At 48.2% G+C, this 288,358-nt stretch overlaps 1 protein-coding gene across 1 annotated transcript; it reads right to left on the bottom strand.

The window, feature by feature from the left end:
- Positions 1-79,831: 79,831 nt before the first annotated feature.
- On the bottom strand, positions 79,832-273,961 carry LOC146799707 (uncharacterized). Its single transcript, XM_085628103.1, has 3 exons — positions 273,864-273,961; positions 80,196-80,523; positions 79,832-79,941 (listed from the first exon to the last, which is right to left on the bottom strand). The coding sequence occupies exons 1-3, from the start codon at positions 273,871-273,873 to the stop codon at positions 79,851-79,853; spliced, it is 429 nt and encodes a 142-aa protein (XP_085484229.1). The 5' UTR covers positions 273,874-273,961; the 3' UTR covers positions 79,832-79,850.
- Positions 273,962-288,358: the final 14,397 nt, after the last annotated feature.

Below are 288,358 nucleotides of genomic sequence, written 5' to 3'. Positions count from 1 at the left end.
CAACTGAATGTGCCTACATACAACAGAATGATCAGGTGACGTTGTACATTCTTCACCCTTCAGATAAACCTCAGTACCGTCCCTTGTACATCTATACGTAAAGGGGAGGGACCAGACTTCATGTATGAAAGCGGTACCCAGCTGTTCATATCTACCCAGAGCATAGTGTTTCATACAAGAGGTAAACTTAAAAAGTGCGAACGGGAGAGTTATCAATCCGTGTAAGAGCCACACTGCGGAATCGACTTCCGCTACAGAAAAAGGTAACGGCTCCAATTTTTCAATATGTAGCAAGGAATATGTAGCATCCTTCATGGACATGAACTGCTGTTTATCAGTAAGGTTAAAGGGAAGAAATAACGATGTTGTATTCAGATAGTCCCAAGGGACCTTCCCTGCCTTCAATGTTTGTAATGTCCATGCAAACTGCATAACAGAACGCAACTGGTTTTGACCATGATACAACACTGACATATCATCCTGCATAATATCCACAATTGAAGAAACAATATTATCTAATGTATAAATGCGAGAAGAAAGAGTGTTAATGCTGTTATCAATAACTGCTAATACTTTTTCCATATTAGCCTGATCAATAGCTCTCAATCTTGAAGCTGCCTCAATTTGTGACAGTTTCCATACTTCGTTGTAAATAGCATACGCCCATCTCCTGGATCTGCCACCCACAGGACCTTTAACAAAATCATTCAAATCTATTTTGTCATGTAATTTTGATAAATGAACTTTGACAGATGCCAAGGTGGAATGTCGCAGCCAGGACTGACATAATTTCCCTACAGAGTATGTAGTTACTGTATGTGACGACTCAAACCGGGGGTCTACGCGATCTTGAGTATACCCCGGTTTCAGCCCTAGAAAACGACGTTGACAGGTATCAGAACTGCTTTGCCAAATTAACCATCCCTCATTATTAAATTTCGAAATATTGAAAGATGAATTAGAAACTAATAACTGCAAAGCAGGAAGGGACAGATCTGTGTGATTATTCCAATTTGGGTAAGCACCCAGATCCGGCACAGAAGGCGAATTTAGTTTTTTAGAAGTGGCCAATCCGAAACAGGTGGTTTGGAAGATGGTTGCATTTAAAAACAACATATGATTTGGTACTAGACAGGCACGGTGTAAAGCTTCAGTTCCCTGAACCTGCCACGGTTTGGAACCCCAAACCGACTTAAGATCAATAGTAGCCTTCCATAGATCATAACCTTTGATTGACAACTCATCCATAAAGGACTTAGAATAAAGCAATTTGGTGTGTGTCAGTCTAACCTTGGAGGCAGACTCAGGCTTAACTTTAAAATAAAAGGATGCCGGGGCTGAAACACTGAAATCAGTAAAATAAGTAAACTTATCAACTAATGTATGTGAACTGCCAAACGAGGGGGTGGGACAGTGTTCCCACTGGGTAAAATTTACAAAATTTCTAAACGTATTCGCTTTATGCAGGAAGTGATTGCCATAATGTTGAAAACAATACTGTTCTGCATAATTAGCCGCATTGTCATACAAATCCTCAGCATCAAAGGCGGCATAATATTTCAAATCTGAAAACAGTGCCTCAATGGCGTGAACATCCCAATCATCAGAACGTATGTTCTGCTTAACTACATCACCCATAGAAACACGAAATACATTAGGCACATTAATGACCTCTGTAGGCCCATGAATTTGAAATTTAACTGCATCCCATGCGATTCCATCCATGACGGGCCAGGCAGTAATATTCACAAAAGTCTGGTCCCTTTTCATGATGTGGGATGAGGAGTGGGGGGCCAAAGTTCCATTGATAAGTCTAATTGTCGATCTCTCTTTGAGATAATGGCCATCCACCAAACGGAAGAACACTACAACAAATCCAATGGACATGAACAAAAAAATACTGAAAAGCAGCAACCAGATGTATGTCCAAGGGGCTATCAAAAAATGTCTCTTAAACCAACTTACAAAAAAAGCAATGTTCGATGGGGGAGTTGAGGGCAAAGAGTTAGTGTCAAAGGAAAAACGGGACTGGCCAAGCGCTGTAGATTGTAAAACAGGCGAAGGTCCACGTGTAGGATAAGCATACTCAGTCTCTTCGGGCATACCACCAGCCGGCGGTATCAGCAAGGGATCAGTAACTGAATGCATCTCGATGGCAACATCAGACAAGGTGGTAGAAGCAGGAACCAACATTGAATTTCTTTGCATTGTCTGGCATGAAACTGCCGGAGTCATACTAAGAAGTATCGGCCACTCGCTGAAGTTTGACATTGTCAATGGAGATGTACCTGTTTTCTTTGCGACCAGGAAGTGGAGGTAAAATGACTGTTCTTGTACCCTGCACTTCAAGCACTGGAACTGGTGCACGATATGAGGGGCCGAACTCCTTCTTGTTCTCCACCTTCTCACGGACCAGATCTCCAACTCGGGGTAGCCAGCCGACTACCGGAATCTGAACCTCAGCTTCAGATGTGGAGGGCAAATGTTCTTTCGAAAGAGAGTCTCTGGCTTCTTGTAGAGTCTGCAAAACAGCACAGTGATCATCTACGTCAAAGGGTGCGGTCGACGCCGCAATGTCTAGACCATCAAGGTCTGGAACAAACATTCTGATTCCGAAGAGCATCATGTACGGGGTCCGCCCACCCAGAGACCTTCTAGGGAGATTATTAAGTGCACGTTGGACGTTATACAAATGGGCTAGCCAGTTCCGTCCTGTGCCTAAAACACGTGCTGTCAATGATTGCTTTAAGTCACGGTTCATTCGCTCCACCACACTATTACCCTCAGGTCGGTAGGGAGACGAAAATTTGACTAGGACCCCCAAATTTCTCATAGCCTCCTTGTAAGCCTTAGAGGCGAACGCAGGGCCCTGATGAGAATGGAAGGTACCACACGCAAAAGTTCCCACAAAGACACGCAAATCCCTGATGACAGTCCGCGAGTCAGCACTCCTTTGTGGCCATACCCAAAGAAAACGTGTGCACGAATCCACTGCAACCAAGATGTACTTGTACGCAGTATCTGAAGAAAAAGGACCGCAGTGATCTAAATAAACACAACCAAATGGCTTATTAGAGATGTACAGCTGTGTCTGTGGTGGGCGCGCAACAGTAGAAGGTTTAATCTGTTGGCAAATGTCACAATCAAGAACATATGCGCGCGCTTGTTTATATAAACCAAACCACCAGTAACGTTGTTGTAGCAGAGATATTGTAGCTGACACACCGGCGTGGGCTGACGCCAACCCCTCGTGCGCAGCTAGGATCAGTGCTGGTCTGCAGTCCGCGTTGGGAATAATTCTGTCACCAACGTCGTTAATCCTCACTAATGGGACGTTATCAGGACTTAAATGATAAATATAACGAGAGGGAAAACCCTTCGGGTAATCACCTCCCTTCTCTGTAGCAGCAATAGCTGCCAAGATGTCATCATCAATCTTACTTTTGGATCTTGTAACTGCTGCCACTAAGTATGTAGCCACTGCTGTTTTCGCTGCCTCGTCAGCTAAGCTGTTGCCGACAGCATGGACACCAAGCCGCTGGTGACCAAGAGTGTGAATGACACTTACGAGAGGGAGACGTTCTTTAAAGTCTGCCACTCGAACCCAAAGCGTTTTATGCTTTATCGTGCTACCTTTAGTGTCTCGATAATCATTCTGAGACCAGAAGTGTAAATTGTCATTGTAGGACTGGACACAGTAGAAGGAGTCACTCACTATAAGAGTAGTGACTCGGGGATCAGCAAACTCCAGTGCAAGCACCAGAGCCCGGAGCTCCGCTAATTGCGCGGTACAATCACCCAATGACTGCGTATGCACTGCATCGGATTGGAATTCACCATTTACGAATGTACCTACGACAATTGCGCAAGCCGCTGAATAAGCGTGCTTCGATCCAATTGCGGGTTGCGCAGACCCGTCAGTGTATATGACACAATGGTATTCTTCGAGCGGGCGCAAAGACAGAGGTGCCGGATGAACGGATTCATACTGCAAGTACTCTTGAGTCTGTAATGAGGCATCAAAGATGTAAGTGACATCTGGCGACGTCAGTGTTGTGGCCCATTGTATCCACCATGGATGCAAAGCTTTAGAATTTGGTACACTTGCTTTAGTCACTGCCTCTAAAGCAGGATATGGTGTTACAACCAGAATCTGTTTCCCATGCGACAGTGCGCGTTCCTTGAGGATCGCCATCTGCACAGCAGTCAGAACTTTTTCGACCGTGGAAAAACGTAATTCAGCAGAGGTGTACAAGTGGGATTTGTACGCAATGGGGACTGTGTCGCCCTCATTAAACGTCAAATACGTGAACCCCACGGCGCCTGGTACTATTCTTATTACCAGGTTAGTGAGGTTATCACGTGTCAGCAAGTATTGTGAAGCAAGAAGGTCAGCCTGTAAAGACTGTAAAATTGCAGAGTGTTCTAGCTGCCAGCTAGACTTCGAAAACGAAGGTTGTACCAAGGCGTAAAGCGGCTTGATACGCTGGGCATAATCAGGAATGTTCGTACGGCCGAAATTCAGAAAACCCAGCAGAGATTGTAATTTCTTCAGTGTCGTAGGAGCACTTAAGCGTGCACACTTCTCCAGAAAGTGGGGGGCTAACCCCTTACCTTCATTGTTGAGCTCGAAGCCCAAAAACAACACCGTATATTCTGCGATGTGTGACTTCGCAAAATTGAATTTGTAGCCATAGTCAGCAAAACTCACGATAATATTGTCGACTCGAGACAGATGTGGCATCAGCTCATCATCCGTAAGATAGATATCGTCAACATAGGAGTATGCGTCGGGGTCTATTCTTTCTAAGAGAGAAACCACGCGAGCAGAAAAGACGCCAGGGCTATTTTTGTAACCCATGGCCAATCTTGTAAACTGTTTTTGTTTGCCGCCCGAAGTAAACGCTGTCCACTGGCTACTCAGTGTGGACAGGTTGTGGCTAAAAAAGCCATTGGAAATGTCAAGTGTCGTTTTAAACCTTTTACGCACGAGACTGTCGACCAAAGCCGAGCTATGTGTATTTTGTACCGCGCAGGACCGGCAATGGGAGTTTAGGTGCCGGTAATCCAAAACTAAACGGTACGAGCCGTCAGGCTTCGTTACAGTGAATAAAGGGTTATTCATAGGGGACACACATGTTTCAATAACACCCTGATATTCCAATTGTTCAAGGATTGCCGCGACGTGGGGTCTCGCTTCACGACGCATAGGATATTGAGGTTGAGGCTGGGGCATAGACCGCAATGGAATCTCATGGCAGGGGGACAATCTGTCCCATCCTACCCGAGTACGATACACCGCCGGCGCAAGCGCAAGCGCCCACTCCCCAGCATACACTTCAGCTTGGTCCTTAGGCACCGTGTGCGCAAAGGACGGGAGGATTACCTCCTCCCCTCTAGGAGCCTCTAAAATGAAAGCTGGGGGCCAATCTGCCTCCGCTAGGAGGATATCATAGGTGGTGGTCAGATTATCCCAAAAAATCCCTTTTATTGTACGTTGTATGTCACCCTCAATTAATAAGACTATTTCATAAAGTCTATCAGGGGGAGCCACTCTGGTGTCAGCTGTTTCAACAGTAACCGATATATCAGTTGCTGTCACCGCCAGAAATGGACGCAGAGCTTGACGGACTATGGTAATTTCCGCTGCGCTGTCCAGGAGCGTCAGCGCCCATGTCCGGTTCCGAAGCTGTGTCCGCACTATCTGAGGCATACCTTGCCGTCAGAGCCGCCACTTTCTTCTTCTGAAACGGGGGTCTTCGTCGTGCAAATTCGTCCTGCTTGCCTTTACCCTCAGTCTGTCGGGGCTGGTCACGCTGTTGTGGAGCACCCCGACCTTTTCCACCGCCTCCGCCACCGGACTGTGTAGCCGATGTTTCCTGTGAAGAACGAGGAGAGCGCTGTTCAGAAACCTGAAATCTATCAGGAGACTTTATAGCAGCACGATCACGCAGATCATAAGTGCGTTCACTACCTGACTGAACGGGAGAGGCAGGCCGAGAGTCCTGTTTCTGTTGCTGCTGCTTTCCCTGTTGTTTAAACTGCCATTTTTGTTTTGGAAAAATGGGCCGTTCGTCCTTACCAGACGTTTCTGCCTTACCCTGCTGTTTTAGATCGGGATTCTTTATGACAGGCTTAACTCCTAAAGAGCTACGACCCAAATCCCGATATGCCTCTGCGATTATTTTCGCAAATTCCTGCGGTTTGTCCTCCTCAGCAACTCGCTTCAGTTCATTACGAACCTGGAAATGCAAAGCATCACCCTTAAGGTTTCCAATTATCATGGTAGCCACCAGGTCAAATTGACCGAGGAGCCGCATCCCTAACTCTATCGCAGACTCCGCACCATGGTTCTCTTGAACGCGTTTGATAACGGAGGGCAGCTGCAACATAGACGGAGTGCCAAAGCACTGCGCGTACGTCGCTGCAAAGACCTTGCCCCAATTTACACAATCATCTATGTGGGGGACCAAGTCTTTAGGCAAACTAATGGTGAGGATCCTGTGTTTCTCCACAGGAGTAGTATTCGGGTAAACCGCTTCTATTTGGTCAAATTTTTCAGCAAGCCAAATGGGGAAATCATCCCTATTTTGGGGGCGCTTGCCCATAACAGAATTAACCATAACAGGACTAATGACCACCGCGTGATGATCAGTAGGCTGCCCCACAACAGCAGGTGCCCCCGCCTGCATATTGCGCGACACGTACTGCACCAACGCCCTATATACCGTAATTAGGGCAGTGTGTAGTACACGCAACTCAGCTACCGTCACCGTGAGGTAACGGGGATGAGGCGTAAATCCGGCTAGTACCGGCCAAGTGGCCCCTGCAATTGATAAAGGGCCCATTCTTGGCGGTATAACCACATGGGGAAGGGCGCCATTAAACCAAATAAGATGCTGCCAAGCAGATATTGGTATTTCCTGTGTCCTATACGGCGTATAGTTCGCTGGCACGGCCGCGGCAGTGTAAGAATGAAAGGTGTCATCATCCCCTACCGCCGGAATCGTCACCCAAGAGTAGAACAACTGATAGGGATGAGCCGCATCGGCTCCCACCACAAAGATGACGTTCATACCAGTGTCCGGCACCCCATACTGCGTCAAATGACGTTTCAGAGCTGCTCGGCTATGCGCCGCAATATCCACCGACATTAGGACAACACACACTTGAAACTATCAGTAGCACAAGGGTTCAATAACCTTTTTAATTATCAAGCTTGAAAGAACCTATATCAATAGACCTAGGTAGGTTTAAATCCGTCAGACTTGTTATCCGGAAACAAGAATGAGGGTGTTGTGGACAAACGCGAGCACTACTAAGGCGTTTCAACTCATAGACCAAACGTTAGGTGCGCCATGTTGCAGGGATTCTGCTTATACACAGAACTATGCGTAGAACCCCAGGACCTCAGCGAATTGTGGTGTACCAGAAACTCACCTCAGAACCCAGAACCCAGTATCCGGCTAGCATAAGTGTCCCATTCGTTATCCGAGATTTAGCTCGGCGGTCCCAATGAAAAGACAACCCAGAACAAGCGACTCAGTACATACTCAGGAATGGTGGGAATCGGAAATACCTGTTCGTATATTATTCTCACATCAGTCCACAACAAGAATCAACAGAGACACGGTGAAAATAAAAAGAGTTTATTTTTATAGACCACGTGTCCTAAGATGCAGTACTTTGGCTAATACAAGCAGACAAATGATTAAAATCAAAACCATCAACATAGTTACAATTCCATAGAATATAAAAGGGGTGATCATGTTATAATGACAGTGGGTACTACCACCTTCCCTTTACTAAGAAGCTAATATTATTATTAGACTAACAGAAGGTCTCTTAGGCTTGAATAGGGGACCCCATACCTCAAAGATCAGCTTAGTGAAATCACATCACAGGAGCATCAGGAGTCTTCTCGCAGGAAGGCTCGTCTTCGGTCTGAATAATAAACATGATGTCTGTGATATTAAAAGCACCAACTTTCAGGTATTTGCAGCTGCTCGTGTGTTATGACTAAATAGTGGGTCGATCAACCTAGAGTGGAAAACATGCATTGTCTAACAACTCCCACTGTTTGTCACATCGTGTGCAGACCAAGGTCGCTTCGCAGAGCTCGGGATGGTAACAACAGATTGCTCTCGTGTGAGGGAAAACTCGAGTCAGCAGTTTGTTTAAGCAATAACATGTGAACGCAGTGTCGTGTGCAAAAGCAGCAAGATGGCTTTCTAACTTCTAACGTGGTTATGCTAACTTAACAATGTATGTACGTATTAAGGGAGTCCTTACTACAATATGATCTACAATGTGTTCTGTTGGGTGATGCAATTACTTAGCAAACAAATGAATTCAATAATTGAAAGCACAACAATGCCGTTTCCAAATAGCCATTAAGATGTAGTTAATATTCTGACCCGGGAAATGAATCAAAACACACCACAAACAATGTTCTGTTAAATTTTGTATATATATTATTTATAATGGTGAATTTTGTATATGACTGCAGGAGTGTAACACAGGCCCCCGCATCCCCCGTGGTGCGGGGAGTCCCCCAAGCTCCAGGGGGCCCTCTCCACACAGTACTCCATCCTGAGAGCTCCTGATTGAGCTCAGAGGGGGCCCCTCCATTTACCTTGCAGGGGGGCCCCCTCAAGTTTCGTTACACCACTGTATGACTGTCACATATATAAATAGCAAAAAATTAAACAACATAAAAAATGCGACTTTAGTGAATCATGTGAGATAAGGTGCAAGCGTGCTAGTAACACAGATAACCAAATAGTACAAATTACATCCACAAATAAACAATACATGTAGGTTTAGGTCCGTCCTTCTAAATACATAAGGTTCTATAAGCACCCTTTAGAATCTCTTCTTCTTAGTTTTAAGGGTGATGAGACAATATACATGGACCAATCAAGAAGCTTCGACGTATCGACCCAAGGTGTATGCATAAATTAATATACGGCACGGCGGGTCTTCCTCAGGACTGGATTATAACATGTAGACAGTCTATATGGAAGAGGATAATCTAGAGTAAGTCAGATGTGTCAATAGAGGAATATTCTTTGTAAAAAGGTGGGGTGCAGGACAACTCACCAAATTGGAAAATAATCAAAATCACTCCATCAATCCTGGATGGAGTAGGATAGAGAGGATTCCTGAGTCACCTCTCAGCTATAGGGCAATGAATCTATGATTTAAAATTAAATAGACACTCATAAGTACTCATAATAAGTAAATTATCCATTTGTTAAGGCAGCCAAACCAGCAGTAAACTCAACCTGAGCCATAAAAGGATATATCCTTCCTGGTTGTAAGCTAAAAAGTGGATAAATCCACCGTAGTTACGAATTGGGTAATTCCTTGTCATCCAATTTGAATATATGAGCAATCTATAAATAAAGCAATGGGAGGAAGAGTGAAATGGGGAACTCGTCAATGGATCTAAGAATCGAGCATGCTAAAATCATGGCTTAACTTTACTCAAGACTGGCACTGAATGCCAAATTTTACAGACATTGCAGGAAAGTAGAAAGTAGGCATTTTCTTGTTTAACCATTCTGTGTGCCTCTGTTGTTTTGTGTATTGACTGTCTGGCTTTGGAGTGACAGGAGCTGTGGATGTGCATTCATGGTAGACAGCCACAAGGGGGGTAGAGGTGTATCCTGCCTTTCCTGGGTGATTCATAGCCAGGCTGAATAGGCCTTGTCTGCATTTAGAGTTGTGGGAGGAGTTTACCTGAATAGGCAGTGTCTTCTTTGCACAATACTGTCTCCACCTCCTGTAGTGAAACTGGGCCAGAGAGGGCAGAATTGGTTTGGACTGGGCTCAGAGACCCTTGCTACAAATAGAACAAAGACACAATGGGGTATAAGTAGTGGACCTTAAACCCCAGAGAATTAGATCACTTCCAGACTCGAGAGGAACCTTTGCCCAGGAGATGACCTGGAGAGCTGTGAGGAGGACTATTGCCCCTTTGCTGTGTGCTTTGCTGGGTTGGCCTGCAGTTGCTGCTTCTACCAAGAAAAGGACAAAGACTGAAACTTTGCTGTCAACCCTCTTCAAGAAGAATATTCAAGGGCTTGTGTGTGCTGGCATCCTGTTCTGAAGTCTCATGGACACAAAGGGCCCCATTAGGATGGCGGGCGGATCGCCCCCGCCGGGCCGGCGGTAGTCACCGCCGGCCCGGCGGGGCGATCCGCCCGCCATCCATGCAGGAAGGACCCCCCGCCATATTACGATGGCTGGGGGGTCAGCGGCAGACGGAAAGACCGTCCGCCGCTTTTCCGCTTGGTGGCGGTGTCTGTTAGACACCGCCAGCCATATTACAATGGGGGCGGAAACATGCCTTGAAAGGCAGGTGGAGTTTACTGGCAGGGGCCCGTTGTGGACCCCCAGGGACTCTGGGGGGTGGGGTGCACATGGGGGTACCTATGGTACACCCCTGCATTTCAATGTACAACGTGGCAGGCACCACGCGGTGCCTGTCGCGATGTGCATTGAAAGGCACAACCTGCCTTTGTGGCATTGCGGCAGGTGGTGCTTTCAGCACCGCCCACCGCAATGTTTCAAATGCGCGATGCGCCCGCCGGTGTGGCGGGTGCATCCTAATAGAGGGTGCGGGACCGCCGCTGGCATTGCGGGCGGTCCCGATTCCCGGGGGTATGGCGGGCGGACAAAGTCCACCCGCCATACTAATGACCCCCTAAGACTTCATCTGTAACCCACTGACCAGCACCTGCACCCTTGTGTGGACTCCTGCATTCAAAAGGGTGCCAATTCTAGTTACTAAGTCCTAAGAATTGTGTGGTTGGTGCTACAAAGCAAGAAAAATAACTCCGATGCCGTCAGCGACGCGGTGACCTGCACAAAGGCCTGGGGCACTGCTTGTGAAGTGCACGACGCACTGCCCCTCCTGCACCGCAGCTCCAACACCCATCGACGTCTGCAGTTATTGGCCGACGCAATGCCAGCGCTCAGACCAACGCCATCATTGCCAGCACCAGCATCCGTTATCGCAGAGCCGATAACTGATGAAGGTGACTTCACAAACTTTTTGACTTCACATCGCCTCTGATGCCATCTTCCCCTTTCCTAGACTCGACGCATCGCCTCCTCGTTGACACGACACCTCGCCTTCCCCGTGGCAACCACGGAACCATACTTAACCTCGGCACTGATGCCTCACCTCCATGACGCTGTGCATCGTCCATAGACTTCATTTCCAAGATACTGTTGTTTGGGGGTCCGTGTGACTCCGTGCCTGATGTTGTGAACCTCAAGGTCGGTGCCATAGTTTGGATTTATACCTGTCATGATGGTGTCGTAATAGCCCCAGGAGGAGCTATTTTGTTTCTACAAATTCTATCTTTGAAATAACTGTTCTAAAAGTAATAATTTGATACGTTTATGTTGGATTTTTGTCATTTTGGTCTTGGTTGGTTTAGATAAAGATACTTTATTTTTCTAAACTGGTGTGGTGTCCATTTATGGTGGTTTCACTGTGTTACTGTGTGTTTTGAGTACAAATACTTTAAACACATTGCCACTGGGATAAGCCTGTCTGCTCGTGCCAAGCTACCAATGGGACGAACAGGGGTTATACAAAGTGTGTATCCCCCGTAACCTGACTAGAAGCAAGGGTCCCTATCTGGACAACGGTGAATACCCCTGCAAATTAGAGACCCACATTTCTAACAACTAAAAATGGGTTTTCCATAAAAAGTTAATGCCACATGAAACCAGGCGTAAAAGGAGAAATGTTTTCATTTCTTCTTTCTTTTCCGACTTTGCATGTGTGCTGCACAGTACAGCACACATGTAAATTAGTGAAAGTTGTCTAGGCATGGTATTTTGTGCTGGAAGGTAAAACTCTAGGCTAGACTCATGCACACACCCTTGCACTATGGCACAACGTTGTGTATGTGGCACTCAGCACAGTTTTGCACTGGCGCTAGGAAGAGGGGAGAAGAGGGGAGAAGAGGTACATATCTCTGTGGATATAACGCTCTCCTGCTCTTTCCATGTGACACAGCGCAGCATTTTTCGGCTGCTGTGCTGTGTTGGATGACACTTTAATGAATCTGGTCCCTCATGTGCTGGGAGGTTCATTGGATGGTGCTATCCCACTGACTAATGTTAGGTTAAGCCAGAGCCTCATTTGATGAAGCCCAAAGCCTGCCGCGATAGCTGATTTGAACCTAACCATCATCTCTTGGGTAAATACTATGACAAAAGGGGTGAGCTTTCTTATACAATTGCTTTGCGGAGACATATCGTAATTCTGATTACACTGAACTTCTTTCCAGCTCCTTCTCTTCATGCATGTCCTGCTTTTATGTCCATTCTGTCCATTCTCTTTCCTTTCACCTCCGTCTTTCTAAATCCACTTCCAGGCACAACTGTGTTCCTTCCCGTTGTTTGATCTTTTGTTTTTGCTGAGTTTTTAAGTGACTCACAACCTTATTCGCATTCTTGTTCTGCCCTGCTTCATCTATTACTCTTTCAGGCGCGTAGCTAGGGGGGGGCGGTGGGGGCAGACCACCCCAGGCGGCACTATATTTAGGGCGGCTGGGGCGGCCTGTATAATTTATTTAGGGACACTGCACAGTGTCACTAAATAAATTATAAAGTCCGCCGCGGCCGCAACAGCGCGCGCGGCCGGGCGGCACAGTTTTGAGTGCAACACTGCAAGGCAAGCAGCGCGCTGCGCACTGCACGCACTGACCTACTTGGTTGTAGTGTGCGCCAGTGCGTCGGCGCCTGCTGCTGCAATTGATGATGATTGATGCATCATTGACCGTTAATCTGCCCGCGCGGCGCCGCTCGCGTATACTGGTCCCATCCCAGCCTGCAGCCTGCTCCAGGGCCGTCAATCATGGAGAGCGCGCGCCAGCGCTACCAATGACGGCCCTGGGCTACATTTTTGCCCGGCCCTCGCGTCTCGCAATGAGAACGTAGCGGTGACGCGTCACGCGCTTCACCACTACGCACTCTCGAGTCGTGAGGCCCTTGTGGCCTGGGGCAGTCTGCTCTGCTGCGTCCGTACTCCGTGCCCCGTGGATAATGCAGTACTAGTAGGTAAGACTAAGAATAAAGAATGTGTTTCTTTCTTTTCTTTTTAAAAATATGCGCAGGCCCAGCAGGACACGTACTTCGTGTGTGCTTCATTTAAATAGTTTTTATCATTATGGCCGATGCAGGACAACAATAAGACAAACAATAAAAGTTGCCCCAATAACGCTGGTGATTAAGGTCTCTCTATGACCCATCGGAGGCCGCAACCTGCAGGAAGGGCTCGTGCCGGGGCAAAGGGGCGCAGACCTCCCAACAATAGGAAGTCGGAAAAACAGATATTTCGGGTCCAAAAACGGCAGGTGCCACATCGCAACAAAAGACAGGTCAAACTTTTAGCAAAAGGGTCGATTTCCCTCAGTTGAACGTCTCTGTAAAGCCGGTGGGTCTGGGACTGGTTCAGTCACACGTCAGACATTCCTTAACATGTAGTTGGGTTTGCATGAGCCCTAGTGACCTGTCCAGCGCTCCACAGTCTTTGAAGTCTGTAAGGATGGTAGGGCTGGAACCGAGTCACACGCGCATCATGCTTCCCTTAACATGTGGCTGACTCTTCGTGAGCTCCAAGTCTGTTGGGGATTCTCCAAACAAACCTAAATTCAACTCGACATCTTTCCCTAAATAACATGGAGACGAATGCATTTATGAGACAGTAAAATAAAATACATTAACTTCCATTCAAGAACAAGTTCTACTATTGAACGCTGACGCCTGGCTCCTTTCAAAGAGATTTAACTATTTACCAGAACACCTAGTAAGGAAGCCAGAAACGAGCTCTGAGCGTGGACAATTTTATTAAACTGGCTCTGCTACAATACGTTTGTGGGTTCAGTGCTCATTACAACTCTGCCTGCAATAGTAGGGTAAGCCAGCTCAGCCCTTCATCCTGCCAAGGTGGTCGACTGAATGTGTGCCAATCATGTACCAGTACTACCTAAAAGTGGAGGAGTCATTGAAAGGGTCAGATGGAGCCTTAGACACTGGAGCAAAAAACGAGCTCAGCTTGCATGTGGCTTTTGCCTGTCAACAACACGCTCTAATCATATTCACCAAGAATTGTAGATAAAGAATTAATCTTTGATGCGAAAAAGAGCGACAGAAAAAATACCCATCTAGTGGCTGAATTGTACAATGAGAAACAAGAAAACCTGTGATCAATCCTAGCTGCCCAGCAGGCACACTGTGCGATCCTTGGCAAATATTGTATTTCACGCAGTCTCTTTTTCCCTAATTTTTGCTTGAATTAAGAGCACCTTAAAGTACACGAGTGCTGGATGTGCGCTATAAAAAGCTCCTTCTGTCTTTGATTTAACAGAGTATACTGCAGCTCCATCTATAATAAGGGTCTATGCCGAATTTAGGGTATACGTGGCAACTGTCTTATCTCTTAGTTCCCTATTGGCATTGTCCCAAGTATGTTTCCCATCCTCTCCACACTGGTGATTATAAATGTCTATTTGCAATACCCTCTGTATATTTCCCATCAACTGTTCTCCTGTAACTTTGCCATTCAATAGTAAATCCTCCCAAGATGCCCATAAGCCATGTTCGCACTATATAAAACCATAAACAAATAGATGCAATATGCACATCAATCAACCCCCAAAGAGTCATCTAACGCTGTGGAAGATTATGATCCTGCTGGAGAGCAATTATTTGTCTGTTAGTAGTTTTTAAATGCAGATGAACTGTATTTTGTGTGGAAGCTCAGTGGGTTGCTGCCTTTGCCACAGAGATCCTTGTGTTACTTGCAGCTCAGAAGTTACAATCCTAACATAGGACAGTGACCAATTAACTGTCACCAAAGAGCTACATACAAGCATGAATGGTATAGATTTGTTTTGTGATATAGTTAGAACTTCCTCAGTCTTTCATCATTCTAATGTTGCTAAAATGAGTATGTTTGGGCAGAGATACATTTTTATCAGTAAAGCTGACCCCCATGGAATACTCTTTTAAATCCTAAGGTTGTGTTTCCCCAGACTAAACCCTCTCAAAATATACTGCCCACCAGTATGGATGACATGTGATTCCTACACCTTGTAATCCTCATTGGCTTATGTGACATTCCCTGTCGACTGATTTACATACTTGTATGATTCATTGTCTCTGTATAATGTGTTCGTGGTGTAAAGTGCTGACACACTACACTGATATGAGTAGCGCTAAACAACAAATGCATATGAGAGAGGGGCTACGGAGCGATGAGGGGCACTGGTGGAGGGTGACTGCAGGGCTCGAATCGGGGTACCAGGCGGGTGGATGGCGTCCCCTCACTTATTTTAACGGGAGCTCGATTACTGGAGCAAATGGAGCCACACATTTACTCTTTGGCCTCTCTGGGGCGAGATCGGAGCTCATTCAGAACGCTGCTCACGCCCTGGCTTCTCTGATGCAATGGCATCTAAGGGGTGAGCGAGGGGAGGCAATGAGTCTGATGGTGCAAGCCACCTTTTGTGACATCACTTGCTGTTGTGACGTCAGCATCCCCCCACTTCTTTTTTTAGGACTTGTGCCCTGGGTGACAGTGAGGGAATCCGAGGAAGAGGTCATGGTGTGGAGGGGGAGCTAGGGTGAGATGAGGAGCACTGGTGGAGGGTGGTAGTGAGGGAGTCTGAGGAGGAGGTCATGAGGGGGAGAGGCTACAGAGAGATAAGGGGCACTGGTGGATGGTGGCATTGAGGGAATCCAAGGAGGAGGTCATGAGGGGGAGGGGCTATGGGGAGATGAGGGGCACTTGTGGCGTGAGGCAATCTGAGGAGGAGGTCACTAGGGGGCCATGGAGGGATGAGGGGCACTGTTGGAAGGTGGTAGTAAAGGTATTTACGGAGAAAGAGGTTATTAGTGTGGCACCAAAAAAGACTTTCGCATCAGCGCTAAAGCCGGCCCTGTCATGGCCTTTCTGTTTTTGTTTATTTAATTAGCAGTTGGGTCATAAGGGCTACTGTGGAACATACTTTAAAGTGCATGCTAATTATATTTACTGCTATATTCAATGTTTTAAGTTTGAAGGTGATTTTACTAATGTTTTTACCGGGAAAAAGCAAAGTGGAGCCCGATGGTGCCTGATATGGGGCTGGGGCCCAAGGTCAGCTGTGAGATAAGGTGCACTGGAGAGAGGAGTAGTGGATGATCAATCCTGTAAGGGAGAGCGTTGCAGAGTCCGGGGTCCGGTGGAGGTAGTAATGAAGAGGGATTCTCCCTGAAGGCTCGCACAGAGGGAGCCTGTAAGGGAGTGCGTTGCAGAGTCCGGGGTCAGGTGGAGGTAGTAATGAAGAGGGATCCTCCATGAAGGCTCGAACAGATGGAGCCTGAGTAGTATCACTTGCCTGATACTCCCACCTCAGAAACCTCCTCTTCCCATCAAAGGAACATTACATGGAAAGTGATAATATTTAGAAAGAGATTTGGAAAAGAGTGAGTTTTACTGGTCCTATTTTTCTTGTTTCTTCTGAATATTCAAGGAGTGCCGCAGCGCCGGAACAGTGTGTCCCGGGTCTTGTTATGTTATGTTATGTTATTTAGGATTTCTATAGCGCACGGCTACTCCATTGGAGTGTCCCGGCGCTTTTTATTGGCAGCTTGAAAACATAAAATCATAAAACAGAAAGACAAAAGAAAGACAGCAAAACTGAGGAAGAAAGCATGCTAAGAGGCAAAGAGCCAAGTTTTAAGGCCCTTCCTATAGGTCAGCAAATTAGACGTGCTACGTACAGACAATGGCAAAGCATTCCAAAGCTGCAATGCCTTCTGCTTGAAGGAACGACCCCCTACGCGGGCTCTCTTTACTCGAGGGACCACCGCAAGGAAGAGAGATTCGGATCGCAAAGATCGAGCCGGGCGATAAAAAGTAAGCCTCCTTTGCAGATATTTCGCGCCCGAGGCATAGAGAGCCTTATGAGCCAGCGTCAACGCCTTGAAGACTATCCGCTTCCGGATAGGCAGCCAGTGCAGCGACTGCAGAAGGCCAGACACTCTGGCTCGCCTATGAAGGCCGAAGATAGCCCGAGCAGCCGAGTTCTGGACCACCTGAAGGCGCTGTAACAGATACTCCGGAAGACCCAGATATAGGACATTAGAATAGTCCAATCTGGAGCCAATTAAGGCCTGCACAGTGATCCTCCTGTGTTCTTCTGAAAGCAAAGGAAGAAACTTCCGGAGCATCTTCAGGAGGCCAAAACATGTACCCGTAGGACCGACGATCTGAGATCTCAGCGTCAGACCATTGTCGATCTTAATTCCCAAATTTTTTGCCTGCTGGGAGGAATGTGCAGGAGGAAACATATTAGTCGGCCACCATTCCTGCCAATCTGGATCAGAGGTACAACCAAAAAAGAGTACCTCAGACTTATCTGAGTTGCATTTGAGGCTGTTCAGCTGGAACCATTTGAAAACAGCCCCAAGGCACTCACGAATACTCTCTCCATCAAACTCCTCACCTTTCCCACACGTAAAGAGGAGCTGAGTATCATCGGCATAGGATACGATCTGGGCCCCCAAGGACTCCGCCAGAGCGGCCAATGGAGTCATAAAGATGTTAAAAAGAGTCGGACTCAACACAGAGCCCTGAGGGACTCCGACTCCCAAAGGCGGCATCACGGCAGAGCTTGGGGAGACCCAGACCGTTTGTCGACGGTCCGCTAAGAATGATCTAAACCAGCTGAGCACCGTCCCCCTCAGACCGATCTCATGAAGTCTGACGAGGAGACCCTCGTGGGGGACGGTGTCAAAGGCCGCCGACAAATCAAGCATGACAAGCATAGCTTTACCTCCTGAATCCAGTGCCTCCTTAATGGCTTCAGACACCTCCAAAAGTGCCGTCTCGGTGCTTAAATTGGGGCGGAAGCCAGATTGAGCAGGATGAAGCAGATCGTTGGTTTCCAAAAATCCAGAGAGCACGGTGTGCACGTGCTTCTCCATAATTTTAGCTAGCGCAGGAAGAAGAGAGATTGGCCTATAATTGGCCAACGCCTCAGGGTCTAGGCCAGGCTTCTTGAGGAGGGGGATCACCATCGCCTGCTTCCAAGCCTGCGGGACCACCCCCTCACACAAAGAGAGATTCAAGAGTGGATTTGCCAAGGGATTTACAACCGCCGCCATCTCGCCAAAAATTTGGCAGGGCATGGGTCAAGAGGCGACCCAGATTTAAGATTGACCATCAATGCCAATGACGATGCAGCTGAAATAGGCGGAAAATCGGCCAAGATGAACTCCTCAGGAGCCGATGGAACTGGCTCATCCGCAAAACTGAGGCACGCTTCCACCATCCTTGAGGGAAAGGAGTCCTGAATCAACTTTATCTTAGCTGTAAAGAAGTTGGCAAGAGCAGAAACCCACGACTCAGTGGGCGCGGCCTGGGTTACATTAGACCGTGGAGTCGTGAACTCCCTCACAATGGTGAAAATCTCCTTGCAGGAATTGGAGGCAGCCTCTATTCTCCTGGCAAAATAACCCTTTTTCTCAAGGAGGATATCACGATGGTATGTTTTAATCGTGGTCCTATATAGCAGCCTGGCCGCCGGGTCATAATGTGAGCGCCACGCCCTCTCAGCCACCTTGCACTGCCGGCGAGAAGCTGACAGTGCTTCCGTAAACCAAGGGGCAGAAACCCGCTTTGATGTTGCTCGGGGTGTCCTCACAGGGGCGAGATCATCTAGCCTGTCCATCAGCAACGCCTGCAGAGACTCGAGGTCCCGTTCCAAATCGCCCGAAAAGGGGCAAGGATGATCAAGAGAAGCCTGAGCTAGCATCTCTGGGGTCACCCGATGGAATGCCCTCACTCCTAGTCCCTGCTGTCTAAAAACGGTACTAGAGGGTTTCTCCAAGCCTGGCACATAAAATTTGGCCAATCTATGATCAGACCAAAGCACCGGTAAAAGTTCTAACCCCTCTAAGGGGAGCGTTGAGAAAACCTGATCCAGGGTATGGCCCCTATCGTGTGTTGGGCCGGAGAGGTGAGGGACAAGGCCTAGAGGGGCCATAATATCGATCAATTTAATCACCTGAGGGTCCTCTCCCTCATCCATATGAAAGTTAAAATCTCCAGCCAACGCACAATGCTCCGCTCTTAAGGCCAGCAACGAGATAGCTGACTGCAGCTCCTCGAAGAAGGAGCCAGCCGGTCCAGGGGGTCTATAAACCAGCAGCCCTTTAAGAGCTTGGTGGGCGGCCAGTACGATAGAAAAGGCGAGGGATTCCGAGCCTGTGATAGCATCCATAGGGATAATGGAACAGGCGGCAAGTTTATTCACTACAAGTGCCACACCACCACCCACCCCTCCAGCCTATCTTGCCTAAAAATATTATAATCAGGAGGAATTGCTATGGCGATATCAGGATTGGACAAATCCCCAAGCCATGTCTCTGTCAACATCAGGCAAAGAGGTTGTTCCGTAACAATGAGATCAAAGATCTCCTGAGCATGTCTGGGCACAGATCTGGTATTTAAAAGCATGCAAATATGCTTCACATTGCCCACTCCCGTATTCAGTTGGATAGTCGGGACAGTACCTGGTGTCCAGCCACAGGCCGGGCAGCGCCTCTTACCCCTGAAACGGCCAGGAAAGACTGTATGGCAAGCGCCCGATACCTTTTGCAAGGAGCGCAGCTCCTGCGGCGAATAACATACCATCCTATCAGCACCACTCCTAATCCTACAGAGCTAACCCCACCCGCCGCTCCGACGCCTCCAAGACGCTGACGGGCGCAGACGGGCAGGACTCTGGCAAGACTCAGGCACAGCGAGGGCGCACCCGCTGCGCGATCCCGCTGCGCACAGAGGACTAATTTAAGTAGGGCCGCCAGGTGAGGTGAGAACCGCCCCACTGGGACACTCAATATGGCGCTGGAAAAGCGTCACTACCCCTCTTGGATAGAGTTGAACAAGTTCCGTGGCCCCCACAACTGTGTTTAAGGATTGTGATCATAATGTTTCACCCTTCCCTGTATTTTAGCTTTGGGCCCCCAGGCAGGCTGTGCACCATGTATGTGCTGAGGCTGCTGTGAAGGAGAGATGCACTATTACAAGCTGGTTTTGGGTACCAAGAGCACATGTCTTTTCATTCCAAGGGAGTTGGTTGCTGCTGCTTGGAAGTAATGACAGGGAGCAACCCCTGGTAGTTGCCTTTGGGCCACCAGAGTGGGCTTTGTAACCAGCTTTGTAACCGGTCTGTGTTGGCAAGGTGGAGCTGACTGACCCCTTTGTGCTGCATTTAGTTTTAAGGGCACACAGTGAGTCATTCCCTGTGAATAATTAATTTGCTGTTTTTGAAAGATAAAGAATCACAGGCTTCGACACTGTTAAGTTGGTTTTGGGTCCACAGAGCACATCATGTTTGTGCAGGTCCCCACTGCTTTAATGGGAGGGACCATGATGTATGGTCATTTAATGTCAGCTGTAGATGAAGGTTACATGAACAGTGTCATGTATGTGCATGTTTGCATTGTGTTGAGGGGATTACCAGGTAATTGTTCACGCAGCTCTCTGATGGATGTGACATGCGGTTTTTCTGAGTCCCCAGATAGATCATGCAGTCTGTGTGTTCTCTTTTGTACTGCCAGTCACCGCTGTATTCAACTGTGTAGCCTTGGACCGTGTCATGTATGTGCATGTAAGTTGCATGATCAAGGTAACTATTAGCGGCGATACTACGTGTCTCTCGGACCTCTTTGAAGTGCATGCCCTCCCTCCCCACCCCCCGGGGGGGGGGCGGCAATCTGAGGGATACCCCCGGGCGCCACCTGCTCTAGCTACGCCACTGTACTCTTTTCTTCTCTTGTGTCTTCTCATTAAAAGTCTTGCTTCTCTACACTAGAATTTTAAATTATATTTCCACTTTCTTGCCCAACCTATTTACACTGGCCAGGTGTTCCCATTTTATCAAGTTACTGTTTTCTCTTTTGCTGTAAAGTAACATTCAGCTTCCATCATCGGATTTGAAGTGTATTCATGTTCTTATTTAGAGCTTAAACCTCTTTGAAATGTAGTCGTACATTTCCATGTCTAAAATATTTGAAGTGAGGGAACTTTTTTTTAAAGACTAAATACTTCACTACAGCTGTGGGGCCAAGCTACTTCCACAATGAACACAGTGAAAATGACTAATTAAGTGAGATGCCAGGTGGAATACAGCTGCTTTGGGTTTCTTTTATTCAAGACGAAATTATAGGAAAAACATCCAATCGGAGATGTAGGAGTTGCATTTTGGGCACTTAGGGCCTCATGTAGGAAGCCAAATACCGGTCGGTAACGGCCGAAATTTGGTAAATATCCTGTTACCGACCGGTATTTAGGCATTTGCGATGTAGGTGGCAGATTTTCTGGATTCGGTATTTACCGATTCGGAAATTAAGAAATCGGTAAAATACCGAATCGGTAAATACCGAATCCAGAAATGCTATGTAGGGGGCACTCAAGTGAGTGCATCATTGGTGTCTGGATTCGTTATTTACCACCAACTACTAGTTGATGGTAAATGACGAATACCTTTCAAAAAGCATTTTTGTGCTATTTGAAAAGTGCAATGTGGCAGACATACATGCCCTTAGGGCATGTATGTGCCCCACATGTGCACACATGCACGAATCAGGGGTGCAACAGGGTGTCAATGTGACACCCTGCCACCCATGATAATGCCTCCCCTATTACCGATTCGGTATTTACCAAATCGGTAATGGTAACTGGCTTCCCATTCTTTCCTATGGGCCTCCAGGCCCATAGGAATGAATGGGAAGGGATACAATTATTACCGATTCGGTAAATACCGATTCTTAAATACCGATATTTACCGAATCGGTAATAATTACCGATTGGTTACCTACATTACATTTACCGATTCATAAATACCGAATCGGTAAAATTCGGTATTTATGAATCGGTAAATTTGATGCTACCTACATATGGCCCTTAGAGTGGACAGAGAGTCATCAAAGAAAACAAACTGGACATCTGCCTTTATGAATGCACCCTGAACTTCAAATATGAAACGCAGAGCAGTCCTGGCTCGAAGGTGGTTGGATTTTGCCCGTGTTTTTAGCAACATAAAAACTTCGAAAATGGTCTTAGCTGGCACACAAGAGGGTCTCCGCCCTTCTTGATGTTTCTTCTCACTAGGAGTCATAAAGATGCTAAGTCACTACCTTGGGTGGTTCCTTGTGGTCCAAGCACTTCTACAGGCTCTAGGCCTTGTGTCTAGTTCAGTCGTGGTTCTTATACCACTTTATTGGTATATGGTTTGGTACGCCCCTAGGGCCCAAATATGTATTTGTGCTTTTACGGTTGAATACTGACTTGTAACTTAAATACTTCTAACTCCAGCCTCATAAAGAGACTAGAGGGGTGTGTTTTATCTTAAATACATATATTTTAAATATATACCTGGTGTGGTTGTCCTTTTATTTGATCATTCAAGAGATTATAGACTGGTAAAACAAGCTGCTTTACATTCCTTCAAGACTTAGCCTGAAGGCTGCTCTCCATAGCTACCACTAGGATAGCTTTCAATAAAGGTTGTATTTAACCTATCACCATAAGGGGTTGTTTGGACTGATACAAGGTGCCCACTATAACTAGTGGACAGCATATATCAGGCCAACTTCTCACATTGGTGTGCAGCGTGTGGGATACCAGCTTGCTATTGTTTTACTGATAATCTCAATTGAATTGATCAACTGAAAACCACTAAAGGTACCTTAGGTACATATATTCTCCAGTATTGGGGTGTCTTTCATAGATTCACATGCTTGAATATTCCCCGTCGTCGAAGTGGGAGTCCCACGGTACATAACATAGCAATGTAGTAATAACATAAGCCTAATAGGCATAAAAGAAAGTAAAACCATAGAGTTTTTATGGATAGACAGCTTGTCACATCTATAACATATTACTGTCATTATGTTTTAGTCCAAAATCCAGCCAATCAGACGTCCGCACCCTCTAGAACCCTCTCCCCAGAGGCTCAGGCCCTCAGATTTTCTACTGCACGTCGTGTGAAGGGAGTCTCCCTGAGCTTGCTCAGTTTTTCTTCTCATATCTCCTCAGAAGATTACCTCTAGGATGTCTACATCCAAGAAATCCCTCTTCAGACCTTGTGGAAGTTGTGGTAAACTGAGGCTTCATTCCGAAGACCCTCACAAGAAATGTATTTATTGCTTATATCCTGAACATCAGGTAAAGGATTGTAAAATTTGTAGAACCTTTTCACAGAAAACTTTAAAAGACAGAGAAGGGCGTCTCCTTCTGTGGCTACAGAAGTTGAAGACTTCAGAAAATCCTCTTTCAGATGTGGAGAGTGTGTCTTCAATCAAAACTGCTCCCTCCTTGAAGAGAACAAGTGACTCTCAGAAGGTTTCTCCAAGAACTAAGGTGGTGAAGAAACATCATGTTAATAAGCCCACTACCCAACCTTCAACTTCAAAAGGGGTGATTTCTCCCCGCAGGAGTCTATCTGAATCCTTTACGCCCCCGAGATCTGATTCTCAGGCGTCAAAGACTCCATCTGCGCAGTTTTTAACTCAGAAACTGCCTCTCTCGTCGACGAGCTCATCAACGCTTCCTCCGTCGACGAGAGCTGCCATTGTCGCATCTACGTCGACGACTTCGACCTCTATGTCTATGAAGCCGGCTATGATCCTGTCATCGGCGTCTTCACCGTCGATGTTGGTATCTGTTAAGGTGAGACCCATTTCGTCTACAGTGCCTTTAACTTCATCATCGATGGCAAGCAAACATAGAAAGAAGCATACGTCGTCGACGGTGGCTTCGTCGTCGACGGTGGCTTCGTCGGTGGCGATAGCTTCGTCGTCGGTGGTGGCCTCGTCGTCGGCGGTGGCTTCGTCATCGACGGTGGCTTCGTTGTCGGCGGTGGCTTCGTCGTCGACGGTGGCTTCGTCGTCGACAGTGGCTCCGTCGTCGACGGTGGCTCAACGACGACTTTCATCGTCAGTAACAACGGCTAAGACTCCATCTCAAGATCTGATACCACTAAGGGTTTCAAGCTCTTTGCTTCAACAGCGACATTCCTCTTTGGATACCCTGATACCAATTAAAGCTCCTTCTCAGCCTCCAGAGGTGCTATTTTCATCTGACGGTGAGGAATCTGAGGATGATAGATTTTGAGCTGCTCGTAGTCCCTCTGAACTTTTAATAAAGTGTCAGGAATCTGATGATGATGATGATGACTTACAAGAGGACACTTTCTCTACTTGTGACACACATCCAGCTCCAGAACTTCCTATGGCACAACTGCCGTTAAGTCTTATTTCCAACCTTCAATATATGTTGGATGATTACAACCGCCGTTTTCCACGTTCTGTGCAGACTTCTCCAATGCCGCAGATACCTCCACAACCTTTTTCAAATAAGGAAACAGAGGCCACACCTATGTCGGCGACAAGAGTTCAACATCTTGCAGTTCCTCAAATCATAGAGGAAGATGTTGGCGGCGAGCAGGATGATGATGGTGACAAAGAAGAAGGTGAGCTGGATGACGGTTCCTTTCTTTCTGAATGGGACAACTATCAAATACAAACGCCATCTCCTGCTGATCCAGCTCCTTTGGATTCTCCACCGGTCGACATTGGTGATTTTTAATTTGCTCATGGAAAGAGCAGCTAAAAGATTCCACCTTCCTATGACCACCAGGGAAGAGGATTGTTTCCTATATGATTTTAAGGATCAACCCCAAAAGCAGGTCCGTTGTATTCCAATTATCGATTTTATCTGGCAAGAAGGCATCAAGCTGATGCAAACTCCTAACTCCATTCCAGCTATCCTTCCTAGGATAGTTAAAAAATACAAAGCCCCTCCAAATTCTCCTGCTTGTCTAATTTCGCAAACAAAGCCCGATTCCATCATTACTCAGGCAGCTCAGCGTCGATCCAGAAACTCATCGTCTCCTTTGTCTGCACCACCAGATCGAGAAGGTCGACGCCTGGATGGTATAGGAAAGAAATTTTCCACTATGGCTGCAACAACAGTACGGACAGCAAATTCTTTGGCTATCCTGGGCCGTTACAACCGCCAAATGTGGTCTGACATTTCGTCTTTTATAGACCTTATGCCTGAAACATCAAGGCCAGAGGCATTAAAAATTCTCCAAGAGGGGGAAAGAATTTCCTCGGAAATTATCGATTGCGCTATTGATGTATCCTCTACTGGCTTCCGTCTTTTGGCTGGTGCAGCAGTCCTCAGGCATCAGGGCTGGTTACGGGCCACGTCTTTTCGTCAGAAGGTACAGACAAAAATACTGGACATGCCTTACGACGTTGAATCATTGTTTGGCCAGCATATAGACGATGCCCTTCAAACAATTAAAAAGGACACTGACACTGCTCGTGCTCTTGGATCTTTACAATTCAAAAAGCATCCTTTTCGAGGCGCAAGAGGTCGTGGTTCCTCTTCTTCGCTAAAAGGTACAAATCTCGGAACCCTTTCACTCTCGGAATCGGCAACACCTTCCCGGACACACTTATCGTACGGTAAGGGCAAAGGTATCTTCTTACAATGGGTACCATGTACCCAGTTTTTCTTGCCGAACACCTTAATAGCAGTCCGAGTTGATAACAGGACTTGGTATGGACCGGTCCATCTTGGTTCCAAGTTCTTTGACCTCTGGAAATTCTTGGTTAGAACCCAATCGCCAGGTTGAATCGTGTGGCCTACAGAAACTGAAGGCAAAGTGTCATGGACCTGTTGGTGAAGAACACGCAATTAAGCAGTCAAATCATGTAAGTAGTCAACCAACATAGAGTACTCGATATCACTGTACTTCTTAGGCCTCGGCACACCCCAGACATTCGCTGGGCGTCCAAAAACCATCTCGTATGGGCTAAGTCCCACGCGAGAATGTACTGTCGTTCTCGTGGACAAAAGTGCCAATGGAAAGGCATCGGGCCATGTAAGACCAGAGCTCGCTTGCACCTTGGCCAACTTCAGCTTCAGAGTGCCATTTTAGCACTCGACCAGGCCTGCTGACTGGGGGTGATTCGCAGCGCGGAATTTCTGTTTAATACCCAGACCCGCACATACTTTCTTCATAATCTGACCCACAAATTCACTTCCATTATCACTCCATACGATCCTCGGCAAGCCATATCTGGGAAAGAATTCTTTGAGCAAAACCTTGGCTGTAGACAAGGCAGTATTATCCTTTAGGGGGTAGGCCTCTATCCATCTGGAAAAAGCACAAACAACCACAAGGACATACTTCAAGTTATTGCATCTTTCCATATGAATATAGTCTATCTGCAGCACCTCGAACGGATACGTTGGAGGAGCAAAATGACCCGCTGGAGTTGGGGTTCCCTTTCCAGGATTATGCATCAAGCAAATCATGCAGTGTTTAACCAAATTCTCAGCACACTTAGGAATTCAACCATTCTGCCATACCGGAGCCAACAACTTACATATCCCTTTTGAACTAATGTGAGCCAACCCATGAGCCATAGTAACCACCGGAAGCACATATGCATCCGGCAACAACCATCGCTGGTGCTCTGACAACTCAACCCAACAGCCTGTTGAATCCAACATTCCCGTACTCTCTCTCCACATACTCAATTCTTTCTCAGTAGCTTCTGCCTGAATCATCTTCACACTTTCTGTTGTATCTTCACACATTCCTCCTTCCACAACCCATCTGGCAGGACCTGAAACTGTGGGGGTTGCTGAAACTGGGAAGGTTGCTGAAACTAACGCTGATTAGGGCGAGGCGGATAAGCCTGCTGCAGAAGAACTTTTGTTTTTAATTCTCTAGTCTTCTTCTCTACTTTATCCTTCTCATCTTTATCTCTATTCTCATAGTATTGTGCAGTAGCCAATATCTGAGCTGAAGAAGAAACAGCCCATGAACTCTCAGAGTCCTTTAACTTATTAGAAAGTTCAGGAAGTAAATTAAAAACAAACTTATCTACAAAACACCTCTGACCACCTTCTGTACTCATATCCTGACCACTATGATCAATGAATGTTTCCTCAAACCTAGTGAAGAAATCAGACACACTCTCGTCTTTCTTTTGTTTGCATGCTGCTAACTTGTCCCAATTCACCCGCAGAGGAGGCATCATAGTTTTCATTAAATTAATAATCCTACCAGGTAGTTCTGCAACTAAGGGTTCAGATTTGGCACCTCCTACCTGCTGACCATCTGCAGCAGTAATATTAACCCACGTATCTCCTAACTCTGGCGCGTGATCCTCGTGACGGATCTTCGCCCACAAGGGTTGAGGAACTACATTACCCATCAACATATCTATGTCAGCTAAATTCATAACACACGCATCAACTGTCTGAGACAACTCCTTATAATAACCAGCAGGATTTTTACGGGGGTCAGGCAAAGTCTGCTTAAGAGCCAGGACCTCAGCTCTATTCCAAGGGACATGCACCCACACTCACTGAAAATGAGGCCGTGCAGCCGCAATACCATGAGCGGCATCAGCCACAACTGCCTCTCTCCATACAGGGGGAACCTCTCTCATAGGATACTGCTTCACTTTTCTCCTAATAGAAGGGTCAGGTTCGAACAATGACTGAGGTGGAAGTCTAGACCTAAAAGTGAGTAGTGTCTCTACCGCTTCCTCAACATCGGAACCCACTATCGTCCCTTTAGCAAATTCAGACTGAACATTAAGCAATTCCAATGGAATTGAACCCAACTCATTATCTTCCCACTCCTGACGAAGGAAGGTACACATAACATCAAAAACATACCTTTGTTTTGGTGCACCCCACCGTAGGAAGATATCCATAACCACTTGTGGACTGTACTTGGAGGTATTCGAAACCCATCTACGAGCAAGGAGATCTAACACTGCCCGCTCTTCGGGACCAGGGAGCTGACTACGTCTCTGCTTACGTTCAGAAACAGGGGTCATATTCAGTGACCCAAAGAAAGGAGACAAAAGACTAGTGACAGTCTCAGTCATTCGTTGCCGAGTAGAAGGAGAAGAAGTTGACATGAGGACAGGAGACAAAGTGTTTTGAGGTGACAGAGACGTAGGGACAGAAATAAGAGAAGTCGAAGATAAAGGAGTGTAAGGCAAAGGAGTTTGAGGCAAGGCTGGTGGTAAGGCTGACGGCCCTGGAGGGGGCTGCGCCGGAGGAGGAAGAACCACCTGTGAAGCAACGGGTGGCTGAACAACAACAGGGGGTTGAACGACAACAAGGGGTGCAACAACTGGAGGTAACGGAGGTGCAGTAGCATCCTGCACATAAGGGGGTGGTAATCTCAGTAAATGTGACATCAAAGGATCCTTTTCAGGGTCCACAGTCACATTTGAAAGGGGAGGTGGCAAAGCCGGGTAACATTTGTCAATGGCCATGCAATGTTGTCTATCTGACACTTCAATCGCACAATCTTCTTCATCTTCCTTAAACTGCCTAGCAGCTTGTATTACCGATATATTCCTTTCCTTCCTATCTCTCTTAGCTTGCTTAATTTCTCGCTGTTTGGCTTCCTTACGCCAAAAGCGGAAAGAGCCAAACATCGCCGGCCGGGCTTTCTTCTTAAATAGCGCAACTTCTAGGTTATCTTAAACATCTGATTCAAAACTACCATGTTGGGGCCATCGTAAAACACCATCTTTCCTTGTATAACGGACCCATACTTCATTAAACGTAATGGGACCTACACCATGCTTTGAATAGAGCTCATATGTTGGAGTTCCAACCGGAGGTATCGGACATGAATCCTCCAATCGGGAATCCCTATTACAACTACAACAAAACCATTTCCTAAAATTTGCTAAAACCAGGCATATTTTAGCTCACTAGTCTTGCTTCAAACTTCAAGGGGTTATCAAAAATGATACACTCGTAAATATACGAACCCCCCGGCTTCGACTATTGCAATGGCCGAATCAAAACCAAGAAACAAAACAAAGTTGTGGGAGTGACCCACTTATACTTAACCAAAATGTCTGTCACGCCACCAGAAGACCGTCTAACGTCTCGCCTTACAAATCATCACAAGAGGGTCCAAGACAGGGCGACGGTCAGGGCAGCAGTCCTTCGCAGCCGTCGGAAAGGGGAAGCCTCGCAGAAAAAAACCTTTGGTCCACGTCGACATGCAGGGGTCGATGAAGTGGCGGCCGTCCTCCAGAATTTCCTCACGGGGCTCCTCACAATCTTCGGGCTTGGACCAGTACTGCTGAACGAGCCCCACGTTGGGCGCCAGTTGAAGAACCGGGGTTTAACCCAGCGGCGTCAGGGGCACGCCTAAGATCTTCGAGTTCACCTGTCTTGGTATACAGAGACATGGAATACTTCTGGATGGCATCAGAGACCAAGTTTATTAGCTGCAGCTAGTAACAGTGATCCTAGAAATACATCACGGTGTAAATTCTCAGGAGACTGCTCATTTTACTAAGGCGAGACGTCTCCTTTTATACCCAATATTCACATTATAAATGTACACCCACTGCACAAATTTCTAGCCAATAAGGTACATTTTCAAACAAAGTGTCACATAACAAAAACTCAATTTACAGTATCCCAACCCAAAAGTTAATTATTAGGAATGTCCCAAATTCAATCTCCACAAGCCGGACAAACCTATAATTGAAAGCATAACCCATGTAATGAAGAAACATAAAAAAAGAAACGGTAACAGATGCTGAACAAGTTAAGGCATGTGCAAGGAAACTAAAAGTTAACGATGTCCTGAACATTGATTGGCAATCTCAGACAAAGATCGATCAGGGAAATTGGCTTTGCGGGGTCAGTTTCAGGTACAGAGGTCAGTTTCTTACGGTTCATTTCAGAGTCAAAAAGAAACCTAGTTAATGTATACATGAACTAAGAAGGCCAGGCCACTTTATTCGCCAGGCTACCTTCACAGGCCTACGTGAGGGCAACACAAAATGGTGGCACAGAACAAAATGGAGTCAGATTCGAGAATTACAGAACCGCAGGTCTTTTTCAAATGTTTCCTCCGATACGTCGGCCACCTCCACCTTGGCATCTAAACATTGTATTGGCAAAGCTCATGAATCCACCATTTGAGCCAATCCATAAAGTCAGTCTCAAATATGTTACTTGGAAGACTTCTCTACTCCTGGCTCTTACTTCCTCCCGCCGGGTAAGTGACTTGCAGGCGTTTACTACTAAACCACCTTTTCTTCAATTTACTAAAGACTGTGTCCTGCTCCGCACCAATCCGACCTTTATCCCCAATTTTCCATCGGATTTCCACCTCAATGAGCCGGTTGTTTTAAAAACACTTTTTCCAAATCCTCAAACTCCCGCAGAGAAAACGATTCATTCTTTGGATGTCAAAATATGTCTCAAATTTTACCTTCAGAGAACAGCTACTATTCGTAAGAATGACCAACTCTTTGTGGCTTACGGACGGATGCGAAAGGGTCATCCGGTCACCAAACAAACTATAGCACGCTGGATATCTTCTACTATTGCCTTTTGCCATCAACAAGCGGGAAAACCACTTGCATCAAACGTTCTAGCGCATTCGACCAGGAAGGTTTCTTCTTCTACTGCGCTATTTGCTGGGGTACCTCTTCAATGCATCTGCAGAGCTGCAACATGGTCCAGCAGACACACCTTTACGAGACACTACTGTCTGGATGCTGCAGACAACACGGACACGGCTGTGGGACAGGCAGTCCATTGTAATCTTTTTAAATAAAGATGAGCCTCTGATGCTTCCCTCCTCCTGTATACTACAAGGTACATTTATTATGTACTTATATATATATATTATATTTTATATGCCTTTAGTCTTTTGCACTGGGTATTGCTATTGCTTTGATTCTTATGAACCTTGTATTTATTCTGAAATCACTGCTCACTACTCTTATTCAATGCATGTGAATCTATGAAAGACACCCCAATACTGGAGAAGAACATAACTTACTTACCTGTAAACTGTGTTTCTCCAGTATTGGTGTCTTCCATAGATTCACATGCGACCCACACACCTCCCCTCAGAGGCTCCCATCATGTATTTGACTTTTATGTCACTACGAAAATCTGAGGGCCTGAGCCTCTGGGGAGAGGTTTCTAGAGGGTGCGGACGCCTGATTGGCTGGATTTTGGACTAAAACATAATGACAGTAATATGTTATAGATGTGACAAGCTGTCTATCCATAAAAACGCTATGGTTTTACTTTCTGTTATGCCTATTAGGCTTATGTTATTACTACATTGCTATGTTATGTACCGTGGGACTCCCACTTCGACGACAGGGAATATTCTCGCATGTGAATCTATGAAAGACACCAATACTGGAGAACCACAGTTTACAGGTAAGTAACTTTTGTTCATATCCAGTTTAGTATACAGTAAGTTCTACTGAACTTAGAGTTGGGTGTTAAGGGATAGCACACCCTTTCTACAACTCAAGAGAGTTTAGTAGGCCACACTAGTGTAGGTAGTGCAATACACCACACCACACTAGTAATGTCTAATCAGCCAGGAACCAGTGGGCCCCTGCCAGAAGCCATTGGGCTTCTCCCCTATAAATATGAGGATCTCTCCTTTGCACAGCTTAGGGCCTTATGTTCCATTAGGAAGCTGAAGACAGGCAAAAGCCCAACCACCCAGCATCTCTTAAAGATACTCAGGCTGGATGATCTCTCAGGGTCTAGTGGGCCTGAAGGGGTAGGCAGAGTGGGTTGGGCAGCAGTTGAGGGTGGGCCTAGGGGTGGAAACTCCCCATACCTCACCTCTGCTGCTGATCAGACTGATGACAATGATCAGGATCTGGTGAACCCAGGTCACCTGGATGAGGATGAGGAGGATGACAACAATGCTCCCCTTTGTCCCCCCAGGAAGAGGTGAAAACAGGGTTAGAAGGGATAGATCTCTCTCAAGGGAGTCTGTCCAGTCTACCTCATCTGTAGGGACCTCTGTTTCTCTTCTCACAGAGGGAGGTAAACATCCTAAGAGAGGAGAGAGAGACTGCTGAAGTATGAGCAAGATAAGTTCAACCTCAGAAAGCAGCAGATGACCCTAGATAGGGAAGCCCTAGAGCTCTACAGAGCTAGTAAAAAGGAGGGACTAGAGTCCCTTGGTGGCAGCAATTTCCCTAGAGATAGGGAGAGGTCTTATGACCATAGAAACCTAAGTAAGATTGTCCCTCCCTACCAGAGTGGGGATGACATCCACAAATGGATAACTGCCTTGGGGAGGGCCTGTAAAGTACAGAGGGTTCCCCAAGGGCAGTGGGCAGCAATCTTATGGCTCTCCTTTGCAGATAAAGGTAGAGACAAGCTCCTCACTGTAAGAGAGGAGGATGCTGATGATTATCAGGTCTTGAAAAGTGCACTGATAGATGGGTTTGGCCTAACCACTGAACAATACAGGTTAAAGTTCAGGGATACCCAAAAAGCACAAAATCAAGACTTGGTGGACTTTGTTGACTGTGCTGCTAAGGCTCTGGAAGGTTGGTTATTGGGCAGTAAAGTGTGTGACTTCATAGGATTGTACAATCTGATAATGAGGGAGCAGATTCTGAATAACTGTCAAAATCAGCTGCTGCACCAGTACCTGGTAGACTCTGATCTGACCTCTCCCCAAGAATTGGGAAAGAAGGCAGACAAATGGGTCAGAACCAGGGTGAGGCAGAAGGTAAAACCCAAGGTGGTGACCCAAAGAAGCAAGATTCTAAGAACTCTGACATGGGTGGGAACAAGGGTTAAGACCAGAAGTCTTCTCAAGGGCCCCAAAAATCTTCTTCAAGTGGGGATTCACAGGCTAACAAAGGAAAATGCCAAAATAAACCATGGTGCAAAGTCTGTAAGCAAAAGACACACTGGACGAGTGATTGCACCAAGTCCAAAGAGAATACCCCAGCCCCCACCAATGCCCCTATGGCACCTGCTCCCCCTAGTGCAGTTATAATTGGTGGTGGGAATACACAGCCAAAGGGTTTAGTAGGGTTGACCCTGGGTAGGGCTCTGGCCTAGTCAGAGAATCTGGCTAATCTTGTCTGTGATGGGGGTATGGGTATGAGCCCCTCTGTGAGTCCCAGTAACTTGGGCAAGTACAGGCAACAGCCTTTAATCAATGGAGTACAGGCTTTGGCACTCAGGGACACAGGAGCAAGTGTCACTATGGTGACAAAAGATCTTGTGGAACCTGGGCAGATTATACTGGGTGAAATGTTCCAAGTGACCAATGCTAGCAATGTCAGAACAGACCATTCTCTGGCAGTTGTTAACTTCTCCTGGGGAGTGGTAACTGGCCTTAAGAAGGTTGTGGTGAGTGCAGACCTACCAGTCAAATGCTTGTTTGGCAATGATCTAGAGACATCAGCTTGAGCAGAAGTAGAGCTCAGGACTCGTGCAGAAATGCTGGGCATCCCTGCAGATGTGTTTGCTGTGACCAGGTCACAGGCCAAAATGTCTGAAACTGAACAGGCCTTGGATTCTGGAAAAATTGACCAAGTGCCATCCAAGAGGAGGAGCAGAAGGGTTAAGGCAGGGCCTTCCCCCTGACTCAGAAGGAGGATCAGTCTCTTGAGGGAGATGATCACAGTCCTGAAGAAAGAACTGTCCCAGAGAAGCTTGAGCCTGATCTGGTTGAGTTCTTGGGGACAGGGGGACCTTCCAGGGCAGATCTGAGCCAGGAGCAGCAGAGCTGCCCCTCTCTTGAACCCCTCAGACAGCAAGCTGCTGCTGAGGCTGCTGGGAGTGCTAGTGGTACCCATAAGGTGTATTGGGATGATGGACTCCTGTACTCCGAGTGTAGAGACCCCAAGCCTGGTGCCACCAGGAGGTTGGTTATACCTCTGAAGTTCATGGGCTTCCTATTGACCCTAGCCCATGATATCCCTTTAGCAGGTCACCTGGGCCAGAACAAGACTTGGGACAGACTAGTTCCTCACTTTCACTGGCCCCACATGTCTGAACACACAAAGCAGTTTTGTCGCTCCTGTGTAACCTGCCAAGCCAGTGGCAAAGCAGGTGGCACTACACAGGCCCCCCTGATACCACTACCTGTGGTGGGGGTGCCCTTTGAAAGGGTAGGGATTGACATTGTTGATCCCATGGATCCCCAAACAGCATCTGGGCACAGGTTTATCCTGGTGGTAGTGGATCATGCCACCAGGTACCCAGAAGCTATACCCCTTAGGACCACAACAGTACCTGTGTGGTGGCAAGAGCCCTGTTGGGAGTTTTCTCAAGAGTGGGTTTTCCTAAGGAGGTGGTATCAGACAGAGGTACCAACTTCATGTCTGGATGCTTAAGGGCAATGTGGAAGGAGTGTGGAGTGACTTACAAATTCACCACACCCTATCACCCACAATGCAATGGTTTAGTTGAAAGGTTCAACAAAACCTTAAAGGGCATGATTAAAGGACTCCCAGAAAAGCTTAGGCGAAGATGGGACATTCTCTTGCCCTGCCTTTTGTTTGCATACAGGAAAGTGCCACAAAAGGGGGTTGGCTACAGCCCCTTTGAACTTTTGTTTGGTCACCCTGTCAGGGGTCCATTGTGTTTGGTGAAGGAAGGATGGGAGTTACCTCTCAAGCCCCCAAAGCAAGACATAGTGGACTATGTACTTGGTCTCCACTCCAGGATGGCTGAGTACATGAAAAAGGCAACTAAAAACCTTGAGGCTAGCCAGGAACTGCACAAAGCCTGGCAAGACCAAAAGGCTCTACAGACTGTTTACCAGCCAGGACAGAAAGTGTGGGTGTTGGAGCCTGTGGCCCCAGTAGCTCTCCAAGACAAGTGGGGTGGACCCCATACTATTGTTGAACAGAAGGGAGAGGTTACCTACTTAGTAGACCTAGGAACTCACAGGAGTCCCCACGGGGTTCTCCATGTCAACAGGCTAAAGCCATATGTAGACAGGGCTAACATGGGCTTGCTCATGGCTACTGATGAGGGACAGGAGGAAGAGAGTGACCCACTCCCTGACCTCCTCTCACAGAACCCTAATGATGGGTCAGTGGATGGTGTGGCCTTGGCAGGCAACCTCACTGCCCAGCAGCAAACTGATTGCAGACAGGTGCTCAATCAGTTCAGAGACATGTTTTCTCTGACTCCAAGTCAGACTACCTGGTGCACTCATGAAGTGGACACTGGGGACAGTCTGCCTATTAAAAATAAGATTTATAGGCAACCTGACCATGTCAGGGACTGTATCAGGACAGAAGTCCAGAAAATGTTGGATTTGGGAGTTATCGAACCCTCAGATAGCCCTTGGGCTAGTCCAGTGGTCCTTGTGCCAAAACCTCACACCAAGGGTGGGAAAAGAGAGATTAGGTTTTGTGTGGACTACAGGGGTCTCAATGCAGTCACTAGGACTGATGCCCATCCAATTCCAAGGGCAGATGAGCTTATAGATACTGTGGCCTCAGCCAAGTACCTTAGCACATTTGACTTGACAGCTGGCTACTGCCAGATCAGACCAGCTGATGATGCAAAGCCAAAAACTGCATTTTCGACCCCCAGTGGGCACTACCAATTTGTGGTGATGCAGTTTGGTTTGAAGAATGCACCTGCCACTTTCCAAAGGTTGGTAAATTCAGTTCTCACAGGTATGGAAGCCTACAGTGCAGCTTATCTAGATGACATTGCTGTCTTTAGCTCCACCTGGGAGGATCACCTGGTCCACCTAAGGAATGTTTTGGAGGCCCTGCAAAAGGCAGGCCTCACAATCAAGGCCACCAAGTGCCAGATAGGGCAGAGTCAGGTTGTGTACCTGGGCCACCTTGTAGGTGGAGGCCAGGTTCAACCACTGCAGAGCAAAATCCAGACCATCATGGACTGGGTTGCTCCAACTACCCAGACTCAGGTGAGAGCCTTCTTAGGCCTGACTGGGTGCTATAGGAGATTTGTCAAGGGGTATGGATCAAAAGTGACACCCCTGAATGACAACTTCTAAGAAAATGCCCAAAAAGGTTCAGTGGACAACTAGCTGTCAAAAGGCATTTGATGACCTGAAGCAGGCCATGTGCACTGCTCCCATTCTACAAAGTCCTGATTACTCCAAGAAGTTCATTGTCCAAACAGATGCATCTGAATTGGGGGTAGGGGCTGTACTGTCAAAATTGAATGATGAAGGTCAGGATCAGCCAGTAGCTTTCATAAGCAGAAGGCTGACCCCTAGAGAGAAACGCTGGTCAGCCATTGAAAGGGAGGCCTTTGTTGTGGTTTGAGCTCTGAAGAAGTTGAGGCCATACTTGTTTGATACTCACTTCCTTGTTCAGACAGACCATAAGCCCCTCTTATGGCTAAAACAAATGAAGGGTGAAAACCCCAAACTGCTTAGGTGGTCCATTTCGCTATAGGGGGAGGACTTTACAGTGGAACATAGACCTGGGAGTAACCATGCCAATGCAGATGGACTCTCTAGGTATTTCCACTTAGAACATGATCAAAGTGGCCCATGACGACAGAGAAAATCTAGAACAACCTATTACTATGGATGAACTTTCAGCTGCCTTACAAGATCTAGCAGCAGGGAAGGCCGCAGGCCCCGATGGTCTACCAATCGAGCTCTACAAAAGCTTATTCGAAGAAACATTAATACTTCTGCTTGACCTCCTTAATGGGGTTATAAATACAGGTTTAATCCCTGAGTAATGGATGAACACCAATATAGTGGGGTTTCATAAAAAAGGTAAGCCCACGGAAAATCCGGGCTCATACAGACCCATATCCTTAATAAATGCCGATAATAAATTATATGCTAAGATCTTGGCAACCCGCCTAGGACGGATCGTTGGGTCCCTGGTCTCCCCTTGGCAGCACGGTTTCATTCCTGGTAGGGGAACCACAGATCATATAAGACGAGCTATTACGCTGTTTGATATCCATGCTGCCGGGGAAGGAGGGGTCGCAATGATCCTCCTAGATGCGGAGAAAGCTTTCGACCGCGTCAGATGGGAATTCTTGTGGAGTGTGCTCGTCGAATTGGGGTTTGGACCAAGGTTTATGAAGGCTATTCAAGCCATGTATGCCACCCCAGTGGCGAAAATTCAAATGATGGGCGAGAGTTCAGATAAGATCTTTATCACGAGGGGGACAAGGCAGGGCTGTCCATGCTCACCCATACTATTTGCACTATACATCGACCCCCTAATACGCCAAATAACCAACAACACAGCAATTAAACCGGTAGTTACAAATGGATTTCAAACAAAAATTTTGGCATATGCAGACGATCTTGCTGTCATTACTACTGATCCCGAAACTGCTATGCGAGAAGTAGTGGGTACCACGAGTAAGTTCGGCGAACAATCCGGCTATCGTTTAAATGTGGGCAAGACACAGGTACTCTGTTCCAAGAACATAAATAAGCTAGACGCCAGATTTGTTGACTCTGTGGTTTATTTGGGGATAGCGATCAACGCACAGCCAGAGTTAATAATTAGAGACAACTTCATCCCTTTCATGGAATCCATGAAGGAGAATCTGAAAAGAATGGACACATTACAACTCTCAATAATTGGTCGCGTCAATGTAATCAAAATGACCATGCTTCCCAAGGTGTTATACAAATTTCGGTCGATTCCCTTTAAAATAGAGGGGAAAATCATTAAGGAAATAGAATCCATCTTTATGAATTTCCTGTGGCAATATGGTAAGGTCAGAAGATCTTTGAAATATATGTCACTACCTCAGGAAAGGGGCGGTCTGGGAATGCCAAACGTTAGATACTATCATTGGTCTTGTCTTCTTACACAGATGGCCATCTTATTTGAACCAGCGGGAAGAAGCTCAAACTTCCCGAGAAGACAAGACGCGATTCCATCTATCTTTGAATTATTACTTGGCAGCGAGGCCACTGGTGTCCTACTAAGAAGAACTGAAAGGAAATATTATAGTAAGTCGAGACTTAAGACACTCGAAGGAATATGGGGGGTCTGGGCCGCAACTCAGAAAGTATTTTCAATCTCCAAATACAATCACCATACCCCACTCTGAAATTCAGGCCTCTTTCCCAATCTAAGCAACGATGGGTCCTGGAGACACTGGGCAGGAAAAGGTATCCTGACACTGGGGCAAGTAATTCTCAGAGATGAGTGTAGAACTCTGGAAGAATTAAGACTTAGGTACTCCCTTCAGGGTATACAAGATTATAAATACGCTCAGGTGGTCAGCACTATCAGATCAATAAGGCCCCGAATCGTCTTAAGGGAGAGGTGCAAGGTATTGGATTATTTGAAGGTTGGTGATCCTAGTATCAACGGTGTGTACAGGCTGTTTCTGCAGGAATTCCAGGACGATATCGGTAAAACCGAGGCAGCCTGGGCTGCAAAGTTGGAGGATCCGGATATTGACCTGGATAGAGCTCTTGAATTGGATAGAAGATTCTTACGCTCCTCTAATTTAAGAGCTCAACATTTTAAAACATTATTTAATCTCTATTACACCCCCTCTAAACTTCACGACTGGGGCAAGAGGGAGAACAGCAATTGTCCCAGATGCTGTAAAGGCCCAGCCGACATTACTCACATGTTTTACAAGTGCGAGAAATTAGAATCCATTAGAATAGAGATCGAATCATTCTGGTCAGGACTGCTGGATGCACAGATAACCTTGTCTCCGACACTAATGATTATCGGATGTCAAAGTCAATTGAAACTAAATACTGAGACCGAAGCCCTAATTTTTATCTCTACTGCTGTATTTAGAATCTTAATCTCAGCAGCTTGGAAAGATACACAGGCCCCAACCTTTCAAATGTGGCTATCCAGATTTCTGGGTATACATAATGTGGAGGCGGCTCTGTATCAACTTAAGGGAAAAAAATTAAGAGAACTGGGGTTGAAGATTTGGGCACCAGTGGCCGCTTGGCGCACTAGTAGAATGTCGTAACCTCACCGATCTTCAGAATATGGCTATGACTATACCCTAATATTTATACTTTCATTAGATATACCTTCATTCTCTCTCTCTTTCCTCCTTTGATTGTGGCAGCTGGCATGATGTTTATCATATGAATTTCAATTTCATTATCATATTTACGCCACACCATTTAATGATTTACAACCTCCAATTTCAATTAGATTTTAGAAATGTAATTTGTCAACCGACTTCTACATGCCTTGTTCTAGCTTTATCCATATTTTCTTGCTACTTCTGTAATCTGTTTATATGTCATTCAGCCTTCTTATTTAGTTAAATTTATTTCATATTGTATTGATATAATGTAACATGAATTCTCAATAAAAAATATATTTAAAAAAAATAGAACATGAATGCTCAACTGGTCAAGGTTAGTTTAATGTCCCTGCGTTTGGGGGGGGGGGGTTGTGTAGGAGAGTAGGATCTGCTTCACATGGGAACAGATGGTAGTGCTTGCATCCCTTACTGTGGTATAGGCTACCTATATCACTACCAGTGCACACACATATACAACCTATAAGTCACTCCTATGGCAGGCCTTAACAATCCTGAAGGCAGAGTGCTTGGTTTTTATGTGAGAGGGTGCCCCTGCATGAGCAGAGCCCCTCTGCAGCATTCGGAGTACCTCCTCTGATGCTGTTTGTGGTGCAGCCAGACCATATACTCTTAAGTGCATTATAACTTTGGGATAAATGCTAACTTTGGACTGGCTGCACGGAAACATGTCGTGTTTGGTGTAAAACGCTTTGGAATACTACCCCCCGCCAGTTCTGGCGGCGGGGGTAGCATTCCACCCTTCTAGAGGGAGAGACATGTTCACACTGGTCTAACCCAGTAAAGACTTTCAACAGGCCTGGCATTACAAAATGGATGCCACTGCCACAGACACGGGTCTGGCCTCCTGCTGCTGTTCGAAACTCCGGCAGGGGAGGCCTGCACAATAGGTTTCCTGTACCAGCAAGGTGTAACCACCTCCCCAGACAGGCAGATGTGTATTGGGGCTGGGCGGGAGCACTCTCTGGTTCTTTGAAGTCCTGCACTGGGGGCACACTTGGTGTCCCTGTGCATAGTCCAGTTCAAACCCGTTGCAGGGGCTACTTGCCCCTGCTCTGGTGCGAAACTGGACAAAGGGAATGGGTGTAACCACCCCTCTTTCCAAACCCTACCATAGGTGGGTCCCTAGAGTATGTCTAACCCCCAAACTTCGTATAAGTATGGGAACCCAGTCCTTAAGACTTTAGATTACCCTGGACGAAACTCTGCAACATATATCCTGGACCTTCGATGTTCTACTTTAACTAGAAGACTGAAGAAATCTCCCTTGGGGCCAAGGAGTGACTCCCCTGCTTGACAGGCATCAAAGAAGCAACTGTCCGGTCTGCAATTCTGAAGCTCCCGCCGGACGCCGAAGTCTCTGCATCCCCAGTGGTAGATTTCCTGACTTCCCGAGGCTACCCTAAGTCCACAGCAAAGCTGAGGCCCGTGGCTATCGTGGGTGACGTGGAACCGTGACCCCTGGACACCGTGATCTTTTGCTGATCCATCATCTTCCTGGTCTTCCTCGAAGTTGTGCTTTGGGCTCCGAGTAGCCCCAGCCTTGAGCACCTCCTGCACCGAAGATTGATGGCCTCCACTCCACGAGGGACCCATGGGCCAGTTTCCAGTGCGACCACTCGAGGCTCCTTCGCGAACGCTAGCCCATTGGCTAGTAGGTCCCCACGAAGGCAACTCCTCTTCTGATTGGGCTTTCCTGGTTGCTCCAGACGTGTCCCGACTTACCCTCGCTGGGTGAGTTCCCCAGATCTTGCTGGTCTGCACCAACGTCCTTTTTCTATTTCAAAGTGACTAGCCGTTGCCAAGGCTTGTTGGGTCCAATCTGGTCGCCGACACCGCAGCACTCGACAGACTTCGTGGGACAGCTCGAATCTGGCTCCTGGTCATTGTCGACACCTCCTGGACCTCGTGGCTGAAGAATCAAGACACCCGTCAACTCACCTGAAGCACCCGACATCTGTGGGCATTGCACTGGTAAGTGACCCAGACTCTGTCCCCTCTGCTTTCATGTTCCTTCCATCCTCGATCCGGGGTTGGATCGCTTCGGACACTTCTCCTCTTCACGGCAGCAGCACTTCCTGAGCAGCTTCCATTGAAAACAGCGATGCAACCCGACACCATTTGACACCTATGCACCCAGCTTCCCTGGGTGAGGTAACTTGAGTACTTCGGTGCTCCCGTGGGTGTTGGCCCTAGACACCTCTAAGTCCAAAAAGGTTCGCTCGTAGTCATCCTCTAAGTCTCCTTAAACTCATAATTTCCAACCGCGACTTTCCCCATAGGAGTAAATGGCGATTCGCGGCTGTGTTCTCACACTGCACGCGTCCCCCGTTGGTCCCCTGTGTCACTACCTTGGGTGGTTCCTTGTGGTCCAAGCACTTCTACAGGCTCTAGGCCTTGTGTCTAGTTCAGTCGTGGCTCTTATACCACTTTATAGGTATATGGTTTGGTACGCCCCCAGTACCCAAATGTGTATTTGTGCTTTTACTGTTGAATACTTACTTGTAACTTAAGTACTTCGAACTCCAGCCTCATAAGGATACTAGAGGGATGTGTTTTATCTTAAATACATATATTTTAAATATATACCTGGTGTGGTTGTCCTTTCATTTGATCATTCAAGAGATTATAGACTAGTAAAACAAGCTGCTTTACATTCCTTCAAGACTTAGCCTGAAGGCTGCTCTCCATAGCTACCACTAGGATAGCTTTCAATAAAGGTTGTCTTTAACCTATCACCATAAGGGGTTGTTTGGACTGATACAAGGTGCCCACTATAACTAGTGGACAGCATATATCAGGTCAACTTCTCACACTCTCTATTCCTGATTGTATATTTTGCGTTTTTTCCTACTTTTCATGTGTTTTTACTGCGTTTTTCACTCTTTTTCTATTATTTGCTTTTTTCATTTCTTTTACTTACTTTCTTAGTTCCTACCTTTTCTTTCCTGCCCCCGCCTACCCAGAACCATGGCAAAGGGCCAGTGGAAGACTAAGAGGAGGGCCCGGAGTGAGAGCCGAAGGCGGCGCTCACAAGGGGTGCAGGCACGGGCCTTGTTCAGTGAGGCAGAGGTCGCCGCACTGTTTTATTTATCTAGCCCCATCTCCCCTTAACCCTGGCAGCAGGCGGCAGGCCTGGGTCTGGGTAAGGGCTGCAAGAGCGTCACCGGCGGTGGTTAAGGGTGTGACAGGCAGTGTTCGCTGCTCTGGGGTCCGGCGCACCAATAACCAATTGATGCACCGGTGGTCTGATATCCTGGACCGGGAGCATGACCTGCTGGACCTGCTAACTGTTGAGGTCCTGGGGCTTGGTAGCTATTTATATTACTATTTTGTGTTCTTCTGTTCTGTGTTATTGCGAATATAATTTTTTTCGCAAATAGCTAACATGCTGCTGCTGCTTACATGCAGGTAACCTATGTATAAAAACTAATATTATGTGATTGTTACTTCCAGACAGGTGCTCGGCGCTACTAACTAATCATACTTGTTTGCAACTTTGCGCTCACTTGGGCTGGTTATGTAAGAGAGGTTAGAGAATTTAAGTTAGGTAGGTAATCCACATAGGAAAAACTCCAGTTCTTTCCTCTGTCCTGTCAGGCTGTCCAGTCTCCTGTCACTAAGATAGTGGTAGTAGTTAGTTAGTTAGTATTATTTGGCAATTTAGCGGCCTGCGTCGTGCGTCCTCTCACATGACTTCAGTCCTAGTAGAACCTTCTGTAGTTCTTATAGTGAGTGAATAGCAACCAACCAATGTTGTGTATGCAATATGCATGTGTCCATCTATGCATTAAGAAAAATAAATGCAGACTTAGTATTTGGCCCGTAAAGGGGGTTATAGGAGTTGAGACTGAGAGATGATTGGGAATGAGATCGGAACTTAGAAGCAAATATAATTTTTTTGCAATTCATTCCAAAGTCAGGAATAGGCAGGCTAAGTATGTTTAGGATTCAGGAATCAGAATTGAACTGTGGAATAATAATGATCGGATGGTACTAGACTGCGATACATACTACTACTAGTCAAATAAGTCAAGCTGATTGCTTTAGCATAGGTCAATGTTAATGCAATTGCCATTTCCTGTCTAAAAATATTTTTAGAGCAATTATATTGCTATATTTAACACAAATTATTTTTTGTCTCTTTACATGATCAGCATCCAGGAGCAAGAAGAAGACTGGGGCAGCTGGCAGTGCGGCAGGTGCGGGTGCTGGAGGAGGCTCCCAGGAGCAGCAGGAAGCGGCCTCAGATGCCGATGGCTCTGCTGCTGGCCCCAGTTGGTCCTCCTGGTGTTGTAATATATTAATATTTCCCTAACTTTTACTGTTTCTAATTTAAATTTTTCCAAAATCCTCTTCATTCTATCTGTTTCTAAATTCTTGTTTTTTCTCCATTACCTACTACTAAGCACTAGTACTGCTACTAACATTGTTTCTTCTAGTGTCTGTTTTTTTTTTACATCAAATCAAACTGCATCTTACTAACCTCTGCTGACTCTGTATTAGACGGACTGTCTGTAGCTTGCTTTCTTCTGGGTTTCATTGAGCTTTCATTCTCCCCTTATGTGGATTGCCTAGTAGTGGTACTGTAAGACTCAGAGAACCCATTGGTCCTAGGCTACTACTAGTACTAGTAAGGACTCCTTACTACTACTAGTAGCACTAATGTGCTGTGCAGATTGCATGCCCACGTAAGGTGTATCTGCAGGGTTGTGAATTGTGAGATGAGAAGGCTTTAGTTTCTTTTACTGTCTCATCATGCTCAATCAGTAATGATGGTCTCTCACGTTGGACAGGACACCCCAAAGTGGTGTATTTTACTTTTTCTAATCCAGGCCTAGTACGTTTTTTTAGTAGCAGCAATTGATGGTGAACACTGAACAACTGTTACCGTGCACCATGGCTGGAAGGAAGTATGAGGAGTAGGAGGACGGCACCATTATTTTCCAACTAAGAGAGACCTCATGTCCGACCAGTTGGCCACTCTTTCTTCTTTTCAAAAAATGAGATGCACCAATGGCTCTAGTCACTGAGTCCAGTCCTATGGGTTGGCCTCTCCTTGAGAGGCTTTTCAAAAATTGCCACCAACAAAATGCCCAACCGGATATTATTTCGTTATTTTTGATAGGACATACTGACTACTGTACTCCAGTATCCGAATTGTAGATAGAGATGTGTGTGTTGTATATGTATTATTAATTATGTATTTTCAATCTTGCTATTAAAATAAATAAATAGGGGAGGCGTATATGGCATCTAAATAAATGTGATTTTTTTCCCCAAGCGTACGGACCACCAGTCCCAGGGCCAGTGGTGAGGGCCACAATGCCACTCCGGAGGGAGCAGATGTGTCAGCCACAGAGGGTGAGCCAGCAGAAGTGGCGGGCGGTGGTAAGTCATATTCCTTACTTATTAAAAATGATGAATACATACACTCGCTGCAAGGGTGTATACTCAGTACTAGTATACTGTACGTCTGCTGAGGCTAAGTTGTTGTGAACACTGAACAGTTGAAGAAGACACCCTTTACTTAAACATTAGCATTAACGGTGGGGGTTGAGTAACTAATGTCATATTCTATCTTCAACTCAGCAAAGACAGTTTTATGACGAAGAAAAACAGTCAGACGACATGTATGCCTGGCAGAGAAGGATGCTTGGGTGAAGGAAGGGGCCCCTGGATGCATAGGTGGCAGATGAAGATGATAGGAATAGGATGCATGGGTAGTTGAAGGATGGGTGAAAGGTGAAAGAGAAAGCAGGAATGATGCCTGTCTGGATGGATGAAACTGTATGGGTGAAAGTAATCCTCCATGGGGTTTGAGGGGTCAAACTCTAAGGCAAGCAAGGACGCATGGCATGGCTGGCGGTTGGTTATATGTATGACAAATGTATGTTGTCAGTGAAAGCCGGTTTATGATAGCCATGTTTGGATGGATGGATGCCTGGATGGCATCATATAGTAGGTGAAAACAGAGTCAGACTGGATAAAGAGAATGTAAAAGAAAATTTACCGTGCCAGAGTACCAAAGCCAAGGGTGAAGAAGATTAAGAATAAAATAATAATAATAATGCTAGAAGAGCAATGCACTGAATTTAACTGAAAAAACAAGCCCTGGGAAAAACAGGGACTGTTTTTTTGCAAGGTTTGTTATTCAAAGGTTTGACGTTGTACTTGTATTTCAGAATGGAATACTCCTTTGACACACAGTAGTTTGCAAGCACACCATATATATTGTGCATGACTATTATTTACCCTACCCATAATCGCGTACCTCTGACTCCGAGGCCCACTTCCGCTCCAGTCCCCTCCCTGTGTCAGCCATGGGTGGCCTATCGGCTGCATGGTAACTAGTACTTACAAACCACTCAGTATGTCATCATCATCATCACGTGAGTGACATGATGTTGTGCCTCCGTTTCCCATCATCCATAAGCATATCATCATTAACCATCATCATGTGCCTTATTGCTGTAGTGCAGTCAGGGTGAAAGAGAAATTGTCTGAGCATTTGCCATTGATTTAACAGAGTATGGCCGTAATGAAAATATATAATTGTGTAGTACAGCTGTCCCACATGCAGACAGTAGTAAAGTACATGAGTCTGCAACACGAGTATGTCTGTCTAGGGCACAAGCTGACTAAGCTGGCATGCCTGCAAGATTAATTGTGCTGAACAAGAGAGAGAAAAATAATACTTCTACCCTACTCCATAGTGCCTGAAAGTATAATCATCACATCCAAATCTTAGGGGCAGAGGAAGTGAAGTGAGGAGGAGAGGATATCACAGCTGCTAGTTCTACTGCTACTACTGTGACAATATAATTTTTATGTGTGTAATTTAATTTTGTGTTACTGTTTTGCTAAGAGTATTGGTTACAATTCTCTTTTTTTTCCTTTCTTGATATAGCTACTCCTTCCTTAACCACTAGGCAGGAGTTGGCGGCCAGGGCCCGGCAAAGGAAGCTGGAGGCCATCCGGGATGAATATCGCCGGCTTGTTGCCCTGGCAGAGGAGGAGGAGGAGGCGGCAGCTTCTTCCCCCAATGCCCCGGTGCCCAGCCAGCCCCCTGTGCCTCTGATGGTACGGCACCGTGTTCTGGCTGCCGCCCGCCACCCATCATCAACATCTACTGCTGCCCACCCCTTTTGTTCCTGGAGGAACTTTCGGCGCGTGCTCCTCAGGGTGGCGCACCCGGAGGCCAAGCTGGAGGAGGTCCTGGAGAGAACTAGCCAGCACCCCCGTTGCTAGACATCATCATCATCACCGACCTCAGTCTTTGACTCTTGCCCCTTTTTTAATAATTTGTTTGGTGGGTGGTATGTTGGGATAAGTTGGGGAACCTTGGGGTTTACTTTTTCTTGAACTTGGACATGGACATTTATTTAATTTATTGGACATTGGTTGAGGTTAGGGAGAGGGGTGGGTCAGGTGTTGCGGGTTTTTCTTCTAGTTTATATTTGTTAGGGTAATAAATTGATAGTTTTCCAATACATATGATGCAAGTCTTTTCGGGGGGTGGGGGGGGGTGCCTCCTTTATGTTAGTTTGTTTGGTTTTGTTTCCTCCTTTTGCTGCAGGGCCGCAGCCAGTTTTTGAATCTGCCAATAGTGTAACACACCGACAGATAGATGCAGTACCCTCACTTGCCCTACTACTGTCAGTCTCTCCTCCTAATCTATACATTCTGCAACTAAAAACCCTTTGTAGTATGTACTCAGAAGGATGTGGGTGTGTGAATTAATTAATTTCCATAGTATATACATTATTGACTCCCCCACACTTCTTCTCTTACCTGTGATCGATGTTTAGGCGAAGCAATGGCTGCATGGTGATGGTTTGGGTTAGTTTACTAAGGTGCCATGGTGGGTGGTGGGAGTAGTAGTAGACAGTTGCATTTGCAAAAAAAGAAAATAAGACAAGTCAGTCACCTGAGGGAGACTAGGGAATGAGTAGTAGACGTACAGTAAGTAGTAAGTACAGAAGAAGAAGACTGCCAAACAAGAAGAAAGTGATGATGGATGATATTGATATTAAGCAATGCTAAAGTAGAATAAAACATAATGGTGACAGGGATAGCCTAGTACAAGTTACAACAAACTGAAGTAGTTGACTTGACCTATGAAGTGGACAAGCGTAACCTTAGTGCTGCAAGGATGATAAATCCATGATAGCAATTAATAATTAATAATGGGTTAATATAATTATGTTCCTCTGGGAAAAAAAGAGAATAGCGAAGCCTACTGAGCATGGATGGGCACTGGGCAATCTAATATATAGTATATATATATATATATTAAAGCGCCATGGACATTGGACCACACTCCCATGTGATGCCAGTAACGGATTCGTTCCACAAATATATTTGCATATTGACAATTGAATTATGCTCTACTCTTTACGGGACTAATTGATGACAATTGGATGGTTGGGGTTTTTTGCTTTGCATTTCCAGTACAGCAAGTGTTACAAAACATTGTGCAGCCCGATTTTATGCACTGCATTTTATGCAGTTCTTATTTTATTCTGCTATCCATTTAAACAGGGTAGCATGTGATGAGAGAAATGGCATCACATCTAAACAATATATACCCCCACCACTAATGAACAGATGTTTTTTTATTCTCTGTGCTATTACACTGTAGAACTGTTATCCATTTATATTATGCAGCTAAGTATGCTAATGAGACATTGTGTCGAGATCTTTACACATTAGCTGACACTTGGATTATCGGCACTGAGCAAAGTTTAGTTGAGACTTGCCAGTGACCTTGTTACATCTAGTCTTTCCACCATGTTTATTCATGTTTGAAGGAGTGGGAGGGCGCTATATATAGCCTCGATTTGTTGGTGTCATTTGGATTGATAAAGCCTGCTGCGCAGGCGAAACGCGTCTCTCTCTCTTGTGGGGTCGAGGGTGACCGAAACATCATTAAATCAGCCCCATACTCACAGACCGGTGTGCGTGCCTCTTCTTTGGGGAAGTAGGATTGGCGATGTGATATATATATATATACACACTTAGAGCAGAGGAAGATCCTTGCCCTGCCTTGAATTAGTGTTGCTTTCACCACATCCGCCCCAGCAAGTGTGTTATCAATTATTGGTGTAAATTTAATTTAGTCACACCTCAATATAAATCACACAGCCCAAGGGAAGAGGGTTAAGGTTTGATGAATGGTTGGGAAGGGGTATTTGAGGGAAAGGTTTGACAAAGACAAACATTACACATGCTTCACTGCGCTGCTTCCGCCTTGAGTGATCGCTCCCCTCGCTGCTCCTCACAGCGTGGTATCGTATTGCTGCATTGTAACCAAGTTGTGATATCTGCATAGCTCCATTTTTAGTAAGCTTCGTAATTTCATAGCGCTATTATCCCACAGCGCTTACATTGCTTTGATTGCATTGTTGTGTGTGATTTCCCCCGGCGCCCTGCTCTGACCTCCCCTCCATTTTGATCCTGCTGTTGTTGTGTTCCCCTGAGCCCGCCACGCCTCCCAGCTGAGCCGCCCTCCCACAAGCACCCAAAAGCATTCCCCAAACCTCGCAGCGCTGTGATTCACTCGCTGCTTCCGCCTTGAGTGATCGCTCCCCTCGCTGCTCCTCACAGCGTGGTATCGTATTGCTGCATTGTAACCAAGTTGTGATATCTGCATAGCTCCATTTTTAGTAAGCTTCGTAATTTCATAGCGCTATTATCCCACAGCGCTTACATTGCTTTGATTGCATTGTTGTGTGTGATTTCCCCCGGCGCCATGCTCTGACCTCTCCTCCATTTTGATCCTGCTGTTGTTGTGTTCCCCTGAGCCCGCCACGCCTCCCAGCTGAGCCGCCCTCGCCCCTCCCCCTCCGCTATCCATATATGACAGTAGTTCCCGCGCGCAGCGTCCGCGCCCAACCCGCGCCGAAGGTGCGCCAAAGGTAAGCCCGTCTACGCCCGTCCGCGCCTGGACCGCGCCCAGCGCCAGACCCCCTGCCCCTCGAGCTGCCCAGCCCTCCCGCATTACCTACGATGCCGCCTCCCTCCTAGCCCTCGACCCCGGTCGCGCCCCCAACTGCGTCCATGCCGCTCCTGGACACACCCATGGCCCTTTCTCCTGCTACTCCTGCAAATTCAGCGGCACCGACAACATCTCTGCTACGTCCACACCACAGATTCCCGACCCCAACCACCTACAATGCATCCTTCTCAACACCCGATCGGTCCATAGGCATGCCATTGACCTATGGAATCTACTAGACACCATTTCCCCGGACATCGCCTTCCTTACGGAAACATGGATGAATGCTTCCTCCGCACCAGACATCACCATTGCCATCCCTGAAAACTATAAGATCACCCGCAAAGACCGTACCAGCCACACAGGAGGAGGAATCGCCATCGTCCACAAGAAATCTATCCGCATCTCAACCAGCTCTGACGTCAATCTCGCCAACTCCGAACATCTTCACTTCCAGATCCACATCGACCCCAAAACAACACTCAGAGGCACTCTCCTCTACAGACCACCAGGACCCCGCGCAAAATTCAGTGAAGACATCACGGACTTCATCACCCCACACGCGCTCCCCTCCAAAGATTACATCCTTCTGGGAGACCTCAACTTTCACCTTGAAAAGACCAACGACCACAACACCTCCACCCTCGTGGACAACCTCGCCAACCTCGGACTTAAACAACTAGTCACTTCCCCCACCCACATCGCAGGTCACACACTCGACCCCATCTTCACATCCAGCAATCATATCTCCTTCTGCCACACTACGGATCTCCTCTGGACCGACCACAGCTGCGTTCACTTCATCTACAACAAGCCGAAACCCATCATCCACTCCCAACCTACCCTGCAAAGAAACTGGAACAAAATCACCACGGACCAAATCTCCGCATCGCTCCTTCGAAACTCCCCAGCCCTCTCTTCTAACGCCAACGAAGCCGCCGCCAACCTCACCCTATGGTTATCCAACACCGCCGACACCTTAGCTCCACTGAAAAAACGTCAAAGCAAACCTGGCAGCAAGAAAGCCTCATGGTTCAACGATGATCTCAAGAAGTCCAAGAAACTCTGCCGCTCCCTTGAAAAGGCCTGGAAAAAAGACCCAACCACCAGCACCAAGGACGCCTTCAAAAGCGCCACCCGCACCCACCACCAACTGATCCGAAAATCCAAGAAAACAGCTTTCAAGGATCGACTTGACAACAACGCCCACAACAGCAAGGAACTTTTCAACATCGTCAAGGAATTTTCCAATCCCTCGGCCAACTCCAACGACATCACCCCCTCTCAAACCCTCTGCGACTCCCTAGCCTCTTTTTTCCACAACAAGATTGCAGACATCCACAACAGCTTTGACAACCAACCCGGAAACCAACCCACCCTACCATCTGCTGACCACCTTCCCCCCGTGAACACCCTTAACGCTTGGAACCCAATCTCCACTGAGGACACCATCCGCCTGATGAATTCCATCCACTCAGGATCCCCCACAGACCCATGCCCTCACCACATCTTCAACAAAGCAGACTCCGTCATAGCACCGCACTTCCGAGACGTCATCAACTGCTCCTTCAACTCCGCTACCTTCCCAGAAGACTGGAAACACGCCGAACTCACTGCCCTTCTGAAAAAACCAACAGCGGACCCCACCGAACTCAAAAATTACCGCCCCATCTCGCTTCTTCCATTCCCGGCCAAAGTCATCGAGAAAGCCGTCAACAACCAGCTCGCCGCTTTCCTCGAAGCCAACAAATCCCTCGACTCCTCACAGTCCGGCTTCCGAGCCAAACACAGCACTGAGACCGCCCTCATCGCAGCAACAGACGACATTCGAACTCTACTGGACAACGGAGACACAGTCGCCCTCATCCTCCTCGACCTCTCTGCAGCATTCGATACAGTCTGCCACAGCACCCTTCTACAACGCCTCAATAACATCGGAATCCAAGGAAAAGCACTTGAATGGATCACCTCGTTCCTCACCGGAAGAACCCAGAGAGTCCGCCTTCCTCCATTCAAGTCCGAGGCCTCTGAAGTCATCTGCGGCGTCCCTCAAGGATCCTCACTCAGTCCCACCCTCTTCAACGTATACATGAGCCCCCTCGCGGCCATCGCACGCCGACACAACCTCAACATCATCTCCTACGCGGACGACACTCAACTAATCCTTTCTCTCACCAATGACCCTAGCACCGCCAAAACTAACCTACACGAAGGAATGAAAGAAGTTGCCGAATGGATGAAACAAAGCCGTCTGAAACTGAACTCAGACAAAACTGAAGTCCTCATCTTAGGTACATCCCCCTCTGCATGGGACGATTCCTGGTGGCCTGAAGCCCTCGGAAAAGCACCCATCCCGACAGACCACGCACGGAACCTAGGCGTCATCCTGGATTCTTCACTCTCAATGAACAGACAAGTCAGCGCCGTATCCTCCTCCTGCTTCAACATTCTTCGCATGCTCAGAAAAACATTTCGCTGGATCCCCCTCGAAACAAGGAAAACAGTTACCCACGCTCTAGTCACGAGCCGACTGGACTACGGAAACACCCTCTACGCGGGTACTACCGCAAAGCTCCAGAAGAAACTCCAACGAATCCAAAACGCATCAGCCAGGCTCATATTAGACATCCCTCGCAACGAACACATCTCTGATCACCTTAAAGACCTCCACTGGCTACCCGTCAATAAGAGGATCACCTTCCGACTGCTTACCCACGCACACAAATCACTCTACGACATCGGACCAGATTGCCTCAACTCTCGACTGTCCTTCTACACCCCCTCCCGCCAACTACGATCTTCCAGCCAAGCCCTCGCCACTATACCTCGCATCAACAAGACCACCATGGGAGGCAGATCCTTTGCATACCTGGCTGCTAAAACATGGAACTCACTCCCCTCCTACCTTCGCCTCACCCAGAACCACCTAGCGTTCAGAAAGCAGCTTAAAACGTGGATATTTGACAAATAATCCTCCTCCCCTTCCTAAGCGCCTTGAAACCCTCTGGGTACGTAGTGCGCTATACAAATTTTATGACTTGACTTGACTTGACATGGACTACACACAATCTTGGCAGACGACCATCATATTCATAAATCTGCTAAGGGTGAAAAAGAAAATGCATGCATGATGATGACTTGATGGTTAATGATAAGTAGTACTAACTAGACTAGTAGAAAGTACAGGGCAGCAGTATATTATTAATTATTATTATTATGCAATTGCCTTGCCTGTCTGCCCTCAGAGAGCCCCAAATTACATACATTTTATTTGTGTTCTGTTGTACCGGGCTTCCTTTTGAAGCTAGCAAAGAAAATTAAAAAATAGCTGTAGGGATCAATTATAAGCAAAGACTAAGAGCAAACATAAACAACAACACACTGTCGTAATGAATGAAGAGAAAAAATGAATCAAATTAATTAAAAGATGATGAATGATACTAAGTTACTGTATGTAATCATGGTCAAATTGGGGAGTTGCATCTCGGCATTCCTCTTGGTCCTCACTATCATGGACGCTCCGTCCGCGTCAATCTCTTGGGTGCCACTGCCTGCCTGGCGGATGCGGATTGGTAAGGAAAGTGTGAGTTGTTTTCCCAGTATAGCACAGGGTGAAGGCTGGCCTGTAAGTGTAGATGGAAAAACAAAAGGGATATTGAAAAATCAAGGAGAAAAAAATGCATAAATTACGGAGGAGTGTAACAAAAACACTTTCAGAGGTGGCATGGCTACATCATGTCTCCTACTCTGTTTCTAGTGCTAACCTACAACAACAGCAGGACAGAGCAGGCCCACGGCACCCACCCAATCTCCACTTAGCTTAGATTTTGTCAGTCATACCACTACACTTGCCTCCACCACTACACAGACATGTAGGTCTGCTGTGGTTGTTGACTTGTTTACCTTTTAGGCTACTTTATGAAATGCTCCAAGTTATTCCATCAATCATCTCCGATCCTACTGATTGACTACGATGAGTATAGTATGGTCATCAGCATCATGGTGTCCAACTCTGTAGTGTACCAAAGTAGAGTTGGTCCTCAAACTCTGGTGGTCCACCCAGAAGTAGGTCATCTAACACACTACCTTCCATGACCTAAGTCGCCATCATCATCTTCATGCTGTGCTACTTCAGGTATGGTGTAATCCGGTGGTATAAAGTGCTTATTAAGTTTGATCATGGTTAACCTCTCCACGTTTTGGGGTGAGAGACTGGTCCTTTTCACTGTTACAACAGCAACAGCACCAGCAGCACTGAACACACACTCAGAAGAGACACTTGTGACAGGGCAAGCCAGATAGTTTATCGCCAGCATGCTGAGCACTGGCCAGTGACGCCTTTTCCCATACCAATACAGCAATGGGTTTTGATCAATGTGGACCTCTGTTGGGTCATCCAGATAGGCCTGGACCATTCGCTCATTGCTCAGGGGTGCTCCGCTTTGCTCGGCCTCTTTTGCCTCAGCCTCAGCACTGAACCTAACAAGCCCTTGCTGTAGAAACCATATTCTGTGCCAATTTTCCTGTTCTTGTTGATGTTGTTCTTGGTGTTGTCGGTGGTTTTGGCTGCTGTGAGCCAACCGCACTGCCCTCAGGCTCTGAAGTTGAACTTGACGCCTGCTGCCCTACAGTACTTCTTGTGGCCTGGAGCAGCGGGCCTCTAATTGCTCGCCGTTCTTTTTCTAAGCGACTGGCTTCCATAGCTATCCACGTTTTGTACTTGGCAACATCCACTTCTGAAAAAGGAATCAATGTGTTAGTGTTCAGTACTGATTTGTACCTGGATCCAGAATTGTGGCAGAAATGTAACGGTTAGATGACACAATTTCTCTTTCCACTCTTGTATTTTCAGATAAGCGAAGGGTCAAGCTCTCCAGCACCTTATATGCTTCTTTTTTTCCCTCCCCACCTGCGTACATTGCAGGCACCCCTTCAGCTGTTCCTGTAGCATGTGCAACAATGCTATAGCTTGAACAGAATATTGGTCCCGAGCATAAAAGAAGTAAATATTCGAACATCTAGCATCAAACCAATCCAATAAAGTTTCAGTCCAGTATTTAATCAAATGATGTTCTTCTTTATTTTCTTTTCTTTTTCTCTCAAAGCTTCTCCTTGTGATCATTTGATATTAATTCACAATAACACATTGGCGTGATTGTCAGAGCCAAATGTAGCCAATAGCCAACACGTGTTTCATCTTGGGTAAGTGGCCCAGCGACTTCCTCAGGGCTAAAACAATTATTGAAAAAAATAGTAAAAACTGAATGTGGTCCCATGCAATATGGGTCATATAAGTGCAAATATATCGATCAGACTATAGCTCCAATCTGGGCATCTTATAGAAAGGTTAATTATATATCGAAAGGGGAGAGTACTCATCACCATCACTGTCAGTATATGTGAAACCCTATGAAATGCGATAGCTTGGCCCATAGTACAGTCCTCCTTGCTAACTTCCCGTGTGAAGAGTTCGAAAGGAAGTAGCATTTCTGTCCGGCATTTAACTAGGCCCCATTGGTCCATCTCAATGGTCATGCCTTTCACCGTAGCATCCCCTCTTTGCATGACATATTCATTGATTGGTCTGTACTGCTCAAACAGACATTCAAGTATGTAATAGGTTGAGTTCCAATGTGTGGGCAGCTCCTGGATGAGTGCTTTAACTGGCACTCTTGCTCACGTTGAATGATCCTCAGCTGCTTCCGGGATTTAAAAGAATGGCTGAAATGTGTGCAGATTCTTCTGCAGGTGGTCAGTAAGTTGCTGACTCGGTCTTCTTTTTCAGAAAGTCTTGAACAATAATGTTGGTGCAGTGCGCCAAACACAAGACCCTGAAATAGCCACCATTGGACATGGCCCTAACTATATTACTGCCATTGTCCGTGGCAACAAAACCAATGTTCAGCCCTCTTGGGTGCAGCCATTCAAAGACCTTGCCGTTAAACTCCTCCAAAATGTTTGCAGCAGTATGAGATTTCTCCATGGCGAACATGGCTACAGTTGCATGTTTCCGAGTGGCATTAGAAATCTCAGCAGTGTCAACACCTGCAGATATCTTTTCTCTAACCCCCACAAAAGAGATCCAGTGTGCAGTGATGCACATATAATCATTGGCTTGGCAACTGGTCCACATGCCTGTTGTCATGTGGATAATGTGAACAGGACTCAGCTGTAAAGTTTGTCCAAGCAATTCCAGCACGCCGTGATGTAGTGCTGGAACAGCTACTCTGGCAAAATAGGACCGGCTGAAAACCTTCCATTTTAGGCAGATGGCTGTCACAAATTCAAGAAAACTCACCCCTTCCACAAAAGAAAAATGGAGGAGGTCCAGCGCTAATATTTTAGCCAGCTTCACATTGTACATATGTGCCATTGGGTGGTTGCGTTCGTACTGCTCCTCCGACCTAAACATGCTGAGAATGGTAGGCTGGATTTATTTCTTTTCTGGTGCCACTGATGCAGGTGACTTCTTGGCGCCAGATGTTGTTAGGCTCAACGCCGCACGTTTTTTCATTGCGGTACTCTCTTGCCTTAGTGTCTCAGTCTGACTCTTACTCTTGTGCCACTGAGATGTTGCTGAGGCTGATGAGGATGTGGGTGGTACCACTGCACTGCTGGGGGCAGGGCTACTTTGTGTTACAGAGAAAATGTCTCCTTCTTGTTCACCTTCCACCACGATCATATCTTCTACTTCTTCATCACCACCAACAGCAATGGGTGCAGTTTGTTTTTTGGCCTTTAAGGTGCGCCTCCCACTGGATCAAGTCGTGTTTTTTCAGATGGGTTGTTTAGCCTCTGGTACCATAGTTTGTACCAAGCTTACCCCGACTAACACCTTGTCCACAAATGGAGCATATATCAATGTTCTCCTCCTTACTGCTAACTGAAAAGAAGTCCCAAACTGGGGGTGTGTACTTTCTGGTGCTGCTGGAGGTGCCACTTGCAATGCCGGATGAACTTGAAGGTGGGCGTGGTGGAGTTTGACTCTGCAGATGCAGTACCTACTTCTACTGAGGTGGTTGTGCTGGATGTAGGTTGCTGCCGGGCCTTTGCAAATGCAAATATGGAAGCTGCAGGTGGTGTTGGTGTTATCTGTGTTGGTGGTATCCGTGCCACATCCCTCACAGCAATTTGGGAGGGGGTAATAATGTTGGTCTCCACTGGTGCAGGACTAATGTCCATGATGACTGGCTCGTCATCATCCTCCTCTTCTACATCTACCTCCATAACTCTAAGGCTTCTGGAAGCTAACTTTTCCTTAGCCTTCTCTCGTTGCGTGTCTCACTCTCAGACTGAGGTGTTGGCATCCAATTGGCATCTAGATCATCAGAAGGGGGGCTTGCAGAAGAACTCGATGGACTAACCTTCCTTTTCCTTGCTGGGGATATGGAAGACAATGGATCTTCTGAAAGAGTGGCTTGCTCTTCTTCCTCTGCAGGAAGCTCTATCTCCTGAACTACCCCTACTTTGGGAGGAACAACTACTATTTTGTGCGATGGTTGCGGCTGTTGTTGTCCACTTATCTGAGTTTCCTGCATTGATTAGGTATTACTTTGCGATAACCATAAGTCAATTTCAACATCACTGCTCGTCAGCGTTGCCGTGATTAGACTTGCTGCCTCTGCGACAGACATGGGCTTGGGCCTAGGTTTAAGGGATGGGTTCACTGATGCAGGGGTACTGCTCCCAGCTTGCTCCTAAACACCGCTGCTGCAGGTGCAGTTTTTGGTTTCCCAAAAAACTTCTTGGGCGGCACACAAGTCTTGGTAAGTGTCAGTTTCTTCTTCTCACTGACAACTTTCTTGATACTGGAGGACCTGGTACCTTTCTTTGGGGCCATCTTCTTCAGATGTCAGCTGCACGCAGTGGCACAAGTTGAAGAGATGTCTGTCTGTGGTCACTTCTGTCTGGCAGTACAACGGGTGATGATGACACCTCCTCCTCAGTCTTTTGTGCACCTAAAAGGAAAGAAGCCAGAAGAACATCAGTGAAACGTGGCATTTGTTATTGTGGTTCAATTCCTACTAGTACAAACAAACATATATAACTTAGTGTGTGGTCACACTTGTTAGTGTTATTATTAATATTATTAAATTTTATTAACTCAGTTTAGTTATTAACAAAACATAACAACAGTGTAACCATTTGTGAGACTTTGACAACAAGGGCTTTCATGGTGTACTGTGTACAGTCAGGGAGGATAGGAAAGAAGAACAAAAAAATACAAATGCAATGGAACCTGTTTGGCATTGTGCATCACGTGGGATGCAGCATTCATGGAACTGCAGCTGGCAATGGGGAGGGAAGCAGTAAGCCAAGAGGAACAAAAGAAAAACATGCAGGCCTATGGCAAAAGCAGCACACTAACTAGTACTACCACAACAAAATGGCCACCAGCCACATGGTCACTCACAGTCACAACAAGCAGGAGGCCTGGAAAACTAGGAACTCAAGCAGGCCCCACACGGCCAGACAAAGGATGCATGCTAAACAACACAGCTTTAATGCAACAATGCAAAAACGAAAAACCACAGGGCTCCAAAAGGTTTGCAAGTTAATCAACAACCACACCACATACCTCCAACAAAGGCATTTATTGAACACTCACGAAAAGAGTGAAATTCCCCCACAGAAACACATTTTGCAATTCAATCCAATGCCATCCATGCCCTACATGATGTTTAAATTAAACAGACACCACAGAAACATTTGCTTTATGCACACATGAGTAGCTCTGGGCCTATTGGTTGGAAACCCAGACTAGTCCACATAGTGAATCAATTCAAATCAATATTATTGCAAATGTATTAGAAAATGTAGTGAACTGTGATGCATTTTTTGCTTGTAAAAGAAGAATAAATTGCATGAAAATCAACAACAAGGCATGGGCAGCACAAAGAAGGCTTGCAGGCCTAATGCAGAAGCACACTGGCTGCCTTCACAAAATGGCCGCCAGACACATGGCCAGGCCACAACAATAAGAAAGGGAAAACACAATACAAGCCTATGGCAAAAGTACACTGGCTGCCTGCACAAAATGGCCACCAGCTACATGGCTAGGCCACAACAACAAGAAGAAGTAAGCCAAGAGGAACAAAGGAAAGACATGCCGGCCTATGGAAAAAGCAGCACACCAAGTACCACCACAAAATGGCCACCAGCCACATGGTCACTCACAGTCACAACAAGCAGGAGGCCTGGAAAACAAGGAACTCAAGCAGGCCCCATATGGCCAGACAAAGGAGGCATGCTAAACAACACAACTTTAATGCAACAATGCAAAAACGACAGGGCTAAAAAATGTTTGCAAGTTACACAACAACCACACCACACACATCCAACAAAGGCATTTATTGAACACACCCGAAAAAAGTAAAATACCCCCCCCAAAACACATTTTGCTATTCAATCCAATGCCACCCAGGCCCTAAATGATGTTTAAATTCAACAGACGCCACAGACACAGTTGTTAGATGCACTCATGAGTAGCTCTGGGACTACGGGCTGAAAGTCCTATACTATTGGCAGACTACTGGGGCCAGTGAATTAAATAAATATTGCAAATTAATTAATTTCAAAATTTGGAGAACATGCAGTGAACTGTGCACTATGTTTCCTTTATAAAAGATGAAAAATTACTTACAAAGAAACAACTAGGTTTTTACTGAACTACAGGCCACTTACCACAATAAATAAAAAAAAAAAACAATGAAAAGTACCAAAAATGTAGGTGCAATGCACCAAACAATCAACACCAATTTTCCAACTTACTTGTGAAATCTCAGATTCAAAAGTCCTCAAATCCAATGATATATGATGCAGCAGCCACAAAGAGTGATCCTTCCAGCTCCAAATCCAAATGAAAAGTGAACAAGAGATGGAAAAAGCACTGGGAGGAGCCAGCTGGACAGGAACAGGAAGTTGGAGACTCTGGGGCACTTCTTTCCTCTTAAAAAAAAGTAAAAATAGAAAAAGGACTCCTTGCACAAAAAAGTACAGCCAAATGTCAATCTGAGAAGTTTATTTAATCAAAATCACCGTTTCGAGAAGGTTTTGTTGCTGCTCGAGAGAGGTACTTCTCCAGATGACAAATTCTGCGTGTTCGAGATCGCAATCTTCGCAAAACTTCCGCCGTAAGTCCGAAGGAGTGCCCGAATGACTTGTTCATGTCGCACACTCTCGTGGGAACGACCGGCCGGCTACCAATTCTCGTGGTGCTCGCGAACAGATGGGAAATCTCGTCGGCGATAGCAGGCATCCTGGTAAGTCACTCCAGCGTGCACAAAAACATTTTTTATGCTCGTAAACACAAAATAAACCTTCGCTCCGCTGCGGAGCACGGAGTTTTCGGTATCTCCGTGTTCTACGCAGAACGCGGAGTTGCCAAAAATCTGCAAACTCCGTGAGTGGAGCGGATTTTACGCTCAGGCTTAGCTTAGATTCCTATTACTATATTCCAAGAAGCAGTGACTGAGAAGTGATATAGGATTTGCTCACCTTCCCAAACACCTAACCATAGAAAAACAACAGGAACAAACCTTTACCATGCTTAACCTATCTCTCCATACCAGCCCAAGGTGATCCTCCTATGGTATTAAAAGGGCTCTCACCCACTGGAATTCCAAGTGGCATGTCCAGATAGCTAGTGTATCTGGGTGGGCTCAACCTTGGTAGCCAAGAAAGCTCTTTCGTTATTGTGTAAGATACTAGATTTAGAACAGTCTAGGGTGTCGTGAGGGTTAATTGTATTTTCAAAGGGCACCCTGGCTGAGTTAAAAATAGGTGGGGATGCAATAAGGAAATTAGTATCCTCTGTAACCATGGGTCAATATGTTTCAGCAATCACACCAATGCCTCACCGGGCTAGGTTGGCTTTCATTAGAACCTCACAAGGATGCCAATAACATCCTATTTGTTTGCATTCAGTTGTGAAACTTCCATTCACCATATTCATACATGCCATACATACTGACCCATTTGGTCGCTATGTTTGTATTTCTTTAGTAGCGTCCTATTGAGAGCTCCATGAGGGTAAGGAGGCAGGTGGACCTTGTAGTCAAACTTTCATCACAGGTCTCTTCCCGGCCCTGAACCTATTTGGTTCCTCCTAGATTCTTTTTTTTGGGGGAGTATATTTTTATTAGCATTTTATAAGTAACAAAACATGGTACTGTACAGTCAGATTCGATGGTGCATACATAATGTTCTAAAATAGTATACATTAGTTGTATAGCCAATTTTCTCACCAGGAAATGTTCCACATTATGTCCAACTAGAAAGCAACAAGGATTCACGGCATTTTGCATATTACTTCTGTCTTAGTTTCTTCATTCACTGACATCCGACAAGGATTCCTCATGTGGGGGTTCACAGATATTCTCACGGTAAGCATTCCACCTGCCCCACACCCGTATCCATTTTTTGGGGCATCCACTGTGGACATAGACAGATTTCTCCACCACCATTGCATTAATATCGTAGATTCCTACTATATACGGTACAACATTACAGCCTATAAAATTCAACACAAGAGTGATTTGCCTAGGATCACAGAATTTGGTCAAGCTGGGAAGCCGGGATTGATGTTCAACACAATAAATTTCTTGGGTCTGATGCATTTTTTCTAAAAAAATGGCAATCCAGGAAAAGAAAAGATACAAGAAGGAAGATGAAGAGCAAAAGAAGTGTCTCTTCGATAGAGGTCTAAATAGGGGAAGGAATCCCTTTTAGGACGAATGCCCTCACTCACCAAAAGGTGACATGCTTCATCATCTGGGCTTTCTCCTCCCAGTGGGAAATCCTAGTCCCACTGAGGGCTACAACCTCCTCTCTAAGAGGAAGGAGCTCTGGGATGTTTTGATTTATAAGCCTCACAAAGGATGCTAAAATCCCAAATGTAAAGAATGGTGATGTGGGGGTGCAGCGCGAAAAATCAAAAATAGAGGAAAAGTGAATCTAAAACAGCCTAGTGCAGATGAAAAGAAAACTTTATTGGCTCATCTGTACTGACAGGTCTAAAACGCAGTGTTTCAGCAGTATAGAATTAAACTGCTAGAATGGAAGGGTCGACATGTTTCAGCCATTGAACCTCTGACTAGTAAGTATTGGCTTTCTTCAGGACCAATAACAACGCTGCTGCAATGAGTGACCTCCGGTCACAAATCCATTCCGCAACGGAGTACCGACGGAGAGAGCGGGGCTCCCCTTCCTGAGTTTGTGACCAGGTTGAGGTGGGCTCACTTGTCCAACTACACGGACAAGTTCCAGTGATACCGATGCTGATCACTGTTCTTTACTAAGTATACACTTTATATTATTTTTTCACTCATTGCAGCAGCGTTGTTATTGGTCCTGAAGAAAGCCAATACTTACTAGTCAGAGGTTCAATGGCTGAAACATGTCGACCCTTCCATTCTAGCAGTTTAATTCTATACTGCTGAAACACTGCGTTTTAGACCTGTCAGTACAGATGAGCCAATAAAGTTTTCTTTTCATCTGCACTAGGCAGTTTTAGATTCACTTTTCCTCTATTTTTGATTTTTCGCGCTGCACCCCCACATCACCATTCTTTACATTTGGGATTTTAGCATCCTTTGTGAGGCTTATAAATCAAAACATCCCAGAGCTCCTTCCTCTTAGAGAGGAGGTTGTAGCCCTCAGTGGGACTAGGATTTCCCACTGGGAGGAGAAAGCCCAGATGATGAAGCATGTCACCTTTTGGTGAGTGAGGGCATTCGTCCTAAAAGGGATTCCTTCCCCTATTTAGACCTCTATCGAAGAGACACTTCTTTTGCTCTTCATCTTCCTTCTTGCATCTTTTCTTTTCCTGGATTGCCATTTTTTTAGAAAAAATGCATCAGACCCAAGAAATTTATTGTGTTGAACATATACTGTGTTAGGGGTATTATTTCTTGCAGGTCTTTAAACATATGTACCCTTGGACCCCCTTTCTTTCAAGAATTTGGTGTGTTTTAAGCCGGGATTGATCCCAGGTTTTCTGCTTTTACATTGTTCATTTCAGCCATTAGCTATTATAGATTTCTCCTGTATTACATCAAATGTTAATTCTTTGTCTTTAATTGGGTTAAGGAAGACCAAAAATGGGGTTTGGCTTAAGAAGCAGCAAGGCCAAGCCAACTGAACCGAAAAAACAAAAAGAAGCGCCAGTGCTGCAAGTCATTCTAGAGCTGTTTTCTAGTGCATTGAACAAAACAAATGCTAAAACAACCACTTTTTCCGTTGGATTTAATCCAAAAATTATTTAAGAAAAATCACATAAAATACATATCAAAAACACAATTTACCTACAAATCAGAAATTCTTCTTTTCACTTTTTCAAAAACCACCCTTTCCTTTTTATTCACACTATTCTCCGAAATTACCGCCTCAGATACTTGAATGCACATTCACTCACCAGATCTCACAGTCAATCATCAAACTCACTTCAAACTTTCCCACCAAACTGACATTCATCTTCACTAACAAACATACTCCCTCCTAAACCTGTTCCCACAGATAAATTCTCTGAGGGAACACTTTGAACAACAACTGAAGCAATAAAGTTTAGTACAACAAAGCGGCTAAGGCTATCACAAACCACATACATGGTATTCAATTGTTACAATAAACCAAAGTTCATATGATTAGCCTAAAAAATGCCATGGTCTACGCATTTCGAATCCCGTCGATTTGAGGGATTCTCCTCAGGACCAGAAAAGCTTTAATCACATTCAGAACTCAATCGTTCTCTTTTTTTCACACCCTTTTAGCTGTGCAAAAGGCGGTATGTCGCTTATGGAGATTCGACGTATGCACTACATTTCTGATTAAATGTGTTCAGTTTTCAAAAGAACAAACTTGTCCAATATAATTGAATGCCGAGTGGCTTGAGGTTATTGATTTCGTCTGATGTCACTTCTTGTGATGCCACTTCCTGTAAAGTTGTGGCTTGTGATGCCACTTTCTAGGATGCCACATGCGGTCATGCGCCGTTATGTCATGCACCGCAATGTCATGCGCTGTGATGCCACTCGTCATGATTTCACGCGTTGTGATGTCACACACTGTGATGTCACTTGCAAACTGCCTAACTATGTTAGTCTACTCACTGTTTTTTTTAGAACTTGTGCCCTGCCTGGGTGTCCCTCGGTGACCAATGCTTGTTGTTTTACGATTGCATGAATCAATGACATAAGTGCATTTAGTTGTAGCAATTCCTCCCATGATTTATTTGATGCATTTGTAAGATAGTTTATTCTCTTTCACTCTCTGAAGAGCACACCAAGGGAATTTTCTACATTATACATTTACTAGTGCTGATATTGAAAACAAATATTTCATCTTAACGCAGATTCTAAACACGACACAACACCTGGAAACACTTGCACAGACAGTCTGCATCTCTTTAGCAGTGGTCTCATGCTGACACAGGTTACAACTGTAGCAATTGGGTTGTTCCAGTGAACTGGGCAGTCCGCTGTAGAAGGCAACTATTCACACCACGGGAGCCCCAGCCTGCTATTCTACTGGGCTTTCAAGAAACCAAACCACAGGTTCCATAAAAGATTCATTCACTTTAATTGTATTTTACATAAGCAGTGAGGGAACAGTATATTTGAGTGGTTAAATCAGGAAATGTATTGTTGTAAATAGTAATATGGTTGATATCGGGTTAAAGTTTCAAATTCCTTTAAGTCTTTTTGTCAGAGATATGGCTCTGTCTTTAATTGTTTCCTCCTTTACGTCTTCCTGCTTTTTTATTCTCTCTCTGGAAACCCGAGTGGCGGGGAGCCGTGGGAGGTACCAAAATAGAGCATACAAAAAAAGAAAAGCAAAGTCACCACTAAATTTGGTTTATATAATTTTGTTGAGGAGAGGGAGTGAAGGACAAAACACCTCGCCCGTCACCAGTGATTGTGCCTGCTATCGTAAATCGGGCAGCATTTATGTCCCTCCTTCCGCCCCGCGGCTACGCGATGGAATAGCAGTAGCCGTTCCCTTCCTTGTAAACCAGCCCCGTACGCGAGAACATACCTCTGGAAGCCACACTCCTCCAGGAGTGTGGCGGGCTTGACTGCAGTACCGGACGGGGTCCGGCTCCTTTCTTTGAGGTTCCTCCGGTATCTTCGGAAGGATCTCTTCTTCTTTCTTGTTTTCGGCAAAACGGACGGCGGTCGTATCTTTTCTTTCCTCCGGGATTCTCCAAGACGCCCTCGGGTCTCCTTCCGGGAGTTGACGTCCGGGGTCCATATCGACGACGTTCCTGTCTTCCTGCGCGTTTAAAGGAACTGCTCCTTCCGGATGCCCAGCGCTGATAGGAGGGTTGTATGACATCAGTGGGTCGGGGAAGTCCAGGCGTTGCTCCGCTTTAAAGGAGACGCGATCGTGCTGTGTTGAGGAGCCCCAAGGCGACTGGAAATAAAGAATAGGAGACACATAAGGAGGTAGCTCAACAGCAGTATCCTCGTCCTCATGTTCTCGGGTAAGCCCAGCGTGACACATCTCCCCCCTGGTCAGTTCCCGATCGGGGAACTGATTGACATGGGATAAAAAGTCAGCGTTAGCATTGAGTTTACCATTGCGATGTCTTACTTCAAAGGTAAAAGGTTGGAGGGAGAGGAACCACCTCAGGACCCTGGCTTAACCATTGCAGTGAAGCATGATCCGTGTATAGAATAAAAGGGGAACCTTCAATATAATACCGCATCTTTTCCACTGCCAATTTAACCGCCAGGCACTCTTTCTCAATAATAGGGTCGTTCCTTTCCCTGGGAAATAACTTGCGGCTTATAAAGGCAATAGGTTGTTCGATGACATCGTCGGATATTTGAGATAGGACGGCACCCAGCCCTGTGTCCGAGGCATCGGTCTGTAAAATGAAAGGCTTTTTAAAGTTTGGGGATATTAATATAGGATTAGAAGTAATGGCTTGTTTCAGGTTCTGAAAGGCCTGGACAGCTGACACGGAGGGTGATAATAGGTCCTTTTTCTTAACATCTTTCCGCAGTAGATCGGTCAGTGGGGAGGCTATCTGGGAATAATGGGGAATAAAGCGGCGGTAATACCCGAGTAATCCCAGGAAAGCCCTGACTTCCTTTTTAGTTGTGGGGAAGGAGGTGTTGGTGATGGCTTTTATTTTATCTTGTTGGGGTTCTATCATGTCATTCCCCAAGAAATACCCCAAATAGCGAACTTTATTATAGGCAACCCTGGACTTTTTGGAATTGATATGTAATCCGGCTTTTTGTAGGGCCTGAAAGACGTTTTTGCAATGGGAGAGATATTGTTCCCAGTTGGGGCTGTATATCACGATGTCATCGAGGTATGCTGCTGCGTACTTCCGATGGTCTTGCAATACCTCATCCATTAGACGCTGAAAAGTAGCTGGCGCGCCATAAAGGCCAAAAGGAAGGACAGTTAACTCATAAAGACCAGAGGGAGTTGAAAAGGCAGTTTTGGTTTGGTCTTGGGGGGCAAGGGGCACTTGCCAATAGCCCTTGGTCAGATCTAGGGTGGTTATATACTGGGATTACCCAAGCTGTTCAACTAACTCATCTACTCGTGGTAGGGGGTAAGAATCAAACTGAGTAATAGAGTTCACTGCCCTGAAATCTATGCCGAATCTTATCGACCCGTCTGGTTTAGGTACGAGGACAATGGGGGAGGACCAATTACTCTTAGAGGGACATATGATGCCTGCTGTGAGCATATTCTGTATCTCATCCTCAACGGCCTTTCGACGGGCCGCGGGGATTCGATAGGGTTGTTGTCTGATAATTTTCCCCGGGAGAGAAATGGAGTGGTATGTTCTATCAAGTTAGTTTGTCGTGGTTTATCAGAAAAGATAGGAGAAAAGGAGGAGAGTAGATTGTCTAGCTCCTTCCTTCTGCTGTCTGGTAAAGGGTGGATGTTGGTTTTTCGGGTTTTGGGTCTAATAACATGCAGGTTTTAGGTGGTGGTCCTAACCATTTTTTTATCAGGTTAATATGAAAAATCTGGGTCTTGTTTTTACTTAATCGTAGACGATAAGTGGTCAGACCTATTTTGTCCATCACCTCGTACGGGCCCTTCCATTCTGCCACCGCTTTTGGTAGAGATGTTGGTAAGAGCATAAGTGCCCAGTCATGCACCTGCAGATGTAACCACCTCTTGCCCTTGTCGTAGAACACTTGCTGGAGCCTTTGAGCTTTCTCCAGGTTGTCACGTTGAGGAAATATGAATTTTTATGGTCAATTGTGTCCCCTATCTTAGACCCCAACGGCTCCATGTACATGCTACAAGTACATGTATGTTCCCTCTAGTTCCAGCTATGAAGACGCAAATACATGTGCGTCCAACGTCAACATGTCCTCTTTCAGATTCGCCATGAATGGGTCGAATATTCCATTCCTAAGTAGGATTGGCCACCGACTTTATATGGTTCACTTTTCACGTTTTACAGTTCAGGCGAGTAGGCCCTGAATTCTGTCATCAAGCCTTTTCCTGCTTCTGCCTCTGAAATGCTCCAGCCTGGACCTGCATCCGTATCCATGAACTTTGTCCTACTCCCTGCGCGGCTAACGGTGCCTGACGCGGCCTGTTGCCTGCCAAAAAACTGTATTCAGCCTTCAAGTTATCTGCCCCGCTCCTCATCCAATGCATTCCTGTCTAGTAGTTTAGGTAAACATCCTTCCACCTACCGAGCAAAGGGCCCGGCCTCGCTGTCTTTATGCAAGTAATTCATAGCCCCTGTTACCATGGAAGATTTCTGCCCCCTCGCATCTCATGTAGACACATAGACGCTTGTACATGCACTAACAGTCAGTATAGAATAGATTCCGTCCGAGAGACCTTTCCTTTTGGATAAAACAGTTCCTTAAACAAAGATATTAGATACGATTTGGGATTAGGTTGACCTGACCCCCAGACTTCTGTCTCCACATGTACAGCTAAATGTCAATTCCCCTTTACCCTCTAGTTGCACGTCAATCACACGTCATGCGGCTGCGCGCGCATCTCTGCCAAATATTTCTGCTGACACTGCAGGATTCTCTTATGGATCCACCCACTTGTGACATCGTTTTAAATGACGTTTCTAGTATACGCCTATTATTACGCCTATTTTCATTACGTATGTGTATTCTTATCTGTATTATCAGCTGTTACGCCTCCTGCATCTGTCTTAATGTAATGCTTTTCATATATATATCATTACTTGTCAATAATGTATTGCCTATCCCTTCCTGAACCTCCGTGGTGATGGAATATGATTGCCTGGTTCGAACCATAATTCCTTTGTAAGGAATAAAGTCCTTTTCAGAACCTCTAATACCACGGATTCTGCCTCTTATTTTGACTGAGTTATTCTTACTAGACTTTACCGCATAAAAAAATAGTACAGGTAATTTAAATATTTACCACATAAATTGGCGCCCGAATAGGGACACTTTCTCATCTCACGCGCCGGAGGTGCGTTGCAGGCCCGGTCTCCTGCCACAGCTGGACGGACAAAAACGCGTACCCGCAGGATTTCCTGTATCTCCCTCCGGCCAAGCGGGGGTGACTGAGGCTGCGATCAACACCCAGACGAGGCGGTGAGAAGTGCGAAGTATCCCGACCAGAGCCTAGCTGAGAGAGCAAGATCCGAGGTATACAGAGGCCCACCAGGTTCCGAAGTTCCGAGTCGAGTCGAGTCCAGTCCGGTCCAGTTCAGTTCAGTTCCGAGGCCTTCCGTTCCGTGCTACCCGGTGAGTACCGTTGCTGGGGAGGCATTTAGACGTGCACATTAATTTGTGCCGGTCATGACGGGTTTGGGTACACAGATCCGGTCTGCACTGTTTTAGCAGTGTATCTGTACTGTTTAGCAGTATATCTAGTATGTTCATGTATATAATTCAGTATTATCTAGTATTAGTATTATGTCGGTGACTAGTTTTCTTCTAATTATCATTGTTCGTTAAATGTTAAATGTTAAATGTTTTAATGTGTTTTAAAATTGTGGTATGAATGAGTGTTCCTTATTGTGTTTATTGTATTAATTGTGTTCAAGTCCAGTTCAAGTAAGAATCAAGTAGCAAGGTTTAAAGATGCCGTTCTTTTCAAAATTAAGACAGATCAAAACTAGAAAAGGAGTACTCGAAGAAGCTGTTCCCATTCCACCTAGGGACACTCCAGGGTATTTTATGTACCATAAACATGGCCTAGATGCCGTATTATATCTTGACTTATGGGTGGATTACACCAAGGATCTAGCAGAAAGTCAGAGGTAGCCCGCAGCTGGGACATGGGATGCAGATTGCATCATGAGAGTAGAAGAAGAATTATGGAAAAAGAAAGCCAGACAGTCACAGAAAGATGCCATTGAGTTATGGCGTAAAGAATCGCATAGACGCACAGAGAAAGCGCTCAGACAGGAAGAGAAAAGTAGGGAGAACTCAAATAAAGCCCGAGAAAACGTATTAGTTGAGGAAGGTATCCGAGTAAAAACAGAACAAGGAGACCGACAACGAAACACTCTTATGAATGGTATGTATCCTCTTTTGGCCGAAGGTTTACCTAAGGCCACCCCGGAAATACCGAAAGATTTGCCACCCCCATTACTCCCGATTAAAGCACATCCCAAGACCGCAAAAGATATTTTCCTTTCTTCCTATTTAGACGATGTAGCTCCCGAATATGTTAATGTTCCACCACACACGCCACCTGTCGATGGTGCTCAACCCCGAGATCATCCGCCCCCAACTCCGCGACAACAAACTCCTCCGCACATTCCAATAGGTCCATCTGTTTCCACCGCTTTTCCTGCATCCACAGTTTCTACCTTACATCCCACAAATCCTTTCGTGCCTAGCACCTCAGAAGGTGCGACAGGAGGTGCGACATCAATTTTTGCCACGCCACCGTCACGAAGTAAAGCGTCTCTTAGAGATTTAGCAAACCAACGTACACCCCAAATAGCAACGTCCGACATGTTTAAGGAACATCTTGTGGATTGTAGATATGATCCAGTGCCCTGTAAAAATGACAGAATGCTGCTATCATCACTACGTATACGACGAGCTTCACTATATTTAACGACACTACCAGGAATGGTTAATCATCTAGACAATATATATCGCTTTGTCCAAATAGGGCAAGGCCCTGAAAGTATTGACGAAGCCATGGATTACCAGAAAGTGGATATACAGAGATTACTGTTACGCTTCTTCATAAACTGCTTGATCAGAGACAAAGATAGGCCTGGGGTAGATCAGGATGAAATGCAAGTACTTACCAGATGGGGTCAGAATATATCAGAGGGAAAACATGATAAACAGACGTGTATAGTAGCTATGTGCCGAAAGATCCGCAAAGAAGTAGAACGAATACATAAAGCCAGAATGGAGGCAGACAAAACTGAATCAGAGGGAGAGGAGGAGGAAGAATCAGAAATGCCCACAGGACAATTAGAAACGATAGCTTATGTAGGTAGGGGAAGACCTTGTAACAATACCAGATACTTTACTGATCCGATACGTCCAGAATATAACAGACATTTTCAAGCCCCTATGCTAAATACGAAGTCCCCTGAATACCTATTCCAGGCTGCTGATAAATTACTTCGAGACCGAAGGGGGTATCATATACTCGATTCTATGGATGAACAAGAATTAGCCAGGTCAGCAGTACAATGGGCTGACAGTTCTGAAAAATACAGTGATGATGCGCTAGCACACACGTTTTTGAATCTCACCCCAGACGAACAGCGTTTAGCTGGTATATACATGATACAACACCTCCTTATATTATATAGAAGCCAACACTCCGATCCTGGTCCCCTACCTGATACACTGATAGAATTACTCACGAACAAATGGAGAGGTTCAGGTACTGATTTAATTAAAGAAATTCTAGAATATCGTCACCAGTACTTTGTCTTCGTATGCCCAGAACATGTTTCAGTTCCCCCCCAAGGAAAGAAAAACGTATCACATAGACAGACAGAATCCCTTACGCGAAGTGCACCCAGTCAGAGGTGATGACAATACTTTTAAACGCGTGTTTGTGTACACGCCCATAACTAAAATTGAATTATTAGAAATGAAGAAAGTAGTACCTAGCCATGACAAAGACCCAGCAGGTTTCCACCGTGAGATAAAAGACATGTTACTCATGGGAGAGTATACATACCCTGACATTATGAAAATATTAAAAGTCTTATTACCTGCCGGTATTTACGAGAAACTCAAAGAAAAGGAATGGGAGGTGGGAGACCAAAAGATAGATTGGACAGCATTAGAAAACGAAGAAAAGGCCCGAGCTGCAGGTTCAGGGCTTGGGGAAAAGACTACAGCATTACCAGGATTATTAGTGCAGGTACTACCACGTTTATTGACTACGAAAAAGGAAGACTGGGGTGCAATTTCAGCCTGTAAACAAAAACAAGATGAAGACACTAGTGATTTCTATTCCCGATTTGAAAAATGTTTCGGTATTAATAGTGGCATAAAAGCAAGTAGTGAGTCGTATCCACATCTGTTTGTGACAAAATTAGTTGAAAAATTCCCTGCCCCAAGTTAAGAATAGAGTATTAAAATTCGAGAGTACTTGGCAAGGTAACACACCGTCACAGATGTTACAAATGTTACAATATCATCACAATAGAATTAGAGAAGAACAAGAACATGAACAAAGACGTATGAAAGATACGAAAATGAAAATGCTTGTTGCGCAGTCAGTTCCAGCCGATGGTCATAAAAAGGGTACGACGCGGTCCAATGATTCAGCGGGTCCTGTTAGAGGGACATGCAACTATTGTAAACAGCCAGGTCATTATATACACGATTGCGCAGTTCTGAAACATAATATCTCTACGGGTATAACGAAAGAGAGACCACGTCCGCCTAGACAGGATCAGATCCAACAACAAGTACCTCAGAATATACAGCCTATGCCAGCTGTACAACAGACCGCACCACAACAACAACCACAACAACAGCCACAGCCTATTGCTGCAACACAAAACACGACACAACAGATGTACCAGTATGCACAAAATGACTACCCAGAGTATCAGCGCTACACATGAAATAGCCTAGAGAGGGAAGTTGGCCTACCCCTTATTGAGGTTCCCGTAGATCAAGAGGGTCCTTACGTACAGAGTCAAGTATTAGGGAAAGACAGAAAGTTTCTACTCGATACAGGGGCAAGCAGAACCACTATCAGTCACAGCGAAGTCCCAGGGGCACCCCTCTCAGGCTCACAAAATATTTCCCTTGGTTTTTCAGGAAACCCCACTATTAACGAAGTATCGCAACCACTTGCATTCACAGTTGGTCCATTGACACGGACTACAGATCTATTGCTTACGAAATCATGTCCAGAAAACTTGTTAGGTATAAAAACATTGAAAGCTCTAGGAGCTATAATATGTTGTTCTCCGGAAGGAGTACGATTATTTTTGCGTGACTTTAAAGGTCACTACGTGTCTAGAGACATGGATCACCGGTTACAGAATCTACCTGCACATTTATGGGCACAAGGCCCCACTGATGTAGGTTGTATGCACATTACACCATATCGAGTCACACTCAAAACAGGAGTAGTACTACCACGAATGCGACAATACAAATTACCACCAGATGCTGTAGTGGCTTTGCTGCAAATCATTGACGAGCTCATTGCACAAGGAGTGGTCGTGGAAACCGACTCCAATGTATGTAATTCCCCGATAATTCCGATTCTTAAACGAACTGATCCAAAAGCACCGCCAGTATATCGATTAGTTATTGATCTGCGCGAATTAAACAAATGCATTGTACCACAATACCCCGTGGTCCCAGATATCTCTTCATTACTAACAGCCATAGATTCAGAAGCAACGTTCTTTACTGTAATTGACCTCAAGAACGCCTTCTTTAGCGTCCCAATCGATCCGGAAAGCCAATATTTGTTCGGATTCAGTTTAAATGGACGAAGTTTTAAATTCACACGCGCACCTCAAGGATTCACAGAAAGCCCCAGCATCTATAGCCAAGCACTGAAAAGAGAACTTGACAGTATCCACATGCCAGCTAACACTGCCCTGCTTCAATATGTCGATGATCTACTGATCACCGCCCGAAGCGAACCTGAATGTGAAAAAGCATCATTGACGGTTTTACATTTCTTAGCCGACAAGGGGCACAAAGTGTCCCCTTCAAAGCTGCAATTCTGTGTCCAGCAAGTTGTGTACCTTGGGCACTTGCTGTCCAAGGGGGGAAGACAGCTTACACCCGACCGCATCCAGTTAATTGTTAACATGCCGCCACCCAAGACACAAAAGGAGGTGCGGGCATTCATAGGCCTCACTTCGTACTGTAGGCAGTGGATCCCTCAATATGCATTTCTAGCAAAACCACTCATTCAGTTGACAACACAGGAGGCAGCGACATCGACTGTCCTCCCTTGGACTCAGGAACATACACAAGCTTTTGAAAGCTTAAAGAAAGCTTTATGCCAAGCACCTGTTTTAGCAACACCATGTTACAGCAAACGTTTTACACTCTTTGTCACAGAACGTGAAGGTACTGCTTTGTCAGTACTCACACAGGAACAAGCAGGATCACACAAGCCATGTGCTTATTTTTCTAGTACATTAGATCCCGTAGCTCAGGCTCTTCCTGCGTGCCTGAAATCAGTCGCAGCAACAGCTTTAGCAATCAGACAAAGCGATGCCATAGTGTTAGGACATCAATTGACAGTACAAGTACCACACGCAGTAGAGGTTCTCTTGAACCGGACCCAAACACAACACTTGACTATAGCAAGACTGGCGGGTTATGAATTGACATTGTTCCAGCCACACATAGAAATCAGACGTTGTAGTACATTAAATCCTGCCACACTTTTGCCATTAAGTGGAACAGACCCATTGGCACATGATTGTATTGAAGTCATTACTATTACGACGAAACCCAGACAAGACTTGACAGATATTCCATTATCAGATCCAGACCTGACATTGTATGTAGATGGTTCATGCATGAGAACAAATACAGGAGAGTTAGTGGCCGCTTATGCAGTCACAACAGACACTGAAGTTATTGAAACAAATTGTATCGATACCTTGTCAGCTCAAGCAGCAGAGCTCATCGCTCTGACACAAGCCTGTATTCAAGCCAAAAATAAGAAAGTCAACATATACACAGATTCACGTTATGCATTCGGAGTCGTCAATGACTTCGGCGTGCTTTGGCGAGAGAGAGGTTATTTAACTTCTCACGGTGCCCACATCCAGCACGGTCCCCTTATTCAAGTTCTGTTAGATGCAATACATCTGCCTACTGCAATATCGATTATGAAATGCAAGGCCCATACGAAAGTGACTGACACTATTTCTCAGGGTAACGGCCTAGCTGACAGAACAGCTAAACAGACTGCTCAGAATCAGACTCATACAACTGACACGACAAAGACAATAGTTCCGACACCAACACACTGCATGACAGTTAAGGATCCCGCCCTTGATGTAATTGACATACAGACACATGCTACACCAGAAGAAATAAAGAGATGGACTGAATTAGGAGGGATCCAAACGGATCAAGGATGGATGACGAAGGGAAAATCTATATGGTTTCTTCCTGACTCCATGGTTCAAGTCATCATTAACACAATACATAGTCCAGCGCACCTAGGAGAGAAAGCTATGCTAGACAGTATTTAACACATTTGGTTCAATAAACACTTGCGAGCCGCAGCTAAACAGAAAGTACGTACCTGCATGATTTGTTGTCAGTTCAATCCAGGAAAAGGCGTACCTGTAGAACAGGGTGGATTTCAACCCCCCGATCACCCTTTTGAAGTCCTCCAGATGGATTATATCCAGATGGAACGATGTCGAGGATTCAAATATGTCCTCGTAGTTGTATGCGCTCTTTCCCGGTGGACAGAGGCGTATCCCGTCTCAGATTACACTGCCCCGACTACTGCCAAACAGTTAGTTCGAGAATTCTTCCCACGGTATGGTTTGCCCCGTGTCGTGTACTCAGATAATGGCCAGCCATTCTCATCCGAGCTAATGAAACATGTTTCACTTCTGTTAGGCTACCAATGGAAATTCCACTGTGTCCGACATCCCGAGGCAGCAGGTCTCGTGGAGCGACATAATCAAACTCTGAAAATTAGACTGTCCAAAGTATGTAGAGAAAAAGGTGTCGACTGGATAGTAGCTTTACCAGTTGCGCTCTTTTACATGAGAATGGTAGCACACTCTCGAACAGGGCTATCCCCGTATGAGGTGATCTTCGGTAGACCACCAAATATGTGGGGGACGCCTATACCTCGTAAAATCACTGATGTTGATTGTAATATGTTGACAGATTACCTGGCTTCCTTGATGTCTGCACTACAATCTTGTCGTTCACAGGTAGCTGCAGCTTTTCCCGATAACACTGAGGTGAAGCCCCATGACGTGGTTCCGGGGGACCTTGTGCTTGTAAGGAACTTCGACAGAAGGAACCCGCTGGAGCCTCGCTGGCAGTCGCCTAAGCTCGTCTTATTGACCACAAGGACAGCTGTGAAAATTGAGGGACGCAAAGGGTGGTTGCACTCGAGCCATATCAAAAAATTTCATGGACTACCATCTGACTCGAACTTTCAGCCCTGCATTTCCTCACAGACTGACTCAAAACTCCCCCTGGTTGATAAGCCAGAAAAAGAGAATTATAAACTGAAACTAAGGTCTAGCAAGTCAGACAATTTGATTGTTTAAGTCCTCTCCAAGGTGAATCGGTTGAATTTGTCTCTGACATGTATCCTCTAGACCGAAATAGAGAGAGAAATAGACAGAAACAGCTCAAGAAACATGCGTACTGTAAATCACTTCGTAGTCACTGCATAGTGACATTATTAATTATGTTTTTTCTAAGTCTTCTGATTATTATTGCCAGTATATTTTTACACATGTATTACCCTATTTCCAAGCGTGCTTTCAATGCTACTGCCGAACATTCTTTTAGCGAATTACCTCTGCATGAGTTGTCCTATAGATTTGCGCTGCGCAATAACACTTTCATTAGTATGTTACATCATTCTCATCAGACCAGCAATGCTACAAATTGTTGGATATGTGGCCGACTCCCTCCCTATCAGAAATACAGGGGAGTTCTGCCCCTCTTTCCGTATCCATTTACACACAATGGCTCCTGTGGAGCATGGTTTAGTTTGATTAATTCCCTAGATTCAAATCCAGTAGTTTATCAAGACAACTGGGTATGGGGAAACCTGAACCTAGTTTTACTTAAAGTCTGCTACCCTAACAAGGAGGGACTTCCCAAAAGAACAGGGACTGATCTAGAAAATGAAGTATATGGATTAGGTAACTTTACACTTAACCTCATGATCCTGAATGTTGAATCCGAAGCTACACCAATCTTGCCCGCTATGTCAGTATTTCCAGTTAGAGGCGAATTATGTGTAAGAAAGAATGGTTCAATACACATGGGCCATAGTAAATGTACCACTGTAATAGAATTCAGTGATAAAGGCAAGTCTACATTTAGAGCTTCCCGTCACTCCTACTTCATCTGTGGTCACACCGCATATATACGCCTACCCCTAGATTGGGATGGTACCTGTTACATTGCATTCCTTCTGCCACCTGTTTTCCTAGCCCCGCCTGATTATCATAGGAATACCCATTTAGTACACAATAGACAGCAGAGAGATCTCCCGATTGTCGACTACACTGAAACAGCATGGGAGAAATACACAGATTTCAATAAAGGTTTCTTTCCCTACATAGGTACAGTCACTAATAGTAAGCTGATACGTAGATTAACTAGAACCCTTGAAGCAGTAGTGAATGAAACTACTTCCGCCTTAGGTAACTTAACAGAGGAGCAGTCTGCGATGCGGATTGTTGTTCTTCAAAATCGTCTTGTCCTTGACGTCATTCTGGCCGATAGGGGCGGAGCTTGTAGGGTCATCGGATCAAGTTGCTGTGTTTTCATACCAGAAAACGCGCCGTCAGTATATAAAGCCATAACTCGACTTCATAAAATCGTAAGCCAGATACACCAGAATCCAGGCACCTGGACTTGGTCCGGTTGGTTCTGGAGCATGTTGTCAGCCTGGGGATGGAGGATCCTATCCTTCCTAGGTATTGGCTTTCTCATACTATTCAGTTGCTGCTTATGTCTACAATGTGGGCCAGCGATTTGTGGTCTGTGTGCCACATCGTGTATCCCGCCTTCAAATTTTCATTCAAGATCCCGGAAGAAGAAAGAAGAACAAATGATGCTATATGAACAGATTGATGGATTGATGAAGATGGATATTTCATGAGGGTCCGTAAGGGGACAAGGAGGGAATGAGGAAATATGAATTTTTATGGTCAATTGTGTCCCCTATCTTAGACCCCAACGGCTCCATGTACATGCTACAAGTACATGTATGTTCCCTCTAGTTCCAGCTATGAAGACGCAAATACATGTGCGTCCAACGTCAACATGTCCTCTTTCAGATTCGCCATGAATGGGTCGAATATTCCATTCCTAAGTATGATTGGCCACCGACTTTATATGGTTCACTTTTCACGTTTTACAGTTCAGGCGAGTAGGCCCTGAATTCTGTCATCAAGCCTTTTCCTGCTTCTGCCTCTGAAATGCTCCAGCCTGGACCTGCATCCGTATCCATGAACTTTGTCCTACTCCCTGCGCGGCTAACGGTGCCTGACGCGGCCTGTTGCCTGCCAAAAAACTGTATTCAGCCTTCAAGTTATCTGCCCCGCTCCTCATCCAATGCATTCCTGTCTAGTAGTTTAGGTAAACATCCTTCCACCTACCGAGCGAAGGGCCCGGCCTCGCTGTCTTTATGCAAGTAATTCATAGCCCCTGTTACCATGGAAGATTTCTGCCCCCTCGCATCTCATGTAGACACATAGACGCTTGTACATGCACTAACAGTCAGTATAGAATAGATTCCGTCCGAGAGACCTTTCCTTTTGGATAAAACAGTTCCTTAAACAAAGATATTAGATACGATTTGGGATTAGGTTGACCTGACCCCCAGACTTCTGTCTCCACATGTAGAGCTAAATGTCAATTCCCCTTTACCCTCTAGTTGCACGTCAATCACACGTCATGCGGCTGCGCGCGCATCTCTGCCAAATATTTCTGCTGACACTGCAGGATTCTCTTATGGATCCACCCACTTGTGACATCGTTTTAAATGACGTTTCTAGTATACGCCTATTATTACGCCTATTTTCATTACGTATGTGTATTCTTATCTGTATTATCAGCTGTTACGCCTCCTGCATCTGTCTTAATGTAATGCTTTTCATATATATATCATTACTTGTCAATAATGTATTGCCTATCCCTTCCTGAACCTCCGTGGTGATGGAATATGATTGCCTGGTTCGAACCATAATTCCTTTGTAAGGAATAAAGTCCTTTTCAGAACCTCTAATACCACAGATTCTGCCTCTTATTTTGACTGAGTTATTCTTACTAGACTTTACCGCATAAAAAATAGTACAGGTAATTTAAATATTTACCACAACGTGCAAACTCTCGTAATCTGGACAACCGAGACTTTAATCTTTCGGTATACTCAAGGAAGGGTTGGGTTTCTTCTGGTCTTTCTTTTTCCCACGCCTCCTTGGTCAATTCCAAAAGACTACAGGGTTGCCTCCCATACAAGAGTTCGAACGGTGAACACCCTAGGCTACTCTGTTTTTGACAGCGAATAACAAACAAGGCTAGAGGAAGCAGTGCATCCCAATCTTTTCCCTCTGCTGACATAATTTTTTTAAGGGTTAGCTTAATTGTATCGTTATAGCGTTCACACAACCCGTCTGTTTGGGGGTGGTACGCCGAGGTTTTTATTTGGGTGATATCCAAAGTCTTACAGACTTGACACATCAGACGTGACACGAATGGTGTACCCTGATCCGTAAGGATCTCGCGGGGGAACCCCACGCGTGAGAAGAGGTCTATCAGTTTCTCACAGATGGTAGAAGTGTTAGGGGTTCAGAGGGCAAAGGCTTCGGGGTATCTTGTAGCATAGTCGATAAGGACAAGGGCGTATTGGTTACCTTTCCGTGATTTGGGTAGGGGGCCTATGAGGTCCATACCCACACGTTCAAATGGTTTCCCTGTGATGGGTAGGGGTTGTAAGGGTACCGCCGGAGGACGGTATGGATTCTTTTTTTGACAAATTTCACACTCCTTACAGTATTTCTCAATATGGGAATATATTCCAGGCCAATAGAAATGTTCTAATATATTCTGACTGGTTTTCTGTGCTCCAATATGTCCGGCTAACAGATGGCTATGCGCAAAAAACATGACCTGATCTCCAAAACTTTGTGGGACCAGTAGTTGTTTGGGGAGGTTGGGGTACTCTTCCTGTAGAGCAGGTTTTGTTCTATGCAAAAAGAGGGGTAAGTGGTGGAAGGGATAGAAGCTGGTTGCCAAGCCGTTGAAGGGTAGGATCGTTTTTTTGGGCGTAACAAAAGTTCTTATCCCCTTCCCATAGTGCCTGAGTTAGTAAAGTAGGAGGGATATTTTGTCTTCCCATTTTATCCCTAAGAAGTCTCATGCATTCAGGGTGATCCGTGCCTAATATCAATTTCTCAGGTAAATGGGGTAGTACTCCTACAGTAACCTGTAGGACCCTTCCGTCTGGTACTCTTACATTCACCTGGGCTGCTGGGTAGGTCTTCACATCTCCATGCACGCATCGGATCGGTATATTTTGGTTTGTGATCAGGTTTTCAGGTCTTACCAGAGAGCTTTGAATTACCGACTGTCTGCACCCTGAATCTAAAAGTGTTCTCACACAGATTCCTTTGATAACTAGACTTACATAAAAGCCAGCTCCCAGTTCCTCAGTATACAGGACGTCTCTTGGGAGATAACTAATGTCCATAGGTTCTTCTGTGTTCTTTTTCTGGGGACAGAAATGGGCTATGTGACCATAAGTACCACAGTCAAATCATTGGGGTCCTTTCAGTGGAGGAAGTTCGAGTTTTGGGGGACGGGCTACCGGAGTTTTGCTAACTTTCTTGTCGGTCTTCCCGAGTCTCGGACATTGGATTTTATCCGGTACCCACGGGGATGGTCTTGGTTGGGCTCTGGAACAGGTGGTCGCCATTTCTACTGCTTGTTCCACCGTAAGGTTGGTATGTTATTTGAGCCACCTTTGGGTAGGGTAGGGCCTCTAAAAACTGTTCAAGATAGATAGAGGACATTAACTCCTCTTTTGTTCGCTCCTGGGGTTTTAACCATTTATCAGCAGCTGCCTTTAATTTATGTAACAATGTTTTCGGGATATCTCCGGGACTGCCTTTTTCTTTCCGAAAGCATACTCTATACGCTTCGGTGTCCAACCCAAGGTGATCCAAAATTATATCTTTTATTACATTATAAGAGGAGGTACCGGTAGGATTGGCTGCTTGGTACGCTGCCCAAGCCTCACCAGTCAAAAGATGGGCTAGAAAAAAAGGCCATTTCTGTTCAGGCCATCCGGAGGCTCTGGCGGCCCGTTCAAAATTAAGAAAGAATGCATCTGTATCTTCACCCGCAGTGTACTTTTGTAGGGATATGGCGGGAAAGTTAGTCTGGCTTCCTTGTCTCATAGGTATTTGTTTTGCAAGCTCATCCTGCCTGTCATTTTGTACAGACCCTCTATCTGCTGATTAATAGTTGTGCTAAATAATTCTCTGTCCGCCTGGGCTGAGGTCATATGTCGTTCTAGAGCCCACTCGAGATTTCCTGACCTTGTATGAGGCGTTGTATGAGGTTCTCCATTATTGCAATCTAATGGAATGATCCCACTTCTGACACCATGTGTAAATAAGCAGTGAGGGAACAGGATACTTGAGGGGTTAAATCAGGAAATTTATTGTTGTAAATCATATAATATGGTTGATATCGGGTTAAAGTTTCAAATTCCTTTAAGTCTTGTTGTCAGAGATATGGCTCCGTCTTTAATTGTTTCCTCCTTTTCATCTTCCTGCTTTTCCTTTATTCTCTCTCTGGAAGCCCGAGTGGCGGGGAGCCGTGGGAGGTACCAAAATAGAGCATACAAAAAAAAGAAAAAGAAAAGCAAAGTCACCACTAAATTTGGTTTATATAATTTTGTTGAGGAGAGGGAGTGAAGGACCAGTGATTGTGCCTGCTATCGTAAATCGGCCAGCCTTTGTGTCCCTCCTTCCGCCCCGCGGCTACGCGATGGAATAGCAGTAGCCGTTCCCTTCCTTGTAAACCAGCCCCGTACGCGAGAACATACCTCTGGAAGCGGCTTGACTGCAGTACTGGACGGGGTCCGGCTTCTTTCTTCGAGGTTCCTCCGGTATCTTCGGCAGGATCTTTTCTTCTTTCTTGTTTTCGGCAAGAAGGACGGCGGTCGTATCTTTTCTTTCTTCCGAGTTTCTCCAAGACGCCCTCGGGTCTCCTGTCGGGAGTTGACATATCGACGACGTTCCTTTCTTCCTGCGCGTTTAAAGGAACCGCTCCTTCTGGATGCCCAGCGCTGATAGGAGGGTTGTATGATGTCAGCGGGTCGGGGAAGTCCAGGCGGAGACGCAATCGTCCTGTGTTGACGAGCCCCAAGGCGACTGGAAATAAAGAATAGGAGACACATAAGGGGGTAGCCCAACAGCAGTATCCTCGTCCTCATGTTCTCGGGTAAGCCCAGCGTGACATGTATGCAAATTGGATCTAAAAAACAATGTTGGTTATTGTGAAGGGCTAACCTTTTCCGGTGCCCAAGCCTCGAAGCTGTGCTCCCTTTCCTATATAGATTGTAGCGTTGTAAGTCAGAATATTACACACAGAAATGTTGTATATGGCTCGGACAGTGGCGGCTGGTGACTTTTGATAGTGGTGAGGCATTAATGGCACGGAAGCTGTAATTTTCCTCTCGAGTCTCAGACGTGACTTTTGGCAACAAACGCTTATCACTAGGGATGTGAGGTACAATGCTGAGGGCAGGATCCGACTAGGTTCCCAGGTTCCACAGTCAGCAGGTTCTGCCAAATCACCTTTGAGTGCATTGCAACACAGGTGCTTGCAATAACACTTTTACAAGCCCTGAAACACAGACACTGCTATCTCTGAAAGGCAAGAGCTTATGAGAACATACACCTGTGCTTACTATATCTCCCACATGCCATCCATTTGCTGCCACCAGAATTTACAATCTATGACTCGTATGGAAGTTTTGGTAGGTCATCGTTTGTGCAAATTGTTTTGCCCAGAGCCAATGGCGGCTCTCTCTTGCTTCTCCCCGATGTCCCATTTTCATGTCAGATTCCCTCTACGTTTCAGAATCGATACACTTCCCAGAGGACATTCTCAGGGGCTCATCACCCACCTTTGTACACTAGGAAGGCTTCAATGCCAGAACTGTTGAGTCTGTATCAGCCGACGTGCCAAGGCGCCTGTGCCTGGCTCATGTAAAGGAAGAACAAGTAGTTAATCTGTTACAAAGAATATCAAATGAAACAAAAATGCAAACAACTTCAGCACAGTGCTTCTGTTGGCTTTATTTGTGGTGCTGAGGCGAAGGAAGACATTTCAATGCAGTCAGAAGAGGGAGAGAGTCTACAGAGGCAGCTGAAACACTGAACCTGGGAAGATCTTGTGCGTATTTTGGAGAGATAATGCTCAAATCTGAGAATAATGGCAGGCCCAATCGGATGTCCCATTTGTGCGGATTACCTTACCTGGTGTTAGAAGTGGCTTACCTAATGGTATGGAGAGACATGTGTCGAAAGCCTGGTGCGTATATTAACCATCTCCAAACCGGACAGGCGTGCACTAAAACAGGAAAGGTGGACCACGTTACCTTTTCAGGCCCAGTTCCTGAGAGTTTTCAGTTCGTTCAAAGTGAAAGCCAGGGTTTGCACACTTGCTTCGTCCCGTTTTAATCCATGCTCCAGCCTGCCGCAATAATGTCTGCTCCACAGTATAAAACTGTACTGCCAAGGCATTTTCACTGCCCCTACATAGCCAGTCATCTAACCCAATCCCAATGCTGCTTTCATGCTGTATGTATAACTGAACAGTATGACCGCATCACCCAGATTGGTTGGAGTAGACAGAAACAGCTCTCACACCGAGACCTGCAGACTGCATCTGGGTTCCTCCTGGCTCACTGACACTGCGCTAGTTAGGAGAGCTGAAGTATGCATGTTGGGTTGGCCTTGGCTAAAGAAACGGCCTGACTTACATACGCACTTCGTCACTCACAGTGAGGGGCAGATTGGCTGCCAATCATCATGCCTGGAGCAGCCCACATCTGATAGAGACATCTAGCCACAGATTCCTTACCTTTGAATTTCCTAGGTGTCAGACTGGATCTGGAAGATTTTTACATGAGCAGTACCCCTGCATGCCGGTAGGTGGCGTTAATTGTCCCTGTGCGGCGTCATCTGCGCCGGAAGTTCTGCTTGCTTCACCTATCTAGGCTCCACCTCAGTGCACTGATGCTGGTTCTTTTTTTCCGCGGCTTTTAGTGCTGATCCAGAGAAAAAGCTATCCCTTTGTTGGTTTTTGACAGAATTATTTCGACGCTTTGTTGAGTTCTTTTTTGAGGAATTCTACCTCCTGGTTGTGTCAAGGATGTCTTCAAGGAAGACAGGGTTTAAACAGTGTGGCACCTGTCATCGTGCCATGTCAGTTACAGACCCACACCTCATGTGTCTATGGTGTCTCAAGCGCGACCATGACTTCAAGTCGTGCTCGGACTGCCAGGCCATGGCATCAAAGGCTTTGAGGGAGCAATCCCTGAAGCTGCTAGCGGCCCGGCAGACGACGTCCTCGGAGATCTCGGTTCCGATCGAGATGGAGGTCACGGGGCTGCTCCAGGAGCCCCAAGTCCTCTTCTTTCCATTCCAAGTCATCAGGACGTTCGGGGAAGAGGTATAAGAATTTGATGCGTTCTTCGACTTCTCCTAATTCGTCAGCTGAACAATGAAGGAGCATCGCCATTGCAATAGTGGTCAGTGCCAACTCCGAGTCTCCCAGCTTTTCTGGGACATGGAGAGACCCCCGCTCATGTAAAATAATTTTATGAGGTCATGTGCCGCGTTTTTGAGGGGCCTGACCCCACCGGCATGCCTTCTGGCCCACAGGATTAAAGAGGGCTGCATTTGGTTCTGCGCTGGTGGCTTTGGCCTCAGCTCCAAAGGACTCCTGTGGATACGGACCGGCGTGGTTCATGCCACTGCAACCTCTCCTGACACTGGCCCCATCAGCGCCCATCGATGATGCCATCCTCATATATATCCACGAATCTGACATGGAGCAGAATGGATTTGACTAATTCCAATTTTGGCGCAGACTGACCCACGTGTCTTAGGCTGGAGCCTGAGCCCTATTCTTTAGTGTTGGGCATCGGGGAAGAATGGAAGGGGTCACTGGACCCTTTAGAATACCAGTCAGAAGGCCAGGAAGGTATGAACTGGTGAGAGGAACTGGGTGATGCCAGTGGTCTGGACATATCCCCAGATACTGGTATGCTTTCTCCCCCCACCTGGGCTACGGTGGAGGGAGCATCATATTCCATGGTGGTGAAGAGGGCAGCTCAGGGCATGGATCTCGAGTTGCCCTCGGCGGCAGTCAAGACTAACATTTGGATAGAAGTGTTACAACCAGGAGCTTCTGCTTCCAAACCTTGCTCCCTTTAAATGAAGCACTAACAGATGTCTTACTGGGAACCTGGTCCAAGCCCAGCACAGAGGCTCCTGTGAATAGGACAATTTCCCACTGTCCTGCACCTGGGGACCCGAACTTCCTCACCCAACACCCCACCCCTGAGAGCTTGGTGGTCCAAGCCCCTACATCCTTGGCGTGTTCTCTGCTACACCCCGGGCAGGCAATTCAAGAGGCTCGATAGCTTGGGAAATAAGATGTTTTCTTCCACCATACTTGATTTGTGGCCGGTGAACACCGCATGCTTATTGGGCCTCTACTTCCACACTCTGTGGGATATGGTTGCGCAAGTGCTGCCACAGGTCTTGAAGGAGGCCCGAGCCATTCTTTCCCAGGGAGTCAAGGGTGAGAGAGACACAGCAAAGTTCATCATTAGGTGTGGTTTGGACACCACCGACTCGCTGGGCAGATCAGTTTTGTGGACGGTGGTACTTAGACACCACGCCTGTCTGGGAACATCTGGCTTTTTAAGGGATGTCCAGGCTTCCCTCATGGACATGCCCTTTTATCTCAACCTTCTCTTGGGAGAAAAGGCAGGCTCGGCGCTGGAGCATGTTAAGGACTCGCGGGCTACAGCCAAGTCCTTGGGCCTTGCAGTTGCCCTGCGTCATCCCAAGTCTGCCTATCGCCCCTTTTGTGGCTGTGGAAGGGGCGTTCAACCTTGCCAACCCTATTCCAGCCACTGCTCCATGCAAGCTTCCCAGACTGTGCGGTGTTGAGGGCGCGGTTCATACGATCCTTTAGGTCACGTAGAGAGATGTCTGCCACAACCATCAATCCCCCTGCAGCCGTGGCCTTTAAGCCCTCCTAATCCTGCCCTACAAGATCATGGGTGCCCAGTTGGTGATAGAATCAGCCATCATCTTTAGGCTATAACATCCAACAGGTGGGTTTTACTGATTATTCGGAGGAGTTACACCCTCCCCTTCAAATCCTTCCCTCCCCCTTTGTCTCCATCTCATGACCTGCTGAAAGAGGATCATTTGTATTTGCTCTGCAAGGAAGTCACAGCTCTCTTTTTCTCAAGGGAGCCATAGGGAGGGTTCCAGTGTCAGAAGTAGGCAGTGGTTGCTATTTCTGCCTCTTCCTGATTCCCAAAAAGGAAAAAGGTCTTTGATCTATCTTAGATCTAAGACCTCTCAACCTTCCTCAAAAAGAAGTTCAAGAGGCTTAGATTGTGTCTGTCCTGGACCCAGGAGACTGGCAGGTAGCATTTAACTTGCAGGACACCTATTTTCACATCCTTGTCCTGCCTGCTAATCTGCATTACGTGAGGTTTACTGTAGGCCACCAGCACTTCCAATTTATCATGCTCTCTTTTTACCTTACATTCTAAACTATGGTAAACCTCCTGCATTCACTGGGGTTCACTATAGATGTGCTAAATACACACCTGACTCCCTTTCAGATCATCCCTTTCCTTTGAGCTGTACTGGAAACAATGCAGTTTCGGGCCTATCCTCCCAAGCAGCGAGTCTGTGATATTCAAGCTACAATACCGATGCGTCAGTCTCTGTCTTGGATATCGGTGAGAATAACTCTGAGGCTGCCTGGCCTCATGGCGTCCTGCATCCTGATGGTGACACATGCAGATGGCATATGTGGTCTATGCAGTGGGACCTGCAGTTCCAGTGGGCGTATCACCAAGGGAAACTCTCCGCCATGGTTCCAGAGCTCGGTGGAAAGTGCAAAAGACCTGTAGTGGTGGCTAACGAACCGCGATTAGGTCAGATGCCGAACCCTCTCCCAATCCCAACCAGATCTCACAGTAGTGACAGATGTATTACTTCTGGAATGGGATGGTCATCTGGGAGAGGAAGAGATGAGAGGGCCATGGTCTCTGATGGAATCTGGACTCCACATAAACATGCTGGAGCTCCGTGAGATCCGACTGGCATTGAAAGCCTTTCTACCCTCCATGAAGGGAAGGCTAGTGCAGGTGTTCACGGACAACAGCATCACCATATGGTACTTCAACAAACAGGGTGGTGTGGGGTCTTGGACCTTGTGTCAAGACGCCCTGTGCCTCTGGACATGGCTGGAACAGCAGGGAGTACCCCTGGTGGTTCAACACCTGGCGGTCTCTCTGAGTGCCAACAGACGACTCAGCCATCGATGTCTAGCAGACCCCGAATGATGTCCCCATTCGGAGAAGGCACAAGGTCTCTTTCAGCAGTGGGGAGAGCCTTGGTTATATCTGTTCACCTCCACCGAGAACGTGCAATGTCAGCAGTTTTGTGTGCTGAAGTTTCCAAGGCGGCTCTGGCTCTAAAACACTTTTTGTCTCGAATGGAGCTCAGGCCTCCTGTATGCCTGTCCGCTCATACCTCTTCTGCCCGGAGTTCTCAGGAAGATTAGGAATGACCAAGCCCAAGTCACCTTTGTGGCTCCAGACTGGGCACGGAAAGTCTGGTATCCTGAGCTTCTCTGCATGAGCATCGATCTTCCGATCAGGCTGCTCCTTCGGCAGGATCTTCTGTCACAGCAGTAGGGGAGGGCTCTCCACATGAAACTGTCAACCCTACACCTTCTTGCATGGAGATTGAGCAGCAACAGTTGATAGATTTAGATCCTCCTCTCGAAGTCTCCAATGTTATTCTGGCAGCCGGTGGCAGAAAATTGTATTAAATTGACAGGAAAGGCTATTGACCCTCTTTCTGTTTCCAATTCTGATGTCCTTCTTTTCCTTCTTTTTTGTCTTGGGAATATTTCTTTATTGACTTTTTGGTCAGTACTCCCTTCATAATGGGCGCGTACAATAACATTTAGCATTAGCACAGTGTATGATGCAAGAGTAACAGCGTTAATAGCGTAAATGCAGAAATACTACAGTACACAAAACAGTTCGTCACACATTTGTCAGTGCAGTCAGGAGCAGAAGCTGCAATCACTGCAATGCATGGCATGAAATATCCCTCTCAGTAACTAAAGAAAGGGGAGGACTGTGACCTTCTATTATTGCACAGTATGTTTCAAGCGGGTTGCAGTGGACCACCGGTGTGTTGATGCTGGGCATGTGTGTGTTGTAGGATCGCAAAGACATTGATTAATTGTAGCAGTGCTTAAACAGGAAGGTGGTAGTGGTGGGGGATGGAGGGTGAGGATGATGACAGGATGTGAAGTCGTGTCCTAGGAGGCAGAGGCAGCTGCCCATCCCTACCCGCATGGTGGCCAGTTACACTACTGGTAGTCATGAAGGAGTATCCGTAAGTTTGGCCTCAATGACCGTGAGGTATGCTCTCCAGTCGACCGGGTTGGGTGCGAACGGTGGCCTGGGACAGTCCAGTGGGAGATCTCAAGTTCAGCTATAAGAGCTCTGCGTAAATTGCTGAGCCATAATTGAATGGGAGGGGCTAATTGTGACTTCCAGCACATAGTCAGCCTGCGCTTAGCTACCAAAGCCAAATCCAAAAATGTATTTAGAGTTTTGCCATTTGCTGAGCATTTAGTGATCTCTAACAGAAAATGCAAGCCATCTAACTGTACTACACTGTTGTGGCCTCCGTCATTGTATAGGATATGTCTGTCCAGTATGCCGCTAACTGCGTGCATGACCATACCATGTGCGTGAATGTGGCGTCAGCGTTGCAACACCGAGGTCAAGTATCCGGGGAGCTGGGATATATCCCAGCGTTTCTTTTGGGCATGAGGAACGTGTGGTGAAGATAATTAAATTGGGTGTACTTGAGCCTGGCATTTACTGAGACAATTTTTGGGATTCCCAGACTTTGCACCCACAGTTTATCGTTTAATGTTGTTGAGGATGTTACTGTAATCTAGTCTTGAAATCACAAGCGCTTGGATCACCGTTCTCTGTGCTGGGAGGGGAATCAACCATATAATATTTTTTGAACACTTTAAGACTGCAAAGTTCAAATAATCTTTATTCGCATACAAATATCCATTAAAGCACAATTCAGATAGCAGCACTATTCAAATAGCAGCCTAGTAATACATTGGTCAATAAAAGAGGTGATCGATAAAAGTACAGCAAAATAAAAAAGTTTCCTGGGTAAAAACTGGTCAATTATGTAGGCATAAATACAATATCAGTAGGCTATCATCAAGAGCAAAGCAGGTAGATGTCACCTTTGCCACTTGTTGTGTCCTAGCGAGAGATTCATCCACAATGAATCCCAAGTTCTTAACACTACTGACAGGCGCAGGAAGAGCTCCCAATTCGGGGGGGGGGGGGCAATGCTGAGGCCCCCAAAGGTCAGGTCTTTTACCTAAGATCATAACTTTGGATTTATCACAATTTAGTTTGAGCAGGTTATTCTGCATCCAGAGGGCCACTTTGCTTAGTCCCAAGCTGAGGTCTGAAGGCTTGTGTCCATGCGACAAAGAGAGGGCGAACACAATCTGTGTATCATCAGCGTAAGAAAAGAGAGATAATCCTGCACTTTCGACCACCTCTGCCAAAGGGTGGACATATATATTAAATAGCAGATGGGTCAGCACCGATCTCCGGTGGAACTCCAGAGGGGAAGGTGTGGGAGTTTGAACTGGCCATAACAGAAGTGACCTTGAAGGTTCGGTCCTTAAGAAAGGACCAAAACTATTCCAAGGCTATTCCGTCCAGGCCCAATGTCTGCAGAGCACCCAGGAGAATATGATGGGACACTGTATCGAGCGCTGAGATCCAACAGGATGAGCGCCGCAGTTTCACCCTCATCCAAGCAGCGCTTTAGCATTTCTGTAACCCCCAGAAGGGTGGATTCAGTAGAAAAGCCAGCTCTGAAGTCCGACTTGGAGGAGTGAAGACAATTCTGGGTTTCAATGAAGGATAGCCGGCCGTTAACATGCTTCTCCAGAATTTTTGAAAAAATGGGGAGCAACGAGATAGGAAAGAAATTGAATGGGATGGAGGATCCGAATTTGCTTTCTTTGAGAGAGGGAGGACAATTGCATTTTCTCATCTTTAGGGGCATGTTAATGCCTCCTTCAGAGAGGCATTAAGAAGCTCCATTCCCATTGTGAGAAGTTGGCCTGGTATATGCTGTTCACTAGTTAAAGTGGACACCTTGCACCAGTACAATTCGACTCTTATGGTAGTAGGTTTAAGACAACCTTTTAAAGAAAGCTATCCTAGTGGTAGCTGTGGAGAGCAGCCTTCAGGCTAAGTCTTTAGAGGAATGTAAAGCAGCTTGTTTTACCTTATAATCTCTTGAATTACTAAATGAAAGGACACCACACAGGTATATATATCAAATATATATGTATTTATTACTAGACACACTCTACAAATCTCTTTATGAGATTAGAAGTTAGGAACATATGCACAAATCAACGTTTCACGATAAATTAAGCACAAATATGGCTGGGGCCCTAGGGGCGTACCAGAATATATGCTAAAAAAGAGACTTAAGAACAATGACTTGAGAAGGGACGAGGCCTAGGGCCTTCAGAAGCGCTGGGGCCTCACTAATCCATCCAAGGTAGGTAAGTAAAGGACCCACGGGAGACGCATGCAGTGTGAGAACACAGCCGCGGATCCCAATTGACTTCAATGGAGCAAGTCGCGGTTGGAATTTTAGAGTTTTAGGATACTTCGGGAGAGTCTAAAAGCAAGTCACTTACAGGGTAAGTAGTTCTAGAGCCAACGCACACAGGAGCACCGTAGTGCTGGAGTTACCTCACCCAGGGAAGCCGGGTGCATAGGTGTCTTTTGGTGTCGGTGTCGCGGCGTCGTTTTCAATAGGAGCAAAAGAAGACTTGCTGCTTGTGAAAAGAGGAGAAGTGTCCGGTGGAATCCAAGGCTGGATTCAGAAGAAGGAAGACCTGAAAGCAGAGGGGACAGTGTTCAAAGTCACTTGGCAGTGACCCGAGGCAAGGAAGCTGGATGCCCACAGTTGTCGGATGATTTCAGGTGATCACGGGTGTCTTGACTCTTCAACCACGAGGTCCAGGAGGCGTTGACGACAACCAGGACCTGGATTCGGCATGTCCCACAAAATTTGCAGCTTACTACGGTGTCGGTGACCAGATTGGAGCCAACAAGCCTAGGTAACAGCAAGTCTCGTGGAAAGTGTAAAAAGTCAGCGGTGCAGACCAGCAAGGTCTGCGGGACTCACACAGCAAGGGTAAGTCAGGGCAGGCCTGGAGCAACCAGGGGAGCCCTTTGAAACTGTAGAAAAGTCTTCTGGGGACCCACAAGCCAACCGGCAAGGGATCGCGAAGATGCCTCGGGAGGATTCACTCAACAGGGGCCCAAGGTCACTCAGGACAGAGTAGGCCTCTGATCTTCGGTGGAAATCCTGCAGGAGGATTGGACCATACGTAGTCCAATGCACAAGTTTGTAGAATGTCGTGAAGGGGTTGCACTCAAAAATAGTGCATGGTACCCAGGCATTGCGGTTCCTCGTCACTCGTGGAGTCCACTTGCCTCAGCTTCGCTGGGGACTCACGATGGCCTTGGAGAAGTCAGGAAATCATCTTCCTGGGCTGCGGGGACTTTGGACTCCAGCGGGAGCGGGAAAGTTTGCGACCATTGATGCAAAGTTTTGGTGCCTGCCAAGCAGGGGAGTCACTCCTTGACTCCAAGGGAGATTCTTCCGTCTTCCAGAGGTAATGGAACGTCGAAGGTCCAGGATTCTTCTTCAGAGTGTCGTCCAGGGATTTCTAGTTTGCAATGGCAAGGGTTCCCTAACTTATACTAGAAGAAAGGGAGGGACTAGCTCTATGACCCCCACCTATGGGAGGGTCAGTGGAGTTGATGGTTACACCCACTTCCCTTTGTCCAGTTTCGTGCCTGAGCAGGGGCAGGTAGCCCCTGAGCCGGTTTGAACTGGCATATGCACAGAGGAGCCTACTGCTCCCTCAGTGCAGGACTGCAAAGCACTCTAGGAGTGCACCCACCCAGCCCCAATACACTAAACCCTGTCTGGGAGGTGGTCACACCTCCCTGTGACAGGATACCTATTGTTGGGCCTCCTCCACTGCGAGTTTCGGTCATCAGCAGGAGGGCAGTCCAGTGTCTGTGACTGGTGGCATCTATTTTGTGATGCCAGGGCTCTTCAGGATTCTACAGCATTTCCACAGTAGGTACATGTCTATCCCTCTAGAAAGCTGGGATCATACTCCGACACCAGTTACTGGTGTGGGGGTATGATTCCAAAGCGTTTGACACCAAACACAACATGTTTTGATGCAGCCATCCCAAAGTTAGAATTAACCATGAGGTTATAATGCACTTAAGAGTATATGGTGTGACCGCATTCACAAACAGCCCCAGAGAATGGACTCTGAGAGCTGCAGAGGGGCCCTGCTCCGGCAGAGGCACCCCCTCACATAGAAACCAAGCACCCTGCCCTCAGGATTGATAGGGCCTGCCTTAGGGATGACTGATAGGTTTAGATGTGTGTGCAGGGAGAGATATAGTGAACCTATATCTCAGTGAGGAGTGCTAGCACTACCTCACCCAGGCTGCTGTAGCAGGCCTGTGGTGTCAGATTCAGTCTGCTTCCCAGGGGTGGCATAATACATGCTTCAGCACCTGGTAGGCCTGTGAAGTACCTATGCTCTTGGTACCTAAGGTACCATATACTAGGGACTCATAAGGCACCACAGTATCCAATCACTAGTGCACCTAATGTGCATACCATGTCGTTTAAGGGAGTAAGCAGGTAGGCTGGGGTCCTGGATAGCAGGATCCCAGCCAGACTAGTCAAAAACCATCAAAACACCAGAAAAAAAGTGGGGGCAACCATGTAGTCAGATTCCACCTTCCTACATAACCCCCCCCGCCCCAAACGAAAGGAGATAAGGCTAACCTTGTCCAGATAAGCCTTTATTTCCTGAGTGGCCATATAAGTAAGAACCTGCACTAGCATAGTTGCTCCCTGTCTCATGGTCCACTTCGGAAATCCTACCCCAAGGGGTTCTGGAGTTTCTCCACAGTCTAGGGAAATTACCTGTATTGTGTTTTGGTACAGAAGCAGGCTGGTGGGGTGTCTGAGTCTGGAAGTGAGGACCTATTTGGGGTGGTCTGAACTTCCTCAGGACACTGGTCACCATGGAAGCCTTTCTGTCCATGACTGTGTCATATCTGGCCCTAAGGGTCAACCTCTGGCTGCCTACAGCTGGGGGTTGGGTCCCTCTGGTTGGAATAGTGGAGGGCATTGGAATGTTTGGGACAACTATGTCCCAGGTCTCCCTGTGCCCAACAGAGTCCATCTGTGGGATACCTGTACCTAGGGGTAAGGGGGATCCCTTAGTATGTAGAGGAATATTCACCTGGCTAGAACTACTCTGCTGGGTGTCCCTAATCTGTTTGGACAATTAACTTTTTGGTGTAGTCTGGACTCTGTAAGATGGGGGCAGTGCACATGGCCTGCTTTAGGTCTTCAAATGCCTTCTGACAGCTGCTGTCCACTGAAACTTTTTGGCATTTTCTTTGAGGTAAGATCATTCAAGGGGGTCACTATAGATCCATATCCCTTTACAAACCTCCTATAGTACCCAGTCAGACCTAAGAAGGCTCTCACCTGTGTCTGGGTGGTTGGAGCAACCCATTCCATGATAGTTTGGATTTTGCTCTGTAAAGGCTGAACCTGGCCTCCCCCTACAAGGTGGCCCAGGTACACAACCTGACTCTGCCCTATTTGGCACTTAGTGGCCTTGATAGTGAGGCCTGCTTTCTGCAGGGCCTCCAAAACATTTCTGAGGCGGACCAGGTGATCCTGCCAGGAGGAACTAAAGACAGCAATATCATCTAGATAAGCTGAGCAATAAGTTTCCATCCCTGCCAGAACTTTGTTCACCAACCTCTGAAAAGTGGCAGGTGCATTTTTCAATCCAAAGGGCATCACCACAAAGTGGTAGTGCCCACCAGGGGTTGAAAATGCTGTTTTGGCTTTTGCATCATCAGCTAACCTGATCTGCCAGTAGCTAGCTGTTAGGTCAAATGTACTTAGATACTTGGCTGAGGCCAAAGTATCAATCAGCTCATCTGCCCTTGGAATTGGGTAGGCATTAGTCCTAGTGACTGCATTGAGGCTTCTGTAGTCTACACAAAACCTCATTTCTTTCTTACCACCCTGGGTATGAGGTTTGGGTACTAGGACTACTGGGCTAGCCCAAGGGCTATCTGAAGGCTCAATCACACCTAACTCCATTATTTTCTGGACTTCAGTCCTGATACAGTCCCTGACATGGTCAGGCTGCCTGTAGATTTTACTATTGACAGGCAGACTGTCTCCAGTGTCCACCTCATGGGTGCACCAGGAAGTCTGGCTAGGGGTCAGGCTAAGCATATGTCTGTATTGCTGCAGAACTTGTCTGCACTCTGTTTGCTGATGGTCAGTGAGGCTGCTTTCCAAAGCAACACCATCTACTGACCCATCATCAGGGTTCTGTGAGAGCAGGTCAGGGAGAGGGTCACTCTCCTCCTCCTGTTCCTCATCAGTGGCCATGAGCAAGCCCATGTCAGCCCTGTCAACATATGGTTTCAATCTGTTGACATGGAGCACCCTTAGGGGGCTCCTGGGAGTTCCAATATTCACCAGATAGGTGACTTCTCCCTTTTGCTCAACAATTGTATGGGGGCCACTCCATTTGTCTTGGAGGGCTGCTGGGGCCACAGGCTCCAATACCCACACTTTCTGTCCTGGCTGGTACACAGCCAGCACAACCTTTTGGTCATGCCAAGTTTTTTGTAGTTCTTGGCTGGCCTCACGTTTTTGGTTGCCTTCTTCATGTATTCGGCCATCCTGGAGCGGAGACCAAGTACATAGTCCATCACATCCTGTTTGGGGGGTTTGAGAGGTAACTCCCAGCCCTCCTTCACCAAACATAATGGACCTCTTACAGGATGCCCAAACAGAAGTTCAAATGAGCTGTAGCCAACCCCCTTCTGTGGAACCTCTCTGTATGCAAACAGAAGGCAGGGAAGAAGAAGGTCCCATTTTCGCCTAAGCTTTTCTGGGAGTCCTTTAATCATTCACCTAAGCGTTTTGTTGAAACATTCAACCAACCCATTGCACTGTGGGTAATAGGGGTTGGTGAATTTGTAAGTTACACCACACTCCTTCCACATTGCTTTTAGATATCCTGACATGAAGTCGGTACTCTGTCAGAGATGACCTCCTTTGGGAAACCCACTCTGGAGAAAACTCCAATGAGGGCTCTTGCCACCACTGGGTCTGTGGTGGTCCTCAGGGGAATTTCCTCTGGGTACCTGGTGGCATGATCCACTACCACCAGGATAAATCTGTTCCCAGATGCAGTTGGAGGGTCAAGGGGACCAACAATGTCGATCCCTACCCTTTCAAAGGGTACCCCCAACCACAGGTAGTGGTATCAGGGGGGCCTTTGTTGTGCCACCTGACTTGCCACTGGCTTGGCAAGTGACACAGGAGCGACAAAACTCCTTGGTGTCCTCTGACATATGTGGCCAATGAAAATGTGGAACAAGCCTGTCCCAGGTCTTGTTTTGGCCCAAGTGACCTGCTAAAGGGATGTCATGTGCTAGGGTCAAGAGGAACCCCCTAACTTCTGAGGTATTACCAACCTCCTGGTGGCTCCAGGGGTTGGATCTCTACCCTCAGAATATAGGAGTCCCTCATCCCAATGAACTTTATGGGGCCCACTAGCACTCCCAGCAGCCTCAGCAGCAGTCTGCTGTCTGAGGGGTTCAAGAGAGGGGCAGCACTGTTGCTCCTTACTCAGATCTTCTCTAGAAGGTCCCCCTGCTCCCAATAACTCAACCTGATCAAGGTCAAGTCCCTCTGAGGCAGTTCCTTCTTCAGTATCTGCTTCTCCTCCCTCAAGAGGTTAATCTGGGATCTGAGACAGAGGGGAAGGCACTGCCGTAACCCTACTGCTCCTCTTCTTGGGAAGCATCTGGTCCATAGTTTCAGGATCCAGAGCTGGTTCAGTTTGGTGCATTTTGGCCTGTGACCTGGTCACAGCAAATACCTCTGCAGGGATGCCCAACATCTCAGCATGAGTCCATAACTCTACTTCAGACCAGGCTGAAGTCTCTAGATCATTGCCCAATAGACATTCTACAGGGAGGTCTGCACTGACTACTACCTTCTTGTGTGAAGAATGCACTAGTCGTATCGAGTAGTGTCCCCCTAAGCACAGCCGAATTGCAACAAAGTTGCAGGATGAACAATGGTCCAACTCAAAAGTGAATTGACAATAAATTCTTCATTGTTATATTCCTCGTTTTATTCACGGGATATGTGGATTATCAAAGTGATCAAACCAAGGACTCATAAATGTACTCAATGCATTTCGGGTTATACGCAACCCTTCATCAGGAGCAGTCCTATAAAAAATACACAAAAAGGAGAGATGTATCGGCCTGTTTTATCATACGAACAGTTAAATTAGTGCCTAGTAGGTTACAACCAAACGTGATAAAATAACGGTGAGAAACCTAAAATAACGAGAGTAGCGAGCAAGATAACGAGGTGAAAGACGGTATAACGTGGAGTGATTATTGCTGTGAAATGATAGAGCAAGAGATAACATGATTAAAGCCAACGGTACCCCAAGGACCGAGGTGAAAGTGTTGGTGAGGTCAAAGGTATATAAATTAAATGAAAACTCTCACCCTACACCACTACGGCAAAAGCCGCGCTACTCCCCAGTGCATTATAATAGACCTAGATAGCGTGCGATGTGGCGCGACATACCTGGTTAGTTTGAATGATCAAAATGACCACAGTTTCGACGCGTGTGGAAAACAGCCAGCGTGTAATCGTGCAGTACTACTACAACGAGTGAGTCAGTTAATGAAAAGTAAGGAGAAACCTTCTAATGTCTGAAACGGAATAGTGGAAAGTGAAGAAGGGCCGAATTACATCAAAAGTCTATACGGCGGCCATATTGTAATGGTGTTCACAAAATAACAATAGTAATATTTAAACAGAAACAAATGAATAGTGACAAATAAGACAAATAGAGAAGATTAGAATGTCAGAAGGATGCAGATGGGAAAAGACACAAGAAACGGCCATGTTGGAAAAGTGAAAGTCATTGTATGAAAGGAAAAAAGTTGACTGAGTTGAAACCAAATAAAGTTAGATAAAATTCAACGTGTTGAAAGAAAAAATAAAAAAAACGTAAGATGTAAAAATATGAATGATAAGGGGGAGAGGAAAAAGATGAATGGAGATAGGTGAACATTAATGGCTGAAATGATGTAAGCTATTACATAAATAAGAATAAAGGTAATCAGATGAAAAAAGTAAGAAGAAAGTTCAAAGGGACAGGGTGCACAGAGCAATAGTTACAGGAAGCAACTGAGTTCAACACGGTCATTGAGTCCGTGTGGTGCCAAGGCATTCATTTTGTAAATCCATACAGTTTCTCTCTGAAGAAGGTATTTACGATTGTCTCTGTGTTCTTTGATCGGTACCATTTCACAAACCAAAAATCTCAATTGGCTGATATTGTGGCCCTTAGCAAGAAAGTGCATTGCTACTGTTGACTTAATGTTCTTGTTGCGGATGTTGCTTTTATGTTCTGTTAAGCAAACTTTTATTTTTCTTTCAGTTTTGCCTATGTATACAAGGTCACATGGGCATTTAAGCATGTATACAAGATTCTTGGAGTCACATGTCGCCGTGACATGCAACTTGATATTGAAACCTTGTGTTGGATGTTGGGTTGAATTACCTTTGATGATGCTATTGCAATGCCCACAGTTATGACAAGGTATGGTACCTTTGTGGGGTGAAGCTGAATCAATGGCGGGTTGAGAACGCAAGAGTTCCATCAAATTCTTGCTCCTTTCATATGCGAAAAGAGGTTTATCCAGAAATATATCCTTGAAATCCGGTTCGATCTGTAGCATTGTCCAGTGTTTCAAGATGGTTTTCTTGATATTAAAACTCTCAGTAGAGAATTTGGTAACTATGACTGATCGTGACGTGGACTTCTTGATGTCACTGGTCTTTAACAATTGTGATCTGGATTTGAATTGAACCCTTTCCAAAGAAGTAAGCAAAGCTTCTTTGGGATATCCTCGATCGATGAACCGTTTTTCCATGCTCAAATTCTCTTGTATCAATTGCATAGGTTCAGAGATGATTCTTTTGACTCTCAGGAATTGAGAGTATGGTAAGTGCTGCTTCAAAGAGGGCTGATGGAAGCTGGAGAAATGTAGTAGATTGTTCCTGTCTGTACTCTTTCTGTATAGAGTAGTCTCAATCCGATCGTCCTTGATGTACAACAGTGCATCCAAATAATTGATGGTATCGCTGTGAATGTTGTAAGTAAACTTCAAACGGTCATTGATCCCATTGAGAACCTCAATCGCTGTCTTGAGTGGTTGTTCAGAGCCTTTCCAAATTAAAAAAATATCATCAATGTAACGTAAGAATAATAACAAATGTGGTTTCCACTCTATGTTATTGAGAATGTGGTCAAGCTCGAATTTATGCATGAACAATTGTGCGTAGCTGGGAGCTGCACAATTGCCCATAGATGTACCGTTCAATTGAAGGTAATACCTGTTGTTGTAACAAAAATAACTGTGATAGAGTGTAAAATGCAGTAATTCAAGTAAAAATATTTTCTGGTCTTCAGAAATGGAAGATTGTAGCAGAAAAAATTCGATGGCTTCCATGCCTAGATCGTGTGGGATGGAGGTGTATAATGAGGTTACATCGATGGTACAGAAAAAAGTATTGGTGTCCCATTTAATGTTACTTTCTTGGATGATATTCAAAAAATGAGTAGTGTCTCTTACATAAGTTGACATTTTCTGTACTAGGGGTTGAAGGTGTCGATCAAGATATTTGCCAACAGGTTCATGTATTGAGCCACAGGTGGTGACGATCGGTCTCATGGGAGGATCAGTGAGGCTTTTATGGATTTTAGGCAACATTCTTAGAGAGGGACGTTTTGGAAAATTTTGAGTGAAGAATTTTTGTTCTTTCTCTCCAATGGTGCCACAACGGACTGCTTTATCCACGATCTCTTGTAAAGTCAGTTGAATTTCAATAGTAGGATCCGTGTCAAGTTCAGAATAGGTTGTAAAGTCTTGTACATGTTCATCCAGTTTGAATCTGTAATGACTGGAGTCCATTATGACTAATGCGCCACCTTTGTCGGCGTTAAGAAATGTAAGATCTGGATTGTCGGCCAATTTCTGAAGAAGTGCTCTATCTTTTACTGTCAAATTCCGGTGAACTGTTTTGTGTGGTTTACATATCCTCAGTAGATCACGTTTAACAAGGGTTTCAAAAGTATCAAGCACTTTATGGCTCACGGGTGCCATGTAGGTGCTTTTGGTTTTCAAACCACCCAAAGTGTCGAAACTTTGGTCATTTTGATCATTCAAACTAACCAGGTATGACGCGCCACATCGCACGCTATCTAGATCTATTATAACGCACTGGGGAGTAGCGCGGCTTTTGCCGTAGTGGTGTAAGGTGAGAGTTTTCATTTAATTTATATACCTTTGACCTCACCAACACTTTCACCTCGGTCCTTGGGGTACCGTTGGCTTTAATCATGTTATCTCTTGCTCTATCATTTCACAGCAATAATCACTCCACGTTATACCGTCTTTCACCTCGTTATCTTGCTTGCTACTCTCGTTATTTTAGGTTTCTCACCGTTATTTTATCACGTTTGGTTGTAACCTACTAGGCACTAATTTAACTGTTCGTATGATAAAACAGGCCGATACATCTCTCCTTTTTGTGTATTTTTTATAGGACTTCTCCTGATGAAGGGTTGCGTATAACCCTGAAATGCACTTAAGAGTATATGGTTTGACCGCATTCACAAACAGCCCCAGAGAATGGACTCTGAGAGCTGCAGAGGGGCCCTGCTCAGGCAGAGGCACCCCCTCACATAGAAACCAAGCACCCTGCCCTCAGGATTGATAGGGCCTGCCTTAGGGGTGACTGATAGGTTTAAATGTGTGTGCAGGGAAAGATATAGTGAACCTATATCTCAGTGAGGAGTGCTAGCACCACCTCACCCAGGCTGCAGTAGAAGGCCTGTGGTGTCAGATTTAGTCTGCTTTCCAGGGGTGGCATAATACATGCTTCAGCCCCTGGTAGGCCTGTGAAGTACCTATGCCCTTGGTACCTAAGGTACCATATACTAGGGACTCATGAGGCACCAGAGTATCCAATCACTAGTGCACCTAATGTGCACACCATGTCAATTAAGGGAGTAAGCAGGTAGGCTGGGGCCCTGGATAGCAGGATCCCAGCCAGACTAGTCAAAAACCATCAAAACACCAGAAAAAAAGTGGGGGCAACCATGTAGTCAGATTCCACCTTCCTACAACCATCAAAGTATGGAAAGCTCCTGCGGCCCCAACACATGTGGAGGTAGGGTATCAAGGGGGGAACCTGTTTTGGTGGCATGGAGAATGCGATTAAAAGAGGTAATGTCCAAGGGAGCCCAGGAGTTCTTCACATTGACTGTGGAAGTGGGCTGGAAAGATCGTCGAGTTCCAAGTGTCAGATAGTTCCTTTACTACTTTAAAGAGAGTTTTGCCAGTTTTGGGCATGTAAAGGCAGCTTCACAGAGACTATGATATTTACTTAAGGCATTTTTATAAGCAAATGTAGTTTCTTCAGTGTAATGTTTCCTCAAGCACCTTTCCAATGTTTTGCAATTAGCTTTTTTTACGTTTTAGCATTTCCGTAAACCAGGGCGCCAGGGGCAGGCCGCGACTTGAGCATTTAATCGAAATAGGGAGGTGTTGTGTGGCGACAGGGGCATCAACTTATTCACAAGGCAATGTTAAGCTACTTAACGCTGCCTTGTGAATAAGGCACCCTTTTGCGCTATACTTAGCATGAAAGGGGTGGGCACTGGGTGTTGTGGTGGGCGTTCCAATGCAACACCCATTGATTTTGACGCTGTCCCATATTTACAAGGCTGGTGTAAATATGGGGCAGTGCCCAAATTAAGACCAGGGAAAACCTGGTCTTACCCTGACGTTTTTGCTGTTTTCTGTGCGCTGTGCAGCAGACATAGAAACAGCAAAACACTATCAATCAATCAATCATGTTATTTGTAAAGCGCACTACATACCCGTAAGGGTTTCAAGGCGCTGGGGGAGAGGGGGGGAGGCTACTGCTGCTGGTCTAAGAGCCAGGTCTTGATTGTTTATGTGCAGGAAGGTGGCCCTTCCCCTTCCTGTACATAAACAATCATTCCCCTCAATGCAGGCACCCTTGCACTACTGTGCTAGGGTGCCTGCGTTGGCGCTAGGCAGCTAAATTAGCACCCCTTTAGGGGGAAATGCAAGGCTGCTCCATATTCTTGTAAATACAGTGCAGCCCTGCGTTTCAGAAGTGGCGGAGCACGCCGTTGGGCCCAGGAGGGTAATGCCGCGCTTCGCCACTTACTTGTAAACATGCCCCTAGATGTCTCAGGCTCATCATGTATCCTGCCCCACACTTCGCATAGTTGATGTGTGAGAGATGCATACAGAAGAAAGGAACCTGGGGGGATCCCATAATCATCTACCAGGTTGTCAAATGTACAGAGAATAGAGTTGGTGAACAGGTCTCCCCTTGATGTGACACCTCTTTGGCCCAGTCCACCGCTTCCGGTCTCAGGCCCTGTGCTACACATCCGGGCATCACCCAAAGGGGTAGTTCTGAGACGTAAGCGGGGGAAGGGGTGTTTCCTATGCAGATAAAAGAAACAACAGGAACGTACAGGAGACATAAGAAGATTCCCTGGCTCCTTCAGAATTATAGTCTCCAGAGCCCAACAACCATTCTAGCACAGCAGTTGAGCACAGTTCAGTGGAGAAGTGTGGCTCAATGGTTAGAGCGGCAGACCTCGATGCAGAGCACTGGTCCGGGACCAGGGTTCGATTTCCGTCGTGGCAGGGTCTCGGGCTATAAATTCCGCGGACCGGTTATTCTCGCCTCAGTGCCTATTCTAATCATGGGTCCCACGCTGCAACTCTGGGCAATAGCTTGCTTAATCTCCACAAAGGCCCCACAGCGCTGGGGATGCCTGGCTTCACCCTGGGGATGCCCAGGAGTGGACATTTCACAGGGAAAGCCAGGAAGGGTTCCCTAGCGATATGAATACAGCGCCGGGAGACCCCGGTCCGGGGTAGCTGTGCGCTATATAAGTACTAGCACATTTACATTCACATTTACATTCAGTCACCCAGTGTCCCATTTCCATTACGTTATGGCCAGCGAGCCAGCGCATTGGCATTGTAGTTGTGCGGCTGCAAAATAATATTTGTAGCTCGGGGCTCCCAACCCAACCCTCCCTCAGACAATGGAGCATATAATTTCGCAAGTGAGAACAGCTTCCTGCTCTTACCCCATATGAGAGCTATCAGTATTGACTTAAGGACCTGAAAACATTTCTGGGGCAATAAGAGGGGGAGGGCAGCAAAAACGTACAGCAGTCTGGGCAATATCAGTATTTTAGAAATAGCTATATGACCCATGGGTGACCGTGGTAACCCCATCCATAACAGCAGAGAGTACGGATCACTAAACCAAGCCTTTGCCAAATTTCCATCTAATAAGTCTGCTGGAATATGTGATGTTACAACGCGGTCGTTACACCGCGGTACGTTACATTGCACTTATTACAAGGCAAGTCGTTACAATGACTTGCGCTGGAGGGCGCTGGTCTTAGGAATAGTATGATTTACTATCCCAACTCCTGCCTGCGTAACTGTAGGAAAGGTGTTGGAATAGTAAATCATACTATTTCTTAGTGTATAGCGCCATCTAGCGCAAGTTGTTTTAATGACTTGCGTTGTATTCACCGCGATGTAAGCATACTGTGGTGTAATAACCGTTTTGTAAAGGTCGTTCGCCAGTCTGCAGCCGTATGATACACTTATACACCCAAGTATTATGAAAGAGACTCAAGACCAGGGGTGTGGTGTGTTTGGAAGCATTCTCCTCCGGTCTGGAGTTAAGGAGGTGATAGGGAATAAGCGGGACTTGTTCCAGTTTACTGTCATACCTGACACATGTTCAAACAGCTCAAATAGAGCCATCAGTTCCGGTAGGATTGAAGCCTCTCCGTGCAAATATATTAGAGCCTCGTTAGCATACAGTGAGTCTATGTGCCACTGGCTGTATGGACTTATTCCTTAGTTCATGGCTCATTGATGGCGCTCACAAGCAAGTGGTTCCATTGGCAGTGCAAAAATGATTGGTGATAAGGGGCATCCTTGACGGGTGCCCCGTGCAATGATAAAGGAGTCCGATATGACAGATCCTGTTTTCACGTGTGCCGTTAGCGAGTTATAAAGCAAGGCTATCCACTTTAGAAATTGGGGGCCTGGGGGCATGGCTTGGCGCATCAAGATGGCGGTCGCACCTTAGAAGTGCTCTGGACCCCTCCGTCATCTCCGCGCCACTATCCGTCACCATCAGTACTCACCACTCCTTGAATCAGGTCGTCGCTGCTTTCACACGGACCAGTGGTTCACAGCAACGTGTCCGGTGCCGTCCCTGCTTTCTAGTTTGCCCGACAGTGGTCCTCGGCCTCCGGTGCGCCTGATGTCAAAATTGCGGTGCCTCCTTCCTGAGGCTCTCTGCTCCGGCCACTCCCGGTGCCGCAATCCTGTGTAGCTTATTGCCGCGGCACTGGCGCTGCCCCCCGTAGCGTCCACTGATACTCAGCTGCTGAGGATTCGACCAACGAACCTCCGCCTGCCGTTCCTGGGTGATTTCCCCGACTGGTCACATTCATGAAGTTTATCGGCTTGACCTGTGGGGCGGCGACTGGGGACCGTGGCCCAGCTGGAGGCTTAAATTCCCTCCCACCCTTCCTAGCCTGCTCCAGATCCGGTGGAGGCCCAGCTGGCCGGTGGAGGGGCAGGCCTGTGCTCCTGGCCCGGGCCCGCGGCTGCTGAGTGTGGCCTGGCTGTTGCAGCCTGTATTGACTGCAGGGCTCCTGGGGATCAGGACTGGGAAGGCTCCCCGCATCCGCATGGAGTCAACCTACCACTGCAACTTGTGACCTTGGGCCCGCTGCCCGTCTGGGACCTCAGGACCTCTCCTCATCATGGGGGCACCATAGACACCCTCGAGCCCCACCGATCCTCCTGGCGGTGATCCCCCGGTGTGCAACTGGGGTCTGGGATTGGCGGCGGTGGTGTGGCGGGGCCGCCTCCTGCTGGGCCCTCGAGACACATCGGTGCTGCAGCTGACGGTAGGGCCACACATGGCCTCCTGAACTTTGGCAAGTGCGGACCTGTGGCCTAAATCCTCTGGACTGGACCTGAGGTGGGTGCTTGGGTTTTTTTTTGCGACCGGGTGCATGGGGAGGGACTCGCTGCGATATCCACTCCCCCCTCCTCACGCCCTGGTCCGAGAGACTGCATTTTGGCACGGCGGCCTCCTGAACTTCGGCAAGTGCGGACCTGTGGCCTAAATAGTCTGGACTGGACCTGAGGTGGGTGCTTCGGGCCTTTGGTGACCAGGTGCGTGGGGAGGGACTCACTGTGATATCTGCTCCCCCCTATTCACGTCCTGGTCTGAGAGACTGCTTTTGAGGCGCGGCGGCCTGGACCTGAAATCCCGTTCTTAGACCTGCATGCTCGACTCCTGGCCTGGGGGTGTGGAGAGGGACTGCTGTGAGGGGGCTTCGGCCGCTGGTTGGGCGGTAGGGGTCCGGGTGGACCGTTCTTTCTCCCCCCCCTTCTTTTTCTCCTTCCCTTCTTCCCAGCTGCTGTCCACCCTGGGACGCCCCTGGATGAATGCTCCTGCATCTGCCCGTCCTCCATCTGAACGTCGGGCGGTGGCATCGGCCCCAGCCTGGCTGCGCGGCAATCATGGGAAGGGACTGGGTGCCGAAACCCCCCGCCACGCAGACTAAAATGGATCAATACACAGTTATGGATTCCGGGGCGACGGGGGGGGGTGACCGCGGAGGGGGCCCCCCCACCCTTGCAGACCTGTCCACTATCCTTCAGGCCATCCGTACCTCCCAATGCTTGATGGAGGGCAAGATAGAGGAAGTTCGGGTTGATGTGACTCTTATACATCAAGACCTCCGTAATGCTATGTCCCGGAGCAAGGAGACGGAGTCTCGTATATCCACGGTAGAGGATGAAGTCCAACACCTTAAAGACCAGGTTGCCCGCCTTCAGACTCATACCCAGGAACTGGACAGAAGGGCTGAAGATGCTCCGCCTGGTGGGGTTTCCGGAGGTAGCGGAGCAAGGCCGGACATCTGACTTTGCTGGGCGCTGGCTGCGCACGTTGATGCCCGAGGGCACCCTCTCCCCATGGTTCGCAATTGAGTGGGCGCTCTGATCTCTTACACCCAAACCACCGCCGGGCGCGCCCCACAGGCCGATAGTAAGGAGGATCCTTAATTTCAGAGACCAGGACTCCATCCTGGCAAAAGCACGGAGGCAGCAACACTGTAGTGATTACACCAGACAGCTAAGTGTAAGAGCACATACTTTATTGACTGTTCGTCTCCACAGCTTCCAGGAACTGACAACCTCCTGGGATTCAAACCTTAGCATTCCATTGTCATGACATGACATCATAAGAATAGGAGACTGGAAGAACAGAATGCTTATGAGAAACTACTACAACATCTCCTCTCATTCCATGAATATACAAAGGAAGAGAGAACAAACAAAGGTAGAAGGAAATAAAGAAACAGAAGAGGAAAGAAGGAGAAATTACACCAAGGAACAAGAAGTGGAGAAGAGCAGAAAGAGTACCTTCTTAGAAAACAAACAGAATGGAAGAAAAAATGAACAAGGCGTCCACTAATGCATACACGTAAAGTAGGCCAAATATTAATGCATTACAGGAATAGAATAGACTAAAGATTTAAACATTTTGGCGGGACACTCGTCCTACCACTCCTCCGTGGAGGAACATATCTCAGCATGTTCTCATGAACATTATCCCTTTTTGGAACAGAATCAGACTGACTGGTGTTGCTCGTTTCAAGACCCAGTTGCAAAACGACCTTCATTAGAATCTTATAAATCCTGGATAGATTCCACCAATTTTTCCCATTGACTCTTTCAGCAAATCGAGAGGCAGCATCCACCCTAACAGCAGGACCAAACTTTGATAGACCTTTGGGAACATTAAGAGGGGACTTAATCCTGACCCAATCCCCCACAGAGATAGAGGACATAAAGTTGGCCACATCTGGAACAACGGGCTGTGTCGGGACCGTGGGAAGAGGTTGTATGTCTCTGTCTTCTTATGTCTCCTGGTAACTTGACACCAAACTCCACTTCTTCATCCAAGCAGGACACATGTGGAAAGAAGCTTGTCTACCCCTAAGCAAAGCAAAGGGACCAGAACCTGTGATGGAACTAGGGGTAGTGCGATGTGCCCACAACATACTTTGGACAGCTTCCTTGATGTCAACTTGGGACGAAACAGCCCACTGAACACACTCAACCAGACTCCGGTTCTTGCGCTCAATGAAGCCATTGGCCTGTGGATGATATAAAGCCACACGCCGGTGGGTGATATCGCACTCAGACAGAAAAACAGACATCTCCTTGGAAGTAAACTGTACCCCATTGTCGGATACAATCTCTTTGGGGAAACCCTTTCTGGCAAACAGACTCTGAAGAAACCTGATAACCTCCTGTGAGTTGGGATCTGTCATGAAATGGACCTCCCACCACTTGCTGAAATAGTCAGCAACCACCAGAGCGAACTTGTATTTATTGCTCAGCACATTAAAAAGTCCCACAAAGTCGATGGCCAATCTCAACCAGGGACCATCTGGTGCCTCGACCCGTTGTACTGGATGTGAAACAATTTTTACAACTTTATCACTTGTAGAACAAGTAAGACACCTCTCCACAACATCATTGATTTGACGGTCCATAGAAGGCCACCGATAAACACTGCGAATCCTTTTCTTAGTGTTCGTCTGCCCAAGATGTCCCTCATGGCCATATTCGATGATGCGACCTCTGAGAGATTCAGGGGGAACAATCTTATCCCCACACATGATTATCTCTCCACCCTCCAAAGTAAGTTCATCAGCGATCTTGGCAAAAGCATGTAAATCACTGTCTAGATGCTTTTCCTTAGGACAACCTGAAACGATAAATCCTTTCACCTTCTTAAGTAGAGAATCAGACTCCATTCCACAAAACCAATCACGTTCAGTGAAACAACTCACACCACAGGCATCAACTGCAGCAGTCAGGCAATCTTCATCTGCATCATTGTCATGATTAGATTTCCCTAAGGGTAAAGGAGATCTAGAGAGATAATCAGCTCGTGTGTTTCCCCCACCAGGGATATGTGCCACCCCAAAATTGCATTGCAGCAATTTTGAACTCAACCTAGCGATTCTAGGAGTGTGGTCTTTGACAATCTTACCCTCTAGGATGGGAATGAGAGACTTATGGTCAGTAGGTAATGTAAACGTTATCCCCTACAAAAAACATTTGAAACGCTCAACAGCCCAACAGCATGCAAGCAATTCTCATCAATGACCGAGTAGTTTTTTTCGCTCAGGAGTAATGGTCGTGATGCGAAACATATTGTGAACTTCTTTCCTTGCTTGACTTGGGAGATCATTTCACCGAGTCCATCAAGACATGCGTCGACGGACACCGTACATTGAAAGAGAGGATCAAAAGGGGTAAGAATGTTGCATGACCCTAACTCTTTTTTGATCTGCAAAAACTCTTCTTGGCAGAAGTCATCCCAGAAAAACACAGATTTTCTCTTGTGGCGACCTCTCATGTGGGCAGTCTTGGCAGCAAAATTGGTAATAAATTTAGTATAAAACTCACACAAACCTAGGAATGAGTAGACTTGTTCTTTTGAGGTGGGACAAGGAGCATTGGAAATTGTCTCGATGAGACCTTCTCTTGGCACAATACCGTCTCCAGAAATACGGTGTCCCAGATATTCAATTGAATCAACACCAAAAACACACTTGAGCTTGTTGGAAACAATGCCTTTCCCTTCCAACCTTCCCAAAACGTCGGCAAGATTCTTGTCATGCGACTCCTTGCTCTTTCCAGCTACCAAAATATCATCTTGGAAGACAACCGTATCTGTGACACCCTCCAAAACCTTCTCCATAACACACTGGAAAACTGAGGCTGCTGAGGCCAGCCCAAAGGGCATCCTCCTAAATTGGAAGGTACCGACAGGTGATACAAAAGCAGTCAAGTGCTTGCAAGCAGGATCAAGCTCAACCTGATGGTATGCTGATGCTAAGTCGATCTTGGAGAAGTACTTCGCACCAGCAAATTTGGAAAGGATGTCATCGATGCGGGGAAGAGGGTGAGAATCCACCCAAATCTCCCTATTGAGACTGCGCAAGTCAATGCAAACCCTGAGAGTTCCATTCCGTTTGGGCGCGACCACCAAGGGAGATAACCAGAGAGAGGACTCAATGGGTTCAATGACTTCCGATTCACACATTTTCTTAAGTTCCAATGAGAGGTCATCCCTGATACTAAAAGGCACATTACGTAATTTGTGTTTAATCGGGATGGCCCAATCCTTGACCTTAATAAAATGTTTGAATCCTTTAACACAACCAAGTTTGTCACCAAAGACTTTGGTAAACTTTATGGACTAGGTAACTAAACTCTCCCCTTCGGATTGTTCACCCACAACTGAAACCTGTTCAGATGTGCCAGGCCTGAGAGTCATCCTGAACAACCCCTGGTGATACCACCCAAGAATGTTGAGACCCTTCTTGGCCACATAAACCTTCCCTTGGATATGCCTATCTTTGAAAACTAGAGAAGTCTCAAAGAACCCCGTCAAATCAATTTTTCTTCTTTCATACAAGACACTTTGGGGAACAGATTGAGGGGTCTGTTCCCCCAAGTACTCTCAAACAACTCTTCTGTGATCATAGTCATCCGCACCCCCGAATCCACTAGCAGGTGCAGACACTGCCCATCCATCAACACATCTACGATGGGATGGACACAATCTTCGGAATCATCTACCACTATAAAATCTGTAAGAGAGCTAACAGCTTCACATATAGGATCACTCTTTGGTACCTCTGAATACACAACATTTATGCTCCCCGGAAATGCACATTTTTACAAAAGGGCCTTGTTTCCCACATTTGTGACAAGAAACATTCTTTGCCGGACACACCCTTGAATTAGGAAAATGCGATGGGAACCCACACTTGTTACATAGATTTTTTGAGTAAGAACCTTTCTTCTCAGCCTTTGTGGAAGCAAACCTGTTTCCTCTTTGTTCAGATTGCGGTTTGGCTTTGTCTCCCTGAATTTTTTCACTCAAATCCTTATGATCCTTAACTGAACCTACAACATTCTTCTCAGGTTTGAGCTCTTTCGATGCTTTTTGCAAGAGCTCAATACTCTTGACAATGGTAACTGTTTCATCCAAAGAAGTATTTTTTAAAGTGAGCAGTTTCTCTTGAACTTTCTTGTCCGTACAATGTACAACAATTTGGTCATGAATAAGTTGAGACGTGAAATGTTCAAATTCGCTTTCTGAAGAGAGAATGCGCAAACCATCTACATAAGAGACAATGCTCTCCTCAGACTCCTGCTCTCACAAATTCCAAGTTCCTAGCAACAACTAAGCTGCTCTCTACATCAAATTGTTTCTCTAGCATGCCCCCAACTTGGTCACACACATTTAATTCCTCTTCACCCACAACCAAAATTAGGGGAGGAAGGTGTTCGAAAACAGCTTGTCCTTCAAACCCCAGATTATGCTCTAAGATGACACACTTACTTTCAGCACTAAATCTTGAGCCCCCATGGCACGTAAGTATTTCACAAAAGCTCTATACCACACTTTCCACTTAACTGGTGAATCACCTGGAAGCTGTGAAAAAGGAGGGGGTTGTACATTCTTCATGGCAAACGCAATAAGAGTGATAAACAAATAAAATCACTTTCTATATGTAGCACAAAGAACCACCTGTGAGATGAAACAATAGGCCACCTGTGAACTGAAAGGATTAACATTTTTGGTAAAACTTGCATAGAACTATAGCGAAGCAAAAGTCCACCTGTAAAAACAGAGAGGTTACAACTTTTGCAAGATTTTTTAACAAAAAAAAAAATAACACAAAAATGCGATCACAGTTGGGTGAAGAGAATCCTGAAAAAGATAAATGGACACGACACTGCTGGATTTAAAAAATGCTGCAAAGGAGTATTGTACAGGGGGAACAACCTTTACAACGCAACTGTTACAACGCACTACACTTACAACGCATTTTTTACAACGCATAATCCATTACAACGCACTACACTTACAACGCATGACACTACAACGCATTTAAAAAAAATACCTTTACAACGCATACCATTACAACGCCTACCATTACAACGCATAATATTACACTACACTATCCAACACTTACCCTACTGTTGCACCCCCTGGAGTTAGAATAGTAATTTTTACCCCTATACTATCCAACACTTACCCTACTGTTGCACCCCCTGGAGTTAGAATAGTAATTTTTACCCCTATACTATCCAACACTTACCCTACTGTTGCACCCCCTGGAGTTAGAATAGTAATTTTTACCCCTATACTATCCAACACTTACCCTACTGTTGCACCCCCTGGAGTTAGAATAGTAATTTTTACCCCTATACTATCCAACACTTACCCTACTGTTGCACCCCCTGGAGTTAGAATAGTAATTTTTACCCCTATACTATCCAACACTTACCCTACTGTTGCACCCCCTGGAGTTAGAATAGCAATTTTTACCCCTATACTATCCAACACTTACCCTACTGTTGCACCCCCTGGAGTTAGAATAGCAATTTTTACCCCTATACTATCCAACAGTTACCCTACTGTTGCACCCCCTGGAGTTAGATTAGTAATTTTTACCCCTATACTATCCAACAGTTACCCTACTGTTGCACCCCCTGGAGTTAGAATAGTAATTTTTACCCCTATACTATCCAACACTTACCCTACTGTTGCACCCCCTGGAGTTAGAATAGTAATTTTTACCCCTATACTATCCAACACTTACCCTACTGTTGCACCCCCTGGAGTTAGAAAAGTAATTTTTACCCCTATACTATCTAATACTTACCTTAAATGCAATTAAATATTATGCGTCGTAATGGTATGCGTTGTAATGGTATTTTTTAAAAATGTGTTGTAGTGTCATGCGTTGTAAGTGTAGTGCGTTGTAATGGATTATGCGTTGTAAAAAATGCGTTGTAAGTGCATGCGTTGTAAAAGTGTGCGTTGTAACGTCATACATCCATTGTACAGTACTGGAGAGAGAAGACACGGAGGCAGCAATCATGATCTTCCCTGATTACACCCGCGAGGTCCAGGGTCAACGTCGCTCGTTCGGAGAAGTAAAACAAAAGCTGCGTGCCCGCAATATCCCATACAGGCTTCTCTATCTGGCCCGCCTCCGGATAGTGTTCCAAAATCGAACCCTTTTCTTCGACTCCCCTGAAGAGGCCTGGACATGGGTGACAGAAGAGCGCCCCTTACGGCTCAACACCCAGAGCGCCTCTCATAAGGACAGTAGTGAGGGTGCCCCCCGAGACCTGTCTGGTCCGCGGCCGCAGCGCACCCGCTCATGCAGGAGACGGGGTCCGCGACGAGCCCGATCGGACTCACCGCTGGGTCGCTCTTGTCATCCGTCATCCGGGGCACCCCCGGGTGATCTCCTAGCCTTGCAGCGCACTAACTCTTCAAACTGTTCGGACCCGGGGAGGGCCTCACCCCAGCCATTGCTGCTGGACCCTACGGACACAGATCTCTCCCGAAGCCCGGTCCATCTCATGGGGCCACCTTGAGCCCACCATGTCTTCCGGCTTTAATCGGTTCCGAAGCCCATGGTGCTGCACTTCAGCTCATCACCACTTCTATCTCTTGATGGACACTATCACAGAACATCCTGCTATGAGGAGGGGTCCTCCACGATTCCCCATTTCTAAGCATTTTAGTTTGGTTTTCTTCTAGTTTCCTTCGTTGGGGTCGACAGATGCTTCTGTTCCTAAAGTATAGGGAGGGGGAGGGGGCAGGGGGCAGGGTTGGTGAGGGGTACTGTTGTCCCAGTTTTTCCTTGTTACACTTTGTTCACACTCACTGCTTGGATCAACAGCACGATGATCGCACGTCCCATAGAGTCTGTTGTCCCCGCTCCTCGCTGATACCAGTCGTACACCACACTTGCATCCCTGGCCAACAGCGTAACAAAAACACATCACTATCAGCCTTGTAGAGACACACCCAATGCTTCACACAGCCCGAACACTTCGCTCGTGCCTGACACCCGCGCAAGACGTCTCCCCCTGCACTTATATCCCCCATGACTGACATCCACAGTGGGAAGGGGTCGCTCCATGTAACGTCCTGGAATGTCAATGGACTGCTAGATAGGGTCAAACGGACAGCGGTCCTGTGCAATGCAGAACGCCACAATGGCGATGTACTGCTCCTCCAAGAAACCCATCTGGTAAGCAATAACTGCCCATTCCTGGCGAGATACGGCTATGGTGGGGCTTAGCACTCCGGCTTTACTCGGGGCTCGAGAGGATTAGCCATCCTTGTGCACCGCGCCCTTCCATTTGCTCTGCGTAAGGTCATGACCAATCCTCAGGGTACCTATGTCACCTTGGATGGAGCCGTAGGGGATCAAGCGCTAAATCTGTTGTCCGTATATTCCCCACCATCGCTGATGGCCCCTACACTCAAGCGACTTGATTAGCTGGTTGATAGCTGCCCTGCCCCCCGTTATGACCATTATAGGGAGAGACGTTAATGCAGTCATGGACCCCGCCCTTGATGCGGTGGGAGCCCCTTTGCCCTCTAGAATTTCTCAGGCCAAGCTTTTATCAAACTGGGCGACTACCCTGGGGGTCTGCGATACGTGGAGACTTTGGCAACCTGCGGCACGACACTACACACCTCGGCATCCCACCACACTCATGCACGACTCAACTACATTTTCATGCTGGCTCTGAACTGTCGGATAATCAAGGAGACAACCATACTCCCTAAGGGTATTTCCGACCATTCCCCAGTGACGCTGCTGGTGGGTGACCTCCCAGATGCATTGCGACCAATCTGGAGGCTAAATGCCTGGTTTCTCCAGGACAAAGACTTTCGGGACTCAGTGGACAGCGAGCTCCGCCAGTACTTTATCTCTAATCAAGGCTCTGTTCCTTCCCCTGGTACTCTATGGGAGGCTGGCAAGCCCACCATTCGTGGTTTCACCAAAGGCCAGCTCAAATTTAAATGGGCCATGCAGGAGTCCCGACTTACCCTCCTGGAGGCTTAGGCCACCCTACTTGAGGACCAACCGCCCGAGGAGAGGACCGAGACCCTGGCAGGAGACTGGCATTCCTGCGAGATGAGCTCAAGCAGACCTCCCTGGAAGCTGCCAAACTGCTCTGTAGGTCTTTGGTGGCGCGGGTCTACGGGTTGGGAGACAGAAATGGGGAGCTCCTCCATCGGCTGGCCACATACCCAATGTCCAACCGCATTATTCCCAAAGTGATGGACCTGAATGAATTTGCGAGGTCCAACGGTCTCCGGTGGCAGTGGCTCAGTGTTTCGCTGCATACTACACCGCCCTCTAAGCTGCGCAGCCTCCCACTCTCTTACTCTCAGAACTGCTTCACCGAGAACGGTTCCCTCTTCCACGTCTTAGTGAGTCTGGGGCAGAGGTACTAAACCTCCCGATCAACGAGGTCAACGAGGCACTCTCTCGCATGGCTTCTGGTAAGACCTCGGGACCAGATGGACTCCCACAGGAGTTTTATGCAGCCTACCGGGACACGCTGGTTCTCCACCTGGTGCAGTTGTATGCGTCGGCCGATAAAGGCTAGTTTCGTACCGGAACCAACATGGCCACCTTTGTGGTGATCCCCAAGTCTCAGCCCCCCTCGAAGCACTGCTCCGACTATCTCGCTCATCAACTCGGAGCTCAAAGTATTTGCAGCCATTTTGGCTAACCGTCTGCGGCCGTACCTGGCCAAACTGGTCCATCCTGACCAGTGTGGCTTCATGCCATCAAGGGGAACCAGACACTGCCTCAGGCGTCTCCACCTCACCCTAGTGAACCGCCAGTGCCTGACTCCATACATGGCCCTTCTTCTTGTGGGCTTCGAGAAAGCTTTTGATTATATGGACTGGTGATACCTAGAAGCGGTGTTGGCAGAAATGGGTTTTGGGGACAATTTTTGCAAGTAGTGAGGACGTTATATTGCTGAACAAGGGCCCGAGTACTGGTTAATGGAGCCCTATCACTGTTCTTTCCCATCCGAAAAGTTATGAGGCAGGGACACCACCTTTCGCCCCTCCTCTTTGGATTGGCAATGGAGCCTCTGGCATGTCTCATGCGCCCGACGACCAAATCATAGGGTGGAGATGGCCTGGACTCGAGAAAGACAAAATCGCCCTTTATGTGGACGACATCCTCCTATACCTGGCGGAGCCCGTGCAGTCAGGACCCCAGTGCCTTCGGGTGCTGCGTCTCTTTGACCAGACCTCTGGCCTTCTACTGAACTCCACTAAGTCTTCTCTTGGTCCCCTTCACCTATCGAGAGAATGCTTCAAGTGGCAGTCCACGATACCCCTTCGACGGCATTCCTTCAAGTATCTCGGGATATGGGTGGCCCTCCTTCCAGACCTTGCCTGGGCGCTCAATGTAACTCCCTTAGTGAAGAAAGCCTGGGCTGATCTCCTCACATGGCAAACATTGCCGCTGAACCCAATGGGCAGAATCGCCTTATTCAAAATGATGATACTGCCCAGGTTTTCTACATGCTTCAGAACACGCCCCTTCCCTTTGCGCGTGCGTGGTTCCGGGAAATGGACAGTCTGGCCGTTAAATTCCTATGGGGGGGTCGGAGGCCCCGTTTGACCCTCGCTCAGTGTCGGATCCTTCGACGGCGGCTTGGGGATGATAAACCTGTATCTCTATTATCCAGCTACCCGGCTCCTTACGTTCCATGACTGGTTCAACGGGGGCTGGTCAGATCCAGGCCTATCGTTTCCGTATAGCATCAGGGGATGCTATACGGAAACACTGTCCCCAGAACCCTACCCGAGGTCACGCGCCACATTTACTGGTCAGGCAAATTGACTCAATACACTCCACTTTGGCAGGGTGCCCAGCTAGGGGAGGTTGCCGGCTTATCTGGCTTTAGAGAGTGGGATCTAATCGAGATCTCGCAGTTGGGGGACGTCTGGAAGGGGGGCAACATGCATACCTTTCAGGATCTCCAAAACCTGTACTCCCTGCATACCTTGCAGTTTTACCGCTACTTGCAGTTGCGCCACACTCTCAGCTCGCACATCCAGAGGGCACACCTATACCCGAATACAGCCCGCCGGAAGCCCAGGTTATGACTGGCAATCTCGGGAAAGGAATGATCTCCCGTATTTATCGCTCCCTTATGGACAACACCCCCAACACACTCTCACAGCTCAGGGACAAATGGGAGGGTTGGCTTGGGCCCTTAGACGATGACGATTGGCAAGACGCGCTAATGGCCCCTAAACTAATCACAGTCTCAGCGCGGTTTCGCTTGGTCCAAATATACTATCTACACACCGTTTATCTCACTCCCCTGCGCCTTCACAGCGCCGGGCTTCGCCCAGAAGCATCTTGTCCACACTGCAAACACCCACAGGCTGATTTCATCCATATGATATGCCTTTGCTCTGTCATCACACACTTTTGGGACTCAGTGATAAGGGAACTTAGGCTGAGAGGTACCTATTAACCCCACAAATGTACTCCTGGGAATTACCGAAGGGCTAGATGGCTCTTGAGTCGACAAAATTTTCCTGAATACAGCCTTGATGGTGGCTAAAAGAGACATTTCGACGAACTGGCTAACCTCGACTGCCCCTACCATAACGTGATGGTGCAGGGTAGTGGACTGGTGCACAACTCAGGAGCGGTCTTTGTACGAGGCCAGGGGATGTCCGGAGAAATATCACAGGTTGTGGGGTAAGCGTGTGGGGGCATTAAACGACGAATGTTTTCATTGGACAATCGCGGGACGTGGTGGGTGTTATTCTACTTCTAGTGTTTATTAAGAGCATGTACACTGCCTTAAGGACGCTATGTTCCTCATACGTGCTGGGATCTGAGCTGGCTGTTGATCTTTCGTCTTCTTGCGTATGTCTCCTAAAAATCAATAAAGTTGGTTATAAAAAAAAAAGAAATTGGTGGCCCATCCCAAAGGGGATGAGCACTGCCTGCAGGTAGCACCAGCCCAGGGAGTCAAAAACCTTCTCAATGTCGAGTGAGGTGACCCAGGAGTGTACGCCCTTTGTGCGTGCCCAATCCATCAACATAAAGAGTCTGCGCAGGTTGAGGAAGGTGTTCCTGCCAGGTATGAAGCAATTCTGATCCTGATGCACTAGGAGTTGAGTTACTGCTCTCAACCTGTTAGCCAGAACTCTGTCAAGAATCTTATAATCAGACTTCAGAAGGGACAACGGATGATACGACCTAAGAAGCAGCGGATCCTTGCCTGGCTTAGGTAGTACTACCAACACTGCCTCCTGAAGTGAGGAAGGCAATACACCTTGTTCATAAGCATCCATATACACACGGTGCTGCTGGGGAGCCAGTTGTGTTTGGAGAGTTGCATAGAACTCCAGGGGCCAGCCATCTACCGTTGGGGTTTTCCCTCTCACCTTCTGTTGGACGGTATGCTCTACTTCAGTTACAGTTATAGGGGACTCTAGCTCTGCAAACTGTGTGGGGGCGGGACACAGGAAAGTGTGATGTTCTCCAGAAAGGTTTGTACTTCAGCTGAGTTGCACTCTTGAGGGGGTCTGTACAGAGGGGATGAATATGAGTGAAAGACAGTATTAATGACATTCTGCATATTAACTATGATTCCCATATTGTTTCTAATAGCCTAGCTCTGACTCCTAGGTAAGTCTGATCATAGTAGCCACACCAGCAACCTGCCGGCTTTGTCACCCTCTGCATGCCGTCTAGCCATGTATTCCCTGTAATCAAGGGCACCCAGTCGGTCCAGCATCAACTTATACGCCAACCTAGCTTGGGCCAGCAAAGCCGCAGCTGATGGGGTAGTGGGGGCTGCTTGTTCAGGACGGTAAATCTCAGATTCTAAATGACCAAGCTCCTTGCGCAAGGTCAAGCTAGTGCCATAGACCACCTTAATCATATGCCCTTGTATGTGGTACCCTTGTTATCTTGGAAATAAGAAGTTATGGCGTCCGAAAGGGAGGAGCGAAGTGGGGCGTCACGTTGACATTTTAGGTTTATGTTTGCCCCAGGTCAATAGTAGCTGCAGTGGACAGTGGCCGAATAGGGTGCATCTGAGATATTCCACTTGGAACACTCTAGCAATGGCATCGCGTGAACCAAATACCAAGTCAATTCTGGTGTGTAAATCATGTAAACCAGAGAAATATGAATATTCCCTAGTGACTGGGTGCAGGCCCCACCAGGCGTCCTGTGTCTGGAGATTGGTAGACCAGTTCTACAAGCGCAATTTATTGGGCACTGGGGCGGGGGTGTCCTTGTTTAGATTGGGGGTGCAATTAAAATCCCCACCCATTTTATCGGGCTAGCGTGTTCCATAATAGCGCCAGGGACAGGGATTGCAGGGAAGACACCTGATTAGTATTGGGCGTGTAGAACGACACCAGTGATATCAGCAGGACATCCAACCAACCCTCAAGTATTACGAAGCGACCTTCAGTGTCAATACGGGTGTACAGGACCTCTATTGGTGTCCCAGGCGCAAACCAGATCAATGCACTGCTGGCATAACTAGAGTACGTAGCGTTCCCCTCCAGCGCCTGCGCATTGCCTCTAGTGTTAGCGAGATGATATCAGTGCTATATGGATCTTGGTCTGCGAAGGTACTGGTATACTTGGTACTGCTTGGTGTACCCTGCTAGGCCTCGGAGATTCCAAGTTAGTAATAGTACTGTGGAGCTCTGGTCACTTGCCAACGCGGCCATAATATTGTAATCAGGATTAGCCTCACCAGCGACAATAACTTACCCCCGCACACCTTTTGAGCCCCCTATGTGTACAGCATATATGGTTCCCCAATTAGGAGAAATGTAAGGTTCCCCTTGTGAACAATCAATACAAAACAACAGTAACTCCCTACTCCCATTTCCAGGCCAGAACGCCAAAGGGCGGCCAGCCTTCGGCACTTAAATGCTATCAGAAAATACGGGTGGAGTGTCTGAATTAAAAGGTCTGTGTAGCTGGGGGGAGGAAGATTTAGCTGCAGCGATGGGCCCATACAATGAATATAACTTCCAGTGGCCCAGCCCGAAAAGTTAATCTGGCAGCTGGAAATGACCAATGTTATAACTAGCTTGTCTGACCACCCCCAACCCCTCCAAACCTATTTGGAGCATGTCACCTCAAGTCCTAAGACATTTGGGGAGGTTCAGCGTGGCTGTCTTCTTAGCACCGCCACAATCTGGGAGTCAGACAACGGTGAATTGTCCTGCTGGTTCTCCTCCTCCGACCTGAGGCTGAGGAAGAGAGGACTGATGCAAGTTTCTCCACGTCTTTCACCACACAGGCCCTTTCCTTTGCTGCTTGCTGTTTGGTGGGGCCCTGTGGACGGCACCTGGAACATGTTCTGCGCTGCGTTGTGCTTGCCAAGGAGGAGAGGAGCCAGGTCCATCCCCTTGTGCAGGCCTTTTGCTCGAGCCAAGACAAAACCTCACCCGTAGTGGCTTAGAAGTTAGTGGAGATCTAGTATTGCACTCAGAGGGTGGGGGAAATTGTAGGGGGTACTGGACCTCCAGGGTGTAGTCTGGGTAAATATGCACCTGGGTATTCTCAATGGTCCACGGACCCCTTGCTCTTGTTGCCTCTCTGTCCCTGTATTTAAAATACGCACGCCACCACTGGGCGTGGGTGGGCACCCGGGCGGGGAGATCTCCCTGTGACCCTTTGAGCTCTTTCCACTGAGAAGACGGTGGATTGCTTGCCCTGCAATATTGTGTTAACAAACTAGTCCTCCAAGTAGAGTTCCATGTTTGGGCCTTCCACTTGTTCAGGGAGGCCCACTATGCGCACATTGTAGCACCATGATCTCCCTTCCTGGTCCTCGACCTCGTAAGTATTCCAGCTCTTCCTCCATGGTGCGGAGACGTTTGACAGATTCTATTACCGTGGGTCTCAGGGAGTTTGTGACCCGATTCTTCTGTTTCTTATGATCCTCCCAGAGGACGCCTGCTTCAACAGAGAGAGAGTCTAGTTTCAGCTCTAGAGTGGACTTGAGGTCCAAGACTGCTGCAAGAAGTTCATCGAACCTAGGGGAATGGTCGGACATTGTGGCCGCCAGTATTTTATCAGCGGGATCACCAGCCTTTGGCCACTCTTCCGACCCCTGTGTGCCACCGGCTGGCATTTGAACCCTGTCTGATTTGGTCCTCGCCATGGTAGAGGAGGGGGTGTGACCAGTTATAACAGTAACCGTGTAGTGGTAGGCCGGGATTATAGGAGAAAAACACCTGCCCTACTGTAAGCGTAGAGTGAAGTAATGTATGGGACCATGAATATGGGAAACATGCGTTTGTTGGGGCTCCCTGAGCGCTCCTCTCCACTCTCTGGTTATCTGCCTGACTGCCGATCATGGTGGGGCATCATGGTGCCATGCTCCTTGTTTAGTGGCAGCAGACATGCATAAAAGAGGGGGAAACAAGGGTAGATTGACTGAGTGTGAGGGCATGCACTAAGGAGAAGGACTGATCTCCTTGAGCAAGTCAGTACAGGGAGTGATGTAGCAGCAAGCAACTGAAGTGTCCCAGAAACAGGTCCCCACCAGCTCTGGTGCAGCTGGTTATTAAGAAGCTGAATACATTACTGACCTTGTTTAAGCCCTCAGCTGCCTCCTCCAAACACCTGGAGCAGACTATCTGCTGTATGCGCCAGGTCAACTTCTCAGCCCACGGCGGCCCCTGGTTCTCTGATGGAGTGCCGTCCCCAGGGCTTCCTGTGGGGCGATTGTGCAGTTCTGCAGCGATGTTGATGAGAGCCGGGGAGATGGGGAGGGGACAGAAAGGGTCCGTAGTCTCCATGACGGGGGCAGGCCAGTGCACAGAAAGACCCATCATAAGATGGGCGTGGTCCGTTGTGGCCTCTTTTCCAATGTAGCAGAGCCCACTGTGTAGGAGGTACTCCGGCTCGGTCCAGCAGTTACCTATTGGAGCTTCTGCTAAGGTAGACGTGGATTGGTCTGGCCCCAATGCGGTCGCCCGAAGCTCAGCCCCCAGGTGCAGTGAGGTCTACAGGTAAGAGCAGGTGAGGCCGCAAGCCTCACCGAGTTTTCGTCCCATGAGCGCCGTCGCACTGAAACTCAGAACTGGGGATGCACATGAGCGTGGGGCCCTTTCTGTGCTCAGGAACCAGCGGTGAGTTGTGGGTATTTCAGGAATTTGACAGGGCTTGCGTAGAGTTCTTTAATGCACGTCCATCTTAGCTGACATCTTGACCAATACCCCCCGGCATAGCATTGTCCTTTTTTTTCATTCTTACCCTTGCCGAGCAGGGCTCTACTCGGGGCACTCTAAAGGGTTTCCTTTCTGCTCTGTCTGCCTTTTTCTGGCTGCCTTGCCAATCCTCTTTATTTAAGTCCCCTAGTGTAAATAGGTTTCTTAAAGGTCTTGTAAATATGTTTCCCCTTTCTCCTTTCATTATGTCTCAGTGGGACCTTAATTTAGTGCTCACTTTCTTTTTTCAGTAATATTTATTAAGCTTTTGTACATTTTACCCCCCACCCACAATAATAACACATTTTCAACAGGAGTATTACATAAATACAATAAATATTAATAAAACCAATCTTCAAATTTGAATGGGAATTAATCACATAGTAAAAGGGGAAGACAATACCATGAAGAATACTGGCAATAAGGTACAACATATAACATCAGGCACTTAGGCCGGCTGGGCACCTGACCCATCTTATTTTCCCTGTGCCGTCAGAATCAAAACTTCAAATGGTGTGTTGACCCCTAGTCCGACCCCCAAACCTATTAGCAAAGCTTCGGCAGCAGGAGTACATAAATACTCAAGCAACCCTTGGCTGCTGTGCCAACCAATAATTCAAACACTGACGGAACATATTCCTTTGTACCCTCATCACCTACCATATTATCAAATGATGGATGAAGAGATTACAAAGCTTCCACTAGATAATACGATTTGAAATTAGGGAATGCCCATCCCCTCTTTCCTTGGGGAAACTCAAAAACGGGGTTGCCCTCCTAGTCTTCCGGTATGCCCAGATTAACCTACCTACAGCCTTCTCATTTGTTTTGGACAAGGTATTTTCAAACTCAAAAGGGATTGTGCGAAACAGATACAATAGTATCGGAAGGAAAATAATTTTGACTAGATTACATCTCCCCGTAAAAGAGAGGTGTAAATTAGCCCGTCTTGGAAAAATTCTTCTTAGCTTTTCGGATAATAGGTGAGAAATTAGTCTCAACTAGCAGTTCCACCTTAGCGGTAATAATAACCCCCAAATAGGTAGCCTTTTCTACCACCCCACAATTCTGGGCCGCAGTATGTCTATTTATCACTTCTTGTGTTTTCCGTTTATTTTAACAGATACCCGGAATAGGCCTCATCGGTTATTTTTTAAATAGAGCACGACCTGGGTCTCTTGTGACAATTGCGACATCATCAGCAGAGGTCAAAGTTTTCATCTCCCACCCATGTAAATGGATTGGTATAATTTCAGTGGCAGCTTCGAGTCTCCTGAGAAGGGGATCTATATACAGAGCAAATAACAAGGGTGAGGCGGGACAACCCTGCCTCGTTCCCCTTTCTATACAGAAGGGCTCGGAGTCATGCGGCATAATGTGAAGCCGGACTATTGGGTTCACTACATCACCTGGATTGTATGGATATAAGGCTCCCCCAGACCAAAAGCCTCCAAAACTTTCCACAAATACTCTGAGTATACCCTGTTGAATACCTTTTCGGCATCCAACAGAGCAACCCCCATCGGTTCTTCAAGCTTCTCAGTAGCGTCAAACAATGTAGTTACCCGTTGCACATGATGCGAGGTCCCCCTCCCTGGGATAAACCAATGTTGCCTGACCGATACCAAATTATGAATAATGTTGCCTAGCCTACTAGCCGAGATTTTAGAATAAAGTTAAACATTGCTATTTAATAACATAATCTTCATATAAGATCCCAAGTTGGAAGAATCCTTGCGTCTCTTTAAAAAACTATTGTTCCATCTCTGCCCATTTTCGAAATCCTCAGTCTTCTACATCACATCCGACAATTGTGCTCCTTGTGAATTTGTTTGTTCTTTGATAGCTGTAATGTCAGATTACACGGCCGTGGTCCTCTCCTCTATGCAATTAAGCTTCTCCCCAATCTCAGTGCAGGATTTACCAATCTTTCAGATGGCCCCTTCAAGTTTTTGTCGTTGCCTGCCTAGCTTTCTTTCCATCCGCGTGGGTCTTGGCACGATACTCTTTAATTGATTCCAGAATCAGTCCAAGAGAGGGGTACGGAGTCTCTCCCCCACTCCCCTTCCTGGGCTGATAACTCACATTTAGCAGGGGGGGCTGGTTCTCCCGAATTCATTGTAGTGTGAATTGTCCGTTTCAAATCTTCCCCTGGTCTACGTTGCCCTTAGACCCCTTACGGGACTTTCTGCGCTTGAGTCCTTGAATCAGCTGAGAAGGAACTTTGCTCACCAACACTCAGGCAGGAAATAGAACCTTCTGAGTCATATGTCAGGAAGAAAAATGTGTCTACCCCTTCTATTGTGACATCCAATGTATCACAGGCCCCGGCTCGAGGTTGCACTTTGAGCTATCTCTGGTGGGTCCTGATGTGTCCACCTGGGGCAGAATCATATGTTCCTTGCCATGACTTTCTGTAGTGCTCCAGTTTAGTCACCCTACAGGTTGATTGCGCCAGCACATAACTCCTCTTGCCCCATAGGAGCGGTGTTCTCTTGTGCACCTGCTATGTCTGAAGGGTTCCCCGCTCGGGCCATGTCGTGCTGCTCCAAGCACACATCCAGCCTCCAAATCCAGGGGCTCAAGGCATAAACCACTTTCCCCTTCGCCCGAACGTCACAGGGCATCTGGGGGGTCAGATTGATCGACACACCCTTTAGCTGAAAAAAATCAGTTATCACAGGTTGTGGGGCTGCCGAGCAACGCAAACCGGGTCATGAATATGGGCTGAGTGTCTGCACTGCATCGCACAGCGCCACAAACTATATTCAGAAACAATGGTCCCCTGTGGTTAATACATGTGCTAACATGTATGAACAAGGCCTTGCTTTGTTCTTAGTACGAATTTGACCATGGAAATCTCAAATGGTATCAATTTGTATATATGTTACAAGAGCCACCCGCATGGAGGAGGGTGGCTCTTGTAACATATATATACTATCTGGAGGGGCTGTGTAGAACTCAGGTCATGTGTTTGCTGTAGGAAAAGGCTGCCCTTGGTCTCTGCTGTACCCTGTTAGGCTTTGCAAAGGTCTAGTGCCCCACGTTAGTTAAGGCAACATTTTTCCAACGGTTATGTATATTTTTTACAATATATTTATTATTCAATATGCTCCAATTACGCCCAACACACATAGATATTTTACAGTAAAAATACAATGTTCCATTCTTGTTGTAAAGTACCCGAATTCCCAAGTCAATCTGAAGGCTTTCTACAGAATATAAAATGCAATCGAAGTGTGTTAACATAATATAAAAGTTGAGCTGCACTATCAACAGTAGGTGCACAATTATCTTTAAAAAGAGGCCGCAAATAGCATCTCTGAGTAATCTTATACTGCAGACAGATACATACATTTAGAGATAGTAAATCCGCACTACTACAACATTCATTATCAAGAACAGTATTCTTACTACCCATCTGTCGAGACCACCTCAGGAGTCTGCCTGCACATTAATCAAAACTTTCTAAAGCCAACATCTGCAAAGAAAAATAAGTGCTTAACCCCAGATGTTTTACATTTTGCAAACATAGCAGCCACTTCTTCGAAGTTACATAGCCGACTTCTCTTGCCTTTGTAATGTTCATAACAGAGCTTCCTAAAGTATTTGTGCTACAATAGTGTTCTACCACAGAGAAAAAGAAGTTGGTTTTCTGCATTTCACCAGAGTATGGGTGTGGCACCCCCAAAACACTCATGCTGGATTTCAGAATGAGTTTGAAAGGTGAACGAGCAATAAAGATGCCTTTAAATTGTATCTTCCCACATTTGCTGTGCGTTCAATATCAGAGGTCAAATGTTATTTGTATGTCTTTTGTCAAATTGCTGCTTATTCTTTAACATGGGGATTGGTGTTAACATTTCTTTCTCTGACTGCAAATTAAAACAATTTTGTAAAGTGAACTGTGTGATAGTCATGCTGGTGTTATGTTTTGTAATGTACCCCAATATAGGCCTGGGTAGTCACCTAACCTTTCACCTACATATCCCTGCCATTGTACTACATAACGGTCGTGGATAGGAAAAACAGGGAGTTGAAGCAATCTTTAGCAGCAAGGGTATTAGGTTCGGGTGGTAGTTGGGTCAATCACCTATAGGGGGTCCATAGGGCACTTAATAACATGCCAAGAAGTTCCCTAGGAAGTATAACCCCCTATGACGTCCTATATTGTCCGAGAATGTGGGTACCTGACCTCGATTATGACAGCACAGTGGTGGATGAAAAACCTTTTGACATCAATAAATGTATGCTATTTTACAGGATCTTAATGAATTCTGGGTACTATAGGCAACGTGCAAGTAAAACGCACCGCCACTGGGGAAGTAAAATCAGTAACGGCAAGACCTGCCTGTATCCCAAAAGTTGGGGATCTGGTCAAAGAAAAAATTGAGGATAACAGAGAATTTGGGCCATCCTACAGAAAGCCTGTACATGACCTGGCTGTCGAAGAAACAAGAACAGTACTTCTTCCACCTCTTGCCAGCAAGAAAGAAAAGAAATTTGTCTCAACTGATCTGATCAAACCACACTAGGTGTCCGATCCTGAATAGCAGGCCACGTGGGCTCCAGGGTAGCCGCCGACTCTCCTTTTGCTACCACACAGGAAGTTCAAACAGAAAGACTTATAACTTTTGACGAGTCTACAATTCGGAGCAGTGGAGTTTCCAACAATGAAATAGAACTCGCTCCTATTGAAATTGAACAACAACAAAATTCAAATGAAACACAGAAATCAATTCGGCCTACCACCGATATCTACATCAATATGCCTCTACAGGAGACATCTGCCAGTTCAACAAAACCTGCTGAGATACCAAAGATAGATCAAACGGCATCTGGCTACTATATCGATTTTTACACATTTTCTCTGGATCCAAGTGAACCTGAGTCACCGCCTGCTCCAATTTACTGTGCAAAACAACTTCATGATTTCTACATTTTTCAGAAAAAGACCTATCTAGTTTCACCATGGCTACAGCTCTGGATAATAACTGGAATACTGTTCCGACTATTCTGGACAGGTTTAGTGACTGTCTTTTCCTTGATTGTGAATGGACATTATCCCCCAGAATGCTCTGCAGTATCAAAAGTGAACTTGGTGCTGAAACCTCATAAGTCATCTCATCGTGAACAGAGAGACCTGTTCTATGTGAACATTACAGCAGTTCCAGTTCCTGACGGAATAGTTTGGGATAGAGTTTCATATGATGTATTTGGTGTCACTGAACTTTTAAAAATACTGTATGTATTCAAAATATCTTTAAATGATCTCATCACCTCCAGTACATACTCTGACAATTAGGATTTTAAAATGGTTAATATGTTGTCTGATTTAGGACTGTCTGCAGCATTTACGAAAAATGAAATGTTTGATGAATCGTCTGATTTTGACACAATGTACTGTTAACAACATTAGGTCATCATTTTCTGCATAAAACAAGTGCACCACGTAATGTTCTCACATATCACCAATGGGAACATTGGCCAACACCACCAAAAGGTAGTTCACAAACGTTTGCACAAAAGTTGACTTATTTTTCTGGGTTTAACACATCAGATCCGCGCTCATATTATAAGCTTCACCTACATCTGCAAAGAAAGGCATGCTTACTAACACGAAACAGATATACTCTGCGTCCTTCATTACTCAACTGTCTGAACAGGGTTTTGACTTATGGAAAGACACTATAGACAGAAAATCAGTCTGGGGTTGAAAAGAATGGCAAAATCAGGGAACCGAGGAACTATTTAGAGCATGCCTCATACCAAAATAGATTTTCCTGAATGACAATGTGCAACAGACTTCCTGTCTTGGGCTAGCCAAGATTAAGAAAGTGAACATACCTTGTATTCTCTCACTTTCACACTTGGAGGGATGGCAAAACTATACAGAAAATGGTGAAGGCACACTTGATGACATCTTGCATGACGTTTCATACAATTCAACAGACGCCAATTGGAAGGGATGGTAAGTTGGGCCTATAGACACTAATAGGTGTCAGCCAAGATTCAGGGGTACCACCCAAGGGTTAGGTATCCACAGGCCCGATTCACGATATGTACAACGAGAACATCCGGAGGTGGTGACTTCATACAGTGTTGAGAAGTTATGCCTAGATTGGCTAAGAACCTCAATACTGTCACAGGTGAAACAACACTTGTCATTACTCGCAGATGACATGGATCTTTGGGATTTCTTGCTAGGTCCCTGAAAGCCATGTCAGAAACGCTTCTTATACGCTGTTTATAATGAAATTTGGAAAATCCCTGAGACAATGTGAGCACAAGTGACTGAGCGAAAAGTAATGTACTGTTTCCACAATTCCTGATGGGACAGAGTTGTCATGTTCGATAGTTGCCAAGAACTATTCTCTCCTTGGTTAGAGGAGTTTACAGTGGCACTGTGAGCTAACTAGGTATACAGGCGAACATACCCCGTGGGGGGGTCTGGAATCAGTCTGGACACCAATCCCACAGTCTATGTTGTCAAAACGGGCAGGTCCGATATAGATTTATAGGAACTACACAACACTGGTGTACTGTACAGGGAGTGTGGGATGAAAGGCTGCAGGATGTGGTTTTTCAAACACAACAAAATTCAAATGCCTGTAAATGAACTAAACAAAGGATCAAAATATATCAGCAATTTGGAAAGCACAAATAAAGCAACGTGTTTTGTAATTCTGAAATATGATGGAAATAAATATTTTTACACAATAAAAATGAATCAAGGCACTTGGGGCCAGATATATGAACACATTTTCCCATAGACACAGAATGGGTAAAACTGTTTGATACATCTGGGCCTTAGTGATACCCAAATGATAAATATTCTTAAAACCCAATTTCGCACATTATGGTTTGTATGCTATGCCGTTTAATCAGTACAGCTGCATGCCTGTGCACATTTAGTGGCCATTTCAAAATGATATGTGCCGTTTGTAAATTACAGTGTCCTACCAGACCATGCTTTAGTACCACTGCAGAGTAGGAAAGAGCAACCTGGGACATTGTACTTCCCCAAATGTGTTTGGATCAAGGACCATATTAATTGTTCTGACTGCCTAAAGGAGGGCCTAGTTCTCCCCATTCTCAAAAAACCCACAGCAGACCCTGAAGACTTGAGCAACTATCGGCCAATCACAACGATCCCTACCCTGGCAAAACTACTTGAGAAATGTGTACATGAACAACTGCGCAAACACATTGAGCAATTTCAACTGTTTGACCAATTCCAATCGGGCTTCCGTCCAGGCCACAGCACGGAAACGGCCATCACTCATATAGTAGATGACGCGCTCACCCTGCTTGACCAGAACGAGTCTTGCCTACTCATACTACTTGATCTCTCATCAGCATTTGACACTGTCAAACATGGCAATCTACTGAGCCTATTGGAATGTAGGATGGGGCTCTCAGGCACTGTTCTAAAATGGTTTGCCTCTTTTCTCAACAATAGAACTCAGAGAATCAAATCCAATCATACACTATCCAACTCCAGTCCCTGCTCGCTGGGTGTCCCCCAGGGATCCTCGCTCTCACCCATGCTCTTCAACCTCTTTATGGAACCACTCACTATAATCCTCAAAGACTCAAACATCCAATATCACATGTACGCGGACGACACCCAACTGTACATGAAAATCGCCTCCCCTGAAGATATCAAGTTATTCAACGGAACCCTGCTCAAAACTCTTATTTGGCTAACATCCAACCACCTCAAACTAAACACCCTTAAAACAGAACTTCTCCTCATTCCTCCCGCCAAGAAGCCACGATTGTTGAGAAATATCTTAAAAACCTCTCAGCCCTGAATTGCACACCTCACATCATTGATTCCACGAAATCACTAGGAATTGTGCTCCATAAGAACCTAAACATGCAGGATCACATCAGAGCATCTACCAAAGGAGCTAACTACCAATTGAGCATCCTAATAAACTCAAACCCTACATTCCCCAAGATGACTTCAAATCTGCTGTGCAAGCACTAGTCATCTCCAGACTAGAATACGGCAGTGCCACTCTATGCGGGCTTCTGAAACTCAGCTTAGCCCCCATTAGAGCATCGCTAAATGCTGCGACTAGACTCATCACTGGCTCTAGGAAAACCAACCACATCTCTCCGGACCGGAAATCGCTCAACTGGCTTCCGTTTGACTCAAGGATCCAGTTAAATTGCATGATACACTACAACACTCCCCTTTACCTGGCAAATCAGCTCGAACTATCGGGAGCCTCCCGGCCCTCTAGGAGCACCAGCACACTTCTGCACAAGCCGAAGAAATTTTAAAAAAAATGAAAACCTACAATCGTACATTCTCTGGAATTGCTCCAAGAATATGGAAGCCCTACCTGTAGAAACAAGACTGATTCCCTCAACATTAGCCTTCAAAATAGAAGTGAAAGCCTTAGTGATGAACACTGCGCAGAACTAGAAGTTTCGCTCCTCTTGTCTCCCATCTTGTTTTGCTGCTCAACACGCTACATGGCATATGCTTGATCTCGGTGTGCCTGCCAATATACTATTGTTTTCCTGTTATATATTTTTATGCTTTTTCTCCCACAGCTATTTACCTATGTCGTCCTCATCTCGTATGTAAAGCGCTCTGATACCCGCTTGGGTCATGTTCGCGCTATACAAAACTTTAAAAATAAATAAAATAAAAAAATAGCACTTAGGTATGTATGTTGGGAATTGGGCTGCACATGCACTAGGAGCATATGCACTTCCTGCTGAGAACAGATGCATTTTCGAGGTTCTAATAATCTTATTTAGTGTTTAAAGTTAGATTCCTTAATAGAAAGTTAGGAGTGCGAGTGAGAAGGAAAGATGGGGGCCTCATTTATGTGTTTTTGTCATAGGGCAGTGCCACAGCCCTTCCTGCTGCGCTGCCCTACGGCAAAAGAAAAGGGCAGGAATGCATTGTATATATGAAATATGGCGCATTCCAGTCCTTTTCCCCTTCACCGGCGTACAATGGGCTGCCATGCACCAATGCAGGCACCTTTGCACCATGGTGAAAGGGTGCCTGTTTTGCGGGGATGATTATTTTTGTGCAGGAAGGGATGCCTTCCTGCACATAAAGAATCACAAGAGACTTTTTCTTCTTTCTACGTGTGATGCAGAATGCAGCACACATAGAAATAGGAAAAAAACGAGGAGAAATAAAGATATTTCTCCATGTTGTGCCTCTGTAAGTTTTTGGCGTTGCCTCAGATTTACGATTTCTCGTAAATCAGGGGCAGTGTCAAAAAGCCATGGATATTGCTGGGAACGCCCCCAGCAACACACATGGAACCACCGTTAATGCAGAAAACTGCATTAATGGGAACCATGTTTATGAGGCAGCATTAAGCCAAAAAAAGTGGCTGTGTGCTGCCTCATAAATATGGAGCAGGCTCCAACGCCACGAAACGTCACATTTAAGTAACGTTCTGGTGGCACAAGGGGCCTCATAAATGTGTTTGTGTGGGCGTGTGCATCCGTGTATCCGTGTGTGTTTACAGTTGGAACTACAGCATTGGTGGCTCAGTGTTGAAGTGAGCAGGAGTTGGCAAGAGCCCTAACCAGTTTTTCAGAGGGTTGTAGATGGAAGAGTTTACCCAGAGCTCGGCTTTCGTTAGTTGCCCTGAGTCCTCTCCATCTTGCTTTGTGAGAGGGCCTCCAGGCACACATGCCCGGCGCCCAAGGTTAGTCTGTAATGGATAGACCCTGTGGTGACAACACTGTGGTTGAGCTTCTGGTTTTATAATATGAACGGAAAAACAAGGATTTTATATTAAAGGCCTGACTTAGAGTTGGGTTGTAACAGGAATCCCACCCTCAGATTCCTCTGTAAGTGTAATACTTCATCCAGAAGTTGATGGACCTTCATTACCAGATAACTCTAAATCAAGTCTTAAAAGAATGGGACTGCAGCAGTTACAAGGTTGTACACTGGCACGGACTTCAGGAGTGAGTAAGGATGTTTGAGTGATTCCTGTTTGAGAGAGACTGAGGAGCACTTTTATAAAGGAGATGTTACCTGCACAAACTCAAGGGTATATTCACAAGAACTTGTGATAAACATCACCAAAAAATGTCTACGCAACTTCACACATCGCAGCCTATCGTGGAAAAATAACCCCGTGTCGATGTGGAATTCACAACCAGGCGGTACCATGCGATAGTCTGCTGACACCGTGGACAATGTCCGCGATAGAATCACCTCGACGGAGATAAAAACACAAACCACAACGCGAAAAAACATGCAATGAGCCCATTCGCGATGAGGAAAGCAGGGATAAGCACCGCCAGGCCCACGATACACACGGAAGGCGGGAATAAGCACAATCAAAGCCTGGGAAAAAATACAAACCAGACAGAAAACAACAGCCAAGCACAATGGAGGCAACACGAGCCAGCCGACAACCCCACAAGCCCCATTGTACATGGCAGGCCATCTTGGACAAGGGGAATGCAGCCTGAGAGCGGAGGAGGATAATGGAAGAAAACCAGAACATCCGGAATGATGTGAAAGGCACAGATAAGCAGAAACACGCCAACGACAAGAAGGCAGCAATGCACACCGGAGGTGGGAGTCCAGCAGCACACCAGGAGCTGGATGACATGGAGGATATGGTGTCCACCACATGAGTCTGGAGATGGTGGCAGGACTCGGGGACCGGAAACTGCCCAAAACAACAGACACAACAGGAAGAGGAACAAGCAGGGACTGGGCGGATGGGGGGAGATGGCACACATGCACAATTAAGCACAGCACAACTGCAGACAAACCATGCCCAAGAGTAACAACATCAACCAGGAGCACAAGTCACACAACCCAGCAAAATCACACCACTGAACAAGCACAGAAGTCAAAACCACACTGCCTGAAATGGAGAAGGGTGAGCCAAATCAGAGCTGAAGGGACATCTCACACACAATGCTGCACACACACACATAGGAAGCAGAGCACCCCAACATCGAACACAATGTGGTACAACCACCAACATCTGCACAACCTAACACAGGACGCAAGTGCACCCGCCTGTGGCCAGTAAACGGCCATACGCATCTGGCTAAGCACGAAACAGGGACATGATAATGCACAAGTCCAAACCCACAGTCCTGATGGGGTAGCAATGCACTTATGGCAGGGAGCCAGAGAGTCCATGACACACACATTGGCATACAAATCAAGATACAACACAGTTGGAGACAAGTGAAAGTGAGGAAACTTTATCAACAAGTGTGTGTCAGTACGGCCAAGAGAAGTGCCATGAAATGCAGCAACATGTCTGAATGAGGAACGTAGGAAAGCGCCCATGTCCACATCGGGGGAGTCCATCACCAACACAAGTCAGTGCCAACCCACGTTGGTTGTCCGTGCCGGGAACATGAGTCCAGGCCAATGCAGCCATGCCCACTGTTGTCTTGGGACATGTGAACAGATTCCCAGGCGTTGGGACACGTTCAATAGGTCACATCCAGTTGTGGCTGCAGGTACCCTGTCACTCTACCATGAACGGGAGTGCAGCTGCGTAGGCCAACATCTCCAATGAGCGATCATTGTCCACCACATCTGACATGTCGTCGATGTAATCCATCAACTGACCCGGACAGATGTGCTGACTCAAACCACTGGACCCAATGTGCACCAAAGCCCAATCGGGGAGTGGCTCAATGTGCTCACTGCACATGACGACTCGTGCAATCTCCCAGGTCCAATTTCCAGCCTGCATGCCAAACATCCATGCGTGCCATAAACGGGCATCACGGTGACACTCCTGGTTGTGGGCCAACAGGGGGTGCACACACACATCGTAATCCAGGTCAGCTACCATCACGTTGGAGAGGGAGACATCCATGAACCACTTGAATGTGCACGAGCAACAATGCAACACAGGCTGAACGCAGGTGAAGTCCGCAAGGCGGAAGCTCAGCCGGTAACTGATCTGCAGCACTGCCAACGGAAGTGCCCCCAGTACATGCAGCAGACGTGCACGGTACAGGTCAACGTGACTGGAGTCGAGCATGTGTCCGGGATGGTCTGCTATTGCGTCAGTGGCTCTGCTTGAAGCGGCACAGCCCGGTGCAATGAGCAGTGTCTGTGTGCAACGGGTGCAGGCCTGGGGTGTGGTGGGAGTATGTGTGAAGGCCATTTCACACACGGTAACTACGACCAAGGACTTCTGTGTGTGGGATGTGTACACGTTGGTCTCACGTCGGGCAGTGCGTAGTGTGGGAGTCGCAAGCAAATGCTATCGTATCAGTCAGGGGGTGCTGCCCACATGCAAGTTCCTGCTCGGAGCTGCTGATGTGCTACCGCCTGATTGTTCAGACAAAGGACCTTTCATACCTGCAGTGACTTCACCATATGCATGCATACAGGAGATAGACAAAGGCCTGTCGTGGGTGTGGTGGGATGTCTGCGACCTTGGGAATGATGGATAATATGCCCAGCACGGGGCACATGAGCGGCCTCACTGTGTGCTGCATTGCCACACAGCTGCTCCTCCCTCCCACGAGCCCCCACATTTGTGTATGCTGCCTCTGCGGTGTTCCCGGGGGGCGGGACGGGTCCTGGGGGTGGTGGCAGGCCTGGGGTGGTTGTGGTGGGTGTTGTGGCCCTCATGGGTATCCACGTTGCATCATCATTCTCTCCATGGCATCTGTGAGTCTTCTGGTGTGGCTCTTGGCTGGGCTCCCTTTCGTGCTGCAGGTAGTCATCATGCTTAACACCAGCAAAATGCAGGTGTTAAATACCTGTGGCTACCGTGGCTTATCTCGTGGTTTTGACTCGCATAGCAGATCTGGCAGTTTGTTGTAAAAGTGGTGTGTGGTTTTTTCTTGTGTTTTTGTACGGGAACGCCTACACTGCATCTCGTTAGGGTTAGTTGGTGATGTCCATCGTGGAGATACATTTTGGGGCAGTTATCGCGGGTATACTGGCGATGTCTGCAGTTTGCACCAGCTTGTGAATGGGGTGTTAACTCTATCTCCACTTTTGATGCGTTAAGGTGGAGATAAATCAGAGATAAGCCCTTGTGAATATTCCCCTCAGTTCTTACTGAAACTAAACCTAGATCTGTTCACTTCAAGTGGCCGATACCCTGCTGAACAATGCCTTCAGCTGAATCACAAGGGGTTTACGGCAGTAGTGGGACTGAGTGCAGCTCATTAAACTATTCATTGTTAACATTGGCTGTACTATAGCTTTATTTCTCCTGCTGTGGAGTTAAGGAGATCTGTGCTGGAGATAGAGAACTGTCCTTTGAGTGTATTGTTGGTTGCAGTGTAGGATCTCCTCTGCCCAGTCCATTAATACCTTCTTATGAGTGTAGGAACTTAGGTCATGATCCAGAGTTTGGCGAATGGCCCATCGTTCCTCAGTCATGACGGATCTGATCAGATTGGCGATTACCTACCCCTAGAATCTGGGGTATGGCCTGAGAGACTGGCATCCATCATAACAAAGGAAGGTCCATTGGCTTTACTCCAGCCCTCTGTTGTCCATCACCCTGTCCTCTGAAACAACTGTCCACCATATTTAAAGTTGTCCACTGTTAAAGTGGGACGGAAGAACTCTCATGATGGAGGAAAAGAATGGTGGATAGGATTTCCAACAGAAGATGCTTTGATCTACACATGCCTGATCATAATCTACTCAGCAATGCCTACAGCCCCCACTTCAAAAGACAATCGTCAGACCACACAAACCACGCACTACTCACCACAAACAAAACACCAACGGCGTAGCTACTTAATTATTATTGCTTAAAATGGTATGGCGGACCTACTCCAAGACCAGCAAAGTCATAATAAGGCCCTTCTTCTTTAACAAATATTAGTTTTGGAAACGTGTTTTTAAAATGTATTTTAAATGGTTCAATAATTAAGGCACTAATTACAATGTCTGTCGGATGAGCGTCTGACAGACATCATAGTAACGGGACGGTCTAACTAGGAGTCGGCGATCCTACTTCCACTGTTACAATACGACCGCCGGTTGCGGTTGGAAAATGTATTTTTTCTATTGCAGTTTATGTTGTAGCCTGCAGGTACCAGCCACAATAGAAAAAATACACTTTTAAAACATCCATGCACTGTGTGGCAGGCACCATGCAGTGCCCATTACACGATGCATGGATGTTTGGGGGGGCACTACAGCGGAGGCCGTAGGAGTACAAGGGCCCTGCTAGGGACCTCCAAAGTCACTTTCTGACAGCCTTTCATTGTCGGAAAGGCCGACTTGGAAAGGCTGTGGGAAACAGACATCATAATCCCAACTGCGTTGCCTGAGCATTCTGCAGCATTCATAGAAAGAGGAAAAACCCCTTTTGTGATTCTTTTTGTGCAGGTTTCCCTTCCTACACAAAAATAATCATTCCCGCAATGCAGGCACCCTTGCACCATGGTGCAAAGGTGCCTGCATTGGTGTACGGCAGCCCATTGTGTGCCGGCGAAGGGTTAAAGGACAGGAATGCGCCATTTGGGGATTATCTATCTGACCGATGCCCCAGAGGGCTCCTTAAGCCCGCTGGAAGTGCAGCGAAATTCCCCGCAGGTTTCCCTCTGACTACCAGTATCATAATACGGAGGTTGGACGGAAACCTATGATGTGTGGAAGAAAGCCTCCGACGAGCTGTCGGATGGCTTTCTGCTTGACATCATAATCAGGCCCTATAAAATTAGCTTTTAAGGTTTTTAGAAATAACAAGGATTATACATTTATATGGTTTTCTATTATGCAATATACATTGTCAATATATTTCATTTCAAAATGATATTCATTTAGGAATTGTACATTAATTTTAATACATAATATAATTGTAACATTTATTTATATCGCATTAAAGTTCTAAAGTTATGTTCAACTTACATTCATTTGTAGGATTTTTTTTTTAAATGTTAATTAATGTGTTGTATCGGAAAGGAAAATAGGGAAAGGATGTGGACAGTGGATGCTTCACAGGGCCTATGTGATGCATAAAGGATGAGAAATATGAGCAGAGACTGTGCGGATTTGGACTGAAATTTGTTTGAAGACAGATGCTCACAGCAAGAGTGGTTTTAAACTGAAATCACACACTGTCCCATACCAGTCGATTGCTTCATTCTTCACAATCTTATGATTAAGGATGTAAAACATCTAAGGAAGAGACACCACAGTCATTGTAGCAAGAATCTGCTGTGATCACAATATCAGGCTGTAAGGAACCTTTACAGGAACCCAAAGATTGTTATTAAGCCCTTTGAGAAGGGTGAAAATGAAAATGGGGTGGTCTGGACAAGGAGAGATTACAAAGCAAACACAAGAAGTTGATGGACGGAGCGCTGAAACTTTTCAGACACTCCCCAGTCACAGCTCTGGGTTGAATCCATCATCGTTCTTTAGGTCTCTTCGCCACACCCGGAGAGATTACATCAGTGAGGCTACTCATCAATTATAGGACCATCACTGCTACTAACAGGTGGACACAACATATTATAAACATTTGGTGAAATATTGCACAGTATTTTGCCAAAATATCAAGTTTGAAATATTGGAAGACAGATATATTGGGGGAAAAAACATATTACTGTCAAGAATATTGTTTTTTTGGGGTAAGTAATATTGTTTTTAAGAACATGGTTGTTTTTAATGTAATTTTCCGTAATATAGTTGTAAAAAAGATTATTTTCTAATAATTTAATGTGCTTTAGTTAATATATTCATTTTATGTTCCTATTTTTTGTATAATTGTTTTTTTTTTAATATCATTTGTAATTTTAAGTGATTTGGAACTTTTATTTAATTGTTACTAGTAATTTATAGTGTGGTAGTAGGTTGTTGGGTTTGTATGGCTATAGTGGGAAGGTACTTAAGTAATAATTATTTAACAATTCATTATTAATTGTTATTATTTATTAATTATTTGATTGATTAATAATTATGTAAATTATTTAATACTGATTTATTTTAGTTATGTTGTAGGTGCGGGCTTCTGGGTTTGTAGGGGTATATGGTGGGAAGTTACGTAAAATTAAATGTAATTTAATTTAATGTTAATTTTTTTACATTATGGGGCTCATTACGATGTCGGACAGAAAGACTCCTCCCGGCCGTAGGAATCTCCTCGACTGCGTCAGAGCGACTTGGTCGGTTTACATTCCGACCGCCTGATTACGATATTCTCCCTCGGAATGTAAACCGCGCGGTCATTCCGAATCTGTTCCCAGCAACTCGTGGAGTATGCGTATCGTTCGGAAGCGCATTGTATACCCCTATGGACAGTATTTCCGCCCTCGGGATTACGATGTTGATTTCCAACAGCCTTTCTGCGTCGGCCTGTCTGACATGGAAAGGCTGTCGGAAAATGACTTTGGGGGTCCCTGGCAGGGCCCCCGAGGCCCTCGACCTACGGTTGAGGCCGAGGGATGTAACACTCTGCACTGTGTGGCAGGCACAGTGGGGTGCCTGCGACAGGGTGCAGAATGTTTTACAAACACCCCATTTCCCTATAGGAGCCTGTGTTATGGCCGGTTGTCATGTGTAACACAAGCTCCCATAGGAAACAATGGGAATCTGATCAAACAGTCGGTTGGTGCTGAATCCGAGTCGGTGTCGGGCGGTGGCTTTCCGCCTGACATTGTAATCGGCCCCTTAATGTTATTTGATTACTAACTATATAAATTAATTAAGGTCGTAATAATTGTGTAATTGCTCTACTGTCTAATTTATTTTCTATGTATTTATATGTGTATTACACATCTGTTCTTATATGTTTATATTTTGGGGATGACTTTGTGAAGAAAATATATATATTCTGTTAATGAACAAGGTTTTGAAGTATCCAGAGTGTTTTTGAAGACAAGACCACTTAGCCTATAAGAGCACACATGTATGTTACTGAGAAGGATCAAAATGTGCCTTATGGAAAATGTTTATCTGTTTGGGGGACAAATATATAAACAGCATCGAAGGACAGCTATGGTCACCTGCTTCACCCCAGGCTACTCAAATTTATTCATTGGCCAGCACAAGCAGGTGTCTAGAAATGGCAGATTCTCAGACTACTTCCAGAAACTGTCTCTGTGGCTCCATGCATAGACGAGTTGTTCATATGATGGAATGGTTGCATGGGTGAACTTTAAGATTTTCTTGAGGTATTAAATGATAATTGTTATAACATCAAGTTCAGTATGGAGTATAGTAAGGGAAGTGTAAGCTTTTTAGATTTAAAAGAAACAATGGATAACTGCTTACACATTTCACTATATAGGACACCGACAGATGGCAATAGCGTACCGCATTTTGCCAGATGCCATCTGGCTCACAATAAATGAAACATACCCTATGGGGAACTAGTTAGAATGAAAAACAATTGTAGCAAGGCTGATAAATATGAGTCTGCAAAACAATTTAATGACAAGCTTGATAGTGAGAGGCTCCCCTCCTAAGGTCCTAAAGCTACAGAGCTGTGTATGTAGGATCTAATTTTTTAGTCAGATCCACCAGACCCACTGTCCAAGGAGATCTGAACTCCCAAATCGACCCTGGCACAATTAGGTTGATCAATACTTTCTTAGAACAGTCAAATCAAATACAAGTCAAGATGTTGAAGCACTAGGAAATCATGCTAAATGACATTGGTAAACATCCCATTTTAGGACCCAGTCCCCAAATATATTATCAAAAAGTGCTATGCTTGTGAGAAGTGCCTTGAAGGAAATAGGCACCAGAATGGAGACGAATGCTATTTGTAGCTTTTTCCTGTGACTGAGCGGCAAGGCTTGCACGTAGAGTTCCTTAGTCTTTGATTATAACGTCCTGCACAGGAAAGAGAAATACAAAATCAGTCAATATCTGCCTTGCAAATCGGACCTTGTAATTCATAATTACAAGTGATGCATGGGAAGCAGCAGGTTTATGGCAAAGAAATGTATCTTGGAGCACCCAAGGGTCAATTACAAAGTCAGATAGTAAATACCCAGTTGCTAGGCAATTTGAAGAATGTCACGATTCTGACTGGACTAAAGCTACATATTTTGGTATAGATAAAGTACCTAGGAATGAGAGGGAGGGGACTAGAGAGACCTCCATAAGGAAGCTAGAGTCCAGATATATAACAGATCAAGTAACACATGAGCCAGGAGGTCTGAATGTTGTAAAAGTGCTCTTTCTACATTCATCTGTGTAAAGAAATCGTCTGTCCCGTCCTCTTCTGTTTGGGTGATTAACAATGTATTTAAATATATGAAAGTGTGAGATTTCTTTGACCTTATTTCTAATATTTTGGTAATATTTCCCATTTCATTTTCTTCACTTATTCTCAGACTACTTCCAGGAACTGTCTCTGTGGCTCCATGCATAGACGAGTTGTTCATATGATGGAATGGTTGCATGGGTGAACTTTAAGATTTTCTTGAGGTATTAAATGATAATTGTTATAACATCAAGTTCAGTATGGAGTATAGTAAGGGAAGTGTAAGCTTTTTAGATTTAAAAGAAACAATGGATAACTGCTTACACATTTCACTATATAGGACACCGACAGATGGCAATAGCGTACCGCATTTTGCCAGATGCCATCTGGCTCACAATAAATGAAACATACCCTATGGGGAACTAGTTAGAATGAAAAACAATTGTAGCAAGGCTGATAAATATGAGTCTGCAAAACAATTTAATGACAAGCTTGATAGTGAGAGGCTCCCCTCCTAAGGTCCTAAAGCTACAGAGCTGTGTATGTAGGATCTAATTTTTTAGTCAGATCCACCAGACCCACTGTCCAAGGAGATCTGAACTCCCAAATCGACCCTGGCACGATTAGGTTGATCAATACTTTCTTAGAACAGTCAAATTAAATACAAGTTAAGATGTTGAAGCACTAGGAAATCATGCTAAATGACATTGGTAAACATCCCATTTTAGGACCCAGTCCCCAAATATGTTATCAAAAAGTGCTATGCTTGTGAGAAGTGCCTTGAAGGAAATAGGCACCAGAATGGAGACGAATGCTATTTGTAGCTTTTTCCTGTGACTGAGCGGCAAGGCTTGCACGTAGAGTTCCTTAGTCTTTGATTATAACGTCCTGCACAGGAAAGAGAAATACAAAATCAGTCAATATCTGCCTTGCAAATCGGACCTTGTAATTCATAATTACAAGAGATGCATGGGAAGCAGCAGGTTTATGGCAAAGAAATGTATCTTGGAGCACCCAAGGGTCAATTACAAAGTCAGATAGTAAATACCCAGTTGCTAGGCACTTTGAAGAATGTCACGATTCTGACTGGACTAAAGCTACATATTTTGGTATAGATAAAGTACCTAGGAATGAGAGGGAGGGGACTAGAGAGACCTCCATAAGGAAGCTAGAGTCCAGATATATAACAGATCAAGTAACACATGAGCCAGGAGGTATGAATGTTGGAAAAGTGCTCTTTCTACATTCATCTGTGTAAAGAAATCGTCTGTCCCGTCCTCTTCTGTTTGGGTGATTAACAATGTATTTAAATATATGAAAGTGGGAGATTTCTTTGACCTTATTTCTAATATTTTGGTAATATTTCCCATTTCATTTTCTTCACTTATTTTGCAAAATTTTCCAGCACAAGACAACGAAATATAGGGACACAACCTGCATACACCTTTTGGAGTGAATATAGGTATTTACAAATGGAGTGAGCGTGATGGATTCCAATTGTGAAGAGTTGGATTAAACCGACTTGGTGTCATGCTCCTTCACTTGTGGAGCCGAAGACAAAGGCGCGAATATCGCATCTTCCCGTTCCGAGAAAAAGGGCGCAAAACTATAACTCCCAGAGGCTGGGCCATTTCCATGTGAGGCCCCGTATACCCAGGAAGTCGATAAAAACACTTCCGTGACGAAGAGACGGCGCTTAACAATCCGTTCCGGACCCTGGCTGCAAGAGGACGCTTTCATTCCCGCGGATTGAGTGAGCGGCTTCTCATCTGGGCACACCTGAGAGGACTTCACAAGAATCGTGGTGCGGTGAGGACTTCACAAGAGCGGAGGTAATCGTACCAAAGCCTCCGATTTCCTAAGTATTCCTGACGCTGTTGGTGAAGGCAGAGAAGCCGGTCTTTCTTTGCAGCCGATTGCAAACCTTGTTTTTGCCGAGTGAAACACGTTTCCTGTTTTTTCCAGTCACCTACCTTGAGCTAACAGGTTCCGTGTTGCTCTACTTCTCAAGCTTTAATTTTGACTACCCCTGAATTACTCTTTTGACTATCGCCTTCCCGCAAAGTGCTTATCTGGGCATCCTGACGGCTCACACTGAACTTGGGGCTGAGACCAGAAGGGCACATAAGTCAGTCGCTGTGAATTGTAACAGTGACACTTCGTATATGCGTTTGCACTCCTGTAGATTGTGAGGAAACAGCGCAGGCGTGACGCATAGTACAGTTCTCAGTCGGGGACAACAGACCCTCAGGTACTTCTATGACATTGGAAACCAGGAAGGGGAAAAAACAGGGTCATTGAGGGGTTAGGGTGTCGTGCTAAACTTCCCTAATGTGTATTTCTGTGTCCTCCCTACAGGCAGTTGAGGCTCCCTCGTAGACTAGACCCCCAAGGCCAAAGACCCTGAAGTGCTGTTTTCTGTTCCTTGTCCCCCGGGTGCGTTCCCTCATAGCTGTATCATATTACACTCTGGGGAGAGAACGTGTCTGGTGGCGAAGGGATCATATTCTTCTCGACATCGTCCCTGCTGGCTGCTACGCAGAGGTTAGTGGGTTCTATTTCCTTCTTGAGCTGCTGACACCTGACACTTGGGTGAATTGACTGACCCATATAATGCACTATTTCTGTCACTATGACCATAATAAATACACATGGACATTTCGAAGGCGGAGGAAAATGAAATCTCGGATTGGTCCTTATTGAAATATACAGATGGTTAAATAAACCGATTGTGAATTGCGTTTGGCACATGGACTTGTGAGGATTGCATGTATGTATTGTAATACTGCCATATTGCAAACCCACTTGGGTAAATGTACTAGACAGTTTGATACAAAATAAAGACAACATGGATGCAATGATGATGCTGCAGATAACATACTTGTTGGTGAGCCCGATATCAAGCAAAATAAGGCTTAGGAACGGTGCTTATTGAAGTAGGAACATGTAAACAAATTAATTGAAAGTAAGCCAACCTGTATCATATCATGCATTTGTGATAGCAGGTACACTAACCAGTTGCTATTCTGCCAAGGAAAGGAGATAGACTTTGCTGTGTGCTGTGTCCCCTGCTTGAAGAAGATCTCCAAGGGCCTGAGGAGAGCTGGCCTCCTGTTTTGAAGTCCCAGGAACAAAAGGACTTCATCCCCCAGCTCCTCTGGACTCTGCTGTGTGAGTTCTGACCTGCCCACAGTGCCTGATCCCGTTGTAGGGCCTCTGGAGGTTGTTTGCTGCTGTTTGGGAGCTGGAAGAAGAAGAAGCGTGAAAAGAACTGCAAAACCCGATGCATCGCTCTTCTTGCAGCACTTTTCACCGGCGCATCTCGACGGCGCGAGATGATTTCTATTGCATCGCCGTGCCGCTGCGAAGATCGTCGCAGTGCCTGTTGCCGCTGCAAGAACCAACGCATCGAGGGATCGCGTCTGAAGAGGACCGACGCCGCATCGATCGTTGTCGCATCCCAAAGATCCACGCATCGTACCTGTGCGAGATGCTTTCCCGACGCATCACCTGCGAACCGAAACCGGCACAATGACTCGGCGCATCGCTCCCCCTACAAACCGGACTCGACACAACCCGTCCGCTGCGTGCAGCAGGGCTGTCGCATTGCCTCCTCAGGGTCTCAGGAGTGTCGCATCTCTTTGTTTTCCGACGCTGCAGCAGTTTGGCTTGGGAACTTTTGTCGCATCTACAGGTACTTTGGTGCAAAGTCACGCATCCAAAGATTTCTATGGTACAATTTCTTAAACCCTTTTTAAAGTCATATTTTTAGACTGTGTATGTTGGATTTTTGTAGTTTTGGTCGTGTAGTTTAGATAAAGATACTTTATTTTTTCTAAACTGGTGTGGAGTCCATTTGTGGTGTTTTCACTGTGTTACTGTGAGCGTTGGTAGAAATACTTAAACATTGCCTTTGGGATAAGCTTGTCTGCTTGTGACAAGCTACCAAGGGGGTGAGCAGGGGTTATCTAAAGTGTGTATCCCCTTTACCCTGACTATAAGCAAGGGTCCCTATTTGGTCAAATGTACTTACCTCTGCCAACTAGAGACCCCCAGTTCTAACAGTGTCCTATCTGTTTGAGCTCAAATTAGCCTTTGCTATCTCAGCTCCGGGAGGCAGTTTGAAATCATATCTTTCGGGGCTTCTTTGGGCCTATCAGCTTCGCAGATTATAAACTACTCTTCATGATTGAATATTGCAGATTTCCATTTGTGGCACAGGTGGTGTCTGTGGCCAATGCGACTGGAGCATCTGTACCAGATGAAACATTTACAATGTGCCCAGTTCAATGGTAATGATTTTATGCAAATTTTTAAGTATGACGTCGGAACAGGCTGAAGGATTACACTGCTTTGGCCTCACACTAACGGAACAGTAGAAAAATGTATACCAACAGGAAATGTTTTAAAGAGTCCAACAGAAGATCCATGAACCCATTGTGCCCAGTTTCGAGAGACAACTGCTATGTCCATGTTGCTGCAAAGGCTGGTGCTCCTCAAAGCTAATCTTTCGACGGCCAGTGCGTATCACCTTTCCCAAATTAAGAACCACCGAAAGGTACACGTCACCAGTGGGAAGGATGGTCCAAGAAAGATTACACTAACTCAGAGGGGGGCATAAGTTACTCAAATCAAAATAGGTATAGTTACCCACACATCTGACTGCACTTTGAAACTCACAATGTATTTAATTGACACACAGGGCATAGCTCAAATGATACAGCACAGGAAATAAAGAGCAGCCACCACCGCAAGATGAATACGACTAATATCAAGGAGTTTGAGAGGCTTTATGTCCCGCCTCAATCTAGTCCCATTTAATACTTTCCCCTGTCTTACTTTAAGTCTCCTATCTTCCCTGTAAAGTTAATCACGGTGCTCTTATATAAAATCAACACTTGAACTAAATAAAAAATTAAAGACCACATTAGAGAAAAAAGCAGTAAACAGGAAGCAATTAGGAGCTGATATCTTTTTGCATTTCTGGGTGGTACACCTGAATACCTATCTTACCAGCATCTTTGGGCCTCATTCACAAAAGTATTAGTGCTTGTAAGTACAAGTTACACTTGCAGATATCTTTTTGTACATGAGTAAAATGGCTTTTGTGATACACAGCAGTCAGTTTTGCATCATAAAATAATGTATTCTATGTGACTATGGGTCAGATGTATCACATGGTGGACGGAGTACCATCTGTCGGTGTGGTGGAGGACTAACCATCTGCCACCGTGATGGACAGCAGGCATCCTATTTAGAGTTGACCACCGGCTCTGTATGATGAAAGGAACGGCCAACACGGCAGTTCCCATCAAGGTACAAAAAGTTTGATGGATGGCTGCCATCGGTTTTGGTGACTGTTTACCAAACTTTTAACAACTTTTGTTAACCTGAGGACCGCCACACCATGGGAGATTTCAAAATATGGCAGTGGTGGGAGGGTCTTTTTTTATTTCTGTCCCTCACTGCCTGATTTTTCATGTCAGAAAAATAACCATCAGACGGTCACTCTAAATAGAGCAGACAGTGTGATGCCTGTACTTCGAATGCCCCTTTTCCATCAGTCCTTTGGAGGTAGCTTACCTTCAACTGAGCCAATGAGGGCTCCTGCAACAGAAGGTTGATGGTCCACCTACCTCTAAATAAGGCAAGTGGACCGTCAGTTGAACGGATAGGGTTCTCCATTGCCTTTTTGACGGAGTACCCCCATCCCTCAAACTCTAGCTCAAGAGTGGACATTTCAATGGCTCCAAAGTTTGTGAACATTCACAAATCTTTGCATTCATGAATAGTACATTACTGTCCCCCATATGAAAGAGAATGGAACATGAAATGAAATTGATGAGGGTGAGAAGATAGGGTTTATCAGCACAGACTTTGTGCGACTTTGCATGCAGTAAGTTGAGCGGCGAATTAAGAGTGTATAATTACAAGGGGGGACTCTGGCAAGAAAGTGCTAGTTCTACGCAGATCCCTGATGCAATGCAATGCATACCCCGTTTTAACAGAAACCGCCCTTTATCCTATTGGAATAGAGTGGATGCGTTGGATTCTCCCGCACGGTCGGAGAGCGGATTTAATTGTTGAGTGAAGCGGCTATGTATATGGGGGCCCACACACAACGGAATTTCACGAGACACTGATACCTGGGAGACAGTTATAAGACGTCCCCTTTTTAGGGCTCGCTGAGACCCAGCGCATGCGCTGGCTCGGAGAGACATTTTGTATGTGTGTTTTTTAAGTGCTGCTGGCTGGCCTAGCGCTTGCGTGCATGTGAGCATGCACGCGCCAGCCGCCATGCGCTAGGCCAGCCAGCAGCACTCAGTAACGCCTTTAGCACGTCATCGCGATCACTTTCGCTTTCACAGCGATCGTGATCGCAATGACTTTCGTGTGGCCGTGCGCGCACACAACTCCCGCTTCTCCCCCTCCCCCACCACATATCGCGTCTTGCGGCCGCTTGTTTGTATCATATATCTGGATGCAATGACAGAAACAGCAAAATGCAAGTTGGGCGGCACACTATGCTAAGCACAGATTTTTAGTTTACGTGTTTTAAAGCCACTCCCTTAATCACACTGGCCACGCACCTTTGAGAGAAACATCCCCCTCCCAGTTCTCTCATCTCACTTAAAGCCCTGCCTGCAGCTGGGCGGTGCTCTATAAGTTACATACCTTCACACGTAAATATATACATACAAACATACATAAATATTTAATTCCAAAACCTATATTTCTAGTTATTTGCATTGTGGCTTATTTCAAACAGATTTGACAGTATACCTAAAAGCTATAGCAACATCAGAATGATGTCTAGCACATCAGGGTTTCCTTTGCAGACTTATTCCCATGAAATATATAATTCCGCACAGCATTCTCTTCCTATGGCTGACGGAACTGTGCCCCTTATGGCATAACCCAAGAAGGGCATTCTCTTAGACGCCTTACCTGTCGAGGGATGCCGCTTAACTTGCTTGAAGCCCGAGAGAAATACTTTCTGTGAATCCCAGGCAGGAAATTATTAACCTCACAAGGGCTTCGCCAGTAAAAGGTCAGTAGAAAGGTCGCGTATTTGCGTGCATGAGTTCTTCAATTTAAAACACCCTCACATTGGGGAAAATTCCCCGAAAAGCCAACTATCAGCTTAAAAGAGCTCCTTCCATCTGCAGAATAACTTAAGGGTGTTAACCAAGACGACAAAAGCCCGCCCAGCACCTTCAGATCGGATCATTTACTTGAGGGATCAGATACTGACGAGGGTTCGGACCTGCTGTCTTCCATCTACACGGCCTTGGTTTTCATCTTTTAAAAGTGAAAATGGCAGAAAGCGTGAGTGTAATTGCTTCTTATTTTTCACAAACACTTCAGTTTTATGCTTAATAGTGTAATAGAAATGTATCGCTCGAAGTTCACTTGAAGTCCGAAACATGATTATTGAACACAAATCGCTGGTCAGCAAGCCAGATGTTCGCCTGCTGTAATAACTGAGTCTCTATTTAGCCTCTAATGCTAACCCCCTACCATAATTTCCCCAACATCAATACATTTTCTTCACAAAGGAGGTTGAAGCAGCATACACCTGACAAATACACTTTGAATAACAGTTCTGAAAGATGATTCGGTTTCTAGTGAGAAAGAAGAACAAGCATTGGCATAGACAATAGGTCTCGCTTTTGGGACCTTATAAGTATTTAGTTATGCAGCACAATATCCTTGGTGCAACAACATTAACTGTTGCATGGCTAAACACTTATAAGGTCCCTAAGGCGAGACCTATTGGCTATGCCAATGCTTGTTTGATGTAGGTATACTTACACCTTCCATATAGGTACCCCAATATAGGCTCTGGTGACATCCCAACCTTTCACCTATATTCATCCCTACACTACATACATAACCCTTTACCTAGTTACAGTACTGCTTACAGAACGTGGGGTTTTCCCTGAACAATAGCTTCATACATTATGCATGAGGATCCTTGGATTCTTGGAATACCATCTGCTGCATAATAACTATGTACAAGGTTCATTCCCGACGTCATCCTTAGTCCAACAGTGGCACAGCAAGGTAGAACCTTTGGGGATACCTTCGGGTATATAAACATCACATCTTGCTGAGATAGGGAGAGAAGATCAGGACTTCCATGCCGACACACTGACACAAGATGCTGAGCACCCTGCATGCAGTTACTCCAGCTCGCCGTGGTCTGACATCCCTTGCAGGGTGTCCAACCTGAAACCAGGGCGGGGTCCCACAGTTTCTCACTTCAGGCAATGGGGGTTGACTCTATCCGAGAGGGATTCTTGGCTTAACACCTACATACATGCTAGGTACACTTATGTACATCTACTTAGGGAAGCATCGTAGGAGTATGCATTGTTATTATCATGTATTTTATGTACTTACCTGTATTCATGGTTATAGCAAAATGGTAGAACTCTACCATCCTTTTACTTTCCTAGTGCTTCTAATCATTAATATCTGTTAATGTCTAATGATTGTTTCAGTATACCTATTTTACACTAGAATAACGACTGTTCAATAAATACTTATTGAAAATGTCCCTGCTGTTTATTCTGTGTATCTCTGAGACTAATTGGGCACGAGTGACTGAGCGAAAAGTAGCACACTGTTTCCACGGTCCTGAGGGATCAGGGTTGTCATGTTCGATAGTTGCCAAGAGCTATTCTCTCCTTGGTAAGAGGAGTTTCTAATGGCACTGTGAGCTAGCTGGTATACAGGCCTACATATCCTGTGGGGGTGTCTGAAATCAGTCTGAACACCAAGCCCACAGTGTATGTTGTCCAAACGTGCAGGTCCTGTATAGGTTTTATAGGAACTACACATCAATATTAAGGAGGTGGCGGACACATTATTTATAGTCCTGATGTGTGCTTTGTTTTTCTTGCAGAGATACAAGGCATAAGGAAGGTATAGGTCACATATTACAAGTATTAGGGTGATTAGGGGTTTGGGAGTGATTTGTCACTATGGACATGGGTACTAATATGTGCCTTTGTCTTTTAGATGCATGCCTGAATTACGAGGTATTGGTGTATCTTTGGGTTTATACAACAAGCACAACAGGGCTTTTCTCATTGGATGGAGGGGCAACTGGCATGTGGCACAGGGGGCTCAAAATGTGTATCTGTGTAGATAATCTCTGGCAAATCGGTTTTGTGTTTATGTTTTATGGCTAACAATGGCTAAGACACAATACCGATTTGGTTTGTACAATATCTTATCTCTTTTTCTTGATCTCCCATGTGAATCATTAATCAAATCTGAAGTCATTTTCATGTGCACTATCACATGTCCATGTAATTAATTGATCCATGGGTTTCCACTATACCTTCATCGTTATGCTTATGATACAAGGTTAATGTATATCTTGCCACAGGGTGACTGTTTTTTTATGCCGAGGACATATCTCTAGCCCACATAAAGTAGAGGCTTTTGTTTTGTTTTGTTTGAGCCCTGAGTAAGTCGTGGGGCAAGACGCCCATCGGTGAAACACGTGTTGGCTGTGGATTAAGGACCAATAAAGAATGAATACTTAGGACCTCATTACGATGATGCTCGACTTTCAGAGGCTTTTCGAACCTCATCTCAGTTTCAAAACCGACAGCCTCATTACAGTGGAGGCTGTCGGTGTTAAAACTGTACGGACATTCCAACTGGCTTCGGATGGGCTCAAGGAGCCCGTCTGCCAGCCAGAACCGGCATGTAATCCCAAGGGCGGCATTTTACGCATTCCGGATCATAATGTTGGTTTCCAGCAGGATTTCCATGCTCGGCTTATTGACATGGAAACCCAGTAAGAAAACGACTTTGGGGGGCCCTAGTAGGGCCCACTTCAACCAGCAGTCTCCGGTTGGGGGCGATGGGGCATCTGTGGTGCCCCCCTGTTCATCCTTGCACTGTGTGGTAGGCACCAAGAGGTGCTTGCCACAAGGTGCAGGGATGAGCACAAACTCCCTTTTTGGTATCGGTGCTTGTGCTGTAGCCGGGAGGTGCTACTGAGCTGGCTGCAAAATGACCGCCACCTAGTGAGGCTCTGCAGGCTGGGCAGCTAATCCAACACTTATCTTGCAGGCGGCCTGCCCATCGCAGCCTGTAAAGGCGTGGGATCGCACATAAATCGACTGCTGCACCCGTTGGTAGTGAAACTGGAGCCAGAGGCGGTCTGGCTCCGAAGATACACAGTGTGAATAACCGCGGTTCGAAAAGGGTGGCTCAGGCCTGACTACGGCGGAGGCTGGCGCGAAACTGGAGCAGACCCAGCCGGTGGAGAGGCCGCAACCCAGACACTGCCGGGTGACATCAGAGACGACTAGTGGCTGCTGGAGCAGAGGCCTGTGCCCAGTGGATGCGGTGGGACTGCCTGGGGTGTGAGGATTACGGCCGTGCCCCTTGGGCCTTGAATCGGTCTCCTGCGGGGTCCCCCATGATGACGCCTGGGCCTGAGGAGTGAGTGTCGGCGGCGACTGTGCCAGGTACGGAGACGTCAGCTGGGGGATCGCCTGGCGGGGTTTGCTCCCGGGCGCTGAGAGCCGAACACTGTGAGGTGGCGGGCAGCCTGCCCGTGTGACAGCGACCCCGACCGGACAGAGACTGCCCCTGGCTGGGCCCTCCTGGGCCGGGCGCCCTTCACCTGGTGCGTCGCGGGGGGCACCCGGCCGGAGAGAAGCTGATGGGCAGACGTGGGGTCCCTAGGTGAGGCACGGTCTCTGCTGGCCCGGTGGCGCTCGCACTGGACGGCGGGGGCTGGAGCAGGCGAGGCCCCAACACTCGGACTGCAGGTGAAACGGGGCAGACCCTCATGCGAGATAGCGGGACGCTCGGAGGTAGGCCCTGCACGAGGATACAACACTCTCTGAGGACACAGCACGTTTGTGTGACCTGGCACCCTGGTGGGATCTCTGAATTTCAGCTGCACCTTCATAAACGACAGTTGACCGGGTACCTATATTGGGAAGACTACCAGAGGACTTGATTCACGCCCTGGTGGGACCTTCACACAGCGGGATGCCGGGACCTGGGCCCAGCTACCTGAACGGAGCGGATCCAGGCTATTCTTGAATTGACTGCTGGGCATCCTCTTGCAGCCTGGAGAGGCGGGATTGGGAGTACTGGCGGGCCCCTGCTCTGGCCCGGTCTGCTTCGTAGTGCATTTGCGAGACCCTGGTGGGCCTGGCTGCGCAGCCCGCTCTGGTGACCCCCTCCTGACTTGTTTGTTCAGCCTGGCTGATACTGGGGGCAACGAAAGCCACTGCGCCCCCCCAATTGCCCTTTTGACGTCCCTTGGGGACGACCTACAGTCAACATGGGGCGCGGCAGCTGCAGCTGCAGCATTGCGGTCGCGAAGCCAGGGGGGTTAACGTGGACCTGAAGCGTGCCTGGTAGGCCCCCTCAAACAGCTGCCCCTGGTCAACATCCGGCTCGGAGGAGCTTACTCTTGAGGTAGTGTGCAGTTCGGGCATCATGGGCAAGACGGATGCCAAGCAACCGAAAATATCCTTTGAGCTCCGTAAAACCCACAAGGGAACCGCCCCCTGGCGCAGGAACCTGAAGGTGAGAACATGACGGCGGCACCTGACATGGAACCTAGCATACGCACCATGTTTGTTGAACTAAAGCAATCCCTGGCAGCCATAGACTTAAAAATTGACTTGATGTCTGACTGCCTGGACCAGCTAAAAGCGAAAGTAGCTAACCATGATGAGTGCATCACTAAGTTCGAGCTGCGGACCTCGGCGCTGGAGGATGAAGGCACGGCGCCACGCAAAAAACTGCTCAGCATGGGAAAGGTTCTCTAGGTAATCCGCAACAAGAACAAAGAACTTGAGGCCAGGTCCCGGCGCAACAATCTGCGCATTCTGGGTGTCCCAGAGTCCACTGCAATGATTCAGGTGGAGGCCTATGTTGACGACATGCTTTGCTCCCTTTTCGGGGATGCCCTGTCGCCTGTGTGAGTGGTAAAACATTCCCACAGGTCCCTGGGCCTGCGGCCCACCCCGGGCGCCCCAGCCTGCCCCATCATCGCGAGGCTGTTGAACTATAGGGACTGGGACACAGTGTTCTGCAGGGCCCACGACTTGCAGGACACCCGATATCAGGGTAATGTTGTCTTATTCTTTCCGGACTTTACATTATGTGTTCAAGCGGCCCGTCGTGAATTTGTACCCGTCAAGCGAATGTTGCAGCAGCAGGATATCAAATATAGGCCTGGGCAAAAATTTCGTTCCGTTTGCGGACATTGCGATAATTTGACACTTTCGCGTTCCGCGGAGAGCGTGAAACTGTCAAAATTTCCGCTTTCCGCAGCTTGGCGATAATTTGTTTCTTGCTCGCGCTGTAAAATAATACATTCTCGCGCGTGATCGCCTTACCTGAATCCCTGCGTTCGCCGACAAGCTTTCTTGATCCGGTCGCGTTCTCCATGAGATGTTGTATTGTTTTTAGCCATTTGCGCTGTCTCGCGACAGTTCGCGCCCGCAGTGACGTCATGCGTCGCGCGATCACGTCTTTCTTCTCGCGATCATGCACCGCGAGACAACTCAAAACAAGATGGCTGCGCCCGCGAGCCACCACATGGGTAAGTTGGTGACCCGCAACCGTGCAGAAAATCTTGCGAACATGCGGGAAAAAAAAATCCGCATCTTCGCGATATTTCCGCTTGTTTGCGATAATTTTAAACATTTTCGCGATATTTTGCTAAAGTGGATTTCGCAAATTCCGCCCACCCCTAATCAAATACTCTGTACTATACCTGGCAAAATTGCGGGTGTCCCACTCCATAAAAACATCCTATTTTACAGACCCCAAGCTGGACATCAAGTTTGCCCGCAGTCTCAAGTGTCCGAAGCTGGCTGCTACCATGGACAAAGAAAATTTGGCAGCAGACACATTTAACTAGAATGACTTTTGATTGGGCACCTTTGGGCACTTGCCTTCACTAGTTATTTGAGCTGGCGGGTGCTGCATTGGTTGACCGCCTGACTGAAATTGCGAGACTTTCTTGGGCTCTTGCCCGGTCACCTGGCTCTTTGGGCTGGGATTAGCCGTGCTTCCTGGCGCAGCCCCCCAGGTATGAGTCCTGTGTTGCATTATGCTGTTGGCCCCTGGCGGCCTGGTTGGGTATGGGTTGATGCTCTTCAGCCTAGTTGGGTGGCTGTTGTGGGAGGGGTGTGGGTTGGATGGGTGGTGGTTGCGCTGAGTGTGATGTTCTTTGATTGTTTATCCCTTGTCTCCTCCCCCCCCCTCTTTTCCCCCCTCTCTAGCCTAGCCATCACAGCTGTGGGATTTTCTCTCCCCCCACATTGTTTACGAGATGAGGTGCTACGTCTATGGCTGACACATTGAATACCAAATACACCCTGAAAGCAATCACCATGGAATGTGCGGGGCTTGAATGACTACAGAAAGATGCGTCTTGTAGCAGCGCTGCTGAATCGCCATGGGGCGGATAAATGCTTTTTACAGGAGGTACACCAGACAAGGGACACGTATCTGTGCTTGCGAGCAGGCTGGATGGGTGAAAAATTTATTGCAGGCTACTCTAGCTATGCGAGAGGCACTGTCATCATTCTGAGAAAGGGGCTGCCATGGCACACGTGCACGGTTATCCTGGATCTTGTGGGTCGCTATGTAATGGTCTCCGGCGTTCTTGGTGGACGCACTGTCAGACTGGTCTCGATATATGGACCTAATGACAATGACCCCTTATTTTTCAATGAAGTGTGGGGACTGGTACAATCTCTGGGCCTGGGTGAAGGGCTGTGGGGTTGGCGATTTCAATGTGGTGCTTGATCCCAAAAGGGACAGATTGGGAGGGTCGCGCCGGCCCCACCCTCGGGCAGCGGCACAACTCCAAGTGTTGATGGAAGACCATGGTGTGATAGATGTCTGGCATCGGCTCAGCTCCATCCGTATAGCCGTGAGGGGACCTGCGTCTCTACTGCAGGCCTTACTTGGTCCAGAATAGATTATTGGCTCATCTCCCACGATGTGGACACCTGGGTTCGTCATTGAGCTCATTTTGCCCGTACCCTTTCGGACCACGCCTCAGTGCTACTGGATGGAATTTGCATTGCCAGATGCGCCGAGCAGGTCCTTTAGCTGCAGACTCCCTGCTGGAGCCCTCTGTGACCAGGTCTTCCGGGAGGACATCGAGACCGCAACAACTGAATTTTTTTAGCTCAATGTTGGGTCAGTAGATTTCCCACCCACATTATGGGAGGCGTTTAAGACTGTCATTCGGGGCAAATGCATCGCCAAGCAGGCCGGTGTTTTTTCGCAACCTTTGAGGGGATTTGAAGTGACTTGGAAGTGAGATACGATTGCTTAAGCAAGAATTCTTTGAAACTAATCGACTCCTGATTCTTGTGCAGCTCAAGTCCAAGATGGCAGAATTTGAGGAGGCTTCCTTAAGGGAGACTTATTATTTGGGGAAGGAGGCGCGAGCTCGTCAATGTGGTGAGGGTGACAGAGCTGGTAGGACCCTTGCAGGATTGCTCAGGAAGCTGTGGGCCAACGAATATATCAGTGAGCTGCGCACGGGCAAGGACGAGCTAGTGGTTGGGCAAGAAGCGGTCCAGTCCGAAACGATGGAGTTTTATACCTCGCTATATGCTGCCTGTCAGCCGGGGTTACCTCTGGATCTACTTTCCTTCTTCGATTCGATTGAGCTGATCTGGCTTAGTGATGCCCACCGCAGGTACTTAGTGGAAGTTATTGGGGTCATTTGGGCTATGCCTGGGGACAAAGCTCCGGGGTTGGATGGACCTTTAATAAGGAGTTTGCGCCCCTGCTTGCGCCCCACCTCCTCAACATGTATGAGGACTCCCTTGAACAGGGCGTCCCTCCCCCATCCCTCCGCGAGGCACTCATTGTGACCATGCTCAAGCCAGACAAGGACCCGCTATTGTGCGACTCCTATAGACCCTTATCAATGATTAACATTGATAATAAAATCCTCGCTAAGCTTCTCGCCTCAATTCTTAGGCCGGACCAATGTGGTTTCGTCCCGGGTAGAAGTACTGCCCATAATCTTCGCACCCTCTTCGCTGTGATGCAGGGGGTTGATCCAGCCCTCCCTGCGGCTGCGGTGTTCCTCGATGCAACCAAAGCGTTTGATACTCTGGAGTGGCCCTATCTATTCTTGCTGCTCGCCCGTATCTGCGTTAGCCCGGCGTTCTTTAAAAAGATAGCGCTGCTCTACACCTCCCCCATGGCCAGGCTGCGGATAAATGGAGTCGTCACCCCCCCGGTCAGCGTTGCCCGGGGCAGCCGACAGGGGTGTCAGCTTTCATCCCCTCCTCTTTGCTGTCGCAAAGGAACCGCTTTGCGGCCCGGCTGCGACAGCACCATGTGCGGAGGGGCCTCGATTTCACTCCTCGGGTGGTCCTGGAGTCCATGTATGCAGACGAAGTGACTCTTTACGTCCAACATCCCGCGGACAATCTTGATCCCCTCATACGGGAGATCATCCGGTTTGGTGACCTCTCAGGCATCACCATAAATTGGGGGAAATCTATGATTTTCCCACTCACAGCTGCAACGGTTGCATTCCAATCAGAGTTCCCATTAAAAGGGCTGACTCCCCCGTGAAATATTTGGGAATTCGGATTAGAAGGGACCTGGAGGAGCTATGGCGATGCAATTACGGCAGGCTTATGGACTGGCTTGAAAGCCGACTACCCCGCTGGAGGGCACTCCCTCTTTCGCTTACAGGGCGTCTTGCCATCACGAAGATGGTGATACTGCCCAAGTTCCTTTACACCTTTGGTAACCTCCCACTTCCGCTCACGGTTGTATTTAAAAAACGACTCCGCTCCAATCTGATTTTCCTGGTGTGGGCGGGCGGACAGCCACAGGTTACCTGGGAAACTCTTACGCTTCATTTCGAGCAGGGTGGCCTGGGAGAGCCATATATGGAACTATATCACTCCTGCGCTCAGGCCCAATTCGTGTTTCATTGGATTTTCGCAACGCCGTTCATGGCGCATGCGGCCCCTGAGAGCGACTTAGCGGACCCGACTCCGCTGCATATGGTGATGTTCCGAGCGCAGATCCGCCCACAGGCTGGAATAGACACGGTTGGCAGTATGGTATGGGCATGGTAGATGCTCGGCCGGCGGGTGGGATTGGACACCCTGTTTACACCTTTGGTGCCGGTGACTGGCCACCCGGGGCTGCCCTTCGTGGCGGAGGCGGGAGTCTGTCAGCGGTTGCGCAAGCTTCAGGTGCATACGATGGGCCAGGCATTCGCAGATGGGGTATTCATGGACCTGGACACCGCGCTGGGAGTTGAGCACACGGGACTCCTGGACAGAATGCCATATTATCAGCTGCGGGCGGCTGTGCGGGCGAGATTTGCTTCATTCCCGGTGGCACCGCCAACGTTCCACGTCCTGGAGACGTTTTTGTCCAAACCCTCACCCCGTAAATTTATAACGCACCTGTACACCAGCATGCAGCGGAATTACCCTTTGTGTGTGCCCCCGGCCCAGACTGCTTGGTAGGAGTGCCTGAGAGTTCCCTTTGAGGAGGGTGAGTGGACCTACTGTTGCAAGCAATCCAGGGACATGTCGCCTAATTATATGCTTAGATTAATTCATTTTAAATTTCTCCACAGACTTTATAGAACCCCGGTGTGGATGTGCAAGGCTGAGCTGAGCGCGGAGGCGCGCGGTGTGCGATGTGGGGCGCTTGAGGCCTCTTTCATGCACTTGGCGTGGGAGTGCTGGGAGGTTGCCAATTTCTGGAAGTGTGTGTTCGATGTGTTGGATGAAATGCTGGACTATAGGGTAGAGCGTACTCCGCTGACTGCCCTGCTAGGTTATGAAAAAAACGTACCTAAAGGCATTAGAAGGCTTGCTACCATGATGTTGCTGCTGGCGAAGAGACGTGTGGCGATATGCTGGGGCCGCAGGCGAAAGCTGTGTAGGGATGACTGGTTGAAAGACGCAACTTTATTTATTTATTTTTATAGTTTTATATAGCGCTAGCCAGACCCGAAGGTATCGGAGCGCTTTCCAACATTGTATCAGAATGTCATCAGACACAAGAAGTGACAATAATAGAACATATTGATTTGTGACGAGTACAGTTCAAACATAAAGAGTAACAAATAAACACATTGAGTTTGTGACAAATCCTGTTCGGGGAGGGGGGACACAGAAATGAGACAAGGGGAAGGTGAAGTATAGGTCCTCTTAATAAAGTGATTGTGCGCTGCCCTGGGCGAGGTTCAATGTAGCGCGTCAGCTATCCATTCGGGAGAGATCGGTTGAGAAAAAGGTATTTGAGCTGGATTTTGAATTTAATAAAGGAGGGGTTAGTCCTGATATGGACTGGAATGGAGTTCTAAATTTTGGGCGCATTTCCAGAGAAGGAGCGTGATATGGCTTTTTGTTTGCGAGTTTTGGCGGAATGAGAAGTAGAGTGTTAGTACTCCTGAGGTTCCTAGTCTGACCGGCTTTGTTGAGTTTGGCGGCCAGGTATGCGGGTTTACCGGTATGTAGGGCTTTGTGTGTGAGACAGGCTGTTCTGAAGCTGGCGCACATTTCTGTTGGGATCAATTTTAGCTCTCTGAGAGGAGTGGAGAGAGGTGATCATATATTTTTTTATTCCAGTGACCATCCTGGCTGCTGCATTTAGGGTTGTTCTGAGGGGGAGCTAGGTGGGATTTAGCTGTGCCTGTGAGGGTTGCGTTCCCATAGCCCAATCTGGACAGTACCAGGGATTGAGTAGCTTGTTTGAGGTCACTGGGAGGGATGAAAGGTTTTATTTTGTTTAGCAGTTTTAGGTTAATAAAAGCGCTCTTAGCGGTGTTCTTGATGTGTTTGACCATGTCTAAGTTTGGATCCAGAGTGATTCCCAGTGATTTTACGGAGTCTGCCGGGGTGAGACTGCAAATGAGAGCGTCAATCGTTTTTAACCATTCTGTGACTTGGGGGTCTCATCTTTGTTGGCAATGATGAGGATTTCCGTCTTGTCTTGGTTGAGTTTCAGGTGGTTGAGGGATAACAAGTGTTGGATTTCTTTTAGGGTGATGTATAGTCTCTGTATGTCATCAATGGAGGAAGTTTCTAGGTAGATCTGGGTATCGTCCGCATATAGGTGGAAAGGGATATAGCTTTTTTGAGTATCTTGGAGAGGGGCTCCAAGTAGATGTTGAATAGTGATGGGGAGAGAACTGAACCTTGCGGAACACCCATGTTTATGGGGCGTAGGTCTGACGTGCAGTTTTTAATTTTTATTCTTTGGGTGCGGTTCTGCAGGAAGGAGGTAAACCACTGTAGGACCACCTCATCTGCTCCGACCCGTTCCCGCAGTACATTGATGAGCAGTTTGTGGTCAACCATGTCGAAGGCTGCTGAAACGTCCAGGAGAATGAGTAGACAGCATCAATCAGTGTCTAGTGATTTATGAACATCATCAATGACATTCAAGATCGCTGTCTGAGTGCTGCAACCTTTTCTGAAGCCTGATTGATGAGGGTCTAGGATGTTGTTGTTCTCGATGTGTTGGGTTAGTTGCAGGAGGACACATCTTTCCAAGATTTTTGCTAAAAATGGGAGATTGGAGACAGGCCTGAAGTTGTTAAGATCGTTGGGGACAGAGCCCGTTTTTTTAGTAGTGGCGTTACTTGACTAATTTTGAGACAGTCTGGCATTTCTCCGGTTCTTAGGGAGCTATTTATAATGGTCCAGAGCGGGGCTAGGGTGAGTTTGAGCTGCTTAACCAGTCGTGCAGGAATAGGGTCTGAGAAGTTTGATGAGGGTTCTGGTAATCAATTTCATGATCTCTGCTTCTGAGATGGGAGCGAAAGATTTCCAGTTGATGGGGGGGTGCCTGGGTGGGTGTGGTCTTCTTTACTGGTGGGCGGGCTTATGTTGGGCATTCTGCGGTTGTCGTCCAAGGAGAGCTCAATCTTGGTGATCTTCTCATTAAAGAAATTGGCAAAGTTGCAACCTTCTGCCACACACAACTGTCCGAGTTCTGGGATCCGATGCCCACGCAAGCCCGACCCTTGGATATATGGGAACCATTGCGAAGATTTTTACAAGTGCAGTGAGATCAGGCCCTGGCTGTGGATGGGTAGGTGAGAATGGGGTGCGAGGTGTGCAGCGTGGGGGGCTCCCCTCCTGTATCTGCGCTCCAACTGTTTTCTCGGCACTGCCAGAGAGATCGCCCCCTCTTCCCCCTTCTTTCCCCCCCTTGTTCCTTCTCTTTCTTGGGTGCTGAGTTGTACCCCTGTTGCTAGATGATGATTGTCGCTACACGAACTGCGCTAAGAGCTGATTGGAGAGCGGTCGGACTCTGTGGACCAAAGTATGCCCGAACGGTCAATCGTGAATGCTCTAGCAGGATGACTGCTTTGTATCGTTGATATGCACGTCCAGATTTTGTTTTCCACGCATGTTCCTACTCTATATTCTGGCAATATATCGCTGTCTGTAATTGCTTATTTTTGCAAATAAAGGTTTTTGAAAACTTCCCTCCCCAAAAAAAAGAGCTTGTGCCGTAGCCAGTTTTTGACCGCAGCACAAGATCCCATACAGGAAAGGGAGCTTGAGACCGCACCATATGCAGTCACATCAAAAATCAGCAGGAAGGACTGCCTACCGGAGGTCAATCGGACCTGTATCTGCAACTGTCCGCCCAACATCGAAATAAGGCCCTTAATATCAATGGACTTAGCAATCGGGATAATATTTTTCACCAATGTGTATTTAATTTGCGTGGGCTTGAGTCTTTGCTAATATCTATTCAAGATTACCACATGATCTGGCATAGGAACATCATCTTCCTCTTCTTCCTGTTACTCATGAGACAATTATGCAAGGTTTTGTGGCACGAGAGCTGAAATATGAGGTGTTGTCAATGATGGAGTAGGGTGAGTCTAGGTTGACTACCACTCTCATAAACTACAGTGAGAATGTATGTTGCTGTGGCTGTAAACATTGATACATAGGCACGCTGTGTACTTGTAGTCGGAGATTCAATAAATGATGCTGATGCTGTGCTTAGGATTATGGTTGTGAGAACCACACTAGCAGTGCTGACAGTAGTTCTACTGGTCTAATGGTTATAGAACCACTATTGGAAGCTGTTCTATTTGCAGGTTTTACTGTTGGTTCTGCGGCATTATAATGAGTAAAATGTTTTTATAATTATTTTACTGTTTTTGCCACTCTTTTTATAACATCCGAAAGTTGCACTAAATGAAAAAAATATCTTAATATATAATCCTCTGATATCTGCTCCGCCCTTCATGCTTCAATGCTGGTGAGACTAATTATAGACTGGACTTGTTTCTGCCAGTTGCCAGGTTCTCCTTTTGGTGTTTTGACAACATGACTTGAACCTGATGCTTGAGATCTTGGAATCATTTCTTATAGCCGTCCTCAGTTTTTAGGTCTCGCCTGAGCCAGCGCATGCGCTGCTCTGGCGAGACATTTAGGTGCCGATTCGGATCCTGGAGAAACCGGGTACGAACCGTCGGTCGGAGGGTTTTCTCCGTCCGACTCGTGCCCGGTTGTAAAACTTTACAAACATGCAAGTACGATTCGCACGGAAACATTATTTCCGTACGATTCGTACAAAACACCAACCGAGGAAAATAAACATACAAATGACATCCGGAAAAGCGCCGACGTGACGTCGGGATGCATGCAGCCTGCGTTCCACAAACCAGGAAGTACGATTCGCACCGACGTCATCCTGCACGGAGAATATTTTCCGGCAGCCAGAAACTGCCGGGAAATCAGGACGACGCGCACAAGGAGCACCTGTACGCGACGGACAGACATGGACCCGAACCTACGTGTCATCCCGGCCCTCATAGCAGTCGACCTCCTCTACAGGTACCGACGCAGACGCCGCAGAAGGTCAGAACAACACCCAGGGGCAAAGGGGGGGGCAGGGGCAGGACACAAAACCCCCACCCAAGTCACACAGCACACATGCCCTGAACATACCTGACCTCCAGGCCCTGGTCACTTCGAGGGGGTGGGGGCGTGTCCAGCAACGCCAGCGTCCGCCACAACGGAAGTGGGCGACGATGTGAACCGGCAACACAACAATACATGTACGTACCGTACCCACGCCTTAAGAGCGTGGGTACGAGTCGTACCACGCCCACACCCACGTCACCCCAACAATGGCGGTACGGCCCATACCCATGTGCCAAAGGCCTGGGTACGGGCCGCACAAGCATTCCACAGCGTGGGCACGGGTACATATGGACCGTACCCCCACCCGTGTATGTATGGAGCGTACCCCCACCCCAACAGTGTATGTACGGACCGTACCCTCACCCGCGTATGTATGGAGCGTACCCCCACCCCAACAGTGTATGTACGGACTGTTAGACGGACCGGGAGGGTCGGCCGAGGACAAGGGGAGAGGTCTCCGGGGAGAGCCGTCTCCAGCGATCGTACAGATGAATAACTTCCCCCCCACAGATATACACCACACAAGGATAAGATTTAGCGTTCTTTATAGGTGATTTCTTAAGGTACGATGAAATGGTACAAGGAGGTCTGGACTCAGGGGTCCCCTCGATTCGAGTCTCTTGGTTTGGGGAAAGGGGGTAGCGGGACAGTCTGGTTACCAGTCTGGTAGCTGAGATGGTATGGTGGATAGCTCATAATCCTCGAGCTCGGTGTTCTAGCTTGGACGGGCCGCGGCAGAGCCAGCAGGTCCCGGTGAAGATGGTCGTTACACGGTCCGCGGCAGCGCCAGCAGGTCCCGGTGAAGATGGTCGTTACACGGTCCGCGGCAGCGCCAGCAGGTCCCGATGAAGATGGTCGTTACAACGGTCCGCGGCAGCGCCAGCAGGTCCCGACGAGGATGGATGTTGCAGAAGGCCGCGGCAGCGCCAGCAGGCAGGACGATAGTTCACAAGGCAGGGTTACGGCAGCGCCAGTAGTCCGTCAAGGATGAGTTCTCTCGGTGTCTCTCGACTCCAGGATACAACTGCCTTCCTGCTCTGGAGCTGCCCTAGTTATAGGTCTGGCGCCCTTTGATGTCCGGACCCTCGCACTCGGAGGTCGGGGGGTCCGGGATGAGGGAGTCCAGACACCCAGCAGGGGGTGGAGCCAGCGCCTGGGGGAGCTGGAGGGTGATCGGCACCTGGCGGGGGAGAGCCCTCGACGCTTCTTTCTCCCATTGACCTGCCAAGTGGTCCGTTCACCTCCTGGGTGGATGGTGGTGCCGGGATGTCGGGGCCGGCCAGGCCCAGGGTTAGGGTCGGGCTGAGGCCGCGCGGCCTCGTGGCGCAGTGTGCAAGATGGCGGCTGATCCGGCCGGGGGAGCCGGTAGTGGTTCGGCCCCATGATACATGGATGTCCGGGGGCAGGAGTTCCGTTGGGAGACGGGGTGCGGGTTGCCCTTGGGGGTAACACCTGGGAGTCCGGGGTTTGGGCCCTGTCGTGCGGGGAGGGAGCAAGCCCTTCATGTGGCCTGTCCAACATGCGTCCCCCCCAGCTGAAGGCGGGGAGAGTCACCCATCCTCTTGGGGACTCTCCTCGTCGAGGCGGAAAAAGCGTGACAGGCCATCTGCGTTGGCGTGGTCTTGGCCCGGTCGATGTTCCACAGTGAAGTCCATTCCCTGCAGGGAGATGGACCAGCGCAATAGTTTTGGGTTTTCCCCCCGCATCTGCATTAGCCACTGCAGGGGTCGATAATCGGTTTGCCGGAGCTTTTTGAGGGCCCACACCACTGCGAAGGCCTCCCTCTCGATTGTGCTCCAGCGCTGTTCTCGGGCCAGGAGGCGTCTGCTGATGAAGGCCACCGGCTGGTCAAGACCCTCGGGGTTCAGCTGGGAAAGAACCGCCCCGATGCCGTGGTCGGAGGCGTCCGTTTGTACAATGAATTCCCGACTGTAATCGGGGGCCTGGAGCACAGGGGCGGTGCACAGGGCGGCCTTCAGCTTCTCGAAGGCCGCTTGACAGTCAGGGGTCCAGTTAATCTTCTTCGGGTGGTTTTTGGACGTGAGACCCGTGAGGGGCCCCACAATGCTGCCATAGTCCCTCACGAACCGCCGGTAGTAGCCGGTGAGTCCCAAGAAGGCTCGGACCTCGGTCTGCGTGACGGGGGGTTGCCAGGACTGGATGGCAGCAATTTTGAGTTGCAGAGGGGCCACCAGACCGCTTCCCACCTGGTGTCCGAGGTAGGTCACGGACCCTTGACCAATTTGGCACTTGCCGGCCTTAATCGTGAGGCCGGCCCGCAGGACCTCTTGGAGGTGGTGGAGGTGGTCGGACCAGTGGCGGCTGTACACAGCGATATCGTCCAGGTAGGCGGCGCTGAACTCTTCGAGCCCCACCAAGACCTGGTTCACTAGACGTTGAAAAGTAGCTGGGGCATTCTTCATGCCGAAGGGCATGACCTTGAAGTGGTAGTGGCCATCGGGGGTAGAAAAGGCGGACCGTTCCTGGGCCCGGGGTGTGAGACCGATCTGCCAGTAGCCCGCTGTCAGGTCGAAGATGCTGAGGTAGCGGGCGGCCCCCAGGCGGTCGATCAATTCATCCGCTCGGGGGATAGGATGAGCGTCGGTCCGGGTGACAGCGTTCAAGCCCCGATAGTCGACGCAGAATCGGAGTTCAGGAGTGGTGCCGGGGGCAGCGGCTTTGGGGACCAGCACGACCGGGCTGGCCCAGGGGCTGTCCGAGGGTTCGATGACCCCGAGCGTGAGCATCTTGGATACTTCCTCTTGGATGCAGGCCCGCACCCGATCTGGTACGCGGTAGGCCCGGTGCCGGATAGGGGGACTGTCCCCGGTGTCCACGTCGTGCAAGCACCAAGGGGTGATCCCTGGGGTGAGGGAAAACAGTGTAGCAAACTGCAGCAGGAGGTCCCGGCAGCCCTGGCGTTGCTCTGGGGTGAGGGCATCGGAGAGCCGGACCCCGTCCACGGAACCGTCGTTCTCCTGGGTCTTCAGGAGATCAGGGAGGGGCTCGGAGTCTTCTTCCGCCCCACTGTCTGTAGCCATCAGGAGGCTGAGTTCCGAGCGCACAAAGTGGGGTTTGAGTCTGTTGGTGTGGAGGACCCGGAGGGGGTTCCGGGGGGACTCCATGTCGATGAGGTAGGTGACGGGGCTCTTGCGTTCGACCACTTTGAAGGGCCCCGTCCACTTATCTTGCAAGGCACATGGTTCGGTGGGGGACATCACCCACACTTGTTGACCAGGTTCGAATTCGACGGAGGAGGCATTCTGATCGTACCATTTTTTCATGTCCTCCTGACTGGCCTCGAGGTTCGCTTTTGCCATTTCCCTGAAGCGCCGGGTCTGATTGCGTAGTGCCAGGAGGTACTTGAAGACGTCTGGGGGGGTCTTTAGGGGGGCCATCTCCCAACCTTCTTTGACTAGGCTGAGGGGCCCTCGCACAGGGTGCCCGTACAGGAGTTCGAAAGGGCTAAAGCCGAGGGACTTCTGGGGAACTTCTCGATAGGCGAAGAGGAGGCACGGGAGTAGTACATCCCACTGGCGACGGAGGGGCTCTTCCAATCCCCCAATCATTCCCTTGAGTGTGCGGTTGAATCGCTCAACTAGTCCGTTCCCTTGAGGGTGATAGGGGGTCGTGAATCGGTAGGTGACCCCGCACTGTTGCCAGAGGGACTTCATATATTTCGAGATAAAGTTTGTGCCTCGGTCGCTGACGACCTCTCGGGGGAAGCCCACCCGGGAGAAGATCCCCATTAGGGCCCGGCCGACCACCGGAGCTGTTACAGTTCGCAGGGGCACAGCCTCGGGGTAGCGGGTGGCGTGGTCCACCAGTACCAGGATGAACCGATGTCCTTGTGCTGTGCGGGGGTCCAGGGGCCCCACAATGTCTATTCCTACCCTCTCGAACGGGGTGGTGACCACTGGGAAGGGTTGCAGAGGGGCTTTGAGCTTACGGCCGCTCTTCCCGCTGGCCTGGCACGTGGGGCAGGACCGGCAGTGGTTGAGGACGTCGTTCCGCATCTTCGGCCAGAAAAAGTGGGTCACCAGGCGACTGTAGGTTTTGTCCTGGCCCAGGTGTCCAGCCAGGGGAACATCGTGGGCCAAAGTTAGTAGGAAGTCTCTGAAACGGAGGGGCACCACCAGCACTCGACTGGCCCCTAACTCCGCGATTCTTTGTTCACTGTATAGCAGGTCGTTATCCCAATAGACCCAATGGGTTCCGGTGGAGTCCCCTGCGCTCTGGGCGCTGGCTTGCTGGCGGAGTCCCTCGAGGGAGGGGCAGGTCTTCTGTTCCTGGCGGAACTGTTCCTGGGTGGGCCCCCCTTCTTGACGCCACTGAGCCAGGCCGGGAAGGTCCTGGGGCTGGGTGACCCCTTCGGGCGTTGGCTCTGGGGGGTCGGTATAGCCGTTGTCCTCTACTGGAGCGACCGGGGGAGGAGGTGCTGGCCATTCTGGTTCTTCTGGTCGGGGGACGGCACGGGCGGCCATGGACCGGGTGGTTACGCAGGCCCAGTCCGGGAGGCCCAGCATCCCCAGGTGCTCTCTTCTTTCGACGGCAGCCCACGGGGAACTCTCAAGTTCATTCCCCAGGAGACAGTCCACGGGGGCATCATCCCGGACCGTCACCTTCAACATGCCGGAGACCCCTCCCCATTCGAAGGGGACGCAGGCCATCCGACACAGACTTTCGGAATTGTCGGCTGAGCGGACGGGGCAGAAAATGTTCGGCAGGATCTGCTCTGGTTTCACCAGGTGACAGCGGACGGCCGTCACACTGGCCCCTGTGTCACGTAGGGCTTCGGCCCGGCGCCCATTAATGTTCACCCACTGGCCATATTTCCGGGTGTTGGTGGGTGGGGAGCCCGCGGGACCATGTCTTTTCCCCCTAGGCACGCTAGAACCATGGCGGCCGGTTCCCACTCTTGTTGTGCCTGCTCATATTCTTCCTGTTCCTCGGAGATTTGTTCTCCCCCCAGGGCGGCGGCAGCTACCTGGCGGGGCTTTGGCGTTTGGTTCTGCGGGCAGCTCGGGTCATTGGCGTAGTGGCCGACTCGCTGGCATCGGTGACACGTGACGTTGGCCCGGAACCCCGGGCGCATTGGGGGGTTGCCCCGGCCGGCCGGGGGCGGGGTGCTGGCCGCGGGAGTGGCCGGGATGGTGTCTCTCCCTCGCCCCTGGCCTCCTCCTCCTCCTCGGGGACGGTGCTGACCTTGGTGGTTTCGGTTTTGCTCGTGTGGCCCTCTCCGGCCCACTCGGGTGCTTTCCCACCGGTCAGCTTCGGCGGCGAGTTGCCGTGGGTCAGTCAATTTACTGTCGAGGAGGTGCTGCCTGAGCTCGACGAAGCAATTGTTAGACAGGTGCTCCCACACCATAAGATTAAAGAGTTGCTCGTAGGTCGTTACGTGGCTTCCCTTGATCCAACCCTCGAATGCTCGGCTGAAATAGTTGACGTATTCCACCCAAGTTGTACCCGGGATCCGGGTGCAGTCTCGGAACCTCTGGCGGTACATTTCGGGTGTGAGCCCATATCGGGTGAGGAGGGCAGCCTTCATGTGGTCATAGGATGACATCTGATGATCTGGGAGCTGTAGTAGGGCATTGCGGCCTTCGTTGACGAACCTCCCCCATAGGCCGGCTCCCCAGTCACTCCGATCGATCCGGTGGGAGGTCATGGCGATCTCGTAGGCTTTGAACCACTGTTGTATGTCGTCCTCTCGGACATACTCTCGGACAACATCCTTGGGGATGTGGACTTTCTTCTCGGTTGCTCCCGGGGTGTGCGGTCGCTCAGGCACCCCCGGTTCTTTATTCTGTTTCCGAAGTTCTATTTCCGCCAGTTTGCGCTCGTGTTCGAATGTTAGTCTTTTTTCTTCGAGCTCTCTCTGCCTCTGTTTTTCTTCCCGTTCTTCTCGGAGCCGCAGATGTTCTAGATTTAGTTTTTGCTCGGCTAACTTTAGTTCACCGTCCATCTTGAGTCGTGCCATTTCCAACTCATGTAATCTGGTTCTTTCTCTTTCTTGGATCTCTCCCTGCGAGAGGCCCGTTCCTCGCTCCTCGGGAGCTGTGGCGTTCCCCTCTGGTGCTACACCGTTTTGGTCGGGGGATCCGGCGACCCCGGTTTCCGCCCACGACTCAAGGGCGTGCTTCAAATCGTCTTTGGTACTCAGGCCGGTGGTAGCAATGCCTAGTTCCATGCAGAATTGTTTAAGTTCGCGATGGCTATACTCTTCCAATTTATCCATCTGGAATTTCTCGGTGGAACCGCTCTCTTTGGTTGACATCGTGGTTTTGTCGTGGGGTGAGCTACTCTCTGTACGATTACGCGTTGATTCGGATCGCGCCGCTGGCCACCAATGTTAGATGGACCGGGAGGGTCGGCCGAGGACAAGGGGAGAGGTCTCCGGGGAGAGCCGTCTCCAGCGATCGTACAGATGAATAACTTCCCCCCCACAGATATACACCACACAAGGATAAGATTTAGCGTTCTTTATAGGTGATTTCTTAAGGTACGATGAAATGGTACAAGGAGGTCTGGACTCAGGGGTCCCCTCGATTCGAGTCTCTTGGTTTGGGGAAAGGGGGTAGCGGGACAGTCTGGTTACCAGTCTGGTAGCTGAGATGGTATGGTGGATAGCTCACAATCCTCGAGCTCGGTGTGCTAGCTTGGACGGGCCGCGGCAGCGCCAGCAGGTCCCGGTGAAGATGGTCGTTACACGGTCCGCGGCAGCGCCAGCAGGTCCCGGTGAAGATGGTCGTTACACGGTCCGCGGCAGCGCCAGCAGGTCCCGATGAAGATGGTCGTTACAACGGTCCGCGGCAGCGCCAGCAGGTCCCGACGAGGATGGATGTTGCAGAAGGCCGCGGCAGCGCCAGCAGGCAGGACGATAGTTCACAAGGCAGGGTTACGGCAGCGCCAGTAGTCCGTCAAGGATGAGTTCTCTCGGTGTCTCTCGACTCCAGGATACAACTGCCTTCCTGCTCTGGAGCTGCCCTAGTTATAGGTCTGGCGCCCTTTGATGTCCGGACCCTCGCACTTGGAGGTCGGGGGGTCCGGGATGAGGGAGTCCAGACACCCAGCAGGGGGTGGAGCCAGCGCCTGGGGGAGCTGGAGGGTGATCGGCACCTGGCGGGGGAGAGCCCTCGACGCTTCTTTCTCCCATTGACCTGCCAAGTGGTCCGTTCACCTCCTGGGTGGATGGTGGTGCCGGGATGTCGGGGCCGGCCAGGCCCAGGGTTAGGGTCGGGCTGAGGCCGCGCGGCCTCGTGGCACAGTGTCCAAGATGGCGGCTGATCCGGCCGGGGGAGCCGGTAGTGGTTCGGCCCCATGATACATGGATGTCCGGGGGCAGGAGTTCCGTTGGGAGACGGGGTGCGGGTTGCCCTTGGGGGTAACACCTGGGAGTCCGGGGTTTGGGCCCTGTCGTGCGGGGAGGGAGCAAGCCCTTCATGTGGCCTGTCCAACACGGACCGTACCCCCACCCGCGTATGTATGGAGCGTACCCCCACTGCAACAGTGTATGTACGGACCGTACCCCCACCCGCGTATGTATGGAGCGTACCCCCACCCCAACAGTGTATGTACGGACCGTACCCCCACCCGCGTATGTATGGAGCGTACCCCCAACAGTGTATGTACGGACCGTACCCCCACCCGCATATGTATGGAGTGTACCCCCACCCCAACAGTGTATGTATGGACCGTACCCTCACCCGCGTATGTATGGAGCGTACCCCCACCCCAACAGTGTATGTACGGACCGTACCCCCACCCGCGTATGTATGGAGCGTACCCCCACTCCAACAGTGTATGTACGGACCGTACCCCCACCCGCGTATGTATGGAGCGTACCCCCACCCCAACAGTGTATGTACGGACCATACCCTCACCCGCGTATGTATGGAGCGTACCCCCCCAACAGTGTATGTACGGACCGTACCCCCACCCGCGTATGTATGGAGCGTACCCCTACCCCAACAGTGTATGTACGGACCGTACCCTCACCCGCGTATGTATGGAGCATACCCCCACCCCAACAGTGTATGTACGGACCGTACCCCCACCCGCGTATGTATGGAGCGTACCCCCACCCCAACAGTGTATGTACGAACCGTACCCTCACCCGTGTATGTATGGAGCATACCCCCACCCCAACAGTGTATGTACAGACCGTACCCCCACCCGTGTATGTATGTAGCGTACATGGCCAGACGCAGGAGGGGTGGGTGCCTATCACTCCCAGCAGTGCCCAGACACAGGAGGGGTGTGTGCAGAGTCCTCCCAGCAGTGCCCAGACGCAGGACGGGTGTGTGTAGTGTACTCCCAGCAGTGCCCAGACACAGGAGGGGTGTGTGCAGAGTCCTCCCAGCAGTGCCCAGACACAGGAGGGGTGTGTGCAGAGTCCTCCCAGCAGTGCCCAGACACAGGAGGGGTGGGTGCAGAGTCCTCCCAGCAGTGCCCAGACGCAGGAGGGGTGGGTGCAGAGTCCTCCCAGCAGTGCCCAGACACAGGAGGGGTGGGTGCAGAGTCCTCCCAGCAGTGCCCAGACGCAGGAGGGGTGGGTGCCTATCACTCCCAGCAGTGCCCAGACACAGGAGGGGTGGGTGCAGAGTCCTCCCAGCAGTGCCCAGACGCAGGGGGGGGGGGTGTAGTGTCCTCCCAGCAGTGCCCAGACACAGGAGGGGTGGGTGCAGAGTCCTCCCAGCAGTGCCCAAACGCAGGAGGGGTGGGTGCCTATCACTCACAGCAGTGCCCAGACACAGGAGGGGTGGGTGTAGAGTCCTCCCAGCAGTGCCCAGACACAGGAGGGGTGGGTGCCTATCACTCCCAGCAGTGCCCAGACACAGGAGGGGTGTGTGCAGAGTCCTCCCAGCAGTGCCCAGACACAGGAGGGGTGGGTGCAGAGTCCTCCCAGCAGTGCCCAGACGCAGGAGGGGTGGGTGCCTATCACTCCCAGCAGTGCCCAGACACAGGAGGGGTGTGTGCAGAGTCCTCCCAGCAGTGCCCAGACACAGGAGGGGTGGGTGCAGAGTCCTCCCAGCAGTGCCCAGATGCAGGAGGGGTGGGTGCCTATCACTCCCAGCAGTGCCCAGACACAGGAGGGGTGGGTGCAGAGTCCTCCCAGCAGTGCCCAGATGCAGGAGGGGTGTGTGTAGTGTCCTCCCAGCAGTGCCCAGACACAGGAGGGGTGGGTGCAGAGTCCTCCCAGCAGTGCCCAGACACAGGAGGGGTGGGTGCAGAGTCCTCCCAGCAGTGCCCAGACGCAGGAGGGGTGGGGGCCTATCACTCCCAGCAGTGCCCAGACACAGGAGGGGTGTGTGCAGAGTCCTCCCAGCAGTGCCCAGACACAGGAGGGGTGGGTGCAGAGTCCTCCCAGCAGTGCCCAGACACAGGAGGGGTGGGTGTAGAGTCCTCCCAGCAGTGCCCATGGAACGCAAAGGGTGGAGTAGCCACAGATACAATGCCCACAAATGTCAGTCAGGTGCACAAAGACCCTGCAGTACATGTACCACATGTGTGCGAGGCTGGGAGTACACACATGCATAGCGCCTAAAAGAGAACATGTCCACATGAAGTCATGTCAACAGTCTACATACACAAGTACAGTGACCACCAAGGATGCCACGAATGATGCAGGTGGAGACATCGCTCAGCATGCATGTGCAAAGTTGAAGGAGTCCGTCACACACCCAGCTGATGTAGACACAGCTCAGCACCACATATTGGAAACACCCTGCAGGGAAGATGTCAGGTTACACAGAGGAAGGAACACACCTTGGGACGATGTCACCATGCAGTAACTGCTTACATGAACAATGTAATTTAGCCAACAGCTTGTGATGGCACACAGATACCAGGGTCCACCCTATGACCAGCACAAGACTACATTTCCCACACACCCAACACATTATCACCACCCAAAATCATGGAGCAGGTCCACCAACAGCAATACCAGATAAACAGTAGTGTTCCATGGAAAAAACAAATTGCTTTATTCAGCAGGATGTAAGTAATAATCATCATAAATGTCAATATATACAAGGCCCATAGGGCAGTCCATGACTCAAATCCGGATGGGGGACACAGTGGTACGTGTGTCCCCTAGCTTGCCTGCACAGTCAGACTCCTTTGTCTTCCACGGGGGGGGGCATCATGTTGGGGGGAAGGACCAGGCACCGCAGGGACAGGAGGGGCAAGGGTAGGTGTTGTGGGTGCAGGGACGGACGACTCCAACACAGGGGGTGGGGCAGCGCCAAAGGTGGATTGGAGCACGGCGCTGCACACTACTGCCAGGTCGCCCAGCGTCTCCCCTGCACCCGAAGGAACCACAGGCCCCAAGGAGGGGGGGGGTCACAGGAATGGGTCGCAGCACTACCCAGGGAGGGTGTGGACAGGGGGGGGGACTCAACCACCCTGACCAGGGACTCCTTTGACCGCTTGCGGGGTGGTGTCACTGTGGGGCTCAGGGACAGAGCGGCCATGAAGGAGTCCTTGCTGGATTTGTGGCCAGGAGAGCTGAGGGGAGTGGATTTGGAGGGAGTGGATTTTGCAGAATGCGGACTCCCACTCTGGCTGCGTGTCTTACGTTTGCCCCCCGACCCAGTGGGTGTGCCTACTTCACCCTGTGTGTGCGTGCCAGGAGGTGTGCGCTTGTCCTTCCCTGCTGGTGTGGTGCCTGTGTCTGGTGGGGTGTGTGCATGCTGACGTCTGGGTGTACGTGGGACAGGCATGGGAGTGGGAAGTGTGGATGGGGCATGGGTAGGGGGTGGGACGAAGTGCTGCAGGAGACCCACTGCTGAAGTCAGTGTTGAGTCAATAGACCGCAGCAAGTTGCGTTGGTCAGCCTGCGATGCTGAAATGCCCTCCAAGTATGCCTCCATGTTGTTGAGCATTCGGCTGTGGCCATGGAGGACATTAAGCATCGCAGCCTGACCAACCTGCAACTGCCGCAGGATATCCACAGACTCGCATTGGCGGCAGCAGTGGAGACAGGGGCAGGGGGTGCGGTGCCTGGCAGGAAGGAGACACGTGGTGACCTAGCACGCCAGGAAGGGACACGAGCAAGTGGGAGGCCGGTGATGGCAATGGAGGGGGCGGGGAGAGATGTTGTGCTGCTGTCAGCTGTTGGAGCAGCCTCCGCCCCCTCGGAGAGCTCAGCCTCGGACCCGTCAGCTTCATATTCTGTGGTGGCAGTCGACAGGTCCTCCGGCTCACTCCCCTCGGCCTCAGTTCCACTCGATGTGCCAGCTAAGATGTCACTGCTGGCACTGGTGCTCGGTCCCTCCGCACGGTCCGTGCCGGTGTCTCCATCCGTGTCCCCCGACGATGCTGTGGGCAAGTTGAATAAACAGGAATTAATCAGACACCTGTATACATATGTCACATGTGTCAAATCTACATAGGTTACAGTGCATAGCCTGAAAAGAAAGATGAGTAACATCTACAATACAAGGTACATATATAGGCCCTGCAACACACAGTTGGTTCACCCACCATGCCACTGAGAAACTATGGAGAGCATGACACATTTGCAAATGACATGATATGGACAGAGGAGCCAGGCTCTGGGGACAATCCAGCACTGCATCTGCACCACACAGCGTTGCCATAACTAGGGATGAGCAGGGACCATCTCCATGAACTTGAGGCACATGCTGCAAAGGTAATACTTCAAGACATGCCCAACATGAATGGGTCACTGCACCTTGAGTGTATGTCCAGACAAACATAACACACTGGCCAGATCGAGCAATGAGATTTCATGTGTCGACATGTAGGCCTTGCCCGCACCAACCACCCCCTACATGAGACAATTTGATGAGACACAGGAAGCACTTGCATCTCTTAGTCTGGGAGAAATACACATGGGCTGCCAGAAACCCATATTGGACCCAAAATACCCCAAGTGCGCCTGTACAACGATCTCATTTACAAACGGCCATCATCAGATAATTGTAACAAGACACACAGGCACTGGCCACCGTGAGTATGAACGAGGAAAATTAGGTCAGGCTGTACAGTGGACACTTGTAGAACACGTTACGTAAATATACTTGGTGCCAGGGGACAATGGCACAGAGCACATCCTATGCTGTAGACACTGAGAGTGTCCACATATTGTGATGACACACATGATACCTAGCTAAATATGCCCCAGGGGACAGTAGTGGCCACAATCTTCCATGGTCCTGAATGGTAATGACTGCAACACAGGCCACCATCCCTGCACTCTGCGTATCGCACACTCATGCACATCATGTCACAGGCCACAACATAGGACATGCTTGCTGTAAGGCATTACACTTCAGAGACATACTCCTATGTCTGGACTCAGCATCAGTGCCAATTGACATGGACGCCACAAGTACTGAACTGGACAGGGCACAGGCAAGGTCCCAAAACCTGTTACACACCACCCCCACACATGATGCTGCAAGTATTGGTCACGTGGATAAACTGCCAGCCCAGATGACCTTGTGAGAGAGTGACTACACACAGACCAGGGAACACATGGCAAGGAGGGGAAGGGAGGAAGGACAGCACCGCCATACTGTGGGTGACAGGACCTGCACCGCACATTTAAACACTGGCAGTGTATCCATGCAACTGCGCACTTACAAATGCTGGTGACACACAACAAACACACATGTACCTACCCCCTTCCTGCTGCTGCTTCTCCCGTAAGCGCCTGTCCATGTCAGGAAAGACCACCGCCAGCACACGCTTGTGGATGTGGGTCAGACGGCGACGCCCATGGTTCTTAGGGCCCACAGGTGAGTCCCCCAGCAGGACCCGTGCGATCCTCCGCGTCCAGCACCGGATATCCTGCCAGCGTTTTCTCACCTGGGCCAGGCGCCGCTTGCGACCATCCGTCCTCCTCACGGCACTGACGGCGTCCCTCCAGATCTGCTCCTTGGCAGAGGCGCCTACCTGTGGGGTTGAAAAAGTGAGACTACATCAATACACCTGCCACATGTCACAGAGACACACATTAGAACAATTTTGCTGGTTTCAACAAGGCATAGTATGCAGCCAAAGCATTGCACCTTTGTCATAGGGACATTTTTCTCTGTGTAAGGGCAAATGCACCACGTGCCATTGAAAGTACACAGGTGGCATGAGGGGTACGACACAATAAATGATCCAGACTCACACTGTGCATCAGAAGGTACACCAGGATTATGTGCAGCACCTCAAAGCAGTCACATGCCACAGGCCACTGACGCTACCTCAGCAGAGTACACAGACACACACAGGCACAGGACATTCACCTGCCATTGCCAAATGCAGCTACAAACCTCACTCTGCACATGTGCCACTAGACTGGGGGGGGCTCACAGGTGTGGGGCGGGCTCTGCACGTCAGACACACAGCACTGCTCCCTGCTCACATCAGATGGGCAGGGTGTATCCATCCCTCATGCAGCTGGGGTGCTACACTCCACATATGCACCCACCCACATGACAGGGGACTTACACACACACCGATGTCCAGGGTACGAACACATCATGTGGACACTCTCAGCACAGGTACACTGAACAAACACACATCTGTGGGTACAGTCACCTGTCACACTGGGGTGACCACAGAATCACATGAGGACTGTAGAAGCAACATTCCCAGGAGGATTAGACAGGCAGAATGTGGCATGCACCATGCAGTGATTGTCACAGTAAACACAATGCAAGTGAGGACGGCAGACATGCACCACAGCATGCTCTGGCTGGGAGACATCAGGCATTCCCCCCCCTGGGACCCACTCTACAGTACAATGCATGTGTGTCACACCTGGACACAATGCCAGAAGTCCCAGTCACAAAAAAGGGACACAGTCTGTGCTAGTGGACTCAGCACTCACCTGAAACCCTGGTCGGCCATACAGCATGGGGTACTGTGGGAGGATCACATCCAGCAATGCCAGATTCTCCTCCAGGGTGAAAGGCTGGGCCCTCTCCACAGACCTTGACATGGTGCCAGGGAATCACGAGCAGCAGCAGTGTTGTTGAATCAAAAGATGTGCAGGCAAGTGCTCTCTCATGGGACCTGGCTGCCTTATATCTGCCTTGCTGGCCTGTTTCATGCACAGGAGTACAGAGTGATTGGTCACTCACATTTGCATCCTATGTTTCCTCCAATCCATTTAAGCATGATATCATTTCAACAACAACTTTGCAACAAAGTAGATTATTTCAAACCGACTTTTGCAGGCCACCTCATTCAACAAATTCAAAGTTTAAACTCGGTCTCCATGGTAACCAGCATGCATCTCTGGCTTCATACTTGTCCCTCATGTGTCCCCTATGTAATTTGGAGATTCACACACAGGTACGGTGCGTTCCGGGTCCCTAGGGCACCCCAAATGCATAGCAACGGGCCATACACGCGTGTGTACGGTCCGTATCACTATGGGTATGCATACGCGAGCACACCCATAGTGATAGTGAGCGTACACGTGTGTGTACGGTCCGTATCACTATGGGTTTGCTCGTGTATGCGAACCCATAGTGATACGGACCGTACACACGCGTGTACGCTCACTATCACTATGGGTGTGCTCGCGTATGCGTACCCATAGTGATACGGACCGTACACACGCGTGTACGCTCACTATCACTATGGGTTTGCTCGCGTATGCGTACCCATAGTGATACGGACCGTACACACGCGTGTACGCTCACTATCACTATGGGTGTGCTCGCGTATGCGTACCCATAGTGATACGGACCGTACACACGCGTGTACGCTCACTATCACTATGGGTAGGCCTACGGCAGCACTCCCATAGTGATAGGGAACGTACACACGCCCTCCGAGCGAATGTACGGTGCCTTTCACACATAACAGTGGTGACAGGCAGCACACAGAAAGGAATAGAGCTGACATACTTGTCCATGGATGGACACCAAGGCATTGTCTGTGCAGTACTACATGTGTGGGGCACAGGTGTGAAAGGCTGTGATGTGGCACATTACTCCTGAGTTGTGAAGGCAATAGATGTATGATGAGATGTGTACAGATGTGTGATGGTGCACTATGTGCCAGACATGCCCTTCACTCCTTTGACATGTGTGCATGTCATACAGAACACTTGAGATAAGCGTCACTGGCATGGCACAGTCAACAACACACGCAAGTGTCCCCTGATGCCCGCTACAGGGGTTACCACACCTGACATGTGACTACCCACATTGCACGATGTGACTATGTCATGTATGTGTGGTGTGTTCCCATTAGCTTGATGTTGGTGTTCCCTCAAATGCATCTGCAGTTGCTGCAACCAACATGTGTCTGTGTGTAGATGGCCATGGCACACTGTTACGCACACCAGGCCACATGTGGTATCGGATGTAAGGTGTGTATGTATGCATGGGACACGGAGTAGCGTAACAAGGACCTGTCTGCATACTCACAATGTATGTGTGATCAGTCATGACATGTACACCTTCATGGCAAGGTGTGTGGGCTGTCCTAGTGTTATGTCATGTGACCTGTGGCTCTAGTGTTCCGCTACCTGTCTCTGCAATCAACATCCTACATCTGCTGATATGTTGATGTATGTCACTCCTGTATTGCATCTGGCTGTTCACTTACACTGGGACACAGCTAGTCCCATGCCATGGATTGTGGAGGTTCACAATCCCTGTGTGTAGCTGGGTCTTGGTAGGAGTGTCACCTGGCAGCCATACGTGTCCAGGGCATGTAGCACATACCTGACTCCGTATGTAGCATATGTGTATTGACAGATTAACATGTGCTCAGTACATATAAATTGTTGTTGTGGTGCACTGACTCTTCCTTGTCACTTCCAAATTACTGCAGAGCGCCGCCTCTTCCCCGACCAATTCCGGACTTGGCTGACATGCGGGAGAATGACTGTATACGCTGCTACCGCTTCCCCCAACCGTTGATTGAGGAGTTGACGGCAAGGCTGGCACCACACCTGTAACCGCTGCACAGGTATCCTACGGCACTGACACCCAAGCTGAAGGTAATGGCAGCCCTACATTTTTTTGCCACGGGTACCTTTCAACATACCATAGCTCATGTTGGTGGCATGTCCCAGACCATGTTCAGCCGTGTGCTGCATGATTTTTTAGAGGCCATGTTGCTTCACCTGGATGAGTTTATCCATTTCCCAACTCCTGAACAGTTGACAGGTGTCAAGCGTGGATTCTATGCCCTGGGAGGGATGCCCCATGTCATTGGGTCCATAGATGGGACACATGTGGCTTTGGTACCACCACAGGCACAGGAGGTAGCGTACAGGAATCGCAAGCACTACCACTCCATCAATGCCCTTGTGGTGTGTCTGTCCAACATAGTGATTTCACATGTCTGTGCTCGTTTTCCAGGATCAGCACACGATGCCTACATCATGAGGCGTAGCAGGGTGCCTGAAATGATGACGCAGTTGCGCAACGAACGAGCATGTGTTGTTAGTGGGTACACTCTGTCTGTCCTGTATTTTGCGTAGACTTCCTGCCCGACTGCTTCTACTTTTGTCCATGTGGTTTCCATGTAGGGGACGCTGGCTATCCCAACATGCCATGGCTGATCACACCTCTCCGCAACCCCAGCACGCCGGCCCAGCTCCACTACAACACCGCCCATGGCCGGACAAGGCGAGTGATAGAGAGGACATTTGGCCTCCTGAAGAGCCGATTCAGGTGCCTACACAAGACCGGCGGCGCCCTCCCATATGCCCCGGTGAAGGTCTGCAAAATCTTCATGGTCTGCTGCATGCTGCACAACATGGCAGTTGAGAAAGCTGTGCCACTCATCCTGGATCAAGATGATCAGGACCATCCACCCGTGGAGGACGAAGGGCTTGGCAATGGGGCTAGTGATGTGGAGGATGTGGAGCCGCAAGAGGACATCCGGAGTCGGCTCATACGCGACTTCTTTGCTTAGTGGTGAGTACCAGTGTCTGAGTGTGCACGCATTGGTCCTTGTGTGGCATGTGTTGCAATGTGTGTGTCCATCTGCATGTATGCCACGTGAGTCAGAGGTGTGTGTGGATGTGTCACTCGAGTGATGGTGCCAGTGATGAGTGTATTTCCGCAGTCATAATTGTGACCTAGCATGTTGTCATCCTTATATGTGTCGAGTACATGCACATGCAAGTGGATGAGCTTTTTGTGGCTGACTTCTTGTGTGTCTCTCATCCCCAGGTACTTGCGCATGCCGTCTGCTGGTTGCATTGTTGTGGCACTGCTATTCCTCATGGACACGTCATCGTGTGCTGACTCAGCGTTACACGCACGGACAAGTTTGGAAGTCTCCTTAGGGTAAGGGATGCATCAGGGGTGTATTGGGTGTGGCAGTTGTTTACGATGTGTGCACAGTGCCCCTGTCGATGTTTGGTTCCTCTGCAGACATGTCGCATCACCATGGGACACATGACATGTTGCTGGATTCACCTGAATAGATGGTCAGACTTGTTGACAGTCATCTGTAATGGGATAGTGGATTGTGATGAAGGCATCAATGTGTGTAACACTGCCCTCGGACACATACGGTTTGCATTGGCTTGACATGGTGTGGGACTTCCACCTCAGAGGATCAATGGTGTATGGCAGCCTCTCCGTGAGCAGCAGGGGGTGTTTAGCTGTTACCCGACACTTGTGTGCCAGTTCCATGGATATCAAGCATTTGTGGTGCAGAAGGGGGGTGCCAGTGTTGGACCCACATGTTACTCCACATGACCTGTGTATGTGTACTCCGAGTTGCCTCTGCATTCCGGAATACATGACTAATAAAGGTGTCCCTATGCCTCCAAGGTGCCTCTTCTCAGTCAATGCTGGTGTGTTGCCACGGTGCATACGGCATGTCTGGCATGGTTCTCAGTGATAGTGGCTATGTGTCTATGTGTAGAGTAGCAAGATGCAAGCTGTTTGTCTGGGATTAGACTCTGTATTGTGCATGATGTCCATGACTGTGTGGGTATTGTGACATGTGCCATCCCCATGCATCCAACGTTGGCCAGGCCACCATTCTCTGCATCCACCTGACTCAAGCTTGCAGGACATGGTTCTGCCACCTGTCTACACATACCTGGTTGCCCCCCAGGACACTCCACATGATCCCTGACCTCTGCGCATGACTGTTGCTGTACTCAATCTGTCTGTCGGCACGGTTGTGCGGCCACCCCCTCAGCTGGTTGGGACCATCACGGGTGTGTATGGTGCTCCATGTCTGTCTTGCCTAATACATTGTGACCCATGTGTATCCTGTGCCAGACTCAGGCCCCAGGGTATGGATGGTTGAAGTCATATGAGAACTCAGGCATGGTTAGACTTTACAAGACACATGTAATGTAATAATGCAAAATGTAGGCATCATCTCTTGATCGTGTAAGTTTTTATTTGTGTTGGGGTACGTGTTGTGCGGGGGGGGGTATGACAAGAGGGGCTTTCCGGGTGTGTGGAATCCAAAGTTCACTGGGGGAGTTGGTATCCTTGCAATTGGAAATCATCAGAGTCCATGCCACAGTGTTCGTCAACATTGGTCAGACAGTGACCAGCAAGTCCATGTGGCAGAGAATGTCATTTGCTGATGTGCTGCTGTTGGGCCAGTGGGCCAGGTGCCAGGCCAGGTGTCCTGGGAGATGGTGCTGTTGCGCCGACCCTCACGGTCTTTTCCGTGGACGACCTGCCCTCCTGCGGGAACCCTCAGAAGCAGGCCGTGACGATGCTTGGGATGCTCCGTCGGATGTATCCTCCTCCTCCTGATCCCTCCCTGTGGGTGGTGATGTTCTTCGCCTGGTGGCACAGGGAGGGTTGCCCATGTTGTCGGCTATCCGATGGAGTGAACGGTTAATTCCCGTGAGCACCGTCACGAGCTCAGCCTGTCTGCCCTCCATCCGTCCTTGGTGTCGCTGTTGACAGGCATGTTGCTCCGCATGTTGCTGGGCCTGCTGGGTCTTGATCTCCTCGAGGGTCCCCTTCATCTCGTTGAGGGTGGACACAACCTGGCTCATGCCCGTGGTGTCCTGCTGGTATGTGTCCAGGATGTTTCTTACATGAGAATATACCGGTTCCGCAGCCAACTGGTCAGGCTCGCGCCTCTGCCGTCCTCCACTCCCACCACCCCTGCCCACTTGCGCCTGGCCTGCCCTTGTGGGCACATCGGGTCTCCGGGACCCCTGAGGGGTGGCATTTGCGTTGTCGCCTGCCTCCTCCTGGGTGCCCGGTACACCGTGTCCCTCCTGGTCAGCCTGGCTGCGTTGTGGTGGTGGGGCAGGGATCCTGGGTGTCTCCTGGGATGTGGCAGGAGTGGGGGTGGTGGTTGGCCCAGTTGTACCTGACGCAGGTGCTGCAGGTGGTTGGACACCAGAGGGGCCAGGTTGGTCGGGGTCGTCCACAGAGTGGTGAGAGTCATCACTGCCGGTGGGATCGTCATCCCGCAGAGACAGGTCCTGTGAGTCTTCCCCCCCCAGTGTTGGGGGGTGATCCACGACGTTGACCTGTGTGTGAGAGAGACAATGTTATTTTTGTCCCATGCAACATCCATGTTTCATTCGTTTCAAAGTTGGCACATTTCCTCTGGGTATTTGGATATGTCTTGCATTCCACTCACAGTGCACTTGTGCATGGGTATGTCCCTTGGCCACAGCTTTTGAGACTTTACCTATGTGTGACACAGTCTTACTTGCTGCGTCAATTGTGACTGCAGTAAGCGGTGGAGTGAGCAGGTGTGGTGAGCCATGCATTGGCGCCTTCTGTGTTGCACTGTACGTGGGCAAATGGAGTTGTTCCACACACTTATATAATGCAGGTAGCTGGCGTTGTGCTCGTGCACAGGTTGACACATGGCCCAGTGTTTTGCCATGGAGAAGAGAGGGGGATTCAGGCACTGGCCACCCTTGTCTACATGCACGCAGTCCACCTGCTGACGAGCAGACATTCCCACACCACCCAAGGCTGAATTGGTCTCCCTGTGTCTCCCTTTCTCACTCCCTCTCTGTCCCCCTCTCCCTCCCTCCCTGTGTCAGCCTCCTCCCTCTGTCCATCTCCCTGTGTCTCCCTCCCTCTCTCTCCCCCTCTCCCTCCCTCTGTGTGTCACCCTCTGTCACCTCAGCCCAGCTTCCTAGGCACACATTGTTTGCAGATCTTTGAATGGCCCTTGGCTTGTTCATGTGAGTTTGTTTCTGATCTCCAGGCACCCATTGGGTGTAGTGTCTGTGTCCGCGCTGCTGCTGTGGTGGTGTGTGTTGCCACTCTTTCACAGTGTTGGCTGTTCATTAGCTGCTGTCATGTGCAAAAAGTGCCTTCACCCCCATGTCTTCATGCAAGGCGTCCGCCATTTGCAGGCAAGTCTTTCCTGTGTGGGGACACACTGTTTGTCTGGCTGTGACCTAGGCCATATGGGCTGAGGGCATTGTTGTCTGCTTCTGAGTTGCACTATGTGATTTTTGAGGCCCACACTCCCGCCATCCGGGTTACCGTGTCTTGTGTTGGTGTTTTCTGTGACCTGTGACTTGGCATTGTCTAGCTGGGTGCATGGGGCATGGTGGCGCTAGTGGCATGTGCGTGTTTATGGTGTGTGGTTGAGTCATGCGATAGCTTTGGGGTGGTTGCGTGCATGATTGTGAGTTTGGTTGTGGATGACGTTCCCCCCATGTGAGGTGAGTTGTTTGTGTACTCACCCGGGTCTCGGAGTCCTTCTACTCCCTCCACTCCCACCACCGGCAGCATGGCCATCACCTTCTCCTCCCAGGGATGGTATTGTGCGCGTCTGCGGGGCGGCCCTCCTCCAGTGGTGTTGGCCTGGTTGTGGTCGTCGGTCATTTTGCAGCGGGCCGTCCTCCGCAGATCGTACCACCTAGCTTGGCATTCATGCCTGGTCCTTCTGGTGGACCCAACAGCATTCACAGCATCGACAATCGTCTACCACATGGCTGATTTTTCGGAAATGCTGGTCTGTCTGACCAATGTTCCAAAGAGGTGTGGCTCAACTCTGATGATTTCGTCGACAAGGACCTCCAACTCTCGGCTAGTGAACTTTGGATTCTTGTTAGTGGGCATGGTGAGGGGTGTGGGTGTGGATGGTTGTGGGGGGTGTGGGTGTGGATGGTTGTGGGTGTGTGGGTATGGTTGTGCAGGTGTGTGTGTGAATGTGATGAGGGGGTGTTTGTGAAGGTGGTTGTGTGAAGGTGTGCGGGTGTAAGGTGTAGTGGAGGTTGTAGTATGGTGCAGTTGTTTCTCTGTGTGGTCTGGTAGCAGTGGGTCTGTTGCAAAGGATCATGGTTTGTGTGTGTTGGGCCTTTTTATTGGTCCATTGGTGGGTGTGGCTGTGTTATAAGGAGTGGTTGTGTCTTGGGCCTCTGTTTGGGAGTTTGGCAGTTGCAGGTCAGTGAATAGGTTGTATTTGTGCTTGTTGGACACGTTTTGTGGCTTTGTGCGATTCGAATGGAGTCTTCTTGTGTTGTTTTGCTTTGTCCTGGTTGTGTACGTGTGTTTTTAGCGTCTGTACGGTGCGTACATCGGCCATTTTGTTGTACAGTGCTGTCCTTGTCTCTGGCTTGGTACGACTCGTACATGCGCGATGTTGGGTGAGGGTGCTGGTGTTGGGGCCTGGGGTGTGCTCCGTACTTAGACTGGTGGGGTGTGTGTTCGCTCCGTACATACACGGGTGGGAGTACGGTCCGTACATACACTGTTGGGGTGGGGGTATGCTCCATTAAAATACGCGGGTGGGGGTACGGTCCGTACATACACTGTTGGGGTGGGGGTACGCTCCATACATACGCGGGTGAGGGTACGGTCCGTACATACACTGTTGGGGTGGGGGTATGCTCCATACATATGCGGGTGGGGGTACGGTCCGTACATACACTGTTGGGGTGGGGGTACGCTCCATACATACGCGGGTGGGGGTACGGTCCATACATACACTGTTGAGGTGGGGGTACGCTCCATACATACGCGGGTGAGGGTACGGTCCGTACATACACTGTTGGGGTGGGGGTACGCTCCATACATATGCGGGTGAGGGTACGGTCCGTACATACACTGTTGGGGTGGGGGTACGCTCCATACATATGCGGGTGGGGGTACGGTTCGTACATATACTGGTGTACATACACGGGTGGGGGTACGGTCCATACATACACTGTTGGGGTGGGGGTACGCTCCATACATACGCGGGTGGGGGTACGGTCCGTACATACACTGTTGGGGTGGGGGTACGCTCCATACATACGCGGGTGAGGGTACGGTCCGTACATACACTGTTGGGGTGGGGGTACGCTCCATACATACGCGGGTGAGGGTACGGTCCGTACATACACTGTTGGGGTGGGGGTACGCTCCATACATACGTGGGTGGGGGTTTGGTCTGTACATACACTGTTGGGGTGGGGGTACGCTCCATACATACGCTGGTGGGGGTACGGTCCGTACATACACTGTTGGGGTGGGGGTACGCTCCATACATACGCGGGTGTGGGTACGGTCCGTACATACACTGTTGTGGTGGGGGTACGCTCCATACATACGCGGGTGGGGGTACGGTTCGTACATACACTGGTGTACATACACGGGTGGGGGTACGGTCCGTACATACACTGTTGGGGTGGGGGTACGCTCCATACATACGTGGGTGGGGGTACGGTCCGTACATATACTGTTGGGGTGGGGGTACGCTCCATACATACGCGGGTGAGGGTACGGTCCGTACATACACTGTTGGGGTGGGGGTACGCTCCATACATACGCGGGTGAGGGTACGGTCCGTACATACACTGTTGGGGTGGGGGTACGCTCCATACATACGCGGGTGGGCGTACGGTCTGTACATACACTGTTGGGGTGGGGGTACGCTCCAAACATACACGGGTGGGGGTACGGTCCGTACATACACTGTTGGGGTGGGGGTAGGCTCCATACATACGCGGGTGAGGGTACGGTCCGTACATACACTGTTGGGGTGGGGGTACGCTCCATACATACGAGGGTGAGGATACGGTCCGTACATACACTGTTGGGGTGGGGGTACGCTCCATACATACGTGGGTGGGGGTACGGTCCGTACATACACTGTTGGGGTGGGGGTACGCTCCATACATACGCGGGTGGGGGTACGGTCCGTACATCCACTGTTGGGGTGGAGGTACGCTCCATACATACACGGGTGGGGGTACGGGCCGTACGTACACGGGTGTATATACACAGGTGGGTGTACGGTCCGTACGTACGGGGGTGTACATGAACGGGTGGGGGTTCGGTGCGTACATACGAGGGCTGGGGGGTGGTTCGGCGCATAGATACGGGGGCTGGGGGGGTGTTCGGCGCGTATGTGGGCACATGTCTCCATGGTTGCTATGGGAGTTCGGTGCGGATGGTGTTTTTTTCATACGGTTGTAACATCGGACGCACGGGATGGATCGTACTTGCGCGGTCGGACTTCACTTTTCACATTTGTACGGTAAATCGTCCGGGGACGTGTCGGACACATTTTCCGACCCGAGGACGTGTGGGGAATTATTCCCAATGCGATTCGTATGGACTTTTTCCCATGCGAATCGTACTTGGCAGTTTGTACGGCACTTGTACGATTCGTACGGTAAAAAGACCAGATACGAGTCGTACGGGGACATTTTTTCCAGGATCCGAATCGGCACCATTGTGAGTGGGCTTTAGAAATCCCACCCCAAGCTTTTGCTGGCCTAGAGCGTGCGGTTACGCGCACAGTGACGCGCATTCCTCGCATTGCTCGATCAGGCGCCATCTGGCTTTCCTCTCGAACGCTCCTCCCCCTCCCCCACCACAGAGCGCATCCCGCTCCTCCCGCTGGCTGCTGCTGCTCCCGGTACCATCTGGCTTTCCTCTCTTGTTTACATTTGCTGTTCAGTAACACAAACCCCTGCTCTCAAGAGTGCGCATGCTGTTCAGCACCAGGACAGCTCCCTCGCACATCACATCGTATTAAACGTGGCTCAACGTCTGGGAAGAGTGCGTGGTTTATTAGAACCTTTCTCAAAAGAAAAGATGACACAAAACCACTCAATTAATATGAAAACATTTGGCACGGCAGCCATGCTGCTCAAATTACGCACAACCAGCGTGTAAAGTAGTGCGACTGTAGTTAACGGGAAGTTGGTGTTCACGAGCTATTGTGTGATCGGAGCTCCGGACTATTTCAGCTTCGCTTGAGGTTCTTCTGAAGCTGCAGTAAGGTATCACGGGTGCTCCTCTGTGAAACACATGCAATTCCTTATTGATTAGTTGATTAATCGATTAATCAAAACTCTCTTTAGTCTACCTAGTTAAATGACAATGTTTGCAGAGTTGGAATCCACTTGCCAAAGTCCCCCCCGCCCCCCGCTGAGCTAACCTAATTAAAATCTCACCTAAGCGGGGCCTCAGGGGTGACGCTGGCGTAAGTTGCACGTTTCTCGTAACTGCAGCTTTCCACCGCACGAGGAGCGGGCACCAGCTAGGAGCTGTCACTGAAGTTTAGTGCTGTATCGTCACACTTTTGGCCGCTTTTGATACAACCTTTGTTTGGTTGAAATGTTCCAACATTGACATAGCCCCTGAGAAGGGATTTACACGTTCACCAGTATCAGGACACTTCAATAAGTGTCACTCCCGCACCAGTGTTACCTCACATTACAGCGCAGGCTCACGAAAATATTTCCCATTAACGCTTGAGTTAATACATTTACGCCATATGGAACTCTACGACCTCTCGCACTATGCAGTTGATCAGTCATTGTACAATGAGAAAAAGAATGTGCCTCAGATCACACAAGGAGCCACTGGGTAACCGGGACTTGAATCAGTGACTTCCACACACCCTTAACCATCTGCCCAAACGTCTTGGTGCTTCTGACATCACCCCTTTATTAGACTCCTTCAGCTCTCCAAATATGGGACCGTTGGTTCATGTAAGAAGGTTGTGAAAACAATCTGCAAACAGTGTAGCGACCATCCTGGAAGTTTGAGCATGCACAGTGTCTGTACATTGCACAACGCCTCATCCTGTACGACTATTGTGTGTCTGTCGCTATCGATCAAGAATATCACAGCCAGAATACTGTCTGGTATAAACATGCATCATAATATTGTCATGAAATATGAACGCTGTATCATTAGGCCCTTGTTTACATAACAATACAGACAAGGTACATTTAACTCACCAGTATATCACAATCACCTTTGTACGAAATATACCACAATCCAGGTGCATTGTGCTCACTAGTGCATTACAGTACCCTTATTTTATACACCAATTTGGGTAAATTGTGTTTACTGGTACATCACAATGCCTTTTGTTTATATTACGACACAACCAGGCTACATTGTGCACACTAGTACACCACAATGTACTTTTTTAAACACAAGCCACTGTCAGTGGCACAAGGTCTCTCTCTCTTTCTCTAAATCTCTCTGTCTCTCTCTCTCTCTCTCTCTCTAAATCTCGCTCTCTCTTTCTCTCTCTCTCTCTCTTTCTCTCTCTCTTTCTCTCTCTCTCTTTAAAACTCTCCTTTTTCCTCTCTCTCTATAACTCTCTCTCTAATTCTCTCTCTATATATCTCTCTCTAAATCTCTCTCTCTCTCTCTAAATCTCTCTCTCTCTAAATCTCTCTCTCTCTCTCTCTAAAGCTCTCTCTCTCTAAATCTCTCTTTCTCTCTCACTCTCCTCGCTCTCTCTCTCTCAATCTCTCTCTCTCTAAATCTCTGGATCTCTCTCTCTCTCTCTAAATCTCTCTCTCTCTCTCTAAATCTCTCTCTCTCTAAATCCATCTCTCTCTCTAGATCTCTCTCTAAATCTCACTCTTTAAATCTCTCTCTCTAAAGATCTCTCTCTCTCTAAATCTCTCTCTCTCTAAATCCAGCTCTCTCTCTAGATCTCGCTCTCTAAATCTCACCCTTTAAATCTCTCTCTCTAATTATCTCTCTCTCTCGCTAAATCTCTCTAAATCTCTCCAAATCTCTCTCTAAATCTCTCTCTCTAAATCTCTCTCTAAACCTCTATCTAAATCTCTCTCTCTAAATCTCTCTCTCTCTCTCTCTCGCTCTCTAAATCTCTCTCACTCTCTCTCTCTCTAAATCTCTCTCTCTCTAAATCTCTCTCTTTCTCTCTCTCACTCTGGTCGGTTGACATGCTAGCTGTCTATTTGGGAGTAGGACGTAGCTGATACTCAACAGTTGCTATGTAAACAAGCATTGGCATAGCCAATAGGTCTCGTTTTTGGGACCTTATAAGTGTTTAGCCATGCAACAGTTAATGTTGTTGCACCAAGGATATTGTGCTGCATAACTAAATACATATAAGGTCCCAAAAGCGAGACCTATTGGCTATGCCAATGCTTGTTTGGTTTGGGATGAGACTGCTTTAACTTTCAGTTTAGAGTAATTTTCTTCCATATTATTATTTAGCATATGGGCAAGTTTTGTGCATTAAATGTGATTCAACTGGACCTCTGCTTAGTTCTTTCACCACCTCCTCTGCTAAAACTTAGATTGACTGAATTAGAATTTTCCAGTTGTTTCAGGAACCATTGTAATTATTTTCAACAGGAAGACAGATGGATGGCAAGTATTTCCCCAAGATTAAAGTGGATTGCCATACCACACAATGGTTGCCATTGAGGTGCCGATCACGATCCGGTAAAAAAATTCCCCGTACGACTCGTATCCGGTCTTTTTACCGTACGAATCGTACAAGTGCCGTACAAACTGCCAATCACGATTCGCATGATAAAAAGTCCATACGAACCGCATTGGGAATTATTCCCCACACGTCCTCGGGTCGGAAAATGTGTCCGACACGTCATCGGACGATTTACCGTACAAATGTGAAAAGTGAAGTCCGACCGCGGAATCACGATCCATCCCGTGCGTCCGATGTTACAACCGTATGGAAAAAACACCGTCTGCACCGAACTCCCATAGCAACCATGGAGACATGTGCCCGCATACGCGCCCAACACCCCCCCAGCCCTCCTATGTACAAGTCGAATCCCCACCCGTGTATGTACGACCCGTACCCCCACCCCAACCGTGTATGTACGACCCGTACCCTCACCCGCGTACGTATGGAGCGTACCCCCACCCCAACCGTGTATGTACGACCCGTACCCTCACCTGCGTATGCATGGTGCGTACCCCAACCCCAACCGTGCATGTACGACCCGTACCCTCACCCACGTATGCATGGAGCGTCCCCCCCCAACCGTGTATGTACGACCGGTCCCCCCACCCCAACCGTGTATGTACGATCTGTACCCTCACCCGCGTACGTATGGAGCATACCCCCACCCCAACCGTGTATGTACGATCCGTACCCTCACCCGCGTATGAATGGAGCGTACCCCCACCCCAACCTTGTATGTACGACCCGTACCCGCACCCACGTACGCATGGACCGTACCCCCACCCCAACCGTGTATGTACGACCCGTACCCTCACCCGCGTACGTATGGAGCGTACCCCCACCCCAACCGTGTATGTACGACCCGTACCCTCACCCCAACCGTGTATGTACGACGCGTACCCCCACCCGCGTATGCATGGAGCGTACCCCCACCCCAACCGTGTATGTACGACGCGTACCCCCACCCGCGTATGCATGGAGCGTACCCCCACCCCAACCGTGTATGTACGACCGGTCCCCCCACCCCAACCGTGTATGTTCAATCCGTGCCCTCACCCGCGTACGTATGGAGCGTACCCCAACCGTGTCTGTACGACCGGTCCCCCACCTCAACTGTGTATGTACGATCCGTACCCTCACCCGCGTACATATGGAGCGTACCCCCACCCCAACCGTGTATGTACGACCGGTCCCCCCACCCCAACCGTGTATGTACGATGCGTACCCTCACCCGCGTACGTATGGAGCGTACCCCCACCCCAACCTTGTATGTATGACCCGTACCCGCACCCGTGTACGCATGGACCGTACCCCCACCCCAACCGTGTATGTACAACCTGTACCCTCACCCCAACCGTGTATGTACGACGCGTACCCCCACCCGTGTATGCATGGAGCGTACCCCCACCCAAACCGTGTATGTACGACGCGTACCCCCACCCGCGTATGCATGGAGCGTAGCCCCACCCCAACATTCTAAGTACGGAGCGCACCCCAGGCCCCAAAACCAGCACCTTCACACAACATCGCACATGTACGAGTCGTACCAAGCCAGACACAAGGACAGCACTGTACAACAAAATGCCCGAAGTACACACTGTACACACGTTAAAAACGCACGTACACAACCAGGACAAAGCAAAACAATACAAGAATACACCATTTGAATGGCACAAAGCCACTAAACATGTCCAACAAGCACAAAAACAACACATTCACTGACCTGCAACTGCCAAAATCCCAAACAGAGGCCCAAAACACAACCACTCCATATAACACACCCACCCAAACTTCAAACACAGCCACACCCACCAATGGACCAATAAAAAGTGCCCACACACAAAACCAAACATGAGCCTTTGCAACAGACTCACTGCTGCCAGACCCCACAGACAACCTACAGCACCATACTAGAACCTTTACTACACCTTACACTTGCACACCTTCACACACACACCTTCACAAACACCCCCTCATCACATTCACACACACATCTGCACAACCACACCCACACACCCACAACCATCCACACACACCCCCCGCCACCATCCACACCCACACCCCTCACCATGCCCACTAACAAGAATCCAAAGTTCACTAGCCGAGAGTTGGAGGTCCTTGTCGATGAAATCCTCAGAGTCGAGCCACACCTCTTTGGAACATTGGTCAGACAGACCAGCATTTCAGAAAAAACAGCCATGTGGCAGACGATTGTCGATGCTGTGAATGCTGTTGCGGACACCAGAAGGACCAGGCATGAATGCCAAGCCAGGTGGTACGATCTGCGGAGGAGGGTCCGAGCCAAAATGACTGACGAACACAACCAGGCCAACGTCACTGGAGGAGGGCCGCCCCGCAGACGCGTAGAATACCATCCCTGGGAGGAGAGGGTGATGGCTATACTGCCGGTGGTGGCAGTGGACGGATTAGACGGATTCCGAGACCCGGGTGAGTACACAAACAACTCACCTCACATGGGGGGAACGTCATCCACAACCAAACTCACAAACAGGCACGCAACCATCCCAAGCTATCGCATGACTCAACCACACTCCATGAACACGCACATGCCACTGGCGCCACCATGCCCCATGCACCCAGCTGGACAATGCAAAGTCACAGGCCACAGAAAACACCAACACAAGACACGGTAAGCCGGATGGCGGGAGTGTGGGCCACAAAAATCACATAGTGCAACTCAGAAGCAGACAACAATGCCCCCTGCCAATATGGCCTAGGTCACAGCCAGACAAACAGTGTGTCCCCACACAGGAAAGACTTGCCAGCAAAAGGCGGACGCCTTGCATTAACACATGGGAGTGACAGCACGTTCTTGCACATGACAGCAGCTAATGAACAGCCAACACTGTGAAAGAGTGGCAGCACACACCACCACAGCAGCAGCGCACACACAGACACTACACCCAATGGGTGCCTGCAGATCAGAAACAAACTCACATCAACAAGCCAAGGGCCATTCAAAGATCTGCTAACAGTGTGTGCCCAGGAAGCTGGGCTGAGGTGACAGAGGGTGACACACAGAGGGAGGGAGAGGGGGACAGAGAGGGAGGGAGACACAGGGAGACGGACAGAGGGAGGAGGCTGACACACAGAGGGAGGGAGAGGGGGACAGAGAGGGAGCGAGAAAGGGACACACAGGGAGAGCAAATCAGCCTTGTGGGGTGTGGGAATGTCTGCTCGTCAGCAGGTGGACTGCGTGCATGTAGACAAGGGTGGCCAGTGCCAGAACCCCCCCTCTTCTCCATGGCAAAACACAGGGCCATGTCACAACCTGTGCACGAGCACAACGACAGCTACCTGCATTATCTAAGTGTGTGGAACCACTCCATGTGCCCACGTACAGTGCAACACGGAAGGCGCCAATGCATGGCTCGCCACACCTGCCCACTCCACTGCTGACTGCAGTCACAATTGACGCAGCAAGTAAGACTGTGCCACACATAGGTAAAGTCTCAAAAGCTGTGGCCAAGGGACATACCCATGCACAAGTGCACTGTGAGTGGAATGCAAGACATATCCAAATTCCCAGAGGAAATGTGCCAACTTAGAAACCAATGAAACATGGATGTTGCATGGAACAAAATTAACATTGTCTCTCTCACACACAGGTCAACGTCGTGGATCACCCCCCAACACTGGGGGGGAAGACTCACAGGACCTGTCTCTGCGGGATGACGATCCCACCGGCAGTGATGACTCTCACCACTCTGTGGACGACCCCGACCAACCTGGCCCCTCTGGTGTCCAACCACCTGCAGCACCTACGTCAGGTACAACTGGGCCAACCACCACCCCCACTCCTGCCACATCCCAGGAGACACCCAGGATCCCTGCCCCACCACCACAATGCAGCCAGGCTGGCCAGGAGGGACACGGTGTCCCGGGCACCCAGGAGGAGGCAGGTGACAACGCCAATGCCACCCCTCAGGGGTCCCGGAGACCCGATGTGCCCACAAGGGCAGGCCAGGTGCAAGTGGGCAGGGGTGGTGGGAGTGGAGGACGGCGGAGGCACGAGCCTGACCTGTTGGCTGGGGAACCGGTATATTCCCATGTCCGAAACATCCTGGACACATACCGGCAGGACACCACGGGCATGGCCCAGGTTGTGTCCATCCTCGAGGAGATCAAGACCCAGCAGGCCCAGCAACATGCGGAGCAACATGCCTGTCTACTGCGACACCAACGGCGGATGGAGGACAGACAGGCTGAGCTCGTGACGGTGTTCACGGGAATTCACAGTACACTCCGTCGGATAGCCGACAACATGGGCAACCCTCCCTGTGCCATCAGGCGTAGAACATCACCACCCACAGGGAGGGATCAGGAGGAGGAGGAGGAGACATCCGACGGAGCATCCCAAACATCGTCACGGCCTGCTTCTGAGGGTCCCCGCAGGAGGGCGGGTCGTCCACGGAAAAGACCGTGAGGGTCGGCGCAACAGCACCATCTCCCAGGACACCTGGCCTGGCACCTGGCCCACTGGAGCAACAGCAGCACAGCAGCAAAAGACCTTCTCTGCCACATGGACTTGCTGGTCAGTGTCTGACCAATGTTGACAAAGACTGTGGCATGGACTCTGAGGATTTCAAATGGCAAGGACACCAACTCCCCTAGTGAACTTTGGATTCCACACACCCGGAAAGCCCCTCATGTCAACCCCCCCCCCCCCCCTACCCCAACCAAAATAAAAAGTCACACCATAAAGAGAAGATGCCTACTTATTGCATTATTACCTTACATGTGTCTTGTAAAGTCTAACCATGCCTGAGTTCTCATTTGACTTCAACCATCCACACCCTGGGGCCTGAGTCTGGCACAGGACACACATGGGTCACATTGTATTAGGCAAGACAGACATGGAGCACCATACACACCCGTGATGGGCCCAACCAGCTGAGGGGTTGGCCGCACAACCGTGCCGACAGACATTTTGAGTACAGCGATAGCCATGCGCAGAGGTCAGGGATCATGTGGAGTGTCCTGTGGGGCACCCAGGTATGTGTGGACAGGTGGCAGAACCATGTCCTGCAAGCTTGAGTCAGGTGGATGCAGAGAATGGTGGCCTGGCCAACGTTGGATGCATGGGGATGGCACATGTCACAATACCCACACAGTCATGGACATCATGCACAATACACAGTCTAATCCCACACAAACAGCTTGCATCTTGCTACTCGACACATAGACACATAGCCACTATCACGGAAAACCATGCCAGACATGCCGGATGCACCGTGGCAACACACCAGCATTGACTGAGAAGAGGCACCTTGGAGGCATAGGGACACCTTTATTAGTCATGTATTCGGGATTGCAGAGGAAACTCGGAGCACACATGAACGGGTCATGTGGAGTAACATGTGGGTCCAACACTGGAACCCCCCTTCTGCAGCACAAATGCGTGATAGCCATGGAACTGGCACACAAGTGTCGGCTAACAGCTAAATACCCCCTGCTGCTCACGGAGAGACTGCCATACACCATTGATCCGCTGATGTGGAAGTCCCACACCATGTCAAGCCAATGCAAACCGTATGTGTCCGAGGGCAGTGTAACACACATTGATGCCATCATCACATTCCACAATCCCATCACTGATGACTGTCAACAAGTCTGACCATCTATTCAGGTGTACCCAGCTGCATGTCATGTGTACCATGGTGATGCGACATGTCTGCAGAGGAACCAAACATCGACAGGGGCAGTGTGCATACATCGTGAACAACTGCCACACCCAATACACCCCTGATGCATCCCTTACCCTAAGGAGACTTCCAAACTTGTCCGTGCGTGTAACGCTGAGTCAGCACACGATGACGTGTCCATGAGGAATAGCAGTGCCACAACAATGCAAGCAGCAGACGGCATGCGCAAGTACCTGGGGAAGAGAGACACACAAGAAGTCAGCCACAAAAAGCACAGCCACTTGCATGTGCATGTACTCGACACATGTAAGGATGACAACATGCTAGGTCACAATTATGACTGGGGAAATACACATCACTGGCACCATCACTCCAGTGACACATCCACACACACCTCTGACTCACGTGCCATACATGCAGATGGACACACACATCGCAACACATGCCACACGGGGACCAATGCGTGCACACACAGACACTGGTACTCACCACTAAGCAAAGAAGTCGCGTATGAGCCGAGTCCGGATGTTCTCTTGCGGAACCACATCCTCCACATCACTAGCCCCATTGCCAAGACCTTCGTCCTCCACGGGTGGATGGTCCTGATCATCTTGATCCAGGATGAGTGGCACAGCTTTCTCAACTGCCATGTTGTGCAGCATGCAGCAGACCATGAAGATTTTGCAGACCTTCGCCGGGGCATATGGGAGGGCGCCGCCGGTCTTGTGGAGGCATCGGAATCGGCTCTTCAGGAGGCCAAATGTCCTCTCTATCACTCGCCTTGTCCGGCCATGGGCGGTGTTGTAGCGGAGCTGGGCCGGCGTGATGGGGTTGCGGAGAGGTGTGATCAGCCATGGCATGTTGGGATAGCCAGCGTCCCCTACATGGAAAGCACATGGACATAAGTAGGACAGGAGAAGCGGTCGTGCTGGAAGTCTACGCAAAATACAGGACAGACAGAGTGTACCCACCAACAACACATGCTCGTTCGTTGCGCAGCTGCGTCATCATTTCAGGCACCCTGCTACGCCTCATGATGTAGGCATCGTGTGCTGATCCTGGAAAACGAGCACAGACATGTGAAATCACCATGTTGGACAGACACACCACAAGGGCATTGATGGAGTGGTAGTGTTTGCGATGCCTGTACGCTACCTCCTGTGCCTGTGGTGGTACCAAAGCCACATGTGTCCCATCTATGGACCCAATGACATGGGGCATCCCTCCCAGGGCATAGAATCCACGCTTGACACCAGTCAACATTTCAGGGGTTGGGAAATGGATGAACTCATCCAGGTGAAGCAACATGGCCTCTAAGAAATCATGCAGCACACGGCAGAACATGCTCTGGGACATGCCACCAACATGAGCAATGGTATTTTGAAAGGTACCCGTGGCAAGAAAATGTAGGGCTGCCATTACCTTCAGCTTGGGTGTCAGTGCCGTAGGATACCTGTGCAGCGGTTGCAGGTGTGGTGCCAGCCTCGCCGTCAACTCCAGAATCAACGGTTGGGGGAAGCGGTAGCACCGGATACAGTCATTCTCCCGCATGTCAGCCAAGTCCGGAATTGCTCGGGGAAGAGGCGGCGCTCTGCAGTAATTTGGAAGTGACAAGGAAGAGTGAGTGCACTACTACAACAATTTTTGGGTGCAGAGCACATGTTAATCTGTCAATACACATATGCGACATACAGAGTGAGGTATGTGCCACATGCCCTAGACACGTATGGCTGCCAGGTGACACTCCTACCAAGACCCAGCTACACACGGAGATTGTGAACCTCCACATGCCATGGCATGGGATCAGCTGTGTCCCAGTGTAAGTGAACAGCCAGACGCAACACAGGAGTGACATACATCAACACATCAGCAGAAGTAGGATGTCGATTGCAGAGACTGGTAGCGGAACACTGGAGCCACAGGTCACGTGACATTACACTAGGACAGCCCACACACCTTGCCAATAAGGTGTACATGTAATGACTCACCACACATTCATAGAGAGGATGCAGACATGTCCTTGTGACGCTACTCTGTGTCCCATGCATACATACGCACCTCACATCCGATACCACATGTGGCCTGGTGTGCGTAACAGTGTGCCATGTCCATCTACACACAGACACATGTTGGTTGCTGCAAAAGCTGATGCTTTTGAGGGAGCTCCAACATCAAGCAAATGGCCACCCCCCACACATACTTGACATAGTCACATCGTGCACCGTGGGTAGTCACATTTCTGGTGTGCTAACCCCAGTAGCGGCCATCAGGGGACACTTGCGTGTGTTGTTGACTGTGCCATGCCAGTGACGCTCATCCCAAGTGTGCAGTACGACATGCACACATGTCAAAGGAGTTAAGGGCATGCCTGGCACACATTGCACCGTCACACATAACATCTGTACACATCTCATCATACATCTGGTGCCTTCTCCACTCAGGAGTAATGTGCCACATCACAGCCTTTCACACCTGTGCCCCACACATGTAGTACTGCCCAGACAATGCCTTGATGTCCATCCATGGACAAGTATGTCAGCCCTATTCCTTCCTGTGTGCTGCCTGTCACCACTGTGATGTGTGAAAGGCACCGTACTTTCGCTCAGAGGGCCTGTGTACGTTCCCTATCACTATGGGAGTGCTGCCGTATGTGTACCCATAGTGATAGTGAGCGTACAGGCGTGTGTACGGTCCGTACCACTATGAGTACGCATACGCGAGAAAACCCATAGTGAGACGGACCGTACACACGCCTGTACGCTCACTATCACTATGGGTGTTCTCGCGTATGCGTACTCATAGTGATAGTGAGCGTACAGGCATGTGTACGGTCCGTCTCACTATGGGTGTTCTCGCGTATGCGTACTCATAGTGGTACGGACCATACACACGCCTGTACGCTCACTATCACTATGAGTACGCATACGCGAGAACACCCATAGTGATAGTGAGCGTACAGGCGTGTGTACGGTCCATACCACTATGAGTACGCATACGCGAGAACACCCATAGTGAGACGGACCGTACACACGCCTGTACGCTCACTATCACTATGAGTACGCATACGCGAGAACACCCATAGTGATAGTGAGCGTACAGGCGTGTGTACGGTCCGTACCACTATAAGTACGCATACGCGTGAACACCCATAGTGATAGTGAGCGTACAGGCGTGTGTACGGTCCGTATCACTATGGGTGTTCTCGCGTATGCGTACTCATAGTGGTACGGACCGTACACACGCCTGTACTCTCACTATCACTATGAGTACGCATACGCGAGAACACCCATAGTGATAGTGAGCGTACAGGCGTGTGTACGGTCCGTACCACTATGAGTACGCATACGCGAGAACACCCATAGTGAGACGGACCGTACACACGCCTGTACGCTCACTATCACTATGAGTACGCATACGCGAGAACACCCATAGTGATAGTGAGCGTACAGGCGTGTGTACGGTCCGTACCACTATGAGTACGCATACGCGTGAACACCCATAGTGATAGTGAGCATACAGGCGTGTGTACGGTCCGTATCACTATGGGTGTTCTCGCGTATGCGTACTCATAGTGATAGTGAGCGTACAGGCATGTGTACGGTCCGTCTCACTATGGGTGTTCTCGCGTATGCGTACTCATATTGGTACGGACCGTACACACGCCTGTACGCTCACTATCACTATGAGTACGCATACGCGAGAACACCCATAGTGATAGTGAGCGTACAGGCGTGTGTACGGTCCGTACCACTATGAGTACGCATACGCGAGAACACCCATAGTGAGACGGACCGTACACACGCCTGTACGCTCACTATCACTATGGGTGTTCTCGCGTATGCGTACTCATAGTGATTAAGGGTGGGCGTAGTGGGCGTAGTGGGGCTACGTGAAGCAGCACGTAGTGTGCCCAAATCTACGCACACTACGCGCTTCGCGTAGCCCCACTACGTGCCACCCACCTCCCGCCCGCCCTTCTTTTAAATAATATCAGCAATATAAAATAAATTAAAGTAAAGCGACTTACCGTAAGCGCGGCGTCTCCGGGGCTCCCTCTTCTTCGTTTCTAATTTCTTCTGACAAATGCGCATGCGCGGACGCCCGCGCATGCGCATTTCTCGCAAGAAATGCGCATGCGCGGGTGTCTGCGCATGCGCATTTGCCAGAAGAAATTAGAAACAGAAAGAGGGAGCCCCGGAGACGCCGCGCTTACGGTAAGTCGCTTTACTTTAATTTATTTTTCATTGCTGATATTATTAAAAGGAGGGCAGGCGGGAGGTGGGTGGCGGGTGGCAAGCAGCTACGCTTCGCCCTCGGCGTGTGCGTAGCGCTGCCCTGCTTCGCCTACTTCGGAAAGTGCGAAGCAGGCAGCGCTACGTACACTACGTGGGCGAAGCGTAGTGCTACGCCCGGGGTTAATAGTGATGGTGAGCGTACAGGCGTGTGTACGGTCCATCTCACTATGGGTGTTCTCGCGTATGCGTACTCATAGTGGTACGGACCATACACACGCCTGTACGCTCACTATCACTATGAGTACGCATACGCGAGAACACCCATAGTGATAGTGAGCGTACAGGCGTGTGTACGGTCCGTACCACCATGAGTACGCATACACGAGAACACCCATAGTGAGATGGACCGTACACATGCCTGTACGCTCACTATCACTATGAGTACGCATACGCGAGAACACCCATAGTGATAGTGAGCGTACAGGTGTGTGTACGGTCCGTACCACTATGAGTACGCATACACGTGAACACCCATAGTGATAGTGAGCGTACAGGCGTGTGTACGGTCCGTCTCAATATGGGTGTTCTCGCGTATGCGTACTCATAGTGGTACGGACCGTACACATGCCTGTACGCTCACTATCACTATGAGTACGCATACGCGAGAACACCCATAGTGATAGTGAGCGTACAGGCGTGTGTACGGTCCGTACCACTATGAGTACGCATACGCGAGAACACCCATAGTGAGACGGACCGTATACACGCCTGTACGCTCACTATCACTATGGGTGTTCTCGCGTATGCGTACTCATAGTGGTACGGACCGTACACACGCCTGTACGGGCCGTTGCTATGCATTTGTGGTGCCCTAGGGCCCCAGTACGCACCGTACCTGTGTGTGAAACTCCAAATTACATAGGGGACACATGAGGGACAAGTATAAAGGCCTACATGCATGCTGTTGTCATGGAGACCAAGTTTAAAGTTTGAATTTTTTTCTGCAGGTGCACAGCAGTAGTCAGTTGGAATGAATCTACTTTGTTGCAATGTGGTTCTGGAGTTGACATCATGCTCAAGAAAACAACACAATAAGAACCCACTGACTGTGCTAGGTTTGAAGGGATTGGTTGAAACATAGGATGCAAATGTGAGTGACCAATCACTCTGTACTCCTGTGCATGAAACAGGCCAGCAAGGCAGATATAAGGCAGCCAGGTCCCATGAGGGTGCACTTGTCTGCACATCTTTGTATTCGATGACCCAGCTGCTGCTACTGATTCCCTGGAACCATGTCAAGGTCTGTGGAGAGGTCACAGCCTTTCACCCTGGAGGAGAACCTGGCTTTGCTGGATGTGATCCTCCCACAGTACCCCCTGCTGTATGGCCGACCAGGGTATCAGGTGAGTGCAGAGTCTACTAGCACAGACTGTGTCCCTTGTTTGTGACTGTGACTTCTGGCATTGTGTCCAGGTGTGGCACACATGCTATGTACTGTAGGGGGGGTCCCGGGGGGAATGCCTGATGTCTCCCAGCCAGTGCATGCTGTGGTGCATGTCTGCCGTCCTCACTTGCATTGTGTTTACTGTGACAATCACTGCATGGTGCATGCCACATTCTGCCTGTCTTGTCCTCCTGGGAATGTAGCCTCTACAGTCCGCATTTTATTATGTGGTCTGCCCAGTGTGACAGGTGACTGTACCCACAGATGTGTGTTAGTTCTGTGTACCTGTGCTCAGAGTGTCCACATGATGTGTTCGTACCCTGGACATCGGTGTGCGTGTAAGTCCCCTGTCATGTGGGTGGGTGCATATGTGGAGTGTGGCACCCGGGCTGCATGAGGGATGGATATACCCTGCCCATGTGATGTGAGCAGGGAGCAGTGCTGTGTTTCTGATGTGCAGGCCAGCCCCACACCTGTGAGCCCCCCCCCGTCTAGTGGCACATGTGCAGAGTGAGGTTTGTCGCTGCATTTGGCAATGGCAGGTGAATGTCCTGTGCCTGTGTGTGTCTGTGTCCTCTGCTGCGGTAGCGTCAGTGGCCTGTGGCATGTGACTGCTTAGAGGTGCTGCACATTATCCTGGTGTAGCTTGTGATGCACAGTGTGAGCCTGGATCATTGATTGTGTCGTTGCCCTCATTCCACCTGTGTACTTTCAATGGCACGTACTGCTTTTGCCCTTCCCCAGAGGATCATGTCCCTATGACAAAGGTGCAATGCGTTGGATGCATACTATGCCTTGTTGTAAACAGCAAATTTGTTCTAATATGTCTCTCTGTGACATGTGCCTGGTGTATTGATGTAGTGTCACTTGTTCATCCTCACAGGTAGGCGCCTCTGCCAATAAGCAGATATGGTTGACCGCCGTCAGTGCCGTGAGGAGTGCGGATGGTCGGAAGCGGCGCCTGGCCCAGGTGAGGAAACGCTGGCAGGATATCCGGTGCTGGACGCGGAGGATCGCATGGGTCCTGCTGGGGGACTCACCTGAGACCCATAAGAACCGCGGGCGCCGCCGTCTGACCCACATTCACAAGCGTGTGCTGGCGGTGGTATTTCCAGACTTGGAGAGGCGCTTACAGGAGAAGCAGCAGCAGGAAGGGGGTAGGTACATGTGTGTTTGTTGTGTGTCACCAGCATTTGTAAGTGCACAGTTGCATGGATACACTGCCAGGGTTTAAAGGTGCTGTGTAGATCCAGTTGGCCACAGTATAGCGGTGCTCTCCTGCCTCCCTTCCCCTCCTTGCAATGTGTTCCCTGGTCTGTGTGTAGTCACTCCTTCACAAGGTAATGTAGGCTGGCGCTTTCTCCACGTGAACTATGCCTGTAGCATCATGTAGGGAGCGTACAGGCGCGTGTACGGCCCGTACCACTATGTGTACGCATACGCGAGGACACCCATAGTGATAGGGAGCGTACAGGCGCGTGTACGGCCCGTACCACTATGTGTACGCATACGCGAGGACACCCATAGTGATAGGGAGCGTACAGGCGCGTGTACGGCCCATACCACTACGTGTACGCATACGCGAGGACACCCATAGTGATAGGGAGCGTACAGGCGCGTGTACGGCCCGTACCACTACGTGTACGCATACGTGAGGACACCCATAGTGATAGGGAGCGTACAGGCGCGTGTACGGCCCGTACCACTACGTGTACGCATACGCGAGGACACCCATAGTGATAGGGAGCGTACAGGCGCGTGTACGGCCCGTACCACTATGGGTGTTCTTGCGTATGCGTACTCGTAGTGGTACGGACCGTACACATGCCTGTACGCTCACCATCACGATGGGTACACATATGGCAGCACTCCCATAGTGATATGAGACCGTACACAGGCCCTCTTAGCAGCAGTACGGCGGTTTTCACACATCACAGTGGTGACAGGCAGCACACAGGAAGGAATAGGGCGGACATACTTGTCCATGGATGGACATCAAGGCATTGTCTGTGCAGTACTACATGTGTGGGGCACAGATGTGACAGGCTGTGATGTGGAACATTACTCCTGAGTTGAGAAGGCACCAGATGTATGATGAGATGTATACAGATGTAATGTGTGACGGTGCAATGTGTGCCAGGCATGCCCTTGACTCCTTGGACATGTGTGCATGTCGTACTGCACACTTGGGATGACCGACACTGGCATGGCACGGACACCAACACACGGAAGTGTCCCCTGATGCCCGGTACAGGGGTTACCACACCTGACTTGTCACTATCCACGGTGCACGATGTGACTATGTCATGTATGTGTGGGGGGTTCCCATTAGGTTGATGTTGGAGCACCCTCAAAAGCTGCAGCTGTTGCAGCAACCAACATGTGTCTGTGTGTAGATTGACATTGCACACTGTTCCGCTCACCATGCCACATGTGGTATTGGATGTGAGGTGCGTATGTATGCATGTGACAAGGAGTAGCGTAACAGGTACATGTCTGCATCCTATCAATGAATGTGTGGTGAGTCATGACATGTGCACCTTCATGGCAAGGTGTGTGGGCTGCCCTAGTGTAATGTCATGTGACCTGTGGCTCTAGTGTTCCGCTACCAGTCTCTGCAATCGGCATCCTACTTCTGCTGATGTGTGGGTGTATGTCACTCCTGTCTTGCGTCTGGCTGTTCACTTGCACTGGGACACAGCTAATCCCATGGCATGGCATGTGGAGGTTCTCAATCTCCGTGTGTAGCTGGCTCTTGGTAGGAGTGTCACCTGGCAGCCATACGTGTCCAGGGCATGTGGCACATACCTGACTCCGTATGTAGCATATGTGTATAGACAGATTAACATGTGCTCAGTACAAATTATTTGTTGTTGTGGTGCACTCACTCTTCCTTGTCACTTCCAAATTACTGCAGAGCGCCGCCTCTTCCCCGAGCAATTCCGGACTTGGCTGCCATGCGGGAGAATGATCGTATCCGGTGCTACCGCTTCCCCCAACGGTTGATTCTGGAGTTGACGGCGAGACTGGCACCACACCTGCAACCGCTGCACAGGTATCCTACGGCACTGACACCCAAGCTGAAGGTAATGGCAGCCCTACATTTTCTAGCCACGGGTACCTTTCAAAATACCATAGCTCATGTTGGTGGCATGTCCCAGAGCATGTTCTGCCGTGTGCTGCATGATTTCTTAGAGGCCATGTTGATTCACCTGGATGACTTCATCAAGTTCCCAACCCCTGAAATGTTGACTGGGGTCAAGCGTGGATTCTATGCCCTGGGAGGGATGCCCCATGTCATTGGGTCCATAGATGGGACACATGTTGCTTTGGTACCACCACACGCACAGGAGGTAGCGTACCGCAATCGGAAGCACTACCACTCCATCAATGCCCTTGTGGTGTGTCTGTCCAACATGGTGATTTCACATGTCTGTGCTCGTTTTCCAGGATCAGCACACGATGCCTACGTCATGAGGCGTAGCAGGGTGCCTGAAATGATGATGCAGCTGCGCAACGAACGAGCATGTGTTGTTGGTGGGTACAGTCTGTCTGTCCTGTATTTTGCGTAGACTACCGGCACGACCGCTTCTCCATTTCTAACGATGTCCATGTGCTTCCCATGTAGGGGACGCTGGCTATCCCAACATGCCATGGCTGATCACACCTCTCCGCAACCCCATCACGCTGGCCCAGCTCCGCTACAACACCGCCCATGGCCGGACAAGGCGAGTGATAGAGAGGACGTTTGGCCTGCTGAAGAGCCGATTCAGGTGCCTACACAAGACCGGCGGCACGCTACCATATGCCCCTGCGAAGGTCTGCAAAATCTTCATGGTATGCTGCATGCTGCACAACATGGCAGTTGAGAAAGCTGTGCCACTCATCCTGGATCAAGCTGACCAGGACCATCCACCCGTGGAGGACGAAGGGCTTGGCAATGGGGCTAGTGATGTGGAGGATGTGGAGCCGCAAGAGGACATCCGGACTCGGCTCATACACGACTTCTTTGCTTAGTGGTGAGTACCAGTGTCTGAGTGTGCACGCATTGCTCCCCGTGTGGCATGTGTTGTGATGTGTGTCTCCACCTGCATGTATGGCACGTGAGTCAGAGGTGTGTGTGGGTGTGTCACTGGAGTGATGGTGGCAGTGATGGTTGTATTTCCCCAGTCATAATTGTGACCTAGCATGTTGTCATCCATACATGTGTCGAGTACATGCACATGCAAGTGGCTGTGCTTTTTGTGGCTGACTTCTTGTGTGTCTCTCTTCCCCAGGTACTTGCGCATGCCGTCTGCTGCTTGCATTGTTGTGGCACTGCTATTCCTCATGGACACATCATCGTGTGCTGACTCAGCGTTACACGCACGGACAAGTTTGGAAGTCTCCTTAGGGTAAGGGATGCATCAGGGGTGTATTGGGTGTGGCAGTTGTTCACGATGTATGCACACTGCCCCTGTCGATGTTTGGTTCCTCTGCAGCCATGTAGCATCACCATGGGACACGACATGCAGCTGTGTACACCTGAATAGATGGTCTGACTCGTTGACAGTCATCAGTGATGGGATAGTGGATTGTGATGATGGCATCAATGTGTGTAACACTGCCCTCGGACACATACGGTTTGCATTGGCTTGACATGGTGTGGGACTTCTACATCAGTGGATCAATGGTGTATGGCAGTCTCTCCATGAGCAGCTGTGGGTGTTTAGCTGTTAGCCGACAATTGTGTGCCAGTTCCATGGCTATCACGCATTTGTGCTGCAGAAGGGGGGTGCCAGTGTTGGACCCACATGTTACTCCACATGAAGTGTTCATGTGTACTTCAAGTTGCCTCTGCAATCCCGAAAACATGACTAATAAAGGTGTCCCTATGCCTCCAAGGTGCCTCTTCTCAGTCAATGCTTGTGTGTTGCCACGGTGCATCCAGCATGTCTGGCATGGTTTTCCCTGATAGTGGCTATGTGTCTATGTGTCGAGTAGCAAAATGCAAGCTGTGTGTGTGGGATGAGACTGTGTATTGTGCATGATGTCCATGACTGTGTGGGTATTGTGACATGTGCCATCCCCATGCATCCAACGTTGGCCAGGCCCCCATTCTCTGCATCCACCGGACTCAAGCTTGCAGGACATGGTTCTGCCACCTGTCTACACATACCTGGGTGCCCCCCAGGACACTGGACTGGATCCCTGACCTCTGCGCATGACTGTTGCTGTACTCAATGTGTCTGTCAGCACGGTTGTGCGGCCACCCCCTCAGCTGGTTGGGTCCATCACGGGTGTGTATGGTGCTCCATGTCTGTCTTGCCTAATACACTGTGACCCCTGTGTCCTGTGCCAGACTCAGGCCCCAGGGTGTGGAGGGTTGAAGTCAAAAGAGAAGTCAGGCATGTTTAGACTTTACAAGACACATGTAAGGTAATAATGCAACCAGCAGGCATCTTCTCTTCATGGTGTGAATTTTTATTTTTGTGGGGGGGGTGGGGGGGAGTATGACGTGAGGGGCTTTCCGGGAGTTTGGAATCCAAAGTTCAGTAGGGGAGTTGGTGTCCTTGCCATTGGAAATCCTCAGAGTCCATGCCACAGTCTTTGTCAATATTGGTCAGACAGTGACCAGCAAGGCCATGTGGCAGAGAATGTCTCTTGATGCTGTGATGCTGTTGCTCCAGTGGGCCAGGTGCCAGGCCAGGTGTCCTGGGAGATGGTGATGTAGCGCCGACCCTCACGGTCCTTTCCGTGGACGACCCGGCCTCCTGCGGGGACCCTCAGAAGCAGGCCGTGACGATGTTTGGGATGCTCCATCGGATGTTTCCTCCTCCTCCTGATCCCTCCCTGTGGGTGGTGATGTTCTACGCCTTCTGGCACAGGGAGGGTTGCCCATGTTGTCGGCCATCCGACGGAGTGTATCGTGAATTCCCGTGTACACCGTCACGAGCTCAGCCTGTCCGTCCTCCATCCTCCGTTGGTGTTGCAGTAGACAGGCATGTAGCTCCGCATGTTGCTGGGCCTGCTGGGTCTTGATCCCCTCGAGGACGGACACAACCTGGGCCAGGCCCGTGGTGTCCTGCCGGTATGTGTCCAGGATGTTTCAGACATGGGAATATACCGGTTCCGCAGCCAACTGGTCAGGCTGGCGCCTCCGCCGTCCTCCACTCCCACCACCCCTGCCCACTTGCACCTGGCCTGCCCTTGTGGGCACATCGGGTCTCCGGGACCCCTGAGGGGTGGCATTGGCGTTGTCGCCTGCCTCCTCCTGGGTGCCCGGGACACCGTGTCCCTCCTGGCCAGCCTGGCTGCATTGTGGTGGTGGGGCAGGGATCCTGGGTGTCTCCTGGGATGTGGCAGGAGTTGGGGTGGTGGTTGGCCCCGTTGTACCTGATGCAGGTGCTGCAGGTCGTTGGACACCAGAGGGGCCAGGTTGGTCGGGGTCGTCCACAGAGTGGTGAGAGTCATCGCTGCCGGTGGGATCGGCCTCCCGCAGAGCCGGGTCCTGTGAGTCTTCCCCCCCAGTGTTGGGGGGTGAACCACGAGGTTGACCTGTGTGTGAGAGAGACAATGTTAATTTTGGTCCATGCAACATCCATGTTTCATCAGTTTCAAAGTTGGCACATTTCCTCTTGGAATTAGGATCTGTCTTGCATTCCACTCACAGTGCACTTGTGCATGGGTGTGTCCCTTGGGCACCACTTTGGCGCCTTTAATTATGTGTGGCACAGTCTTACTTGCTGCGTCAAGTGTGACTGCAGTCAGCAGTGGAGTGGGCAGGTGTGGCGAGCCATGCATTGGCGCCTTCCGTGTAGCACTGTACATGTGCACATGGAGTGGATCCACACTCTGATATAATGCAGGTAGCTGTCGTTGTGCTCGTGCACAGGTTGTGACATGGCCCTGTGTTTTGCCATGGAGAAGAGGGGGGGGGTTCTGGCACTGGCCACCCTTGTCTACATGCACGCAGTCCACCTGCTGACGAGCAGACATTCCCACACACCACAAGGCTGATTTGCTCTCCCTGTGTCTCCCTCCCTCTCTGTCCCCCTCTCCCTCCCTCTCTGTCCCCCTTTCCCTCCCTCTGTGTGTCAGCCTCCTCCCTCTGTCCGTCTTCCCGTGTCTCCCTCCCTCTGTGTCCCCCTGTCCCTCCCTCTGTGTGTCAGCCTCCTCCCTCTGTCCGTCTTCCCGTGTCTCCCTCCCTCTGTGTCCCCCTGTCCCTCCCTCTGTGTGTCAGCCTCCTCCCTCTGTCCGTCTCCCCGTGTCTCCCTCCCTCTCTGTCCCCCTGTCCCTCCCTCTGTGTGTCAGCCTCCTCCCTCTGTCCGTCTCCCTGTGTCTCCCTCCCTCTGTGTCCCCCTGTCCCTCCCTCTGTGTGTCACCCTCTGTCACCTAAGGCCAGCTTCCTGGGCACACACTGTTAGCAGATCTTTGAATGGCCCTTGGCTTGTTGCTGTGAGTTTGTTTCTGATCTCCGGGCACCCATTGGGTGTAGTGTGTGTGTCTGCGCTGCTGCTGTGGTGGTGTGTGCTGCCACTCTTTCACAGTGTTGGCTGTTCATTAGCTGCTGTCATGTGCAAAAACATGCCTTCACCCCCATGTGTTAATGCAAGGCGTCCGCCATTTGCTGACGAGTCTTTCCTGTGTGGGGATACAGTGTTAGTCTGGCTGTGACCTAGGCCATATGGGCAGAGGGCATTGTTGTCTGCTTCTGAGTTGCACTATGTGATTTTTGGGGCCCACCCTCCCGCCATCCGGCTTATCGTGTCATGTGTTGGTGTCTTCTGTGGCCTGTGACTTGACATTGTCCAGCTGGGTGCATGGGGCATGGTGTCGCCAGTGGCATGTGCGTGTTCATGGAGTGTGGTTGAGTCATGCGATAGCTTGGGGTGGTTGCGTGCCTGTTTGTGGGTTTGGTTGTGGATGACGTTCCCCCCATGTGAGGTGAGTTGTTTGTGTACTCACCCGGGTCTCGGAGTCCTCCTAATCCTTCGACTGCCTCCACCGGCAGTATGGCCATCACCCTCTCCTCCCAGGGATGGTAGTGTACGGGTCTGCGGGACGGCCCTCCTCCAGTGACGTTGGCCTGGTTGTGTTCGTCCGTCATCTTGGCTCGGACCCTCCTCCGCAGATCGTACCACCTGGCTTGGCATTCCTGCTTGTTCCTTCTGGTGTCCGCAACAGCATTCACAGCATCGACGATGGTCTGCCACATGGCTGTTTTTTCTGAAATGCTGGTCTGTCCAACCAATGTTCCAAAGAGGTGTGGCTCGACTCTGAGGATTTCATCGACAAGGACCTCCAACTCTCGGTTACTGAACTTTGGATTCTTGTTAGGGGGCATGGTGAGGGGTGTGGGTGTGGATGGTGGGGGTGTGTGTGGATGGTTGTGGGTGTGTGGGTGTGGTTGTGCAGGTGTGTGTGTGTGTGAATGTGATGAGGGGGTGTTTGTGAAGGTGGTTGTGTGAAGGTGTGCAAGTGTAAGGTGTGGTGAAGCTTGTAGTATGGTGCTGTAGGTTGTCTGTGGGGTCTGGCAACAGTGAGTCTGTTGCAAAGGCTCATGGTTTGTGTGTGTGGGCCCTTTTTATTGGTCCATTGGTGGGTGTGGCTGTGTTTGAAGTTTGGGTGGGTGTGTTCTAAGAAGTGGTGGTGTTTTGGGCCTCTGTTTGTTTTTGGCAGTTGCAGGTCAGTGAATGTGTTGTTTTAGTGGTTGTTGGACATGTTTAGTGGCTTTGTGCCATTCGAATGGTGTATTCTTGTGTTGTTTTGTTTTGTCCTGGTTGTGTAAGTGCGTTTTTAGCGTGTGTACGGTGTGTACATGGGCCATTTGGTTGTACAGTGCTGTCCTTGTGTGTGGCTTGGTACGACTCGTACATGCGGTTGTGATGTTGGGGCCTGGGGTGCGCTCCGTACTTAGGAGGTTGTGGTGGGGGTGCGACTCTGACATACACGGGTGTACATACACGGGGGGTTACGACACGTACACGGGTGTACATACACGGCGGGGTACGACACGTACAGGGGTGGGGGTACGACTCGAACGTACAGGGGTGTACATACATGGTGGTACGACACGTACAGGGGTGGGGGTACGACTCGAACGTACAGGGGTGTACATACACGGGGGTACGACACGTACAGGGGTGTACATACACAGGGGTAGGACACATACAGGGGTGGGGGTACGACTCGAACGTACAGGGGTGTACATACACGGTGGTACGACACGTACAGGGGTGGGGGTATGACTCGAACGTACAGGGGTGTACATACACGGTGGTACGACACGTACAGGGGTGGGGGTAGGACTCGAACGTACAGGGGTGTACATACACGGTGGTACGACACGTACAGGGGTGGAGGTACGACTCGAACGTACAGGGGTGTACATACACGGGGGTACGACACGTACAGGGGTGTACATACACGGGGGTAGGACACGTACAGGGGTGGTGGTACGACTCGAACGTACAGGGGTGTACATACACGGTGGTACGACACATACAGGGGTGGGGGTACGACTCGAACGTACAGGGGTGTACATACATGGTGGTACGACACGTACAGGGGTGGGGGTAGGACTCGAATGTACAGGGGTGTACATACACGGTGGTACGACACGTACAGGGGTGGGGGTACGACTCGAACGTACAGGGGTGTACATACACGGGGGTACGACACGTACAGGGGTGTACATACACGGGGGTAGGACACGTACACGGGTGGGGGTAGGACTCGAACGTACAGGGGTGTACATACACGGTGGTACGACACGTACATGGGTGGGGGTACGACTCGAACGTACTAGGGTGTACATACACAGTGGTACGACACGTACAGGGGTGGGGGTACGACTCGAACGTACAGGGGTGTACATACACGGGGGTACGACACGTACACGGGTGGGGGTACGACTCGAACGTACAGGGGTGTACATACACGGGTGGGGGTGTACATACACGGGGGTAGGACACGTACACGGGTGGGGGTAGGACTCGAACATACAGGGGTGTACATACACGGTGGTACGACACGTACACGGGTGGGGGTACTGTCACGTGGTTTTAGGCCACTCCCTATTTACAGTGCTAAGTTAGCTCAATCACGTTAGTTGTTAGACAACCATCTTGCTGCTTTTGCTGCCTTTGCACCCGACACTGTTGTTACATGTTATTCATTTGAGAAATGCAGACTCGCTCTTGTCTCAAGTGAATGTTATTTATACATCCTTAACAGTTGCTAGTGCCCTTGGTCTGTACATCGAGTAAAGAACTGTTCTAGGACACTAGACGGTGCCGGCTGATTGTGTTCAGGGTGATCGTACCACTGTTTAGTCATAACATGCACGCAGCTGCAAATACCAGAAAGTCGTAGGCTTTAATATTACAGCGCAGCATTTTGTTAGAGCATTCGATAGAAGAGCTGAAGCAGAGAACACTGAGCTGATCCTGTGATGTGATACACCTAAGCTGATCTATACGGTATGGGGTCCCCTATGCAAGCCTATGAGACCTTCTAATAGTTTGATAATATTTTATTAGTTGCTAGAGAAAGGAGGGTGGTTGTTTTCCACTGTCATTATTAATATGATCGCTCCTTTCATTTTCTATGGTATTGTAACAATGCTAATGGTAATGATCTTAACCATTTGTCTGCTTATGTTAGCCAAAGTACTGTATAACAGGACTCGAGGTTTATGAATAAATTCTTTAAACTTTACTGTGTCTTAGTTATTCTGTTGTGGACTGATATATATATGTGCAAACGGGTATTTCGGGTTCCCACCATTCCTGAGAATAACTAAGTCGCATGTTCTGGGTTGTCTATACATTGGGACCGCCGAGCTAAATCTCGGATAACGAATGTGACACTAAGCTAGTCGGATAAGGGGTTCTTAGTTCTGAGGGGAGTTTCTGGTACACCACAATTCTCTAAGGTTCTGGTTTCCTGCGCATAGTTCTGTGCATACGCAGAATCCCTACAACATGGCGCACCTAACGTTTGGTCTTAATGTTGGACCCGGCCTCGTAGACTGGCCCTCCGTGCCCCCGCACCACCGAAACCTGGTGCCTGCAGCCCTAGCACGCGGCCCAGCCGACCTTTCCCACCAGGACACCTGCGCCAACTCCGGACATCCCCGTCCATGGCCTCTCTCCCTTCGGCCACCCCGGGCCCGCGTGCCCACTCCCTGCAACAAGATGGCCGCCCGGCCCCAGCGCGACCCGGGCCTAGAGGCGCCACTCCGGCTGGAGGACATCACGCTTCCAGGGGATGAGAGAGGGAGGAGCAGTTTCTATCGCACCTCTGAACTCCCCTGGGACGATGGGTTTCGATCGGCCCTCCGGCCTCCCTGCGGGCCGGCTCCGTGCCTGCTGAGTGTCTGGGACTCCTCCCGACCCGGCCCTGAAAGGATCAAAAGACAATAGCAGGAAACCCCGACAAGCGGCCCCCAGGTGACAAGACCCCTGCCTGCGCAGACTCCGGACATCAAAGCAGGGTCGACCTATAACAAGGGGTGCTCTGAGACTGTCCGGCAGATTCGACGCTGGAACAACGAGAGCCTGCTGACGTGGTCGCGGCTCCTGGAACTGGAACTCACCTGAGCCCTGCTGAGTGACTCGCGGCTCCCTGAAGATCGTAAGACCTCCGAACTTGTACCTGAGCCCTGCTGAGTGACTCGCGGCTCCCTGAAGATCGTAAGACCTCCGAACTTGTACCTGAGCCCTGCTGAGTGACTCGCGGCTCCCTGAAGATCGTAAGACCTCCGAACTTGTACCTGAGCCCTGCTGAGTGACTCGCGGCTCCCTGAAGATCGTAAGACCTCCGAACTTGTACCTGAGCCCGCTGAGTGACTCGCGGCTTCCACAGACTCCACCGGTCCCGCCGGACCCCACGACAACCAGCCTACCCCCCAGCTCGAGGATTGTGAGCTGTGCGCCGGGTACATCCCTCCTTTGAACCGTTACCAGAGACAGTCCCGCTACCCCCGACCTTTCCGAGACTCTTGAGCCCGTGCTCACCTTGTACATATTTGCAGTGATACCTGTTTGATAAAACTTGTTCTGAGAATACCCAGTGTGGTCCCCCTGTGTCGTGTGGTGCCAGAAGTACGATCCTAGTTGCGAGAGTCCTCCCCCTGGGGAATCTCCCGCCAGTGCCCGGCTACGATACTTTGAGGGTGGGTCTCAGGGTAGTCAGGACCCCTTTCCGGGCTCCTCTGAGGTCGCCGTCTAACATTGGTGGCAAGCGACGGGATTCGGGCCCATCACTTAGAGATCGTACAGTAAACGACGGACGCACGACCAACAAAGATGGCAGAAGGAAGCGCCACGAGCTCCGCAGAAACCAACGCCAACAGAGTGTTCCAGGTAGAGCATCTGGAAGAATACACACACAAAGAGCTAAAACAATTTTGCAAAGAACTTAAAATCGCTACCACTGGCCTCAACACTAAGGAAGACTTGCAGAAAGCACTGAAAACTTGGGTGGAGACCGGGGCCTCCCGCCCGGAAGGCACGGGGGAGCGCCCCGACGAAGCCGAACCCCCCCAAAGTGAAAGCAGTAGCAATCAGGTGCGAGGCATCGTACCAGACGGGGGCCTATCCCCGGAAGAGCTCGCGGACAGAGAGAGAAGCCGCAGTCATGAACTCGAGTTAGCCAAACTCAAAATCGAGGGCGAATTGAAGTTAGCGGAGAATAAGCTAGCAGTAGAGCAAATGCGTGTACAAGGCGAACTGGAAGAAAAGAAGCTCCAACGGGAGCACGAAGGAAGAAAGCTCCAACTGGAGCACGAACGGAGCTTAAAGGAACTCGAGCTCAAGGCCCGAAATGAGGACGGGAGGCCCTCGGGGAACCGAGAGACGGCCCCCCCAGCGGAACAGAAGGTCCACATCCCCAAGGATGTGGTCAAAGAATATTATAAAAACGATGACATTCAGCAATGGTTTCGGGCCTACGAGGTCGCCATGACCTCCCATCGGATTCCACAGAAGGACTGGGGGGCGGGGTTGTGGGGACGGTTTCTGAGCGAAGGAAGGGACACCCTGCTCGACCTACCCCTCTCCCTGCAGACCTCCTACAGCCACATGAAAGAGGCTCTCCTCACAAGATATGGCCTCACCCCAGAAATGTACCGCCAACGGTTCCGGGACTGCAGGAAGATCCCGGGCACCACCTGGGTGGAGTATGTAAACTTTTTTAGTCGGGCCTTCGATGGGTGGGTCAAGGGCAGCAAAGTCACCACCCTTGCCGAACTCACTGACCTCATGTTATGGGAACATCTGGCTGCGAACTGCTTCGTAGAGCTACGTCAACATCTGCTGGATAGCAAGCTCACAGATCCCCGGAAGCTGGCCGTGGAGGCCGACCGCTGGACCAACACCCGGGTCTCCCGGGGCATGGTAGGAGAGTACCCCCGAACCAGTCAGGGACCACCCCGCCAGAGAGGGGGAGGGAACCAGGGAGGGCCGAGGGAGTCCCAGCCTAGCCCCCCGAAGACACCACCTCCACCTTTCCCGGCGCCCCCCCCACCAGTAACAGGGCCCCCTGGGAGACGGGGACACCGGGTGACCGTCACATGTTTCCGCTGCCAGAAACCCGGGCACTACGCCAATGACCCAGAGTGCCCCATGGCCACCCAAGTCACCCCTGCGAGACAGATAGCCAACGTGGCCCTAGGGGAGGAGGTTGAGGAAGCCGAGGAGTGGGAACCAGCCGCGATGGCCCTAGTATCCCTGGGAGATAAGGAAATGATCCCTGGTAGCCTCCTACCGTCCAACACACAGAAATATGGGCAGCTCGTCAAGATCAATGGCCACCAGGTAGAGGCCCTGCGGGACACCGGGGCCAGTATCACCGGTGTCCTCAGGCACCTAGTTCCCGAGGAGCAGATCCTCCCCAATGTCTTTTGCCCCGTGATATCTGCAGACAATAGGGAAAGTATGTGTCAGGTGGCCCTGGTGCCATTTGAGTGGGGAGGGGTGATAGGTAAGCTCAAGGTGGCCGTAAGAACCTCCCAGCCGGTCGACTGCCTCTTAGGGAACGACCTGGAGAGTTCTCCCTGGAAGCACGTAGAGCGCAAGGCCCACCTAGGAATGATGGGACTCCCCGAGTGGGTGTGTGCCACCACCCGGTCTATGACAGCCCGACTCACTCCCCGGAGAGAAATCGAGAGCACCCCGGTCGAAGTAGCCAGCACCGTCCCCGCCGAGGGTCCTCCCGTTCCCCCATCGGAAGGGTCCGTCGCCGGCGACGAACCCGCACCATCCGACCACGCCCTGGTCCCCGAGTTGGGGGACCTACCCGAGTTGGCCCATTGGCGCCACGAGGGCGGGCCCACCCGAGAAGAATTTTGCCAGGAACAAGCCACCTGTCCTTCCCTGGTCGGGCTGCGGCGCCAGGCCGAGGGCCAAGCCGCAGGTGACCAGACCGGAACGCACCGAATCTATTGGGAGAATAACGTCCTGTATAGTGAGCAGAAATCAGTGGAGCTGGGATCCGGACGGGTACTGGTGGTACCTCTCCGCTTCCGGGATTTCCTCCTGGGCTTAGCCCACGATGTCCCCCTCGCCGGTCACCTGGGTCAGGACAAGACCTACAGCCGTCTCGTGACCCATTTTTATTGGCCTAAGATGAAAGCAGCGGTAGAGGCCCACTGCAAGTCCTGCCCCACGTGCCAAGCCAGTGGGAAGAGTGGGGGGAAGCGCAAGGCTCCCCTCCAACCCTTCCCGGTCATCAGTACCCCCTTCGAACGAGTCGGGATCGACATCGTGGGGCCACTGGACCCCCCCACCTCCCAAGGTCACCGTTTCATCTTGGTCCTAGTGGACCACGCCACCCGCTACCCAGAGGCTATTCCCCTACGCACCATTACGGCCCCCGTGGTGGGCCGGGCCCTGATGGGGATCTTCTCCAGGGTGGGTTTCCCCCGCGAGGTCGTGAGCGATCGCGGCACTAATTTTATATCCAGGTATATGACGTCCCTGTGGCAACAATGTGGGGTGTCCTATAAGTTCACCACCCCGTACCATCCCCAAGGGAACGGCCTAGTAGAGAGGTTTAATAGGACTTTGAAAGGGATGATCGCTGGCCTAGAAGAGCCCCTCCGGCGTAAGTGGGACGTCCTGCTCCCCTGCCTCTTGTTCGCTTACCGGGAGGTCCCCCAGAAGTCCTTAGGGTTCAGCCCGTTTGAATTACTCTATGGGCACCCCGTCCGAGGTCCCCTCAGTTTAGTTAAGGAAGGGTGGGAGGCAGCACCCCAGACCACCCCCCGAGATGTGTTCCAATATGTCCTGGCCCTCCGGAACCAGACCAGGAGGTTCCGAGAACTGGCCGAGGCCAACCTGGAGGCGAGTCAAGAAGAAATGAAGCGCTGGTACGACCAGAATGCTACTCTGGTCGAGTTCCAGCCGGGCCAGCAGGTGTGGGTCATGGCCCCCGTGAAGCCTGGCGCTCTCCAGGACCGATGGACTGGGCCCTACAAAGTGGTCGAGAAGAAGAGCCAAGTCACCTACTTGGTGGACGTCCAGTCGCCTCGGGATCCCCTCCGGGTCCTGCACGTGAACCGCCTCAAGCCTCACTTCCAGCGGACAGAACTGAGCCTCCTGCTGGCCACCGATGACGGGGCCGAAGATGAGTCGGATCCCCTCCCGGACCTCCTGTGTATCAAGGAGCAGGATGGATCCGTGGAAGGAGTGAACCTCTCCCCAGCCCTCACTGCCCAGCAACAAGCGGACTGCCGCCAGCTCCTAAGACAATTTTCTGACCTCTTCTCCCTGACCCCCCGGGTCACCAACTGGTGTGTTCATGATGTGGACACCGGGGACAGCCCGCCGGTGAGACACCGAGCCTACCGGGGTCCTGACCGGGTCCGGTCCTGCATTCAAGCGGAAGTCTCGAAGATGTTGACCCTGGGGGTGATCGAGCCCTCTGACAGTCCCTGGGCCAGCCCCGTGGTCCTGGTCCCGAAGGCAGCGGCCCCCGGTGTCGCCCCCGAGCTCCGATTCTGCGTGGACTACCGGGGGCTCAATGACGTTACCCGAGCCGATGCCCACCCCATTCCACGAGCCGACGAACTCATTGACCGACTAGGGGCAGCCCGGTTCCTCAGCACATTCGACCTCACCTGCGGATACTGGCAGATTGCGCTCACCGAAGGGGCCAAAGAGCGGTCCGCTTTCTCCACCCCCGATGGGCACTACCGCTTCCGCGTAATGCCCTTCGGGATGAAAAATGCCCCGGCCACTTTCCAGCGACTGGTGAATAGAGTCCTGGCCGGGCTAGAACAGTTCAGCGCGGCATACCTGGACGACATCGCTGTCTTCAGTTCAGAGTGGAGTGAGCACCTCCAGCACCTCCGAAGGGTGCTAATCGCCCTGCGCCAGGCAGGCCTCACAGTAAAAGCCAGCAAGTGCCAGATCGGGCAAGGATCCGTGGTCTACTTGGGGCACCAGGTCGGGAGTGGCCAGGTCGCCCCGCTACAGCCAAAGATCGACGCCATCCTGGCCTGGGAACCACCCATCACCCAGACGGAGGTCCGAGCATTTCTGGGACTCACGGGCTACTACCGAAGATTCATTCGGGGGTATGGCAGCCTTGTCGGCCCTCTCACAGAACTCACGTCTAAAAAACAGCCAAAGAAAGTGCAGTGGACGGCTGCCTGCCAGGAAGCTTTCGATGCCCTAAAAAGGGCCATGTGTACTGCCCCCGTCCTACAGGCTCCCGACTACGCCAAGGAGTTCATAGTCCAAACCGATGCCTCCGAGCATGGCATTGGGGCCGTCCTGTCCCAAGTAAATGACCAAGGCCTAGACCAGCCCGTCGCCTTCCTCAGTCGGCGGCTGTTGCCCCGAGAACAAAGATGGAGCACCATAGAGCGCGAAGCCTTTGCCGTGGTCTGGGCACTCAAAAAGCTACGACCCTACCTGTTTGGCACCCATTTCAGAGTCCAAACTGACCATCGGCCCTTACGTTGGCTCATGCAGATGCGAGGAGAAAACCCCAAGCTACTGCGGTGGTCAATCTCCCTCCAGGGGATGGATTTCACCGTGGAACACCGCCCTGGTACGGACCACGCCAATGCTGACGGCCTCTCCCGGTTCTTCCGCCTCAGCGAAGAGAACCCCCCAAGCTGATGGGCAGTTCTCTCCGGCTTTCAGCTGGGGGGGACGCGTGTTGGACCCGGCCTCGTAGATTGGCCCTCCGTGCCCCCGCACCACCGAAACCTGGTGCCTGCAGCCCTAGCACGCGGCCCAGCCGACCTTTCCCACCAGGACACCTGCGCCAACTCCGGACATCCCCGTCCATGGCCTCTCTCCCTTCGGCCACCCCGGGCCCGCGTGCCCACTCCCTGCAACAAGATGGCCGCCCGGCCCCAGCGCGACCCGGGCCTAGAGGCGCCACTCCGGCTGGAGGACATCACGCTTCCAGGGGATGAGAGAGGGAGGAGCAGTTTCTATCGCACCTCTGAACTCCCCTGGGACGATGGGTTTCGATCGGCCCTCCGGCCTCCCTGCGGGCCGGCTCCGTGCCTGCTGGGTGTCTGGGACTCCTCCCGACCCGGCCCTGAAAGGATCAAAAGACAATAGCAGGAAACCCCGACAAGCGGCCCCCAGGTGACAAGACCCCTGCCTGCGCAGACTCCGGACATCAAAGCAGGGTCGACCTATAACAAGGGGTGCTCTGAGACTGTCCGGCAGATTCGACGCTGGAACAACGAGAGCCTGCTGACGTGGTCGCGGCTCCTGGAACTGGAACTCACCTGAGCCCTGCTGAGTGACTCGCGGCTCCCTGAAGATCGTAAGACCTCCGAACTTGTACCTGAGCCCTGCTGAGTGACTCGCGGCTCCCTGAAGATCGTAAGACCTCCGAACTTGTACCTGAGCCCTGCTGAGTGACTCGCGGCTCCCTGAAGATCGTAAGACCTCCGAACTTGTACCTGAGCCCTTCTGAGTGACTCGCGGCTCCCTGAAGATCGTAAGACCTCCGAACTTGTACCTGAGCCCGCTGAGTGACTCGCGGCTTCCACAGACTCCACCGGTCCCGCCGGACCCCACGACAACCAGCCTACCCCCCAGCTCGAGGATTGTGAGCTGTGCGCCGGGTACATCCCTCCTTTGAACCGTTACCAGAGACAGTCCCGCTACCCCCGACCTTTCCGAGACTCTTGAGCCCGTGCTCACCTTGTACATATTTGCAGTGATACCTGTTTGATAAAACTTGTTCTGAGAATACCCAGTGTGGTCCCCCTGTGTCGTGTGGTGCCAGAAGTACGATCCTAGTTGCGAGAGTCCTCCCCCTGGGGAATCTCCCGCCAGTGCCCGGCTACGATACTTTGAGGGTGGGTCTCAGGGTAGTCAGGACCCCTTTCCGGGCTCCTCTGAGGTCGCCGTCTAACACTTAATATCTGAGATGCCTTAGTAGTGCTTTTATTAGTCCACAACGCCCTCACTCTGGTTTCCGGATAACGGGAGTGACGGTTTAACCTACCTAGGTTTTAGGCTATAGGTTCTTTCAAGCTTGATAATAAAAAAGGTTACACTAATCTAAGCCCAAGTGCTACTAAAGATCTCGTTGTCTCTTCTTTTTCGTCCTAATGGCGGTAGAAATTCCCGCTCATAGTAGGGTGTCTCTACGTGCTCATTTGAGGACGTATGGGGTGCCTGATGACGGGATGGCAGTGGTGTTTGTCGTTAGTGCAAATGCCACTTACCCTTATGAGTTGTTTTACTCTTGGGTTACCTTTGAGGCTGTGGAAGACGTCGATAAAACGTTCCACAAATACACTGCTACGCAGGTGCCTCTTCATTATACCCCATATATGGCTTTAGAAATTCCTATTTCTACCTGGCAGCACACTATTTGGTTTAATGGCGCCCTCCCCCATACGGTCACCCCGGCGAGACTGGGTCCTTTGTCAATTGAAGGAGCTACCTGGCCGGTGCTGGCCGGACATACACCTCATCCACGCTACCTGACGGTGGGTGTGGATAGCTTACGTATACTACACACAACCCTGATTACGGTCCATAGGGCTTTAGTGCAGTATGTGTCGCGCACTGTACAGGTGGGGGCACCTACAGTTGCGGGACACGGGGCGGATCACCATCATGCGGTGGTGATCAGTCTTGTAATGGTAAACGCGGTTGTTGGCAAGCGCCCCCAGAATAAGGATGAGTATCCTTATTGGCTTGCAGAGAAATTCGATCAACTAGAAGCCGTGTTTCCCAACACTAGTCCTGTGGAAAAACACAGGATACTCACTATTACTTTGCCGAAAGAACTAGTCCCGGACATTGTCGATTGTGACAATTGGGGCAAGGTCTTTGCCGCGACCTATTCGAAGTGCTTCGGCACTACGTCTATGTCGGTACTACCTTCCGTTATCAAAAAAGTCCAGGAGGATCATGGTGCGGAAGCAGCTATTGAGTTGGGAATGCGGCTTATCGACAGCTTCGATATGGTATGTTCCATGATTATGGGAAATCTCAAAGGAGATGCCATGCAGTTTCAAGTGGGAAACATGATGGCACTAATTGCGGATGAAGATAAGCCGAGGGAGTTTGCAAAAGTTATTGCAAAAGCCTATAGGATGGTTGGACGTAGTGCACTAGGCGTGAAACCCGTCATCAAAATTCCTGATGTAGTACAGCACACTAAAGTGAGTTCGTCTACAAAAGACGATAAACCCAACTTTCCAAAACAAAATTGGCGAGCTAAAAAACAAGATAAACAGCAACAGAAACAGGAGACTCGTCCTGCATCCCCTGTTCAGGCGTATGTTGAACGCACTTATGATTTGCGTGATCGTTCTCGTATTAAGTCACCTGATAGGTTTCAGGTTCCTGACCAGCGCTCTCCTCGTTCTTCACAGGAAACAGCGGCTTCACACTTTGGTGGAGGAGACCGTGGGAGAGGCCGGGGTGCTCAAGGACGAGACCAGCCCCGACAGGCGGACGGAAGAGGCAAGCAGGAGGATTCTGCACGTCCACGTCCTCCGTTTCAGAAAAAGAAAGTTGCTGCTATCTCAGCGAAGTATGCCTCAGATGGTACGGACACAGCTTCTGAACATGAAATGTGCGCTGACGCTGCTAGACAGCGCGGCGGAAGTTACAGTAGTGCGGGGAGCACTGCGTCCATTTCTGGAGGCGACAGCAACTAAAATCTATGTAACAGTAGAAACAGCTGATACTCGCGTAGCCCCCCCTGAGAGATTATTTGACGTAGTCCTCAATATTGAGGGTGACATACAACGAAAAATTAACGCGGTATTTTGGGATAATCTGACGACCACCTATGATATACTATTGGCGGAGAAAGATTGGCCCCCGGCTTTCGTTCTAAACGCTCCAAGGGGGGAAGAAGTCATTCTTCCTTCTTTTGGACACGTGGTGCCCAAGGAGGAGTCTGGGAAGTTAGCCGAGGAGTGGGCACGGGTGCTAGCACCCGTGTTGTATCGTAATCAGGTGGGGTGGGATAAATGTTCTACCCTCCACGAAATTCCATTGCGGTCCGATCCCCAGCCTCAACCCCAATACACTATGCGTCGAGAGGCTAGGTCTCACGTCGCGTCTATCCTTGAACAATTGGAATATCAGGGAGTAATTGAAACGTGTGTGTCACCAATGAATAATCCTTTATTCACTGTAACGAAGCCTGACGGGTCGTACCGCCTAGTTTTGGATTACCGGCACTTAAACTTGCACTGCCGGAATTGTGCGGTACAAAATACCCATAGTTCGGCTCTCGTCGATAGTCTTGTGAGAAAGAGGTTCAAAACCACACTCGACTTGTCCAATGGCTTTTATTGCCATAACATATCCCCTCATAGTTATGAGTGGACCGCTTTTACTTCGGGTGGCAAACAAAAAGTGTTCAAAAGGCTCCCAATGGGCTATAAAAATAGTCCTGGGGTATTTGCTGCCCGTGTGGTCTCTCTCTTAGAGATGGTAGACCCGGAGGCATACTCGTACGTCGATGACATCTACTTAACAGACGACGAGTTGCTTCCACACCTTGCTCGCGTAGACAACATAATTACTATGTTTGCGGACTTTGGTTACAAGTTTACCTTTAAGAAGTCCCACATTGCCGAGTACACAGTTTTATTCTTGGGGTACGAACTCAACAATGAGGGCCGCGGCTTGGCTCCGCAGTTCCTTGAGAAATGCGCACGCCTTTGTATCCCTGCGACACTGAAACAACTACAATCATTGCTGGGCTTTATGAATTTCGGCCGGACCTACATTCCTGAATATGCCCAGCGTATCAAGACACTATATGCTTTGGTGCAACCTACTTTTACCAAATCTTGCTGGCTGCCAGAGCATTCGGCTGCATTGCACTCTTTGCAGTCTGACCTTCTTACTGCGAAATATTTACAAACTCGTGATAACCACACAAACCTGGTCATAAGAATTGTACCGGGTGTGGAGGGGTTCACGTACTTAACATACAATGAAGGTGACACAGTCCCCATTGCATACAAATCTCATTTATATACTTCGGCTGAAATGCGTTTCTCCACTGTCGAGAAAGTTTTGACAGCAGTTCAGATGGCAATCCTGAAAGAACGAGCGCTATCACAGGGGAAACGCATGATGGTGGTGACACCATTTCCTGCCCTAGAGGCAGTCACTAAAGCAAGTGTGCCGAATTCTAAAGCTTTACATCCAAGGTGGATACAATGGGCGACCTCCTTAGCCTCGCCTGACGTCGAATACATCTTTGACGCAGGGCTACAGACTCAGGAGAGTTTGGAGTATGAATTAGTTCATCCGGCTCCATTTACATTGCGCCCGTTGGAGGAGTTCCATTGTGTCATTTACACTGATGGGTCCGCGCAGCCCGCAACTGGATCAAGGCACGCTTATTCAGCGGCTTGCGCAATTGTTGTTGGTACTTTCGTGACTGGAGAATTCATACAGGATGCGGTGCATACGCAGACTTTGGGTGATTGTACCGCACAATTGGCGGAGCTTAGAGCTCTGGTGCTTGCACTGGAGTTTGCTGATTACAGAGTCACAACTCTTATAGTGAGTGATTCTTACTATTGTGTTCAATCTTACAACGACAATCTGCTGTTTTGGATCGCAAATGGATTTCGTGATTCAAAAGGTAGCACAGTGAAGCATAAAACGCTTTGGGCCAGGGTGGCTGAACTAAAAGGCAGTCGACCCCTTGTGAATGTTATTCACACTCTTGGTCACCAACGAGTTGGCGTCCATGCTGTAGGTAACAGTTTGGCTGACGAGGCAGCTAAAACAGCAGTGGCAACATACTTAGTAGCAGCAGTTACAAGATCCAAAAGTAAGATCGATGATGACATCTTGGCAGCCATTGCTGCTTCAGAGACTGGGACAGACTTCCCTAGGGGTTTCCCGTCTCGATACCATTATCACTTAAGTCCTGATAACGTCCCGTTAGTGAGGATTAATGATGTTGGGGATAGAGTTATTCCCAATTCGGACTGCAGGCCAGCTTTGGTACAAGCTGCACACGAGGGTGTTGCGTCAGCGCACGCCGGAGTGTCCGCAACTGTGTCACTGTTGCAACAGCGTTATTGGTGGTACGGTTTGTACAAACATACGCGGACTTATGTCCTCAATTGTGGTATTTGCCAACAAATAAAGCCATCTACGGTGGCGCGTCCACCACAAACGCAGCTGCATATATCTAATCAACCGCTAGCGTGTGTTTATTTAGATCACTGCGGTCCTTTTTCCTCAGACACTGCGTACAAGTATATCTTGGTTGCAGTAGATTCGTGCACACGTTTTCTTTGGGTGTGGCCACACAGGAGTGCTGACGCCAGGACTGTCATCAAAGCATTGCGTGTCTTTATAGGGAGTTTTGCATGTGGAACCCTCCATTCTGATCAGGGCCCTGCGTTCGCCTCTAAGGCGTACAAAGAAGCTATGGGAAGTTTGGGAGTCCAAGTCAAATTTTCGTCTCCATACCGGCCTGAGGGCAATAGTGTTGTGGAACGAATGAACCGTGACCTAAAGCAATCATTGACAGCCAGGGTGTTAGGTACTGGCAAAAACTGGCTAGCTCATTTGTATGACGTCCAACGTGCACTTAATAATCTCCCTAGAAGGTCTCTGGGTGGGAGGACCCCGTACATGATGCTCTTTGGGGTTTGAATGTTTGTCCCAGACCTTGAGGGTCTCGACATGGCGGCAGCAGCCGCGCCTTTTGACTTAGATGACCACTGTACTGTCTTACAGAATCTTCAAGAAGCAAGAGACACTCTAGCAAAAGAGCACATATCCTCTGCGTCCGAAGCTGGACTACAGATTCCGGTAGTCGGCTGGCTACCCAGAGTTGGTGATCTGGTCCGTGAGAAGGTGGAGAAGAAAAAGGAGTTTGGCCCCTCTTATCGTGCACCAGTGCCGGTGCTTGGCGTTGAGGGTACCCGTACAATTGTTTTGCCTCCTCTTCCTGGTCACAGAGACAACAGGTACATTTCAGTTGACAATGTCAAGCTACACAGGGTGGCCGATACTCCATAGTCTGACACCTTCAGTTTCTTGCCCTTCAATGATGCGCAGTTCTGTTGTGGTGCCACCATCTGACATCGTGCCTGAGGTTGCCATTGAAATGCAAGTACTTTCTGATTCTGCTGTGTCACCTGCGGATGATGATGCTGAGTATTCTTATCCTGCTGATGTTCCATTGTCCCTTTTGCATTCAAATGACATTATCCAGTCTAATTCTTCCTTTGGAACTGAATCATTGACTTCCACTGCCCCTTCCAAATTTTCGAAATTCTTTGCCTGGTTCAAGAGACAATTTTTGGTTCCCCCCTGGATTTACATTTGGCTGGTGCTCATTTGCATTTTTTTGTTCATGTCCATTGGTTTTGTGGTGGTGTTTTTTAGGCTTATAAATGGACACTACCTGAATGAACGTTCTACAATTAGATTAATTAATGGAACTTTGGCCCCACATTCATCGTCACACATCATGAAGAGGGACCAGACTTTTGTGAACATCACCGCCTGGCCTGTCCGTGATGGAATAGCATGGGATGCAGTTAAATTCCAAATTCATGGGCCCACGGAAGTAATTAATGTACCATCTGTATATCGTGTTTCGATGGGTGATGTGGTTAAACAGAACATTCGGTCTGATGATTGGGATGTAAAAACTATAGAGACACTGTTTTCTGATTTGAAATACTATGCCGCATTTGATGCTGAGGATTTGTATTTGAATACTGAAAACTATGCAGAGCAGTTTTGTTATCAACATTATGGTACTCATTTTCTTCATAGGGCTAACACATTTCGTAGTTTAGTCAACTTTACTCAGTGGGAACATTGCCCTGCCCCGATGATTGGTAGTTCAAAAACATTGGTTGACAAATTTTCATATTTTTCGGATTTCAGTGTATCCAATAATGCATCCTTTTATTTTAAACTTAGGGATGAACCTATTTCAAAGGTGCGTTTGACACACACTAAATTGTTGTTTTCCAAGTCCTTCATGGACGATTTGGCAATTGGAGGGTATGACGTTTGGAAAGATGCTATTGATCTCAAATCGGTTTGGGGAACGAAGTCTTGGCAAGTACAGGGCACAGAAGTGTTACATCGTGCCTGCCTAATCCCAAACCACATGTTATTTTTAAATTCCACAATTTTTCAGACAACCTGTTTTGGATTGGCTATTTCTAAAAAAATAAATTCCCCCTCGATCCCGGATCTGGGTGCTTATCCTGGTTGGGAGAATCACACAGATCTGTCCCTTACTATGTTGCAGTCTTTTATTTCCAATTCCACCTTTAATATTAGTGCATTGGACCCTAAAGGTTGGTTGGTATGGCAGAGAAGTTCGGATACCTGTCAACGTAGATTTTTAGGGTTGATTCCCGGGTACATACAAGATAGAGTAGACCCTCGTTTTTTGTCCACACACACTGTCACTACCTACTCGGTAGGTAAATTGTGTCAGTCTTGGTTGCAACATTCCACATTAGATTCAGTTAAAATTCACTTGTCACGTTTGCATGACAAAATTGATTTGAATGATTTTGTTAAAGGTCCCGCATTGGGAAGATCCAAACGATGGGTGTATGCTGTTTACAACGAGGTTTGGAAGTTGTCGCAGATTGAGGCTGCTTCCAGGCTCCGTGCTATTGACCAGGCCAATATGGAAAAAGTATTGGCAGTTATAGATAATAGTATTAATACCTTATCTTCGAGAATATATACATTGGATAACATTATTTCATCTGTTGTAGATATTTTCCAGGAAGATGTGTCTATGTTGTATCATGGTCAAAATCAATTACGTTCGATTATGCAATTTGCTTGGACTTTGCAGACGTTAAAGGCGGGGAAAGTACCTTGGGATTACATGAATATTTCTTCTTTATTCCGCCCATTTAATCTGACAGCAAAGCAGCAATTCATGTCCATGAAAGATGCTACGTATTCACTACTGCATATAGAAAAGGTAGAACCTTTGCCTTTTTCTGTGGCTGAGTCTGAGTATGCAGTGTGGCTCATCCATGGGATGGTCACTCTCCCGATTTCTATGTATAGGTTTAGTTCGTGCATGAAACATTACGCCTTGGGCAGATATGAAAAACTTGGTTCTGCATTTTTGCATGAAGTCTGGTTTCTCCCATTTACATATCGATGTGAGAGGGACGGCAAAGAAGTTTATTTGAAGGGTGAGGAGTGTACGACTGCTCCTGATCATTCCGTAGTGTGTAGACATATCCAATTACATGGATCGTGTAATATGAATGCCCCTAATTTAGCTTGCTTATTGAAGGGCATTCCTGTGCCAGTTATAACGCCGTCATTTACGCTGCTTGCTAATGGTAGTTATCTGCTTCTAAATAGTGAGGCTTGCTGTGGGATGTTAGCTGGGATTCCCTATATTGTTTCAGTTTCACGAAGGGTAATTTGCTGTAATAACGTGCTTTTCCCACCCCCGCAAGGCCGACTGGATATATCCATCTGGCCGACGATTCCGACCTTGAAAGCAGAGTTCAATAGGATGAGCAGAATAAGGGCTCTTTTGTCTCAAAAGGAGGTTGCGTTGACTTCGTCACGTGAAACATTTCTCCTTCAGGTGGCGAACACTCGCACGGAAGTTCAAGCTCTTTTGAATACTGACCTCCCCCTACATTTTGGCACATTAATACACACTATCTTCAATGCTTCTTCTACGACTGGTCTGGTCCATTTTTTTAAAATTGTAGGCTCTGGCCTTGTGACGTCTTTCCAGTCTATCTTTGGTATAATACCAGCTATTTTTCATTCTATTTTTTCTGGAGTTTTCGGAGGGTTTCCTCTGATTCTCGCATTAATTGCTGGCATACTCCTGTTGGTCTGCGCTCTACGCTATGGATGCACGACTTGCGCTACTCGACCACGGATTCAGCCTGTTCCATCTGCGCAGCCGGATGTGGGAATCCTATGGGACTTTACCACTGGCTACCTTGAGTGTCGCTTATGGATTATCCTTCCGGTTCCCGTTTTTTACTTGTGTACAGCCTGTTTTTCACTGTCTCGAATGTCCATTCCAATGGGCTCTGGATATGTGTTTGTCAAACTTGGTGTCGCCTGACCTGGATATTGATCGACTGATGTATCCCTTAGTGGTTCATGAGTTTGACTGTTCTGGAGTCGGGTTTATGGCCTTGGGTGCGGCGCATGGAGTCCTTGGATTATGGGATATCGAGAAGGCAGCAGTTGACTTCCTGGCACGAAGTTACATTGAGATGCCTGCTTCTTGTCCACGTGGAGTGCTTGATGCTCATTTCCCTGTGGAACACGTGTGTTCTTTTTCTTTGCTGAATTGGATGACAGACAATTTTGCGGATGACTCCAATGATTTTCTACTGGAAGCTGCGGCTGCATATGCTGCTTATACTTTCATACGTTGACAATTGTGCTCACACTGTCTGATGGTGAGTCAAGTGGAGAAAACTTTTTTTACATATTTTTCTCTTCGAATTTTTTCCTCTCATTTTCTGAACTTACATTTCAAGCTCTTTAGTCTGCATCGTTGATCTTGAACTCTGCGTTCTCTTGAAATATTCGCCCCTGGTTATACCGTGGTTCGATCAAAGGGGGATGTCACGTGGTTTTAGGCCACTCCCTATTTACAGTGCTAAGTTAGCTCAATCACGTTAGTTGTTAGACAACCATCTTGCTGCTTTTGCTGCCTTTGCACCCGACACTGTTGTTACATGTTATTCATTTGAGAAATGCAGACTCGCTCTTGTCTCAAGTGAATGTTATTTATACATCCTTAACAGTTGCTAGTGCCCTTGGTCTGTACATCGAGTAAAGAACTGTTCTAGGACACTAGACGGTGCCGGCTGATTGTGTTCAGGGTGATCGTACCACTGTTTAGTCATAACATGCACGCAGCTGCAAATACCAGAAAGTCGTAGGCTTTAATATTACAGCGCAGCATTTTGTTAGAGCATTCGATAGAAGAGCTGAAGCAGAGAACACTGAGCTGATCCTGTGATGTGATACACCTAAGCTGATCTATACGGTATGGGGTCCCCTATGCAAGCCTATGAGACCTTCTAATAGTCTGATAATATTTTATTAGTTGCTAGAGAAAGGAGGGTGGTTGTTTTCCACTGTCATTATTAATATGATTGCTCCTTTCATTTTCTATGGTATTGTAACAATGCTAATGGTAATGATCTTAACCATTTGTCTGCTTATGTTAGCCAAAGTACTGTATAACAGGACTCGAGGTTTATGAATAAATTCTTTAAACTTTACTGTGTCTTAGTTATTCTGTTGTGGACTGATATATATATGTGCAAACGGGTATTTCGGGTTCCCACCATTCCTGAGAATAACTAAGTCGCATGTTCTGGGTTGTCTATACATTGGGACCGCCGAGCTAAATCTCGGATAACGAATGTGACACTAAGCTAGTCGGATAAGGGGTTCTTAGTTCTGAGGGGAGTTTCTGGTACACCACAATTCTCTAAGGTTCTGGTTTCCTGCGCATAGTTCTGTGCATACGCAGAATCCCTACAACAGTACGACTCGAACGTACTGGGGTGTACATACACGGTGGTACGACACGTACACGGGTGGGGGTACGACTCGAACGTACAGGGGTGTACATACACGGTGGTACGACACGTACAGGGGTGGGGGTACGACTCGAACATACAGGGGTGTACATACACGGGGGTACGACACGCACAGGGGTGTACATACATGGGGGTAGGACACGTACACGGGTGGGGGTAGGACTCGAACGTACAGGGGTGTACATACACGGTGGTACGACACGTACACGGGTGGGGGTACGACTCGAACGTACTGGGGTGTACATATATGGTGGTACGACACGCACAGGGGTGGGGGTACGACTCGAACGTACAGGGGTGTACATACACGGGGGTACGACACGTACAGGGGTGTACATACACGGGGGTAGGACACGTACACGGGTGGGGGTAGGACTCGAACGTACAGGGGTGTACATACACGGTGGTATGACACGTACACGGGTGGGGGTACGACTCGAACGTACAGGGGTGTACATACACGGTGGTACGACACGTACACGGGTGGGGGTACGACTCGAACGTACAGGGGTGTACATACACGGGTGGGGGTGTACATACACGGGGGGTACGTCTCGGACGTACGGGGGCTGGGGGGAGTGTTGGGCGCGTATGCGGGCACATGTCTCCATGGTTGCTATGGGAGTTCGGTGCGGACGGTGTTTTTTCCATACGGTTGTCACATCGGACGCACGGGATGGATCGTGATTCCTCGGTCGGACTTCACTTTTCACATTTGTACGGTAAATCGTCCGAGGACGTGTCAGACACATTTTCCGACCCGAGGACGTGTGGGGAATCATTCCCAATGCGGTTCGTATGGACTTTTTCCCATGCGAATCCTGATTGCCAGTTTGTACGGCACTTGTACGATTCGTATGGTAAAAAGACCGGATACGAGTCGTACGGGGAAATTTTTTCCAGGATCGTGATCGGCACCAGTGTGTATAGTGCTTTGGCTGGAAGAATTATCGCACGGTCAGTGCATGAGCCTGCCTGTCCACCCTCCTTGGCATGGAAACATCAGCAGAAAGTGCACCATGCGTAAAGGGAGAGTTAATAAAAAAGGTTAAATAAAATTGTATAGGGGCAGGAACTAAGTGGGGCTTTCCAATAACGCCATGTAGCTGATGATTGTGATTATTGACCCTAATGCGACATGCCTCATTAATGATAATGTTGGCCTTCAGAGAGATTCTAATGAAGCCAGGGTATCTTTAAGGCATTATCTGATTTTAAGCAATCTTTGATGACATCTCTTGAAAACGGTTCTCTGACAAAATTTCGAAAGTCAGAAATTCGACCTACACAAATATCGCAACACTAATATCGATGTCAAGAATATCGACATCCTATCTACAACATGGTAAGTACAAAAATATCGAAAATAAAATATAGATGTCAAAAATATCGTTTTTAAAAATATCCGTTTTTTTTAAATTATAAAAAATATGTTAAATAAACATAATAATACTTATAAATAAAATAAACATAATTAAATATATTTCACAATGTTAAAAATTAATAATTAATAAATATAATTTAATAAAAAATTTATTAAACATAGACATATAGGTGCCAATTACGATCCGGTAAAAAAAATTCCCGTACGACTCGTATCCGGTCTTTTTACCGTACGAATCGTACAAGTGCCGTACAAACTGGCAATCACGATTCGCATGGTAAAAAGCCCATACGAGTCGCATTGGGAATAATTCCCCACACGTCCTCGGGTCGGAAAAAGTGTCCGACACGTCCTCGGACGATTTACCGTACAAACGTGAAAAGCGAAGTCCGACCGGGGAATCACGATCCGTCCCGGGCGTCCGAATGTACAACCGTATGGTTAAAAGACCGTCTGCACCGAACTCCAATAGCAACCATGGAGACGTCCAAACAGGTGCCCGGTACGCGCCGTACCGCCCCCCCAGCCCCCGCATGTACGCGCCGTACCCCCAGCCCCCGCATGTACGCGCTGTACCCCCCTGTGTATGTACACCCGAGTACGTGTCGAACTGTACGTGTCGAACCCCCCCGTGTATGTACACCCGAGTACGTGTCGAACTGTACGTGTCGAACCCCCCCGTGTATGTACACCCGTGTACGTTCGAGTCGTACCCCCACCCGTGTATGTACGGTGCGTACCCCCAGCGCGTAGCAATTGCAAAAACATTACACACATAAAACAATAACATAAATAAAAATTAAATAATTATTTATAACAAATTAAAACTATTACATTTAATTTTAATATTGTTAAAATTAATTATATACTACATTAGCTAAAATAATAAAAAAAATATTAAATAGCAGAGACAATAAAACTACTACTCCAGCTCCAAAAAAAACAACAGAAAGGAAAATGTTGGATAGCGTAAGGGTAAAAATTACTATTCCCACTCCAGAGAGTGGAACAGTAGGGAAAGTGTTGGATAGCGTAGGGGTAAACATTACTATTCCAACTCCAGAGAGTGCAACAGTAGGGAAAGTGTTGGATAGCGTAGGGGTAAAAATTACTATTCCAACTCCAGAGAGTGCAACAGCAGGGAAAGTGTTGGATAGCGTAGGGGTAAAAATTACTATTCCAACTCCAGAGAGAGCGACAGTAGGAAAAGTGTTGGATAGCATAGGGGTAAAAATTACTATTCCAACTCCAGAGAGTGCAACAGCAGGGAAAGTGTTGGATAGCGTAGGGGTAAAAATTACTATTCCAACTCCAAAGAGTGCAACAGCAGGGAAAGTGTTGGATTGCGTAGGGGTAAAAATTACTATTCTAACTCCAGAGAGTGCAACAGTAGGGAAAGTGTTGGATAGCGTAGGGGTAAAAATTACTATTCCAACTCCCGAGAGTGCAACAGTAAAGAAAGTGTTGGATAGCGTAGGGGTAAAAATTACTATTCCAACTACAAAGACTGCAACAGTAGGGAAAGTGTTGGATAGCGTAGGGGTAAAAATTACTATTCCAACTCCAGACAGTGCAACAGCAGGGAAAGTGTTGGATAGCGTAGGGGTAAAAATTACTATTCCAACTCCAGAGAGTGCAACAGCAGGGAAAGTGTTGGATAGTGTAGGGGTAAAAATTACTATTCCAACTCCAGAGAGTGCAACAGTAAGGAAACTGTTGGATAGCGTACGGGTAAAAATTACTATTCCAACTCCAGAGAGTGCAACAGTAGGGAAAGTGTTGGATAGCGTAGGGGTAAAAATTACTATTCCAACTCCAGAGAGTGCAACAGCAGGGAAAATGTTGGATAGCGTAAGGGTAAAAATTACTATTCCCACTCCAGAGAGTGGAACAGTAGGGAAAGTGTTGGATAGCGTAGGGGTAAACATTACTATTCCAACTCCAGAGAGTGCAACAGCAGGGAAAGTGTTGGATAGTGTAGGGGTAAAAATTACTATTCCAACTCCAGAGAGTGCAACAGCAGGGAAAGTGTTGGATTGCGTAGGGGTAAAAATTACTATTCTAACTCCAGAGAGTGCAACAGTAGGGCAAGTGTTGGATAGCTTAGAAGTTAAAAATATCAAACTTATAAATAAAATAATTCTTTAAAATAATTAATAATTTAATTATTAAATAACTCAAAATTACTTACAAATACCAATAGATATTTATTAAAAACATAACTACCAATAAATAATTAATTAGCAATAAATTATTAATAAATACCAATAAATAATAATTAATGAATATTAATTACCAATTAAAAAATATTGAACAATTACATTTTTTAGACCAAAAAATAATTATCAAACACTAATTACCAATTAAAAAATATTAAACAATTACATATTTTTTATACACAAATTATTAATTATTATACATTATTTACCAATTATTAATTACTTATTAGTATATTAATTAGAAATATCAATAAATAATATTTAAACATATTTAATTACCAACTGATTATTAATCAACAATAAATTATTTTTCATAACCAAATTATTATAATTTGAAATATTTACCAATTAATAATTAATCTCCAATTAATTAATTATCAATACCCAACAACAAATTTAATAATTACTTAATTAGATTTCAATTACTTCCAACACTATTCCCCTATAAACACACAAAACACTCAAATAATAAAATAATACAGTTAACATAATTATCAATTAATCAATTAATAAAAACTAATTACCAATTAATAATAATTAATTACCAATTAATACTTAATTAACAATAATATAATTATCAATACCAATAAATAAATAAAAATATTACTTAATTACAATTAAATTACTTCCCACCTATAAACCCACAACCCGCTACAGAATTTAAACGCAAAAATTATTTTAAATTATTTTATAATTCCTAATAATTTATAATTAATTTCATATAATTAAATTACTTCCCACCCTGTTCCCCTATAAACCCACAACCCGCTACAGAATTTAAACGCAAAAATTATTTTAAATTATTTTATAATTCCTAATAATTTATGATTAATTTCATATAATTAAATTACTTCCCACCCTGTTCCCCTATAAACCCACAACCCGCTACAGAATTTAAACGCTAAAATTATTTAAAATTAATTTATAATTCCCAAAAATGTATAATTAAATTCATATAATTAAATTACTTCCCACCCTATTCCCCTATAAACCCACAACCCGCTACAGTACTAAAACACAAAATTAACTTAAAAAACCATTATTAACATATAAAAATTGTATACATATATTTTTAAACCAGTAGAACACTTAATAAAAAATAATTAACACATACATATTAAATACATAATAAAACACATAGTAATATTATAAATATAGATATTAGTGACATGGATATTAGTAACATCGATATATTTCATATTGATATTACTAATTTCGATATTACTAACATCGATATAAATGAAATCGATATTACTTACCTTAGGGTCGATATTCTGTCCATAGATATTCTTGACATCGATATTCTGTCCCTTCGATATTCTTAACTCGATATTATTGTAGGTCGAAATTAAAGTTTCGATATTTAGACTGCTCACCCTTGAAAACATTAGGTCATCTGAAAGCCAAATCTTGGCCCATAATACAGAGGGGCGCTGCCTATACGGTCTTCTATAAGCTCTATGCCCAATTCTGTGTGACAAAATAAGGTAGAAGCACTTTTCGGTATCATCAGTCATCTTCGATAAAAAATGTTTCTATTACTAGGAGCTGTTGGCTTTTATCATAGCCCCAAACCCCAGCTACGTATTTAGCAATAGAGAGACATTTAGCTCTGTAAAGATTAGGAGTCAATGGTTGATGCAGACTTCAAGCTTTAGAGCTCTATCTCCGACTGTGACACATGAGGAGGCATTGGTAAATGATTAGATAATAATTTGAGAACTTTTCTGGGCAGGGCCGGACTGGCCGTAGCAGGCACCGAGCGTTTCCACGGTGGGCTGCCAGGTTGAGGGCCGGTTTTAGGCCCCTGGGGGCCATTTTTGTTACCGGGGCCGGCAATATCGGCCTCCTGTAACAAAATCGGCCGAAACCGTTCCTGCAAACAGCTCGGCCTCACCCCCCACCTCCCCCCTAGGGGGGCCGGCCGGGCAGTGCGCCACGGACGGTTTCGGTTCCCAGTCCGGCCTTGCTTCTGGGTAAAGACTTTTTGTATAAAGCACAGAATCTGGCCACTATGTAAGACAGGCAAAGTGACCGTCACATGGAATCAATTGACAATATCATGGAGGGTGAATGGGAGCTTGTTTGCACTTCAGGCAGTCTGCTTTCAGAGAATAAAGGTCTGAATGTCACTTTTTCTTGTAAAACAGTTTTTCTCAGTTGTTATTTACCATTTGCTCTTTATTGAGAACCAAAGACCACCAGGGGGTCGATGGTTTGTGTTTTATAGTTTTGTTCTTGTGGGTGATGCGATGAGTAGTGATGCTTTGTATGGAAGCGTGCAGTATCAGAGTTAGTTGGTCTTATACAAGGAAGGGTCAGAGATGCTGAGGGGGATTTGTGGAAGGTGGTCTGGTTGAAAATGCTTGTTGAATTTATGCTTACTGTAGTTGGTTTGGATTGGAGTTGGGTTGGGTTGGAAGAAGAGTGCCGTTGGAGATATGATGGTGAATAGCATAGTGGTCTGACATGTTGAGGGGTATGGTATCTGTCAGCGAAAAGGATGGTAATGTTTCACGTTTGCCTTTGTAGTTTAAAAGGGTCGCAATGTGAAAAGGGAGCAATACAGAACCTATCCGATGCAGAAAGCTTTCCTTCAGAAATCTGGTGATTTGGTCGGCTGGGCAGTAGTAAATACGAGTAAATAGTAGCTAGGGGTTTACGCCAAACATTTATGCCAGGTGAAAGCATTTGTTAAAGGGAGAAATGCTTTAATTTCTCATTACCTTTTCGTACTTTGCATGTGTGCTGCGCTGTACAGCACACGTCCAAAGTGGGAAAACTTTTAAAGTTAGCCTGAGCGTAGTGTTTTGTACTGGAAGTATTTTGTACTGTACATAACCTATGCTAGACTCACACAGACACCTCTGCACTATGGTGTAAAGGTGTGTGTGGCGCTCAGCAGCCAGATTGTGCCCCAGAGCTAGGGAGAGAGCTGGGTAGTGCAATTATCTCTGTAGATATGGCGCTGTCCCGTTCTCTCCTTCTCTTTGGGTGCTGCGCTGAATTGTGACTGGGGGTGAATTTTTTGCCAATGTGCAACATTCTGTCCATCATCTTGTGTGTTTTGCTGTTCGCCCTATGTGGGAAGGGTATGCCCAGACGTGGGTCTCGTGCTCACTACGCCACTGGAGTCAAGCTATCCTGGCTGAAGAGGGGTGAAACCCCGAAACCGGTCCTAGGATGCTTGATTCTGGTCCAGGGAAGACATGGCTTGGCAGTTCGGGCTGGACTGTTCCCATGAGGCGCAGGGTCAAGACTGATTTGCATATGGCCATGTATGAACTGGGGTGGCGTGGTGAGCAAAATAATGATGGATTAAACCCAAATCTGTGACTGGGGGTGAATGTTTTGCCAATGTGCAACATTCCGTCCATCATCTTGTCTGATAGGTTTGTAAATTTGGGCCCAAATGTTCTATTCTATGGGTATTTATGCAGCACTTTATATAGCGCTTTCCTACCACTTCCGGGGCTGAAGGCACTTTCTGGTTCGTTCCATTGTATCATTTATAGAGCGCTTCAGATTGTGGTTTGATTTTGTTACAACATTAGATAATTATTTTCACCCATTGTAGTTTCCTTGTGTACGTGGATGTAGTTCTTTTGTCCACCATCTTTTACCTTTCAGCATACTACTATCGCTTTGAACTTTTCAACAATGGCAGATGTAAGTATTTTTTTTAAAGAATTTGTTTTGTTTGAAGAAAAATCGCCATGTAAATTGTGAATGAGTAAATAACATTTGCGTTCAGGATTGGGGGTGCTATGTGCACTATTCAAATATTAGTGTAAAATGTAATGATCAATTGTTATTCTAATTACAAGCACTGTATATAACAAATACCACTATTGCTCGATTTAATTATTTTCAGTTTACAAACTACAGAAGGATGAAATGCTGAGTCTGCCTTGCTGAATTCAGACTTGTGACTTACAGGTTTCTGCTTTTGACAGCAGAAGGTATTAACTCACTAAGCCACCCTGGCGAGGGAATATTGGTTGTGCCTGTTTTGCATGCGCTATTATTGCACTATTTTTTACAACTTACATGGCCACATGTATGATCCCCTCTTTTTGTGACTCGCAATTTGCAAATTTTAGCGACTCGCAATTTGTTGATTTCAAAGTATTTTATTAATTTTATAAGCAGATACATTAGCATTTCGGTTACGAGGTTAACCAAACGTAGTTTGTAGTGCAGTGATTACATGTACTTTGAAATATATGTTTAGCTAAACCCCTCTACCTTGACTTGCTGGTAAATTAGGCAAAGGATGATAGAAAGAAAGAGGCAGGAAAGAAAGGGGTGAAAAGAGGATAGAAGAGAGGTTCTGTAGCAATGAGCCTTATTGGACTTTTAGGCATGTGACAAAGCCGACACCCCACTGGTTAGCTTGTGGCAAGATTGGTAGCCATGTAAGGCCCCCCCGATGCCTCTTCCCGACTCGCAATTTGTGGGTCACAAAAAGAAATATACTAATGTGTCTGAGATACATTTAGCCATTCCAAATGGGGTCGCAATTGACCTACCTCATCAATATTCATGAGGCAGGACGCAATTTGAGACCCATTGGGAATGGGCAATAACACAGGGATGGTGGCCTGCTGGGGACAGCAGACCCCATATCTGTGTTTGCTTCTTAAATAAACCGACTTGCTTTTTTAAAATCCAGCTCGTTTTCCATAAAGGAAATCGGGGTGCATTTCAAAAACAAAAATGAAACGATTGCTTTGCAACCGCATTCCGGTCGCAAAACAACCGTACACCCCTTTGTGACTCGCTATTAGCTAGGGATGCTCTTCCTAATAGAGACCCGCAAACCCTATTTTGTGAGTTGATAACAGGTTACAGACTCGCAAAATAGGGTCGATACATGCTACAGCCCTTTATAGTGGTTGCAAACTGACTGTATCTCTCTTTTGCGACCGCTAAAAACGTTCGTACATGTGGCCCTTAGCGTTCTGTTTCCACCATCGAAAAGTTGGAGGTAAAAACCAGTACAAAACACTGGTACGAGCAAAGAGCGTTTGCGCTCACCTACTTCTCGGCGCTACCACACGACGCGCCAGTCTACCCGCCTATAAAGGTCACACGTTTGGACGGCCTGTAAAGAGCGCTCCAGCGAGAGGTCTTCCCATAAGCTGCCCTCAGCCAGGGCCGGACTGGCTGTAGCGGGCACTGGGCAATCCCCCGGTGCGCCGCACGGTGGGGGCTGGTTTTGGGCCCCTGGGAGCCGTTTTTGATACAGGGCCGTTTTTGCAGCGTAGCTGCAAAATCATCCCTGTAACAAAATCGGCCGAAAACCGGCCCTGGCAAAGAGCTTGGCGGCACCCCCAACCCCCCGCGGAGGGGGGGGGGGGGGGCAGTTTGGGCGGCCGAGCACTTTGCCAGGGCCGGTTTTGGTTCCCAGTCCGGCCCTGCCCTCAGCACGAATACATGTTCTGACCTCAGAACCCAGTCATTTCCCTCTTATATAAATCTTCAGAGCTTGTCACCATGCTGGCCCTCTGCACGCTCAGACACCAGGCTCTTTTATTATCCATTTTTGTTCGGACGGGCCTGGCCTCGGGCACCACCTTCAGGTTGTCACACATTAACGCTGTCTGTTTCTCATTCATGGAACAGCTTATTTTCGTTTTTTTTCCATTTCCATTATGAAGTGGTAATGGTTCTCGGGTGAGAGAAGCTCTTTTCATCTGTCGATCCGTCTCGGAGCTTCAGATGTCTTTTCATGTGCGAGCACAGTCACCGAATCTAAAAAAAAACTAATAGTTTTTTTGAAGTGTTGTAAATTGAATTTCTGAGCTTGGACAATAGCTGCGCTTTTTTGAGACCCTCTGACTTATTCTGATGTCCCGGCTGAATGTTGTTAGCAGTCTGTCTGTTCGCTGGTATTCGCTGTTACTGAAATATTGTCAGGTTATTTCACGCTTATAGATATGTTACCAGGAAATTCAATTTGACATGACATGTTTCTCTTCCTGGAGGGGCACAGCTCTGAACTCTTTCACGAGTATTTTAATTTCATATGTTGGCTACAGGCTAACTTTCCAAGCTTTCTTGACTACTCGATTCGAGATTTTTTTCAGTTTTAATATCAGTCCCACTTCCTGTGTGGGGGCACTTTTTCCTGACACTTATAGACAAAAGTAAGTTTCAAACTTTTAAAAATCTACTCGTGTAGGACTTCTCGTATGGCCAACTTTGATAAGATTCATAAAGAATACAGGCACTAAAGTTAACCTACAACAGGGTATAACATAGAAGAACAAACATCGTGATATGGTTTGCTTTTTCCCAGGTTGGAAGTGGAGCTGAGTGCCGTCTGCATCCGCACCGGCAGGGCAGGTAGGGAGATGATCAGAGCCGGACGTCACCTGTAGAGGGCAGTGATGAGGAAGTGACAGGGCGCAAGAGGCCTCAGTCCGTCATTTGGAGCCCAAGAGGGCCCTGATGCATTCACACCTTTCTTCATTGACACAGCTTGGGTAAAACGAGGATGTTTCAGGCTCACGATGGTTTAAAGAATTTCCATCACTCAGGCTGGGTCCAGGTGCACCTTCAAATTATTGGAGCCTTTTCTGTCCCTGAGGCTTTGATCAGGAGGAAAGTCAACTAGCCCTGCGGTCAGTCTGGAAGTCCTAGGTTCAAGCAGCAAAGCAGGGCAGTCCTCGGAGGGCGCAAGGGCGTCCTCTTGATGCAGCAGGGCAGTCCTCTAAAGTACACAGTAGGCCACAGGAAGCAGGGCATCTTTTGAGAGTCCTTCTGCAGCCCCAGAAGCGAAGTAACGAGTGGTACTGAGAGCCCTATTCTTATACCCGGTGTCCCCTTTGAGGTGGAAGAAACTTCTTTAGTTTTCCTCCCACAGACGTGTCTGGAATTTCCTGCCTCCCTGCCCTGGTCCCAGTCCATCTGCGGGCACAATAGGTCAGTGTGAAGTGCTTTGTTTGTGAGCTGAGGCACAGTCTTTGAAGTGCAAGTGGGGCCATCCTGGCAACACCTAGTCCCTCTATTGTGTGGCTATCAGCTAGGAATACACAAAGGCCAACTATCAACTACACCTACTCATGTGACCCAGGAAACAGGCTGCAGGCATCAAATGGTTAGGATAAGAAAATGCAAACTTTCTAAAAGTGGCATTTTTCAGAACTGTGACTTAAAATCTGACTTTACCATTAAAGAGGATTTTAAATTATAGTTCACCAGGCACCAAACATGGCATTTTTACCAGCTCGCGAACAAAATTTAGCAATTATTAAATGTAATAAGGCAACACAATGTTATCCTACGGGAGAGGTGGGGCTCACAGTAGTGAAAAACAATTAGTTGTAGGCCCATTTTCCCATGTTTTAGAGTGAGAACAAGCACCATAGCACTGGTTAAAAGTGGTAAGGTGCACAGAGTCCTAATGCCAACAAAAACAAATTCTGAAAAACAGGAGGGAAGAAGGCAAAAGGTTTGAGGGAAGACCACCCTAAGGCTGACATCATCAGGTAATGAGCATAACATCGAACATCGTTCTTATGAGCGCACTTCATGACCTTTTTTTACTCAAAATCCTCTACTTCAGAGGACCCTCCAAGAAAGAAGACAGAAACCTCCAAGAAAGAGACACAGTGAAATATCTTCTGATGTAGTGCTTTCAGAAAAATCCATTCTAAACCACCCAAACATCTATCCTAAAGAGACCCTCTGAAGGGTTTGCTTTCACATCCAAGACAATTTCTTCGTCAACGACAAAACCAGAGTCTGTATCACCACCGACAGTCATTGATGACGAACACACCAACTATGAAGAAATACTCATCACTGATGGAGACACCATCGTGGATGAAGAAATCGTAATTGATGACACCATTGGCAAAGCAGTTGTTAACGACACCACCAATGCCGTCAGCAAAAACCATATTATCAATGACCATGTTAAGGACAACTCAGACATCATCGAAGATACCGTCAATGACTTCAGTGTCAGTTTGGACTATGTGCTTTTGACATCGTCCTACTAATCTTGCAGTGGACAGCACGAATCACCTGCATTATCGAGTGTAGGAGCTTTTAGGCCAGCACAGCGCGTGGAATTAGCAGCGCGTTTTTTTAACCGAGTGCCCGTTTTTCCTTAAAACACATTGTTTATTTCATTATTTGTTGTACCTGTGTTTAGGAAACAATCGTGAGAGTAGCACTTACCTGCATTTTAAATTGGGACCTTCACTGCGCTTTTCGCAGGTCGTTAGTCTGGGACATTGCATCGCCGCCATCTTGGGGGTAGTTTAGGGACTCTGTAGAGGTGCCACTTCCGCGAGTGCTCTAGTTGGAGACACAAGAGGCGAGGCCCCTACTTAAAGCTACCATGACAACGCGCAGCGGTGACGCGCAGCGGAAGTGCCGTCTCAGCGCCGGAGTCACGCCAGAGTCCAGCCCGTCTGTGCCCGTCCGGGCCCAGACGGGCGTAGGGCCGGATACTATGTCGAAACCTAATTCCGCGATGCGTTCCTACGAGCGCAACGAACTCATGGCTCTTCGGCACGCACTACCTAACAGCGATGATCACTCTATGCGATGCCCATCCCCCCCTTTAGTCAGAGAGGTAAGGAGGAATCCTTCTGCTACTAAAGATAAAAATGACCTGGCTATCGGTCTGCTTAATTGCAGATCCCTCCCTCGTCATGCGACAGAAGTCAATCTTCTCATCCAAGACTCTGCCCTAGACGTTTTGTTTCTAACGGAAACGTGGTTAATCCCCAGTTCCGATGCAGACATTGTGGAGGCCCTTCCGCCGGGCTACCTGATTTGTCAGGTAGATAGACCAGAGGGGCGAGGGGGTGGCCTCGCCATTGTTTACAGGAGCCTGTTCGTCTGTAGGGCACAGAATGGCCAACTTTTGGATTGTGAGAGCTGCCATTTCGCCCTCAGGATATCCCCGACAGTGTCTATATCAGGCCTGCTGATTTATCGGCCCCCGGGCGCAGTGGGTAATTTTGTGAGTTCCCTTGTTGAATCAGTAACGATTCTGGCCACATCGACGGCTAATTTCATGGTGTTGGGTGACCTTAATCTTCACTTCAACGAGCCCACTGACCAAACGGCTCTGGATCTCCAGAGCGTTTTAAAAGAGTGTGAGTTGAACCTAATTAATTCTGGGCCCACTCACGAAAAGGGACACCTACTCGACCCGATGTTCTCGAACATTCCTCGCCTTACAGCTAAGCCCGCCCTTCCCCTCCCATGGTCAGACCATTTTTTGGTCCCAGCTTGCTGGCAAATTGACCCACTATCTACAAGCACCAAACAGGCCTTCCTAGTGGATGGAGCCTGGTCCAGATTATCGGTTGAGAACTGGACCTCTAAACTGGAAGACACGATCCCTCCTTCTGAGTCGGACCCAGTTAAGGCCGACGCCAATATTAACAACTGGCTATCCGCCTCCCTGGACACTCTGATTCCTAAAAAGAGAGTTCAAAAGAGGGAGAAACGAGTTGGTTCGGCTCCGTGGTATTCTGTAGAACTACGCACCCTCAGGAAAGGATGTAAAAGGATGGAGAGGTTATGGAGGAAGAACTGGGAAGACCATAGGAGAGAAGAATATCGTGCTGCAATGAGGGGCTATAAGTCTGCTTTGCGACTTGCGAAAGCCCTATTCTTTGAAGACCGTATTAAATCTGCTTCTAGTTCTTCTAGGGAAAGTTTCAGAGTGCTTAGAGAACTGCTCAAAGTTCCGGAGCCGGTTGCTATGCATGACAAACAAAAAAGCACGGAACTAGCGGAGTTCTTCCACACAAAAATTGAGAAGATCTTAAACTCCCTGCCCCAGCCCAGGCTATCTCAGGACCATGGCAAGCAGATCGGGGGAACTCAGGCCAGAGAGAGCGCTCTCGACCTCGACACCTTTGGCCCAGCGTCAGTGAGCGATGTCGCCAAAACTCTATCTTTGATTAAAAGTGGTTCCCCCATGGACCCGGTTCCCATGAAGTTCCTTAAGCAGGTAACAGCGGCCATTGCAGCTCCCGTGACAGACCTAATGAACGCCTCTTTTACCCAGGGTTTGGTGCCACCCACTTGGAAAATGGCTGTTGTTAAGGCTCTGTTAAAAAAACCCAATCTGGATTCTACGGTCCTGTCGAACTTTAGGCCCATCTCATTGCTGCCGGGCCTCGGCAAAATTGCTGAACGGCTGGCCAACAAGCAGTTGTCAGCCTTTTTGGAGTCGAATGGTCTCCTTCGGCCATCTCAAACTGGATTTCGCCCAGGTCAGGGCACCGACACGGCCCTCGTGGCGGTTGTGGATGAAGCCAGACGGATCCTAGACTCAGGAGGATCAGTGGCAGTGATCCTCCTGGACCTCAGCGCGGCGTTTGACACCGTGAGCCATCAGTTGTTGATACAACGGCTGGCTGAGGTTGGGGTGTCTGGGGTGGCTCTGCAGTGGTTGAGATCTTTTCTCTCGGATCGAACTTACCAGGTTTGGGATGGCTCGGAGAGATCTAAATCAATTCCCCTCCAGTGTGGAGTGCCACAGGGCTCCTCGTTGAGCCCGACACTATTCAACGTTTACATGGCCCCCCTGGAGGACGTAGTTTCCCCTTATGACATCAAAATCGTCAGCTATGCTGACGATACGCAGCTAGTTGTTTCCCTATCCCATCTGGCCGACAACCCGGACACTTTGAATTCCTGTCTGGTGGATGTTCATACTTGGATGGGAGAATCCTCCCTCAAGTTAAACGGCTCAAAGACGGAAATACTGCTGCTGGGGAGTAAAGCTACCCTTCTTCCCCCGCTTAGTTGGCCTGGTTGTATGGGTGAGCCTCCAGCCCCCAAAGAAGCAATTAAGAGCCTTGGAGTCTGGTTAGAACCGGACTTGTCACTTCGCACTCAAGCTAAGAAAACAGCAGGAGTGTGCTATGCTTTGCTTAGGTCGGCTCGGAAAATCTTTCCTCTTCTTCCCTTAACATCGAGGAAGCTGTTGATTCAGGGTCTTAGAACATCTAGACTAGATTATAGCAACGCTATTTTCTTGGGCGCCCCTGAATCTACCTTCAAGATCCTTCAACAGGTCCAAAACGCAGCGGCAAGGCTGCTCATGGACATTCCGAGGACGCAATCAGCGAAACCGGCACTGAAGGCATTGCATTGGCTCCCTGTGCGGGAGAGAGTGACTTTTAAGGCACTTTGCATTGCCCATAAAATCCTCTCGGGGAAAGGCCCCCTCATTTTAAAAAACCTAGTTACGTCATACAAAGCAAGTAGAACGCTGCGATCAGAGAGGCAATATCTCTTGCTAGTTCCTAGAGTTAAAAAGGCCCGAACAGGCGGAAGAAGATTCTCATTTAACACGGCAAAGCTTTGGAACTCGCTTCCGCTTAAACTACGCGCTGAGCCCTGTACACTGCGTTTCCGCAAAGGTCTTAAAACCTTTTTGTTTCCCGGATAATGCGTCAACTCTGTCCTCCACTACCATCGGATGTTTGTCTGGAAGCGCCGGGATGCCCAAGGGTAGCTGTGCGCTATATAAGATTTTAAATAATAAATAATAATAATAACATGAATAACAATGATGGTACTGGTGACAATGGGCCAACCGCCCAAAAAAAACTCATCAGGATCCCTCTCATCTTGAAATAAGGCACCTCAATGCTAAAGTGGAAACAGACAGAGGAGTTGGCCTAACAGCCTCGAACTCGAATCTGAGGAACTGGGTTTGAGTCTCGGCAATGACGCTGAACATCCTGTGATTCTGGGCAAAATCACTTAATCTCCCCGTGCCTAGCAAAAATGAATGTGTCCTCATGTTACGCAAATGGTGCTATGTAAAGTGCTCTGATACCCGATACCTTCGGGTCAAGTTCACGCTATGTAAAAATCCGTTAAAAAACATCACCTAGTCTCTTCATTCCTGCCTCACAAGCTTTTCGATATCGAATGTTCCGATGAAGAGCTACAGGGTAATGACGATGTTCTATTTGGCCCGACACAACTAATGGGCAAATATCAGGTCCCAGATGAGGATGAAGTGCAAGAACCTTGTTTAGCTGACCTTACTCATTCACAAGCCCCAGACTCCAGAAGATGTCACCAGTCCTTTCAAGATAATCAGGATGCCCCTTGGCAATATGATTAAGACTTGCGACCCATTTACACAGGCTCCGCAAATATCATCTGAAGCTATGATACAAGTCCCTGTAGTTCTGGTCAGAGACATACTGCTTATGCTTACGGACTACTATATAAATCCTTTCCGTAAAGTTTCACTGACCTTCATATTGGATCTTAAAGGCAAGCTTCACATGGGTCAAGAACTCAAATGAGACCTTCAACTCTGTGGCCATCCATGCATTCTACTTCAAAGCTGTTACATCAACGCCCTTAGTATCACTTTCACATTTGGCTCCCCATTCTAATCCACCAATTGCAGTTGACACTCATACAAATGATGACTAAGATGACAATCAAATGCAGTCAGTTTCACTTCATTCACTGGCCCAGAATAGAATGAGTGTATAGCTCCCATTCCAGGAGATATCAGACCCACAGCAGTGATTCACATCCAGGTGATATCTAAGGTTATCACACTCTGAGAGAGCCTCAAAAAGATTTGACTTGCCAATACCAACAAATGGTAATGGCTGCTTTTTATTTGACTTTAAAGAACCTTCAAGAAAATCAATGAAAACAATTTCAATCATTGATCACATTTGCTCTGAGGGTCTGAAGGCTATGACGAGCCAGTCATAGTGTCTGCGGTAATTACTAGAGTGGCCCAAAAATATAAAGGATCCAACAATACCCCAGCTTGTCTCCTTGGCCATCCCGGTGCAGATTCAATGATAATGTAAGCAGCCCAGTGGGGATCAAGGAATGCAACATCTCCATGCCCTGTGCCACCCAACAGAGAAAGAAAAAGGCTCAGGAACACTGGCACATGTTTTTCAGCTCTGGCAGCCACATCAATCAGTGCAATTAATGCACTTTCACGTCTTGCAAGATATGACGACTGTTATTCATTCTGCATGCGCTTTTTTGATCTTATTCTCTAAATGATCGAATAGATTGATTTGACTGACTGACTGCTAGATGCAGTCAGACATTGGGCCATACTTTGAGCTACTTCCTAGTGATACAAAAGCCGAAGCAAGAACAATCTTGGTAGAAGGAGAAAAAACTGCCTCAGCCAAAAGAATCCATAGCAATTTCATCGAGCATGAGAAAGAAGCTAATTTTTTTTTTAAAGAATTTACCAACCATACAGATATCAACCCTACTAACCAGCTGAACAACTGTACCATCAAGGCTATACACAACAATATAGACTGACTCCACCAACATCTTATAAGAAGAAGGCCCCTCGAAGAGCTAGAAACCAATCTCAAGGAAGTGAGCATTTAAAAAAAACAGTGACATTATAGAAGTATCACGACGAATCTTAGGATACTTGGAGGAAGAATCTCAACTTTTTACAGACAATGGGCAGATATAACATCAGACCGCTGGTTATTGGATCTTATATACCTTTGCCACAAGCTAGAGTTCATTTAAAGCCACCACCAATACCACAACCAACACCAACACCACTACCCAGAGGCCACCACCAACATCTTTGTCTGTTACAAGCTGAGATTCTCATAATGTTGCAAAAATGGGTAATCTCCAATTACCAGAGAAATTTAGGATTCCATTTGCACTTCTTGCTCATAAAAATACATCTTGCTCATGAAAAAAGAATAAATCAGCAGAATCAAGACCTATTATGGATTTACAAAATCTGAACTAGGGGCCTGATTATGGTGGAGGTGGGACTGCCACCGTCAGGCCATCAATGGCAGTCCCACCACCATCGGACCCTGCAGGACCACCGGCTCCATTACGATGGGGGCGTATTATGGCAAGGCTGAGAGATCGACTGCCATGCATCCGACGGACTCAAGGAGTCTGTCAGACCGTCGAAGGGACTACAATCCCAACAATAGCAAGGGATTACAATGTCCCTTTCTGCCGGCCGTTTCATGGTGGTTAAGCCGCCATGAAAAGGCAGGTGGAAAGTGACTTTGGGGACCCCTAGCAGGCCCTCCTTCTCCCTGGCCCCCCAGTATGTGGTCTGGGGGCACCATAGGTGCCTCCCTAAACATCCCTGCATGGTGTGGCGTGCACCGCATGGTGTCTGCCACACGGTGCAGGGATGTTCACAAACATGCCTCTTAGCAATTAGGCTTGTGCTGCAGCCCTTTTTCGGGCCTCAGCACAAGCTTCGATGCTAGGAGGCATGTTTCCGACCGCCTCCACGGTGGTCGGATCCTAACTCTCTGTCGGCCAGTCCCATTCCCGACAGGCTCCATCATAATCAGCCCCTTCTTTCTAAAAAAAACTATCATTTTGCATGGTTGCTTTGCAGAACGTCCTACAACTGCTTCAACAAGGAGATTACATGACATCCATAGCCTTGCAGGATAGATATTTCTCCATACCAATTCATCCGAATCTTCACATGCACCTTGGATTCGAAGCGGCTCGTTGATGGGTCACAGGGTTTTGCAGCAGGGTACTTCCTCATGTTTACAACAGAGTACCCTATCCACCAAATTCTAAATCAGGTCCTAAGGCCCCCAATATGAGTGGCCACTTCATTCCAGAGGGAATGGTAGCAGGAGTTAACGACCTCATCCGAATTATGAGATCCGCATGAACACAGTAGATCTCTTACCTTTCACCCAGGGATTTCAGATGCTGGAGATAACTGATAGCATCTAATGAAAAACCAGGAGAAAATGAGGAGTTACTCGAGCAACCCGACCCTGGGTTACCAATTCCCTCAGTAATTGTTAATTTCTAAGTGGACATTCAGGTTCCAACTTCTAATAGGCTTAATTTTCTCCACACTCGGGGTTACTAGTACCCACGGTATCAGTAACTCCATCACTTGAGAGAATCCACTTACTAGCTGGGCCACTCATTACGAGGGCCCATGTATGTTTTTCTAGTTCTGTTTTCTATCATTTTAAAGCAATAATGGGGAAGACACATTTCACTGCAGAATGGGAAGTTCTGAGTGGGTGGCAGTGTGTATAATGGGGTTAAAGTTACAAAGCAATATCTGCAATTAAGAACCTGTGTGCTATCACATGATGCCAATACCTCACTATGTCAGTCAGTCAATAAATCTGTAATCAGCTTAAATACCATAAAAGAAAACAAAACACAGAGATCACCAGTTTACATAAAATAATACATTACAACAATTTTACCAGACTTGAAAAATCCATTAAAAAATTAATTCTCAATGTAGGAGATTTATAAAGCGCACTGTTACCAAACGGTGTCCTGGCGCTAACCGGTGATCGGACAGGGGACATGTTTCTTACCAAAAGTCTGATTTGCTGAAAAGCCAGGTTTTCAGCTCATGTCTAAAATTAAGGGAAGAAGCAGATTGAATGTTTAGTGGAAGTTTGTTCCAGATTGTTGCGGTTCCTAGATGGAAACTTCTACCCCCCCCAGTTCCTTCTGTTGAATTTTGGTAACACCATAGTACAAGAGTAAGATGATCTGGGTAGTCTAGTTGGCGAGTACGATCGAAGTTTCGGACCTAAATATTGTGGTCCTTGTTTGTGCAAGGCTTTGTACGCGAAGCACAGTGCCTTGAACTGGATCCTCTCCTTCACAAGCAGCATCTTTTTTATTTTATTAAACGTTGCGATAGTGCAGTGGTAGGCCATGAGGCCACATAGATATCAACATTCATTACCAAAGGGAGTGTATACAATAAGATACATGGGTTTCTACAGGAAAGGGATCAGTGTCCAAATTAGTCCTGCGTAATTCAACAGTTGAAGACACACATAATTCGCCACGGGACACATTCCATTTAGTCCATTTATGGTCCCACTTTTTGGGGCAGCCCCTATGCTTAAAGACATCCTTTTCTGCAATCATCGTAGTATCCATATCGTTGGACCATTTTTGATATGTAGGTAAATCCCCGGTCTCCCCCATTTGAGCAATATTCCTCTTGGCGAGAACAAACCCCAGTGATGCCCATGTGCGCTCAGTGTGTGTCAGATCAGTGGCTTCCCACATATTTAGCAAACATAATTTCAGGGAGTGAATAACGTTCTTCTGATAAGCGTAGCGACAATCCTCCCCCAATATGGCTGAAAAGCTGGACTCTCCCAAATCGTATGGAATAAGGTACCCTCAGCCGTGCACCCTCTAATACATCCAGGGACTCATTTATGAGCCCCTGCGTCACTTTTACGCCACCGGGGCGTCACTTTTTGTGACGCACCAGTGGCGTAAAACATGCGCCATGATGCGCCATATTTACAAAGTGACGCATCTACCTAGATGCGTCACTTTGTAAACCCCTGCGCTACATTATACCTGCGTCAAGTATAATGTATGCAGGGTGGGCGTTCCCACGTAAGTAAGCATCGTAGAAGTGACGCAGTGAAATCTACGAGATTTCACTGCGCCACTTCTAGGGTGCAAATGCGTCAATATCTTGCGCCTGCCTCACAGCAGGCGTAAGACTGACGCAGGCCCTTTCACATGGGGCTTGCCCCATATGAAAGGACACATTGCTGGAGTTGCGTCACTTTTGTGACACACTCCAGCAATGCGTCACTTTTGCGCCTACAGATACGTCAGAAATACTGACGTATCTGTGACTCCTTGCGACATGATGCGTCATACTGTAAATATGACGCATCATTGGAGTCGCAGGGAGGGCGCAGTGAAAAGTGACACATCACTGTTTTCCCGCAGTGATGCGTCACTTTTCCTAAATGAGGCCCCCAGTGTCCAAACGATGCCCCATTTTGACCAGTGTGAGTGCATGTTAAATATACTCTATGTAGGGTCTTGAGTTGAATCAATCGTAATCGCATTGGAATTGCAACCTCTTTGGGAGAGGCGAGGGCTTCTTGCCAGTTATCGTCTTCTAGGTACCCAAGGTCCGACTCCCACAGCTGCCGGAGGCGCACCAGCGGGTCTGGTTTATTGTTCATTAGTTTACGGTATGTGAGTGACATAGCTTTGTGTGCAAAGGGATCCGTTAGGAGTCGGTCCTCTAATAGGGATGACTCAGGTATAGCCTCTCCACTAGTCACAACTGAGGTCAGGGCATGGCGGATTTGTAAGTAGCGGAACGTTTCTGACTCCGCCAGTTGATACACGGCTTGCAATTCACTGAGCTGGATCGTCTCATTACGTTTCCACAGATCTCCGATGGAAGAGATGCCAATTAGGTCCCATTTGTAAAAGCCCGCGCTGTTACTCAATAAGCTTAGTTGTTCAGATTCCCATAGGGGGGTGAGTAATGTCAGTTTTTTATGGCACCCCAACGCTTTTGTCACCCGATGCCAAATTGCCACTGTCTGGGCCGTGGGATCGGTGAGGCGTTGGAGTTTGGGATTAGAGTAAAGAGCGGGTCGGAATCCCCCTGGAGTCATTAGCCACTGGTCTGTACGGTATGTCGCTTCAGACGGAGGGGCAAAGACCCATTGATTGACCACAGCAAGTTGGGAGGCACAGTAATATTGTTTTAAGGCTGGTAGTGTAATTCCTCCGTCGTACCAGCTCCTGGTTAATTTGTGTGCAGCTATTCGAGGGTTTTTCCCATCCCATAAAAGGGTTCTGACTTCGCTCGCCACTTTAGCAAAGCAGGCATCAAGGAGTAGATAGGGAGTATTTTGCAATGCATACAGAAATCGAGGTAGCGCCAGCATTTTGAACAAGGTCGCCCTGCCGATCAAGGTAAGGGGCAGTGCCCTCCAGTGAAGCACATCATTGTGGAGCCTGGTCAATGGGGCCTTGAGATTGTTGTTGTAGAACAGTGTGGGATGGGGTATGACATATATGCCCATGTAGCAGAACCCCTGTGTAGCCACCACTATGTCGGTGCCCAGGGGTATCCGTGGTGCAGGGCCTCGGAGCATGAAGAGAACAGCTTTCATCTAGTTAATTGTGTAGCCCGAGTGAGAGCTGAATATAGCAAATATATGTAAAATCCTGCGGATCGAGGTGAAAGGTGCTGCGATATATATTAGGACATCATCAGCATATAGGGAAATTCTGTCTTCATGCTGATCTGTCCATCTCAGTCCCCTAATCATGGGGTCCCATCTAATCCAGGTCGCCAATGGTTTCAACACTAGTGTGAATATAAGGGGTGACAGAGGGCAGCCTTGTCTGGTCCCTCTCTCTAACTTGAATTGCCAGGAGGTATGTTGGTTTATGCCAATTTGGGCCACTGGGTCTGTATATAATAGTTTGACCCATTTTATGAAGTGCGGACCAAACCCCACCCGCTCAAGGAGAGCGAATAGGTAAGGCCATTCAATGGTGTCAAACGCCATTTTGGCATCTAAAGACAGCAGGGCCACATCTTCTTGAATAGTGTGGATTCTCCCCATCACTCTGTGTAGTCTTCTGAGGTTAAGGGCCGTGTTGTGACCTGGCATAAAGTCTGATTGGTCCGGATGTACCAGTTTGCATAGTATTGGGATCAGCCAATTGGCCAATATCTTAGTCAGGATCTTTACGTCGGCTGTCAATAATGAGATGGGACAGTAGGATTCACATCTCGTCGCCGGTTTACCTGGTTTATGAATGAGAACTACGGAGGCTAACATCAAGTCTTGGGATAGTGCCCCGGTTTGATAGCTCTCCAGACATAGGGCACACAGAGTGGGTGTAATCTTAGAAGTCACTAATTTGAACAGTTTAATTGGGAGTCCGTTCGGGCCCATAGCTTTGCCCGAGTTAATACCCCGTATGGCTATGGCTTTCCTCCTCTGTTAGGTTGCCCTCCAAGGCATCACAATCCTCCAGAGTGAGAGTGGCAACTGGAATAGTGGCCAGGAGATCTCTGGAGTCCCGTAGGGTAGAGCAGGTGACAGAGGAGTAGACGGATGCGAAATGGGAGGCAAAGGCCTCCGCAAATTGTTGGGGGTCGCTTACCACTGGACTCGAGTCTGTCTCAAGTAGGGGCACCCAGCGCTGCGCCATTTCCTGCTTCGCCAGCCACGCAAGTAATTTACCGGTGTTATCTCCCAATTCGTATATTTTATGTCTGCTAGTTTTGGGTTTTGCCCTAACTACGTCGGTCGTCAACTGACGATAATCTTGCTGCGTGATAGTGAGAGTGTGTGTAAGCTGTACGTCGTCGCTGACCGCCACCCTATCCTCCAACTCTCAGATTTCTTGCACCAGCATCCCCAAGCGTGCCCTCAGTTCTTTCTTCTGACCTGCCAACAGTGATAGTGCTTGGCCCTTAATGACAGCCCCAAAAGCACCCCATTAAGTCAGTTGGGACTGAACTGTGTTCATGTTGTCCACAAAGTAGTGATCTACCTCTTACAGGTGGGCACAGTGGACATGGGGTATCTTCAGACTCCATGGGGTGTGGACAGTGTAGGATGGCTGCATTCCCGGGGTGGATTCAGTTTTGTCAGGACAGGGGAATGGTCAGAGATACCGCGTGCCAATAGTGTTGTGTCAGTGAAGTTGGAGAGGTCGTCAGCGTGTGTAAACAAATAGTCGATTCTGGACTGGCTACCATGGTCGCCAGAGTGGAAGGTAAAGTTTTGCAAGCTTGATGGTATTCTTGACTGCGACATGTTTGGGTGTACGAGTTAGAACTCTAGCTGCTGTATTCTGCAATACCTGAAGTTTCCTATGATGTTGAGCCCGGAGGTTGAGGTATAGGCCATTGCAATAATCTAGTGTAGCCTGTACCAAGGCCGATATGACTAACGTTTGAGAATTTTCTGTGATATATGTCAGATTTAAAAAAAATGTTCTTAAGTTGAAATAGATGGATGATGTCAAAGCATTGGTCTGGTTGGCAAATGAGAGTGATTTGTGCTTAAAGGATGGATAACTTTATCAGCAGTCTACAAATAAACACCCTGCTACATCAAGCAGCTCATTTGTCTTAAACACTCTAAAAATACTTAGAACAAATTGGATAAAAATCTAGAATAAAAAGCAGCATGTCTGACAGATCGATTTCATAAGACATAGCATTACTGTACATTACTTGCCCACCAGGTTTCTCAGCCTCATTGCAAATAAAACAAATTTATGAACCATTATACAAACCAACTCCGACTGCAGCAATTGAAGATAAAATAAAGCTGGCCTGCATTTATATTGAGGCGCCTAAGTAGGGGGAATAAAAACATTTTCCTTGGTACAGATTAAAGCTTGCAAAAAACAGAACATATGCAACATGGATGCCACAGACTCTGAATCACATGGCTATGGCTCAAGGTCGAATTCTTCAAAGACATCTTTGGGATCAGAAACCAAGAGATTGGCTATATTAAATCTAAATCTGCGATAATGCCTATGGTGCTGGCAAGGTGAAAATATAAATAAGGCTCCATAGAGTCTGTGGTAGTTACAAGTTGATGATCAACCACCCTCCTCTTGCTACACTCTAGAGCAGAGGTCTTCAAACTGTTTTACTCTGAGCCACCCCTAAGCAAAATGTTTTGAGGTCAGGCCCCGCTCCAAAACTTTATTGCAAGGATTGGGGAAGTGGGAGGGACATGGCTGTCTGCAGGGACCGGGGATTATGAGATGATTTCAGGAATACGTTATCTATAGCTTATGAACTGCACTAAATATGAGACTTAGAAAACAACAAATGCATCAAACAAAAACAGATATTATCCCAAACAAACTGCTCCCCATAATTGGGGTGTTGTGAGCCCCTCATACTCTTTGAACCCGATGCAGCTACACCTGCTGCACGAATGATTACTGCAGTCCTGAGTAGGAGGCTATCTCCTCTGCATCTCTTACCTCTTCCCCACCATGACGGATCATCACCTCCGTCCTAATGCTTGAAAGGAAAATAAGGTCCGATGCCCCTTTTTTAAAGGTAGACAGTCATAACTGTGATGCAGTGGGCCCCTCAAATCCCTGGGCCCCAGGCCTGCTGCATCTGCTTCCTTAATGATAACCAGCAGTGGCCACTTACACACTTGGCAGCAGCGCCGGCTCCAATAATGAATGTCCCTTGAAAAACACTTATATTGTCCCATTCTTTGGAGTATCTCTCTGAAGAAGCTGTCTCTGGCCATTTGTAGGCACAAAAATGAGTCCACATACAGTGCTCCCTATTCTGGGCCTTCTCTTTGACAATATCTATGAATCTCGCTCCTTTTCTGTCTCCTAGACCATTACTGTGAGGCCCCAGGGATCGAGAATATTAGGGCTCTGTATCTTAATACAACCCTGCTGGCCTCCTACCTGCCACCCCATGGACTCAGCTTTCACAATGCCCCTGAATGGTTAATACTGACTTTGAGGTGCCTCTGCCTGAAAGATGAGGGTGTGGTGGTAGTGCAGAAAGTTAAAAAAGAAACCAGCCTTCTTACCAACCACCCATTAATTGATTGAGTCACTTAAAAACAGGGCCACTGGAATTATGAGTTTCTGCAGCAGCAGCGTTTTCACATTAATTATCAGTTTACTGCATTTGCTACATAATCTGCAGATTTCAACAAAAATAACTTGATTCTAGCTCAAACGGAACAAAAGTTATTTAATTAAAGCGTGACAAAGTGTTCCGGAGCAGTGGAAGGCCTTTGGCACAGATTGACTGGTAATCTGGGAGTTGCTTACTGCTGCATTTGGGTGTTAAACTGGTACTAATGAGGTAAAATATTTCCCCTGACAGAGTTACCTTGCGTTACAATGACAAAATAATGAAGTAATTCTAACCACAAAATGTGGCACATTGTGCCGCATAATTTACCTTTTCTTGCTGCATAAATTAGTCAAACCTGCAACATAATGTGGTCCTCTTCTGCTGAATAATTCCAGTGGCACTGCTTAATGCTTCATGATGGCAAAGATTTATTCTTTATGAGATGTAATGTAGGGGTGTTATCAGCTGAGATCTGGAATATTGGAGACACTTACAAAAATGTCGGCATTAGATACAATTTGATTACTTATTACTAAAAAGTATATTTTGTAAGAACTTTTTTTATCTCAATCACTGCAGCATTTTGCAGCAGCCTAGTTTAGAGTATGTAAATACTGTTAATGACTTACATATTCACAGTGCTTTCTGCCACAGGCTGGGACCTCATAGCACTATAAACGGGGCCACTGGAATTATATGGCAGGAGAAGGCCAAATTATGCAGCAGGGTTGACTAGATTCTGCAGCAAGCAAAGGCGAATTATGTTGCATAATGCTGCATATTTTGTGATAGCATTACTGCATTATTTTTGCAATTTGTACACTTGTTAACACTGTCCTGGCTTTTATTGCCCCTCATGAGTACCACATTAACACCCACATATAGCAATAAGCAACAGAAAGGTGACCAGTCAACCTTTGGAAAGGGTCTTCCACTGCGAGGTAACGTGTTGCTGCATTTTTAGTAACTTTTGAACCTGAGAGGTTTTGTAGAGCTGCTTTTAATTCCCGTTTTTCTCTTTATCTCTGTTGCTTTTAAATGTGCTTTGAAATCATTTTTTTTAAATCGCATTTGTTAAAATCCGTTTCTTACTTCTGGTGGTGGAATTTTTTAAATGTGCTCTGAAAGAAAAATTTAAAAATCGCATTTACTAAAATCCGTTTCTTACTCTTGGGGGTGGAATTTGCACAAAGTTTCTTAGGGCTTGCATTAGATTAATCTTGTGGTGGAGTGTGATATACTCCTCGTAATTGAACTTTCCCAACCGTGAGGATCGCGGGCAGCCATTGGCGTGTTGCCACACGCTCTCAACGATTAGCGCGCTAGTCTTTGCACGCCATCCTGCCATTACCTCATATATTGGGCCGGGATCGGACTCGCAGCGGACGCACGCAGCGGGTGCGCCTAAGGCAAGCCCGTCCGCGTCCTACCAGGGCCAGGGGCCACGATCCCTGCTCCGATCAGGAGGTCATTCATATGGTATTCAAAGGAGCAGTAAAAGCGCTCTACTCCCCGAGTGTGAGCATTTAAATCCGGAATCCTTGTCCTTTAACGGTCCATGTTGCAGTTTTGCATCTAACATGGACTTATATAAAGGTTATAGCTCACCTAGTGCCCCTTCAAAGTTTAATAAGGCCCAGATTAAGGCGGATATGAATCAGCCCAAAATTAACGAAAATGATTATGTATTCTACAATATAAATTGTCGATCACTCCTAAAACATAAGTCAGACATTTTTGATCTTTTGGTCAATGAACACCCTGACGCCATTTTCCTTACTGAAACCTGGTTACAGGAGTGTTCTGGACTGGACATTGCGTTTGCTTTACCTCCCAACTATTTAATAGTTAGGAGAGACAGGATTTTAAAAGTGGGTGGTGGTATTGCAATTATTTATAAAGATTGCTACACTTGCAAATTTGAAGACTTGCCTTTTATAGGCTGTGAGTCTGCACTATTTGAACTTATCATTAGTCCACGGGTTACATTTTCTGGCATCTTGCTCTATCGCCCCCCGGGACCTGCTGGGGTATGGGCGGACTCTTTTCCTGATCTAGTTGCTCCGTATCTCCTGGACACCACTAACTTTACTATTTTGGGGGATCTTAACTTGCATTTTTATGATCCAGCATGCTCCATTAGCGCTACACTCATTTTAGATCTAACAGCTAGGAACATTTCATTATGTAACTCGGGTTCTACTCAAGTAGCGGGTCATTTACTGGACCCCATTTTCTCTAACTTGCTGAATATTAGTTGTCTTCCAGCACTTCCTGTTCTCTGGTCGGATCACTTTCTGCTGAGCTTTTGAGTCAGTAAAGTTTTTCCCAGCCCTGCCCCCAATATGCTTAGTGACAAGGCAAATTTTAGAGATTGGGGTAAATTAAACATGGATCCTTTTAATAAGATTTTAATTGAGAGTGCCCCCATTACCAGTCCAATTTCGGTAGCTAATGTGGATGTAATACATAATTGGTTACTTAATTCCATTGATGCCTTCCTACCACTTTCGGACAGCCCCCTGGTTCTCTGAGAGTCTAAAAGAAGAAAAAAGTAAATGTAAAGCGTCTGAGAGACGCTGGAGAAAGAACTATGCCTCAGATACGAAATTAGCCTATAAATTGGCAAAAAGAAACTATCATGCACTTTGTAAATCTGCGCGAGCTCAGCCTGTGACAGCCACTATCACTAAAGCTGAAAACGATGCCAAAATACTATTCAAACTTGTAAAAGAGGTATCAGGCACAAAGTGTCTGCCTAAATCTCCTGATCTCACTGAATCACAATGTGATGACCTTGCTAAGTTCTTTCTCAACAAAGTAGAAAATATCTATGCCACACTGAAGCAAGTCCAACCAGTTGATAGCCAACAGTACATGATGACTCTCGATCAACCTATTATAAGTACGACCCCTCAGGCTAGAACATCCCTGACAGCCACTAGCAATCTAATAACTTGGGCACCTCTAGATATCAACTCGTTTAGGCAAATTTTGAATGGTTTGAAATCTGGTTCCCCTCGGGACCCTGTCCCTCTTTCTGTGCTCCAGTAATTTGAAAGCCATCCCTGAGACTAATTATGGAGTTGCTTAATGCCTCCCTAATAAAAGCTAAGGTACCATCTATGTGGAAACACGCAATGGTTCTTCCACTTTAAAAAAAAATCAATGCTGATCCTACACAACTATCCAACTTTCGACCCATCTCTTGGCTCCCGGCCTTTTCGAAAATGTTGGGAAAACATGTCAACATTCAATTATCATCTTTTGTTGAATCGCATAATTTCCTAAATAGCTCCCAGTCTGGTTTTCGACCAGGCTTTTCTACGGAGACCACCTTATTAGGTCTCACAGAAATGGTACGCAACCGTGTGGATAATGGTGATACCGTGGCCCTTATAATCCTTGATCTAAGTGCCGCGTTTGACACGGTTTATCATGCGCTGCTCTTGCAAGCTATGCAGTCCTTGGGAGTGAATGACGTAGCACTCAACTGGCTAAAAGACTTTCTGGTGGATCGCACCTTTCAAGTTTTTTCTCCTACATCCAGTTCAAAAACGTACTCTTCACCCTATGGTGTCCCTCAAGGCTCTATACTGAGTCCATTGTTATTTAATATCTATGTTAGGCCTTTGGAGCTGATTGCTGAAGAATCTGGGCTCTCCCTTTTCTCCTACGCTGATGACACCCAGATTGACTTTTCTCTATCAGCCGACAGAGCATCCAACCCATCCTCTCTCCAATCAGGATTGAGAAACATTGCAGGATGGATGCAAGACAATCTGCTTAAATTAAATGGAGAGAAGACTGAGGTGTTATTACTGGGCAGGAAGAAGGATTTATTTATGCAGGTTGAGGTACAGGATGAACAGCGCAAGTGCATTTTGAGTGCAGAGTGATCGCTGTGAGTGCAGGGTGAGCGTGAAAGTGTAGGGTGAGAATGAGGTGTGAGTAAATCAGCATGCTATTGACGGTGGCCTAGGGTTTCAGATATAAGTTAAACTATTGCTATAATGGCATCATTCAGGGATCAAGGGTGGAGAAAAGAAATAATGTGCTGATCCTGCAACAAACTTCCAGTCTTATGATTAGGGTTGCCAGCTCATTATTTTGATGTTGCAAATGGTACAATAATAAACAGGCACCTAAACCCAGATTTTCTGCACTTATCTGTGTGTACTTCGAACAGAAAATATAAATAGAAAGCACTTTTAATTGTGTTCTAGGGCGGCCTGAATGATTCATGACTGATAATGAAAGGGAACAAAGATAGAAAAGTCACATTACAAAGGAATACATACTTCTTTTATTTATAACCCTATTTAGTGTCAAGACGAGGTCTTTAAACAACACATGGCTAGCATTTTTCTTTTGGCAACCCTCCTTTATATTCCTTTTCACGAAATGCATTCTCACACTAGTAAATGTAAAATACAAATGTAAGGAATAGGCGGAGTGGGGGCCTGAAGACGGGTGGGGGGGGGGACTGGAACCAGAAAAAAACTAAGCCTCGGTAACCAGTTTACAAAAGTATGAATATATGCAAGTGGTCTTTAAAGATCTGTGAAAAACTCGTGGGTGCCGGAAGTAAGACTCCAGACACTGCCCAGCCAAGCCCACAGCAGCACACTCACTGATCTCCGGCCCCACAGTACTCTGATCTCACTTCAAGGGCTTCGGGGTAAATAAAGACAGCCTGGAAATGCAGCAAATAAACATCGTTGCACTTCCAGGCCATCCTCATTTACATGTACCTGCCGAGGCATTTGCGTCCCCCTGGGTACCCATCCATGCCCCTCCAGGGGGTGCGCCTCACAGTTTGAAGACCTCTGCTCTACAGCTTCTCATCGTCTCATCAACATAGTGAAGAGTTCTTTCCCCTTCAGCGCTGTGCGAATCCTCCCACTGAGCGGGAGAATTAATGAGTGGGCGTGTTTTGGACGGCCCACAGCTGTCCTCCGCACACGCCCACCGTGACATCGGATGGACGGGGGCCATCCTGAGCACCGAAGAGGTTACTTTAGCGCTTGCTTTGACTGAGGAAGTAATACACTGAGGGTTGTTAAAAAGTTCCAGTCTCCCTAACAAGGTACATTGATCCTTTACATGTGTCTACCATGGAATGTTCCATACATTATCATGCTGGAGACAATCAGTGATCACATCCCAATTAATGAAAGTTTCTGATTTTGACCAAATCGAAAGCCATAACATTAAAGGTGCCGGTGTTTTACATTAACCCCACTTCCAAGCGACATCCATAAGTGAGAGCACTAATGTGAACTCATTACATTCTTCTCAAAAACACATTTGACTAACCTGATTCTGTGTCACAATTTACCCAAATACCAGCACCATAAATAACCACAGAGGGGAAACTGACGGAAAACCGGGTCCTCAGCCATGCGTGAGCCGACATCGCGAGCTGGGGGAGGGTCGGGTCGTTTTTTAAATTAGAAGTTAGGATATTTGGTCTAAGGGCAGTGGAATGGGTTGGGGTTGTTTTAGGGACAGCATGGGGGGGTGGATGTGGGTCAGGTAATGTTTGTTAAGAGACAGGTTGTATGCCTCAGGGCAGGGAGAGGGGAATGGGTAGTTGGAGTCGTTTTTCGGGTTTAGGAGAGAATGGGGTCGTTTTTAGGGCTCAGGGGAATTTTAACATTGATCAATAGTCCCTAAGACCATAGTAGCAACAGTGACCCAAGCCTTGGACTCAGTGGGAGAAATGGAACAATAACAGCGAGGGTCAGCTCCATCCCCCTTCTTATAAATGGGGCAATAAAAGAATTAGACCAGGACTTGGGAAGGCCTGTATTTATTGAACTACTCACTGCATTTACTGATAAAGGTGCCCGTAGATCTATGTAATCTTTAAATAGATAGATGGGAAACCAATGGGGTCCCGGGGCCTTGTTTCTTGGACTAAGTTCAATTGCAGATACCTGATTATTAGTAATTGATAAGAAATCTCTGCCATCCATACACTACCACATAGGGGTTTCCCGCCTATCCTGAGACCACTATATTGAGAAATATGCACTTCCACCCAAATGCTTGCATTTTGGGGACCTCTCACCCATCCAAACTGCATATTTTTTCTGAGGAGTTCCTGCTTGCATGCTCTAATAGTGGTGGTGCATATTGCGTACCACTTTTCTGTAGCGGACCATACAGCAAATCCTTGCTTCACTGGCAGTCCTTGCGGGGCAGCACTGGCATCAGGTTTTGCACCATTACAAAGCAGGTTCATAGTCAGGTGCTAAGGAAGAGGGGTGCCAGCATATTTTTCTTTTATAGTGTCTCTACTGCTCACATTGTTCTGGGAAACAATTTAATTGACTTATATGTTTATGGAGAGGAAAAAGCGACGGAGCTCCCTCCCCGCCAAGATTATCGATCGAGCACACCATAGTTTGAAAACGACGGAGATGGAGTAGTCTTCGCTATTGTCAAACTTGTCTTGTACCCTGACTGAGCAAGAGCCGTCGGAGGTTTGGCTCTATGTCCACCCACACAATTTAGATGGGTTGACATATTGAAATTTTTCAATGCCTGCCACCGTGAGGAACAAATTGGAGGGCTGGGGAGGGGGGCATTGTTTATTTTTTATTTTCTAAACTAAAATCCCGCATTGGGATTTCTGTTTTTTGAAAATGTAAAAAACTTGGTAAGTTTGCCATAGGGTTCTGTCATGTTAATGGAGCTGCATGGCAATATTACAATGTAATCACAGGAACTGCTGTAACAAATAGCCATTCCCTATCAGTTTAGCTATTGGCACCTCCGTCAGTGCGATGGAGTAATTTACTCCATCGCCCTGGCGGAGGATGGGCTCCCCACCAAAATTAGCTGAGGCCCATGTCTTTTTAGCATGTGTTTTTCCTCCTAAGGTGTGTTAACATTGGGCCATTATCCATGAGATGCTCCTAAATGCAATTAAAAGGCTATCTCTACCTTCTTAACCCTCAAGAAAAAAGGCAGCAAGTCAAGAATGACATTTTATTTTTTATTTCACAAATCTGCCACTCTAATACATCACCCATTCCTCACTTTTCGGTCAACAGCTTGTTTCATAGTGGAGCTTGAATTTGTTTCCTAATTCACTCCATTTGGGTTAACAGCCCCAAAATACAGATATTGGCTAAAGTACCAAAACTGGCGAAAGGTGTTATATATGACATTGAGTCACATGGTATGTTTTAAAATCTTTCAAAGTCATCTAGTCAATTTTAAAATCTGCTTGTTTCACATATCAAAACAAAAATAAACTATGATCAGATATTTTGTGAGGGTTCACTCTTTTATGTTATGCATTAAAATGAAAATTGACAATACAAATTGTTTTGTCTTTTGTGCAGTGGAAGGTTTTATACCGAGCTTCACAACGCAACAAAGGTACAACATTGACAGTAGCAGCGCAGTCTTTCTTACCTCAAAGAATAGGTAAAGTGCAGGTGGCAATAGCAGAAGGAACGTCACAAGATTCACTTATACACACAGGTACAACACTGGTAGCTAAACAGGGAGTGACAGAGTTTAAAGGACTGTTGTGTACGTTCCGTAAACAAACTTAAACATACAAGAAGCATAACACAACTGGAAGAAAGAGCCACACCTCTAATAGAATTACCATACCGTTGTTTACTCATATACACTGATAACACCACCTTCCTAGCTATTTTGCTTTCTCTTCAGAGCACCTGAGCAAGACTTCAAAACACCAAGATACAATGTGCACACTCTTCAAACTAGAACTCTACACCCTTTAGAATACCAAGGTGCAACATAAACAGAGCTCAACACTCATTTATCAAGTAAAGGGAAATATTTATTTCATCAAGATCCCATATCTCGGGGGCGTGGCTTGGCGTCCGTCGGGGATGGCGGCTGTTCGCTGAGGCTCTCCGGAGGTCCCTGAGGAAATCGCGCTGCACTACCGGACCAGCCTAAAAGGACAATGGTTTTCAGCGGATAAAGACCTGGGGGTCATTTTGGCATCCTTACAACCTGCTTCTTTTGCCAACAAGTATGTATTTTAGCCTCCTGTGTGGTCGCGTCTTCCCGCGGCCGCCATTTTGTTTTTTACCGCGAATCGCGGATACGTGGATTCTTTCTTAAAGCTCCACATAATGTTCATTTTAAGTGCTCCAAACCTGCTTCTCAAGTATTTTTCACAGGACCTCAGCCTATTTTGTGGGGATGTGTGCTTGCAGGCATATGATTAGAGGCTACCCGGGATTCTGAGGTATTTGAGTCCGGCGGCCATTTTACAACTCTGTGGATGTATTTTTGAGACTCTCTGTGGGATTTCAATGTGCTGACTGAGAATTAACACAGCGTTTTCCTTGTATTGAACTTCTCCCGGTTTCTGCATTAACACATCGTGATACCTTTCTACTCAAACTGCTTATGTTCTTCACTTGCGCAGCCTCACAGCACGCTGAGGGATAATTGAGCTATTTCCTCACTGTTATTTTTTACTTTTGGGGTGAAGATCCGAGGCAGTGTTTGGGGACTCATGAACTGCGACGCAAGTTTCTCACCTGGTGCACACTTTTTGTGTGGTGGCGGTGGGTATTTTTGACCGGCATTCTATGGGAAGAACAAAAGGGACACGTACTCCTACACCAAAGAAACATATTTTTTATAAAGAAATCGAAGATCTTCACGGAATTCTCCAAACTTGATTCTCCTTTATTGTATGCACCTTGCTGCCCAACTGCTACTATGGATCCTGCCCCTGAAGCTACCGGCAAATCCCTAACTAAATGCCTTAAAAAAGATCCTCCCTCGCCGCCTAAGTTGACTTCACCTGTGTCAATGGAGCTCTTACTCGAGGAGATTTGGCCCTTAGACCTTTTATGGAAGAGACTAATACCAAGCTGCAATTCTTAACGGATAATTGGTCACAAATGGATGCACGGATTTCGACTGTTGAAGAGTCTGTTTCCTCACTGCGGGAGTCCTGTTCAAGTGTTTCTCATCTACACGCTCAGGTCTCCGTGCTACAGAAACAGGTTGAGGATCTGGAAAACCGCAACAGACGCAATAATCTCCGTATTTACGGCTTGGGAGAGGGAATTGAGGGATCAGACCCTATCGCCTTTTTCAAATCTTTCTTGCCCAAAGTTCTTCACCTACCAGGCGAGACACAGTTTAACATTCAAGGGGCTCATAGATTAGGTCGCGCCCCACCCCCTTCTAATCCCTCACAGAAACCACAAGGCGTCATCCTTTATTTCTTGGAATATACAGATCTGATGAAGGGGATCTCTGCAGTTAGAGTTTCTCCGAGGATTACGTGGTCCGGCTCATCTTTATTTTTTGTGCAGGCCTATGCTAAAGCTACAGCTAACAGGCGCATGGCTTTCCTCAGCATGAGAGCTGACCTACGCTCCTTAGGGGCTAGATTCGGCCTTTTTCACCCGTGCCTCTTCAAAGTTACATACAATAATAGAACAACCACGTACGAAGACCCAACTCATCTTCAAAGCTTCATCAACTCTTGTAGAGCAGTTGCCATGGACTCATCGGATCCCTCTTCCTCATCGACCACTTAATTGCTGCTCTTTTTCCTTCCAAGGGTTCTTTGGACTTTGTTAAACTTTTAACTATCTTTAGAGACTTTAGGAGTGTTTTCCTGGTGGAATTTGTTTATCCTGCCTTTGCTTCTACAAGGATATATCTTTTATGACCGGTTCTTTATTATTATTGTTGGTATTTTCGTCTTTGGTTGGTCTTTTGTTTGTCTTATTCACATGTCTTAGTGCTGGTTTTACAGGATTATGTTTTATGTTGTCTTTGCAGATGTTCTTTGCTGTAGCGTGGTTTCCTCCTGGCCCTTCGTCTGGCCGACGTCGAATGTGCTGCCTACTCCGTGTGATTCCACCCCTCCCCCACATATTCTCGATTTTTCTTTTGTAGGTATGTTCACTCTCTGCTCTTTTTTCACTCTTTTCTTTCTTGTGATTTTTGTTTTGTACTCTTTCTTTTTTTCCATTTACATTAGTAGTTTTTTGTCTGTGGTTGTTTCTTGTCTACTCATCTCACTCTATCTGACCTTTTCCACTACTTTTTCTGTCACAGCTATTTCTTTGTTTCCTGATTTCTCTTTCATCTGACATAAACTTTTGTCTGCCATGTCCTCTGACTATCAATTCTTGCTCTGGTTATTTGATTTTTCTTCTTATTCTTACTATGCTGTTGGACACTATGTTCCCTCTATGTTTTACCTTCTTTTTATCCTACATTGCTCTTGTGTTGATTTGGGCTTTTATATTATGGTTGCACTATGTTATGTTTTTGATTATCTATGTCTCTAAAATTGATTACATGGAACGTTAAGGGTTTAAATTCTCCCATCAAACGGCAAAGAATTCTGACTCATCTAGCCAAGCTTGATGCGGATATTGTTTTTTTACAAGAAACTCACCTCTCTGATGTTGAATCATTAAAACTGAAAAGAGGTTGGGTGGGGGAAGTTTTCTTTTCTCCAGGTGATGGTATAAGGAATGGAGTGATGATTTTGTGCCGCAGGTCCCTCCCTTTTTTATTATTGTCTCAAGATTCAGATGTCAATGGTAGATGGTTGAATGTTAGATTGTCCTTGAGAGGAGTTCCTGTATCCCTTTTTAATGTCTATGTCCCTACATGTGGAGACCCCTCATTTCGGTCCATGCTGGCTAGACAGATTGCTCCCTGCATGGAGGACAACTTTAACCAGATCTTTGACCCGTTCATAGACAGAAATTCTAAAGTTCCTTATATTCCTAATAAGTCCCAAAAATCATTTTTAAGAACTATTTCCCAGTACAAACTTTTGGACGCTTGGCGTCTTTGCAATCCGGTGACTAGAGAGTATACTTTTTATTCCCCTTCGCACCAGACGCAATCAAGAATTGATCGTGTTTTTTATTTCTCATTCCATCTCGCAATCCCTCACACATGCGGAGATTGGTCCGATTTTATTGTCAGACCACGCCCCTGTTTCAATTGGTCTCGAGATTTTACCTAAGGCTACAGGTCCCAAAAGGTGGATGTCATGCCCAGACCAGGGGCACTAGGACCCTGGGACGCAAGGGCAGAGGGCAGGGGACACTGGACACCAGTTCCGGTGAGGGGAGGGGGCAAGGGGAACAGAGGGCATTGCAAGGCAGGACCTCGGGGCAAGAGGTCAGGGCCCACTAGTGTGACGACAAAGAAATAATAAAAGATACCTGAAAGCTCCGGCGAGTCCCGCGTGGTCTGTGGGGTCTGGGGAACACGACAACTGGCGACGAAGGTGCGTGATCACAAGTGCCCATCAGAAGATTGGAAGAGCGGCGGTCTGAGGTGTCGAAAGACACTGGAATCGAGACCAGGAGCCCACCCTGACTCGTGTGTGCAGCCATCGAAGTAGACACGGCGCGGGAGCCCACCCCGACCGTAATCGAGCGCAGGAAGACTGTCCTACATCACCCGGTAAGGAGATTGAAAGCCGAGTGGACGCGCGCTGTTTGGAGCGCGAAATATCGCGAGAAGAGGGCAAGGTCAGGCAGACATAAGGACAGCAAGCGTTAAGAAGCTGCGGGCGGCCATTTTAAAGTCAGGCAGAGCCCCGATTGGAGGAAAAAGTATCGCGAGACCACCGGCGGCCATTTTGAGGTCAGGCGAACAGACCAATAGGAAGATAGAACAGCGCGGCGGCCATTTTGAGGTCAGGCAGTGATAAAGAAGTGCCAAATAGAACAGCAAAAAGAAAAAAAACAAGCATTGGCAACGGCAAACAAGCACCAGAATGGATTAAAGAAGCACTGGCAAAGGAAAATAAACAGGCACCATAAGTGGGAAACAAGCATTGGCAAGGACAATAGCAGAAACACCAGAAATAGAAAACAAGCACTGGTAAAGACAAAAAAAAAATATACAAAAAAATAAAAAGACAAGAAGCAACTAAAGAAGCATTGGCGAAGATAAGTAAAGAAGAAACAGAAGTGAAAACAAGCATTGGCAAAGGCAAATAAAGAGGCAGCAACAAAAGAAAAGGATGGCAGAAAGACAAAATGCGCAATATCGAAGATCACTACCATTTAACCCATCAGAGCCACAAGCAGGAATACGATGGAGAAATGGATCAGGCGTTTTGAAAGATACATGGAAGCGACTGATGTGACAGCAGCGAAACAACTAGGCCTATTCCTAAATTTGGCAGGAGATGAGGTTGAAGACTTACTTGTAACACTGCCAAAAGAGGAGACTACCACCTACGACAAACTAAAGGCGTGCCTGACAAACAAATTTGACCCGCAGAGAAATGTTGATTTTGAGCGATACACTTTCACGATCGCTTTCCAACAACAAGACGAAACGCTGGATGACTTCGCAACGAGACTGCGAAAGCTAGTAACACACTGCGAATTTGACAAATTCGATAACGAACAAGCAATCAGACTGCGCATCATAGAGGGCTGCCATGACACAGAATTTCACGCAAGAATTCTAAAAGAACCAACGTCTTTAGAAAGCATCCTATCACTAGCAAGAGCGGAAGCAAGAGCGACAGCACAAGCAAAGGAAATGGAAAGAGGAAAGGAACGGTCAGTGGACCAAGTGCACCGAATGACAAACAACAATCGCACAAGTGGATGGAAAAAAGACAGAAATGACCAGACTGTGAAGAAACGACCGGAAGGAACGTGCTACAGGTGCGGACTTGAATTTCCACATCGAGGGCCGTGTCCGGCGTTTGGTCAGACTTGTCGGAAATGCCAGCCAGCAGGCATGTCCGACACGTCGACACAGGAGCAAGGAGCCCCTCAATAGGATCAGAAGGAGAAGAAGAAAAAGAAGAGGTACCGACGGGACGACTATACCTCATGTCGGATGTCACTACCGAACAAAATGAGGAGGGCGAAAGCAGAGGAAGCATATGTCTGGTAGACAAAAGCAAGATGAAAAAGACAGAATCGGTGACAATAGGTGTAGGGTCACACAAAGCAAAGTTCGTTTTAGACAGTGGCGCAACGTGTAACATCATGTGTGTGTCAGAATACGAAAAAATGAAAATAAAGCCCAACTTGAGGCCGTCCCGAATTGAAGTCTTCACCTGGGGGTCCCGCACACCAGTAACAAACATGGGGAAATTCCCAGAAGAACTGACATACAAAGACAAAAAGACAAAAGAAGAAATTCACGTACTAAAGGGCGACATCCCAGCGCCATGCCTCTTGAGCAACATCACGGCTCAGATGATGGGTCTGCTTGAAATGACTTACAATATATCAGACAAAGGAAGCATCCTGAATGAATACCCCAAACTACTGCAAGGTTTAGGGAAGCTAAAGGGGCGGCAAATAACACTACACATTGATGAAACAGTAAGGCCGATAGTGCAACATCATCGGAGGGTACCAATACACCTGCAGCCACAGGTAGAAGAGGAATTGGATGCATTACTAAAGCAAGACATCATAGAACGAGCAGAAGGACCAACACCATGGGTGTCTCCGATTGTGGCCGTACCAAAGAAAGATACGTCAAAAATAAGAATTTGTGTCGACATGAGGATACCAAACAAAGCAATCGAACGCGAGAGACATCCCGGACCACACCTTGATGACATGATCAGCTGTCTAACAGGCATGATGCGATTCTCTAAACTAGACCTGTGCAAGGGATACCACCAGCTAGAACTAGATCCTCAGTCTCGATACATCACGACGTTTTCCACACACCTAGGCCTGTTCAGATACAAACGTCTGAGTTTCGGTGTATCGTCGGCTGCAGAAATATTTGAAGAGACAATACGACAAGTAATAAGGCCGGTAAAGAACAGCCTAAACTACAGCGACGACATCCTGGTATTTGGAAAATCAAACGAGGAGCACGACAGAGCGCTAAGAGAGGTGTGCTCTCACTTAGAACAGGCGGGTCTGACACTAAACAAAGAGAAATGTGAGTTGGAGCGAGACGAACTAGTATTCTTTGGCCACATCTTCTCCAAGAAAGGAATGCGACCAGATCGCAACAAGGTAAAAACGCTGGAAAGAGCACAACAACCAAGTGACGTGGCAGAAGTGAGGTCATTTCTTGGTCTGGCCAGCTACTGTGCAAGGTACATTCAAGACTTCGCTACAGTAAGTGCACCACTGAGGGAACTAACAAAACAAGGCCATAGTTTCGCATGGACTGAAAAGTGCAGCAAAGCGTTTGAGGAGATCAGAAGCGCTGTAACAGCAGTAGACCACCTAGCATACTTTGATCCGAGGCTATGCACTGAGCTGACAGTAGATGCCAGTCCAGTGGGGCTAGGGGCAATACTGGCGCAACACCAACCGGGAAAAGACTCCCCAAGACATGTAGTAGCATATGGAAGCAAAAGCCTATCGGATGTCGAAAAAGGATACTCCCAGCCAGAAAAAGAGAGCCTGGCGGTAGTATGGGCATGTGAACACTACCACATGTTCATCTACGGAAAACAATTCACAATAATAACAGATCACCAAGCGCTGATAACAATATACGGAAACCCAAATGCAAAAATACCGCCCAGGATAGAGAGGTGGGGGATACGGCTAATGGACTACAATTTCAAAATAATACACAAACCAGGGAAAGAACACAATCCGGCGGATTATGTGTCAAGACACCCCCTGCCACAAGCATCTCAAGCAACTACGATGGCGGAGGAATACCTAAACTTTGCATTAAAACTCAACACACCGGCAACAATAGCAATAGAAGAATTGGAACAGGAGACAAGGAAAGACCCCACCATGCAAGCAATAATGAAAGTGACGAAACAACAAAGATGGAGGCACGTCAACAACAACAACTGGGAAGAAGGAGTGAGAAAAGAAGAACTGCTCGCATTCAAAAAGATCAGCGGAGAACTCCCCGAAAGCGAAAATGGAATAATGATGAGAGGCACCCGAATTGTAATTCCACAAACTCTAAGAAGAAGAACAGTAGAACTAGCACATGAGTCACATCGAGGGATTGTGGCAACGAAAAAAATGCTACGAGAGAAGGTGTGGTTCCCGGGACTGGACAACATGGTGGAAGAGACCGTGATGCACTGCCACATCTGCCAGGTAACAAGTCCCCCACCAAAGCCGGAGCCACTGCAAATGTCCAAACTACCAAAGGCCGTGTGGACGGAACTGGCGGCTGACTTCTATGGACCTCTGGAGACAGGAAATTACCTGCTGGTAATAATAGACGAATTCTCCAGGTTCCCAATAGTGAGGCCGGTAGCTTCGACGTCAGCGAACGCAACACTGCCCGTCTTGGACGACATCTTCGCAGCATGGGGCTCACCACAGACACTGAAGACGGACAACGGGCCCCCATTTTCAGGCGAAGAATTCAAAAGGTTCATGGCATACCTCGGGATCAATCATCGACGAATAACACCCCTATGGCCACAAGCAAACGGAATGGCAGAACGGTTCATGGGAACAATAAAAAAGGCCATACAAAGAGCAAAGTTAACGCAGATCTCGACAGGACAAGCTCTGTGCCATGTCCTAAGGGATTATCGAAACACCCCGCACAGCTCCACAGGAAGATGTCCCGCGGAGCTGGTGTTGGGACGGTCGAGCAGGACGAGGTTGCCACAGGTGAAAGAAAAGGAAAGCATAGAGCGACATGACGTAGCAACGAGAGACACCCAAGCGAAGGAAAAGATGAAGGCATATGCTGATCGGAGAAGACACGCGGCAAGCACAAAAATAGAAGGAGACACCGTGGTAGTGCGGCAGAGACAAGTGCGAAAGTCAGACAGTGTTTTCTCAAAGGACCCACTGACGGTGACAGGAGTCAAAGGGCCAATGATAACGGCTTCAGCAGGGCCATACCACATCACGCGCAACAGCTCGCATTTCAGAGAATTGAAATCAAAAGGAGAGGAGCTGCCAATACATGAACTGAAGGAAGAGACACATGAGGAAAGAGATCAAGCGGACAGCGGAACGCAACGACTGAAGGAAGAGACATATGAGGAAAGAGATCAAGCGGACAGCGGAACGCAACGACCGAGAAGAGAATGCAAGAAAACAAAAAGACTAATTGAAGAAATGTGAGGAGACAAGGGTCCGTGGAGACTGTCTCTCTCTCTCTATCTCTATCTCTCTCTCTCTCTATCTCTCTCTCTCTTTCTAAAAAAAAAAAAAAAAAAAAAAAAAAAATGTTTGTTTGCAACAAAGGGGGAGATGTCATGCCCAGACCAGGGGCACTAGGACCCTGGGACGCAAGGGCAGAGGGCAGGGGACACTGGACACCAGTTCCGGTGAGGGGAGGGGGCAAGGGGAACAAAGGGCATTGCAAGGCAGGACCTCGGGGCAAGAGGTCAGGGCCCACTAGTGTGACGACAAAGAAATAATAAAAGATACCTGAAAGCTCTGGCGAGTCCTGCGTGGTCTGTGGGGTCTGGGGAACACGACAGTGGCGTTTCAACAATGCTCTCCTTTTAGATCCGAAATTTACTGCCTCTTTACTAACTTCTTTGAGGAATTCTTTGTTTTAAATCAAACCCAATCTATACCCTTCTCAACTGTATGGGATGCTTTTAAGGCTTCTGCGAGGGATTTTATTATTGGCTTTGTTGCTAAGAGACGGAAAATTTCCCGTAAATTTACTAAAGATCTTTTACAAGATATTAAAAAACTAGAGCATTCCTTTTATACCTCGCACTCGCAACAGACTCTTACAGCTCTAATCAATGCCAAGTTGCAATTTAATAAAAAATCAACGGAGGATGCCTCACTGTATTTATTAAAATCTAGCGCCAAATTCTATGGGGGTAAAAACAAGGCGGGGAAAATATTGGCCAATTATCTAAAAGTGAAACACAATAAACTTAATATTGAATCTATTTACGATGACTGTTTGAACCTAAAGTTCAAGGATGCTGATATTTTGCATGAATTTTCCCGGTTTTATAAGTCTCTTTATGCCTCGGAGTCACAACCCTCGGAGTATTCCTTATCCCACTTTTTCTCTACTCTTCAAAGATCTCCTCGTACTCTGCCGGATCTGGCCCTTTTGGAGTCAGATCTGTCACAGCAAGAATTTTCAAATGCTCTCCAGCTGCTTAAAAAAGACAAAGCACCAGGACCTGACGGGTTTACAGTAGAATTTTATCAGCATTTCTCCAAACTCCTATGACCCAAACTGCATTCTTTAATCACTTTATTACAAAATTTTCTCCAAAGCTTTAGCCACGCGACTTGACTCTTACTTGCCTGATTTACTAGGTAAAGAACAATCGGGTTTTGTTAAGGGTAGGTTTATAACTGACAACACAAGACTTCTTTTCAATGTTCTTTCTAAATCTTCTCATGTTAAACACTCCCTTGCAGCAATTGCACTTGATGCTGAAAAAGCGTTTGACAGGGGTGAGTGGGCCTATCTGTTTTACACTCTTAGATGGTTTGGATTTGGGCCTAAATTTATATCTTTGATTTCTCTTCTTTATTCTAACCCGCGTGCGGCTATCTGCGCAAATGGCTTAATCTCTTCTTTTTTTGCTTTGGGAAGAGGAGTACGCCAGGGTTGCCCTCTTTCTCCTTTCCTTTTTAATTTGTCTTTGGAGGCCTTTCTCTCTAAACTACGTCAGAACCCGAACTTACATGGTTTTCAAACTACACATTCTCAGATCAAATTAGCTGCTTACGCGGATGACATCTTACTTTATGTCTAATCCTAGTGACTCGATTCCGGCCTTTCTGGCAGAGGTACAAGCTTACTCGGATATATCGGGGTATAAGATAAACACTGATAAATGTGAGATCCTCCCCTTGACTAAGTACACTTTCAAGGCAGAATTTACTGCCTCAAACTTCACATGGAGCCCATCTCATATTAAATATCTTGGCTTGCATGTTACCTCTTCAATATCGGACACGGTGGCGCTATGTTTGAATAGATGTATACAGAAAATTGCTGATCTTGCGGCTAAGTGGCACCCCCTCTATTTATCGTGGTGGGGTCGCCTGGATACTATAAAAATGATTTTGTCACCTATTGTACTATATACCATCTCTAACATTCCGGTTCCCATTCCGGCTAAATTTTTCAAAAAGATCAATTCTACCCTTTCTTCCTTTTTATGGAACTCGAAAAGATCTTGAATGTCCTTATCCAAACTAGTGCGTCCTAAAACTGAAGGAGGAGTTAATTTTCCTGATTTTCAGGTCTACCAAAAAGCTTTTCTCTTGCATCAAGCCTCCCTTTGGCTGCATGATCCCTCGGCGGAGGATCCCTTATGGCTCACAATTTAACGTCTTTTTTTATCTCCTTTCTCGTTCTCTGAGTACCTTTCTTTTTCACGTTAGCCACAGGTTGTGTCCACTCCCATATTAAAGCTGACTTCTAAACTCTTGATCTCTGTGCTTCCTCCTTCTCCTAACACTCTGGACTTTTTCTTGAGTTCAACAATTTTGCATAACAAGCATTTGGTTATCCGAGGTAGACCAATTTATTGGAAGTCCTGGAGACAGAAAGGTTTAATATGGATACACCAGTTATTTTCGCACTCAAACTTTCTACCCTTCTCCTCTCTTAGACAATTATTCAATTTACCCACCTCATTTGCGCATAACTATAATCTACTAAAGTTGGCCGTGATGGAGAAATATGTTCAATTGTCTAATACACCCACCGCTTCAGTTCCCCGCTCTCCTTCTTCACAACTTTCCACCCTGCTTAAAACTAAACCCACAACCTCTATTGTATACAAACTTTTGCAAGGGAAAGATACTATCAGGCAGAAATCTAAAATAGAAGAAACTTCGGAGCATGATTTTCAGCTCTCATGGCCGGTAACTTTATGGAACAATTTATGGGCTAAATTGCGTAAATCCTAAAGGGCAGCCAGTATAACCCAAACGTTGTTTTTTGTGTATAATCGACTTTTGTTAACCCCAAAAGCTCTATACAGTGAATTTCCGACTACTCTGGATGTTTGCTGGTCATGTTCCTCTCCAAAAGCTGACTTATTGCACATGTTATTTTCCTGCCCATTTGTAGACAGCTTTTGGAAACAAATCTGGTCCCAAATTAATTTAATTTTTGGCACTAAATTCTCGTTCTCCATTATCAATGTTTTCTTAGGGAGTCTTTCACCTTGCTGGGGAAATGTTACAGTTAATGTTAAAATTATTGATCTGTTATTAGCTGTTGCCTTTCAGCAAATCACTGCTAATTGGAAGGATTTCGCAAACATTTCTTATAAAGCATGGTGGTATGCTGTTTGCCATAATCATAGATTGGACACTTCTTTTGTGTATCCTATACAGTTAGCTACGAAACGTTTGGCTCTGTGGTCCCCTGTTACACTTTATCTTGATGTATGTGCTAAACGGTGTTTCAGTTAACTCCTTCTCAGCAGGAAGTCCAGCAACCCCCTTGAATTCCTTGTACGTTCCCAGACTATTTATAATTCTAATGTTTCTATAATTTTCTTTTAGTGTATCAATATTTATCTCTTATCCATAAGCCTGATTTGACTTTGTGTAATGCAACCTATTGTATTGAATTGTATTGTATCGACATGATTTAATGGTTTTAACTCTTGTAATGCCACTTTTCTTTCTATTAATAAAATTTTTCTTTTTGAACTGAAAAAAAAAAAGATCCCATATCTCATAGAGCAATAATGCATATGTAAAATAAATGCATAAAAAATGTATGTACACAAGACGAAATGCATAGAAAGATAATTGCATGTACAGAAAAATAAATGCATAGAAAGATGACTGCATGTACACAAGAATAAATGAATAGAAAGATAACTGCATGTACACAAGGATAGGTAATTAGAACTTTAAATACATCACCTGTTGTCTGTCTTGCATCATCCTGCCAGCAGGACTGGGGAACCTTTGACAGTTGCGGCAGAAGCTCTTCAACCATAAATGTCTCTTGGTGGTGCGCCCACCCCTAGAAGAGTTCATGACAAAATGCCAAGAGGTCTCCGTCTTTATACTCTTTCTAACACAGAGAGAGGCTCCTAGCAGCTCCCCCCCCTTCATCTGCGCTGTAGGTGCTGGCTGCACTCTTTGCGCCCACCCCGGTCTTGCCAGGAGACCTATTGCATGGAGAGAGGCAGCCCTCAATGTGCACAGAGCGTGGTTTCTGGTGCATTTCATTTCCTTGTAAGCACACTAGTCCACTCGGTGTTGCCTGGCTCCAGTCTAGGTTGGCGGCCATCTTAGGATGGCCTCCACCTATTTTAATTAGTTTATGCCTTTCTTTTCTTACGGTTACTTTTAACGTTTTCATTTTAATTTGCTCTTATTTTGCCAATATTCCCATTTGTTCATGTCTCGGAGGAAACTATAGGGTGTGGTAAGAGTGGATTTGATTTTTGGGCCGACAATAGGGGCACCTAAGGGAAGTAAGAGGCGACATACTTCCCATGCAATATAGTGGTACTTGCTAAATAGTCTCTCCTTACCTAAACATAAGGTGGAGATCTTTGATTTTCTGACAGATCATCAGCCAGATGCCTTATTTCCGTCTGAACCCTGGCTAACAGAAAAGTCTGCACCTGATATCATTGCTGCTACTCCGCTCGCTACGTGATAATGAGACTTGACAGACAAATCCAAGGGGGTATGGATGGCTATAATTTTCAAACTGACCATCCCTTGCACCTTTTTAGAAATAAATATTGTGGACTGTGAGGCAGCCTTCTTCACTCTGACTGTGTCAAGCAACTGTATGTTAAAGGGTTCTTGATTTATCGCCCGCCCGGCCTGGCCTCTAATTTCATGACCACCTTAGCAGCCATTCTGCCCTCTTTGTCGTTTTTTACACCACATTTTTTGTTGTAGGTGATCATCATATACACTTCGAAGTGGGCAAGGTTTGGCTTCTACTCCTTTTGAGGACTTGGAAGCACTCCAGTTTCCACAATTGGTACGCGCCCTTACGCACAGTTTAGGCCACATGCTGGACCCCATTTTGTTAATTCTTCAGCGATGAGGGTGGATCCTCCCATCCATGTGGTATGGTCTGATAACTATATCAATCCTTTTATGATCTCTTTGACCATCCTCATACTCACCTCGAATGGAGGCAAGCAGTGTAAATCATGAAAATGTACTAAGGTCACCCCGTGGCCTTCCGCAGGATTTAACCACCAGTCACCCAATCTTAAGTGACTGTGTTGACACAGAAAACCTACAACAGGAGAACTAGATACCTGATTCGCTTGATCATCTTGCACCCAGGAAGAACCATTTAGTCACTTGCTCTGAATCCTTGGCTGATTGGTTTAATTAGGAACTACTGATGCAAAAATATCCTGTAAATGTTTAGAGCATCTTTGACACATAAACTACAGTGCCATGAATGAAGCTAACTATCATAAGGCACTGAAGGACTGTCACAAACAAATTAGAATTATGTGCAGCTATTATTATGCTCAAAAGATTGAGTTAGCACACAACTCTTCTTGAGAGCTTTTGTCATTTGTGAAATCTTTATCTTCTTTAGAGTGTGTCTGTGCGCCTACTGCCCCATCGGGGGAGAGTTGTAATTAAATTGCCCAATTCTTCTCTGATAAAGTTTCCAATATCTATGGAACTTTTCCAGAGGCAGTTAGGGACACTCCATGCCTTGAAGCTTGGTTCGAACCACCTGACACTAAGGATGAGCTTTACTACTCTATCCATAGAAGAGTTGCATGCTCTACTATCGAAAGTGAAATCAGGTTCACCAGTTGATCCTGCTTCGCCCATGATTTTGGTGCATGGGACGGAGGCGATTCTGCCTTGGCCAGATTCCCTCGATGTGGAAACATGCCACTATTGTGCCACTTCTTGAAAAAGCAACTTTGGCCCCGGCAAAACCGCAGAATGTCAGGCCTATCTCCTTGTTCCCCACCATCTCTAAAGTGGTCCAGAAACATATCAATAAGCAACTGATGAACATTGAGACTGAGGACCTACTGGACGATACCCAATCGGGTTTACATCCACAATACAGCACAGAATCGGCGCTACTGCTAGCCTCCGAGTCCCTTAGACTCTTTGTTGATGAGGGTAAAACAGCGGCACTGAAAATTCTGGACTTAAGTGCAGCGTTCAACACGGTATCCCATGGTCTTCTGCTGGAAGGGCTCTGGAAATGCAGTGTCGGGGGATTGGCTCTGAGATGACTGGCCTCCTTCCTACAGAACCGCACCTTTCAGGTAGTTCAACAACCTTTCTCTTCTGAGACTTTTTCACTGCGGCAAGAGATCCCACAAGATTCTGCATTGAGCCCTATGCTATTTAATCTTTATATGAGCCCCCTAGTAGATGACATCGAGCATCACGGCATCAGCATCATGTGGAACGCTGATGTCTCGCAGCTCATTATCACGCTATCTCAGGATGAGGGAACCTCTGCAGCTCGGCCCACATCTTGACTGTTTGAACTAGTGGAGTGGATTGACCACAGGTGCCTCAAGCTCATTGCAGAAAACTGAGGTTCTCACCCTAGGCAAACAACCATCTATCTGGTCCACTGCTTGGTGGCCAGACACACTTGGACCAGTAACAGTTGCTAAGCTAAAAGTGCAGAACCGAGGCATCTGGTTTATTGCTAATCTATCTTTCAACAGCCAGATTGCCAGCCTTGCGGGGAAATGCTTTTCTATTTTTGAAACATTGAATAAGATGATGAAGCTTCTCCCTGAAGCCTCCAGGAAAACAGTGTAGCAAACCGCAGGCGGAGATGGGATTCGGGGTTGTCTACTCATTCCACCCCTTGTGGCGCGGGCATGTACAAGCTCCGGGAGAACAAAGCGGCAAAGAACAGAGCGCTGGTCACAACAAACTACAAGGCCCAGAATGCCAAGGGACAGCGACCTGCACGTCTCAGCAGGAGCCACCTGGTCATGTGCAGGCTATAAAGCCCCGCCTCTTCCTACATATGGGGCTTGACAAACTTCCCGGTTTTCCCTGTTCATTGGCAAACACTCAGCGGACGGTATTCCCCGCAGGAGTTTGAGAGTGTTTAAATCTACGGAAACAAAAGCCGTTTTCCTGCAACTTTCAGAACCGTGAGTTTCACGGACCTTGGTTTCTTCGCCTACGCTACGGAGTTCACGGGCGCAGGAGTCCTTTTCAGGTATTTAGGTTTGCGCGGAGTGCGGTAGTGTTTCCCGCTTCTACCGCGCATTTTGCCTCATTTCTCCTCCCTGTAGTGTCCATGCATGGACACGTTCTAGTGCTCCGACCTGCTGTATTACACTGTACACCCACCCACCACAGACGTCACTGTGTCAGGTGACGCTGTCAATAAAAGGGGCCGAGCGCACGTGCTCGTGGCCATTCCCACTATCCCCAACTATGTGTGCAGTGTCCTTCTTCACCTAGCATGTGGGCCTAGGGCCCATCATTACATTGGCGACGAGGCGGGTACGTTACCCCGCGTGTGCAGCCCCCGATCGGCGCACCTTTGATGGTTGAGGGGGAAGGAGGACTGCCCGGTGAGCACACCCCCGGGTGACGGCGCCACGCGCCGTGAAGCCAGCCAGGCGAGCGGAGCCCGCAGCAGGCCCTGCGGTGACCGGGTGCCCACCCCGCACCGCCACGAAGACTGGTAGGCGACGCTGTGCCCCAGGGAGGAAGCGTGGCAGTCGGGTGCCCACCCCGACCTGCCGCTGTGCCTAGAAGCGCCCAGAAGGAAGTGCCGACCGTGCGGAGCCCACCCGCACCGGCCGCGACGCCGAGAGTGAGCCGGAGAAAATCGGGTGCCCACCCCGAACCTGTCTCGCCTGCCGCCGTGCCCGGATCGAAGAGTGCACCGAGCGGAGCCCACCCGCGTCGGCCACGACCCCTCACAGGAGCCTGTGTCATGCGGAGCCCACCCGCGTCACGAGGAAGCCCAGCCGGGCTGAAGGTGAGCCCGGGAAAATGCAGGAAGGTCGCAGCGGGTGCCCACCCCGCGTAGAGGAACCCGGTGTGCCCTCCGGCACGAAGGAAGCTCCCGGTCCGGCCAGAGAGAAGCGAGGTACTGGCACCCCCTCCCTGCGCAGCCCGCGAAGTGAGGAGACCGGCTGCGGGGAGGGGGCGGAACAACGCGACAGCGGAGCCCACCCGCAGCACAGAGCAGCGACCCCGGACACACTTCCCGGCATAGCGGCACCATCTCTCCCCCGCCCCGGCCAGCGAGTGACTGAAGGAGCTGCCGAGGGCGGGGAGAGCAACGCACTGGAGGAAGGCGCGGATCCGAGCGCTAAATAAATAAACAAAGGGGTGCCTGGCCCGCGACGAACAGACAGTAGAGAGGAAAATGACACCACCAGCGGGTGCCTACCCCGCATGAGGGTGATTGCAGAAGGTAAAGAATGGCCCGCTGGCCATACGGAGCATGCCCCACCAAGTAGGACCCCCAGCAGTGCTCCCACAAGTAGCAAGCAGCAAGCGGCCAGCGCCGCAGAAAGTTCACCTAAAACTGAGTGCGCGATGGCACCATGCCCCCAAGGAGTGTTGCCTCGCCCCCTGTGCAGCCCACGTGCCTGTGCCCTCCAAGCAGCTGCTGAAGAGTAAAGCGGAGCCCACCCGCAGTGACAAGAGTCCCACAACTCACCCACAGAGTAATGCATGAACATATACTGCACACTGAAAATGCCTGTGCCCCCCCTCACCTGCCTCAGAATAAAATAACTGAAAAGAGACTTACCTGCTGCCATGTCCTGGACCCCACTGCTCCAGCCCCATCTGGACTCCACTGGTCTGCCTGGCTCCAGCTCCCCTCCAGCTCTCCTAAGCACGAGTGAAGCCTGGAGGAGTGGAAAGGAAAACAAGGGATAGAGTTCTGGCAGTACAGAAGGTTGCTGCTGAAGCCAAGGAAAAGCAACACTGCCACCCAGTGGCCACTGGTGGTACTGCAGCACACAGAAACCAACAAGCCTACAGCAAGCCAAGGAAGTCCAGCAGCTACAGGAGACCGACGGAAAGGGAGAAGAGGCAGCAAGGCAAGTACCGCAAGGTCTGACGGAGGCGCGAAGGTGAGCACACGGGAATGCGACGGTGAGCGACGGAGGCGCACAGGAATGTGCCAGAAGCGCAGGAACGCGACAGAAGCACAGGAAGAAGAGACGGTGTGCCACAGGGATGCAGCGCCATCCCGCAGCAACAAGGAGGAAGAAAGAAGAACGGTGTCGAGCCACATCCACCCCAGCGAGGACTGCGCTGTCGCCGCATCACGTGGAGCGAACCCTCAAGAGAACAAACGGACTCAGCGCAGTTGTACCCCGGACGCGGACAGTACACTGCAGCGCCTACACGAGAGGAACCCACTGAAGAGGATGGGCGCAGCAAGTATCCAACACTGGCGGCCAAGGATGCAGAGCAACACCCAGTGGCGCCAAGAAGCCACCACATCAAGTGATCCTGATACTAGGAGCAACGCTACACTGAAGAGGTACCACGACGGTACGAAGAGTAGCACGCACCAGCGCCTGACAAGGCAGCGGACACAGGTACTCACACGACGTGACACACCTCGTGAAGCCGACCAGCCAAATGGTCGCACCACAAAGGCCCAGCCGACCTGCCAAACGGTCGCACCACAAAGGTCAAGCCGACCAGCAGAAAATGGTCGCACCACAAAGGCCCAGCCGACCTGCCAAACGGTCGCACCACAAAGGTGAAGCCGACCAGCCAAATGGTCGCACCACAAAGGCCCAGCCGACCTGCCAAACGGTCGCACCACAAAGGTGAAGCCGACCAGCCAAATGGTCGCACCACAAAGGCCAAGCCGACCTGCCCAACGGTCGCAACACAAAGGTCAAGCCGACCAGCCAAATGGTCGCACCACAAAGGCCCAGCCGACCGGCCACATGGTCGCACCAAAGAAGCCGACTCGCCAGGAGTCGCACAAAGAGGTCTGACGCAAGACCGAAGGTATCCTGCCAGTGATCGGCAGCGCGGACCGTCAAGTGGTCCAAGAAGCTCAAGAAGAACCAAAGCAACTGGTGAAAGGGAGAAGACCGAAGCGGACCATGAGCATGGCCCCACGAACTTCAACCGAAGTAACTGGTGACAAGGTGAAGATGAAGAGAAGGTCACGACCCTAACTCGGAATGCTGAGTAAGATGAAGAGAGTGTTCTCGGACGAGGACAAGACCAGGGGGAACACGTGCAGAGTGCGCGCGCTGCATGGAGAAGCCTGGCCAGATAAGAGAACAGGAACGGTCCAGAGTAGGTCGTGAAGCGAAGAGATGAAGAGACCAGAGTGGCACGTCCGCCACTACGAAGAAAGAAGAAATCGCAGTGGCACGTTTGCCACTACAAGAAAAGAAGTATGTAGATATCGGAGTGGCACGTTTGCCACCAAAAGAAAGGGGAAAGGAAGAGATCTGAGTGGCACGGTTGCCACTGCAACAAAAGAAGAAGTCAGAGCGACATGACAGCCTCACGGAGAAAGAAATAGAGGACAAGGAGAAGAGTGTGGCAAGACTACTCACACCTCAAAGACAAGGAAGGTGACAAGCGTCAGAACACGGTGCGCAAGTCCTGAAGAACACCCGTGGCACGGAGAAAGACCATCTGTTTGATGATGCTTTCAGCGCACCTGGGATCTGCAGAGGTGAGCAGGCCGGACTATTCGAAACACCCACCTTTGGGGTCACACGGACACTGGACAACGCCAGCCGTGGTGACCAGGGGCAGAGGCCTCAGGGATGCCAGTGAGAGAGCGTCCCCGCGACGAGAGATGGTCATCAGCCGCCCTCCAGCAAAGGTCCCAGGAGGATGAAGACATTGTGTGCGAAGACAGGAGCCAACAGCTACCCTCCAGGCACGACTGCAGAACCCGAGGTGAGACTTGTCGTCTCCTCTGCACCCACACGGATCGGCGTGCGAGTAACACGACACAGTACACCCAGCTCAGGACGAGCCAGAGGGCCTCAGGGATATCCCGTGGCAGGGGAACACCTGCGAGAGAGGCATCATGGTGAGAGGGGTGTCTTGCAACCAATCCGTCTTTTGCAAAACAGAACACACGCCACAGATAAAGAAAAGGACTGGACGAAAAGACGACCGGCAACATCTAGCGGTAAACCACAAGAACTCAACTGCGTTTGTCGCCAAGAAAGTAAAAGCGAAGAAAAGACTGTGAGAACAACTTCAAGGCAGAGCCGTCAAACAGACTAGATCCATCGAGCACCCATGACTGGTGCCACAGTGAACTGGTGATCGTCTGCGACAGGAAGAGCATCGTCCGCGACAGGAAGAACATCTTCTGCGACTCCAAGCAGCTGAAGCGTGAGCGATTCTGCAGAAGTTTGGTCACTGTATTACAACTGTGTATATCTTTCTTTCTCCCCCAGGTTGAACTTTGACGTTGGGTTTTGTTATTAAAAATTGGGAGGGATGTAGTGTCCATGCATGGACACGTTCTAGTGCTCCGACCTGCTGTATTACACTGTACACCCACCCACCACAGACGTCACTGTGTCAGGTGACGCTGTCAATAAAAGGGGCCGAGCGCACGTGCTCGTGGCCATTCCCACTATCCCCAACTATGTGTGCAGTGTCCTTCTTCACCTAGCATGTGGGCCTAGGGCCCATCATTACACTCCCCAGTCTTCCCGACTCTGAAAGGACCACGAGTCATGGGCGTTCCTGGGGTCTTTGGGTTTGCTGTGAAGTAACAGCGATTACGGCAACTGGCAGGAACGAGTGCCGGCTTTCTCTCTGACTCCTCTCTCTCGCCTGCATTTCCCTGATGCCATCAATATCAAGGCGCTGTGATAACCAACACGCCTCTCCTTTTCTCCTGAACACTGCAGCAGGGTGTTACTTATTCTGCCCCCCTCCAGTCACCCGGTCTACGTTTAGTACCCAGGGATTCTTCATTCAAGGGCCCCCCTGCGGTTGTAACAGTCGCAATCCAGAAGCATTGGCAAACCGCAGTGTTTATTTTCTCCACTTCCCTTTTCCCCCGGGGTGCTTCCTTACGCAGTGGTATTTGAGTTCCTCTGGGTAGGGTTGTTCCCAGGGGAGGAAGAGGGGCTTTCTTCATGGCATCGTCCCTGCTGGCCGTCCTTTAAGGTTAGTGGCCTTTCCCATGTTGTGCTACTAATGTCCTCACAAACAGCAGTCCAGGCACTGGCACTGACCAGACTGGACTATTGTAACGTGTTCTATCTCAGAGCCACCCAAGGTAGGCTGAGAAAGCTTCAGATGGTGCAGAACGCAGCAGCACAATTGCTGCTGACCCTCCCGACACCAAGGGACCAGCCCTCGCTAAATTACACTGGCTCCCGTTGAGCAAGAGACTGTCGTTTAAAGCCATGTGTTTCTGCCTTAAAATCTAGATGGTAAAGGACTTTGTGATCGATTTTCTCTGGTGAAGCCTTACTGACCCCGCAGAAGCCTTGGGTCTGCTGGAGCAGCGCTCACTGTGAGTTCCATCGCAAAAAGAACACGTATGGGAGGATGGTACTTTCGTTTTCTACCTTCCAAAATGTGGAACACCCGCCCCTGGTCCTGAGGCAGGAATGCTCAGAATTAGTTTTTCGTAAGAAACTCAAGACCTGGCTTTTTAGACTAATCTAGGGCCAGTAGACAGTGCTTTTTAGGTTCTCTACTGGAGAATCGAATTCCTAGTGCAACAACACGAGAGCTGGAGTAACCAGGCACTTTATAAAATACCTATCATTATTATTATATTTAAGTGATCATGCACTCGCCATGTATATATGATAAGGAATTAAATGCTAAATTGTATTACATAAAGCAAACACAATATCACTCAGGCAGGTTCCATAAAGGAACTTCCATAAACTTAATAACATTTTGAAAATAGTGAGGAAGGTGTCAGCATCGCATGAACCAGATTTAAGGTTCAAACAAAACAGTCTGAGTATTCAAGCATGAAGCTTAACAGTCTGATCCAGGGAAACCAGCAGAGTCAAGAAGAGGTCTTCTCTCAGCTACAGTCAGAATGTCTGGAGTATTTGGAATGGTGCACCACTGAGCTTCTCTTCCAAAGTATAATAGTACAAAATATACGGAAAAGTGTTCCTTTCAGATTTCTCCTTTATTCGAAAAATCAGAGTTTTTGCATCAACGCACACACTCCCGCCAACGCGTTTCGTTCAAATGTCATTGAACTTCTTCAGGGCTTTTAAAGTAATACATAGGCTAAATGTCCAAATTGAGTAGCAAGGGTAATAATAAGGCACGTGTAACTTGGGTTACTTCGCCATACATTCATATGTCATGAGCAGAGCTCGTGAAATTCAATATGAAACAGCTCCACGTCAGGGCTCCGGGTATCTTAGCCCGTCATCAATACCGTAGCTGCGCAGCGGGATGGGGTCTGATCTGGTGTTCTAGGGAGCACACAATTAAAGGATGAACGAAAGTTCTAGAAAGCTTCTTCTTATAATTTCCACCGTGAACCAATCAAAAGAAAGTGTTTGCAGGGAGCGGATCGATTCCCTAGCTTTCCCAGCTTCTGACAGAGGCACAATCATCTGGACGACCTTGAAAGTAACATCAGTCCGGTCTGTCTGGTTCAGTATGGTCTCCCTCACCATCTCAGTCTCTGTAGCCAACACCACATTTTATTTCAAAGTCAAACCCCCCCATGTCTAACACACTGAACAATAAGACTATTAACTTAATATGCACATCGATAAGACACCCACAGTGGTGAGAAAAAGAAATGGGAAAAACAAGACCCTTGCAAAACATTTTATGGAACAGGAAACCTGCAGTCTCAGGCCTGTTCACAAGTGAGGCCAACTTTAGATTCAGAACAGGTTGTAAACACGTGCAGATACTGTAATGACGCCGATGTAGCAGTGCCAGGACCAAACGGGTCAGGCACTAGGACCGGCCTGAGTGGGGACCAGGGCGGGCGGAAAGGGAGGAGCAGAGGGCTAGGGACGGCAGTTAGCCGTTAGCCCTGGATGAAGAGTGAGGCTAATAAAGGAGCTGACTAGCAAGATCCTGTGTCCGTGTCTTTTGTATCCCCGGGGATACTACAACTGGCGACAAAGGTTTTCGAGCTTCCACGTGTGCGTGCAGCGATCGACGAGACACGCCAGCTCGCCTCACGTGTGAGGCTGGGAGCGCGACGACAGAAGTGCCCACCGGGAGTCCACCCCGGCGGCAATAAATCAGGAGCTCGCCCCGCGTGTGGAGGCTGGAGCGGAAAGCCCAAGGAGCCAACCGGGAGCCCACCCCGGCGGCAACTGGCCCGGAGCTGCTCGCCCTGCGTGTGGGGCTGGAGCGCGATACCTGAAGAGCCTACCGGGAGCCCACCCCGGCGGCAATGGTGAATAGTGCCCAAAACAGAAGAAAACAACCTCACCTGGCGTGGTAGCGGTGCCCAAAAGCGGAGCCCCGGTGAGTGAAATCGAGTGAAACCAAGCGCTAACGAGCGCGGTTTCTCCGGTGTTTGAAAAGCCAAAGTCTCGCTGTACACGAGATTCTCGCGGCGGCCATTTTGAGATCAGGCGCAAGATTTGCCCGATCCCCTATCAGGAACCATCGGCGGCCATCTTTAAGTCAGGCAGCTGAGCCAAACAGCAAACAAGCATTGGTAAATGACACGGAAGTAACAAACAAGCATTGGTAAATGCAATAGAAGCCACAAACAAACACTGGTAAATGCAATAGAATCAATCAATCAATCAATCAATGCATTTATATAGCGCGCTACTCACCCGGAGGGTCTCAAGGCGCTTGGGGAGGGAGGGTCCGCTACTGCTCGAACAGCCAGGTCTTGAGCTGCTTCCTGAAGGCGAGGTGGTCCTGAGTCCGGCGGAGGTGGGTCGGGAGGGAGTTCCACGTCTTGGCGGCCAGGTAGGAGAAGGACCTTCCTCCTGTGGTGGCCCTTCGGATGCGGGGGACGGCGGCGAGGGCGTGGTTGGTCGAACGGAGCTGGCGTGAGGGAGTGTAGAAGCTGAGGCGACTGTTGAGGTATCTTGGGCCTTGGTTGTGTAGGGCCTTGTGTGCGTGGGTGAGGAGTCGGAACGTGATTCTGTTGTTGACCGGGAGCCAGTGCAGGTCTCTCAGGTGTCCGGAGATGTGGCTGTGTCGGGGGATGTCGAGGATGAGTCTTGCTGAGGCGTTCTGGATCCGCTGGAGTCTCTTCTGGAGTTTGGCAGTGGTTCCGGCATAGAGGGAGTTGCCGTAGTCCAGTCGGCTGGTGACGAGGGCCTGGGTGACCGTCTTCCTGGTCTCGGTGGGGATCCACCGGAAGATCTTACGTAGCATGCGCAGGATGTTGAAGCACGATGAGGAGACGGCGTTGACTTGTCTGGTCATGGAGAGGGAGGATTCCAGGATGAAGCCCAGGTTGCGTGCGTGGTCTGTCGGTATGGGTGCGCTGCCCAGGGCGGGGGGCCACCAGGAGTCGTCCCAGGCGGAGGGTGATGAGCCCAGGATCAGGACTTCCGTCTTGTCTGAGTTCAGTTTCAGGCGGCTGTTCTTCATCCACTCGGCGACGTCTTTCATCCCTTCATGTAGGTTGGCCCTGGCGGTGGCGTAGTCCTTGGTGAGGGAGAGGATCAGCTGGGTATCGTCGGTGTAAGAGATGATGTTGAGGTTGTGTTGGCATGCGGTGGCCGCGAGGGGGCTCATGTAGACATTGGAGAGCTCTTTGACGATGTTGAAGAGTTCCTTGCTGTTGTGTGCGTTGTTATCCAGTCGTTCCTTGAATGAGGTTTTCTTGGTGGCGTGGATGAGTTGGTGGTGTTTTCGAGTGGCGAGCTTGAGGGTGGTCATGTTGTCTGGTGTTGGGTTTCTGCGACAGGTTCTCTCGAGGGCTCGGCAGTTCTTCTTGGAGCTCTTGAGTTCGTTGGTGAACCATGGTGCTTTCTTACTGCCGGGTCTGCTGGGCGGGGTCCTCAGTGGGGCTAGGTCGTCTGCGCACTTGGTGATCCACATCGTGAGGTTGTTGGCGGCCTGGCTGGGGTTCGCTGAGCTGGCGGGGGGGTCCTGGCTCAGGGATGCGGCAAGCTGGTCGGCTGTGATCTTGTTCCAGTTTCTGCGAGCAACCTGTGGCTGGTGGTGGTGGATCGTGTTCTTCCTGAAGCTGAAGTGGACGCAGCTGTGGTCCGTCCAGTGGAGTCCGGTGGAGTGGCTGAAGGCGATGTCCTTGCTGGAGGAGAAGATGGGGTCGAGTGTGTGTCCGGCGTAGTGGGTGGGGGTGGTAACCAGCTGCTTGAGGCCCTCGTTCTTGAATCTGGTGGGGGCATGGGTCCGCGATGGCAAGAATGGATAGAAGATTTTGAGAACTTCATGAAAGCGTCCAAGGTGACGGACCTTGAAGAACAACTGTTCGCTCTCAAGAACCAGATTGGCAAGGAAGTTGAACGAATCATAAAGGAACTGCCTGCTGAATCCTCTGGTGCCTATGACAAAGTCCGCGAAGCACTGGATCGCAAGTTCCTACACAAAAGGAACGTTGACTACGAGCGGTACACATTTAATCTGGCCGCACAAGAGAAAGGTGAGCAAATGGGGGCATTCGTCACACGTCTGAGACGACTGGCGAGATACTGTGAGTTTGACAAGTTTTCAACTGAAGACGCTCTTCGGCTGAGAGTCATAGAAGGCTGCCTCTCGGAACCACTGAGACGCAAATTGCTCAAGAGAAGCTACTCGCTGGACGAGATTGAAGAGATGACGAGAGTAGATGAACAAGCCGATGAACACGCGTAGAAAATAGAAGCCGGGAAGGGTGAGAGAAGGGAACAAGCATTCAGAATGCAGTCTCGGCAAATGCATGGAAGATCCCCACCACAGGTGCGATCCAAGAAACACCACCACCAGTCAAACAAAGGACACAAAGGCAGAACCCACACCAGGGAACGATCAGACAGACAACTCAAATGCTACAGATGCGGTTACGACTTCCCACATGCCGACGCATGCCCGGCACTAGGACAACAATGCCGAAAGTGTGGCAGAGACAACCATTTTGAAAGCATGTGCGGGGCGATACCCAAAGGTGATCAACAGGGAAGACACCGGCAACATCAGCCCTCAAGCCATCGTCACCATGTCAGAGCAGTCCAGGATAGACGAGACTCATCCACTGGGTCGTCACAATCCAGCTGCCACTCTTGCAGGACATATCTATCTCGACTGTCGTTATCAAGAGAATCCCGATCCACATCACCCATCCCTCAAGACCGAAAGGAATATGTTTATTGTGTAGCCGACCCTGATCGGCTGAAAGAGTACCCGCGATTGGACATCAGAATTGGTACTCACCCCACAAAGTTCGTGCTAGACAGTGGGGCCTCACTAAACTACTTGCCCGTAACAGAATACCAACAAATGAAGTCACCTCCCAAGCTGGATAACGCACATGTACGAGTATACACGTGGATGTCCAAAAAGCCACTAACGTGTCTTGGGAAATTTGCAACCGAACTGTCGTACCAAGATCGCACAATATCAGCCTACATCCATGTCATCGAGGGGCCTGAGGCCGACTGCCTCCTGAGCCTCGCACTGCAGAACGACTGAAACTAGTTGATATCTTATACCGAGTGGCTGACAAACCGGCTATCATCCAAAAATTCCCCAAGCTCTTTCAAGGCCTGGGAAAAATGAAAGACTGCCAAATAAGACTACACATAAACGAACAAGTCACAACGGTAGCACAGCATCACCGGAAGATTCCGTTTTACCTGCAAAAAGCCGTGGAGAAGGAGCTACAAGATCTACAGGAAGCGGATATCATAGAAAGAACAGAGGGACCAACGCCATGGGTCTCCCCGGTGGTGGTAGTCCCAAAGAAAGGGGAAACCAACAGAGTACACCTATGTGTGGATATGAGAGCGCCCAACATGGCGATAGAGAGAGAGAGACACCCAGGCCCTCACATCAGTGACATGATTACGTCACTTAACGGAGCCAAGACATTTTCAAAACTAGACCTCAACAAAGGATACCACCAGCTAGAATTGCATGAAAGGTCAAGATATATCACGACATTCTCGACACACCTCGGGCTATTCAGGTATAGAAGACTGAGTTTCAGAGTGCCATCAGCAGTGGAAATATTCCAAGAGGCAATCAGGAGAACAATACATCACATTCCACATGTCCTAAACTACAGCGATGACATCCTCGTATATGGCGCAACGACTCAAGAACACGACAAAGCGCTAGATCAGGTCTGTCATGCACTCATGGAAGCCAACCTCACACTCAACAGAGACAAGTGTGAATTTCACAAACTGACGCTGAAGTTTTTCGGCCACATATTCTCTGGAAGTGGCATGAAACCAGACCCAGAAAAGGTAACAGCGCTAAACGACACGCCGAGCCCAGAGGATGTGGGAGATGTACGATCGTTCCTAGGCATGGCCAGCTACTGCTCCAGGTACGTACCTGACTACGCCACGTTAAGTTACCCGCTGAGGATGCTCACCAAGCAAGGACAACCTTTCCAATGGTCCACCCAATGTGCAGGGGCGTTCAGAGAGATCAAAAGAACGGTAGAGTCGGCCAAAAATTTGGCTTACTTCAATCCGAAAAAGAAAACAGAGATAACAGTGGACGCCAGCCCCGTAGGACTAGGAGCCATCCTAGCACAATATGAGAGAGAAGAAGATCAGCGACACATAGAGGTGTATGCCAGCAGAAGCCTAACAGCCAGAAAAAGAAAGCCTGGCCGTCGTCTGGGCCTGTGAACACTTTCATATTTTCATCTTTGGGAAACACTTTACACTAGTGACTGACCATCAAGCCCTGACCACGATTTTTGGAAACCCGCGAGCAAAAATGCCACCAAGAATAGAGCGATGGGGCCTCCGACTCAAGGAATACACCTACACCATCATTCACAAGCCAGGAAAAGCGGCAAACCCCACAGACTACATGTCCCGGCACCCCATCAGATCCAGCGAATCAGATCAATCAATTGCGGATGAATACATCCACTTCGTAGTAGACCAAGCGAGACCTCCGGCCGTTCCACTGGAAGCCATTTGTGAAGCGACGCAAACAGATGCCACCCTGCAAGAGGTGAAACATCGGATTCAAATGAACAGCTGGAGACACACGCAAAACAATGAACAAAACGACCAAGAAATGGCGGCATTCAAACATGTCCACGACGAACTGTCAATAGCAACAAATGGTCTCGTGTTAAGAGACACCAGAATAGTGATACCACGACAACTCAGACAAGGGGTCATCAATTTAGCGCATGAAGGGCACCGGGGCATAGTAGCCACAAAAAGAGCACTCCGTGAGAGAGTCTGGTTTCCGACACTAGACATGATGGTAGAGACAACTCTGAATGATTGCCCGCAATGTCAACTGGTGAGACGTTCGGATCCTCCCGCACCGCTACAAATGTCTCCACTACCGGAGGGTGTCTGGCAACACATTGCCATTGATTTCTTTGGGCCAATAAAATCCGGCCAATATGTCCTGGTCGTCATGGACGAGTACTCCAGATTCCCCATCGCGCAACTGTGTTCATCCACGAAAGCATCGAGTACCATACCCATACTGGAGGAGGTCTTTGCCGCATGGGGCATTCCCCTAGTGGTGAAGTCAGATAACGGGCCTTCATTCAACAGCCACGACTTTGCTGCTTTTGCTCAACACCTCAACTTCAAGCACCGCAAGATTACACCATTGTGGCCGCAGGCCAACGGAATGGTTGAACGCTTCATGTCCACAATAAAGAAAGCCATTCAGCAAGCAGAACTCACCGGAAAGAGCTTTCAGATGGCACTCAACGAGGTACTGCGAGCATACCGAAACACGCCTCATTCCACCACAGGCAAATGTCCGGCCACTCTCATGCTGGGACGCCCAGTGCGCACCCAGGCTACCGATGATGACGATGGCAGCGGATGAACGATATCCCGATTCTGACCATGAGGAGATGGCAGCCAGAGACAAGATAAAGAAAGAAAAGATGAAGGACTATGCGGATGAACGGCGACGTGCCACGCCCCCTCAAATACAAGAAGGAGACTGGGTGCTGGCACGACAAGAGCAACCCCGGAAGACAGACAGCAAGTATCATGAGGTTCCGCTGAAAGTGATACAACAAAAAGGAACCATGATCACTGCAGAGACCGACGGAAGAAGACTCACCAGGAACGTGACGTACTTTAAGAAGTGCGGACCCAACATTAAGGAACTACTGACTGAACTGAAAATAGAGAATAGAGAACCAGAAACACTGCCGCACCACAGTCAGATATTGATGGAAATGGCCGACGAGAACGAGCGTGACAACCCTGAACCCCAAGCACGCCCCAGACGGGTCATCACAAAACCGTCTCGCCTTATTGAGGAACTTTGAAGAGACAGCTGCTGTGTTGGTCATATTATGTTTTAGATGTAATGACGCCGATGTAGCAGTGCCAGGACCAGGGTCAGGCACTAGGACCGGCCTGAGTGGGGACCAGGGCGGGCGGAAAGGGAGGAGCAGAGGGCTAGGGACGGCAGTTAGCCGTTAGCCCTGGATGAAGAGTGAGGCTAATAAAGGAGCTGACTAGCAAGATCCTGTGTCCGTGTCTTTTGTATCCCCGGGGATACTACAGATACATAGATGTCTGTATCAAATGGACGCTGAGAAAGGCATGCATTTTTGTTCTCGATGAATGTATTTATCATAATTTGACTAAATATATGGGTGGCTCTTAGCAAAGTGAATACAGAGCCGCTTACTACAATCGAGTTAATAAAATGCACAAAGAATAATGCAGTTAAACACACGTTGAGTACATAAATCGCTGATGAAGGGGGGGGGCATTAAATTACGCTGCTGCAAGTGGATGAGGGATGAGTCTGCGAGTTCAGACACCATTCTCACTTGGGTAATATTCCATGTCAGCATCTTGAAAGTACCCAGTGTTCCACATATTGAGAAGTAGCTTGTATGTCGTTGTTATGTGGAGCAGCACAGCCATGTGTATCATGCGTCATCCAGGCACACAGGAAAGGCTTTAAACGCATGCTCACCAGGTGCCGTGAAATTCAAGCCTCCCTCGGAGCTGCACCTCTTCAAATGTTGAGGGACTCCTGTGCCTGGGTCTTAGACTGAGGGACATGTTCCAGGGTTATTGGGTTGGACAGACGACCACTCAGATTATAAAAAATATCAATTTAATTACAAGTAAGCGCTTCTCAAATGGAAATAAATTGCTGGTACTTTGGAATGTTTTGCCTTTCATTCATCAGTTGTATAATTGCAAACAATCTTATTGAAATAATTATAATATACATGAGGACAGAACGGTATGTGGGGTGCTTTTTAAAGTGTGCTTCAGTAAGGGGACATTTTCTGTTCAGTTCAGTATTCGCTTTCAAACATCTGGCGCTCAGTATACACACTAAAAGGCGGTGTTTGTTACACCATTTCCACAGTAATCTTAGGTTTGCAAAATGTGCCTCAGTGGTTAACATTTCGGATGCAACACAGAAGCTCTTACCCGGGGATTGGACTGGTAGAAGTGCCAGTGAGCGGGTGCCAAGCTGACCCAGTGACATATACGGAATCTGAGCACCAGCTTTAATACACGGCTATTTCCAGCTTAAGGGGTGCCGTTTGCCCAGAATGTAGAGTTTAAGAAAAATGACACACATCATCCTCCATGGGTGGAAAGAGGATACCGTCATTTACAAATGCTGCTTTCAGGAAGGAAATGTCAGTTTTCGGTTCACTTTATCTGGATTTGAGAGCCGACTGGTGTAGGGTATTTTGCATAGTCAATGCCACTACACTCCCTCGATAAAACATGGCATCTTTTTATAAGAGCAAACAATAAACAATACAGATATACAGGCATTGCAGTCATCACGTTCTGGGGCTGCGTTCGCATATCACTATGAATCTCTACAATTATTAAGTCAACGATATGTATAAGGGCCCCCCACCTACATCTCCATGTCCTCCGGAGAGGAGCGATCTGGCAGCTTGAGCGGGGCACAAATATCTCCTCTGTAAGAGTTCCACCGTCCCCATATTTGCATCCATTTTTTGGGGCACCCTCTTGAGATATACACTGTTTTCTCTCGGAACATACACCAGTCCATATCTTCCACCCATTCCCGCATTGTTGGCGTCTCCTGTGCTCCCCACTTTCTTGCGATGTTTCTTTTTGCTACAATTCCCCCTAGGGTCACCCATGTCTTCTCCTTGGTTCCAATGTCCGATGGGTCCCAGATATTCAAAAGGCACAGTTTCGGATTCAGCTCTAGTTGAGTGCCCAGTACCTCCCCCATGCATTTGAGGACTGCCTCGCAGGACGTTACTATCTGTGGGCATGCCCACAATATATGCAGGAACGTGCCCTCTTGACCGCAGTTACGTCTACAATTAGCGTCCTCCCTATAGCCCATCTTAACTAGTGTGTGCCCTGTATAGTATATTCTATGCAGCACTTTCAATTGCACTAGCCTCAATTTCGACGAGATCGCCACCTCCCTGGGCGACGCTAAGGCCTCACGCCACTCCTCCTTTTCTAAGTCATGCAGTTCTTGTTCCTATTTCATCCAGATCCGGGGAGTTATTAATCAGTTTGGAATAAGTAAGTGAGATCGCCTTGCGAGGCAGGTATCCATCTAACAGCCGATCCTCAAGAGGGGAGACCTCTGGAATCGCACCCTCCCTGGCGGTACCGCTTTTAATACCTACAGATTTTAAACAACAGTCCAGCTGGCATCGAAGCCACACTGAGTCCTGGCTACTAAATGAAGGAACAATACGGAATTGTGAAGTCTGTGTCGTGACATACATTCTAAAAGGTTCCTGTGGTCACATCAGAACTAGCCCTGCCCTGAGCTCCATCTGCCAGTCTGAAGTGAAGAGGCCATCGATAGTACCTTGGGAGTGCCCCGGGGGCGCCTGAAAGTGGACAGCTCAGTTTGGATTACAGAGTGACATTTCAAATTAGGGGGGGGCATGGGAGGGGGAGATGACACTAGCTTCTTTCTCCTCAGGGTGTACTGTGTTTATTCTATATTAGAACATTGGAACATTGAGAGCTCTATTGAAGACAATGGAACAGCTCCGGAACTATCATGTCTGGTATAAGCCCGGTTGTTACAAGCCCTCACCCTTGTTATAGGCCCGAGCTGCATGGTCTTTAACAACCAGTGTAGCCTGATGCACAAAGGCTATATTAGAACATTGGAATATTGAGCGCTCCATTGAAGGCAATGGAGTGA

This window comes from Triturus cristatus, chromosome 9, assembly GCF_964204655.1.
Source record: "Triturus cristatus chromosome 9, aTriCri1.1, whole genome shotgun sequence".
NCBI classification, from domain to species: domain Eukaryota; kingdom Metazoa; phylum Chordata; class Amphibia; order Caudata; family Salamandridae; genus Triturus; species Triturus cristatus.
This window is presented reverse-complemented; position numbering and strand designations above follow the sequence as displayed.

Coding starts and splice junctions, on each gene's coding strand:
- LOC146799707 (XM_085628103.1), bottom strand. Junction 79,942..80,195: donor CAGTCAAGCCGCTTCCAGAG/GTATGTTCTCGC, acceptor TCGGGCTTCCAG/AGAGAGAATAAAGGAAAAGC.